Source organism: Culex pipiens, chromosome 3 (assembly GCF_016801865.2).
Source record: "Culex pipiens pallens isolate TS chromosome 3, TS_CPP_V2, whole genome shotgun sequence".
In the NCBI taxonomy this organism is placed as follows: domain Eukaryota; kingdom Metazoa; phylum Arthropoda; class Insecta; order Diptera; family Culicidae; genus Culex; species Culex pipiens.
Genome location: NC_068939.1, coordinates 163797173 through 164040965, shown reverse-complemented (window position 1 = coordinate 164040965; position 243793 = coordinate 163797173). Strand labels below are relative to the sequence as shown.

At 37.1% G+C, this 243793-nt stretch overlaps 16 protein-coding genes and 1 pseudogene across 22 annotated transcripts in view; 8 read left to right on the top strand and 9 right to left on the bottom strand.

Annotated features, from left to right (window-relative positions):
• Window positions 1–4389: 4389 nt before the first annotated feature.
• LOC120420461 (mitochondrial nicotinamide adenine dinucleotide transporter SLC25A51) lies at window positions 4390–31282 on the bottom strand. The gene is made up of 3 exons (XM_039583484.2): window positions 30059–31282; window positions 5238–5367; window positions 4390–5181 (listed from the first exon to the last, which is right to left on the bottom strand). The coding sequence occupies exons 1-3, from the start codon at window positions 30523–30525 to the stop codon at window positions 4897–4899; spliced, it is 882 nt and encodes a 293-aa protein (XP_039439418.1). The 5' UTR covers window positions 30526–31282; the 3' UTR covers window positions 4390–4896.
• Window positions 31283–33653: 2371 nt separating this feature from the next.
• Window positions 33654–34873, top strand: LOC120420458 (cyclin-dependent kinase 7). Its single transcript, XM_039583476.2, has 2 exons — window positions 33654–33793; window positions 33851–34873. The coding sequence occupies exons 1-2, from the start codon at window positions 33740–33742 to the stop codon at window positions 34835–34837; spliced, it is 1041 nt and encodes a 346-aa protein (XP_039439410.1). The 5' UTR covers window positions 33654–33739; the 3' UTR covers window positions 34838–34873.
• Window positions 34874–41759: 6886 nt separating this feature from the next.
• On the bottom strand, window positions 41760–118567 carry LOC120420471 (uncharacterized). 6 transcript variants are annotated; one of them, XM_039583500.2, is made up of 10 exons: window positions 118414–118567; window positions 117302–117570; window positions 50760–51309; window positions 50277–50697; window positions 45104–46970; window positions 44373–44807; window positions 44108–44314; window positions 43568–44046; window positions 43322–43505; window positions 41760–43259 (listed from the first exon to the last, which is right to left on the bottom strand). In XM_039583500.2, exons 3-10 carry the CDS (start codon window positions 51067–51069, stop codon window positions 43209–43211), a joined length of 3954 nt encoding a protein of 1317 aa, XP_039439434.1. In that variant the 5' UTR covers window positions 51070–51309; window positions 117302–117570; window positions 118414–118567; the 3' UTR covers window positions 41760–43208. The 6 variants fall into 6 exon arrangements, with proteins under 6 accessions (XP_039439434.1, XP_039439438.1, XP_039439433.1 ...); XM_039583504.2 differs by having other exon boundaries at window positions 118435–118567; XM_039583499.2 differs by having other exon boundaries at window positions 118292–118555.
• Window positions 61861–64098, top strand: LOC120420463 (uncharacterized). The gene has a single exon (XM_039583486.1). The coding sequence runs from the start codon at window positions 61861–61863 to the stop codon at window positions 64096–64098; it is 2238 nt and encodes a 745-aa protein (XP_039439420.1).
• Window positions 89609–91281, bottom strand: LOC120420473 (uncharacterized). Its single transcript, XM_039583511.2, has 7 exons — window positions 91140–91281; window positions 90990–91067; window positions 90858–90919; window positions 90549–90800; window positions 90175–90486; window positions 89912–90113; window positions 89609–89856 (listed from the first exon to the last, which is right to left on the bottom strand). The coding sequence occupies exons 1-7, from the start codon at window positions 91156–91158 to the stop codon at window positions 89690–89692; spliced, it is 1092 nt and encodes a 363-aa protein (XP_039439445.1). The 5' UTR covers window positions 91159–91281; the 3' UTR covers window positions 89609–89689.
• LOC120420472 (uncharacterized) lies at window positions 92419–95635 on the top strand. Of its 2 annotated transcripts, none has more exons than XM_039583507.2 (8): window positions 92419–92612; window positions 92671–92787; window positions 92832–92912; window positions 92971–93036; window positions 93093–93161; window positions 93218–93271; window positions 93330–93452; window positions 93509–95635. In XM_039583507.2, the coding sequence occupies exons 1-8, from the start codon at window positions 92541–92543 to the stop codon at window positions 95591–95593; spliced, it is 2667 nt and encodes an 888-aa protein (XP_039439441.1). In that variant the 5' UTR covers window positions 92419–92540; the 3' UTR covers window positions 95594–95635. The 2 variants fall into 2 exon arrangements, with proteins under 2 accessions (XP_039439441.1, XP_039439443.1); XM_039583509.2 differs by having other exon boundaries at window positions 92420–92612; window positions 92844–92912.
• Window positions 112050–112985, top strand: LOC120420474 (putative serine protease 47). Its single transcript, XM_039583512.2, has one exon. It carries the CDS (start codon window positions 112069–112071, stop codon window positions 112948–112950), a length of 882 nt encoding a protein of 293 aa, XP_039439446.1. The 5' UTR covers window positions 112050–112068; the 3' UTR covers window positions 112951–112985.
• Window positions 118568–136560: 17993 nt separating the features above from the next.
• Window positions 136561–137944, bottom strand: LOC120420452 (antigen 5 like allergen Cul n 1-like). Its single transcript, XM_039583471.2, has 5 exons — window positions 137772–137944; window positions 137544–137714; window positions 137382–137463; window positions 137159–137318; window positions 136561–137099 (listed from the first exon to the last, which is right to left on the bottom strand). The coding sequence occupies exons 1-5, from the start codon at window positions 137904–137906 to the stop codon at window positions 136880–136882; spliced, it is 768 nt and encodes a 255-aa protein (XP_039439405.1). The 5' UTR covers window positions 137907–137944; the 3' UTR covers window positions 136561–136879.
• Window positions 137945–194287: 56343 nt separating this feature from the next.
• LOC120420460 (elongator complex protein 1) lies at window positions 194288–206543 on the bottom strand. The gene is made up of 4 exons (XM_039583482.2): window positions 206066–206543; window positions 203028–206000; window positions 194496–194866; window positions 194288–194429 (listed from the first exon to the last, which is right to left on the bottom strand). The coding sequence occupies exons 1-4, from the start codon at window positions 206455–206457 to the stop codon at window positions 194365–194367; spliced, it is 3801 nt and encodes a 1266-aa protein (XP_039439416.1). The 5' UTR covers window positions 206458–206543; the 3' UTR covers window positions 194288–194364.
• Window positions 206544–208204: 1661 nt separating this feature from the next.
• LOC120420456 (nuclear pore complex protein Nup50-like) lies at window positions 208205–212606 on the bottom strand (annotated as a pseudogene).
• Window positions 212607–213431: 825 nt separating this feature from the next.
• On the top strand, window positions 213432–215112 carry LOC120420468 (polyadenylate-binding protein-like). The gene is made up of 2 exons (XM_039583497.2): window positions 213432–213701; window positions 213837–215112. The coding sequence occupies exons 1-2, from the start codon at window positions 213500–213502 to the stop codon at window positions 215033–215035; spliced, it is 1401 nt and encodes a 466-aa protein (XP_039439431.1). The 5' UTR covers window positions 213432–213499; the 3' UTR covers window positions 215036–215112.
• Window positions 215085–216856, bottom strand: LOC120420467 (polyadenylate-binding protein-like). Its single transcript, XM_039583496.2, has 2 exons — window positions 216581–216856; window positions 215085–216444 (listed from the first exon to the last, which is right to left on the bottom strand). The coding sequence occupies exons 1-2, from the start codon at window positions 216780–216782 to the stop codon at window positions 215219–215221; spliced, it is 1428 nt and encodes a 475-aa protein (XP_039439430.1). The 5' UTR covers window positions 216783–216856; the 3' UTR covers window positions 215085–215218.
• A 119-nt stretch (window positions 216857–216975) lies between these two features.
• LOC120420469 (speckle-type POZ protein-like A) lies at window positions 216976–218292 on the top strand. Its single transcript, XM_039583498.2, has 2 exons — window positions 216976–217121; window positions 217182–218292. Exon 2 carries the CDS (start codon window positions 217192–217194, stop codon window positions 218212–218214), a length of 1023 nt encoding a protein of 340 aa, XP_039439432.1. The 5' UTR covers window positions 216976–217121; window positions 217182–217191; the 3' UTR covers window positions 218215–218292.
• A 7412-nt stretch (window positions 218293–225704) lies between these two features.
• Window positions 225705–227485, top strand: LOC120420477 (polyadenylate-binding protein-like). Its single transcript, XM_039583517.2, has 2 exons — window positions 225705–226060; window positions 226167–227485. Exons 1-2 carry the CDS (start codon window positions 225856–225858, stop codon window positions 227381–227383), a joined length of 1422 nt encoding a protein of 473 aa, XP_039439451.1. The 5' UTR covers window positions 225705–225855; the 3' UTR covers window positions 227384–227485.
• A 173-nt stretch (window positions 227486–227658) lies between these two features.
• Window positions 227659–229417, bottom strand: LOC120420454 (speckle-type POZ protein-like B). Its single transcript, XM_039583473.2, has 2 exons — window positions 229184–229417; window positions 227659–229119 (listed from the first exon to the last, which is right to left on the bottom strand). Exons 1-2 carry the CDS (start codon window positions 229309–229311, stop codon window positions 228087–228089), a joined length of 1161 nt encoding a protein of 386 aa, XP_039439407.1. The 5' UTR covers window positions 229312–229417; the 3' UTR covers window positions 227659–228086.
• A 53-nt stretch (window positions 229418–229470) lies between these two features.
• On the top strand, window positions 229471–236121 carry LOC120420455 (polyadenylate-binding protein-like). Its single transcript, XM_039583474.2, has 3 exons — window positions 229471–229756; window positions 230031–230888; window positions 235685–236121. Exons 1-3 carry the CDS (start codon window positions 229543–229545, stop codon window positions 236005–236007), a joined length of 1395 nt encoding a protein of 464 aa, XP_039439408.1. The 5' UTR covers window positions 229471–229542; the 3' UTR covers window positions 236008–236121.
• LOC120420453 (nuclear pore complex protein DDB_G0274915) overlaps window positions 236053–243793 on the bottom strand; it is a 14878-nt gene continuing 7137 nt past the window's right edge. Inside the window, exon 3 of the mRNA XM_039583472.2 lies at window positions 236053–237113. Within this exon, the coding sequence (XP_039439406.1) occupies window positions 236303–237113 (811 nt within the window). The 3' untranslated portion in view covers window positions 236053–236302. The remainder of the gene's footprint in view (window positions 237114–243793) is intronic.

Genomic DNA, 243793 nt, shown 5'->3' with positions numbered 1-243793 from the left:
TAGTTTTGATGATCGTGATGTTTTATCTTTTCAGCGCATTCATGCATGCTGTTGATAAGGGAAACATCATTTGATCGTTGAAGCGCGTGACCGGTTGTGCTGATGGGATATTATGGTCCTGTTCAGCAACGGAGAAGGACAACCATGGGTGGTCTCTCATGCTCATACTCATGCTCAAAACCCATTTAAACCTGTTCCTGTAACCGGCATTCCAGTTTTCAACCAAATGGGCTGAAACTTTGGATGGAAGTCCAACTTTTAGTATTCTTTCGTGAAATTTCATATACTTTTTGATCTGAGCAACTTTTTTTTATTTTTGACCCGGGTTAATTTTTTAACCGTCATCAGGGGTGACATTGGGTCTGGGGAGATTGGTTCAAACAAATTTTAGCATTTTTGTATGACCCAATGAGACCCCTGATGACGGAAATAGGAAGATTTTCACAAGATACCATGTTCTTTGAAAGTACTCAAATTTTCATAATATTCAAAATTCTCATATTTTCAATATTTGCTATATGGATATCAAACGAAGCGAAATTTTAATTGCTTTTTCACTTTATTGGAGTTTTTTTTTAACATTTTCATAAAATACCGTATTTTTTAAAAATACTCAATTTTTTTAAATTGTGATATGGGTATCAAACGACGCAAAACTTTTTAATGAACGTATGTATGAAGCATGCAAAATTTCGCTTCGTTTGATACCGATATTGCATATTTTGAAAATTTTAGTACATATCCAGAGTTTATTTTTATAAGGTCCTATAAACATATAAAAGACAATAGCTTATAGGTCCTCGTCAAAAAACCCTCTAGATATTTAAAAAAAAAATACGATAACTTGATTTTTTACATGCAGTCAAGCTGTTAATTGATCTTCACACTTATTTAAACCATTAATGTTGATGTCCTATACAATTTTGTTGCATAATATTATTTAAAACCAAGATCATAACAATTAACAATAAATTTAAAATTTCCCGGGAAATTGGCTGATAATTTCCCGTTTCCCGGGAAATTTGTAACCCCGGGACATTGGACGCTCTAGTACCGAGCTTCAGGGTGCTCCAAATTTCAATGTTATATATTGTTACCAAAAGATGCGCAAGGATCTGGCCTACACGCAAACGTTGTTGAAAATAAACGCTTCAGTGGCCAAAATGTCTCAAAAAGTGACATTTTTGAAAAAAAAACTATTTTTACGGGTTAAATCCCATTTAAAATTGAAGGGCGGAGCGCCAGCTCATGTTACGTCCAATCAAGCTTATATTTTGGATTTGGGCTTCGTATGCCCACCGGAACAAACCCTTGAATGCCCGCCAAAAAGTCATTTTTGTTACATCCTAATAAACATATAAAAGACAGTTTATAGGTCCTCGTCAAAAAAACTCTAGATATTTTTTTTTAAATACGATAACTTGTGAAAGTTTTAGAATCCCAAAAAAACTCTAATAATTTGAAAAAGCATACGAAATTTCTATTCGTTTGATACCCATATGGTAAAATTTGAAAATTGGAGTATTTTCGGAAAAATACGGCATTTTTAGAAAATTTTGGAATTTTCCAAAAAAAGCAGACCAAATTTCGCTTCTAGAAAATTTGAGTATTTTCAAAAAAATACGGTAATTTGGGAAAATTTGAGTATTTTCCAAACAAAAAACTCTAATATATTGAAAATGCATACAATTTCAACTCATTTGATACCCATATTGCAAATTTTGAAAATTTGAGTTGTTTCGAAAAAATACGTTAATTTGTAATTTTTTTAGTATTTTCCAAAACAAAAACTCTAATAAATTGAAAAAGCATACCAAATTTCGCTTCTTTTGATACCCATATTGCAAATTATGAAAAATGTAGTACTTTGAAATTTACTAGATTTTCAAAAAAGTAAACTCTTAGCGAAAGCATTGAAAATTTAACATGATATGGTTGAATTAATCGATTTTAGAAAGATTTTAAAAATGAGTTATCGTCCATTATCGGCGATAAGATTATCGCCGATAGAATTATCGAAATAACGATAACGATACATTATCGTTATTGTCAGACGATAATTTTATCGATTAACAACCTAATGCTAAAAACAATAATTTTGAAAAGCTGGCAAATGTCCTACAATTTTCTTTATGGAAGTTTGAAAATTGGGCAATCAGTTTCTGAGATAAAGCCACACAAAAACTCGAAACGATGAAAATATAATTTTTAAGGGGTATAACCCCATAACATGTCAAAAATTTCAGAATTTCATATTTAAGAAAATGTATTAAATCCACTCCAAACATGATCTCCAGTCACTCCCGAAAGTTGCATGAAGCTTAAAATGTTGCCATGCGCTAAGCGAACTGTCAAACTTTGTGAGCGATTTTCTCAAAACACCGAGTAGATTTACAGGTGTCAAGTTATCTCGAGATTGGATGAACCAAATTGGCTGAAGTTTGCGGTTTCCCGTGTGCAATTTTTAAATTTTGTTTTTTGAAAAAATAACGTTTAAAAAAACATTCAATGAAACAGAACCACAAATTAGACAAAAGTTATGAAAATTATAGGTGGATAGGTTGACTAATGTCTTTGAAGAAAATTGAAAAGAACGGAAAACTATGTCTGCGAAAACGAATTTAAGAATAGTTTAAATGTGTACTCCATACCAACCCATAATATTTTTGCCGATTTACATGTAGGTAACCCCTTAAGTTTCACCTTTTTAGCCTGTAATTTACAACTACAGTCCAATGGTTTGTATGGGACTTCGTATATTCAAATCACGACCAAAAAAATAATGTTTTTTTTCTTTTTCTCGTTTTAAACATCAAATTCGAGTTCTACGAAAGGCCATGCCCCGGGGGGCGTAGTGCCAATAGTTTCATTTTTTTTTCGACCCCATTTTAGTCAAATTTGACTGGTTTGATTGTCTATCAAATAACAAAAAGGCATTTTTTCAATATTTCGTCACCGCCATATTGGCCGCCATCTTGGATTTAAAAATTCTAAATCACTTTAACGTAGTTTCGGGGTCATACTTAAACTCGACAATAAAAAATAAAATAATTAGACAGCAAAAACAATGTTTTTCGTGATTCGATTATCCGAAGATCTGATTGTCCGAAGTGAAATTTTTCCGAGGCCTTCGGATAGTCGAGTCTGGACTGTATCCCGGAAACTATTCCTCCGACTTTGATTTTTTTTTTTTTCAACTGGCTCAAACTTTTTGGGTGCCTTCCCTATGACCAAAAAAGCCATTAATAAATTTCAAAACTAACTGGAATGGCCAATCATCACATATACATGACGAAATCCAGTCTACAACCCGCTAAGATCAACATCTAAAAAAACAGTGTCCATGAGTGTCTATTTATTGAGCAATTCCAGCTCAAATCAGGATTTTTTCTGATACTTTTGTACCCGACCCTCTCCGATTTCAATGAAACTTTTTAGACATGTTATCCCAGGTCTATATAAGCCATTTTTGTGTATATGGAGCCAATAGTACTCGAAAATAACATTTGAGAAGGGCGTAAAGTATTTAAATATTTTTGTATTTTGCAATTTAAAAATTACTGTATCTCGAAAAAGGCAGAACTTATGGGAAATTGGACGAGTTTTCCGGTAAAAATAATAACGAGACTGAAAAACCAAGTCTGTCATATAGAAATTGCCAAAAACCACCAAAAAACCCATTTTTTCATCATTTTTATTTTTAAAACCGCTGTATCTTCCCAAGGATTGGACATAGGACAATGGTCAATATGGAGACTTTTATGTAAAATTGTCTGGGGAATCGATTCCCACTATGGGTTTTTTTTTAAAATTTTGACGTTTAGACCACTTTTCAAAAAAACAGTTTTAGTAAATGATTTTTGTATTTTTTTTAGTAGAGACATACCATCCTGCATTTTTCGTCAGTCTTTTTGTAACATCTTAGGCTATTTCCTCAAAAATTTTGAACGAAAAACAATCGTGACAACACCTTTAATTTTAAGTTTTAGACTAAAAAATCAAAAAATCTCAAAGAAGTGGCGTGTATTTTTGTTTCAGTTTATTTTTTTCAGAAAGCCCGTCCAATTTCCTACAAGTTTGTCTTTGACCACTTTTTGATACGGCGCAATTGCTTCGAGATACAGTAATTTTTAAATTGCAAAATACAAAAATATTTAAATACCTTACGCCCTTCTCAAATGTTATTTTCGAGTACTATTGGCTCCATATACACAAAAATGTCTTATATAGGCCTAGGATAACATGTCTAAAAAGTTTCATTGAAATCGGAGAGGGTCGGGTACAAAAGTACCAGAAAAATTCCTGATTTGAGCTGGAATTGCTTTATTAACATTTTTTTATTCGTAAGGATTTCTTTCAGCTCTATTTGCCAAAGAAAGACATTTGCAACCAGTGTTCACTTTATCAATTTTAAATCTATTATTGTGCTTCAACATTCACAATTCAACAGCCACGCTGCTGCTTTTATTTTCTGCTTTTAGCACCCACTGCTAACTCTATCACTCTTACTCATGTAAAACTCTAAAATAGTAGCACTTTTTGCACATCAGTAATTTGTTACAAACACAAGCAGTTTGGCTGATTTCGGTTTCGTTTGTCTAGATTTGCTTAAAACGCGTCAGAAATGAAGTGGGTATTGTGTGGTACGTGTTTTAAATGCACAGAACGCGGGAGTTGGACTCGTTCAGGGGACTCAGCGTGAACGAGAAACATTGAACTATTTCGCACACACATAACTATACGACAGTTTACAGATTTCAATATATTTACAAGTTTTCGAAACGCATACAAGAAAGCATTCGAAGAATAGAATATTTTGACCTACCTGTACAACGCTTTCAGCATGTTTGTCCTAGACTAGAAAATACTACACAACACACACCCACCATTTGGTCGCTAGTAGAACACCTTCTTGAGCTGTTCGTACGCGCTGTTCATGATGCCCCAGCTGAAGAAGGCCCGCGTGCAGTTCATGCTGACGCCCTTGTACACGTTCCGCAGCTTCCGGTCGCGCTCGTTGTACACCTGCTGCAGCGCCACCCACATGCTCTCGTTCGGGCCGCCCAGCTTGCTCTGCATCGTCACCTTGAGCACGTTGATCGGATAGAACACCGAACTGATGAACGCGCCGATGCAGGCCCCCGCGAAGAACTCCTGCGTCCGCTGGGTTACCGCCGTGGCCTTAAAAGTAACAATGTTTACGTCACATTTCAAAGGAAGAACTAGGAATATCTCACTCTTTTCGGTAACCGCCGGTCCGCCTCCTCGCGCATCACGAAAAACATCGCGTTCGAGGGACCGTTGCGCCACAGGATGGGGACGAGGCCCCGGTACAGCTCCCGGAAGCCGTGCTCGATGTAGATCAGTCTAAAAAGAAGGAAAGACATGTTAGAATGTGAATTAAAATTTATCATTCGATTGATCTTTCATAATCCACAATTTAAATGAACTTGTTTATTTCTAATAGAATCTCATAATGTAAATAGCTTCAGAATAGTAATCAGGGGAAATACACCCATTTTAAGCCCTAATAAGCGGTCGTGTTTGAATGATGCTGGATAATCAAGTGTGTTCCTTAAATTTACTAAATCCAAGTACACCAATGAGTAGAGTAACTTTTCGGGAACATTTCTATTTATTTTCACTATTACTAAAAGTTATTCTATTCCTTTTACAAGCATTTAAAAAACATATTTCCCAAATGTATTCTAATCAGACGAGAATGCATTGGGCCACGCCCATTTTTCTATTTTCGGCTTAGTTCTTTTTTCTTCCAGCGCTCTTTCGTGAGCGAACACTCACGAAAAGTAGCATTTATAGAGAAAGTTTCCTGGCATCACCGGCTCACTCCAACAGGCGCTGCTGGTGGTGTTGGTGGCCACCCTTTGTTCTTTATTTGCCTTCGTTTCTCGCTCAGTTTTCTTCAGCCTTCCATTGAAAGGGGGCGTCAAAAGTCAAACGGACCCAATCCTGCATGAATCTGATTGTAAAAATAGTCAAACTTTGTTGTAAATAACTACGAAGACAGTAATTTAGAGGATGAATAAAAAATTATATCGGTAGTCCCCGTAGTATTGAAGATACTAAAATGTCTGCAACAGAAATCTGGGTGCAAAAGCTGCGTGCTTACTTGAGGCGGTACTGTTGCTGATACGTTTATAGCCTAAATAGTATTTTTGGAGGTTTTAATCGAGCATCAAACTCTCCATATGACGAAGATAGGTGTTTGGTTTGAAAGGTATATTTCCAGAGGCGTCGCGTCCACCTGTTCAACTTGTTCATAGGACAGGTGATCATTTTGATTTCTTTCTGAAGAAAGAATTAAGAATTATGTTCATCAAAATAACTGAATGAACACGCCAACTCTTCTTGGAATCATGAAACAGCCAAGCGCATTCGTAGCCATGAGGCCTCAGTGAAAATCTAACGCGCACTGAAAATTCTCCCAAGCAGCCGCCAACCTGTTCGAATTTCTCCATGCACGAGTTCCCATACAACGCATCCAAAAATACACAGAAAGACCCCCCTATTTGTACACGCGAGCAGAGAGAGAGAGAGCAAAATCTAAAGTTTTCTCTCTCTCTTTGAACTTTGCTCTCTCCCTGCTCGCGTCTCGGCTCGCGCGCTTTTATGTCGACTGTCCAAAAGCTTTCATGCACACCCTGAACTACCACATTCATACCGTCCAGCGTGTACAAATAGGGGGGTCTTTCTGTGTATTTTTGGATGCGTTGTATGGGAACTCGTGCATGGAGAAATACGAACAGGTTGGCGGCTGCTTGGGAGAATTTTCAGTGCGCGTTAGATTTCCATGATTCAAAGACGATTTGGAGTGTTTGCTCAAATATTTTTGTAAAACTTTTTTAATTGTTATAAATAGTAGAATGGCATGTTGCTTCCAAAAAGCGTTTTTAACTGAAAAAGTAATAAATAGCTCAGTTAAAAGTGAGCAAGCAAGTTCATCGACAGGTTCGCAAAATAATTTGGAAGAAAATAGAACAAAATCTTTAATGGGTTACATACATGTATATCCGCAAAAAAAGTCAGAGGATGATGTGAGAACACACTTAGTTTTGTTTAAAATCTGTTTTCAGGGCAATAAAATATACGATTTCATCTATTATCAAAACAATTTTGAAGACGTTTGGTTGTAGCATTCCTGAGATATGGCTATTTGAAGTCAGCAGTTCCAAAACACGGGTGCCACGATATCTTAACACTGTCTTGACCAAATCGGCTCAAAATTTTAGTGAAGACTCGTTAAACCGATTCCGTGTGCATGACGAAGCCCGATTGACAAAAAGTTTATTTTAAAAAAAGATATAAATATTTTTGTGTTTTTCCGTTAGTTAGTTTTTAATTTTTGATTTTTTTTAAAAGCAAATCTTAAAAATTGGGCTTTGTCATGCACACGGGATCTGTCTTGAGAGTCTTCACTTCAAATTTCAGCCAATTTGGTCCATCCCATCTCGAGATATCGTGGCACCCGTAAATCAACTCGGCGTTTAGAGAAAAACGCCAACAAAGTTTGACAGCCCGCCTTGCACATGGCAAAATTTTGAGCTTAAATCGTCTCTTACTCAGTTTAATCATGAAATATCTTCATGAAACTTTCAGGCGTGATTAATAATCATCTTATGAGTAGATTTAACAAATATTCTGTAATATAAAATTTGATGATTTTCTACATGTATGTAACCCCTTAACCTACCAAGCATACAATAATTTCCTTAACATGTTGTTTGTCCAAAAACAAAAATCAAAATAAAGCTTAAATAAGCTGTCGTAAAAATGTCTGCTTGGTTTGAATTCATGAGTTTTGATCGTTTCCATTTTTTGGGAAAATTTCATGAAGTGATGTTTTTTATTTTACTTTTTGTAGATTTATATTGAGATATGAGATACAGTAAAATAACAAACAATCACAGATTTTTTATATTTAACTATGGCAATTATTTATTATTTGTGGCTATCAATTCAAAATTTGTTATATGCTTAAAAAGCCCATTTTGAAAACCAATGCAAAAATAACCGTTAAACGTTCAATAGATTGCACGAGTTTTTGTTAAATGAAAAAAAAAATCATCGATATTAACTTTTTTCCCTCTAGTTTTTAGGGAAACTACTAGAGCACGTGATTTCAGGATTAGAATGGTCAACATCCGGAATGTTTGCTTAGTGAGAATTGAGAATAATGAATATTTTTTGCTCTAATCTAATCCAATGGAAGATAAAAGCAATTCTCTACGAAATCGGTCTTTTTTTGTAGCATTTTAATTTTTGTAATTTTTAATCCGACTGAAACTTTTTTGGTGCCTTCGGTATGCCCAAAGAAGCCATTTTTCATCATTAGTTTGTCCATATAATTTTCCATACAAATTTGGCAGCTGCACGGAGAGACTGTGCCCAGAAATTTTAACAATTAAAATTGTTGATTTTACTTTCGTAAATTTTAACAAAAACGTACTTGTTACTGCCAATATTCCGTTAAAATAACTAAAATTCAGTATTTATTTAATAACCTGTTTGTTGAAAATGCTAGAGGCAAAAAGCTAACAGATTTCCCGAACTCGAATGAACGTGCTCGACTGTTAGCTTTTGTTTTAGGAAAATCAAAAATTTTGTTGGTTGAATATAATTTACATTTGGTTGAATATTTAGAAGATAAACTTGGGTTTGTTTACATCTGTCATTTGAAGTCAGGATTCGAACGAGAGCGGTCGATTTGTTGAGTTTGTGTTGTTAATTGTGAAGTAAGAGGATGTGAAAGGTGAAAATTACATTATTTGGCTAAGTTGAAGTGGCAAATCGAAGTGCACACTGCTGCAACTGTGAAGGTGGAATTGGTGAGTAAGTTTGTTGATGATTTCTTTGCAGGTGATAAACTATGAAGAGCAAAACGAGGACATTCGCAATGGGGACCTCTGATGCGAGGGGACTTTATGATAATGTTTGGAGGAAAGAGAGGGGCAGTGGAAGGAAGAGGCGGGCCAACTCTTGCACGACAATACTTGCACGGGCAAATTTAACAAAATGTTGGTTAATCTAAGTAAGTATGGGTTTAATTTTACACAACAATTTATCTATTGTGTTTTTAATTAGAAAACTGAATCCCCAGGAACCTTCGTGCTTACGATGGATATTTCAGAATCATCAACCATAAAATACATGGAAATGCGTACACATTATATCAAAATAAAAATTCGATGGTGGGAAATGTCTAAAAAAAATAAAATATATAAAAGATATAAAAAAGAAGATATTAATATTTTAAAAATGCTGTTGAAAAAGACTGCTCAATAAACTGGTAAGTAAAACTCAAAATATTGTTTTCAGGAATCGGAGTACGTTAAATAAATTGAATCAAATGCAATGAAAGTATGTTGCCAAAAGTAGTTGTTAAATTAGTGCAAACTGGGTAAGTAGCATTATTGATATTTCTTGTTTATAATTACATTTATTTACGTTCCTTTTATCAGTTTAGAGCCGGAATTAATTTTTTTATTAGATTAATAATAAATTTCATATGTCTATTTGCAGCAAAAGGTTCGCCTTGGTGTAAATTCTGTGTCCAACCTCAAGAAAAATAACTAAACATGAGACCGTTGTAGATGATGACGACTTATCGGATGATTTCTCAGTGATGGTAAGTGAATACAACACTTAATTGTATACAACATAATAAAAATATAAGCTTAAAACTTGGTGAAATTTTTGCTCGGTTTCTACTTTTAAGGAATTTACGATAAATTAAACATATTTTTTGAACATGTTTAACAAAATTTGTAAAATGCTTTTTTTATTATAATTTTTTTTAAACATTAATCAAACATAACATGTTTTATAATAACAATTAAAAAAATACAAATACAGTCGACTCTCTGGCTGTCGATCTTCTCGATATCAATAATTCTCCATCTATCGATGAATTCTTCAGTCCCTTCAATCTGCATACTTCAATTATCTTCATTCCTCGATATTTTCCCTTGCTTGAAGGATCTCTTCCTCGACGGTCCCTTGGATTCTGTTTGCTTTAAAAATCTCTTCCGGTTGTCAATAATTTTACTTTCTCATGGCTTGCATAGACATTTTTCTTGGCGAAACGAAGTTTTGAAGGGTGTTTGACTTTAGTTTGTTTTTGTTTGATGGACGTTGCCATGATTCTCTCCCATACCTGGGTATCAAGAAAAAAAAAATGCAATCGAGTCTTCCTTTTGCATCGTTCTTTAAACTGATGATTCTCTTCCTCGACGGTCCCTTGGATATTGACAACCAGAGAGTCGACTGTAAGTACAAGTACAACAAGTTAATTTGTGAGGCATTATTACAAAATTTACTGCAAATTAAATAAAAATATTGCTAACTACAGCTAATTACTGACTACATGTACGAATATTTTTCTGTATTCAAGTAAGACATTAGTTAAAAATATAGCTAGAAATTCGGCCCAGCCTGTATCGTTAAATAATTAAAGAAAATATATATAGACACTAACATAAATTATGTTTAATTAAGAAATGTTTTGTTATAAACCACTAATAATTTGCTGCATGCAAAAATATTTCAGTTGATACAACGAAAAAAAAAGTTAAAAAATAGTTGAAAAATATTGTCCAGCCTGTTTTTTACAGAATATTTAACAATTATTCAGCTGAAAACAAAAAAAATAGTTAATTTTCTGAAAAAAATATTCTAGCAGTCGACTGCTAGAATTTTTTTTTTGGTCATTTAACCAACAAAAATGGCAATTCTAACTATTTTTTTGTTACTTTTACCTACTGGTGGTCAGCAATTTCGGGTTAACAAAATCAACAATCGATTGTTGAAAAAAAGCTGTGTAAAAAAATAGCCCATACTTTTAGTTAAATTAACCAAGAATTTCTTAGATTTGCCCTGGCCGGTCCGTGTGTCCATACAAAAATGATGTATGAAAATTCAAAAATCTGTATCTTATGAAGGAATTTTTTGATCGATTTGGTGTCTTCGGCAAAGTAGTAGGTATGGATATGGACTACACTGAAAAAAATTATACACTGTAAAAAAAAATTTGTTGATTTTTTATTTAACTTTTTGTCACTAAAACTTGATTTTACAAAAAAAAAACACTATTTTTATTTTATTTTTTGATTTGTTTTAGGGGTTATAAAATGCCAACATTTTAGAAATTTCCAGGTTGTGCAAAAAATCTTTGACCGTGTAATGATTTTTTTAATCAATACTTATTTTTTCAAAAACTCGATATATTGGTCATAAAATTTTCAACTTCTTTTTTCGATGAAAAATCAAATTTGCAATCAAAAAGTACTTTAGTGAAATTTTGATAAAGTGCACCGTTTTCAAGTTAAGGCCATTTTTAGGTAACTTTTTTCAAAATAGTCGCAGTTTTTCATTTTTTTAAATTAGTGCACATGTTTGCTCACTTTTGAAAAAAATATTTTTGAAAGGCTGAGAAAATTCTCTATATTTTGCTTTATTCAGGGTTGTTACGGAAAAGTTGAAAAAAAATCCGCGCCAGATCCGCGCCGAAGCAAAACCCAATCCGCGCGAAATTCGCGCCATATAAAAAAAGAAATTCGCGACAAACATAGAAGAGAGTAAAATAATGACTATTTTTTTAAAACAAAAAAGAATAACTTAGAAAGCATTTGGATCAGTGCCGTTGATCAGTTGTGGATTCAAATCCCACCTGCACCAACCTTTTTCGCCATTTCTGAAAGATTACTAGCAGTTGATGTAACAATTTAAATATCATTGCTTTGAAAACAAATTCAAGAGAAAAGTAAAATTTTAAATTCAAAAACTAAAGACCAATAAAATATAAAAACCGCAAAATTTAAAAATCTAATGATGTTGTACTCGATAATTCTCGCCAAAATTTTACTCCGGAAAATCGAAAAACGAAATTACTATTATTTTCTTTTCTAAAATTTTCTGACTAAAATATGACTCTGAGATGATCCAAACTAAGAAGATGGCAAAAATGGTGGTATTTAATAATTTAATGATTTAATAATTTAATAATTTAATAATTTAATAATTTAATAATTTAATAATTTAATAATTTAATAATTTAATAATTTAATAATTTAATAATTTAATAATTTAATAATTTAATAATTTAATAATTTAATAATTTAATAATTTAATAATTTAATAATTTAATAATTTAATAATTTAATAATTTAATAATTTAATAATTTAATAATTTAATAATTTAATAATTTAATAATTTAATAATTTAATAATTTAATAATTTAATAATTTAATAATTTAATAATTTAATAATTTAATAATTTAATAATTTAATAATTTAATAATTTAATAATTTAATAATTTAATAATTTAATAATTTAATAATTTAATAATTTAATAATTTAATAATTTAATAATTTAATAATTTAATAATTTAATAATTTAATAATTTAATAATTTAATAATTTAATAATTTAATAATTTAATAATTTAATAATTTAATAATTTAATAATTTAATAATTTAATAATTTAATAATTTAATAATTTAATAATTTAATAATTTAATAATTTAATAATTTAATAATTTAATAATTTAATAATTTAATAATTTAATAATTTAATAATTTAATAATTTAATAATTTAATAATTTAATAATTTAATAATTTAATAATTTAATAATTTAATAATGTAATAATTTAATAATTTAATAATTTAATAATTTAATAATTTAATAATTTAATAATTTAATAATTTAATAATTTAATAATTTAATAATATAATAATTTAATAATTTGATAATTTAATAATTTAATAATTTAATAATTTAATAATTTAATAATTTAATAATTTAATAATTTGATAATTTAATAATTTAATAATTTAATAATTTAATAATTTAATAATTTAATAATTTAATAATTTAATAATTTAATAATTTAATAATTTAATAATTTAATAATTTAATAATTTAATGATTTAATAATTTAATAATTTAATAATTTAATAATTTAATAATTTAATAATTTAATGATTTAATAATTTAATAATTTAATAATTTAATAATTTAATAATTTAATAATTTAATAATTTAATAATTTAATAATTTAATAATTTAATAATTCAATAATTTAATAATTTAATAATTTAATAATTTAATAATTTAATAATTTAATAATTTAATAATTTAATAATTTAATAATTTAATAATATAATAATTTAATAATTTAATAATTTGAAAATTTAAAAATTTAATAATTTCATAATTTAATAATTTAATAATTTAATAATTTAAAAATTTAATAATTTAATAATTTAAAAATTTAAAAATTTTAAAATTTAAAAATTTAAAAATTTAAAAATTTAAAAATTTAAAAATTTAAAAATTTAAAAATTTAAAAATTTAAAAATTTAAAAATTTAAAAATTTGAAAATTTAAAAATTTAAAAATTTAAAAATTTAAAAATTTAAAAATTTAAAAATTTAAAAATTTAAAAATTTAAAAATTTAATAATTTAATAATTTAATAATTTAATAATTCAATAATTTAATAATTTAATAATTTAATAATTTAATAATTTAATAATTTAATAATTTAATAATTTAATAATTTAATAATTTAATAATTTAATAATTTAATAATTTAATAATTTAATAATTTAATAATTTAATAATTTAATAATTTAATAATTTAATAATTTAAAAGTTTAATAATTTAATAATTAAATAATTACAGAATTAAGGTACATTCTTAAAAAATTAAGGATTTAAAGAATTAAAAAAATATTGCTTCCAATGTTTTTTTTTTCGTAATTTTTCAATATGCTAATTCGTCTTTCTTTTTGCGTTTTTGAGTCTGTAAGTTTTGGCCATTTCTAATTATGAATTCTATTCTTTGTATATTTGAATATGTAAATTCTGAAATTTTCAAATTGTTGAACTTCAGATTTCTATTTTTTTTAATTTTAAAATTATGTTTCGCTTTTAGACGGAAATATAAATTTTAGATTAAAAAAAAATTAAAAAAAACTAAAAAGTTTCATAGCTTAAAATTTTTCAAATGCTGTAATTTTGGAATTTTGTAATTTTGATTTTAATAAACTGGTTATTTATATGATCTCTCAATATTTATTGTTTGTTATATTTAAAAAAATGCCTTGGAACCTTTGGCAGCCTGTACTGAGCTTAAAAAAAATTCTAAGTGTTAAATCCGATCCGGAACATACCTTAACAATCATTTATGTTCATCCTTACGTTTATATTTTTGGAAAAAGTTTAAAATATGATTATGAAGATAAAAAATTGAATGTATCCTGTGAATAATAATATAAAAATATTTAAACCACGTAAGCAAATGTTTAAAAAATAATGTAAAATTTATATAAGATATTACGATACATTGTTTTAAAAATAAACGCGCCTTGAAGATTATTTCGAAGTTTCGTATTTTGTATTTTTACAATCAATAATTTTCAGAAGAAAATTTACTTCATTACTTCTTAGAAATTGATGTTTTTGCACTCAACGAAAAAGATTCAATTTATTGAATTGGTAATAATATTTTTTATAACTTGAAAGAAATTCTATCGTTCTCAATTATTTTATTTATTAAAATTGCTATCCGCGCGAAATCCGCGCCTGAACAAAATTTGCCAGCAAATTCGCGCCAGATCCGCGCGATACGCGCCATCCGCGCCATCCGCGCGATCCGCGCCGTCCGTAACAACCCTGTTTATTGAACTTTGTTGATACGACCCTTAGTTGCTGAGATATTGCCATGCAAATGTTTAAAAACAGGAAAATTGATGTCTCACCCAAACAACCCACCATTTTCTAATGTCGATATCTCAACAACTAATGGTTCGATTTTCAATGTTAAAATATAAAACATTCGTGAAATTTTCCGATCTTTTCGAAAACAATATTTTCAAAAAAATTAATCAAAACTAACATTTTAAAAGGGCCAAATATTCAATATTACGCCCTTTTGAAATGTTAGTCTTGTGTCACATGAGTTTTGAGGGGTTAGTAAGATGGGTATCACGTCAGGATTCATTATGGTAGGGATTTTGACCATAATGATTTTTTTATCGGTATATGTTTTTTAATCTTAGGCAGGCAAAAACGTATACGACTCAAGATTGTAATCAAACCTTGTGGCTTTAAATGTCAATAAAAAAATAAATTCATATTTGCATTTAAATTTACTATTAAAATCGTATAACAAATGTTAAGTGTTATTTTCTAAAGGAAACATTAAATTTTATTAAAGATCCATAATTGACAGACGATTTAACAAAATTTTAGCGAGAAAAAACTCGAATCGAAAGAACGTCGATTTTTTTTTTAAATTCTAAAGATTTTTAAAATCAACTCAAACATGCTTAAAGCGATTCTGAACGCAGGGAAAGGCATTTTAAATTTATTTCAGCTAATTGTACATACATTTCCATTGAAATTAAGTTTTTTTTTTTTTTTTTTGAAAAATTTGAAGATTTAAACAACATTTGTACCAGCCTTATAAAATGGCAAATTTACTCGAAAGTTATATTGCTGATATTTTTTCCGGAGCAAATGTGGACGCGATTTCGGATTTAAGAGCGAGTTTTTCACCAATGTGTAACAGGTCGTATCGAGGTGCTCCGATTTGGATGAAACTTTCAGCGTTTGTTTGTCTATACATGAGATGAACTCATGCCAAATATGAGCCCTCTACGACAAAGGGAAGTGGGGTAAAATGGGCTTTGAAGTTTGAGGTCCAAAAAACCTAAAAAATCTTAAAATTGCTCTCATTTCCGTAAAACTTCATCAATTCCAACTCTCTTAGATGCATTCGAAAGGTCTTTTGAAGCACTTCAAAATGTACCATAGACATCCAGGATTGGTTCGACTTTTTCTCTTAGCTTTTGCTAATTACTGCAGGGTGGCCACCTCGGGAAAAAACCGGGAAAAACACGGGAATTTATTCCATCGGGAGAAAACCGGGAAAAACTCGGGAATTCGACTGACAAACCGGGAAAATATTTTAAGTTTAGTTAAAATTCGATAAATTCCTCATCAATGAATTCAATGTATACTTTTCTCTATTAGAATATTATTCTAGTCATTCTAAATGAAGAATTTGGGAGAATAATGTTTTAATTTGTGTAATAGACTCAAGCTACTAGGCTTTGGATGTTTTTTTTTCTGTTGAGTATTCCATGATATTTTTCTTTGACGAACTTGCTTTTTTAAATAAAATAAATTGTTCAAGGCCATGCTGTAGACTTGGCGCTATGGCAAGATTTCTACTCAAAACAAGGTGTCTGAATCTCTAAACCTCTTTTTCCATCTAAGTTCCCATCCTCGACGGGATTTGATCAGACAACCTTTGGCAGTGAGTTGGTTTAACCTGAGCCAATACGTATTGAATTTCATAAGCACAATAAACAATCGACTAAATTCATCAGTTTCATTTTATTATGTATTTCAATATCAACTTAAGGGTGCCTAGCAGCCAAGGAAGTTGTTGTATTCTCATTCTAAAATTGTCAAACTTACGTATTTAACCCTTCAACAATATGATTGTAAAAATAGTCAAAATCTGCTTAATTTTAATTTTGTAGACAGTACTTTAGGGGACTAAAGTTTATACCGATAGTTCCCAATTTTGAAGATCCTAAAATTTGCGTACGAAAAATCGTTGTGCAAAAAGCTCTGCTTGATGATATATATAGTCCAGACTCGATAATATTTCGGATAATCAAAACTTCGGATAATCGAGTCTGAACTGTATACAATTTTTACTGTAAAACATTTGGTGGAATTTCAAATATCTGTTTTTAAGTAGTATTTTATAAGATGATGTTTGGCTTTCTCATTCAAACAAATTATTAAGGACATATTGCTATGAAACTTTGTGTTTGTGTTTTTAAATCAGATTTGAGTACTTTTGTATAATTTTAAAATGTCGGAAATTTTTGGTATTTAAGATATTTTTATAAAGTTTTTTGGGATTCTTTTAACAGATAAATGCTTATCAAATTGTGTTCAAATTCAAAGCATTTGAAAAAAGAATTCGCGACGAGGGGTTGAAGTACAAGCCAACTCAGAGTGGGGTTTTTTGGACAGTTAATTTTTTTTCTGGAAATCATCCCATCAATACCTAAAAACTTGCCGAAGATAATAAATCGATCAGCAAAAAATGTTTTAAGGTACCGATTTATTTTAAAAATTGCCACTTTTTCTGCACTGCTGCCAAAGTCTATAAAGATTTGTATGGACTGATGATGCACATTATTTTGGTACTATAATACAAAAAATAAATTCCAGAAATTGCTCATTCTTGGAAGAATCGTTCTTCTTGAACTTACAAAAGCTTTTTCAAAGAAAACTGAAGAGCATTTGCATAAATGCTGTTGTCTTTTGCAAATGTTTTCTACTCATTTGATACATTTTAAATGCTAATAATTTAGGTAATTCTCAAATTTAATACAAAACGATTTATTATTGATTTTAAGTTAAGAAAAATTGTGGAGCATGGAGATGAAAAATCACAAGCATCATGGAAATTAGGGGTTTAAATTTTAACTGATAAAAACGGCTTCGTTTACAACTTACTTACTTTTTGTACTCAAAAACGATTTCAATTCTTGATTGGTGCGCTGGAAGAGAGGACGCGAAGTCGTGATTATACAGGTTAATTTTTTTGTGTGCTTTTTTGTCGCTGTCTGTATGGGGTGAGTGATTGTGGTAATCGAATAATAGCATCATTGGTGCGCTGGAAGTGGGGACGCGAAGTCGTGATTATTCAGGTTAATTTTTTGGTGTGCTTTTGTGTCGCTGTTCGTATCGGATGAGTGATTGTGGTAATCGAATAATAGCATCATTGGTGCGCTGGAAGTGGGGACGCGAAGTCGTGATTATTCAGGTTAATTTTTTGGTGTGCTTTTGTGTCGCTGTTCGTATCGGATGAGTGATTGTGGTAATCGAATAATAGCATCATTGGTGCGCTGGAAGAGAGGACGCGAAGTCGTGATTATACAGGTTAATTTTTTTGTGTGCTTTTTTGTCGCTGTCTGTATGGGGTGAGTGATTGTGGTAATCGAATAATAGCATCATTGGTGCGCTGGAAGTGGGGACGCGAAGTCGTGATTATTCAGGTTAATTTTTTGGTGTGCTTTTGTGTCGCTGTTCGTATCGGATGAGTGATTGTGGTAATCGAATAATAGCATCATTGGTGCGCTGGAAGAGAGGACGCGAAGTCGTGATTATTCAGGTTAATTTTTTGGTGTGCTTTTGTGTCGCTGTTCGTATCGGATGAGTGATTGTGGTAATCGAATAATAGCATCATTGGTGCGCTGGAAGTGGGGACGCGAAGTCGTGATTATTCAGGTTAATTTTTTGGTGTGCTTTTGTGTCGCTGTTCGTATCGGATGAGTGATTGTGGTAATCGAATAATAGCATCATTGGTGCGCTGGAAGAGAGGACGCGAAGTCGTGATTATACAGGTTAATTTTTTTGTGTGCTTTTTTGTCGCTGTCTGTATGGGGTGAGTGATTGTGGTAATCGAATAATAGCATCATTGGTGCGCTGGAAGTGGGGACGCGAAATTGTGATTATGCAGGTTATTTTTTTTTTGTGCTTTTGTTTCGCTGTTCGTTAGGGGTGAGTGATTGTGGTGATCGAATAATAGCATGACTTACTGAATTATTTGTGTCTTGAGCGTAATTTTTGTTGAGTAATTGGTGTTTTTTTGTGATTCTTTTTTTGAGATCTTAATTAATTGTTTTGTGATTTTCAAAGCCCTTCCTATATCATCGTTGATCGGAAGGCACGGCGTCGGGTGGATTGTGTATAATGTTTTGAATAAGGTTTTATTTTTAATGGTGAAAAAGCCATTTCTATATAATTATCGAAAGACGCACTGACATTTTGGATTAATTAATAGTGGAGTGAAATAATTGTGTGTGAGTGACTTTGTGTGTTAACCAAAAAGACCTTCCCATAGCATCGTTGCTCGGAAGGCTCGCCGACGGGTCTGTTATGAAAGTCCTCCCCATAGCATCGTAGCTCGGGAGGCATCGAAAAGCCAATACCTTATCCTACTAACCCAAAAAAATAATAATCACGTGATGCTTGAAGGAGATGCTGTGGATTCAACGGTCTCAAGCGGTATCAACAAGTATATAGCGAAAAACTGTGTGCTTGATGAGTCTGCAACTTCAACTATCGGACTAACATTCCTCCCTTTCGTTGAACTGCAGGCTTCTTGGGAGGGCGCCGGTATTGACTAATAAAGAAGGGATCTTCAGAGGTTAAACAGTGAACGGATGGTTGGCTCCCACTGATCATTTTTGATTCATTGTTTAACTTCAGCTGATCTGTCAATAACGGAGTAGCAGCTCATTGGCAGTCAACCATGCTCATGCTGCTCATGCTCATGCTCAAAAACGATTTCAATTCTTGAGAAATAAAAATATTGAACCAATTGTATACGTTGTGTATGCGTTAGTATCAAAATACCATTTGAACGTAATCTATAAAAACACATTGTAATTCGATTTAAAACTATATGGAAAAATTCCTTGTGGCCTCGGGAGAAAACCGGGAAAAAACCGGGAAATTGAAAACCCAAATCTGGTGGCCACCCTGTAATTACTGTCAAAAATTGATTTTTTTAAAACCTTAATATCTTTTTGCAACAGCTTCCAACACCCATACTCCCATAGGTCAAAAGATAGGTAATTACATGGACTATAAGCCTATGGTATTAACTTTTTGGCCAATCGCAGTTTTTCTCATAGTTTTTCGATTTTTCTAGAACAAACATTTTACAACGTTAGTTTTTGGACGGTAGGCCGCCATAGCGGCACTTTTTAGTCTCAATTTTGTCATATTCGGAATCCTCGGACAATGTCACGTAAGTTAGAAGTTTTGGAGTTGTAAATTTGATTGGAAAAATTGCCATTAAGAATGAATTAAAATATTTTTTAACAATTTGTTTAATTAGGGGTAAAACAGGGTTTCGCCTACTTTATACAGCATTTGACGTATTGATCACAGGGTAAATAAGATCTATTTCTTTTTTCAAAAATGTTTTATTTAATTATATTTTAAATCAAATTTACAACTCCAATACTTCTAACTTACGTGAAATTGACCGAGGATTCCGAATATGACAAAATTGAGACCAAAAAGTGCAGTCTTCTTGGGCTACAGGGCAAAAACTAACGTCGTAAAATGCTTGTTCTAGAAAAATCGTAGAACTATGAGAAAAACTGCGATTGGCCAAAAAGTTATTTCCGTAGGCTTATAGACCATGTAATTACCTATCTTTTGACCTATGGGAGTATGGGTGTTGGAGGCTGTTGGAAAAAGATATTAAGGTTTTAAAAAAATCCATTTTTGACAGTAATTTACAAAAGCTATGAGAAAAAGTCGAACCAATCCTGGATGTCTATGGTACATTTTGAAGTGCTTCAAAAGACCTTTCGAATGCATCTAAGAGAGTTGGAATTGATGAAGTTTTACGGAAATGCGAGCAATTTTAAGATTTTTTAGGTTTTTTGGACCTCAAACTTCAAAGCCCATTTTACCCCACTTCCCTTTGTCGTAGAGGGCTCATATTTGGCATGAGTTCATCTCATGTATAGACAAACAAACGCTGAAAGTTTCATCCAAATCGGAGCACCTCGATACGACCTCTAGAACAAACCGAGCAATATTTACAAATACTGCCTCTTAACGACTTAGATCAATTACAAAACAATGTAATACCTGTTTCAGAACAAGTAATTACGAAACGGCATCACGGCGAACATTTTTACCATCTTCACACAAATCTCCCCAGCAAAAACAACTCCACTCAGCGCCAACCCAACGGCCAGCGCCATCCAGGCGGGTTTCATATCGGCAAAGAGCAGCGTCTCGTCGGCCTCCTCCGCGGCCCGTATCACACGATCGCCGGCCTTCAGCTTGACCATCATTGGCCAGTACACGCTGAGCAGGCCACTCTCGAGCAGTGCCGCGTTCGTGTACACCAGAACCGGCTTGAACGGGTTTCGGAGCGACAGGATGTACAACCTCGGGATGGTTCCGAGGGACTGGTCCAGGATGCTGTACCGGTAGAGCCGTTGGACGGGGTCGTAGTACTTTGGCAGGACTAATTCGGCCACCTCACGTTCCACGATGTGGGCGTGGACTTTGTCCATGTTGAGGATCGTTTCCGTACTGTTGACCATAATGCTACCTAGCAGATGGTTCTCTGTGGCATCCGGATATCCCAGAAAGTTTACCTTGATCTTGATGCCGGACTCCAACAGCTCCTGAAGGGTGTGTAATTCTTGCGTGGCAGGTTTGCTGACCATCATAGCAAGGAGTTTCGTTTCGTAGGCACACGTGGTGAAGAATATAAACTCCATCACCGAGAGGAGAATGATCTTTTCCCAGCGACCTGCTGTGTTCAGGTCGTATCGCTCGAATCCGCAGACGACCAGCAGAATCGGATTGTTTCGAAAATGTGAAGGAAACAGTAGTCTGAGGGTTTCGGCAGCTCCCAGTATCAACGCTACCAGTGCCCAAACCTCCCAATTGAACGGAAAGATAAACAACTGTACGAACGTGAGTTGAGATCTCGGAACCAGGACTACGACGTCGTCGGTCAACCCGGTGAACAGAAACCGGAAGCCTTGCGTTCCAACACTTTTGATATGATACAGTGATAAGTCGATGTCAACCTTGTTCTTTTCGAAATGCTCAATAAAGCAGTAATCCTTCACAATCGTAACCCTAGACATTGTGCAGTTGGGGATAGACCTTTGCAAAGTTGTGTTCATATAAGCAGCAGTTTCCTTCATCCACCTCCACACTGCCCTGGCGGAATCAATCCATTTCTTGCTAACAAACGTGATCGGTCTTCCGTGCATATCACGCATCATGCTACGACTGAACAATCCACTCGGATGCGCCAGATAGTCAAGCTGAACTCTCTTGACCAAATCTACAGCAAACATTCGGCGACGTTTGGCATCCAAATAGACCACGCTGCAAAACGATAGTTGTCTAACCACAAGATTACAAAAATTATAATCTTTCGAAATGCTATCAACAAGCACCAGCAGTTTGGAACGCGGACTAAACGTTTTCAGCACTTGGCGAAACTTTTGATGACCAAGCATCAAATTCTTCGGTTCTATTACCACCAGCAAATGTTCCACGGGTAGCAACTCCAACCCCGCGCTGCCAATTCTGTGTGTGATAACAATCTTGGACACCGATTCGAGTTGAGGCGCTCGAAGCACCTCCTGCAGGACATCATCCGCGGCAATCATTCGATACAGGACGCAGCTGGAAACGCCCGGCACGGTGGCTTCCAAGTGCTTGATCACGGATACCACGTAGCGGACCGTTTCTGAGTTCGATGCAGAGGCGGAACCGACGGCACAGGAAAGCAGCAAGATTGGGAAAATCCATTGTGTGGGATCCATGCTATCAACCCGAATAGTTATTTGCTTTAAACCTATTCCATATTATGTACTAGTTTAAGTAATAACACTTTTGATTTATTGCACTTTGTCAAATAATAATTTTATCTATTTTAAACAAATGAAATCTTATCCACAGATAAAAGTCAGCACAGTTGAGCAATTCTCTGAGATTTCGGTCATTCGATTTAATTTTTTTTTTTTTGTATTTTTTAATCCGACTGAAATTTTTTTGGTGCCTTCGGTATGCCCAAAGAAGCCAAACGGGCCAAACATTCAATATTACGCCCTTTTGAAATGTTAGTCTTGATTTTAAATTTTTGAAAATATTTTTTTCGAAAAGTTCGGAAAATTTCACGAATGTTTCATGTTTTAACATTGTGAATCGTACCATTAGTTGCTGAGATATTGACATTAGAAAATGGTGGGCTGTTTGGGTGAGACTTAGAAAACATCAATTTTCTTGTTTTTAAACCTTTGCATAGCAATACCTCAGCAACTAAGGGTCGTATCAACAAAGTTCAATAAAGCAAAGTATAGATAATTTTCTCAGCTTTTCAAAAATATTTTTTTTTTTCAAAGGTGAGCAAACATGGGCACTAATTTAAAAAAATGAAAAACTGCGACTATTTTCAAAAAAGTCACCTAAAAATGGCTATAACTTGGAAACGGTGCACTTTATCAAAGTTTAACTATAATTCTTTTTGATTGCAAATTTGATTTTACATCGAAAAATAAAGTTGAAAAAATTTTTCGACAGATAATTCGATTTTTTGAAAAAATCTGTATTGATTCAAAAAATCATAACTCGGTTAAAGATTTTTTGCCCATTCTGGAAATTTCTGAAAAGTTGGCATTTAATGTCCTCTAAAACATACAAAAAAAAAGTGTTTTTTTTTGCAAATTAAGTTTTAGTGACAAAAAGTGCAATAAAAAATCACCGAATTTTTTTTACCGTGTATCATTTTTTTAGTGTAGTCCATATCCATACCTATAACCTTGCCGAAGACACCAAATCGATCAAAAAATTCCTTTAAAAAATTCAGATCTTTGAATTTTCACATATCATTTTTGTATGCACATCTGACCAATTTGTATGGAAAATTGTATGAATGAACAAATAATGCAAAATGGCTTCTTTGGGCATACCGAAGGCACCAAAAAAGTTTCAGCCGGATTAAAAAATATAAAAATCAAAATTAATAAAAAAAGACCGATTTCATAGAGAACTGCTCAATGGAGAGTTGTTTGGGTGAGACCTTGGTGCAGAATAGTTGTTCGCAAAGCGTCAAAGCCTCAATTTAGAACTGTCAAAGTGGAACCAATTTACTTTTCGCAAAATGATAACAAGTGGCAAGTATTGTATGTAATCGCTCCTTAATTTATTTTGTCGGTGGCGTCGAGCTTTTGAGGCATTCGAGGTAAAGAAATCTTAAGAAGAGGGTAGAAATCGAGATAGGGTAAATTCGTTGCTATAGCATTTCAATAAGCATAATGTCTGACGCAAAAACTACCAGAGGCGTCGCGTCCACCTGTTCAACCTGTTCATAGGACAGGTGATCATTTTGATTTCTTTCTGAAGAAAGAATTAAAATATGTTCATCAAAATAATTGAACGAACGCGCCAACTCTTCTTGGAATCATGAAACAGCCAAGCGCATTCGTATCATAGAGCGTCAATGAAAATTCTCCCAAGCAGCCGCCAACCTGTTCGGATTTCTCCATGCACGAGTTCCCATACAACGCATCCAAAAATACACAGAAAGACCCCCCTATTTGTACATGCGAGCAGAGAGAGAGCAAAATCTAAAGTTTTCTCTCTCTCTTTGAACTTTGCTCTCTCCCTGCTCGTGTCTCGGCTCGCGCGCTTTTATGTCGACTGTCCAAAAGCTTTCATGCACACCTTGAACTACCACATTCATACCGTCCAGCGTGTACAAATAGGGGGGTCTTTCTGTGTATTTTTGGATGCGTTGTATGGGAACTCGTGCATGGAGAAATCCGAACAGGTTGGCGGTTGCTTGGGAGAATTTTCAGTGCGCGTTAGATTTTCATTGAGCGCTTTATGGTACGAATGCTCTTGGCTGTTTAACGATTCCAAGACGAGCTGGCGTGTCCGCTCAAAGATTTTTGTTTATTTTTTGTAGATTTATATTGAGATGCAGTAAAATAACAAAAAAATCACAGATTTTTTATACCTAACTATGGCAATTGTTTTTTATTTGTGGCTATCAATTATATAATGCTATATGCTTAAAAAGCCCATTTTGAAAATCAATGCAAAAATAAACGTTAAACGATTGCACAAGTTTTTGTTAAATGAAAAAAAAATCATCGATATTATTTTTTTCCCTCAAGTTTTTTAGGGAAATTTTAAAGAGAAACGTAAAGTACAATTTTTATGGCCTAATTGTTTTGATCAGGAAACTAGAGCACGTGATTTCAGGATTAGAATGGCCAACATCCGGAATGCTTAGTGCTTGCTTAGTGAGAATTTAGAGAAATGAATAATTATTGCTCTAATCTAATCCAATGGAACATAAGAGAAGTCATTCTAAAGAAAACTCCAGGGAAAAAACTTGTGGTTGGATTACGCCTCAAGTTTTGATTCAGTTTTTTTTATTAAAAAAAACAAGCTGATTATAGAAAACTACAATGTAAAAAGCATTTCAATTTTACACTTCTTGAAGAATGGTAATTGCTGTAATTTGAAAAATCATGTGATCAATAATTCTTACAACAATATTGTTAACATCATCCATTTTCTCTTTATTATGTATAAAAGATATAGATTACTGAAAAGATTGTTTGAACAGGTAAACATTTTGGCCACCCGTCGCCTCTGAAAACTACGTTTATGACGCGTTTTGAAAAGTGACGAATTATCAATAACTATGAATGGCACATGCCAAACAATATTGAATAATTTTACTCCGACATTATCACTGCGCTTCAAAAATACACATTCTCGGATCTTCGATTCGGTTGTTCTTCTGATTTACAAAATTACAGCCACTTCTGACGCAATATTTCGTCAGGTGGAAAACAAAAAAGCCTCTTTTGGCCGGCCATCAATTAGTCTACGAACAAACAAACCAATAAGCCCTTAATTTTCCAACCAAAATTTAACGTGAAGACTTCCATCATTATCATGATTTTTCCTTCAAATATATAAATTTTGCGTCGCTTTCAATATTTTGACAAAATTCCTTCAACAAGTTGTTTAGAATAGTTCCCTACACATGCTGATTCCTTTTGGTAACGATTATCCCATTCCTTGTAAAGTTATGGAAATCGTCATTAATCAATGATTGCCAACTAGGACGTCAATGACTGTGCCACAAAATTATATAAATTTTGAAGCACAATTGATTTAGATCAAAAATTCCTTCAGTGGCTTCAAGAAGGCAACAACCGGCACATGCTGATTCCTTTTGGTGCTGAAATTCGTTAAATTGAATTTAATTCACAATTTTTAATAGTGATGATTAATTTTCTTAGAAAATGATCGACGGCTTCACCTTAAACAGATTCAAAAAAATTCAAAACAAGTCATTTCAGCAGCAAAAAATATGTCACGCTTGAGCTTGAACATAGAGTTATCTAAGTGCGCATGTATTGCGTATACGTACACGAAAAAGATTGAGGTTAAATTTTGTACCCGCCAGCAAAAACAAATGGTGTGCAAGTGTGCGTGAGATCGGGTTTAGATAACTCTATCGAGAAATTAAAAGTGAGAGTGTGTGCGTGCAACATGGAGTTAAACTTTTCAAAGAGTCATGGTAACCTTCACAACATCTTCATAGAAAGTTTAACTCCATGTTGCACACACTCTCACTTTTAATTTCTCGATAGCCTTCCACTTTGTTGATGTTTACAGCTGTAGTGCAGATGTATTAGTGGGGAGCAGTTGAGAGCAGGCTTGTAAAATGTCGACCAAAAAAACTACCGTCACATGCAAGCAGACCGTCGACGCAACACGGACAAAGAGAATGTCGCGACAACCGTCATGCAACATCTTCGCTTCGCACGTCACCGCTACGGTCTCGACTACATGCTTCGCATGAACGTCGCGCGACGATCACAGCTACCCTCTGTGAAGTTCATAGGAATGACCATCGTGCGCGACCATCATCGAACAGTACGGGTATACAAAATGGTGATTTTTGACCACGGAACATACCCGCATAGCATCAGTAAGTACGGTAGACTACTCAGCTGTTTTGTTAGGATGTTCTGGGTCATTCAAGAACTCCCTGGAGTTAAGATCTGAGGTTATACCGCCGTAACAAGAAAGAGGTCGACAATTCTTGACCACGGATCATACCCGCATAGCATCAGTGAGTATGGTAGACTACTCTGCTGTTATGTTGGGATGTTCGGGGTATTCCAAGGACTCCCTGGAGTTATGATCTGTAGGTCTACTGCCGTAATAAGTAAGAGGTCGGAGATTTTGGACCATGGATCATACCCGCATAGCATCAGTAAGTATGGTAGACTACTTTGCTGTTTTGTTAGGATGTTCTGGGTCATCCAAGAACTCCCTGAAGTTATGATCTGTAGGTCTACCGCCGTAACAAGCAAGAAGTTGGCAATGTTGGACCATGGATCATACCCGCATAGCATCAGTGAGTATGGTAGACTACTCTGCTGTTTTGTTAGGATGTTCTGGGTCATTCAAGAACTCCCTGGAGTTAAGATCTGAGGGTCTACCGCCGTAACAAGGAAGAGGTCGGCAATGCTTGACCACGGATCATACCCGCATAGCATCAGTGAGTATGGTAGACTACTTTGCTGTTATGTTGGGATGTTCTGGGCAATCCAAGGACTCTTTGGAGTTATGATCTGTAGGTCTACTGCCGTAATAACATATCCAAAATAATATCATATCCGCATAGCATTAGTGAGTACGGTAGACAACTCTGCTGTTTTGTTAGGATGTTCTGGGTCATCCAAGAACTCCCTGAAGTTATGATCTGTAGGTCTACCGCCGTAACAAGCAAGAAGTTGGCAATGTTGGACCATGGGTCATACCCGCATAGCATCAGTGAGTATAGTAGACTACTTTGCTGTTATGCTGGGATGTTCTGTCTTCCTAGAAATCCCTGGAGTTATGATCTGTGGGTCTACCGTCGTAACAAGAAGGTGGTCGGTTATTTTTTTACACGGATAATACCGCATTGGTACCACCCATGTGGATGCCGGACCGCGCACTGGACTAAAAATCAAGAGGTCGCCGGTTAAAATCCCGCGGTGGGGTATTCGACGCCTTCGCTCCATGCCATACCTTCGTACACTTAGGAACTCAGGGTGGCGAAGTTCTTGTAGTGGTTGATACTAGCAATAGTGGCCGACAGCTATAAAGTCAACTTCGGGTATGATCCTTGGTCCAAAATCTCCGACCTCTTGCTTGTTACGGTGGTAGACCCACTGATCATAATTCCAGGGAATTTTCGGATGACCCAGAACAACCCAACATAACAGCAGAGCAGTCTACCATACTCACTGATGCTATGCAGGTATGATCCGTGGTCAAACATTGCCGACCTCTTGCTTGTTACGGCGGTGGACTCACTGGTCTTAACTCCAAGAAGTTCTCGGATGACCCAGAACATCTAAGAACACATTGATCTAATGTTCAACACCAAGACCCAGGTTTGTTCTCAGACCACGTGGTCGACGTAACAATAGCAATTTCTTCATTTGCTGTTAATGTTTTTTTTTTTTTGGTAAACTTGGAAAGTTTACGCGATACCAACAACCACCCCCCCTTAAATCCACCCACTTTTCAAAATTATTACTTGGTTTCTCGACAATCCATAAACCACGTAGACACCTACCATGTGGTAGGTGTCCACGTGGTTTATTGGGGGGGGGGGGGGGCGTTTAGCGATTGTCCAAGCTCCATACAAAAAAATATTTGTTTTGTATGGAAATTGTCCACGTGGGGGGAGGGGGGGGGGGTCTGAGATTAAAAAAAAAGTGTCCACGTGGTTTATGGATGGTCCCTTATCTCAGTGCACTCAAACTTTCATTAACTGAAGTTTTTGTCAACAACAACACTCCCGTATAGGAACACAGGAACGACAACATTCGACATGAATATCACCGTTGACCGTCAAAGACTACCGTCGTGCGACGAACGTAGTGTAGCGATGGTAGCGTGACGGTTTTGGCGTGTATTTGCGACGACTTTCGCGCAACGCATCATCGACGGTCTCGTCACAAATGGTTACTGTGACGGTAGGTGCTGCACAGCATGAATGTCACAGAAAAAATGTCACTCGACGGTACATTTCACAGGCCTGGTTGAGAGCATTCGAAAATCACTTTACGCATTCTGTCTTTTCAGCACCCAGGGTGAGACTTATGGTACGTTCGTTTGATGGCTAGTTCCACACTGAGTGCCGCACTCAGAGCTGTCAAAGTGTTTCTTTGAAGAAACTCGCGCTAGTTCCGCACGAGTTTCGCCGCCATCTTGGAACTGAAACTCTAGTGCCGCACTCGATATTTTTTCAGTTTCATGCGAGTTCCAAGCACACTGACAGATGACGTTCGATTGAACCAAAACTGACACCGACGAGTGCGGCACTCAGTGCCGCACTGGCTGTTCAAACGAACGTACCATTAGAAAACTTCAATTTTCGTGTTTCTTTTTCTTAAAGCCGCTCTATCTCAGCAACCAAAGGTCCAATCTTCAATGTATCTTAGACTATTTTATAGCAAATTTTCTGAACTTTTAAAAAAAATAAGAAATGGTAACTCATGGTCACTATTTTTAAAAACCGAAAAACTGCAAATATTTCGCTAAAATCAAACTTTCGGTGGCTTTATCTTGAAAACGGAGCTCTTTATCAAAAAATCTGTAAAGTACTTTCCGGTTGCAAATTCATATTTAAAATTAAAAAAAAACTTAAGTCAAATTTGATTTTGCATGGAATTTCAATTGTTTTCAAAAATTTCAATTTTTCCAAAATATTATAACTCGACGTCAGATTTTTTCTTACCATACTTCTCCATTATTCAAAAGTTGCGGGATTTCGTTCCCTAAAACATATCAAAAAATTGTGGATTTGTAAAAAAAGTTAATTAAAAACTCAGTTTTTTTTCGTGTACCTATTTTTTTCTCAATAGTCTTTAACAATGCCTACAACTTTGCCAAAGACACCAAATTTATCAGAAAATGCACTCAAAAGTTACACCTTCTTAAAAAATCTGTACTATTTTTGTATGGACAGCAGCCAAAATTGTATGGAGACTTGTATGGGTGAACCAATAAGATTTTTAAAATTATACGTTTTTTCATAACACCAAAATAAAACAATAATCTTCTAACCACTTTTGACATTTTGTTCACTTTCGACCTTATGTTTTTCGACCATTATCGCACATCACCAGCCCTTCTCTTCTTTTGTAAATTAATTATTCCTTCAGCAACGTCCGATCTAGATGCAGGTAGATACTGAGCTCAGTTGCTAATCAAAATTTGAGCTTTCGACCAAAAATGCAAACAACACAAAAAAAACGACTTCTGATAGCCACCCAGCAACACTGAATCAAAAGCCATTCGTCAGCAAAAATCAAAAAATATTTGACCATTTCATTAGAGACCCGTCTACTCACCGAAAGGCATGATGCGTGTTCCGATACTTGGCGTGGTACGTCGCGTCCGCCAGCAGCGTCTGGACGCGCTCGAACGGCATCAGCACCGCCTCCACCGTGCCGGCCGTCACGCCCGCAATGCTTTTGGCCACGTACTCGTTCATGCCGCACCACTCGACGAGCGGCCGCCTCGTCCCGTCGTACACGCCGAACATCACCGAGAGGGAGATTGTTTTCTGCGCCAACGGGGGAAAGATCCCCCGGTAGAGGAACGTGATGCCCTCGCCCCGGATCTGCCCGAAGGCCTGGTGCAGCTGGACGCCGTGCAGCATCTGGCGGAATATCATCTTGTAGATCGGGTACGTGACGGCGATGTTGACGAAGGCCGCCCCCCAACCGCACGCAAACTCCTTCCAGCAAAAGAGCGGGACTCGCGCGCCCGGTAGCGCCGCGGGTCTCGCATCCATTTCCGGCCGCACCACGGCCATCGCCTGGGCCGTCGTTTCGTTTGACGCAGGAATTTTGACGAATCTCGTTTCGAGAATGCTCGGTTTGATCTTATTGTTGCTCGTTCTTCTTTTAGATAATTAATTTACAAACGCTGCCAACTATCGACACGGTTCGCCGGCGTTGTCCTACTTTCCCTTACAGCAGTGGGACCGTTTCACGACGCAGGTCCCGTTCCGAAACACTCTGTTCTCATCGCGAACGCTTCCTCTGCGGTGAACAAAGTCATAGCAAATTACACCCACCAAAAAAGACACAAAACAAACTCGGTGCGCGCAACAGATTGGCCCGTCGATTCCCGCGATCCCGTTCCCAACCCGCGGCGCGGCTTCTGTTATGTAACCCCCCGATGTGGTAATTGTGTGTCCAAAAGCGTGATTCTTCACAACACAATTACTCACTGAAACTAGAGCGCTAGCACACGCGCGCGGTCAACTCAGCATTGTCGTCACACACCTGCGTTTGGAGAGACCCGTTCCGCCGGACCGCACCGTTCCCTGCTTCCAGGCACCTGCCTGCTCCAAAGTTGTTCTACGTGTTTTTGTTCCGAACCGATCGAGCGCGACCACGGTGAGCACCTATCGTGTGGGTGGGAGATTCTCACCGAGAAGTAGTTATATCACCGAACAGACGAAAAACGTAGATAATGTTGTTGACACAAGAATTTATCAAAAAAAAAATAAACGCGAGATTTTTTACTTTTAAAATTTTGCGAGCTGATTTCGAGGGATTTTTGGGCGATTTTCTGTGTAATCGTTCGTTGAGCTGTCAAAAACAGCTGCAGCGGTGACGTTTCGCAAAAACAGGGGGTGATTCAACGAAAGAAATTTTTAAAGGATATAGAGCTGGAGAGTATTCGAGAGGCTGATTCGAGCAGTTTAATAGAGTTATCTACGTGCGCATGTATTGCGTGTACGTACACGAAAAAGATTGAGGTTAAATTTTGTACCAGCCAGCAAAACAAATGGCGTGCTAGTGTGTGTGAGAGCGGGCTTAGATAACTCTATTAAGTGCAGAAAATATAATATATATGATAAAATGGAAGTGAACGTGAACGTCGAGCCGGTAAAATCTGTGTCATTCTCGGAAGGAAAACGTGGTGCTTGAAATCGAATCCCGTTTTAAGGGCCTAATCGACACCAAAGTTCGGATGCGCTTCTAGGATCGGGAATACTCCGTTCAGGCACTTCACCTCCCAGCCTGCAAACATCGACCACCCTTCCGGAAACAACAGCAAACGGCTTTGAACTCATCCAAGCTTGTCCTGATGATTGCCGGTAACTAGGCCACTGCTGCGCAACGGAACGTCCGTCCGGAACCGGCTCAGCCTAGGGTCTACGGATGTCACCGGTGACAGATGTCTAGCGGACTTTAAGGATCGGTACAGCGTGGACAAGGAATTTTTCCAACCTAAAGTAGAAGCGTTAAATCTAGAAAGTAACTTACTTTTGAATTAAAAAGTGGTTAAAATTCGCTGCATTAAAAGTTTTTTTCTTTTTTTGGGCCGGTATGCTCTTAAGGCTAGTCTGCAGATCGGAAGGAAAGGGGTCAAGAAACAGCTCTACGAACAGCAGAACAAAGGAGAGGGAGCGATTTCTTGGGGCTTTTCTTCACCCTCTCTGACTTGCTTGCGCTGCCGCTGCTTCCCATTTGAAATTTTTCTAGACCGGTTTCTTCCGAAGTGCATACCTTACATTAAAAAGAAAGGGGGTCAAGAAACAGCTTTACGAACGGGGCTTTTCTTCATCCTCTCTGGCTTGCTTTCGCTACCACTGCAGTGGGTCCTAAGATGGAGTACCCGCAGTCGAGCAGTTTTTGACAGTTCGCTCCATAAGAAATACATTGTAGAAAAAAGTAAAAACTGCTCGAATGGAAATGCTTCATTAAGCCTAAATTTGTGAAGTTATCGTTCACAATGATTAAGCTTATTTTTCTGAGTACAACGATACTTTGTACGACCGCAATGGATTTAAAATTGATTTTTTCATTTTCATTTCATTTCATTTATTGGATTGTTTTGGCAAAAACATCAGTGCAGTAATTCTCCTAAGCTGAGATATGGGGTTCCTTTCAACAGCTGACTAATTCAAACGGTGTTAGAGTTTACTGGTACACGAGAGAAAAATTGAGCAGGGGAAGGAAAAAAGTTACAAAATAACCTTCGAAATTGCTAATAGATAGGGGATAGTTAGAGGAAAGGAGGTATTTCTTATTCTAATATCACATCAAGGGGACATCCGCTGCAGCAGAGGGTTAGCTGAGGTTGCACACCCCATCCAAAACTTTGGAAGCACTCGTAGAAGCCAATCGTCAATCAGCTCCATCTTCGCCATCCTATGGACGTCGTCAGTCGGGAAAAAAATTGATTTTTAAATAAATTTCAAAAAATTAACTTCACGGTCCTTCTTGACAGAAAAGTAGGACAGCTCGCTCCAAGGGGGCCAATGTTGATCCATCGAAAAAAATTTGTCTTGTTATTGCATTGAAATAAAAAAAAGTGATCAAAAATGGTTCTTAATCGAGTTTTTTTTTAAGTTGTACCTATAAATTAGCTTTAGGACCCAATTTCCGGAACATGACCCGTGTGTGCCCTGAGCGAGCTGAAGAAGTCCCCTTCCTCTCAATACAGTTAATGGAGCACCCGCAGTCGAGCAGTTTTTGACAGTTCGCTCCATAAGAAATACATTGTAGAAAAAAGCAAAAACTGCTCGAATGGAAATGCTCCATTAGTATTTGAAGGGCTCGATTCGGAACAAGTGGCCAATTTTGTATTGTCTAGATTTGGTTATAACGAAAAGGGCTGCAAAGACGAGTGACCATCATTTATCACATAAATCATAGAAATATATTATTTGTCGATTTTTAGCCAGTTGGGACCACTCGAGACATTTTTTTATATCGTCGGAATAAAAATTCCGGTGAATATCTGACCATGTCTCGGCCACTAAATTCCTCTGTGGGTGGTTTCGTTTCTAACGCAGTTTTCTGTAACTGCTCGAATGTGTATTTTCTTTCACAGAGTGCCAACCAAACATCCGTCTCTCCCCTATAATACCGCCCAACTCTACCTACCAACAAAACAAAACTGTCAGTCGTGATGCACATTTTTGTTTACATCCCTGCCGCAGTGTTCGAAACAACGTTTTTCGCATCCGTTGAGATTTTGGTGCGCACAAGAATCTGTCCCCGTCCACGATGGAACAACGGCTGAACCGGTACGAGAAGCTCGACTTCCTCGGCGAGGGTCAGGTGAGTGGTTTGGTTACACTAATTTTTTGTTGGAATCTGTAAAGGTTTCTGTTTTAGTTCGCCACGGTCTACAAGGCGCGGGACGTGGAAACGAACGAGATTGTGGCGGTCAAGAAGATCAAGGTTGGAAACCGGGAGGAGGCCGCGGACGGGATCAACCGGACGGCGTTGAGGGAGATTAAGCTGCTGCACGAGTTGCACCATGAGAATATTATTGGGCTGCTGGACGTGTTTGGCCACAAGAGCAACGTTTCGCTGGTGTTTGACTTTATGGACACGGACATGGAGATAATCATTAAGGATTCGAAGATTGTGCTGACGCCGGCCAACGTGAAGAGTTACATGATCCAGACGTTGAAGGGGTTGGAGTATTTGCACATGCACTGGATTTTGCACCGCGATTTGAAGCCGAACAATTTGCTGCTGAGCGGGAGTGGGATTTTGAAGATTGGAGATTTCGGTTTGGCAAAGTTTTTTGGATCGCCGAACCGGATTAACACGAATCAGGTGGTGACCCGGTGGTATCGGTCCCCGGAGTTGCTATTTGGTGCCCGGCAGTACGGTGTTGGCGTGGACATTTGGGCCGTCGGATGTATTTTGGCGGAGTTGCTGCTTCGGGTGCCGTTTCTGCCGGGGGAAAGTGATCTGGACCAGCTGACGCGCATCTTCCAGGTGATGGGCACTCCAAATGAAGAAAACTGGCCCGATGTCAAGTCTCTGCCGGACTACGTTCAGTACAAGCAGTTTCCGCCGATTCCGCTGCGGGACATTTTCACCGCGGCCGGTGACGACCTGCTGGACCTCATCTACAAGCTGCTGGCGTTGTACCCGTTGAATCGGTGTTCCTGTACGGAGGCGCTCAAGATGCCGTACTTTTCCAACAAGCCGGCACCAACCGTCGGCGATAAGCTGCCGATGCCGGCCAGCTACCACGCCGGAGTCAACAGGGACGCCGCCAGCAAGGAGGACAAAGGGCCGACGCTGAAGCGCAAGCTGCCGGACAGCGTGGACGGCGGGACGCTGCCGAAGCGGTTGCAGTTTTGAGTTGGCTTTTTTTTCGTTCAATTTTGTTCAATAAATTATGGTTACAAACGTGAACACACATTTTTTTGATTTGTTGAAATCAAGTTGAGAAACAATTCGCTTATAACAAACTTCACCGACAAATTTGCGAATCCGACGCCTAGTGCAATCCAAGCCGGTGTCAAGTCCTTGAAGAGTAACCAATCGCTTGGTTACTCCATGAAACGACGAACAATGTCAAAGCAAGAAAAATACAAAAATTTAAATCACAAGCCAAAATCTCAACATTTGAATGAAAAAGGGTTTTAAAATGCATTTTGCACTAGTTTAGTTGTTTTCTAATCATTAGTTTTCAAAAAATTTAAGATTTGACGAAAAGAATAATCTTAGAGAAAAAAAAAACTTATTGCGATACTGTACATCGAAAATTTTCAAAAATTGTAAAGATTTTGGTAATAAACCCAAACATGCTAAAATTGATCCTAAATGCAGGGAAAGGCATTTTAAATTGATTTCAACTGATTGCAATTAAATTTTTCTTGAAATTTTTAAGATCTTTGAAAAAATATTTTTTGCCCCCTGATTTTTCCAGGAAGAGGCTGTGTCCTATCCCTCTCCTAGACCAGATCAAAATCCATGATAAAGCTGTCAGACCAAATCTGTCAGACCAAGACTGTCAGACCAAAGAGCAAAAAGTAAACAATCTTGGTCTTCGACGTAGGTGCACACAAATCAAGAAAAAAAATTGAAAAAGAATTTTAATTTTCCAATTCAATTACTGGTTTTGGGCTGCAAAATTTGTTGTACGCCAGAAAATGTTAAAACAGTACGGCGTCCTGTACATCGACAATCGAGCACTTCCATTCGAGCAGTTTTTGCTTTTTTCTACAATGTATTTCTTATGGAGCGAACTGTCAAAAACTGCTCGACTGCGGGTGCTCCATTAAATAAGCAGTTAGACCGACGACACGACAAGACACTCGGTGCAAAAATCTGCGTAAAATCTGGTTCCACCGTGAATCCCGTGAAATCACCGTGATTGACAAAAGTCACGGTAAATTGAAAGACCCCTCGGATTTCGCTTAAATTAAAGTTATCTCGCAACACTGTGTGAATGTAAATATTTACATTGATCAAAATCTGTCAAAATCATTTTATTTCGAAACTTCAAAGGATCAGATTTCTTTCTGGCCATACTGGCAGAACCCACTTCAACATTGCCGGAAGCCACGCACTCCACGGCTCCAACTTCCTTTTTCGGCCGAAACCCGGTTCCGGAATGTGCCAACGAACCTCTCCCTGGCACCGCAGGATTCGGCAGCGTGCCACGGGCCTCGTCGCTCCGGCCCGGACGGGTTGGACCACCTCCTCTTCTCAGGCCTGTCCTTCGTTGGGTGGTTGGAGTTATGATGAGGGAATCGCTGATTCCAACGATTTGTGTGGAGTATCCGGCGAAGGGACATCGGAAGTGAAACATTGCAGGATCGAGCCCACTCACGCGTGGGAGCTGGGGTTGGGGAGCAGCGGAGGATGCGCCTGTTCAAGTTGGGACGAGGTCCGGTCATTTTGGCCATACTGGCGGAACCCTTGTCGCGATGATATCACGGAAGACGGAGTTGATTATCATTGAGAGATGTATTTCGATTTACGACGTCAACAAGCTGATCGTAGAATCGGGTGAGTTCCAGCAGCGAAATTCCATGGTTGGTTTTGCCGAGGAAATCGCACTGGATCACCGGTCTGAGCCGTTTCGGATTGCCGACCAAAACGATGCTGATCTTTTTTACATTCCCGGCACCAAAACTCTCGAGGGGAAACAGGTATGCAACTCCCAATAAACGCCTTTTAGATGTTCGTACTCGATCTGGTTCAGCAGCCGCACCCGGTCCCGCCAGGCTCAACCGAACAGATCCGCTGTTGTTTAGTTCTAGTTCCGGCAGCAGGGCGTCCACTTCCTAGTTCCACCATCCTAGCGACAATAACTGTTAGCGCTTCGGACCGGTTCCAGAACTTCGTACGGCCTGAGCTGCCCCCAGCATTTTGGCACCTTGGCATCCGGCTCGTGGCGCGGTGGTTAGCGGCTTCGGCTGCCGATCCCTAAGCGGCAATCGAAATACATTTTCCCACTAATAATCCACTCCGGTGATGTCATCGCAACAAGGATTCCGCCAGTATGGTCAAAATGACCGGACCCCGTCCCAGCTTGAACACGCGCATCGACCGCTGCTTCCTAATCCCAGATCCCACGCGTGAATGGGCTCGATCCTCCAGTGCTCCACATCCGACGTCCTTTCGCCGGAAACTCCACACAAACCGTTGGAAAGCCTAATTTCCATAAAGCTTGTGATTTTGATTTTTTCAAACTCGATTCCAATAAAACTTCGTTTGGTTTTAAAGAATTATGTTAATTATTACGTGGCTATCAAGAAAGTTCGAAAATCATTTTCAAAATTAAACCATTTAGCTTTAAAATTTAAAATTTAGTTTAAGAACAATATTCTTTTTATTCCTAATGAATGTTTCTGGAAATCTATGCAAACATTTAACATTTTTTAGGTAACAGATTAAAGAAGCATGGCTTTGAATTTGTTTTTTTTTCAGTTAAGTATCCTATAAAAATTAATGTTAATAATATGCGTCGGTTAGACGCTTTATTCTTTCACTTTAATTTTTGATCGCGTTTTCGGTTTACACCTGAACAATCTTGAAATTATTTATGCGGATTTGTGATTCCGCTCGTTCAATCATTCCCTTGGATTTTTCGGGCCTGACAAAATTCTGACAGCAAATTCTCCAGCGAACACCAACACCATCTACCTTCAGGTTCGCTGAACTCATTCTTTCTCCCACACGTGTTTTCGATATTGCGGCTATACTTCAATTTGTTATCTGCGTCGCTTCAAAAAAGTTGCGAACGATTTTGGAGCGCGCTGTTCGTTTCGACGAAAGCGTGTGTCAGTTTATGCTGACTTCAACAATACATTGCATGTAAACCATGTAAACATTGGACGAAGCGAGAGAAGGAAGCTAGTGAAGGAGAGGGAAGAGAGAAAAATCGGCTGACAGATTGTTCGCTAGAAGCAAAAACGCCAAACAAGAAGAAGGCAACTGCGGTTGAAAGTGGTTTGCTCGCGTCACGTCAGTTCGTCACTGATATAATTGCATACCTTAATCTGGGGCGAATCGGGACTACAGTCTTAATAGGGACAGCAGTGTTTAGAGCACTTAAAGCTTTTAAATTTGAAAATGGATGTACACATTTTGTTGGTCTGAGTCTGTTCTAACCGAAACCAACCAGAAAAATCAAAATATTGTGCTCCAACATGGTTAAAACTGCTGTCCCAATTCGCCCCATGTGTCCCGATTGACCTTAGTTTACGGTATTTTGAAAAATTGAGTATTTTTGAAAAAATACGGTAATTTGTGAAAATTTTGTATTTAAAAATAAACTCTAAAAAAGCATCTGAAATTTGAATCCGTTAGATATCTATTTTACAAATCATGAAAATTTTAGTATTTTCGACCACATACGGTAATTTGTGAAATATTTAGTATTAAAAAAAACAAATCTGGAGTTTTTTTTTGAAAAGGTCCAATAAACCAAATTTCCAGTTTTTGCATTTTGGGAGTTTTTGAAACCGCCTTGAGTCAGGGGTATTAAAAAACACCCAAAAAGCAAAAAATGAAAATTTGGTTTATTGGACCTTTTCAAAAAAAAGTCCAGAAATAAATTGAAAAAACATACAAAATTTCAATGGAGCACCCGCAGTCGAGCAGTTTTTGACAGTTCGCTCCATAAGAAATACATTGTAGAAAAAAGCAAAAACTGCTCGAATGGAAGTGCTCCATTCGTTTGATACCCTTATTGAAAATTATGAAATTTGAGTATTTTCGAAATAATACGGTATTATGTATTTTTTTTTTTACAAGAACATACAGAATTTCGCTTCATTTGAAACCCACATTGCAAATTATAATAATGGAGCACTTCCATTCGAGCAGTTTTTGCTTTTTACTACAATTTATTTCTGATGGAGCGAGCTGTCAAAAACTGCTCGACTGCGGGTGCTCCATTTGAATACTATCGAAAAATACGGTATTTTGTGAGAAATTTTGAGTACATATTTACACTTTGAAACTTACTAGATGTTCAGAAAAATATAATCTCAGTGAAAACATTGAACATTTACCATGATATGGTTGAATTAATCGATTTTAAAATGATTTTAAAAATGAGTTATCGTCCATTGTCGCCAATAAGATTATCGCCGATAGAATGGAGCATTTCCATTCGAGCAGTTTTTGCTTTTTTCTACAATGTATTTCTTATGGAGCGAACTGTCAAAAACTGCTCGACTGCGGGTGCTCCATTATCGAAATAACGATAACCATCGTTATCGTCAGACGATAATTTTATCGATTAACAACCTTGAACGCAACGCAGTTGGAGAGGAGGGAGGTGGTAGCCAAAGACACCAAATTTACGTACCATTTTTCTATGGACAGCTCCATTTCCGGTTTTGCTAGAGAATTCGGTCCTAAAATTAAGCTTAGATTGCTGATATTATTGTTTACAGCGATAATGATTATTTTTCTGAGTACAATGACCCTTTTGTACGACCACAACGAGTTTAAAATAGATTTTTAAATCAATTTGGAAAAATCAACCTCGCGGTCCTTCTTGACAGAAAAGTTCCTACTTGATAGCTCGTTTCAAAGGGTTGTTTTGCAATTATTTTTTGCGTTAAAATGAAAAAAGTGATCAGAAATCGTTTTTAAACGTGTTTTTTACCGTTGTACATAAAAATTGACATAGGGCTTTAGTACCCAATTGCTCCAATTAAAAAAAATGCAAGGAAAAGACGGAGAGAACTAAGTACTAATATGCAAGGTCCAACAAAATCTAGAGTAACACGAGAAAAGGGCGGATAGGATTTTGACAGCTTGAACTGTTTTGCTAATTCTCAAGCTTCTGGATTTTTTTTTTCACGAAACTCGAGCTGTAAAACATAAGCTGGCCTCCCCAGCTACCTCCCAACACTTCGGGTTTTGTTAAATAGTTTCCAGTTGTCTCGGAATGGAGCACTTCCATTCGAGCAGTTTTTGCTTTTTTCTACAATGTGTTTCTGATGGAGCGAACTGTCAAAAACTGCTCGACTGCGGGTGCTCCATTTACTAAACAGTGCCAGCTGTCAAAATGCTTAGACTGTCTGCAGCGCGAAGTTTTATAATTGTTTCAAATTGCGAGCAGTTTTAAATTTTTAGAACTGGCAAAAATGAAACTAGAACACGGTGCTCGCAACGCGCTGATCTAAATGTTGTTTCAAAAAATTGCTTTTAATTGTGTGCGTATGATTATCAACACAGCATCATAGTGTGTGTGTAAGAATACGTGGATATCTCTATATATCTGATTTTGTTTGAAACTGAGTTCTATTCCAGTTCCAAATCGTCTCACGTTTGAAACAAACTAGTCAAGCAGTTTTATTCCGGTTTCAAAATACTGCTCGAAAAATAAAACTGCAACTCCGCGTTGCGGGTGGTCTGTTTCAGTTCTATTTGAAAAATGAAACAGCTAGAACAAAGTAGAACTGCGTTGCAACCAGTCTTATGCGCCCTTTTTTTAATGTTGCTCCAGAAATATAGAAGGTATTGTTCGGATTCACTCACGTTAAACTGACGATTGAAGATGCAGGATTATGAAACCTATAACAAAACACTCGTAGCAATTTGAAAGTTTAACCTGCTATTAAAAGACTGCTTGGTCAAGTGATGTTTTTTTTTATTTATGAATAAACCATTTTTTAGAATTTTTGATGGATGACGTATTTTTTCAGAAACTATACCCTCTATCAAGATATGAACCGGCAACGTGGAGTTGAACTTGTTGTTCAGCTTTTGTGAAGTTTACCACGTCAGCTGCGAAAATTAAACTCTATGTTGCCAGCTCACATCTCGCTTTTTAATTTCACAATCGAGAAATTAAAAAGAGAGATGTGAGCAGGTAATGTGGAGTAAAACTTTCGCAGCTGTCATGGTAAACGTCACAGTAACTTGACATATTTTTGTTGGCAGGGAAAATTTCGGACCAAATAATGCTTTTTAGATAAACTCATGATTTTCAACAAATATATTTAATGCTTTCCATGTGCTCGTCTCCGCTATTGATGCAAAAAAACGAACAAAAAAAAGTTTTGCTTTAATGAAATATTGCTTGATTCTTTTTCCATCTCTCGATGAAGGATCCCACTCTCGATTTATCTACCGGGGGCCCTGCGCAGAGATTCGAGCCGATATGCTGCTTTTGTTCATAACAAATAGTTCAATACCGTTTTGTGTGTGTGTATGTGTGTGTGATTTTTTCCCTCTCAATATAAATAGCATTCGCACAGTCAATCATCGCCTAACTTTCACGCAGATCACACAATCGTTTCACGCACATCATGGCAACTTTTAAAGTTGCGAAATCTTGCTTCTATTTTTTTAACAAACATGAAAAATGGTGATTTTTTTTGTGAATATAGGATTGATTTATACGGTCTGACCTTACCCTAGATAACACTTTACAAGATTGAGTTTTATTCCTTTACTCTTTTTGCTGAGCAAATTTTAGATTATGCCACTTGAAAAGGCAGTTTTCAGTAGTGTTGGTTATTGCTTGTTCGGGAAATCTTCTTTTGGTTCAACTCAACCAACTTAAATTCGCTAATCGATAGATTCTCAGTCCTCAGTGATCGATCTTAAACTATCATTGTTCAAGCTGTCTTTTTTTTGCTTCTTTCAGATAAATACTTTTTTATCTTTGTGCGTGACAATTTTGTCTAGAAAAGGCTAATATTTTTAACCGCGGGCAATATCCACTTGGTAGGAAATCTCTAAACATTAATTATCACAATTTTCTATACAAGTGAAACAAATATTAATTCTTTTCTTTCTCCCTTTCTCTCTTTCTCGTAATAGTAAGTTGCATTTTATACCTTGTTTCTCCTCTCTCTAATTCAAACTAACTAGCACCACGTAAGAAACCAGATATGACACGTCCTTCCCTTCATATAAATTTTAACGATTTCCTTGCGGTCCAGATTAGAACTATTTACGCATTTTAGTGTTTATGTGCGTTTTGTAACGAAACTTTACGAAACTATATTGCAACAATTGGTGTGTCTGTAGAGTCCTAACTAATACTAACTTCAACCTTAATCAAGAAAACAATAGGAATGTTGAAGGAAAAAAAGGAGAGGGGAGTAAACAACAAAAAATCATAATTTATCAAATAATAGCTTCTATACGTTGGCTGGTGCAGCACGGGGAAAAAAAGATGAGTTGGTGTCGAGTGCAAAAGTACGTATTTATAATTGTAGGATAATTCTATTAGAGAAATAGCAGGAATGTTTTTGTGTATTGCTTTTTACAAAAGGACTCTCGCGTCGTGAGTTTGTGTGTGTATTTCCTTGCGTTTGCCTGTTTCGATTCGTTTTTACTTCTTTTTTTCTTTGTTACAATTTTTAGTCTCTATCCCACTAGAGATTAAAATCAAGTATTATGAGTTGGTTGGGCTGGCACGGCTTGACGCGCGCTGCCTTTGGCTGCTTCACCCAGTGGAAAAGAGCTGTCAACGAAACGGCTTCGTTGCCACCTCCTTCCCCCCGCGGAGAAGGCCAAAGAGACACGATCAAGAAGGCCTCCGCCCGGCATTCGACTTCTTTTTTCAATCTGTGCTGCAGTTTTCGGTGGATTTAGATTTGGGTTGGTTTGCCGGTTGAAGTGTTGTTCCTGACGATGACGACTCAAACTGTTTGCAAAGTTTGCTAGAACGCATTTACAGTGTAAACGCACTCTTTGATTGAAGATGTCAGCCGACATTTTTCGCGCAGCTGTCAAACGTAAAATTTTCTTTCGATTTGTTTCAAAACAAACGTGGTAAGTGTCGAAATCGTTCTAAATCGATCTAGTTTTGAAGAAAATTGCGTTTAAACAGTTCAAGTCGCCGCTCGCCGGTTCCGACTTCGTCGGCAAACCTTCGCTGAAGGTGCATTTCGTGCACACAGGGTGAAAAGCCTGGAAGAAATGTTTGAAATTTGCCGTCGAAAGGGTGTGGTTGTTGTTGTACGGAAAATCGGGGTGGTTCCAATGTCGAAGAAGCTTCATTATTTGATCTATTCTTTTGCACGCGGCTGCCGCCCGTCTTCCGGACGTCACTTTTTCTCGCTTGTTTGTCATTTTATGCTTATGCTCTTGTTTTTTTTGGTATTATTGCTGCTTGATTCTATTATGATTGCACTTGAGCCCCCCGCCGGAATCCGCGCGGATTCCGGGAAGGGCACCACCGCTGGGTGGATTTGCTGTTCGTGTTCGAATGTACTCACAATACTTGATTTTAAATGAGTCGCTCTCAGGTTTCTATCGTCGGCCCCGTCAGCTTGGTGGCGTACACGTTGGCAACCTGAAAGTTGGTCAAATTGTTAAAATCTGGCTTAAGATCTGAAATTTCTTCCGGAAGCTTACCCGGTAGATCAGCTCGTACTGCTCGCGCGTCCGAACGGCGCTAGCCCGTCCTCGCCGCACGTAGTACACAATGTGGGGAACGTCCACGTTCCGCGGCGGGATCTCAACGGCCCGCAGGGCCACATCGCACGCGATGATGGTTCCGGTGCGGCCGGTTCCCGGCGAACAGTGCATCGTGATTGGTCTTGAAAAGCAAAAGTTTGTCAGTTTTTCAAGCGAATCTCCCCAAGTGATCCACAAACTTACCCCTGAGTTCGCTGCAGCGACTTGTGCTTGTCCATCGTGTTGGTCCCGTTGGTCATGATGCTGCTCGGTGGTTCCGACGCCGTCTTGCCGCCCACGACGTTGTTGTTCGAACTATCTACATTAAGGCTACTTACTAAACTAGAGTCCAGCTGGGAGGTCGAGTCCTCCTCGGCGATGCTGGTGATGCCGTTCATGCCCATGGCCATGCCCATGCCGAGGGTGTCCCGACCTCCGTTGCTAGTTGTGTTCGTGGTCGCCGCGGGCGTTGTCGTTTCGGCCATCTCGGCCGGTGCCAGCCGCGAGTAGCTGCGCGCCTCCAGCAGCATCGCGATGATCGAGGACTCGTCGATCGGGACGCCGGTGTCCGGCCACTGGTACCAGAAGTGCATGATCTCGCGCCACGTGTTGGTCTGGGTGTTGCGCAGGTGCACCGTCGAGATGGTGTACTTTTCCTTGTTTTCGCGGTTCTTCAGCGTGAGCTGCGGGGTGGAATGGAAGTGTTTGTACGGGGAGTGAATCTTGGGATCATCGAGATCTTACCTGGAAGTCACCGAAGGTTCGGTTGTTGTCCAGAACCACCGATGGTGGCAGGTATTCGGCGCACTTTTCCACGCCGTTTTCGCTCAAGTCGGTCGCCATGATGATGACCTTGGAGTTCTGCTCCCAGATCATGCGCCAGAAGTCGTTGATCGTGTTCTCCATGGGTGCCTGGCAGGCGATGTAGTAGTTGCTTGAGTCCTTGGGACCCTGTTGAAAAAATCAAGACGTCTTCAACCCGCTCAAAAGATCCCGCCAACCAACCTACCTTAACAAAGTTAGCGTTGATGTACTCAGTTTTCTCGTCGTCGTTGATACGTTTCAGATGGACGCGCGTTTCCGGCAGTGGAACAACGTTCGCGTACCGGTTCTTGTCCTCGCACCCCTCAGGCACCTCATCCGCTCGCGCCGTCACGTTCGGAATCTCCTTGAACTCGTCGTAGATCGCCGTCTTGTTCTGGATGATGTTCGCCAGCTCGGCCACCGTCAGCGGGTTCGTCTTCAGCCCGGGATCCTCGAAGGCCGAGTTACCGTACGATCGCTTCGACATCCGCATCGTGTTGCCCTTGCCGCGCCGTACGCTGTTGTACACGGACACGTTGTCCAGACTGTACGCGTCGAGGCCAACCGGCCGACAGCGCTGCCCGTACGAGACCTGCGCCTGGCGCTTGCGGAATATCAACTGTAACGGCGGATAGTACAACTACATCAACGAAAGATTGCTCTGCTGTGTTCCACGTGGCGATCGGGGCCAAACCGGCTATTTACACTATGTGCACGCGATCATTCGTCTCGAAAGGTCAAAAGATATAGGTCAAAACAGGGTTCTAAAGGTCACGTTAGTACTACTGAGGTCGGTTAGGGGTTTCAAACAGGTTACAAAACAGCCAATCACCGGAAAGTTAGTCGAAAGTCTCGTTCATACGTTCGCTTATCCTAAGGTATTAAAACCCCCCAAAATACCCAAACAACGCTCAAACCCCCTCGCCTAATACTCACATACGCCGCGATCAACAGCAGCACCACGATCACCACGACCAAACTGGTCACGACCGCAACCACAACTCCGCTGCCTTCCTCCTCTTCCTGCTCTGCTGTGGTCTCCGTCGCGTTCTGATCCAGCGGCGACTTGGACGAGTTGGCGTTCGCGACGGTGGACGCGTTCAGCTCGACGTAGTCTTCCTCCGTGACGGACTCCTCCTCGGACAGCACCTCGGTGGTCATCTGGCGCTCGATCGAGCGACGCGTGGTGACGGTGGGTTCCGACGCCGTTGGTTCCGGTTCTGGGGCGGCGGAAGGTTCCGGTTCGGGGACGGGACTTAGGGTGGTTTCCGAAACGGTGTCGTAGACGCTCTTGTCGTCGACCTGGACGGGTTGGTTCGGGACGGTGGGTTGTTCTTCGGATTGTTCGGTGGGACTGCTGGTGTCGGTGGTTTCTTGGGAGGGGCGGAACTCGACGACCGTCGGGAGGACGGTCGATTGCTGCGGGATGATCGAGTCGGTGGCCTCGGTGGTGGTCGTGGTGATCATTACGATTTCGTTGTTGGTTTGATTCACAGAGTTGACATCGATTTCTGATGAACCGTTGTCCTGGTCGTTGACGACAGGCTCGTTAGCTTCGGTGGTCGTTGTTGGCGCCACCGTTGTCGTAGTGGTGGTGATCATCGTGGTCATCAACAGGGTTGTTTCTTCAGCTGATCGTGGTTCTTGAGTTGTGGTCACCGCAGGTCTACGGGTGATCACGGCTCTCATCGACTCAAAGGTGGTCGGAATCAACGACTCAGTCGTTGCATCCGTTCGCTTTGCGACCGGCGAAGCCGGCGAGTAGGTCGTCACCGGGATATCCTCAAACGTGGTACTGATCTCAGATCTTCCCGTAGTGGTAGTCCTGCCGGGCAGGGCAAACTTTTCCGTCTCATCAACGTTCTCACTGACCTCGTAATTCCGCGTAGGTCTCATCGTAGTCATAGCTTCTTCCGTACGGACATTAAACACCGTAGTCGTCTCCTGAATAAAGTTAGTCAACTCGGGTCGCTTGGTCGTCATCACCTTGCTACGATCTTCAAATTTGAAATCTTCAAGATCATCCTCCCCAGCAGCTTCCGTAGTCGAACTCACCTCAACCTTAGGTGCCACCACCGTCGTCACCTCAACAGAAGCTTCCGGGACCACCTCCGTCACAACCGAAGTAATCCGGTTCTCCTCGCTCGCAGCATCCAACTCCCCGGGAGTCCTATTACCATACTTCCTCCGATCCTTCAGCTCGCTCTTCAAATCAACCACCTCCCCACTAGTCGGCCGCACGAACGAAGTATTCGCAAAATCAGCCGCCTGCATGATCGCCGCCCAGTCCATCAGCTGTTTCAGCGTATTATTGGCCACCACATTCTCGTTCTCATCCCGAACCACCTCAACGCTTCCCTCCGTCGCTTCTCCAACCTTACTCGAAGCTCGATCGACCATCCTCATCCCAGCCAACGCCCAAACCGCCCCGTTGATATCGTTGTCCTCGGTCGCCCCAAACTGGTCCAAGAACTTGCCCTTCTTGCCACCCTTCACCAGCGTCTGATTCCGTACCTCGTTCGACACCACCTCATAGTCGGTACTCTCAACCTCCCGCTGCTCCACCCGAACCGTCGAGTTCCGCTCAATGGTGTGATTGGTACCCTCGGGAACCAGAACCTCGTTGTGTTCGGTGAACACCAGCTGGGTTACGCTGTCGGATGGTTCGAGCGATTCGGCGGTTGTTGTGGCTTCCGGGAGGAGGGATGACGGCTCCGCCGTCGTAGCGAAGAATTGGTCCCGCTCGGCGCGGGTCTCCTCCAGCGAGATGCCGCCCTGGGAGAAGTTGGACGCGGAAGTGTACCTGGCAGGGAGGGCGAAAACATTTCTTTATTTTTGTTTGAGAGAAATTCTCTAAAATTTCGCAAATTTTTTCGAGATTTTTAATTTTGTTTTTTTTATATATATTTTGATTCGAATGAAACTTTGTCATTGCATTCATAGTGATTTCCCATTGTCAAAAGAAACTATTTGACATCATTAATTTGTCCATACAACACTCCACACAATTTGGGAATGGGTGCGTACTGATTTAGTCAAAATCTTTTCTGTTTGTTGGTTCAGCTTTGCTAGAATGGAGCACCCGCAGTCGAGCAGTTTTTGACAGTTCGCTTCATAAGAAATACATTGTAGAAAAAAGCAAAAACTGCTCGAATGGAAGTGCTCCATTAGCGATGATTTTTCGCTGGCCCAGGAAGCGCTACATGATTCCAAAATAAGCCAAGGTATTTATCTTTGACATCGCAGAATGACACTCTCGTCGTAGTTCTTCGTCATCCGTAAAAAAGAAAAACATCACACAATTTTCCAGCAAAATAATGTAGAAAACTAAACAAAATAAAACGCATACCACTAATTATAAAACAGCTCATCTACCAGTAAGAAAAAAGTCATGCTTGTGCTTGAACAGCCTCCTAGTTTGTAGATGTAAACAAAGTGGGATCATTCGAAAATCACGTTACGCATTCTCTCTATTTATCACCCAGTTCATAATTATAAAAAAAATGACGAACTCGCCTTCAATGTTCTTAAGATTACTTGACTTCAAAAGCCAAATGAAATCATTCTTGCTAAAAAAAAAAACAAAAAATGATCGATAACAATACTCTCCACTTTTGGCGAACATTAAATTGGTTCCACTTTGACAGTTCAAAATTGAGGCCACCCAGGTAGGTACTAAACGAATTGAAGTAATTTCTTCATGCAGAAACCTATTTGAAATTTAAAAAGTATCATTTAGTCAATTTTCATCTCATTTGATCATGTGACGTAAAAAATCTCAATTTGGTTTAAAGTTTATTTTCACTAAGCTAGATCTATTTCCCGTGTGGATTAATCGGACCGCGCACTGGACTCACAATCCAAAAGTTGCTGGTTCGAATCCCACGGCGGGCGCTCTAAAAATTCTAGGTGTAAATATGGGTATCCGACGCGGTCGCTCCATGCCGTACTCAAACACTTGGGAGTCCAGGGTGGCGAAGTCCTTGTAGTTAAAAAAGGGAAGACAAGGAAGTGGTTGGTACTAGAAATAGTGGCCGACAGCTATACAGTCAACTTCGTTTTTAGATCCATTGCCAGATGCTTCTAAAATTCATGTTTAATTAAATAAGTTTTAATTTAAAATTTCTTACCATTTGATCAATTCTTTTTTATAAGAAATGAACAATAAATGGAATTAAACAAAATTTTGTTGAGATTCTTCATTTATATTTTTTTTTCAAAGCAATGTCACAAAATAGGTTCATAAAAGTTGAGAATATGTATACTTCCACTTGAATTTCTGGAATTCCCGGGAAATTTCCAAATTTCCTTGATATGAAATTTTGGGATGAACTGATAATTTCAGTAAATTGAGTAAGATAAAATAAAGATTTTTTCATAATTATTTTTTGTAAATTAAAAAAAGTACAAAGAAGTTTGGAAAATGTATACTTTCGCTTGAATTTCGGGAATTTCCAAATTTCCCAGGAAACAGGAAATATTTTTTTCCGGGAAATCCCGGGAATTCTCGGAATTTTCATTGACCCCTCGGTTATTTTGATTTGTTTTTGTGTTTTGACCTGGGGGGATACATCTATATCTCAGTACAAGCAGCTCAACCGCAGCCAACACAAGCTGTCAATTACGGCACCAAAACAAAGCCAGAACGAAAGTGAGCTGTCACTTACGGAACCAAAACAAAGCAACTGCGCACCTGTTCAGCCCTGATAAACTTTCCGAAGACATTTTCTCTCTAGAAAAAACGAGAAATCGGGAATTTGAAAGAGGAAACCTGGTGAAATGTAAAACATTTTGAAGAAAAGTTAAAGATTATTAGAATCTCATAAAATAAAATGAAACAACGGCAAACAATGTTTGTTTCCTATTTATTTTTATATTTTTCTAATATTACAAATTGAATCTAAAATTTAATTATTTTAAATTATATGAGCGGATTTAAAACAGACTCGATCCATGTACCATTTCAAACATTTATGCAGCACGTGCTTCGATGCATATTTTCTTAATTTGGCGATAAATTCCACCGGCTTTTCTTCAACTTTCACTGAACGTTCAAATTAACGTATCAAACAGCAAAGAAAAGGGAAAACTCCCCCTTTAACCGGCAAGGTCATCGCGTCCGCCCAAGCCAAACAGGAAATTTCCCCTTAAACCGAGCGCCAAAAACACACGAAAATTTCTCTAATTGTTTTTCCTCCAAACGGCTTTCAATTCACGAAATCAAACTCATCAACGTTTCGCTTCTTCGCCCAAAAATTGAGAAATTTTGTGTGTGTGTGTGTGCGTATTTAATTTTCTAATCGCGCAACAACCGGCGTAATTTGGGATAAGTTTTTTTTGCTTGCTCTCACGTTGATTGGATATCATATCTCCGGTATGTTACCGCCTGGATCATTTGAATATGTTGGAGAAATTGGCCTACAATCGCGGTCATCGCCGCGCCGAGATGAGACGAGAAGTGTACGTACGTTTACGGTAGTTTGTACTAATTTCTTCGCTATCTCCCGCGTGTCGATTTCCAATTTTTACTTTTCGGTTTGGGTTTCATACGCAAGTAAGCTTTGCGCGTGGAGATAACGCGTACGTTTCGAGCAATTTGGCGGGTTAAAAAAATACAATAATTAATAAAATTTTCTTGGTGAAATTTTCGGAACGCGCCGGAATTTATTTACGAGACGGTTGGAGATCAATGAAATTAAAGTCATCTAGACAATTTATTTCCCTAAAATTCGGTTCACTCAAAATCAGAAGTACCCCTCAAAAAGGGTTCGATCTACCCTTTATCTGTCAACGAAAGGTAAACAAACCCTTTTTGAGTGTTACTTCCACCCTTTTTTTTCAAGTTTACTCGTCGTTACCCTTTTGCAAAGGTAAACTTGAAAAAAGGGTAGAAGTAACCCTTAAAAAGGGTTTGTTTACCATGTGTTGACAGATAAAGGGTAGATCGAACCCTTTTTGAGGGGTACTTCTGATTTTGAGTGTTCTATTTACGAAAACTAATATCTAAATAAGATTATCCCAAGCCACAATTTTTCAAAGTTTTGATTGTCGATTGTTATGTTTTAAGTAAATTTAATAGATATCTAAAACTAAATTCCCAAAAACTCACCGTTCCAACTCGAACCGCGGCAGGCTGGCCTCCTCCACCGACTTAAACTGCTCGACATCGATCACCGCGTGTCGCCCCTCGGTCTGAAACTCAACCACGCCGGATCCCACATCCGATTGCGCCTCAACAACCTCTTCACCACTCGCAGCGGGAACCACCGTCGTGGGCACATCATCCGTGGTGGCCACGGTCGTGGTCGCCTCCAGCTCGGCACTGATGTCGTTGGCCTTGCTGCGAGCGGTCACCGAGTTGTCCACCAACTTGACGATGGGCTCTTCCCGGGAGGAGTTGACTTCCGCGGAAGCGATTACTGGCGGGACTGTGGTGGCGACCTCTTCCTCCTCTTCGGTTGGGACTTCTGTGGTGACCGCCGTAGGATCAACCCTGGTCAGTTCCGCCACCGACGCCTGCTCGCCGGATGCTGGAATTAAAATTAAATAAGTTTTCTGGGAACACTGGTTCCCAGGGGGTAGCCACACAAACCTTCCCGATTTTCACTGTCATAACCGAACTCGATCTCCTTGGTCAGTGCCTCGACATCGCGCTCGAACGAGATCGTCCTCGTAGTAGGCGCTGCCTCCGTCGACGTTTCTTCCCGCTCCTCAATCGTAGCAACCGTCGTAGCTGGCGGCGCCACCGTCGTCAGCTCCTCCTCCGCACTCAAGGCTTGCCTTTTCACGATGATCCCACCCTGCACTGCGTGCTGGCAGAGCAGTGCTGCCAGCGTGACCGCCACCAGGGCCGTCACGGCAATCGTCGGCGCCATCTTCGATTTCGCATTTCGCCAGTGCATCGCGGACACGAATTCCGCGATCGCGCTCCCTCAATAGATTCGATACCCTAGAGTTGTAAGGCAGTTTTCGACTTGACAGAACTTTTTTTTGACAATTTTCGGTCGGAAAGGAAAGAGAAGAGGTCACACTAGTGTCGATTTTCGGTGCTCTCTTCGGCCATTTTTCCTTTGTGGTGGCGACGACGGCGTCGATTCCTCACCGGTCAATCGGTGCACTGTTGGCAGTCATTACTTTTGAATCTGCGTGAAAGAGAAGAGAGAAATTGTAGGTTAGGTTCAGCATTGAACGGTTGTGTACATGCCCAAAACCAAACGAATTATGACCATTACACGTTCGGAGTAATTGACATTGGGCAGGAGGTCGGTCGGTCGGTCAGTCTGTTAGTCAGCTGCAGCTGCTTGGAAGAGGTTTGAGTTGTGTGTTTGAGTGATGAATGTGGTTCAATATTGGACCGTCGTCGTCCGTAAGTGGGTTAACCCCACTGGTGGTCAATTACTTTTGACGCCTTTGTGGAAGGCCAGCTGAGGCTAAGTGCAATGGAGGGCATGAATGGGATGTAGGTAACTGTTTTGAGATATTTGTTGGTAAGGCTTGGGAAAAAAAGTGTGTGTGAACTTATCAAACCCTTTTATTTTTTATCATGCAATCTCAGTCTAACAGGACTAACCTTCCCATAAGAAAATCTTTTGAGCAGAACTAACCGTTAATTTACTTTTTGCAATTCCGTCGTGAAACTACTTACTTTTCCTGTCATTCTTGAACGACGAAATAGCCTACTTTTCTGTACCAAAAATAACAGAATCGAATAGAACACTTTTCAAAATAAATGCTGAAAAGTTCTACTTTTACATGCATTTCCTTTGTCCCCTGGCTCGATTCTTTTGATAAAAATAAGTAACTGGTCCAATTTTGAGCCAAATCCATTAAGGTAATGATCGGTTGAAGCTTGTACGGGAAAAAATCTGAAAAATGTATGGGGAAAAGCAAAAATTTCAAAATTCCACCAGAAGGTTGCGTGAAATATCATTGTCAAGTGTGAGATAACTTTGTAACATTTTGTGATTTTAACTTTGTCGAAGACCGCGAAACGATCCGAGTTAATCTTGACGAGTTATTAGCGATTTATGGAAAAGTTTTAGCATGAAAAGATTTTTTTTTCAACCGCTATTTTTACCTAAAGAATCTAGCCAGGGGGAATCCCTGATGACGATTTTTTTTATTGTCACCCTAGTGACCATACACACGAGCAATTGTATCTCTGTTGTTTCGTGTTGCCCCACTTTCTCCTATGTGAATGTATTAAATGTATCTTGAGAAGGTTTTTTTTTCTAATCGATTTGCTGTCTTCGGCAAAGTAGTAGGATATGATTAAGAAATTTCAAGAACTTTTTGAAAAATAATACGAACAGAGAAAAAAAACCCCAAAAATACGTATTTCTTTATTTTATTTTTTTTATTTGTTTTAGTGTAATAAAAAAGACATCTTTTGAGCCATAGTGCATTACGCATAGGAGGAAATATTATTTTTTGGAAAATAAAGAAAATCTGGACAAAAAAGATCTAAAACTCATGTTTGAAAGCAAAATTTAATGTGCAATCGAAAAGTACCTACTTATAAGTTTTTTTTATGATAAAATGTACCGTTTTCAAGTTACAGCTTCTCTTAGGCATACATATTCTATTTATTTTAAGGTTTTTCGAGTTCACAAAATAGTTTATTGAAGGAAAAATATGTTTGAAAATCTGAGAAAATTTCCTATAATTTTCTTTCTGAAGCTTTTGAAATCGGGCAACTAGTTTCAGGGATACAGCTCTACAAATAATTTGATTCGATGAAACTGAATTTCTCTAAGTGAGCAATTCTCCGAGATTTCGGTCATTCGATTTTTTTTCTGTATTTTTTAGTCCGACTGAAACTTTTTTGGTGCCTTTGGTATGCCCAAAGAAGCCATTTTGCATCATTAGTTTGTCCATATAATTTTGTCCTTAAATTTGGCAGCTGTCCATACAATATTGATGTATGAAAATTCAAAAATCTGTATTTTTTGAAGGAATTTGTTGATCGATTTGGTGTCTTCGGCAAAGTTGTAGGCATGGATATGGACTACACTGGAAAAAAATGATACACGGTAAAAAAAATTTTGGTGATTTTTTATTTAACTTTTTATCACCAAAATTTGATTTGCAAAAAAACACTATTTTCAATTTTTTTAATTTTTTGATATGTTTAAGAGGACATTAAATTCCAACTTTTCAGAAATTTCCAGGTTGTGCAAAAAATCATTGACCGAGTTATGAATTTTTTAATCAATACTGATTTTTTAAAAAAATCGAAATATTGGTCGCAAATTTTTTTCAACTTCATTTTTCGATGTAAAATCAAATTTGCAATCAAAAAGTACTGTAGTAAAATTTAGATAAAGTGCACCGTTTTCAAGTTAAATCCATATTTAGGTGACTTTTTTGAAAATAGTCGCAGTTTTTCATTTTTTTAAAATTAGTGCACATGTTTGCACACTTTAGGAAAAAATATTTTTGAAAAGCTGAGAAAATTTTCTATATTTTGCTTATTCGGACTTTGTTGATACGACCCTTAGTTGTTGAGATATTGCCATGCAAAGGGTTAAAAACAAGAAAATTGATGTTTTTTTTTTCTGAATCTCACCCAAACAACCCTCCATTTTCTAATGTTGATATCTCAGCAACTAATGGTCCGATTTACAATGTTAAAATATGAAACATTCGCGAAATTTTCCGATCTTTTCGAAAAAAATATTTTCAATATTTTACACACCTTGATAGTTTATTATGTGTTTTATTACTAAATTAATAATTTGATAAGCAGATTATAATTTTTTTAGAAATGCAATGGATTTACAAAACCAAATACTAAATGTTGAGTCAGAAATGAAGCAAAAAAAAAGAATGATAAAAATGAGGACACTTGGTAAAATAAAAAAAAATGTAAATTTCAATTTGAGATACAACACTATTATTTTCAACTTGTTACATATTAATTATACACAGAAAAAAATTATGGTAATATTCATCAGGAAATTGTGACACATTTTGTGACAAAAAAAATGTCTAATAAATATTACATCAGGAATTGTTGAAAAAAAAATGTAATACACAGCAAAAATAAAGTTGAATTTTGGAATGTTGAAAATTTGGTAGGTTGAAACCAAATTTCCACCATTTCAAAATTTAACTTTTTTTCTATGCAGCTAAATTAAAGCTTCTTTAATATTTAGGCATTATGTAGTGTTTGTAGTTAGATGAAAATTAAAAAAATCCATAGGTAAAAAAACATTTTATTTTCTTAAAAAATTCAAAGACATTTTGAATTTAACAATAATGTTAGATTTTAAAACATGCATCGGCAAGACATATCTTAAGCTGACTAAAAGTTTACGAAAATAAACCGTTTTGCGGTTATATGGTAACTGAGTAAATAAGAATGTTATTATTTTTAATATGTTTATATATTGACATGAACTGGATAAAACGTTTTTACTCGATATTAAATTTTTCAAAAGGTCATATTTTACACAAGAAATAAAATACTTATGAAAAGCCAAGAAAATTATTTTTCTTTCTGGAATTTTGAAAACATTGAAACATATAATTAAAAGATAATCATTGGGGATTAAAAATAAGCAAATTACAGCACATCGGACGATTTCCACCCGTTACCAACTCCAGATTCCATCACAATCTTTTCCGCATTTTCCGCACCAACCTTGTCCTTCCGGTGAAAGTTGCTAATGTTTGTCAACCCGGTGGTGTGACGGTGATGGGCATCATAAACTAGTTCCTCCTTAATGTGCACAAATGTACTGTGCACACTGCATTAAAAGCTCGTCGCGTTGCCAATCGATTGCACAACCAGTTGCCAGCGATGATCTCTTTTCCGTCCCCATAATGGGGGATGTTGTTTTTGAGTGTACTTGTCCTATGTCATGCCTCTTTCTATTTTTTTTTTTTTTGCATAATCAGCACCATCTAGGGTTGATGGTCACTTTGTTGAACTTGTTTTGTGACAGAAAAGGGTAGAGCGACATTTGACGAGCAACCTTAAAGACCTTTTTTCCCGCTCGTTACATTGACCATGGAGGGCAATTTAGTGCGCGTGCGAAAAAACTTTTCATCACGTCACAAGTCTGACTCTCTTTAGTCTAGTCGGTGTTCCGTAATCGGCTGCGACGTTCGACCGTCCTTCCGTCAAAACACATAACCTCTACTCTGGCGGATCAAATGCATTTCGCAGGCCACCTTGTCAGTACCAGCAGCATCCTCGTGTTCATGAATAACTGGGACACAGATTAACAGACGTGATATTTTCAATTTACTTGGTTGAAAAATAACAATCAGTTCTAATCATGATTTTGACAAGTTGTAGTTCACAAAAAATCCGCTGCAACAACAGTGGCGCCACCACGATTTGATGACAGTGATTGTCTGTGGCACGGAGTTCATTGATTTTTCTTTGACACAACCGGAACGACCACACGAGAGGTTCATTGACGCTCTCCGGTAATCTCCGTTGCGACCATCATCCCAATTCGGATGAGATTCACCGGTTGATTGGCCATCGGCTGCCGCAATGGCGGCAGTGACGTGACGAACCGGCTACCGGGTACAACCGAAGTCTAACGGGAACGTGGAGATTGTGACACAATGTCAGAAAAAAGGTTTTACTTAAAAGCGAACTAGATTCGAACTCAAGTCCTTCCGATAACTAACCTATGACTTGACCATGCGAGCAGTGTTCTTAAGCAGTTCCAATCTCCCCTATCCGATGCGCTCTTCAATCCACCAATCATCGTCCAATCGATCTATAATGGAGCGGTGAAAGTCTCCAATATCGGAGATATTACATGAAGTGCCGCGTCCATGAGCATCATCTATTCACCTCTCGACTCAAAGACCGTGATGTTCGTCATGCGATGCTCAATTTAATTAAGTTCGATGTACTTTTTGGTGGCGGAACGGCAGTCAGCACTTTCGGGCCAAATTATAGTGTGTTGGACGTTTTGATGGAAGAGTGCTCATTCCCTTGTGGATCCCCAAACAGTGAGGTACTCCTCGATATTAGCTCCTGAAAAGTGCTAAAAAGTGCAAAAATGCCTCACGGCAAGAAAAAGAGGCGGTCCTCACCAGCAGGATCGGCAGATTTGAAGAAGCTAAAGAATGCCGAAGCGCTACCTGCAAAGCCAGGCAGTTTGAGCAAGGACGCTCAAAATTCGTCTGGAAACCAGTTCGCTACCCTTCCTGTGGACGTGAGCGAGAAGGAAGAATTTGAACGACGGGAAAAGTTGCCACCCATTTTTGTGAAAACATCATCATCGGATTCGGTGCGAAAGTGGCTGACCGGGTTTATCAAATCTGGTGCTTTACGAGCTTCCATTCGCTTGTGTGCTGATGGACTCAAAATTCTGCTACCTACCAGAAAGGATTACAACTACGTTCGGGATTTCCTGAACAACACCAAGATTGAATACTACAGCCATGACGATCCAGGTAAACGCCCCATGAAACAGGTCCTCCGAGGCCTGTACGACATGGATGTGAGTGTGCTGAAAGAAGAGCTCAAAACTCTTAAGTTGAACGTGATCGAAGTCTTCAAGATGACGAGACACAACAAGGACATCAAGTATCGTGATCAACTGTACCTGGTTCATCTCGAGAAAGGATCGACAACGCCGTCTGAGCTGAAAGCAGTTCGGGCAATTTTCAACATCATCGTGACTTGGGAACGTTATCGTCCAGTGCACCGTGACGTGACACAGTGTTCGAACTGCTTGCAGTTTGGACATGGTGGAAGGAACTGTTTCATCAAGAGTCGTTGTGCAACCTGCGGAGGTGAGCACAAAACTCAAGCTTGCAACACAATCAACGAGAACATCGAAGCGAAATGCTTCAATTGCGGCGGCGACCATTCTACCAAGAATCGAAGCTGCCCAAAACGAGCTGAGTTTGTAAAAATTCGGCAGCAAGCGACGACGAGGCACCAACCAAATCGTCGCAAAACACCACCAACTTTCACGGACGTGGATTTTCCTGCTTTGGCGTCACCAGGAGCAGGATCTGTTCGAGTGGTTCCAAATCTGCAGCCATTGCCGTTGAATCAGCGGCAAAGAGTTGCAGAGCATACAACACCTCCAGGCTTCAGTCAGCAACCGAGGGAAAACCAACCAACATCAACGGGTGAAGGCAGTAGTGATCTGTTTTCACCACAAGAACTTCTGAACATTTTCATCGAGATGACAACAACACTGCGTGGTTGCAAAACTCGCCAGGAACAAGTAAGAACTCTTGGAGCATTCATCTTAAAATACAGTTCGTAGTTTACTCGTTCTAATGATTTTGAATATTTCAATGAATTTACTTTTTTAGTTTTAAGTTAGGATTAGTTGTTAAAGTGATTTTTTTTTCTTTTTTACCCAAATGTATTCGATTCAATGCAAAAATGTAAAACAATTTGAAGCAAATAAATGAATGTGATCAGTTAATAATAAAACGAAAAATATAACAAAGATGAAGAGCATTAGGCCATACCACTTAGCATGTAAAAGAAATGTAATTATTATAAGAATGTTCAATAAAGACGTATTTAATTTAAAAAAAAAAAAAAAATTTAATGGAAGAGTGCGAAAAAAAATTAAAATTGTCAGATTTCGTCAAACCATACCGTTGGCTAAATGTTATGCAAGACCCGCCAGGGTGGAGGAACGCGATGACTATTGCTTTTGCGGCGCATGGTCGTTGGATCCAACAATTTAATGGGGATTGAATTCAAACATGTATGCATTGATGGCAGTAACAATTATGGCTTGGTCGCGGTCCGCAATGCTTGCGGTGTGATGGGATTAGGTTCGACCCACACGTGTGTACCTTCGAGATATAAATCTTGCAATTGAGCGCGACTGACTAGAGGTTCACCAAGGTTCGAGAAAATCTGCGCGGGGAGCTTGTTATGAGTGATTATTGCAAATGCGCTGTACCAATGTTTAACTTGTGGAGAAACATACCTTGTAATACAGTCTTAACGGTTACATTGTTTATATTTTTTTGCAAACTGTTAAAAAAATTAAACAAATTTGAAGAAAAATATTGAGCAAAAATGGATAAAAGCTGAATAACTCAAAAATATGTTTTCCAGAATTTCTTAAAAATTTATTTTATTTGTATTTTTGGATTTGACTCAAACATTGTGAGGGCCTTTCCTATGACCAAAGAAACCATTTTTTGTAATTGGTTCACCCATAAAAGTATTCATACAATTTTCGCTGCTGTCCATACAAAAATGGTAGACAGAAAAAAAAATAATTCTGAATGTTATATCACTAACGATGTAACACTTTCGCACATTCTTAATCATTTAAATTTAAATGCAATTTGAAGTAAATTTACAACATATCATACGTAAAATATGAATTTACGTGTAATGCAGGCGATTACTTCGAATCTTAATATTACTTCAACTGAGTTTACGTAAATATTCGAAAATCTGTAACTTTTGAAGGAATTTTCTGATCAATTTGGGGTCTTCGTTGTAGGTATTGATGAGGACTATTCGGAAAAAATAGATACACGGTATAAACAAATCTGTCGATGTAATAATTCACTTTCTTTGTCACAAAAACTCAATTTCCCGGAAATTTTTTTTTTTTTGAAATTTTTTGATATGTTTTAGGGTATTAAAACCCGCAACTTTCGTGCGATATAGAAATACCGTCAAATATTTGCCGGCAAGGTATGATTTTTTGAAAAAATTGTGATTTTTGAAAAAAAACGAAATTTCAAAAAAAAAATTTTGCTTGGTCTCATTTTTTCTTATAAATTTGAATTTGCAATCGAAAAGTACCTTACAGATTTTTTGATAAAGCGCCTCGTTTTCAAAATATAGCCAGGTTTGATTTCAGCGAAATACTTGCAACTATCGATTTTTAAAAATAGTGACCATAGGTGACCATCTCTGAAAAAAAATAAGTTCAGAAAATTTGCTATAAAATTGTCTAGGAGACATTTACGATTGGACCTCTGGTTGCTGAGATACAGCGGTTTAAAGAAAAAGAAACGAGAAAATTTTAAATTTCACCCGAAAAACCCTCCAACTAATGGTCTGATTTTCAATGTTAAAAACACATTCGTGAAATTTTCCGATCTTTTCGAAACATTTTTTTTTTTAACTTTGAAGCTAGACTAACATTTCGAAAGAGCCAAACATTCAATATTACGCGCTAAAAATTAAAATTACAGGCCACGGAATCAACTTTTGAGCATGAGCATGAGCATGAGCATGAGAGATACAGGCCACGGAATCAACTTTTGAATGAAAAAAGTGTTTTCAAATGCATCATACACTTGTCCATGTCCAGTAGTTTTGCAATCATTGATTTCCAAAATTTCTAAATACTGACGAAATTTTATTTTTGCGATGATGTGCATTGTAACTTCATAAAAGTTCAAAACATTTTTAAACGAGTCCAAACATGTTAAATATGATTATCCATGCAGAAAAAGGCATTTTAGATCGTACCGTATTTTTTAAATTCTTAAATTTCTATAATTTTTATGCGGATGTCAAACTGTGCACAAATTTATATGCATGATCAATTTATAAGATTTGTTTTTTGTAAAATTTTCAATTTTCTACAAAAAACGTTTGTCATAAAAATACTAAAATTTACATAAATTTCATGTGGGAATTGAAGAGGAAATTTTGTGTTGTGTGAAAATTTGAATATTTTATTCCCGAAACACTAAAACAGCAATAGTGCGTACATCGTTTTATATCCATACTGAAAATTATTAAAATTTGAGTATTTTCATGAAATACGGTTTTTTGTGAAAATTTTAATAATTTATTCAAAACACAATAGAACAGTAAAAATGCAAACCATGAAATTTGTTATAAAATTATGAAAAAAAAAATATTTTCATGAAAAACGGAATTAATAAAAAACAATACTTTATTCCACAAACTCTGAAAAGGGTAAATACATCTTGAAATACACATACACAATTTCGCATCGTTTTATATCAAACTGATAATCAGGAAAATTAGAGTATTTTCGTTAAATACTGTATTTTGTAAAAAAAATGAAGTATAGATTTCAAAAATCTTTAAAAAGCGAAAACACAAACACAAATTCGTATCGTTTTAGGGTGAATTATGTAAATTTTAGTACAGTCCAGATTCGATTATCCAAAGGCCTTGGAAAAATTTCACTTTGGATAATCGAAACACAAATTAGTTTTTTTTTTCGATGTCTTATTTTTGAATGTCGAGCTTAAGTATGACCCCTTAACTACTCTAAAGTGGAATCTATGACATTTCCCCGAAACCCACATTCGCCAAGAGACATTTCCCCGAATTCCACATCTCCGAAAAGACACTTTCCCGAAATATCATTTACCCGAAAATCATTTCCCCGAACAATCCATTTCCCCGAACGGCCACATCCCCGAATGGCGACTTCCCCTAAAAACCATTTTCCCGAATGGCCACTTCCCCTAATTTTCCACATCCCTGAAAATCATTTTCCCGAATGACCATATCCCCGAACGGCCATTTGCCCGAACGCCACTTCCCCGAACCCGGTCAGGCGGGTATTGCCGTTGCCCAGAACCGCGCGCGCGGTCCTGGACAATGGCCATACCCGCCTGACCGGGTTCGGGGAAGTAGCGATCAATAAAGTATCCATGTCCACAATTGAACGTTCAAAAAATTCCGAGCTTCACTTGAATTTTGAATATTTAAATTGATGTAAGTGCGATAACTGGCCAGAGGGATTTCAGGTCAGAACGTGTTTGACAAACGTTCAGGCCCGACTACCGCAAACATTTGTAGTTGTTACTCGGGACCTTGGCAACCAAAATCAACCAAATTTCGGGACAATGCACAGAATGGTCAACCAAACAAAACGTGTTTGGCTCTTTTTTTCATTTATTCAAGGCCAATCATTAAAAGCGACAAACGACAAGATAACACAACAACGTCGATTTGATACATTGGTCATTTCGCAAAAAATGCATTTAGTTGAAAATCAAAATACAGTTCAGCCTCGATTATCCGAAGGCTTTGTCAAAAGTTCACTTCGGATAATCGAATAATAAAAAAAATTTAGTCGTCTTTTTTTTGGCTGTCGAGTCCCTAAACTACTTTAGTAATTTTGGCAGTGATGAAATATTTAGTAAAATGGCAGTGATGAAATATTCAAAAAATGCATTTTGTAATTCAATAATCAACTTTTTAGATTTGATTGAAAGGGTTGGGCGCAAAACTCGAATTGGACGTAAAAAAATTTAAAAAAAATGTTCATAGCCTTCATCCAGCTAAAATTGATAAAGACAAATCAGTTCAGTTAAACAACATCTAGAACAAACTGAATCCTGCGCATCGAGTCCTCGCATAAAGCTATCGTTGCTGTTCAATCCTTACCACGTAGATACCGTTTTGGAAAATTGTCCTTTGCTGAAAATCGCCGCTACAAAAGAAAAATCTTTTTTTTTATGGAACGTGGATGATCTCAATATTCCGCACTCTTGAAGCGTCCGCCTGGTTTATGGATGGCCTTCTACGGTTTCAAACTTTAAAAACACATAGAAGAATTTAATATTAACGTCATACTTTTATAAAAAAAAATCCCAAAATAAAAATTCTGTTTATATCAAGGTTATCATTCGGGAAAATTGATTTTTCGGTGAAGTAACCATTCGGGTGCGAATCGTGCACTCAAATCGATCACGTTTTGGTGGATGGTCGACACTTCTCGGACGTGATGGACGTCCGATCGTACAGAGGACCGAACATCGACTCTGATCACTTCCTGGTAGCGTGCAAGATCCGAGCTAGGCTGTCGAACGTGTTGACCCCGCGGACTGCGAGGATAGCGCGGTTGAACGTCCAGCGCCTCGCGAGCAGCGACGTTGCTGCAGAGTACAGTCGGAAGCTCGACGAGCGGATCAACGAGGACGCGCCTACAGGTAACCTGGATGAGCAATGGGGAGCCCTCCAGAGCATCGTCAACACAACGGCTACCGAAGTGATCGGCACGACCAGAGGACGCAAACCCAAAGGGTGGTTCGATGCGGAGTGCCAGCGAGTGACGGACGAGAAGAACGAGGCCAGAAAGCGTATGCTGGTGAAGGGTACGCGCCGAAACTGTGAGCGATACAGTGAGCTGCGAAGAGCTGAGAAACGAACCCACCGCCGAAAAGAACGGGAGTACGACGAGAGAGTACTTGCCGAAGCTCAAGCACAGTACAACGCGAATGATAAGCGGAGGTTTTATGCAACTGTCAACGGTGTAAGAAAGAAAGCGACGCCTTCCCCTGTTATGTGCAACGACAGGGAAGGTAACCTGTTGACAGATAAGACAGCGGTAGCGGCCAGGTGGAAGGAGCACTTCCAACAGCTGTTGAACGGTGAGACGCGAGAGGGAATCGTCGAGGACAGGATGAACGTTGAGGATGATGGAATAGCTGTGGACCCGCCTACGTTGGAGGACGTGGAAAAAGCCGTAAAGGAGCTCAAGAACGCGAAATCCGCGGGAAAGGACGGACTTCCGGCCGAACTTTTCAAGCACGGGAGCGCGCGGATGATCGAGATTCTGCACCAAATCGTCCAGCGAATTTGGTGCGAAGAACAGCTTCCGACCGACTGGTTAGACGGGCTCATCACCCCAATCTACAAGAAAGGGCAAAGACTCGATTGTGCCAACTATCGAGGCATCACAATCCTCAACTCAGCGTACAAAGTACTATCCCGAATCCTGTGGAGCAAGCTGAGACCCTTGACCGAGACCTTTGTCGGCGAATACCAGTGCGGTTTTCGAGCGGGTCGGTCAACGACGGATCAGATGTTCACTCTGCGACAAATCCTCGACAAGTTCCGGGAGTACAACCTGCAAACACACCATTTGTTCATCGACTTCAAGGCGGCGTACGATTCAGTCAAAAGAAACGAACTTTGGAAAATTATGCTAGAACACGGCTTTCCGGCGAAGCTAATTAGACTGATTCGTGCAACGCTCGACGGAGCAAAATCAAGCGTGCGAATAGCCAACGAGACATCTGAAGCTTTCGTTACGTTGGATGGATTGAAGCAGGGCGATGCTCTCTCGAACTTACTGTTCATCATAGCGTTGGAGGGTGCTGCTCGAAGGGCAGGCGTGCAAAGAAACGGAACACTCATCACTAAATCGCACATGCTGCTTGGATACGCTGACGACATCGACATCATTGGTATCGACCGTCGGTCAGTGGAGGAGGCGTTCGTCCCTTTCAAGCGGGAAGCTGCGAAGATCGGACTGACCATCAACACTGCCAAGACCAAGTATCTGGTTGCTGGCAGAGCGCGTGGCAGTGCAGGTGATGGTGTTTCGGAGGTGGAAATAGATGGAGAAAGATATGAGGTGGTGGATGAATTTGTATATCTTGGTACACTTGTGACGTGCGACAACGATGTGAGCTGCGAAGTGAAACGGCGGATTAGTGCTGCAAACAGGGCCTTCTACGGTCTTCGTAGCCAGCTAAGGTCCCGCAGCCTAAGGACGCCTACGAAAATCACGCTGTACAGGACCTTGATACTCCCTGTAGCTCTTTACGGTCACGAGTCGTGGACGCTAAAGGAGGCTGACCAGAGAGCACTTGGGGTCTTCGAGCGGAGAATCCTGCGTACTATCTTCGGCGGCAAGCAAGTAGGAGACCGGTGGCGCAGGCGCATGAACTTCGAGCTGTACCAAGACTACAAACATGCTGATATCGTAAAAGTCATCAAGCACGACAGGCTGAAGTGGGCTGGACATGTAGCCAGAATGTCGGACGAGCGGGCGGCTAAAACGATATTCAGCAGCGAACCCGGACGGGGTCGTCGGCTTCGTGGAAGGCCTCGTACGCGTTGGCTGTGTGCAGTCGACGAAGATGCAAGAGCGGCCAACATTGTGGGCGACTGGAGACGAGCGGCCCAAGATCGAGCATCCTGGAAATCTTCGATTAGTTCAGCGTTGGGTCGATAGACCTGTTGCTGATAAAGTAAAGTAAGTAACCATTCGGGTATATGAAATTCGGGAAAACGACAGTTCGGTAAAATGGCCATTCAGGTAAATGACTTTCGGGGATATGGAATTTTCGGGAAAATGATTTTCGGGGATGTGGAATTTTCGGGGGCACTTTCGGGGACGTGGAATTTTCGGGGAAATGATTTTCGGGGATATGGGATTCGGGATAGTGGGATTCGGGGATAAGGGATAAAACCGTTCGGCCATACTCATACTATGAAACCTACCGCATCATTAAAAAAAATCATCTTTAAAAATTTAACAGGAATTGGATCCAATAAATTAATAAACAAAGATATTTTTAATGAGTTATCGTCGATAAGGTTATCACCGAAAGTATAATAGTATCTCGATAACGATAACGAGTAATTATCGTTATTGTTATCGAACGTCGAAAATTTTATCGATCACAATCTTAGTACAAAACCAGAACTAAAAAGTATATTTTTCAGCGAAATACTTTAGAAACAAAAATTCACATCAAAAGCAGGAACAAAACAAACAATTTGAAATCTCTCATTTGTTATCAGCATAAGATAAAGCAAGTTAATAAACTAAACTTGACAATTACCATGTTTACCAACTTCCCATTTTCATGAAGCAAGCTTCAAAAGAGACATCGCCGAGGATGGAACGAAAAGGGCGGAAAACCCATTGTCTTTTTGGAGCGGCACAAAGATGATCAACTAAACAAAACGAGTTCAAGGGAAGCCAATAATGGAGATAGTCTGTACAAGCGGGCGTACAAAACTGTTGACAGAAGTGAGGGCGAACTGCGCACAATGATGACGAAAATTGAAACCTAAGCCGTCACTTATCTGAGGGTTTGAAGCGATTTTTTGCGTTAAAAAGAGGCGGAAAAATGAGGGTATTAATTGCATGGGTGGATTGGCATTATTATGAACAGTAAAGCACTGATAGTTTGACAAAAACAATAATAGTTATGAAATGTAAATCAATTTTCAGGAATAACTGCTTGCAGAAAATTGCAGCATTTCGTCTGATAAGTCTGTGAATATTAAATTACCAATTAAAAGGGTCACGTGCCCTTTCCTCGACCGAGGTCCAGACATGCGACTTTTGTCGACGTCAACAAACCACGTTGAGCAGACGTGACAATTTGTCAGACAAACAATGTGATTGAAACAGTAACAGCTAGATTGTTTGACAGTTCGATCGATAGAAACTTTAAAAACAAAAAATAAAACTACGAACAGCTGTCAGTTTAATGACATTGACATTGAACCCAAGAAAAAACATAAACAGAATTTAAAAACGAACGCGGAAGACAACAAGAACAAACGAAAACAACAACAAAGTCGGCCGCCGCGATATCGTTCGTATACTTTTCTTTCCTTTTTTTATCCATGGGGCGCGTTCATGAAATTATAATGACATTCGGGTCAAAACAAAAACATTATTATGGGGCGCCTTCTCTCGCGGGTGCCATTTTCGGAGGCTCTAAACAGTTCGCCGCGGGAGTCCGTATTGTTTGTATTGCAGGTAAATAAATATGACCATCGTGCCACCTGACAAAATTCCATCAAGTCACTCAGACACCACGACGCCGTTTGTTTGTGTGTATGTGCATAGTTTTTGTTTACAACTGGTCGTCGGCAGCTTGATGCATCATAGATGGCGATGAAAGCGCATTCTTTGAAATGGATTTGGAATGGAATTCGAGTACCGCTGAACCCCGTTGGATTGATCGATGACAGTTTGATGTTGATGTCAAATTTTAACTTCCAAGCACGTGGTTTCGGGCCTGAGACAGCTGTCAGTTTATTATTCAATTAGCAAATCCATTATGTTGTTTAGTATTGTAAAATGTCAAGCTATTTAGTGTTTACTGTTACATTTATGAACGTTATCGATTATTTAGTGATGACAGATTGCAGTGGGCGGTTAGCAGATCGATAAGACGATAAGTTATTCATACAGCTGGAACATCTGTACAATTTTCAAGGTCGCAATCAACTGTACTGAACAGCTGAGCATTTCCCAAAATTGAGTCACTTCCATTACTCATGGCGTACTTTGTAGCTAGTAGTTTTCGCACATGACAAATATTTCTCCAGCCGTCTGTTGCGCTTCCAGCGAGTCTGGTCCGAGTTTGATCGATATGGGGGTTGTGTGTCGACCAACAACAAAACACCCGTTCATTCTGGAATTATTTTGCTGCTTTGTTGTGGCCCCCCTGCAAGGTTAGCGGGCAAGGTTGCCACCCATTTGGATGACCTTCACCTCGCGGTATCCTCGTCACTCTCTGCTTTTAACGTCCCGCGATAACCAAATTAGGTTAGTTCCAACGTTTACGGAGCGCTCGGATCTAGTTAGCTTTGACTGTCACCTTGGTGATGCCTATTTTGAGATTCTTTCAACCTTTGGAGCAGGAAATGAGTTCTTGCGAAAGATTGAAGATCTTCGTGATTCTCAATTTCGTTCCAATTACCCGAAAATCAACTCTACAATCATAAACCACGTGCCCAATCAGCTGATCGCAGCTTGCCATGTCTTCTTGACGCAGCGGAGGTGTCTCGAAACAACACGCACAGCCTTCTACGGTAAAAACGACGCTGCCTGGCAATGTAAACAAATGCGATGCGGCGTGCCAACGCTCCATCATCGTAGCGTACGCAGTGGACGACCTTCAGAGCTTGTGAGCTTGATGCTAAGAGGCAAAGGGAAAGGGTTCAGCCATAAACAATAGCTTGTAAACGGGCTTGTTACTGCACGTCCTGCGCGTTTGCGTAACAAGATGCAGATTTTTTTCGCATTTGTACGGTGTTTATGGACGGTGCACGTAGGTTGCAGGCGGTATAGCTTTTAGGGGTTTTCACACGCTGTTCACGCACGCGGTAATGTTCTTTATGTGCGAACCTCAGACGGGTGTTCCCGCGTACAATCTAGCTATCAGTGTAGCTTCAGGGTGAGTCATGAAACGAATCGTGAAGTCTTGCTCTGCGTATGACAGATCAAACATCTTACCTACACGGTTGTTTACATTGCGCGCTAAACACAACCAAGCTCAAACATGATAGAGGTGAGCGTCTGTCAAAGTAATCACTTGCACACGCCTACTGCGCGCCATCCACGTGCAAATCGATAAAAACAATAAAAAACGTAAGCTCTATCGATTACGACGATACCGGGCAAACCGGTACAAATTTGCATAATTGCCCCGTCAACCAAGTGTGCAGCTGACAGAAGTGCATCCGTTTGGTAGGTTCGATTATCGTTGAACGTTGATTAATCGATCAAAAGCGATCGATCAATTATGACACGCGAACATTGCTCCACGACGATTTCCAATTTCCAATTAGACCAACCTCCGCCAAGGCACTCGACGCGAAAGGAAGTAAATTGTTTTTGAAACGACTTTGTTTTCAACGGGGATCATGCTACACTAGACGTCAAGATTTTTGACGTGTTTGCTTCCGTTTCATAGAATTACGAGAAAAACGATAAAAATTATTGTTTTTCTTCTCTGGGAGAAGTATTGCATAAACCAGTGTTATAATCAATTCTATTTTGGAAAACTGAACAGATATCACGATCGAGGATTTCAAGGTCAAATTATCGCGGGAAAATCCTGCTCATCGTCACCGGTTGAATCGCTCACAATGTTATTGCGCCTCGATTGCAACCTGTTTTGCATTCCACTTGGCGGTGCATATTGAATCGTGCACGAGTCGTTTCTAGCTTTCAAACTGACGTCCAGCGAGAAAAAAAAAATTAAGTAAATATTTATTTTCCAATCGCGAACAGACAGGTTGGCTGGAAGTTGGAACGAAAACCAATAAAGTAGGCTAAGATTTTCCCAAGAGTTTGCAGTGTTTGCCTAATGAACCTAACCTACAAATCGGAAACGTCAAAACATAACGGCCCCGAAAACCCCGTTGAATCATCAGTCAGATCGTCGTGATGAGTGGACGGCGTCCATGTACGTGGACAGTACGGAATTGTAATTAAGTTGCGTGCCACTGCTCATCATCGCACCACTTTTTGCAAGAGCGCACACACACAAACACATTTGTCTCCATAACTGTGCCGCATATGTCACTGTTATGATGTGTGAGACGCAGTAGTCGCTGATTTGCGGCGAACGTCATCGATTGACGTGCGCGTTTTGGACTGTCAACGGTACACGGTAAATTTGAGACATTCGTCCCAAACAAAAGCTGCGTTATTTTGACAACTTGACATCTGTCATTTTTGTTAGAATGTTGTCGTTTTTTTGGCAATTTGACATCTGTCAGTTTGACAGGATTTCGGTGTTAATTTAACTAAAATATTAAAAAAAAACTAATTTATTCACATTAAGCGTGTATCAATCGAACATTCCTTCACGAAACAACAACACACGTGTACCATCTCCATGGCCAAACAATCGGATCGATTCACATAAAACCGGTCAGCGTTTGCCATTCGCGAGGGAGGGCGGACAACAATTTGATCGATATGCAATCGCAGCTTGAATGTCAAAGGCACGTGCGCGGACAAGTGTCACATTTATCAAAATCGTCAATATTGAAAAGTGGTCACAATTTGTATCATTCGTGACTTAAAGTAGACTTTTTAGGTGATTTATTTAACAATGATGAATGAATCTGACTTGGCAAGCAGTTTTCGTGATAAATTGTTAATTTGCTCGAGCTAACTTCTAGTAAAGCTCCGGAAAGTACACTTAAAATGCACCTCATTAGCCTTAATGCAACAAAATTATAAATTAATATTTAGTTCCTCACTAACCACTAACTTAAGACTCACTCACACTTTTTTTTCGCGAGATAGAGAAATGTATGCAAATGGTCGTAATTATACTAAATTTGGACGGTCTTACTATTTATGTGGCGAGAAGGAGGTTTGGGTTACGATTTTTCGGCGTGCCCACCGAGGTCGACGCGTCACTTTTAATCATACCTTGGATAGTATGAATCAGGAGAAGAATATTTACCTGAAATGAGAAGAAAAAGATAAAAATGAGTGATTTTGGTTTATTTGTAATTTCTGGATTTTTTTTAATGAATTAATAACAAATATTTTGTTAAAGTCGATTTCTGGAGTTTTTTTTGGAAAGGTCCAATAAACCAAATTTCCAGTTTTTGCGTTTTGGGTGTTTTTGAAACCGCCTTGAGTCAGGGGTATTGAAAAACACCCAAAAAGCAAAAACTGGAAATTTGGTTTATTGGACCTTTTTAAGAAAAACTCCAGATTTAAAGATATATCCGGGGCGAAATAAAGTTTAAACTAGTTTTTTTTTATGTTAAACAAAACAAAATTATCACTAAAATTCTCGATTAAATTTTCAAAAGGTCCTATCTGCATTGGAAACCCATGATTCATGTTTTGAAAATTTACTCTAGAATTGAGGATCAAATTAATAAGTAAATATTTTTCATCAATATTTGTATAAAAACCTGAGCTTTTTACATTTTTTTTTAAATAGTACGGTTTGTCATTTTAAGGTTATTTTTTTGAATAAAAAAATCTTTTCAATTCTTTTTTGTAACTTATCAGAATTATTTTAAGAGTATAGTTTAACGTGAAGACTTCCATCATTGTCATGATTTTTCCTTCAAAGATATAAATTTTGCGTCACTTTCAATATTTTGACAAAATTCCTTCAACAAGTTGTTTAGAATAGTGCCCTCACATGCTGATTCCTTTTGAAAACGATTATTCCATTCCTTGCTAAGTTATGGAAATTGTCATTAATCAATGATTGCCAACTAAGACATTGACGTCTGTGCCACAAAATTATATAAATTTTGAAGAACAATTGATTTAGATCAAAAAATCTTTCAGGGGCTTCAAGAAGTCAACATCCGGCACATGCTGATTCCTTTTGGTGCTGAAATTCGTTAAATTGAATTCAATACACATTTTTTTATAGTGATGATTAATTTTCTTCGAAAATGATCAACGGCTTCACCTTAATTTGTAACTGTTCCTCAAGCGAGTTGGAAAAATAATTCTCGAAAAGTCCAGCATTATTCAAAATATTCATTTCAAAATTTTTGTAGCGTTGCAGAATTAATTGAAAAATGCAATATCAATATAGTTCCAATCATTAAAAAATAGTTCAGTAAATTTAACCCTAAGTTGACCTTGGTTGGTTCCTCCAGAAGGTATATTTTAATGGAGCACCCGCAGTCGAGCAGTTTTTGATAGTTCGCTCCATAAGAAATACATTGTAGAAAAAAAGTAAAAACTGCTCGAATGGAAGTGCTCCATTGAAAAAACTGCTTGAATAGAAACTATTTGTAACTATTTTCGAGCAGTTTTCAAAATGGGTACTAAAGCCCTATGTAAATTTTTATGTACAACGGTAAAAATCACGATTAAAAACCATTTCTGATCATTTTTTTTCATTTTAATGCAAATTTTTCTTTTGACAAGACAACATTTTTTTCGGTGGATCAACTATGGTCCCCTTGGAACGAGCTGTCAAGTAGGAGCTTTTCTGTCAAGAAGGACCGCGAGGTTAATTTTTCAAAATTGATTTAAAAATTCATTTTAAACTCTTTGTGGTCATACAAAGGATCATTGTACTCAGAAAAAAAAAGCTTTATCGCTGTAAACAATATTATCAGCAATCTAAGCTTCATTTTAGGGACCCAATTGTTTGAATGTTCCTCAGCGAATTTCAAATAAAATTTAAAAAAACACGTTTTCAAGTCTGATTTACAAAATTTGTAAGCAACAAGTATCACAAAAAGCTTTATACATTATTACAGTACACAGTAAAAAAAAATTATGGTAATATTACATCTCGGTGGGGTACATCTTTTATATCGGAAATTTTGCCTCTAAAAATTGTAATTTTACCACTTTTCTGGTGTAATGTCACTTTTTCAGTCTAAATTGAGGTAAAATTAGATCATTAAAGAGGTAATATTCAACCTTCCAAAATAAAACCTTCCAAATTTACATGATTTTTTGCTGTGTAATGCGCCTGTCAAAAATTTTCAAAACATCAATAAATTTATGGAAATAATTTTCTTCCTAAAGTGATACGTTTTTTCCAATCTATGGAACCAAAATTAAAAATTTGTGAGTAGATCAAATTTGATTACTATTAAACTTAACAAGTTTTCGAAATGAAAATTCAAATTGTTGACAATCATTATTTCGTTTGCACTCTGATTTTTCAAAAAAAATTTGAAAGAAGGGGACCAAAAACTTGAAAAAATTGCATTGGCCATTTTGATTGCTGCTACTAAAAAGAGACAAAAAAAAACAAATATATTTTGCCAAAGCCAATCTATTTTAGAATTTGGAAAAGTCAAAAGTTATAAGAAATTTAATCAATAGAATAAAAATAGTTCAAATCAACCAGAACTTTCGAAAGTGTTGAACATAAAAACGATTTTTTTAATTTTAAAAAATAATAAAGATATTTTGATAGTACATGATTATTGGTCATAATAACAATTATTCATTAAAATCTAACTTTTCAGAAATATTTTTGGGAACTTTTTCGTCTTCTAAAAAGTTCAGAGACTTGCAGACATGGCTTAAAGACAACAACTTATATGTATTTCGCAACCTACGAGAAAATTTAGAAAAAGCTTCTGTGCAAACTTCAAAAATGAGTTGTTGGTAGCAATTCAAGGATAACTTTTATAGAAAACTAATGTTCGAGGCACTTTTACACAGTAAAAAAATGTGTAAATTTGGAAGGTGTAATTTTGGAATGTTCAATAATACCTATGTAATATTACGTCAATTAAGACTGAAAAAGTGACATAACAACAGAACAACAACACATTTTCAGAAGTAATACTACACATTTTTTCTGACATAAAACATGTACCCCTTTCCAGATGAAATATCACCATGTTTTTTTTACTGTGTAGAACTCTAAAAAACAAAAAAACTTTTTGACAAGTCAATTTGGACTTAAGGGAAAACAGTTGTAGCCATTTTAAGGAAAAAAGATCGCAACTTAAATAACTCAAAAAAGCGCAGGGCATGTTTTAAGAACCACCCTGACGTTTTAACAAAAAAAAGGTTTCCATCTAACTTTGCCCGCTAGATTTGAATTTGCTGCCAGAATTGAGCCAATGTGTCAAAATATCGATTTTTAGTCATATTTTGGGCTTGTATGTAAAATTATCAGGCATCTGATCTCACAACTACAACGTTGCCAAAGACTTAAAATCGATTAAAAACTCAAACTATCAACATTTTATTTTGTTACGTAAAATATGTTAAGAAATTTAAATACAAAAATTATTATTAATTTTAATGAGCCTCATTGTTTATTGATAGCGAGTTGTGGCGCTATAACCACGGCAAATAGTGTCCAGGGCATTTGTGGAAATACAGTGTCCCATCCCTAGAGGGTCCCGGAGCACCAAAACTTCTTAGCATGGTGGCTCCCAACGATTAATTGCCTAAACAAACAGGAACGTGAGCGGGGGATCCCCACGTTTCTTCCACCCCTGTAGATTCAGAAATGTATTGCTGCACTCGTGCTCATACTCAATCCATTTCAACGAATCATCTTTGCGGTTAACTTTACGCAGTTGGCCTGGCCGCTTTAACGTTTGTGATGTTTCAAAGCAATTTATTGCATTGGGGCACTGCGAATGTTAATAATGACAAGAGGATGCTAGGCGTTAATCAACCTAAGGCATTTTCCAGGATGCCCTCGAAAGACTGGCTGCGCTAGGGTTAGATTAGATTAGATTAGATTAGATGAGCCTCATTGTTTATTGATAGCCTATTGATTTTGAGCATCATTTGCTGCAATCTAGAAGAAAATAAATTCAAATTGATCCATGCAAACTGCTCACTGTCGATGCACCCTACTGAAATGTTCGCAAAGACAACTCTTCTTTATTAGCTTTAATTACCTGGAAAATAGGTCATGTTATGCTACAATAAACTTCAGCAAAAGTCAATATTGACCATAAATGCTAGCTTCCCACCGAACCAGGCTAGCCCAATAGGAAATGTTTAGCAGCCATCATCATTCCACACACTTCAAGGTACACACATTCCAAAAGAGCCCAACAATTATCCACACACATATTCCACGCTACCAACCGACAGGGTAGACAAAGTCCAATAGACATACCGACCCTCGCCAGTACAAAACACGCTAATTACAGCCCTCCATGGCCCTGCCTCAGCTACTTCTTACATCAGACTCGACCCAACCAAGACCCACGATTCGATTAGACCCTTTGGAGTTTTGACCGGGTCTGGATTGTGTGATTTGTCTGCGCAGCAAACACTTTTGGGCCGAGAAAAAAAAAATGCATTATGCAAATCAAACCAACCAAGCCCGAGCGATCACGGTGAGAACTTTCTGCTCATGAGATTTTTTCTGCTTCTTCAAATTGATGATGGTCAGTGGTGTGAAGAAGATCATCACTTAAGAGTTATTGTCGAGGAGTTCTACAGTTCGACCAGGCCGGCGCCGTTGGTTGTCAAAGCCTACTAATTACTGCATATTTCAACCATCGTTGAGCTTTTCACAGCTCTGCCAAGCCCGCCTAATGGCCTATCTACAATCACTTAACTTAGAAAATTTCACTTAGCTTAGGAGTTTGAATCAATGGAAATGAATCTGATCTTCTACAATGAAAAGGAATAAAATTAGAAACTTGACGTATGGTTTGGAAAATTTCAAAATCTACGGTAAGTTGACGTTTCCATATCAAAGGTAAACAAACAACTGCATAGCAACGTATATCAGCCCAGCAAATTTTCTAAGTTGATTGTGGATGACGGCCGTAAGTTGTGTACATTTTCTAAGTTTTACTTTACTTAACTATTCTAAGCTAAGTGATTGTAGATAGGCCATAAGAGTCAGTCTTTCACGCGAACAATAGGTCGTAAAAATCTCAACCTAAAGTGTATGGCAAACAGCAAAGGTGCAACCGATTCTTTCCTTCCCCGTTTACCCTTCTTGAGTAAAGTGATTTAAATTTTTAATTGATGTTGGTACCTCTTTATCCATCCTGCTGGAGCAAGACCAAATGACACGGTGCTTAATGTCACACCAACACTAAACCAGCTGTCGAGTGGTGACCCTTGGCGAAGATCTGCACGAGATGATTAGGGCTGAGCTTACCGTGGTAATGCTGGCGGCTTAACTATAGTGTCTGTTCCAGAAGAGGTGCGAGGAAAAAAATGAAAACAAACGGGTAATTTTCCCAGGAATTACAACGGTTGAAGTTGTTGTTTTTTTTGTGTGACCATTCTTTCTTCGCAGATATGATTAAGATTTAATCACGGTGGAGCTATCGTTCTGAAGATCTCATGTTTTGATCTGTTCGTACCTAGAGGTTACTTTGATCAAATACAATTAAATTTAAAAAAAAAATCTTGAGTAATCATGACATTGATGAAAATAATTCCTTGGTCACATGTTTCTTAACTAATTTTTGCATTTTTATCTAGCAATGTTCTTTGACAAATTGGTCATGTCTGTAACATAACACCCTACATTTTTTTGTACTGAAAATATGTTCTGCGAAATTTCTTAAAAGATAAAATTTAAGTCAATAAATATATTTATTTATCAAATATTTATCATTTCAAAAATGACTCAAAAAATCGATTCAGCATAAAAAGGTGGGTGATTATGTTATAGACATGACCAATTTGACAAATAACATTGTTAGATAAAAATACCAAAGTTGGTAAAGAAATTATATAAATTAGACAGTAGAGTTGTTGCCTGCCTTAAATTTTTTTATTTTAGATTTTAAGGTTACTTACTTACTTAACATACATTACAGTTTCCATCCCTTATCTTCTGTGCCTACTACGGTAATCTAAGCAAAGATAACGCTCGAACGAGCTGGAACATGATCGTATTAACTAATTAAGCTAAGAAAGGCGCTCTCTGCGAACCTCTACAAGAACGGATTTGTATAACAGAGTGCAATTTGCTCCGAGTGAGGGGCCGCGGCAAAGGGAAAAATTATGTAAATCTGATTTCAGCCGGTCAAGATAGATAACAACAAAAGGGGGAGGTTGCTTTCTTTCACACGAAATGCAGCAGTGAATAATTAGAATTGGTTTAACCAAGTTTTGATTGGGTTTGGAAAATGGAACACATTTTGTAATTAAAGAAACAGAGTGAATACCGTGACATTGGTTTTGTTCCATTTTCCACGCAATTTTTCATTTTCCACGCAATTTTAAGCAAATATTCCACACTTGTTCGCCCAAATAATTATCTACACTTGTTCGAAGGAGGTTATCGGAAGATTGAAAAATTGGTCCATCTCCAAATATCCAGAGAGATCATGCCGAACAACCGTTTGAAAAGCACTCTTCGTACCAACACAAAATTAACCCAGGTGAGATATTAATCGATTTTTCTGCTGCTGCTGCTGCTTCAGCTACTACTTTTCACCCGGGCTTTCTTCGTGGACCGACATAACCTAGAAAGCATACGGAGCACACTCTGTCGCTCAGCGGAGGACTGTGTTTATACGACTGGCGGCACATGGCGGCCACGGCGACGGAGAGGTGGATGGCACCAAAACGTCACCAACAAACCACCACAGCTGATGGTGATGATGATGATGATCGTTATCGTGGCCAACGAACCGCGGCCAGATTTGCAGAATGCCGGAATACTAATGTCTAAACAGAAAAAAAATCAATGGTAAAATCGCATGCAAAAGCATGCACATTACTTTTCTTAGAAAAAACTTTTGAAATTACACGCCGAAAGTACCGTTATTCTCCGAACAAAAAAGAACAATTCTTCGGGATTCGAACCCAGAACACGTCAGTATGAGCTAGATATCTCGGTTAAGTAAGTAAAAAAATGTTTCTTTTTTTGCTGTGCATTGAAACGATTCAAGAAGCAATTTTTCTTCAAATGTAAAAAGATACAACAGCCACCCTTGAAAAATTAATAAATCCCTCTGAATGGTCGATTACTTATGACAGGGTTGCCAAATAATTGGGAATAATTAATCAAAATACTTGTTCCAAGATACAGCTAAAAAAGTAGTAACCCAGCTGCGTGTAAAAGTGCTGGGTGTAAAATGAATATTGCATTATTTTATGCAATTTTATGTAATTTTACGCCCTGAAATATGTAGCCCATCAGAATGGGTAACCTACTTGACCGGAATGTCATGCTGATATATGCGTTTATCCATGCAGCTTTACATCGGTCTGATGGCCGAGTGGGCTAAGGCGCCAGTCCTTATTTGTTGGTGCTGGGTTTGAATCCCGTCGGTTGCAACTTTGTATTGTGTTTGCAAAAATTGAACATGATGTGTGTAATATTAAGTGTTTATTTTGACGAAGGTGATGTGCATGCTTTTGCATGCGATTTTACCATCGGATTTTTGGCTGTGTAATAAAACATTTTTAAAAGTAAAAAAAATATCAAAATCAAACCATCCACATTAACGACCCCCGGGTCTTTTGTGGTCTCTATTGCAAGTTTCTGCTCGAACCTAGGAGTCCGAAGGCTTGAATGGGGAGAGCACCCAAACCTCTTTCTACTCCAAGGAACCTTCCACCCGAGTGTTTGAACTGACGACCTTTGGATTGCGAGTCCAACCGCCGCCAGCGATTCCACCGGAGTAGGCTTGGTTTGGTGTTTTGTTTGTACTTATGGCATGGAGAGGACTCCTACACCTGGAATGTCTTAACGGCCTAACAACCAAGACCGGGACCGACATTTTACTTCCTCATCCGATGGGAGGTTGCAGCAGGTGGGAAAGTCATTATTTTCAAAATTGCAGTCATCCTACTTTGATTTATTTTTGTATAATTCACATAAGTACTCATAGCAGAACACAGTGTTGGCAGATCCTCCAAATCATTATTGAAATTATCCTTTAATTTAATTTTTATTGGCAAAAAGGCAGTTCACAATATTTTTAAATTATATTTTATATTAAATAGTTTTTCCGATTTCGGGTCATTTTGCCTCAACTGTACACAAAAAAGTAGAAATTCGAAATCGACTTTTTCTGATCTGGTAGTGCTATCAAAGGCAAACTTATGGGAAACTGGACGAGCTTTCCGGTAAAAATATTTACGAGACTGAAAAATCAAGTCTGTCATATAGAAATTGCCAAAAACCACTTAAAAACCTATTTTTTCAAAAATTATGTTTTTAAAACCGCTGCGCTGTAACAATTATTGGAGATAGGACAATGGTCAATATGGAGACTTTTATGTAAAATTGTCTGGGGAATCGATTCCCACTATTGGTTTTTGAAAATTTTGACGTTTAGACCACTTTTCAAAAAAATAGTTTTAGTAAATGATTTTTCTATATTTTTAGGAGAGACATACCATCCTGCATGTTTCGTGAGTCTTTTCGTCACATTTTAGGCTATTTCTACGAAAATTTTGAACGAAAAGAAATCGTGACATCACCTTAAAATTTAACTATTAAACTTAAAATTTGAAAAATCTCATAGAATTGGCGTGCATTTTTCATTCAGTGTATTTTTTTTTTCAAAAAGCTCGTCTAATTTCCTACAAGTTTTTCTTTGACCACTTTTTGATACGATGCAACGGCTTCGAGATACAGTAATTTTTAAATTACAAAATACAAAAATATTGAAAACCCTTACGCCCTTCTCAAATGTCATTATCGAGTGCAACTGGCTCCATAAACACAAAAATGGCTTTTATAGGCCAAGGATAAAATGTCTAAAAAGTTTCATTGAAATCGGAGAGGGTCGGGAACAAAAGTACCAGAAAAATTCCTGATTTTAGCTGGAATTGCTCATAAATAAACAATATATTTTAACAAATCAATTGATAGTTTGAAAAATATTTATAGTAGCATTACTGCTGTAAAAAATAAATTTTGTGATAAAAAATTATTTAAAAAAAAAATAAACTTGACTTGAACATTTGAAATTTTGTTATTTTCGCCTCATCTCCTTCGACCTGAACCAGAGTCGAGTGACAAGAACTTTAAATTAAATTTATACAGGACTTATTTGGAAAATGGGTGTGAAGTTAAGCCAATTTTGACATGGATTAAAATTTATAAAAATTGTTGTATAAAATACACAAATTAAAAAATGCCGTTTTAAAGTACAGTTTTAAGCAAAGACTCGATTATCCGAAGTTTCGATTAACCGACTTCGGATAATAGAATAATGAGAATTTTTTTGAGTATTTTTTTTATTTTTTTACTTTAAATATCACATTTAAATTCTGAGACCCCATTTTAGTCAAATTTAAATAATTAATTGCCTTAAAAATTACTAAATGTATTTTTTTCAATATTTCATCACCGCCATTTGATTTAATAATTCTAAATCACTTTAGCGTAGTTTGAGAGTCATATTTAAGCTAAATAATAAAAAATAAGACGACCAAAAAGTTTTTTTTCGTGATTCGATTATCTAGAGTGAAATTTTTTCGAGGCCTTTTAGTCAAATTTGATTAATTGATTGCTTTCAAAAATAACCAATGTAATTTTCCAAAAAAAATTCCCCGCGACTTTGGCCGCCATCTTAGAATTAAAAATTCGAAATCACTAAAGGGTAGTTTAGGGGTCATACTTATGCTTGGCAATCACTGTACTGTACTGGACTGTATTAGAATTTTTGGTATAGAAAGTTAAATTTTCCCACTTTTGTGTGTTTCTCTAAAACATTTGAATAGAAAGAAATGCACTAAGGTAAAAATTTGCAAGAATTAAAAACTTGAAACTAATTTTTTTTACAAAATTGCAAATATTTTTCAAAGTTTATGTCGCCCCCTTCAAAATCGGTTCGAAAAATCAGGGAGCAAAACAAATATTTTTTCAAAAAACTTCAAAATTTTAAAGGAAGCAGAAGTCTAACCAACTGAAAACAATTAGAAATGCATTTTCCTGCATTTGAAATCATATTTAGCATGTCTGGAATCGTTACAAAATATTTTCAATTTTTGTAAAATTCAAATATACGGCGCCACAACAAAATTAAAAATTGAAATATCATTTGTATTTCCATTATTCGAATCATTTTAATTTTATTTTTGCAATTCAGAAAAGTGTATAAACAAAATTAGGAACCACTGTTAATGGAATTCCACCGAAAAATAGACCACCAATGCAATCAAGTTCCTCGAATCAGCTGTTGAGCAGCCAAGTAGCAGTTACAGTATGCTCGAAACTTGCTGAAAGGTAAACATCATCTCTCTTTCACCAGACAAAGAAAGCACCCTCTCGAGCCGCGATATTCGTGTCAGACGCTAACAGAGAACGCGAAGCTAGTTTGAAATGGATGCACCACTTGAAGCAAAAAAAAAACACACGTAGATTGCATTTTCGCAAGCTTCTTCACCCGGAGCGGATCGGGAGAAAACGGGACGGCTCTTCCTGAACTTTCTTCCAGATCGCGGGGTTGTCCAAGTTGTCTCCACGATTTGGCGAGATAAGTATCTCGACCAAGTAGGCCTCTCTCTTGCGTGGAGTTGTCACGTTCAGTTTGGCACGCGCAAAATGCGCTCTTTTCCTCAGCGCTCAACGAACCGTTTTGCTCTATTTTGATCGTTGTCTACAAGTGAAACAAGGTTTGCTGCATGTTTTCGGCAGGGGAAAAATGGCGATTTGTTGCGCTAAACTGCGGAAATAGATTAGGATCTTGCGAGAAGAAAGTCGCTCGTTTGTCGCTGAGTTTCGACAAGATTTATCGCACAATAGTCGTGAATAGGACAGATTTGTAGATATGTTTGAATTGAGGTACAGACTTTCTAAATGATTTCCGGTAGGCGATTTTGAAAAAAACGTTCTTGTTAAATCGCCGCAAAAATCAAAAAAAAGAGGCTTTAAACAAAACTTTCTGGTTAAGAGTAAATTAAATCCCTGATTCAACCTTCAAAAGACGTACCTCCAAATTAAAATATCCATTGAGCAACGCCTATCAACAATCAAACCCATGATTACAGTTTCTCTTTGAGCGCGTGCGCATAAATCTCTCCAAAAACCTTCCGAACCTAAAACCGTGTAATTAATCATCAACAAACGGTTTAATCATTGACTTTTCACGAAAAAAAATCACTTTCACTAGCCAAACGCCGAGATCTGGTAGCTCGTTCGCGCGATATCGCACACAAGAGATCTCAATTATAGAGTAGTGTTCCCGTGAATGCCCAAAAAAGAAGCACAACCTCCAAACAATTTAGAAATTAAACAAAAGAAAATGAAAAAAAGTTTTCGCCGGAAAAGGGAAGAAAATCTGACCATATCGTAGCTCGGCAGATCGAAAGTTTCAACCCAGCGTTACGTTTATGGTAATTGCAACAAAAAAAACCTTCGATTTCACTTGAGCATTTTTCGTATGCTCATTGTGCGCAAATTCCCCTCTCTCAAGTTCAGAAAATCGGAAAAGTTTGCAAAAGCTTACCGACCCGCAGCCGGTTGCGAACAGTTGCTCATTAGGGAGAACCTTGCAATTTCTCGTTAAGTAGAAGCACATAATGCCGCCAGACGGTAGTTCAGGTGTTTTGATAAATCGTTTCTTGAATTTAGGTTGACACGGAAAAAATGTTGACTATAAAAAAACTAAATTGTAACAAGTAGCGTGACGAAAATAACTTTTTTTAAATGCATCAATCAACAATTAAACGGTCAATTTGAATGATCCCAAACTAACCATTGGTTCAGTAGTGATTTACGTCTATTTGTCTGTGCTAGCACCCAGCGAAGCTGGGTTCAAATCTGGATTACATTACATTTTGACTGGCTCCTAGTAGTGCTTGGTAGCCTTGCTGTAGCATTTATAGTCGCCCTCGCTGGCACGTTACGCTATTCTGGGTTTCCAGTCTCTCTTTCCCTTTCAATTTCAATCAAGTCGTGGGGGTGGGGTTAGTATTTGTTTGGGTGAGCTCCACCTTTTTTTTTCTTATTACCAGCTGGTGCAGTGCAAAAAAAACGTGCTCGGTAATGGCGCCAAATTCCGCCCATTGCTGAGTTTATGTGCAACATTCACGACAAAGATCTAGTCAGGTTTTTTAGCAAGCGCAGTTCGTTTTTGTAGTGTTTGTTTGGAAAGATAAATTATTTCAAGCGATAAACTTGCAACAAACGGAAATTTGCATGAAAGTTGGAAATTTTTTGGCATAAAAAAAGTTGATATGGATTGAGAAAAATACTGTCATTCAAAATTAAGATTAAAATTGTACAAATAAATTATAATTACACAAAAACAATCCATTTTCAAACCATGATGATCTCACAGCTAAAAAAGTAGTAATCCAGCTGTGTGTAAAAGGCCTGGGTGTAAAATAAATATTGCATTATTTTATGCAATTTTATGTAATTTTACACCCTGAAATATGTAGCCCATCAGTATGGGAAACCTACTTGACCGAAATGTCAAGCCTATATATGTGTTTATCCTTTCAGATTTTCATCGTTCTGATGGCCGAGTGGGCTAAGGCGCCAGTCCATACTGATGGTTTGCAAAAAATTTACATGTCTATGTGTCTAATTTAACGAAGGTGATGTGCATGCTTTTGCATGCGATTTTACCATCGGATTTTTGCTGTGCTGGCTAAACTAAAAAAAACATATTTTAGTTTCTTCTAGGAATTCGCCATTTCTTCGATTTTTGAGTTTCAACTTGCTGGAATTTTGTGAATAAATTCTCTTTGTTAACAAAAATAACCCATTGTTATCTTTTCGGTCATAAAATATAAGTACAATTTCGGCAGCTGTCCATACCAATTTTTTTATTTTAAATATAAATAAATCGGAATCTTGAAAACGATTTTTTTCTGTTCGATATTGTATCTTCGGCAATTTTTTAGGCATACAATCCAGGCTCGAATATCCGAAGTCCTTGGAAAATTTCACTTCGGATAATCGAATCGATCACATTTTTTTTTGTTGTCTTATTTATGAATGTCGAGCTTTACCCTCTACTGCCCAATTTTTTTTCGGATTTTTTTATTTTTCCCGTGTTCAGGAGGTCATTTTGAGCAACTTTTGTTCTACGAAAAACTTTACTTCTCTTGTTTTAGATTTTTCTTGTTTCATTTTTAGTATTTTAATTTGCATTTATCTTGTTTAGTTTAAATAAATGCGTAGAGGCACTGAACTAGACTAGACTAGAAAGTTTTGAAAATGTTGGTCGTCGTTGATCATGGCCGTTTATCGTCACCCGCGACAGACACGGACGACGAAACAAAGAGAAACGCAAAAAGTAACTTTTTCAAAACTTTTTTTCGTAAAATCGCGATAACTCGTATTGATTATAAGCAAACCTCTTATGTCTATATATAAGAATTTTGGAATTGTTTGCTCTACAACTTTGTAGAACATTGTTACACTCTGAAAAATAACCCTGCAAAGTCAGAAAAAACACGAAATTTTAAAATGAAAAATTTTGTTCTAAATAAAAAAATGACCTTTCTGGGTCAATGTAGATTCGAAAAGTACATTAAATTTCCCATAAAATGACATGTTCCAAAAAATTTTAAATCGAGTAACGGAAAATGGGTGAATTTTTAAAACTTTCTTAGTGTTTTTTTTCGATGAAAAATACGTTTTTTTTTGGAATTCGGAGTACGCCATCAAATTGGGCGTCTAATTTTACATTAAAGTCCCTTTGACACCAAATTTCTATCTCATCACCGTTTCAGGCTGCAAATTATTGAAAAACACCTCTTTTTTCGCATGTTCAAAAATGGAAGGGGTCGTACCGCCCCTCCGTCACGAGATATCAAAAAACGGACCTCGGATTCGTGATCAGGGACAAAAGTTACCCCTTAGGACAAAGTTTCACGCAAATCGAAGAGGGGTCGGGGCAACTTTTCCCGATTTCGTGTGAGTTGGTAGAGAATTACCCACATAAAACAAGTAAAACTTCCAACCCTAAAATTTTCTAAAATTTTAAGTGTTCTTCTTTCCAATGCTTTTTAAAGATCAAAAATTGGTTGAAAATTTGATTTTTGGCGATTTTTTAAATCGAAGCCCGTCTATAGGCGGGGTTGGGTTGTAGAGAGTTAAGTATGATACCTAAACCACGCTAAAGTGATTTAGAATTTTTAAATACATGAAGCGACCAAAATGGCGATGATGAAATATTGAAAAAGGCATTTTTTATCCGAAGTCTCATTATCGAGTAGATAGGAAGAATCGTAGAAAAAATAAAGTTAAAATAATAAACTGTTTTTCAATTTGTACATGAAACGAATTGCGCAAAAAATCATTTTTTTTTTTGTTATTGAAAATGCCATTTTTGGAGCATTTTTTTTAAATATTTTATTTTCGGAAATGTTTAAAATTAAATCGAACCATTTTTCAACATAAATTTCAGATAAAAACCAAGTTGTTTTCATGGGTGATTACCTGAAAGTGACTGTTTGTAAAAAAAGTTATTTTATCACCAAGCCTACGAAAAATTAAAAAAAATAAACTTGAAAGAAAAGAAAACGTTCGAAATAGTTATCTTTCCAAATATTTCTGAAATAAAAAAAAAACAAATCTAATTATTTGTGTTATGATTTTTTTCTTAATGATTTACCAATAATCAAAATTTATTAATAAAATACATTTAAAAAAATTAAAATACATTTTAAAAAAGCCCAAGCCAATTTGCTTGACTTTTTTACGCATTTTCAAACATAGATTTCTCAAAATATTTATTTAGAATAATTAGAATAAAAAAAATATCGAAAAAAAAGCATATTGCATTCGTTTAAGTAAAGGTTTTCTCGTTTTTTTTGCCGAGGCGCAATAACAGATAATTTTGATATAAATGAAACCCAAAGACTGAAAGAAATTCACGGAAAACATGGAATTTTCGAGTGAAGCCAAAAAAGTGGGGATAACACAAATAACTCCACCAAGTTTAATCTCGATCAGAAAAAAGTTGATTTTCATTTTTTTATTTTTACATCAATAGTACGCGCAATGTTGATGTTGGAATTATATATGCATAGCATTTGGAATTGTTAACTCTCAATTATACAAGTTTATTCAATGAAAATAATTTTGAAATACTGTTTTTCTTACCCCCTGATTTTTCAGAAAATTTTGCAACTTAAAATAAAATTTGAATTGACCTTATTATAATTACATCAAATAATATACTAACAGCTAGGAAAATTCTGTTCACTGCAGATGTTTGCTAAAGTTTCAAGAGTAAAATAAAATGCAAAAGTTTCAAAAGTAAAATAATATAAATAAAATATATTTTTCCTTATTGTTTGAGACTTCACTATTTTGGGACCAAAGATCGTAATAAAGCCATTAAATTTAAAGGACAAAATATATTCATGAATTCCTAGACATTTCTTATATTTATGTCAGAAGCATGAGAGTAATTATGCATAAATTATTTGATGATACAATTTGCCTTTGAAAAAAAAAATGGTATTAGTTTGCAAAACACGGGTTTCGGATTAGTCCGGAAAATTTTTAAATAAAAAGACATCGGTTACGTTTTCTAGTTCAATTTTGATTTCTAATCTTTAAATGGCAAAATTATCAATTAAAACCAATCTTACAATTAGAAATCACTCAATTATTTTAAAGCAGGTGAAAACGTTTCACCTGAGTAACCCCCATTGAAACAAAACGAACCGCAAAAAACTGACGGCATCCAAACATGTTGTTAAAAATGTTAAAACAACATCAAATTACCTCTGCCCACCTCTCCCCACCTCCCTGATATGCCCAAAGGTGTGCGCGCATGGCACGTGCCCGAATCATAATCATTTTCTAATTCCTCACACTCCAAAAGAAGAAAAAACACCAACTTCTCAAGTGATGATGAGTTTGAAAGAGAAAACTAATCACCATCATCGGGCAGAGAAAAAAAGGGAACACCGACCCGAACCTGCCACGGGGTCACGGATTTGTTGTTTTTTTTTCGGAGAAATTTTCCCGAATTACGAAAAAAAAATTAAAGCTGAACCAACGAGGCGCGCGCCCGGCACCACTTTGGGTGGGAAGGAAATTACACCAGAGTCCAAATTTGACGAGAGTCGGCCAGCAAGACAGGTGTTTTCTCCGGGTGGCGCGAGGTAGCATAAATATGTAGAAGCTACTCTAGGGAAAAAAAATGTAAGCGCCATATGGTTTTCTGTGTTACTTTTGGAGCAAAAAAAAAAAAGTTGAGAAGAGAGCAACAAAAAAACAAGCTAACTGCAAGTGAAAGAAAGGAAAGAAGAAAAGAAAAGTAAAATTGCTCCGGCAGGAATAATAAAAAAAGAAAGAAGCAAAAAATTAGGAAGATAATTGCGATTATAACTGAACCGTGTGCGCATAGCATTGCTCAAACAAACACTCACCACTGACCCATATATTGAGGGGTGAGGGGGGATGCTGAGATGATGGAAAGCTTGGCGGTGCAGTGGGATTTTTAAATGCTTAAACCGACAGGTAGCAGCACCCGAGTTGTTAGAAGACTGTGGAAGGTCATCACAAAAATCTGGCTGCCGAATAGTAATTTAACAATTAAATTCAAATAACTTTTTGATATATTGTAACTCTACCAAGAAAATAGCCACAAAGAAGAAAAAATCAAGCATTCACACAGGTTTATATTTTGTAATCAGCGAATCTATAATAGGCCAAATGTTTACCCTCAACAACCAATGCCAAACTCTCAGAGGCCTCAAATTTCAATAAAAAAAATGTCAAAAAACCAATTTTTATCCAATTTTCAATCTTTTAAACTCATTGAAATTTTTTATCAATTTTTATTTATTTTAAATGTCTTATTTAACGCAATTTGTAAAATCCCGAAAACTAATTTTTTGCAATTCCGTCTTGAAACTTCCTACTTTTCCTGTCATTCTCGCGTGACGAAACAGCCTACTGTTATCTACTTAAAATAACATAATCGAATAGAAACACATTTCAAAACAAATGCTGAAAAGTTCTACTTTTCAGCACTGAAATGGATGCTGAAAAGTTGAACTTTTCAGCACTAGTTTTGAAAAGTAATACTTTTCAAAAAAAATTGATTTAAACGATTTATTGACAAAATACATTAACATTCGACTTATAATTTCACTCAATGGGTGTTTTTCAGAAATGCACAAAAATGTTGTATGTAACTCGTTGCAAACCTTGATTTTTTCAGCACTTGTCGTATTTATCCAACTCGGTGAACCTCGTTGGATAAATTTACGACACGTGCTGAAAAAATCTTCTTTTTGCAAGAAATATAAACAACTTAAATTGCATGTCCTGTTAATTTTTTTTCAATTAAATTATGCTCTCACTATTTTTATTTACAGCAAGAAAAAAACTGTTTTTTTAACTAAGCTGTTTTCCAACTGTAACTAAGTCTCTAAATTTGTTTTTTTTTTCGATTAAACAAATTTTCCAGTTAACAAAAATCAGTTTCTTTATATTGATTGGATAATATTGATTGGTAAGCAAGTGTGAATTTTATTTCAAGTCCTCCCTCTTTCATTACTTTCCCCCAGAAATCAGGGAGCAAAAAATACTGATAATATTAATTTTCCAGGGAAAAACTCGTATAAAATACTTGATTAGTACAAAATCAATTCATAACTTCGTTTTTTTAAGATATCAGAGTTTTGACATTCCTTTCAACTGTGATTTGTACTATATTTCATTTTGATGTAATTGGATATTCTAACAATAGATTTGCTTCGAAATTTTCTGAGAAAAAATAGTAAAATCACAGTTTGTTTTGTCTTTTGACGTCCTGTAAAAACAATTTAACATTATAAACCATTTTGTTTAACTTTTTGTGTAAACATTTTAAAAAAATACGTTGAATTTTGACATTTTTGTATGTGTTATTTGTCTTAAACTTAATAATCAATTAATTTAAAATTTTGCGAAAAAACTTTTTGATATGACGCAAATGAGCAATTCTCTACGAAATCGGTTTTTATTAAAGAATTTTAATTTTTGGATTTATTAATCCGACTGAAACTTTTTTGGTACCTTCGGTATGCCCAAAGAAGCCATTTTGCATCATTAGTTTGTCCATATAATTATCCATATAAATTTGGCAGCTGTCCATACAAAAATGATATATAAATATTCAAATATCTGTATCTTTTGAAGGAATTTTTTGATCGATTTGGTGTTTTGGTCAAATGAAAAAAATGATACACGGTAAAAAAAATTTGGTGATTTTTTATTAAACTTTTTGTCACTAAAACATGATTTGCAAAAAAACACTATTTTTATTTTTTTTCATTTTTGATATGTATTAGAGGACATTAAATGCCAACTTTTCAGAAATTTCCAGGTTCTGCAAAAAATCTTTTACCGAGTTATGAATTTTTGAATCAATATTGATTTTTTCAAAACATCGAAATATTGGTCGCAAAAAATTTTTATCTTCATTTTTCGATGTAAAATCAAATTTGCAATCAAAAAGTACACTAGTGATGTTTTGATAAAGTGCACTGTTTTCAAGTTAAGGCCATTTTTAGGTAACTGTTTTGAAAATAGCCGAAGATTTTTTTTTTAATTAGTGCACATGTTTGCCCACTATTTTTGAAAAGCTGAGAAAATACTCTATATTTTGCTTTTTTGAACTTTGTTGATACGATCCTTGGTTGCTGAATATTGCCATGCAAAGGTTTTAAATCATGGAAATATCACAAAATTTCACGAATGTTTCATATTATAACATTGTAAATCGGACCATTCGTTGCTTCGGACACCTAGTTTCGAGTAGTAATCTCGCAATCGAGAACGCCAAGGCAATGCTGTAGAGCGAACAATTTGATTTTTTTTAGTTACTGAGATATCGACATTAGAAAACGGTGGGTTGTTTGGTGGGACTTGGAAAACATCAATTTTCATGTTTTAAAACCTTTGCATGGCAATATCTCAACAACTGAGTGTCGTACCAACAAAGTTCAAAAAGCATTATTTAGAGAATTTTCTCAGCTTTTCAAAAATATTTTTTTCAAAAGTGGGCAAAAAAGAAAAACTGCAACTTTTTTCAAAAAAAGTTACCTAAAAATGGCTTTAACTTGAAAACGGTCCACTTTATCAAAATTGCACTAAGGCCGTTGCAAATATTTTTTGAAGTTTATGTCCCTCGACTCTGGTCGGGGTCGAGGGGGGGAGCAAAAAAAATAAAAATATATAAAATCCAAATAGCAGCTATGGTCTCAACATTTGAATGAAAAAAGTGATTTAAAATGCACTTTCCACCTTCCCGGTTGTTTTGCAATCATTAGTTTTCAAAATATCCAAGTATTGAAGAGATTTTTTTTCGTCAAAAAAAAACTTTTTGCGGTGCTGTACATTGGAATTTCAAAAAAATTAAAAATATTTTTGATCGATCACAGACAAGCTAAATATGGTTTAAAACGCAGGAAAATGCATTTCTAATGGTTTTCACTTGGCTAGACTTCTATTTCCTTTAAAATTTTGAAGTTTTTGAAAAAATATTTTTTTTGCCCCCTGATTTTTCGGACCGATTTCGAGGGGGGGGGTCTCTGTTGCAAGTTATTGCTCATTTCTAGGCGTCCAAAGGTTATGTGTGGATTTTTTTTACGCAAAATGGACCGACGTTTCACTTACCCATCCGATAGACGGCCAGGAGGATAAGGCGGGAATTCCTTATATTTTCGGGCGGGATTCCTTATATTTTCGAAAATGTTATGAACTTTACTAAGCCCCAAAGTTATGATCAGTATAAATCTTTTGTTAATTTTTTTTCAAATTACACAAAGTCGTAATTGTGAAAAAAAAACAAAAACCAAGCAAACGCTAATCATTTGATTAAATAATTGTAGTTCATTATATTTTCTAATGATCTCCAACAGTCTGGCCGTTATCAAAAATCGAAAACATATTGAAAAATGGCAAACATATTCATTAAATAAAATTGAAAATGTATTTCCTAAAAATTTAATTTTTGAAGGCATCTTTGCTCAAATTTTCAAAAATGTAACCTTGAGTAATCAGCCATAGATATTGAAGTATTTTAAGTGTTGATGTTGACAATAAATTCACAACGAAAATTATACAAAAATGTTGATTTAAAAATAAAAATAAATAAATTTTCAACACCAATCTGAACGTTGATGAATTGTTTCTGTTTAGATAGTCATTAGGCTATTTCTTTTTTATTCATTTTTTTTCCTCCACAAAACAACAAACCAAAACACACGGAAAACTTTCAACGATAGTTCGACATGCCTCCCCGGACAAAAGCTGACAGTGGATTTACAATGTTTTTCATTGTTACAAAACAATAGTTTTTGCTGTTAAACCAACAACGGTTTTACAGTGAAGTTTGTTGTTCAACAACGTTTTTCACTGTCAAAAGGGGGGTGGTTAAGCGTATTCACAACGAACTTTTTTTGTATGGGAAACAGTGGATTTTATTGTTATTTTGATGTAATTTCTGAACGTTCTTAGAGCTGTATTTTACAACCATTTACAGCATTTTTACAGTAAAAAGCATGGTTTTAAGATAACAGTGCCGTACAGCATTTCTACAATAAAAAACGTTGTTTTTTTCAAAATTCGTTTCTTCATACCAAAAAAAAAAACAAGTTCTAGAGTTTACATTATTTATTTAATACGATTGATCGGTAAGTGTAGGCACAAATGGTGCTCGTCAGTTATGATCAGGAATCAGTTGAAGACATTGTTTCCATGGGCTTCCTTCAGAACCTGAGCCTTGCGCAAATTCTGAATTTTTTCTGCCAATGCCTTGTTGAGTGTGGCCGCGTTGGCCTCGATTGATATCTTCTCATAGGCGTCCAGCCCCGCAACCTTGGCAACATGTTGCCTTGCCTTATCTGAAATTTGAAAGATGTTCTAAAAATGTGTATAACATGAAATAATGAAACTTACTATGGATAAACTTGAGTTTTTTGGGTGAAATAGGCTTCATCGCTTGGCCACCCTTAGTTGTCACCTTCATCGTGCGAAGGCCTTCCGTCCCATAAAAAAATACAGCCAGGCGCTGCGCGAAGTCGGCAGCATGTTTCGACTGGGAGCTGATGTCTTCCATTTCGGAAACGGTAATATCCACTCCAGCTTCAGTGGTAAACACCTGAGGGAATAAAAAACAACTATCAGTCAGACTAAAATATAGAATCATTCAAAATATTTACGCTTGTTTCCTTTCCGAGGCGCAATTCCCGGATCATCGCCATCTGCGTGACAACCAGCTGGTTCAGCCTGGATGATTTCGCTTTTTCTTTGAGCAGACTGTTAGAAAGCTCCTTGGTCTGCTCAAGCTGATGAAGGAACTTGTTCTTCCACATGTTAACGTAGGTCAGCGCGTCGTTCTCCGGTTGTGGTGTAGCTCGAGGTGGGGTTTTCTCAGCTTTGATGGGCATCGGGAACGGATCTTCTTCCATGGCCGCAGATTGTTTGGCGACTTCGGTGTGAACGTGTAACTTCGAGAACTTATCCAAGGTCTCCTGGAAAAAGATCAACGTTTATTATAAAAGTGTCAAACTTTAATGGAAGCGGCTGAAAATACCTCTTCTGATGTCGATCCGTCATCGTAATCGCCGTCCCCCTCCTGACTGTCGTCTTCTTCGTCACTGGTCATTAGAGACAAGCTACCGTTCTTGGTGGCAGCTTCCGGCACGGCCGTCACACTCAAATTCAGAGGGTCCTTGGAGGTCGACGGTCCCGGGCAGTTTTCGATAAACGCGCCACTTGGTATGGACACCATTTCCAAACCATTCTGGCTCAGGCTTATTCCGGATTTCTGAAGCTTTTCGTCCAGCTGAAAAAAAAAACATAAATTAAATTTATTTTAATTTTCAATTCATCTCTCTCTAACCTTCAGTTTAAGCGCAGAATCGTTCACCGTTTTGGCCGCACTTTGCTGTTTTTTCTGACGTTCTGTTAAAATAAAAAAAGAACATCAGTCTGAGGAACACTTTTAGGTTAGGTTTGGTTTCAAAATTTTCACCTTGGGGCTCCGCCCCCGCCTTCCGGGAACGCTTTTGTTGAGCACTTTTGGCCGTAGTCTTCACTTTTTTGGGGTTTTCTGGAAAGATAAATAATAAATATTGTTTATTAGATGTGTAACATTGAATCTAAAACTAATTTGCTAAGTTACCTTTCTTCGTTCGGCCCATTTTAACGACGAAAAAAAATTCTGCAGCAAATGGCGACCGACCACGATGATGGAGACTGACGGTTTGATTTTTGTTGGTTGCACTCTACACACACACACCTCTTTTTTCATGGGTACACTCTAAATTTTGTCAAGCACGAAAAAACATAAACTGTCAACTTTAATCATGTGATTTTGAAACTTTTTGTTTAAAATAATGACACGCATGTATTTTTTTAAATAAGAGCATAATTTCTTGAAGCTGTATATTAGAGTTTGATAAACAATGATTGTTTTTTTTATGATAAAGAGAAAATTGCTAAAATTCTAAAAGGAGCAATTCAGAATATGCGTGTTGCGGATGTTAACAAGTGCACGCAAAATCCACATAACACAGATCTGTGTAAAATTTGACACAGATTGCCCAAAACCTGGAATACACAGAATCTGTGTAGAAGCCTTGTACACAGATCTGTGTACAGCCGCTGTCTGTCAAATCTGTGTAATTTTTATTAAACAAACTGTGTAAAATTTTACACAGATCTGTGTAGGATTTTACACAGATCTGGGTAAAATTTTACACAGAATCTGGGTAGAATATAAAATATGGTTTTGATTCTGAAGATGATTTTGAACATATATTTTAAAAATAAAGCACATTTTATTAGTTTAAGTCTGAGATTTTAAACATAATAAACATTTGATTTTTTGAAACATTTGAAGGAGCCGCAGTATCCGTTTGCTTGTGTTGTCTTCGGAACTCCTCCTCTGGAATAGCTGGTGTGGATAGTTTCGCAGCGGGCAAGCCTGGCACTTCTGCCGCACACGAAGTAGGACATCCAAGAGAAAAGCTACCGATCTGGAATAAAAATCGTGAGAGGTTAGAATAAAGGTTAGCTATTTTTCATGAGATGCATTACCTGAAAAGTTGAAAATCCAATTTAGGACTGATTCTTATTGGAACCGATGGCCGAAATGATAAAAAATCTAATAGAGAAAGACAATTTAACAATAATTCATGGAAAAAATCACGAGAAATAACTTACCAAGTTTCTCGGAGCTGCATGAAAGTCGCCATCTTAAGTTTTTTGGTTTTTACCCAGATTTGAAACGAAAGCTGATCGAAAATCTGTGTAATTTTTTACACAGATCTGTGTTATAAAACTACACAGTTTTGACAGCTAGAACATGTTCTACAATCTGTGTAATTTTTTTACACAGATCTGTGTTATGTGGATTTTGCGTGTGCAATATTCCGTAAGGTCCGACTTCATCTTGACATTTTCGTTTTTACACAGTCCGACCTTTTGTAAAAGACGTTGATAATAAACTGTCAAACAGCTGTTAATTTTTTTTCTTTAAGCTTTGTAAGAAATCAAATAATAAGTCAAAAATCAAATTAAAATGCGTAACTCGAGAAATTATTCGCTTTATCACAAAGTTCGGGGTGTTCCGTACTCAAGAAATCCAAAACCGGTAAAAAAAACATTATAATTAAGTCAAAATATAGGAAATTTCAAATAATTCTTCGTAGATCTCACGAAGTGCAGGATCTTCGCCAAGTACCACGGAAAGGGTGACAGTTTCCGGCGTAGGACTTCGGGCGGGCGTTTCCGGGGAGGGCAACGGAAGTTCCTCTTCAAATGACGAGGTTTTATTTTTATAATATTCATGTTTTGTTTACAACCTAAATAGCTTTTGTTCCAGATCGCAGGACCATCTCGGGCGGACGTATTCGGGAAGGACAACGGAAGTTCCTCTGTCCCAAATCAGGAGGTCTTTATTTTTTGTAATATTCATGTGTTGTTTACAGATTAATTAGCTTTTGTTCCAGATCGCAGGACAACCTCGGACGGGCGTTTCCGGGGAGGACAACGAAAGTTCCTCTTCAAATGACGAGGTTTTATTTTTATAATATTCATGTTTTGTTTACAAACTAAATATCTTTTGTTCCAGATCGCAGGACCATCTCGGGCGGGCGTTTCCGGGGAGGACAACGGAAGTTCTTCTTTCCCAAATCACGAGGTTTATTTTTTTTAATATTCATATTTTGTTTACAAACTAAATAGTTTCTGTTTCAGACCGCGGGGCCATCTTGGGCGGGCGTATTTGGCAGTATGAGTCCGGGAAATGAGGTGATTGGATTCTGTATGTTGTACATAATTTGTGCTAATTTTTTTTCTCTTTTTGCAGTTCCTAGACACTGGCGATGATTTCAACGATCAGGGTAACGCAACAGATTATGACCATGAAGGCGATGAAACGGATTCGAACGCAGAATTTGGTCCAGATGATTTTTTTGAGCACTCCGAAGAGGTATTATTTTGTATCAGCAAGTTTTAAAGTTTTTATTTTTTTTTTACTTTTTTCAGGACTCAATGTTTGAAGAGGGTGAAAAACTGAATCCCAACTTAAACATAACTAAAAATGAAGTTATCCTTATGTTGATGAACATATTCATGCGTCATAATCTCACAAATCGCGCCATGGAGGATCTTTTGCGCATGTTAAACATAATCTTCGGCAGAAAATCGCTACCTGAATCTTTTAGCTCATTTCTCGCGTTATGCTCGTCACAAGATTATCATCGACATTATGTTGGTGATAATTGCAAACTCTACCAAGGAGAGAATGTTGCTGAGAGCTGCTCAAACTGTTGCAATACCAAGAAGTCATTTTTTATATCTTTCGACTGGGAATCAAACTTAAAGCGCATTCTCGCGAAGCACTGGGAGCTGATCGTAAATCACAGGCAATCAAGTAATGAGGAAAATGATATAAAAGATATCGTTGATGGGAAAATCATAAAGAACGTGACACAGCAGACAAGATCAAACGCCACAGACATAAGCTTGAGTTTCAACACTGACGGTGTAGCAGTTTTCAATTCTAACACCCGGAAATCCTTGTGGCCCATTATTGTGACTATCAACGAACTTCCGCCTGATTTGAGATTCTCACGCCGGAACACAATCGTCGCTGGATTATGGCTTTCACGTGAGGAACCAGATTTGAACGTTTTCTTAACGCCGTTTCTAGCCCAAATACAAAAATTGTCGGAAAATGGTGTGCAGCTAAACGAACATACCAAGTGTTCTGTTTCGACGGTTTGTTGCTGCGTTGATAGTGTGGCTAGATGTAAAATTCAGCAGCTGAAACAATATAACGGTTATGAAGCTTGCAGCTTTTGTACTCATCCAGGTTCTCTTGTAGAAACAAAGCAAGTGCGATACAAATATTTAGAGAACGTTAGGCCGCGAACCAACATAGATGTACTGAAAGCCATGGCATTGTCCAACCAGCGAGGTGAACCTGTAAACGGATTTAAAGGGATATCACCACTTGTTTCGATACAAGATTTTGATATTGTTGAAGGCTGTCCGGTTGATTATCTTCATTGTGTGCTCCTTGGAGTATGCAAATTAATGGCCAAGTTGTGGGTGGATGGAGTGGGCAGCGATTATTACATCAGAGCGCACGTGGCACAGATTGATAATGTTCTAGATTCAACGTATTCATTTCATGAATCATCAAGAAATGCCCGTAAATTCTCCGATCGAAACTCATGGAAAGGCAATGAGTGGCAAGCTTGGCTACTTTTATACGGTCCAATTTGCTTGTTGAACGTTTTACCGCAAAAATTTTACGACCATTTTTGTACTCTTTCAACTACAATCAAAACTATGTTGTGTGGGCCATTAAATTCACAAGTAATTGGAGAATGTGAAGCACAACTAAGCCAATTTGTTAAACAATTTGAAATGTTTTATGGAGAACAACACATGAACTACAATGTCCATCTCCTGCTGCATTTATCTAACTGTGTACGTAATTTTGGTCCCCTTTGGGCATTCTCTTTGTTTAACTTCGAGGATTTAAATGGAGTGCTCAAAAAATTTGTTAAAGGTCCTAACAGCCCAATTTTGCAGGTCACAATGCGATGTAATTTATATCACGAACGTTTTTATTCACCAATGTTTGAACTAGTACAACAAAAAGTAGTAAGTTTTTGTAAATCATTAGATAGTAAGCCTCAAATTAGCACCATTGTTGGAAAATGTCCCATTGAACTTTTGGAGACTATTGAACATGATTATGCAGACAATTTATTTTTCATTCAGAACAATTTTATTACCGGTAAATATCTCTTCAAGCCAGATCGGAAATGGCCAAATGAATCTGAACGGTTTAGATGTGATTCTACTTTCTCAATAGTGGATGATGGGCATACCATTTTCGGTATTATCAGACAAATTCTCACTAAAAACACGAACGTATTTTTCGTTTACATACCAATAGCAATTAATCACATCAATGATTGTTTTGCTAGTGGAACTGTTGCATCTCGTAGATTAAAGATGGTCAAGATTAATAGTAGCTTAAAAAAATGTGTAAGAATTAAAAGAGACGATACGTTGTATGTCTGCAAGGTAGATTTTGTGCCATATAAGGATTAATATAACGTAAAATTAATGTATTAAAAAATAAAATTGTTCAATTGCTTTCGTCTGAACCAGTTTTTTTTGTTCAATTTGCAGCTTTCTCTTGTGCCAAGTGTCCCATACTGTATCAGATTAAATAACCCTTCATGACATCGTTTTTACATAGCAATATGTTGTTACAATAAAATCTACTGTTAAACCATCAGTTTTGATTGTTACATTATCCCAGGGTGTTACAATGATTTAACAGTAAATAATATATTAACAACAAAAAACATTGTAAATTCATTGTTTCTACAATCAATTCCACTGTACCGTTTTGTCCGGGTCCCTGGAGCGCAAAATAAACACAACCAAAACAACCAGAGAGAGTGAGTACTTCCACCGAGTGGTGCAAAAGAGATAACACATATCGAGAGCAACACACTTTTTTAACTACTCAATTTTGCACTATCGGTACAAATTGCTGAAAACCTCCAATGTTTTCGCCAACTATCCCGCAGAGATGCCATATTTCCACGTCAAACCTCTCTAAGCCAGATGGCGGTGGTGGCGTGCACATTGGCAATAAATCGTTTTGCACACGTCGATCTGGATTTTGTACCCAGTAGTGCAAGGTACAGTTAGACTAGTTTTACTCTAGCTTCGTGTGCTTCCCTGTGGAGTTGCTCACGGGAGGACCAGTTTTGTCCGCGGCACGGAATGTCTGGACGTTTTAAGAAGGCAGTGACCGTTAAAAAGTGTTGCCAAATTTGACAACTTCCTTTTTTATGATTGATTTGAGTAATTTTCACGGCGGAAGTAACCTCAAAAATAAGTCAAAAATTGGACCGTCTACCCTAGAAGCGGGAGCTTTCATCCCGTTTTGGCCTGCAGTCGTTCCACGGTATGCTCCATGGCGCAAAGTAGGTCGTTTTCAGTTTCATTTCCCGGCAGACAGCGTGTTTTTGCTAACAATTGGCAGCACTGCAGGAGAATGCAAAAAAAAAACTAGGTTATGTAAAAGTTTGAATGATACGAAGTTAATTCGTTAGGAATGTTGCGGTAGAATTTCGTCAATTCTAGTTTTTTTTTGTCAGATTAGGAAGTTAATACTAAAAACTATACTTTCAAGCTAAATTTATGTACCAAAAAACGTAATACAAAGGTTCAGACCATTCTCCTGAAAAGTGTTTCAAACCCGCTAAAAACAAACCTGCGTGACCACGAGGCAAACGTATTGCTCAATTACACCCCGCTAAAGCCATCACCACCACCACCAGGAAGGCAAAAGAGCACGTGCTTGAAAATGCAACGCTAAAAAAAAGCACGTCGCGTTGCCCGTCACTGGTGGTGAAACTGAAAGTGTCAGAAATACGCTGCTACTAACCAACTATGAGGAAAACCGCCACCCCAAAGTGTGAGCAAATGTCACACCAAGGCTTGGGTGGTTTTGTGCAGAGACGTTTGGAAAAATGGCACGATGATTGAATTGTGATTTTTGAGGAAATGCATAAAAAAGAAACTATAGATTTTCAATTTTGAAGACAATAACTTAAGATAACCAATACAAATTGAGCAATTCTCTACACGCAGAAAAATAAGGCATGTTTGAATCAACAAAACTTTTTGTTGATTTGAAAATCAAGATTTTTGTTGAATCAACGCTAAACGTCAAAGCAGCTTTTTCAAAACAACAAAAGACTTTTGTGGAATTGAGAAAATAAATGTTTGTTTCAACGCAATTTTTTGTTGACTATATTCCACAAAAAATTTGTTGATTCAAACCTCGTACAGGCTGATTCTACAAAACATTTTCTGCGTGTAGTTTTTTACCTATTTTGGTTCTAGTACCTATTTCCGACCCACACGGTAGAATTAACTTAAACACAGATACAAATTTGCTTATTTTCTAAATAATTTTTTGTCGTTATAGATTGATTTCCTAAAGAAAACCATATTTCTAGAGTATTTTTTTTAAATATCCTAGAAGCTATTGTGTTTCATATGAGCAGTTCTCTACGAAATCGGTCTTTTATCTTCAATTTTAATTTTTGTATTTTTTAATCCGACTGAAACTTTTTTGGTGCCTTCGGTATGCCCAAAGAAGCCATTTTGCATCATTAGTTTGTCCATTTAATTTTCCATACAAATTTGGCAGCTGTCCATACAGAAATGATGTATGAAAATTCAAAAATCTGTATCTTTTGAAGGATTTTTTTTATCGATTTGGTGTCTTCGGCAAAGTTGTAGGTATGGATACGGACTACACTGGAAAAAAATGATACACGGTAAAAAAAATTTGATGATTTTTTTATTTAACTTTTTATCACTAAAATTTGATTTGCAAAAAAACACTATTTTTATTTTTTTTTATTTTTTGATATGTTTTAGAGGACATAAAATGCCAACTTTTCAGAAATTTCCAGGTTGTGCAAAAAATCTTTGACCGAGTTATGAATTTTTTAATCAATACTGATTTTTAAAAAAAATCGAAATATTGGTCGCAAAATTTTTTCAACTTCATTTTTCGATGTAAAATCAAATTTGCAGTCAAAAAGTACTTTAGTAAAATTTTGATAAAGTGCATCGTTTTCAAGTTAAATCCATATTTAGGTGACTTTTTTGAAAATAGTCGCAGTTTTTCATTTTTTTTTAATTAGTGCACATGTTTGCACACTTTAGGAAAAAATATTTTTGAAAAGCTGAGAAAATTCTCTATATTTTGCTTCTTCGGACTTAGTTGATACGACCTTTAGTTGCTGAGATATTGCAATGCAAAGGTTTAAAAACAGGAAAATTGATGTTTTTTAAGTCTCACCCAACCAGCCCACCATTTTTTAATGTCGATATCTCAGCAACTAATGGTCCGATATTCAATGTTAATATATGAAACATTTGTGAAATTTTCCGATCTTTTTGAAAACATTATTTTCAAAATTTCAAAATCAAGACTAACATTTTAAAAGGGCGTAATATTGAATTTTTGGCCCTTTTGAAATGTTAGTCTTGATTTGAAAATTTTGAAAATAATGTTTTCGAAAAGATCGGAAAATTTCACAAATGTTTCATAGTTTAACATTGAAAATCGGACCATCAGTTGCTGAGATATCGACATTAAAAAATGGTGAGCTGTTTGGGTGAGACTTAGAAAACATCAATTTTCCTGTTTTTAAACCTTTGCATTGCAATATCTCAGCAACTAAAGGTCGTATCAACAAAGTCCAAAGAAGCAAAATATAGAGAATTTTCTCAGCTTTTCAAAATATTTTTTTCAAAAGTGTGCAAACATGTGCACTAATTTAAAAAAATGAAAAACTGCGACTATTTTCAAAAAAGTTACTTAAAAATGGCTATAACTTGGAAAGGGTGCACTTTATCAAAATTTTACTAAAGTATTTCTTGATTGCGAATTTGATTTTACATCGAAAAATGAAGTTGAAAAAATTTTGCGACCAATATTTCCATTTTTTGAAAAAATAAGTATTGATTAAAAAATTCATAACTCGGTCAATGATTTTTTGCACAACCTGGAAATTTCTAAAAAGTTGGTCCTCTAAAACATATCAAAAAATAAAAAAAATTAAAAATAGTGTTTTTTTCAAATCAAGTTTTAGTGATAAAAAGTTAAATAAAAAAAATCACCAAATTTTTTTTACCGTGTATCATTTTTTTCCAGTGTAGTCCGTATCCATACCTACAACTTTGCCGAAGACACCAAATCGATTAAAAAATTCCTTCAAAAGATACAGATTTTTGAATTTTCATACATCATTTTTGTATGGACAGCTGCGAAATTTGTATGGAAAATTATATGGACAAACTAGTGATGCAAAATGGCTTCTTTGGGCATACCGAAGGCACCAAAAAAGTTTCAGTCGGATTAAAAAATACAAAAAAATCGAATGACCGAAATCCTAGAGAACTGCTCATATGTAAATAAAACCAATTAAAAAAAAGCAATTTTTCAGAAAAATCCAAAACAGGCAAAAAAATTAAACAAAATATTTTTTCAAACATTGATTTAAAAAAACTGGCAATAGATCAAATAAAACTTTTCCTTACTTTTTATTTAATTGAAACAATTTTGCAATCAAAACGAAAGTTCCATTATTTGCCCATTAAAAAAAAAATCAGAATGCTGAACCTCAACCTAAAAAAAAATATTCCAATACAAATTATGTTTTTAATTCATTTTAGGCTTGTAATTTCAATTTTTATATTTTTTATTTTGTTGCCCCCCTCCGCTTTGGTCAGAGCCATAAACTTCAAAAAATATTTGCAACGGCCTCAATGATAAAAAATAGTCACATTTGTTGACTTACTAACTATAACTAATAAAAAAACAGTTTACGTACAAAATAATGGACAAATTCACCAAAATATTACATGATTGGAGAAATTACAAAAATAGTTTATAGAAAGAACACAAGATTCTATAAATATTTTCGAATTCTTATATTTTATAATTTTATGAATGTAATACATACAATTGTAAACCAAAATAGCTGTATAGTAATTTTATAATTTAAAAAAAATCTGTCAGACAAACCTAATAATGAAAAACAAAAAAAACTAAAATTTAAAGTAATGGCCTATCTACAATCACTTAGCTTAAAATAGTTAAGTAAAGTAAAACTTAGAAAATGTACACAACTTACGGCCGTCATCCACAATCAACTTAGAAAATTTGCTGGGCTGATATACGTTGCTATGCAGTTGTTTGTTTACCTTTGATATGGAAACGTCAACTTACCGTAGATTTTGAAATTTTCCAAACCATACGTCAAGTTTCTAATTTTATTCCTTTTCATTGTAGAAGATCAGATTCATTTCCATTGATTCAAACTCCTAAGCTAAGTGAAATTTTCTAAGTTAAGTTATTGTAGATAGGCCATAAGAGAATAGGTGTTTTAAGCAGATAGTTTTTTTTTTCAGCTGATTTGAGTGTGTTGGTGGATTACCGTTAATAATCACCAATGAAAATAATCGTGGATTGGCATTTAACAATGACAATATTTGCGTGGTGTTTGTTTATCGATGATAATGATATTTTTCAATTTAGTTGAGCTATTGTTTTATTTTTTCTGTGTAATTCAAAATTAAATAATTACAAATATTCAACCGTATACAGAAATTATTGCTCTGTAGGGCCAAAATAAAGACATCTACCAAGCAATCAAGCTATCTTCATAGTCTTCTCTCTTTGTGCAATCGAATGCGTAAACACAGATGACTAAACCCTCCACGCAAAGTTCCATATGGTGTGGCTCACCCAACCAGCTCATTGATCCTCTCCACTGCTAATGATTTGCTTTGTTGTGAGCGCACTCCACACTTTTACCACCTTCTAATCAAGAGCCGATATCGACGCGATAAAAGACAAAAGATGGCAACAAAAAACCCGCGCCGTTATGACGACCCTGCAATAGAGTCATTCACACGATAACAACAGCAACAGCAGAGATGGCGACGACGACATGTGCGCAAATAAAGGGGGTTTATCTTGGAGATTATTTGAGTTTTGTTACATAAAGCTTTACATTTCTACTCGATTGTCGCCAAGGAATCTTATTTGTCGAAGATTTGGATGATGGTTTTGACCTTTTGCATCGTATTTGGCCTTAAACGTCAGGAAAATCATAATAAATTTGTCAATAAAAACAATCACAAACGTTTGAATGTGTGCGTTTTAAAAGGAATTAATCAAAAGTTTGTTATTCAAATCTCTTAAATTTCGCCTGTTTAAGTGGGAATCCACCGGAACTCTTATCATCATCGAGTTTGTAGACTTGCGGGTGTCCCTTATCAGTTCGTTGACGGTCCGAGCTCGGTGAAACTGTTCATTACGAAATTGACCGTGGCTGATGATAACTTCAGTGGCCACCGAAACGAACTTTCCATTTCTAGCACTTTGATGAGTGAACTTGAAAAATGTCACGAATTGCTGCAGTTGTAGTTTGATAATGAAAAGAACAAAGCAGAAAATACACAGTGATAAGATAAGTTTGGTGACATTGATATTGACCATGTGACCATCGATTCGAGTTTTGGAGGTTGGAATTCACTTGAAGAGCTTCGCATTAACTTCGCCTACTGTGACCCTCTTTGGTCAACCATGAACCGGCGAAGCCGCCGCCGTCTGTCACGGTTCCGAATCAAAACAAAGCCTACTTGTTGTTTTTTTTTCTTCGCTTCTCGTCACCGATCTGCAAAAGTTACTCAACACCGCGTGAGAACTGTGTCTGGGTCTGGGAATCTGTGTGCAGTTTCTGACGCGTTTTGCCGCCGGCAAAGTGCGTGGGCGTTGAAAGGCTGACAACGAGTCGGAATGTTAATTAAATTACCAAGCCCGGCGTGATTAAATCGTCGCGGTCTAGGTCCGCGACTTGACTGTTTCAGTTAAAGTGGCGTTTAATGAGTTGTCCCCCGAAGTCGTGAGGGTGTGATTTTGAGAGCCAAACTATTCAGGTCAGATTTGATCATGACCTTGGATTGGGTTGAGAGAGTGGAATGACGTTTTAAATTGGAAAAAAAGAATTTCAGTTACGACTGAATGTTTGAAGTATTTTTATATATAACAACAATATGACAAAAGTACCTTACTTATCTTCAATAAGTATTGATTTAAATTGAGTCCTTACCTGAAAAGAGAAATTAAAATAATTAAAAAAATGCAACAAAAAATCAAATAGAAAAATTTGAAAAAGTTATTTTCAAGATATATTTTTTTTTAGCTGTGCTATAGTATAAATATATGGGTCATTCCACCTGAAGCGGAACACCATTTGAAAATTATCATCTCCGATTCTGCTCAAATTTGGCAGAGCTGTTGAGACTATCAAAACATGCAAAAATTCCGAATTCATCAAAATTGGACCACCCCCTCCATTTTTGTACCCTCCCAAAAAATCGACTTTTTGGCGATTTTTGAGCGAAACCCCTATCTTCAAACGACGATAACTCAGGAACCACAAATCTTAGAGGGTCGGTCTTAGACTCAATTTTGAAGGAAATTGGACGTAGAATCCATTTCCGTGATCAAAATTTAGATTAAAATATGTTTTCTACCCGTATTGCGCAATTGAAAACTTTGAATGGCCGTATCTCAAAACAGCCCTATTTATTTTTTAAATTTGACCTCACCATCGTATTCCCCGTCCGATTTTACATAAGAATCATTTATCGACAGAAAGGAATATTTTTCGTTCCAGAGATATCGAATTTTCAAGTTTTAAGTATTTGAAATTACCTATAATTATAATATCTACACTCGCCGCATCTGCTAGAAGCACTCAGTCGTGCTGATCAATAATAACTACCTGGTGTTCTGTAAGATGAATTATTTTTTCAATTTTATACGATTTTGAGATAATCAATACCTTGAACAATCTATTTTTTGTTTAAGGAATATTTATTGGGTAATTTTTAATGCACTATTTTTCCTGATCTCAGTGTCATTGAACCATATTAAGTAAAATTTGAACTTTTAATATTTATTTGCAAATGCTACAGAGTTTTTACAATACAATTTTCGAAAATTTATCATTATTCTATTATTTTCATATTTTTTCTAATTCCTCATTTCTTCCCACTTTCTCAAATTATTTCTTTTATTTCTTCTTTTATTTGAAACGAGAACAAATGTAGAGCTGGCTGTAGTAGATGAAATAATTCTCATGGGTTCTAGAGCTTTTGCCATGTGCGGTAGCGAAATAGTGCCATTCAGCAAAAACCCCAATATCTGCCTGAAAGATTGATCAAACCGATTTTTTATATTGTGAGCCAGTTTCATCTGAATAATTGATGATTTTTTTCAATTCTGGTACATTTGATTTCAAAAACAAAACCATATACTTCTGATACATGTGGACAGCAGCTGTATCGTCTTCCAAGATTTCGAAATGATTGGCAAACAAAAAAAAGATTATTGTTCGGACGGTGTCAAAATGAACACAACTGAATAATAACACAACTAGATAATAAATCAGATTAATCGTTGTGATTTTCTTACCTTTTTCCAGAAATCCTCCTTCTTAATCATGCTTCACGAGAGTTTTGTTCATATTAATTCATAATTTTTAACACGATAATGTATCGTACACTTTTTCTTAAGTTACAAGATCAATTACAATTTCCTGCTAGCTCTGCGGGAATTCCATTCTGCCCTGTATTGCGTGTCGTTCTTGCTTTGTACTGTGGGCTAGCACACAAATTCACCGTATACAGCAGTTTCTTACAGTGGTGTACATTACATTTTTGCCTTATTTGCTAATGATTATTTGGGATGAAATCTTAATTTAATAAATAACCAGGTAGCAGTTATTGAACAGCGCTTCTGAGTGCTTCTAGCATATGTGGCGAATTAAACTAATGTACCGTAAAACGGGGTGACTTTGATAGCCGGGGTGACTTTGATAGGTTTGAGATTTTTCCGCAAAATGAAGAGTACAATTAAAATACGTACGAAATGGCATAGAATCATACTGACCGTGGTACAGAAGTGTTCAAAGTACCTCAAGGAGAACTTTTCATAACATTTTGAAAAGTTTAAAAAGTTAGTTAACTATAGTTAAGAAAATGTTGGTGAAACTCATTATTTTGAACTTCTCAAAGTGTCATGTTTTTCTCAATGAACATGATTTTTAATCTGAAAACGGAATGCATTTTCGGATTCTTTGGACAATTTTCCACTAGGAGAAGGTTGAATAAGTTTGTAAATAATAAATAATATGTGATTTTGAAACACAATTTTAAAAAATCTCGAAATTTATATGCAATTTCAGTTGAACAAATTTCATGTAAAATGTGAAAACTTGTGATTCGTGCTTCGAATTCAGTATAAAATGCAATATAAATCGATAATTTTACAAACAAAACTAGTTTTAACAAATTTCAGGCAAAATTCTGACTTTTCAACAATTTTACCTAAAATTTATATGTATTTTGTTAAAAAGCTTATAAACTTAGTTGACTAAATATAAACTTTGTTTTTTTTCTTAAAAACTATATCAGCTACTTTAGTGATGCTACATTTAACGTACAAATAAAGTTTGAACATCTTAAATATGATTTTAACAAGAAAAACTATGACTATCAAAGTCACCCCGGAATTTGAACTAGGAATTTTTAACGTAACAATTTTTCTAAACACTATTGAAAAAACTTTTTTTCCAAAATAGTGCATGGACTTTGTGTGGCCTACCCCAGTACATGTTTTAAAAATAATAATCTTGAGAAAAAGCTTACCTGTTGGAAAATATTCCAAAAACTAATTGAAATCCTATCAAAGTCACCCCAGTTTACGGTAGGTAATCTCAAAAACTAAAAACTTTAAAATTCGATATCTCTGGAACGAAACATATTCCTTTCTGTCGATAAATGATTCTTATGTAAAATCGGACGGGGAATACGATGGTGAGGTCAAATTCAAAAAATAAATAGGGCTGTTTTGAGATACGGCCATTTAAAGTTTTCAATTGCGCAATACAGGTAGAAAACATATTTTAATCTAAATTTTGATCACGGAAATGGATTCTACGTCCAATTTCCTTCAAAATTGAGTCTAAGACCGACCCTCTAAGATTTGTGGTTCCTGAGTTATCGTCGTTTGAAGATAGGGGTTTCGCTCAAAAATCGCCAAAAAGTCGATTTTTTGGGAGGGTACAAAAATGGAGGGGGTGGTCCGATTTTGATGAAATTCGGAATTTTTGCATGTTTTGATAGTCTCAACAGCTCTGCCAAATTTGAGCAGAATCGGAGATGGTAATTTTCAAATTTGCATTTTTTGGAATGACCCATATATGAAAAAATCTATATCTTGAGAAGACATTTTCTAATCGGTTCGGTATCGTGGGCAAAGTATGGTTATGTTTTATGTTCATAACAAGAAAAAAACTGAATTTCTCAATTTTTGCCACAACTTAGCATTGACAACTTTTATTCCCTTCAATTGTTTTAATTCAATTTTATATTTTAATAAACAAGTTTCAAAGTATAGAATTTTTCAAAAATATGGCCCTAATGCATTTTTTCCAAAGTTTTCATCGAAAATTAGTGAGGTTCACTTTTTGTACATATTGCAAACAATTTTTGGGTATGCAAGAGTGACGAATCACCTTAATTCTCTCTTAATTAGGAGAAAACCATTCGACCCAGTCTTAATATTTAAAAAAAAATCAAGGTGCACTAGTTTCTGCAGACTCAAAACTTCTTGCTTTCCATTGATTTGAGCATGCACAGGCATTTTTATCGAATTATGTAGGTCATCGTTGAATTTGGTCGAGGCACATTTTTTGAAAAAAAAAAAAAAATTTGGAATGTTTTTACAATACATTTTTTGAAATGTTAGTCGTGATTTATATTTAAAATTATATTCAAGTATCACTTTTTACACTACATTTCTCAGATTAGTTTTCTAGATATCATCGTTAGAATTAATAGGGTAGCACTTTAAAAATATGTTTTGTGATTTTTCATTCTTTGAATTCTTTGGTACACTGAAACATAAAATCGTAGGGTTAAAAGCTTGACAAAGCAGAGTTCTCATTGTACATCAAAAATCAAATCGTAAAGCCTCTACAAAAAATAAAATTCAAAAATGTTTCAATTTTAGCATCCCTAAAATACAGAGATACGGTCTCTCAAATAAATTAACTGAGAAAAAAAAAGTTTCTAACTGACAGTATTTCAAAAACTGTTAGTTTGATTCTCAATTTTCAAAAAAAAAAATTGCCACGAGCTTCGAAATTTCTACACATCAGAAGATGGGTCGAAAATCCGTACATTGAAGGTCGGATCCTAGGAGAAATAGACCCAAATTAGGGGCATTTTTTTTTGTTTTTCGCTCTGCTTGGTATGCCCAAAATAGAAAAGAAGAATTTTTTTAATATTATTTTTTTCAATAAAACTATATTTTTTCAAAACGTTAGGTCAAGCCAAGCCAAAACGTTTTTACGTTCTTAGTTCCTAGCAGACGTTTATTACACTTCCAATAAAACTTGCTTGCCCTTCGACACTTTGCGCATACCAAGTTCATACTAGCAACACCAGTTCAGCAGCTCAAATGGTGCCAGATTTTCGCTTCAGTATTCAAAGCGACACGATCCATAACTTTGAACGATGATGATGATATTTTGCTGCAGCTCCGGGTTTATGATGTGGTTCACGGTTCGTTTCGCAAGCCGGCAAGGCACTTCCTCGAACCTCTCAAAATAGGCTCCATTCAACTATTAGGGATGATCATATTTGTTTTGAACCAGCAGGATTTCCTTAAAATTCAAATTTGAAGCAAACAAATTGGCTAACCCGTTCCAAATCGCTGCATTTTGATGCAAAATAATTAAAACACCTTAATTAGTCCCCCTCTCCAGCAGGTGCTTTACCTGGGCCAACTTTGAATGCAGTGCAGAGTGAAAACGTTTTGAGGAAGCGATTCATCGCCGTCGTCGTCTTTTTCTGCTGACGATGAGTCACTTTCTGGGGGAAGAGCGCTAAACCACGTGGAACCACGTACGTGTGCTGAACAGTAAAAAAGTATTGGAAGCTATAGTTTGGAAAGGTTGATACCTCTTTCATGACGTAATTTTACCATTACACAAGCAAAGCGGTAAAATTACACATTTTTCGAGGTAAAATTATACATTCTTTCTGACTTTAAAGATGTACCTCTCCCAGATGTAATATTACCATGATTTTTTTACTGTGTGGTGAGTGGTGCAACATGAATGGCATCAATCTCCCACCAATCTCAATCACGCCGCGTGGGGTTAATTCAATCAAACCAATTTCCGAGCTTAAAAGGTCTTTTTCCCCAAATTGAATCTCCACCCCTGCGATTGAAAAGTGACTTTAATTAACATTGAAAGACGACGACGAAACAAAAGCGAGCAAATTTGCTTTACTAGTGTCAATCGTACAAAAGCAAATCAAATCGAAAAGTGCCGGAAGAGACGTTGTGTCTGTGATGGCATTTAGGTCTCTCTTCAGGGGGGAGGTGAAAATAAAATTCGATGGCAGTGAAAAGGGAAAAGAAAAATGGCGAGCAAAAAAACTGCTGGCGGATGCTGGTCCCCTATCTTGAGATGGAATTGAATTTTGCGCAGACGCAATCGCGATGCGGGCTGGGATTTCAATGAGTGGAAATTTTATACTTTTATTATTTAAAAGTTTCAGTTTGATCATCAACACAAAAAAACGACTAAAATTCGAACAAAACTTTTTTATACTAAATGATAAGCTGTAGCAAAACACTTAGTTTTTACTACCTACCACTTACCTATCCAAATCTATGTTTTCTCAAAGTCTAGATTTTTTAAACTTTCTACATTTTGGTTCTTTTTATTTTTTTTTTTGCCAAAATGGGATCCAAAAAGATTGAAATATGATTAAGAAAAGCTTTCGCTTGGCCATTATTTTCTTATTTTTGCTTCCTTTAATCCGAAAACATATGTTTCTTTTGAAATGTTATGCTCGATTTTGGAAATTTGTCATTTTTATATTAAAATTTTTAGTGTTGATTAGAAACCAGATTTATATTTTCAAATTCCTAGTTTGCTATCGAGATCAAAAGAATCTTTCATTAACGAAAAATTTAAAATTAAAATGCAATGTATAATATTGAAAACATTTTAAAAAGATCACCAGTACTAGTTGTAAGCGAAGATGTTTTGAACGTGTTTTTCTCTGAAACTCTAGTATCTACCAAGATTGAAATTTTTATTTCCATGCCCTTAATTTTTTCCAAACTTAAAATCAATAAAATTTAGATTTTTTAATGAATTATTTAAGGGTGCACAGCAACCATGGAAGTTGTTGTCTTCTTTTTCCAACACTGTCAAACTTTCGAACCCAATCCTGCAACATTCTGATTGTGAAAATAGTCAAACTTTTTCATAAATTATCTTGTAGACAATACTTTAGGGGATGAATGAAACATTATATCGATGGTTTCCGTAATTTTAAAGGTACCAAAATATGTGCAACAAAAATCTTGGTGCAAAAGTTCTGATTGATGTGCACCGTTAATTCATTGTTTGAAGGCAGAAAATGAAAATCATTTGCATTTTAAATTACTTTTACAGAAATTAATGTGATTGTTTCTGTAAAAAGTTACTTTTTATGCCAGTTCCAGTCATGATAATGCTTAACCAATTTGATTTTTTAGGGGGTTACATACATTTACAAAAACTCAATATTTGAAATTTCCGAATATCTATTAAATCCTTTAAAAAGATGATTTTCAAAAACTCCGTAAAGATTCATGAAGATTTTCCATGATTAAACTGAATAAAAGACGATTTAAAATAATGGTTTGCCATGCGCAAAGCGGACTGTCAAACTTTGTGAGTGTTTTTCTCGGAACACCGAGTTGATTTACGGGTGCCACGATATCTCAAGATTGGATGGACCAAATTGGCTGAAATTTGGGGTGAAGACTCTCAAGATATATCCCGTGTGCATGACGAAGCCCGATTTTGAAATTTTGCTTTAAAAATGCAAAAACTGACGATTTTTTATCTGAAAAACATAAAAATATTTTTTTGCAATTCCGTCGCGAAACTACTTACTTTTCCTGTCATTCTTGAACGACGAAATAGCCTACTTTTCTGTACCAAAAATGACAGAATCGAATAGCAACACTTTTCAAAATAAATGCTGAAAAGTTGAACTTTTCAGCACTTGTTTCGAATAGTAACACTTTTCAGCATTTTTTTGATTTAAACGATTTATTGACAAAATACATGAAAATTTGACATAAAATTTCACTCAGTGTGTGTTTTTTGGAATTGCAAAAAATGTTGTATGGAACTCGTTGCAAAACTTGATTTTTTCAGCACTCTTCGTATTTATCCAACTCGGTGAACCTCGTTGGATAAATGTACGACTCGTGCTGAAAAAATCATCTTTTTGCAACTTGTTGCATAAACTACTATTATCTTTTTTTTAATAAACTTTTTTTGAATCGGCCTTCGTCATGCACACGGGACCGGTTTAACGAGTCTTCACCAAAATTTTGAGCCGATTTGGTCGAAGCAGTGTTGAGATATCGTGGCACCCATTTTTTGAAACTGCTTACTTCAAATAGCTTTATCTCGGCAATGATGCAACCAAATGTCTTGAAATTTATATTGACAATAGTTAAAAATGTTTATGTTTATGTCCTGAAAACAAATTTAAGCATAAGCATAAGCATAGGTGCCCACCCGCAGTTGCTACTCCGTTATTGACCAGGACCTTCAGAAGTTACATCCACGAGCCGTGGAAGATGAGTGGGTGCTATCTTTCCTCGCTTCGCAACTTCTCAAAGGCCCCTATCATGCTGATCAATACCGGCGCCGGCCACGACCAGTGGTAGGGTCACGGGGAAGTGGATGGGAATGTTAGTCCGATACTTGAGTGATAGAGACCGCCCAATCGACTGCATCTCCTACAAAGTATCACATGAGTTTTGAGGGGGTTAGTAGATGGGTATGAGGTCAGGATTCACGAATGGCAGTGATGTGACCATGAGCATTTTGTTTATCGATTGATTTTTTTAAATCTTAGGCAGCCGGCTGCGGAAAGGTAAATTAGTGAAGATTTAGAAAGTTTTTTTAATCGAACGCGTGCCAACCGAGCATAAGTGCTATGGGCTGGACTTATCAGTATATTTTTACTGTTTGTAAAATTTAGATAACGCGAGCAAATTTCAAATCTCCTCGCAGCACACAATACACGACAAAAATGCGAAACAAAAGGCACACACAAAAAAAATCACTTTTCACTCCGAATATTTTTACGACCACGCGCTCCCTTTGTCAATTATGCACTCTATGTTTATGTCCTGAAAACAAATTTAAAAAAAAAGTTTGAGTGTATGCCAATACCCACCCTTGACATTTTTGTCGATTTACATGTATGTAACCACTTAAATAGTATAACATTTCCTTCAAAATTGAAATTAAAATTTAGAAAATTTTGTAAACCCGAAAAATAACAAAATTTTACTATTGATCAATTTTTCTGCATCGAAATCAAAATGAATAACACGTTTTCATAAGTATTTCGTATTTTATTGTGAATGTTTTCTTGATAACTATTTCAATTTTTTAAATATTAGATATTTCAGACATTTTACCTGCTAAAAAAGATACTCAAATACGACCAATGAAAAAAGTCTTTTTTTTCGCAAGGTAAATAAACAAATTTTGAACGCTGTTTGACCACAACAAATTGAAAAAAAAATATGATCGAAAAAAGGTTTCTTTTAAATTACACCAAATGCATTATGATTAAATCAATATTGAAATACATTTCATTAACTAAAAAAGACTTCAGAGTAGTTTTGTAGGGTAAATTTAGGAAGTTTCAATAGAAAAATTAGACAGCCAAGTAGCTTGAGTCTATTGAACAATGTTTTAAACAATTATCCCGGCCTTGCAGGCCATTGCAAATTTTGTTTCAAGTTAATTTTTATTTCCTACAATTGATTCATGTACTTAGCCATATTTTCAGCTGCCTAAAAAAATTTCATAAATCATTTTAGTTTAACTTGTAGCATTTTCTCTGTAGGCCACCGAACCCAGTAGCACTTTATGGCTTTGCTTCCGTTTGCTAAACCCAAAGAAATAAAAAAAATTCCCATTTCAACCTTTTCCATCAACATTCTTTTCCCATCCCAGCAAAATAAAAACCATCAGAAGAGATTCTTCACCGACTTCTTGAACAAACACACCTTAATCACACCTCGCAAAGAAACGCTTACTCACGTCAGTTCGCTTGGTACGGCAGTTATTGTTATTATTTCTTGAGTATTTATGATTTATAATTTTCCCTTCTCTTTGTTAGCGAAAAAAGAAACAAGACTTGGATTGGTCCGTTGTGGTTTTAAACTCCAGTGAACCCAACCACCAACCAACCGACCAACAAAACAAAAAGTAGATGGTTTCGAAACTCACCTCCTAACGAGTTAGAAGCTATGACTAACCGAATCAAACCAGCACCACCACCAACCTGAACATTGGATGAATGAATGAACCAAGGCTGCTCTTGGGGGTTTGTTGTGGTACAGCAAGTGACTGTTGATGGTGGAATTCCAAGAAGGTGCTCACCTTTTAAATTCAGAGTAACGGTTATTGGGTGAAGATTCCTACCGGAAGTACATCCTTCAACGATACTTCTGTTTATCATTCATCAAGCTGTCCCATCACCAGCAGATTGCACCAAATCAGTGCTAAACTGCGAAATTGCGCGCTCGGTGCAGAACCTTGAAGTCGTACTGTGCTAAGATATCCTCAATTGAGAGTCCCCACTCGTATTTTTAGATTCTAAATCTCCAGCGGAGGTACGTTACTTCAAATTGAGTCCAATTGGTCTAAATCACGCTCGTAACCAACGCTCGTCGCGGCGAGATCGCCAAGATGACACTCTTAATTCAGGGTGTTCAGGGTGATACCAAGTCTATATCAGACACACCCTGTATAAAAGCTGCTCGGCTTTGGCGACAATCGGTTATAGCAGTCTTATCCAGCATGGCAAAGAGAATAGTCGATCCGAGCTGGGTCGTGTCCGTCGTAGTCATCGGTCTAGTGGTCCCGGCCGTGGCGGGACAGTGCGCGTGTGGCATTCGGCAGTCCAAAAATGACACCGTCGTCCCGGGCGAGCAGATCGAACCCGGCGAGTGGCCCTGGCAATCGGCCATCTACTGGTGGGGCGGATCCAAGCTGAACCCGCCGCAGCGGATCTGCGAGGGTGCCCTGGTGGACTCCGACGGGTGGGTCCTGACCGCGGCCAGCTGTCTGCAGAACGAAGCCGGTGACCTGCTCAACCTGACCGGCATGGTCGGCCACGTGGGACTCGTAGCTCTGCAGCAGAAGACCGAAGGATCCAGCCGGTTCCCGGTCGAAGGAGTGCTCATGAACGACGACCTGGATCTGGCCCTGGTACGACTCAAAGTCCCCGACGAAGACTGGGGCGGAATGCCCGTCTGCCTGACCGACGGCGAAGAAGACTGGGACAAGCTGTTCGGCCGAGCCGTCTACGTCCTCCAGCAAAGCCACCGCCACCGTCTCGGCGGCTTCGAGATCGTCAAACTGCCCCTCGAGAAGAACGTCATCTGCTACGGGTCGGCCCTCGCCGTCAAAGCCAAAGCCATCTCCCACAGCAACATCAAGCTCAAATCCCGAGGCACGCACTACCACCGTAACGCCCAGGGAACCCCACTCTACATCCACAAACCCGAGGGCTGGACGCTGCTCGGCATCTCCAACAAGATCCAAGCGGACGTCCCCGGCTCGCTGTGCCACCCCGGCGACTACGAGTCCTTCCTGAACGTCAACATGGACGAGGTGCACCAGTGGACCTTCAGCAAGCTCGACGACTTTGGGGCCGACCCGGAAACGTCCACCGAGTGATTAAGTTAGCACCAAATAAACCTAGACAATCGAAATCGGTGTTGGTACTCTCTTTCAAAGAACGATCCCAACCGGAAGCTCCCCCTCTATTGTTATGTCGCGCCATTTGGGCGTGTAATTGACTTCGTGCAGCTGATGGGTGTGAATCATTGCAAAACACAGAGTAAGCGAAAAGCAAAAAAAAATGCGTCTGCACTTCCTGGCTGGTTGCACTTTACAGACGACAAGGGTCATCGTTTGATATACCTGTTTCGCAGCAGCACAGGTTGGGTTGCGCAGGCTAAGTGGATAAGGGGAGGAATGTCTGTTACGAAGACTTCCTGTCCGGTCTGCGATGCGTTCAACCTTTAGGTGGCGACGGGTGAGGAATGTGGTTTTGGAATTTGTTTGTGGATCAACGGGATTGGTGATGACACATTTCCGTACTATTTAGTAGGGAATTCTTCTATGATAAGGTTTTTTTTTTCATTGAATTATTGTTATTATTGGGATCAGGTTAGGACCAAGTCGGCTTCTTATGATAAGGTATGAATCAGATATTTTTGTGGTGTGTTTGTTAGACTGGACTAAAAATTTTAAAAAAATCATATAATTGAAAACATAAACTCATTAGTTATGGATATCGTGTCATTAAATTTCATAAGAGATCAGATGAAGTAATTTAGCCAAAATTTAGCAAAATTAAAATTCAATTAGGCTGGTCTAAATAATTTGGTACAATTTTTGAAAACTAATGATTTCAAAACAGCTGAACTAGTGTAAAACGCAGTTTAAAACACTTTTTTCAGTGAATTGTTAAAATATGGCTTATTATTCCAATTTATATTTATTTTTGATTTTGAATTAATAATTTATTTCTAGTAGCCAACGCGCAAATGTTGTTTCGATTTCGATGTTTCTTGAGGTAAATTTGCATTTTTGGATTTTGTAATCCAAAACCTTAATATTTGGGAAGAAAACCAAATAACTTCTCCGTGAATAAAAATAATCAATTTAATTTCTATTCATAGTATTTAATTTTATCGCTTAAAATATTTTTAAAATAATCACGCTTTTTATTTTGTAGCGGAGTTTTTTACAATAAACATTTATATGTTTAAGCAACGATTGAAATAAAAAAAAACCAAACTATTTTTAAACCTGTAATAGTAGTTAATGCAACAAGTTGCAAAAAGAGGATTTTTTCAGCACGAGTCGTACATTTATCCAACGAGGTTCACCGAGTTAGATAAATACGAAGAGTGCTGAAAAAATCAAGTTTTACAACGAGTTCCATACAACATTTTTTGCAATTCCAAAAAACACACACTGAGTGAAATTGTAAGTCAAATTTTCATGTATTTTGTCAATAAATCGTTTAAATCAAAAAAATGTTGAAAAGTGTTACTTTTCGAAACAAGTGCTGAAAAGTGTTGCTATTCGATTCTGTTATTTTTGGTACAGAAAAGTAGGCTATTTCATCGTTCAAGAATGACAGGAAAAGTCAGTAGTTTCACGACGGAATTGCAAAAATTTTAATCTGTTTTAGGGCCGATATTATTATTATTATTTTAAACCCTCTACAGCCCAACCCCGCCTTTAGAAATCCATTTTTCAACCAATTTTTGTTCTTTAAAAAGCATTGGAAGGAAGAACTCTAACTTTAGAAAATTTATGGGTTGCATGTTTTAACTTGTTTTATGTGACTTTGCCAATGTTTTTAAAAAAAGTCATGTTTTTAGGTGTCAACTCTGGCTGTAATTTTTATTAACATTTCATATATTTCAAGTAAAAAGAAGTATGCAGTAATTTTTCTAGTGTCCCAGACTATGCCTCTACGCATTTATTTAAAATTTAAATCATAATGGTGCCATTTTATAGCAAAAACGAAACTATTGGCACTACGCCCCCCGGGGCATGGCCTTCCTCTAACGTGGGATTTCTGCTCCAGCGCCTCTGACGAGACAGGAGAAACCGGGACCGACGTTTTACTTCACCATCCGGTAGAAGCTCAGTGGGTAAGGCGGGAATCGAACCCGCGTCTCATAGCATCATCGGGATCGGCAGCCGAAGCCGCTACCCCTGCGCCACGAGCCATTTTATAGCAGATAATGTGAAAAAAACAAGCAAAAAAATGAAAAAGTGGCTATAAAAACATGAAAAAAAAGATAGGCAAAATGTAAAGAGGTGGTAGAATAGGCCAAATACTACCAAAAACAAACATAAACTAACAAGGGCAAATAAAAAATTTCGAAAAAAAAAATTTGGGCAGTAGAGGGTTAATTATGTCCCTTGTCTCAGGCTAAAGTCGAGTTTAAATATTTCATGAAAATGTTTTATAAAAATCAATACTTTAAAAAAAAAAACCTTTTGCTATGAAAACTTGTTGCGGTACAGTGCATCGGAATCTAACAAAATTTCAAAATGATTTTAACTAGTCTAAACATGCTGCAAATGATCATTAACGCAGGAAAATGCAGCTACTATGATTAAAATTATGAAATATTTTAGTTTTTAATGTATTATTAGCTCCCTGATTTTTCAAGCCAAATTAAAAAAAATGCAAATATGAACTTCAAAAAAAAATTTTTTTTGCGTCCGACGGGATTCAAACTTAGCACCAACTGTAAGTACTGGCGCCTTATCCCGCTCGGCCATCAGACGAATGAAGAATGGAAAGGAAAAACGAATATAAATCTGGAGTTTTTTTTTTTTTTTTTGAAAAAAAGGTTTAATTTACCAAATTAACAGTTTTTGCTTTTTGGGTGTTTTTGAAACCACCTTGAGTCAGGGGCATTTAAAAACACCCAAAAAGCAAAAACTGAAAATTTTGGTTTATTGGACCTTTTAAAAAAAATTACACCAGCAAGTGTAGTAGAAAAATCGATGCTCCGCCGAATAATCTCAGTGATGATTTTTTCAGTTTCCAGATTATTCGTACGCGAGATAGGAAGGCTTTGGATGAACGTCAATTTTTTTTCTTTTAATGAATATTCTTCCATTGCTGCTTGTACAAGTTTTCTATTCAAATGGTAAATTTTGATATTTTTCCGATATTTTTTTATCCTGATAACATCTTAAGTAAGATCCATGTAAATTCTTCCAGAAAAAAATAGTACAGTTCAAATTTTTTTTTGGAAAAACAATAGAAGAAACACAGAAAACCAGAAAAAACAAACTCATTTTTGTTTTTTCGAATAGGTATGAAAATATTAATGTTATTTTACAATTCCTGAAACAATTAATGAATTTTCAAATTTTATGAAAAAAACGAGCTATCACATTTTTTTTTTATTGAAACTTGATTGTGTTCATTTTTAACCTGATTTTACACTGATTGTTCTATTGTTCTTTTTGAATAAAATAAAATAAAAATTAATCTTTGGAACTTTGGATAATCGAATCACGAACAAAAAAAAAGTTTTCGTAATTTTTTTTTACTTCCTTACTTCAAAACATCAAATTCGGTTTCTGCAACTCCGTTTTTGTTAAATTTGACAGGTTGCTTGCCTGTAAAATAAAAAAAATGCATTTTTGCAACATTTCATCATCGCCATTTTGGCCGCCATCTTGGATTTAAAAATTCTAAATCCCTTTAGAATAGACAGTAAAAAAATATTTTTTTCGTGATTCGATTATCCGAAGTGAAATTTTGACAAGGCCTTCGGATATTCGAGTCTGGCCTGTATAAGAAGTTTTGAGCGACTCTTGTTTGAAGCATTTGAGATGAATGCTTTGAATTTAAAATTTACTTCGATGTTTTTAAGTAATAATTGTAATGGCTTTCAAAAATACTTTAAATGTCGCTAATGGAGATAAAAACAATATATTTAAGAGAAATCTGTCAACTGAAACACAATTTCAGGATCATATTGGCTCCAAAATGAAATCCAGCAATCTTTCAATTTTCGATGTTCTTTATGAACCAAAATTAAAAAAAAATAGCATCTTTGCAGAATTTAAAATGACACATCCTTGTTGAAATTTCAAGGTTAAAAATAACACTCTCAGAATGGACGGCTATAACGTCGATTAAAATGTTGTATGCGGCAAATATATTTGTGTATCAAAATCTTAGTTTATTTTAAAGGAAATTTTGTTTTGTTTTTGCAAAGAAATATCTTGCAAGGTTTGTTCAGAACATATGCAACCACAACCGATTTCCAAACACGTCGTAACTAGACTTCGTTACCGTTCATGGCACTCTAATGAACATCGTAAACCTTTACGATTTCAGCAAACAGCCACAAACCACGACCGAAACGTCAATAGAGTAGCCAACAAACTTTTGTTCTACACCCTGAAATCTGCGCTACCAACACACAACTTAGATACGTCAGAAAAAAATAAACAGACTTCCGCCTTGACTCACCTCTCAAAACAGCATAAAGTTCAGGCACCACGTTCGAATAAAACGAAACCCGCAAAATTCCGCAACGCAAAACTCGAGAAAACACCAACAACAACAAAGTCTAGCAGGCACTGACAAACACTGTTTCTGTTGAAGAAGGAGTTGGGTTTGTTGTTCTCACACACCACTAACCCAAACTTGCGTAGGGTTTTTTCACTGTTTTCTGTTTGTATTGGGCGAACCTTCACTTTTTTGGGCACCTCACTTTTTTTTGTTAAGCTGTCAATACGCTGAAAATAAAGCTTTAAAAATGAACACACTGTTTCCAATTTGGCCGCTCAACAACTACTAAACAATCATGAATGAAAACGACAATAGCGCCGTTTTGGGCCGTGCAAATATTATTATTTTTCGTTTATTTTTCTTCGCACTGTCATTTATGTAAGTTTGACACATCCGCTTTCGAAAACATTCCACACTCGCAGACACAGAACAGACATGGACTCGTACTTGGAGTCAACTCGCAGCTGACCAGACGAACGCGAGTTCGTCGTTCGACCAGCGGAATTAATCCAAGTCCCGTACGTTCAGGGTGATCGTTCGATCGCACCAAGCTAGGTCACCGAGTTTCGAGTCCAGCGATCGCCACTTCCTGTCCCCTGTTGTGCGGTGGAGATATCCTAGTAGAGTCCTTGAGTGTCTCGTACTGTGTGTACAAATTTAGGACCGGAGTTGGCGTTGACTCATCCAGCGTTTTCTGGGAATCTCCGAGGGTGTTCCTCGGATGCTTGGATTTCTGTGTCAAGTTGCACAATCCCGTACGACCCCCTTCGCAGAAGGAAGGCTCTTGTTTAGTCGCCTACTGCGTCCAACACGCACACCAACCAAAGGTAGACTTGGATCACGCAAACATACAGGTCGCGCGCGCGAGATACCTGCCAGCCCCGTACTAAATCTGTTTGTTATTCTTCACCGCGCGTACACACAGAACGAGTCAACAAGTCCACTCACACCACCACCACGACTCCGGAGGTTCCAATCCAGTTGGAGACACTTGCGTTTAGGCGCACAACGGACACTTGGTATGAGTTTTAAGCGAGATGTGCAATACACCCTCACACGCACACACACACCTACTGCGATCGGCTAGTCACCACGGGCAACGGAACTTCGCGGCCACAGCACAACAAACAAACAAAAACGGGGAAACGCGGGACGGTGTCTCGAAAAACACGACCGTTCGCGGCGATAGTTGCAGCGGGTTTGCCGTTTGCGGGATCTTGGTAGCGTTTAGAGCGCGCGGTCAGGCAGGTCCCTTGAGCCAAAGAGTGAATGAATTTGGGTGAGAGTGAATGAACACGCGAGAGAGGATAAATGGAGAGCGAGCGAAATTTGCGGTGAGAATGGCAATACGGAATGAAGATCGCGCAAGCAAACAAGAAAGAGAGTTGGAAAAGAGTAGGAGATAAGAGAGTGAAGTTCATTCCAGATGGCTCTCGCGTGAAAAGCTCAAAGATGAATGAATTGTGAAAAAATCAACAAAGAGAGAGAGCGCAAAAGAGGGAGGAAAAGAAAAGCGCACCGAGGAAAAGTAGTTCATTTAAATAAACAATACTTCCGAAAAATGATAATTACAAGGTGGGTTTTAATCAGTATCATTTTGCACACTTTTTTGTCCAGCGTTCGTTGCGCAAATCTCAAAGATGAGATTGTCGGTTTAGAAAATGAGTTCACCGGCGGTAATTGGGCGTCTGACGCCGCCGGCGGAAAGGTCAAGCCTGATGAGTTGGTGAAAAATGAGTGATTTGGGAGGAAAAACGTGTGATAAGAGCGAGAGATTTCACAAGAACAGAAGAGAACAGAAGTAAACATTGATCAAGTTCAGTCAAAAGAAGCAACCGTGTGGCTCCATCAAATTAAATTTAACCTTAGGTTAAAAAAACTAAATTAAATTTTGATGTGGAAAAAAGGCGTCACGTTTTTTGTCATAAAAAAGAATTCATTTACTGTAATGAGTTTTATTGCTATTTTTACCAAGGGGCCATTAACATACCACTGCACAGTGAAATAAAATGTGGAAAAGGCGATTACCAGAGTGGCCACCAGGATTCGATTTTCAATTTCCCGGTTTTTTCCCGGTTTTCTCCCGAGACCAGAAGGAATTTTTCGGAATGTTTTTAAATCCAATTACAACGTTTTTTAGGCTAACGTTAGTATCAACTTACTTTTTTAACGCATACAATTGGTTCAAAGTTTTAATTCCTCAAGAAAGCTTTCAAATATCTTGAGTACAAAGTAAGTAAGTTGTAAACGAAGCCGTTTTTATCTGTTTCCACAATCCAAACCTCTAATTTCCCTAATGATTGAGATTTTTCATCATCATGCTCTACAGATTTTCCAAGTTTAAAATAAAAAAATAAATCGTTTTTATTTTTTAAAATAACATAAATTACTACTAGAAAGCATGAAATGGCATTTACATTTTTTTAATTTTGTACATTGTTATCTGGGTGATGAATAGAGAGAATGCGTAACGTGGTTTTCGAATGATCCCACTTTGTTTACATCTATTAAGTAGCAGGCTGTACAAGCACAAGCATGACTTTTTTTATTGGTAAATGAGTTGTTTTATAATCAGTAGTACGTGTCTTATTTTGTCTTGTTTTCGACCATTTTTGGTGGAAAATTGTGTATGTTTTCAAGTTTCGATCGGTTAGAAGAGGTTTTTGACGAAGAACTGCGGCGAGAGTGTCATTTTGCGATGTCGCAGATATATTCCCTGGCTGATTCTGGAATCCTGCAGCTCTTCCTGATCCAGCAAAAAACATTGCTAATTCTAGCGAAGCTGATCCTACAAGCAGAGAAGATTTTCACTGAATCCCAGCAGGTTTTCAAACGGAATCAAACAATAAAGACAGCTTCTGGATGGACACAAACAACTTCCATTCATAATTATCAAAAATCTCCAACTTTCTTAATTTTTCTTGACCACAACTCCAGGTCCTCAAAAGCCAAACATTTTTCATTCTAGCAAAAAAATAAATAAACAATTTTTAATGATCGATAACAATACTCTCTCCTTTTGGCAAACAGTAAATTGGTTCCACTTTGACAGTTCAAAATTGAGGCCGAATCAATATTCAGCACCCAGATTGTTATCAACATTTATGTACATGCTCGTAAAATTTCTTTGTAAAAAGGTTTGGTGAGTTAAAAACATGATTCTTCCATGAATTATCAATTTCTGTTGAATAATTTTTTTTTTTTTTTTGGCTAAAATTATGTGACTACTTTCTTTTTAAGGGACCATCCATAAACCACGTGGACACTTTAGGGGAGTGGGGGTATGGCGATTGTCCACGCTCCATGCAAAAAAGGTTTTTTTTGTATGGACAATTGTCCACAAGGAAGTCCACGTGATTTGTGGATGGTCCCTAGCTAAAAAATATTTTTTGCATTATTAGTCCAAACAAAAAATTATACAATTTGGAAGGAAAAGTGCCATACAAATGTAAAAAATCGGTACCTCGAATCGTTTTTTTTATCGATTTAGTATCTCCGGTAAGTTTGTATGTATTGATGGGATAAATTTTCGAAAATAATGTTAATTAAAAAAAAACTTTCTACAAAAAAAAACCAAAACAAAAAATGGTAAAAATCGTAAAAAATACCGAGCTGCGATTTTGTCAACATGAACTAAATTTTTGTGTTGATGTCGTAAACACCTAAAAGTGATTGCCTGTATTAAAAGTGACTTTTTGTAATAGAATTATAAAAATATTGTATTTTTAAAATATCTGAAAATTTTACATAAATTTCAAACGACATTAAAAAAATGAAAAAAACATTTTTTCCCAATTTTTTGTTAAAGTACATACTAAATACTTCAGACATTTAAAATCATACATAAGGCCATTGCAAATATTTCTTTATTTTAAAGTTAAGGCTTGTATCTAGAATTGTTTGAAAACAAGTACTGGGTAGGCCACACAATGCCCATGTACTTTTCCTGGATTCATTTTTTTTCCTGCTGAAATATATTTAAAATATTGTAAATTTAGCTGAAAAACTTTTTGAAAAGTGAAGTTTTCGAGTTTTCTTTTTTTTTTTTTTTTTTTTTCTGGGAGGGTGATCCAGCCGCACATCGTTGATGTCGAAACCTCTAAACTGGGCCCTCGTCCTGTCACGTCCGTCAGTAGTCTTGTCGTACATTACAACTAGAACCAGATCTGCCAATGAATTAGTACACTTCGACCAAATAAACACTGACGCTGTATGGATCTGACTCTAGAATAAATGCACAGTTGTGTGTTATTCATAAGTCCAAAATGTTCAATTATTCATATAAGTCCAAATATTCATTTGCGGATAACTACCTAACTTGAATTGAATACAAGATTTAAAGCAACCTATCCGAAAGCTTCTCTTATCTCAAATCCCCGACATTTTAATTATTAACCAAAAAAAACGTTTCTTTTAAAACCTGTCTGGCTTCTTAAAAAAAAATAGATTAGCATTTCAAGTCGTGAATTGAAAAAGAGACGACCATTTGATCGTCAGAATTCCAGTAGATCCTCGATTCGCAACAATGGTCGATACAATCATAATCCGACAGTCGTTAGTTCAACAGATCAACGAATTTAGTCCGATTTCATTTCACTATTGATTGATCGAGACTCTATGGAAATTTTGACAAATCAGAATGGTTTTTATGCAACTTGAATGAAAATCACCGATTCTGATAGAATTACTAAATTCACTATTACTAATTTTGTCCCTAAATAACTAAATGCAAAGTATAAACAGTTGATATTTATAGTTAAAATCCTAAATTCTACAAAAACTAATTTTTAAAAACCTGTATCCTAACCTGACACCCACATTAAGATAGGGAAAAATCACATATGTAGCGGTTCATTGTACAAATGTGATACTTCCACTATCAGAGAACCTCCTTGTCTCGATGACAGCTTACCGGCCATCGATTAAGCCCTGAGACTACGCCAAAGTGGGTTCTCGCAGCATGAAGTGGTGTCCATGTGTAAAAATGGAAGCTTCAGCAATATACTGAACACTTCGATTTTATTTCCACATCGAATCAAATCATACTCTTTGCCAAACAAGCATCAAACCTATGACACTCATTATGACAAAGCCCAGGGAAAAGTGAAGTTTTCGAGTTGTAACTATTTTCAATCAACAAAAAAATCAAATATTTTTCATCTCTAAAAAAATCTTTACTGCTTTTTTGAACATTGAACATTTTAAACAACACCACGATAATATTTCGATAAAGTGTTTTGTTTGATAATTTTGAAGAAAAGTGTTGATCTTGAAATTGAAATAGAAAAATTTAGAGAAAAAAAATCACTTAATTTATTTTGTAACATTGAAAATCCATATGTTCCAAGATAACATCAATAAAAAAAATTAGGTACCTTATTGGGTAACATTTATGATAAAAAACATTTTTTCTTTAGTTAAATTTTTGGCAAAATAATAATGAAACTTTAGAATCTTTTACCAACCTTTTGAATTGTTTGAAGAGATGGTACTTTCTTTATTTCTTTTCCAGATTTGAGACAAAAATTTTAAGAAAAAAATGAACAAAAAACTAAATAAACGGTACACTTTATTTTTTTTTTCAATTTGTAATTTGTGCGTTTATTTATAACGATAACCTGTTAGTTTACAACTTTTTATCAGGTCAAAGAAGTATAATTAAATTTATTATCGAATGTAAGCAATTTTTCTCATCTGAATATTTTTTTCTGAATATTTTCTGAGTGTTTTGTCGTGTTTTTAGAATCATATAACTTAGCCAACAATTCGAAAAAAATGTTTCTTAGGAAAATCTCATTATAAACTTTGCCAAAGATTTGTGATCAGAACATGCCATCTTAATGTACAGATTTTCGAAAATATTCATAGCACTTGTGTATTGACAGCCCCCATTACCCTACACCCAAAACTGGCAGCGCTAGTCCGAGAGAATGATGGTCTCGAGTCGAGAGAATAGTGGTACCATTCACGGACGCAGAGAACACAGCTCGAGATGGGCGATAGAACTATTCTCTCGAGGTTCATTTGCAAAAAAAGTTCATCCGTCAAACAAAAAACCAAAAGTGTCGACAACGGGAATCGAACCAGAGACCTTTGACAAACCAATCCAATGACTTAGCTGCCTCGGCCACCACAGCTTGGTGACCAAGGAGAAGTCAGAAGTCGATGTATGACACTTGTTGGAGATTTATTGATTCAACTAACGAATGAACTCATTTGTTATGATGGTGTGAGTTGGTACCATTATTCTATTGATTTTGGCATTGAGCCCTCAATAAATTTTGAGAGAACGATTATCTCGACTCTGAATTTTGGGTGTAGTAACATTTTTAAACTTACAGGTTTTATCATGGTTCTGAAAACCCTGAAACGGCATAAATAGGCTTTTATGGCCTACTTAAAACCTAAAATGTTGCTTGGGTATGTATGCATCAATCAATCATGCAAAATAGCTGTTTTTCAAAATTAATGATTAGCAAAACCGAATTGAATTAAAAATGGCCTTCCTCTAACGTGGGATTTCTGCTCCAGCGCCTCTGACGAGACAGGAGAAACCGGGACCGACGTTTTACTTCACCATCCGATAGAAGCTCAGTGGATAAGGCGGGAATCGAACCCGCGTCTCATAGCATCATCGGGATCGGCAGCCGAAGCCGCTACCCCTGCGCCACGAGACCCACCGGAATTGAATTAAATAATCTGCAAAAAAAATTGCGTTATTTTTTTGTTTCCAATCTGTATGTTTTTTCTTCTCTCAAACATTTTGTCTGGGATATTATTCAAATGTCCGCCATTACGAGGTTTGTCTTCCGATATCCCCCGAGACCGCTCGTGGTACCCCAAGTGGTACATGTGCCCCAGGTTGAGAACCACTGATTTAGAATAACAGGAATAATATTCTAATTGAGAAAACAACATATTCAATACATTTAGGAGGCTTTTGTAAAACTTTAACTGAACTTAAAATATTTTCCCGGTTTGTCAGTCGAATTCCCGGTTTTCTCCCGGTGAATAAAAATCCCGGGTTTTTTCCGGGTTTCCCGGTTTTTTTCCCCGAGGTGGCCACCCTGGATTACGTCCACAAATCGGAACGCAGTTGTTTTCGACATTATTTTTCAATGTTTTTGTTGTAAAAATTCTGCAAAAAATGCTACGTCGTTTGCGGATTGCACCTTATTTTTTAGGGGAAATTTTGAAGAATGGGGAGGGGAGAGAAAAAACTTGAATTATTATTTGGGTAATTCTCTACCAACTCACACGAAATCGGGAAAAGTTGCCCCGACCCCTCTTCGATTTGCGTGAAACTTTGTGCTAAGGGGTAACTTTTGTCCCTGATCACGAATCCGAGGTCCGTTTTTTGATATCTCGTGACGGAGGGGCGGTACGACCCCTTCCATTTTTGAACATGCGAAAAAAGAGGTGTTTTTCAATAATTTGCAGTCTGAAACGGTGATGAGATAGAAATTTTGTGTCAAAGGGACTTTTATGTAAAATTAGACGCCCGATTTGATGGCGTACTCAGAATTCCGAAAAAAACGTATTTTTCATTGAAAAAAACACTAAAAAAGTTTTAAAAATTCTCCCATTTTTCGTTACTCGACTGTAAAAATTTTTGGAACATGTCATTTTATGGTAAATTTAATGTACTTTTCGAACCTACATTGACCAAGAAGGGTCATTTTTTCATTTAGAACAAAATTTTTCATTTTAAAATTTCGTGTTTTTTCTAACTTTGCAGGGTTATTTTCTAGAGTGTAACAATGTTCTACAAAGTTGTAGAGCAGACAATTACAAAAATTATATATAGATATATAGACATAAGGGGTTTGCTTGTAAACATCACGAGTTATCGCGATTTTACGAAAAAAAAGTTTTGAAGAAGTTACTTTTTGCGTTTCTCTTTGTTTCGTCGTCCGTGTCTGTCGCGGGTGACCATGAACGGCCATGATCGATGACGACCAACTTTTTCAAAACTTTTTTTCGTAAAATCGCGATAACTCGTGATGTTTACAAGCAAACCCCTTATGTTTATATATCAAAATTTTTGTAATTGTCTGCTCTACAAATTTGTAGATCATTGTTACACTCTAAAAAATAACCCTGCAAAGTTAGAAAAAACACGAAATTTTAAAATGAAAAATTTTGTTCTAAATGAAAAAATGACCCTTCTGGGTCAATGTAGATTCGAAAAGTACATTAAATTTCCCATAAAATGACATGTTCTAAATTTTTTTACAGTCGAGTAACGGAAAATGGGAGAATTTTTAAAACTTTTTTAGTATTTTTTTTTCGATGAAAAATACGTTTTTTCGGAATTTTGAGTACACCATCAAATCGGGCGTCTAATTTTTCATAAAAGTCCCTTTGACACCAAATTTCTATATCATCACCGTTTCAGGCTGCAAATGATTGAAAAACACCTCTTTTTTCGCATGTTCAAAAATGGAAGGGGTCGTACCGCCCCTCCGTCACGAGATATCAAAAAACGCACCTCGGATTCGTGATCAGGGACAAAAGTTACCCCTTAGGACAAAGTTTCACGCAAATCGAAGAGGGGTCGGGGCAACTGCTGTGTGAGTTGGCGGAGAATTACCCATTTAATAAAGTTTGCATGGACCTAAGGGTAAGTTTTTTTTGTTTTTAAATATTGTAGCAGAACAATAGTTCCAAGTATCCTCCCTCCCCTGTAGATTCTGTGAAATGTGATCCGTTCATAGAATCCTCTCTGCGGTAAACACAAAGCAGTAGGGCTGGCCGCTTTAATTTTGTATTACATTTTCGGGTGTTTTTTGATATTGACAAGAAAAGTGCTTGACTTGACTTTCCAGCATGCTTTCATCGGACTGGCTGCGTTTGTGTTAGATTAGATAAGATTAGTATTTTTTGAAAGTATTTAAAAAATAACATTGAAAACTAAATTCAGGTGGTTCCCTTTTCAAAAAAGTAGTATTGTACTGTCTTGTACAATTCGAATCGTCCAACATTTGCTGCAGCAATCAAACCTTATTGGAAAGCGAGTTTTTCGTAAAAACAGAATTCTCTCCACAGTTATGCACATCTCAGTGAAATCTCGTGCCGGGGGTAAACATCAAACGAAAAAGAAAGTTCCCAGTCCAAAAACATCTATCTATCGACAGCAGCTTCCACCTGGCTACGCGAGCATAATTCATCACAGATCATACCGGCACACACACACACACCTCAAAAAAGGGACAATGCTCAACCAAGGAAATCGGCCACAACTGCGAGAGCGTTTCGTTATTTGGAAAACGATTAATAAATTTTCGAGTGAAACTTTTATTGCCACACACACACACCTTCCTCCTCCTCTCCGCGGTATCGCGGTTGAACACACTGAAAATATGATGCCCACTAATTAATGGATGTCTAATTGTCGGCACCTCGTCGCACCGCACCCCTTACCCAATTTAGGGGAGGAGGAGGAGGTTCAGGAAAAAAGTGCATTCACTCATGATGCCAGTGCACAACAGTAGGCTTCCTTTTTTCGGCTGTTTTCTTCTTTATCGTCGTCTGTATTGTATTTTTATTGCAAGATTTCACTTTATACGTACAAAAAAAAGTCAGTTTTTCCTTTGGCGCAAATAAAAGTGTTCACGGTTGGGGCGGTTGGGAAGAGGAACGAAAAAGAAGAATTTGCATTTAATTGGATGTGATTGTGTCCAGCGCAGCGTGTATGACGGTGGCGTTGGCCATTAGGAGATGTTAGGTAACGCCCAGATTGGTTGGGTGTCCATTAGCCTGTCCCATTTTGAGGTCATGTCGAGGAATTTCAGGTGCTCACTTCTTAAATGATAGATTATGATGTTAGGAACAATGTTTTCTTAGACAAGAAAAAATAATAAAATACTTTTTCGCACCCCCTAGTCGATTTACTGAAAAAAATCACTTTTTTGAACAAATTTTCTAAAATCGCTTGGAATCAATACAAAAACTGTTTCGATCAGGTGTGTATTATCTTCAAACGATAGGTTTTTGTCCATAGATTAAGATGCACTATCAATATTGGACCAAAATTTAAGTTTTTGGACTCTCCCAGGCGGATTTGTGTCGAAAAAATCGCATTTTTTCGAAACTTTTTTCAGAAATGTTCATTTAATTTAGGGTAGCCTATTTTTCCCAGTGAAACCAATACATGCAGCTTGTAGGAAATTTCATGGCGAACATTTTTCCCTCTGAGAAAATGCAATTTCGACACTCCAGAGCCGAGATATTTGAGTTTTAGTGAGGAAAAAAGTGCCAATTTTCAAAATTTCTCAGAATTCAGAAGCAAGGCCTACTAATTACACGATGTAGCAAGCATATGTCTCAAAGGTCAGGGTATGCTTTTTTATAGTAATTTTGGCCGCTGAATCCGAATCTGAAATCAAATTTTGTGTAAACAGTGATGTTTTGGAGCTACACCTTTTTGGAATGTTATTTGCGTGTTTAAGAGGCAGTTTTTGTAAATATTGCTCGGTTTGTTCTAGAGGTCGTATCGAGGTGCTCCGATTTGGATGAAACTTTCAGCGTTTGTTTGTCTATACATGAGATGAACTCATGCCAAATATGAACCCTTTACGACAAAGGGAAGTGGGGTAAAACGGGCATTGAAGTTTGAATTTTCCGAATATTACAAAAGTGAGACTAAAACGTGCCGCTATGGATGCCTACAGGACAATAACTAATGTTGTTAAATGTTTATTATAGAAAAATCGAAAAACTATGAGAAAAACTGCGATTGGCCAAAAAGTTATTACCGTAGGCTTATAGTCCATGAAATTCCCTAACTTTTGAACTAAAAGAGTATGGGTATTGGAGGCTGTTGCAAAAAAATATTGAGGTTTAAAAAAAAACATTTTTAACAGTAATTTGCAAAAGCTATGAGGAAAAGTTAAACCAATCCTGGATGACTATGGTTCATTTTAAAGTGCTTCAAAAGACCTTTCGAATGCATCTAAGAGAGTTGGAATTGATTAAGTTTTACTAAAATGCGAGCAATTTTAATTTTTTTTATATTTTTTTGACCTCAAACTCCAATGCCCGTTTTACCCCACTTCCCTTTGTCGTAAAGGGTTCATATTTGGCATGAGTTCATCTCATGTATAGACAAACAAACGCTGAAAGTTTCATCCAAATCGGAGCACCTCGATACGACCTCTAGAACAAACCGAGCAATATTTACAAAAACTGCCTCTTAAACACGCAAATAACATTCCAAAAGGGTGTAGCTCCAAAACATCACTGTTTACACAAAATTTGATTTCAGATTCGGATTCAGCGGCCAAAATTACTATAAAAAAGCATACCCTGACCTTTGAGACATATGCTTGCTACATCGTGTAATTAGTAGGCCTTGCTTCTGAATTCTGAGAAATTTTGAAAATTGGCACTTTTTTCCTCACTAAAACTCAAATATCTCGGCTCTGGAGTGTCGAAATTGCATTTTCTCAGAGGGAAAAATGTTCGCCATGAAATTTCCTACACGCTGCATGTATTGGTTTTACTGGGAAAAATAGGCTACCCTAAATTAAATGAACATTTCTGAAAAAAGTTTCGAAAAAATGCGATTTTTTCGACACAAATCCGCCTGGGAGAGTCCAAAAACTTAAATTTTGGTCCAATATTGATAGTGCATCTTAATCTATGGACAAAAACCTATCGTTTGAAGATAATACACACCTGATCGAAACAGTTTTTGTATTGATTCCAAGCGATTTTAGAAAATTTGTTCAAAATAGTGACTTTTTTCAGTAAATCGACTAGGGGGTGCGAGAAAGTATTTTATTATTTTTTCATGTCTAAGAAAACATTGTTCCTAACATCATAATCTATCATTTAAGAAGTGAGCACCTGAAATTCCTCGACATGACCTCAAAATGGGACAGGCTAGTGTCCATCCGTTGGGGGGGGGGGGGGTTTCCTTCACAATTTTCACCTTGCAGACACTAAATGCATTTCCAATATCATTGAACTTCAGAAAATTGCGTGTTTCTGTATTTTTCTTAGATAAAAAGAGAAACTTTTGCGGAATTTTCTGATTCTGATTGACATTTAGTAAGACAGTTCAATAAAAAAAATCTGATTTTTTTACTTGCATCTATTTTTTCCGAAAAGTCCATATCAAAATCTACAACTACAGTCCAAACTCGATTATCCGAAGCCTCGATTATCCGAAGTTCCGATTATCCGAAGTTCGATTATTTGAAGATTTGTATGGGACTTCGGATAATCGAATTACGAACAAAAAACAAAATTTTCCTATTTTTTCATTTTCTTGTTTTTAACATATAATTTGAGTTCTACGACCCCGTTTTAGTCAATTTTGAGTTGTTGATTTCCCTTTAAAAAATAAAATGCCATTTTTCAATATTGCATCACCGCCATTTTGGCCGCCACCTTGGATTTAAAAATTCCTTAGTAACTGTTCAATTCTTCATGTAAACTAATGTCAAAACATAAACAATGACTTTTAAACCCCGCCGTTTAACATGGAGGCTTTTTAGAACCCGCCAAACAAATCGCAGCAAACTGGTGGTTACTGGGGAAAATTCAGAAACGTCCTTGTCATAATTTCATTTGTTTTCATCTGAAAAGGAAGTGATTTTTTTTAGAATTTTTCAGAGTTCAGATTTTTTTAACCCGGAACCAAGCAGTGGTGTTCCAGAGTTTTAAATACCGTAAATTTCATCGGTGTGACGATCTGACCCGATAAAACACGCAGTTTGTGGTTCCAAATGTTGCGTGACCTCAAAAAAAGCCATTGATCGCTTCCGATGGACCACAGGGTGAAAACGAAAGAAAACTGAAGAATTCCAAGAAAATCAAACATGTTTTAAATTTGTTTTTAACTGGTTTTGAAGTGAAACAAACATGTTTTAAAGGGGGAAGGTCTTAAAGAATATGGTTTTATTTGAAATTCTTTTGATTTGATACCGTCAATGTGCCTGGGAAGTAAGATGTCAAAGAATTTTGAAATTTCCCAGGTTCTTCTTAACAACTAAACTCCCAAGCTCGAGAAAAAGGGGGAGTTTCCTTATAAATTCCCCCTTTTTCTCGAGTTTGGGAGTTAAGGTGTTGATGAAACTTAATTCTGCTTAAAGGGTTTTGCAGTGGACATCCCAGAGAAACTTAGCTGAAAAAATTACGTTCTTAGTTTGCAACATCAACATGTTTCCGGCGTACTTTTTTATTTACTCAGATATTTATCAGCTAATTAAGAACCCATGCCCCACATGAAACTAGATTTAAATTATTTGGAGACAATCACAATCCAATCCATGGGTTGAAGGCTCTCAACATCCAGCATTACAACAAGCTTTTTTTAAACGACGGACGGGTCACCGGATTGAATAAAATTCAATAAATATGACCACTTGTTTCTCGTTCAATCAAGTCTGATTAAAATCAGATTTCCGGAAATCACTTCCTTATCAATTGAAAACAGAAAATTTATGACAAGGACTTTTCCGATTTCCCCCCAGCTACCCTCAGTGTGCTGCGATTTGTTTGGCGGGTTTTAAAAATCCTCCATGTCAAACGGCGGGGTTTAAAAGTCATTGTTTATGTTTTTGACATAAGTTTACATTTCAATAGGGTGAATCTGCATTTGTAAACAAGCAGTTTTTCCCCTCTTACTTGACGTGAACTGTCACTTGAGCGAAAGAGATAGACTGCTAGTTTACAAATGCATATTCGCCCTATTGAAATGTTCCTACGGAATTCTAAATAATTTTAGCGTAGTTTAGGGGTCATAGCTATGCTTAAGGCTACCAACTGTACGGATTTTTTCCTTACCATACGGATTTTCGACCCCCTTCGCGGATTTTTAACAGGCCGAAATTTTTGTAGGGAATTTCACGCATAATAATATGGAATTTTAACAATTTTTGAACATTGAATTGCTTTTTTGATTTGGTCAAAGCATTTGTAAATTAGACATTTTAATTTAACTGTGAGTTTGATTTAAAAAGGGAGAGTTTTCCGGGTTTCAATTTTAATTCGGTTTTTTTGGTGAATAATCAAGATACAACCAGTTCTTTTGCAATACATAACAGAGTTTTGGAGTTCCTTTCAGCTGTGTGTTGCATCATAATCCATTTTGGAACAATTATTTCTATAACTAAAACACTAACAAGAGCAAGAAAAATTAAAAAAAAAACTTGCTAAAATTGCAAAGAGTTTTCCTGGGTTTTCTCAATTCAAACTTGATTATTAATTTTATTTTTTTTTTCTTTCATATATTAATAGGATCTTTAAAAAAACTCTAGACTCTATTAGACATTCCTTACCAAATAAATTTTTAAAAAATCCAAAGGCTTTCCAAAACTTGTGAAAACCTTAGAACATTTGAATTATAAAATCTATAGTTTTTTTAAAGGTCCTATAAATTGTTGTCTTTCACATGTTATAGGACCTTTCCAATAAAAAAATTCTGGAAAAGTGTTCGTAAAATTTTAAACGTTTTACAAAAAAAAAATGTTGAAGACTAAATAATTCCTTGACAGTTTTTGATATACAGTAGTTGTTCGCAAACTGGGCTTTGTTTAACTGAGCTGTTTTTAACTGGGCGCTCGATAACTGGGTCGTAGCTCAGTTAAAAAGCAGACAAACGTCAAAATACCAAAATGACCGAGGGGTTAATGGATGTAAAAATCATATTCAATAAATAAAAAAACTTTTTTCAAACTTTTGTTTAATTTCAAGTTACAATTAGCATAGCATAGCATTGGTGTCTACCCGTAGCTGCTACTTCGTTATTGACCAGGACCCCCAAACATTGCTCCGTGGACCACAGATGAAAAGTAGGAACCAATCATCACCCCTTCGCAATTTTCAAAGGTCCCTATCGTGCTGATCAATACCGACGCCGGCCACGACCAGTGGTAAGACACGGGGAAGTGGATGGGAATGTTAGTCCGATACTTGAGTGATGGGACCGCCAAATCGACTGCGTCTCCGACAAAGTATCACATGAGTTTTGAGGGGTTAGTAAGATGGGTATGAGGTCAGGATTCACTGTGGTAGGTGATGCGACCATGAGCAATTTGTTTATGGGTTGAAATTTTAAAAATCTTAGGCAGCCGGCTGCGGAAAGATACCTATCTAGGGATTTAAATATAGTATTAATTCGACCGCGATTCTCCCGAAAAACTCCGTCGGCGTGCCTTCCGATCAACGGTGATGTAGGAAGGGCTTCATTCATTAAAATTATTTTATATCATAAGCCTTAAAACATATCCGTCGACGTGCCTTCCGATCCTCGATGATATGGAAAGGACTTAATCCAGCAATACGACTTGCTTGTCTCAAAAACAAAAATCGGATCGTTTCTATCGAAAACTATATAAAGAGGACAAAAATAAAATTCATCGGCCAACGAACGCGCGAACAAAAAATAAATGAAAAAAGAAGAAGAAGAAATCCAATCACCCCATGTACACAAATAGCGACACAAAAAAGACGGAAAATAACACGAAAAAACAGGACTGCGCGTCCACACAGGCACCGCACTACTGATGCCATTATTTAATTATAATGACCAATCACCCCATGCACTCGAACAGCGACATAAAAGAGACGGAAAATAACACGAAAAAACAGGACTGCGCGTCCACACAGGCACCGCACTACTCTTTGTTTAATTTCAAGTTACAATTAAAGAAAAAATAAAAATTAAGCATTGTAAATAAATTTGAGGAACTTTTATTTTTATATTTCATCTGGAAAATATTATGCATCGGAGGTCACCTTGTTATTTTTTGTTCAGCTCAGTTAACGAGCAACATTCGGTGACTGGACTAGGGGAAATTCTCGTATGTTTGGCAGGTTAAGCACTCGCTCCTAACTCCATCCAATTTGCTGTTTTTCACTATTTAAACAACTAATTTTGCGCAACTTTTGATAGAAACTTGCTTGCTCTCTTCTTATTGAGCTATTTATCACTCGATTTCAGATGAAAACGCTTTTAATTAGCTTTAATAGAATGTCAAAGTTCTGACCTGTCAACATTAGAGGCACGCTGGAATTAGATGCTGTTCCCCTACGTTCTCAGCCCAGTTACAGATAAACCTCTTTTTACGTGGTGGCGTTTTTTTTTTTTTTTTGAAATTAAATATGTCTTTATTGAATAATCTTATAATAATTACATTTCTTTTACATGCTAAGTGGTATGGCCTAATGCTCGTCATCTTTGTTGTATTTTTCGTTTTATTATTAACTGGTCACATTTATTTTATTTACTTCAAATAGTTTTACATTATTGCATTTAATCGAATACATTTGGGTAAAAAAGAAAAAAAATCACTTTTACGTGGTGGCGTTACGCTTTTTGTTTCGTAGATTTCTCTAAAACCATACAATATTTTTGCAAGCTTCAAAAAGCGTTTTGTAGATCTGAACAAAACCAAAAAAAAATGCTTTTTTTCATAAAATTATTTTTATTAGGTCCTTTTCGGTACTGGGACCTGGTTAGGACCGAGTCGGCTTTTGTAATTACATTTGACTTAATAATTACAGAGGATCTTGTGTGTAAATGTTAGTGGGAGGGGAACCGACATAAAAAATGCTTTTAAAACATTGCAAAAATGTTGCGTCGTTCCAGAGAAATCGACAAATTATAAAAACGTTACGCACCGCGTAAAAAGAGGTTTCACTGTACCGAACAACTACTGTACCATGGTGTCTTATCGGCAAAGTGTACGGATTTTTGCTCAGCAAGAGTTGGTAGCCTTAGCTATGCTCAACAATCAAAAATTAGACAACGAAAAAAAATTTTGTTTTTTGTGATTCGATTATCCGAAGTGAAATTTTTCTGAGACCTTCGGATAATCGAATCTTGACTGTATCAGAAAATCCCTTCTCAAGGTACAGAGTATTTTTCTGAAATACACGTAACAAACATATTAAAGTCACTCAAATTTGTTCGCCTTGGGCTTCAAGTTATAATAAAATGTCCCCTGAACTAATTCCTGTATAGACATTGTCCAAAAAAGCTTGTTATTGGGCATTGAAGGGCGGAGAACAAAAGGATATTTTAGTGACAAAAACGAGCCAAAAAAATGAAAATATCACGGAGAACATTTTGCTTTTTTAACATCCTATTTATGTCCAGGCAAAGCCAAGATATTTGCAAGTTATTGAACAAAAAGTGACGAATTTTCAAAATACTTAGTGTATTAGCGTTTTTAGCATAAAACATTGGCTACTTTTTTTACAAACGGAAAGGCATATATTTTGGATATACTTTAAATTTGATATTTGATATATTTGAGCAGTTCTCTACGGAATCGATATTTTTTTTTAATTTTAATTTTTGTATTTTTTAATTCAGCTGAAACTTTAATTATGCTTTCGGTATCCCAAAAGAAGCCATTTTGCATTATTAGTTTGTCCATATAATTTTCCATACAAATTTGGTCCATACAAAAATGATGCATGAATATTCAAAAATCCGTATCTTTTGAAGGCATTTTTGATCGATTTGGTGTCTTCGGCAAAGTTGTAAGTATGGATAAGGACTACACTGAAAAAAGTGATACACGGTAAAAAAAATTTTTGGTGATTATTAATTTCACTTTTTGTCACTAAAACTTGATTTGCAAAAAAAACATTTTTTATATTTTTTAAATTTTAGTATGTTTTAGGGGACATCAAATGTCAACTTTTCAAAAATTTCCAGGTTGTGCAAAAAAACTTTGAACGAGTTATAAGGTTTTGAATCAATACTGATTTTTTAAAAAAAATCGAAATATTTTAACTTCATTTTTCAATGTAAAACAAACTAAAACAAACATTCAATATTACGTCCTTTTGAAATGTTAATTTTGATTCATCAAATATTTTAATATTTTTTCGAAGAAATCAAAAAATTTCACGAATGTCTCATATTTTAACTTTGAAAATCGGACCATTAGTTGCTGAGATATCGACATTAGAAAATGGTGGGTTTTTTTGGGGTGAGACTTAGAAAACGTCAATTTTCCTGTTTTTGAATCTTTGCATGGCAATATCTCAGCAACTAAGAGTCGTACCAACAAAGTTCAAAAAAGCAAAATATAGAGAATTTCTTCTCAGCTCTTCAAAAATATATTTTTCAAAAGTTGGCAAACACGGGCGCTAATTGAAAAAAATAAATAACTACGACTATTTTCAATAAAGTTACCAAAAATTGCTATAACTTGAAAACGGTGCACTTTATCAAAATTTCACTGAAGTACTGAAGTAGATTGCAATCTCAATTTAACATCCAAAAATAAAGTTGAAAATTTTTTGCGACCAGTATTTCGATTTAAAAAAAAATCGGTATTGATTCAATAATTTATAACTCGGTCAAAGATTTTTTGCCCATTCAGGAAATTTCTGAAAAGTTGGCATATCAAAAAATAAAAAAATTGTGTTTTTTTGTAAATCAAGTTTTAGTGACAAAAAGGGAAATTAAAAATCACCAAAAAAATTTACCGTGTATAATTTTTTTTCAGTGTAGTCCTTATCCATACCTACAACTTTGCCGAAGACACCAAATCGATCAAAAAATACCTTCAAAAGATACAGATTTTTGAATTTTCATACATCATTTTTGTATGGACAGCTGCCAAATTTGTATGGAAAATTATATGGACAAACTAATGATGCGAAATGGCTTCTTTGGGCATACCGAAGGCACCAAAAAAGTTTCAGTCGGATTAAAAAATACAGAAAAAAATCGAATGACCGAAATCTCAGAAAATTGCTCACTTTTAAGGAGAAACCAACAATGCAAAATGACTTATTTGGTCTTAAGGAATCGATCGACAATTTTTTTTTTTTTTCAAAGCAGTAAATATAAAACTAAAAACATAAAAATAACAAAGCCCTAGAAATTATTGAACTAAATTGTGTAAATGTTCCTTGATTTAGCACGATCGAGATTTGGAATGATAGTGAACCATCACTGTGTCCTCCAAATTTTGCCAATCAATATGTGCATAAATTTTCGACGAACAAAAATCGAAAAACTTTTACCCGCGGCATGGATGCATAATTGAAACCGCGCCAATCACCGCGCAACTTTTCCCTCCCCACGTGATAAGTGAGTGGATGTCCAGCAGCACCAGCAGAGATTTAAAGCTTATCCATCACACAGGTCTATCAATCTGTCTCGGCTGGAATTGGATCGTGCAGGCCCAGGGGGCATTCTTCCGAAACGTCATGTTTCTTTTACCACCCCAAAATTAATTCAATTTGTTAATATTTATAGCTCAATTAACTCTTTTTGTGAAAACACTTCACACAAGTCACTTTCCTCCGAGAGGGTACTTTCCTGCAGGTCTGGTCCACACTTGGGACGTTGGGAAGGTGATGATGATGATGATGGTGATTGGATAGTTGGCAGCTGCTGCTTTTGGGGTGAGCTTTCGTTTGGTTATGATTTACTGTGATTAACCCGCGTGTGTACTTGCTCAGGTCATCGTAAATCATTAGATGGAGAAATTCTGTGTAACTCGGGTAAGAGGTCAAGGGGCTTTTATTTTTAAAGCTTTTAGGAAAGCTATAGAGACTCTATCTTTTTGCAGGACAAAGATGCTTGTACTTGGCATCGCACTGTCCACCACAATCGGCACAGGGCGATCCCTTCTTGTAGATTGGTTGCTCCATCCAGGTCCAGGACGAATAGTTACAGGTGATCAGCAGGGTGTCCCCGCCGCTGTAATCGTACTCGGAAATGGCACAGCCCACGTGCGTCTGATAGTCCAACGCCATGGCGGTAAAATGTAGTACACTTTTAATAAATTTAGAGTTATACATTTTGAAAAAAAATGTGAAAAAAAACTTCTTTACCCCGAGCTCGATCCTACATATTTGTCCACCTCGTGGTGCTGAAAATCCTGATGTTCGTTCCACCACGCAAAAACGGCTTCCCGGATAATCTTCTTCTTATCCGGACGCTTCTCACTCCACGAATCGTACGCAATATTTTGACCGGCCGCTTTAAACTTGACTGCAACGATAGAATTCATCTAAATAACCCAAAATTCCGTTTCCAAATTACCCCACCGCTCACCTGTCCTCCGGCATTGGTCATGCTCCATTTCGCATTGTTTTACGTTATGCTCGGCCAAGGCAGCCAACTCATCGTCCCATTGCTGCTCGAAGAGCCCACGTGGAGTTACGTAAATTTAGTGAAACCTTCTAAATTTAAAATTTGAGCGACGATCAAACCTACCAAAACCGACATATTCTGGGCACTTGGAAAAACGCCATTCCTCGATTGCATGGTTCCTCCCGCCAGCAGATCCCGGTACATGTTGTGCTTGCAGAGCAGGTACTTCTTCAAACCGGGTGTGATGCGCATCAGCTTGGGGTCCTTGTTGTGACAGTTGGGATATTGGGAGAACTGAGAAAAGATTGACGTCTTGTAACGCGAAATTCAGACAGAAAAGTCACAACTCACACTCTTCGGATTGCATCCAATGTGTTCCTTGTTTTCACAGATCTTCTGGAACTCATCAGAACAGTAATCCGCTCCATGAGCGATGGAGCAGAAAACTACCAGCACTAGAGTTGCAAACAAATGGCTGATTTCCATATTGATCAATGCTGACTCTTAAACTAACCAAGAAGGGGTAGCTGCCAGAGGTTTTATATTCAGATACTTCATATTTCATGTTTGACAATGTTTGAAAAATCTGTGCAAACTTGCACTTATCACGTATGATGCAGAAACATGTCACATCAGCTGGTTCCTGTGGCAGTGATTAAATATGAACAGTCACACATTGTCATGTGTCTTGACAGTTTCTTAAACAGCAATTCTCCACGAAAACAGCATGAAAAAAACAAAAGCAACAACCAAACATTTGAAAAAGTCGTAATAAAACTTTAAGAGTAGTTCTCTCAGATTTCGGTAATTCGATTTTTTTTTTTTTTGTATTTTTTAATCCGACTGAAACTTTTTTGGTGCCTTCAGTATGCCCAAAGAAACCATTTTGCATCATTAGTTTGTCCATATAATTTTCCATACAAATTTGGCAAAAATTCCATACAAAAATTATATGTGAAAATTCAAAAATCTGTATCTTGTGAAGGAATTTTTTGATCGATTTGGTGTCTTCGGCAAAGTTGTAGGTATGGATACGGACTACACTAAAAAAAATGATACACGGTAAAACAAATTTTTGGTGATTTTTTATTTAACTTTTTAACACTAAAACTTGATTTGCTAAAAAATGCTATTTTTATTTTTTTTTTCATTTTTTGATATAATTTAAAGGATATCAAATGCCAACTTTTCAGAAATTTCCAGAATGGGCAAAAAATCTTTGACCGAGTTATGATTTTTTGAATAAATACATTTTTTTTTATAAAAATCGAAATACTGGTCGCAAAAAATTTTCAATTTCATTTTTCGATGTAAAATCAAATTTGCAATCAAAAAGTACTTTAGTGTAATTTTGATAAAGTGCACCGTTTTCAAGTTAAGGCCATTTTAAGGTAACTTTTTTGAAAATATTCGCAGTTTTTCATTTTTATTAAATTAGTGCACATGTTAGCCCACTATTGAAAAATATTTTTGAAGAGTTGAGATAATTCTGCTAACATTTTAAAAGGGCGTAATATTGAATATTTGGCCCTTTTGAAATGTTAGTCTTGATTTTAAAATTTTGAAAACATTGTTTTCGAAAAGATCGGGAAATTTCACGAATGTTTCATATTTTAACATTGTAAATCGGACCATTAGTTGCCGAGATATCAACGTTAGAAAATTGTGGGTTGTTTGGGTGAGACTTGGAGACATCTCAGCAATTAAGGGTCGTATCAGCAAAGTTCAAAAAAGCATAGAGAATTTTCTCAGCTTTTCAAAAATATTTTTTTCAAAAGTGGGCAAACATGTGCACTAATTAAAAAAATGAAAAACTGCGACTATTTTCAAAAAAAGTTACCTAAAAGTTTCCTTCACTTGAAAACGGTGTACTTTATCAAAATTTCACTAAAGTACTTTTTGATTGAAAATTTGATTTTACATCGAAAAATGAAGTTGAAAAATTGTTGCGACCAATATTTCGATTTTTTGAAAAATCAATATTGATTCAAAAATTTTTAACTCGGTCAAAGATTTTTTTGCACAACCTGGAAATTTCTGAAAAGTTTGAATTGGATGTCCTCTAAAACATATCAAAAAATGAAAAAAAATCAAAATAGTGTTTTTTGCAAATCAAGTTTTAGTGACAAAAAGTTAAATAAAAAATCACCAAATTTTGTTTACCGTGTATCATTTTTTTCAGTGTAGTCCGTATCCATACCTACAACTTTGCCGAAGACACCAAATCGATCAAAAAATTCCTTCAAAAGATACAGAGTTTTGAATTTTCACATATCATTTTTGTATGGACAGCTGCCGAATTTGTATGTAAAATTATATGGACAAACTAATGATGCAAAATGGCTTCTTTGGGCATACCGAAGACACCAAAAAAGTTTCAGTCGGATTAAAAAATACAAAAAAAATCTAATGACCGAAATCCTAGAGAACTGCTCTATAGTTGCTATTCTAAACAATTTTGTTGCAAAATATTAATCAAAACCAGGATCAGAACAATTTTTGATAAATTTCAATTTTCCCGGGAATTCACGGGATTTCCCGGGAAATTTGTTGAAAATTTTCCGTTTTCCGGGAATTTTGTAACCCCGGGAAATTGGACGCTCTAGTGAAATGAGATTCGTTCTCAGAATCCTCTCTGCGGTAAACACAACTCAGTAGGGCTGGCCGCTTTAATATTTGTAATACATTTTCGGGTGTTCTCTGATTTACTGCAATTATTAATAATGTCAAGAAACGTGCTTGGGGCGTAATCTAACCACAAGACTGACCACCATGCTTTCATCGGACTGGCTGCGTTTGTGTTTGATTAGATTAGATTAGATTAGATTAGATTAGATTAGATTAGATTAGATTAGATTAGATTAGATTATGTTAGATTAGATTAGATTAGATTAGATTAGATTAGATTAGATTAGATTAGATTAGATTAGATTAGATTAGATTAGATTAGATTAGATTAGATCAGATTAGATTAGATTAGATTAGATTAGATTAGATTAGATTAGATTAGATTAGATTAGATTAGATTAGATTAGATTAGATTAGATTAGATTAGATTAGATTAGATTAGATTAGATTAGATTAGATTAGATTAGATTAGATTAGATTAGATTAGATTAGATTAGATTAGATTAGATTATGAATGCCCATGTCTAAATTATTTTTCGAAATTATCAGGAAATTTGCTATGAATTTGTCTAAAATTTTGCATACCTCAAATTCAGAGGGTAAAACTTAAAATACATTTCCTTGCATTGCTCTTGATTTCTGTATACATGTTTGGGCTATTTTTTACATGTTAAAAGCATGACTAAATTACTTATTAATATTTCTAGAAATGTAATTCTTGTGCTGTTATTGAGTACGCAGCATAAAAATGGTATTTTTGCATCTGGGAATGGTGACTGTTTTTTTTTTTCTAAACAATCATTGTTTTTGTGGGCTCCAAATTTGTCTCGTATTGAAATATTTCGAATCTTTTTATTTTTTTGTTTGTTTTTTTAAGCCCCTTACTTAAACCGAAGGCGAGGAGAGCCGAAGAGGTTTCTTTCTGAAGAAATGTACACAAGGGTAGTTCAAGTACAATCTTGTTATGCTCATGAAATTTTTTCTGATATTTTTCTCTATTATTTAACCCTATACAACAAAATCCCGCCTCTAGACGGGCTTCAATCTAAAAATTCGCCAAAAAATCCATGTTCAACCAAGTTTTGATCTTCAAAAAGCATTGGAAAGAAGAACTCTTAGAATTTTAGAAAATTTTAGGGTTGGAAGTTTGATTTGCGACTTTGCCAATGTTTTCAAAATGTGATTTTTTAAAGATGTCAACTTTGGCTGTGTTTTTTATTAACATTTTTTCCTTTATTTTAAATCAGCGATTCTCAACCTTCTTCTAGGCTGGTACCCCATGCCATGTAAATCAAGTAGGCCCGGTACCCCCGTTGAGAATCGCTGTTTTAAATGAAAGGAAGTATGCAGTAATTTTTTTAGTGTCCCAGACTATGCCTCTAAGCAAATACTGAAAATAAAATAAGAAAAACATAAAACAAGAGAAGTAAAGTTTTTCGTAGAACAAAAGTTGTTCAAAATGACCTCCTAAACACGGGAAAAATTGTCGATAAAAACATTTGGGCAGTAGAGGGTTAAACAACAAAAAATGAACATCTCAATAATAAAAATCATAAATTTTGTTATTGATTTGTTATTTTCCGGTTCGGTTAGGCTAAATACACACTTTCGACTTGATCTGAACACTTGTTTATGGTTGTAATGGAAAAAAATGTCAGAATGTATGGAAAAAGCAACTATTCTAGTTATGGCCTCTGATATCAATTGATTCTACTTCAATCCCATTGCACAGTGGTCCGAAACCGAAATCTAGCGTGACAAAATTGATAGCGGCCACACGTTAAGATTTAGAGCTTTGGTGTTTTCGGGAAAAATGATCAGGGTCAATTCGGGCATCTTTTTGTATGGTGGACATTAGGGTGGTCTAAATTTTAGGGTGGTTCAGAATTTTTATTTTGGCGGGATGACGAGATAGCGCTTTGGTGTCTTGAGAAAAGTTGTAGGGAACACTATTTTGAGCAACTTTGCTGAAGAGCGCAAAGCTTTATCTTCAAACGGGAAGTTTCTAAAGCCATTTTTGTAATTTAGGTTGAAGTGTTTATGAAAAAATGAGTTTTTTGAATTTATCAACTTGTATCGTAGCGAGTTGGTATCTTCTAGATATTTGGCAAAAAACGATTTAAAAATGCTCATTTTCAAATTGAGATTGAATAAGTTAAACAAATGTATTCTAGAATGTGTACTTTCAGATGCTTCTAAGAGCGAGGTCAAACTCCACCACCTTTTCGAGTAATTCACATTTCAAAATGGCGTCTTTTTCGTCGTATTTTGGCTATAACTTTCGTTTAAAAGGTCCGATTTTTGCTCTCTTGGAAGATAAATGTGTGTTTTGATAAGCTCTACAAATGTCTAGAAGACACCAGCTCGATACGACACAAGCCTGAGTTGATAAATTCAAAAAACCTATTTTTTTATAAACACTTCAACCTAAATTACAAAAATGGCTCTAGAAACTTCCCGTTTGAAGATAGAGCTTTGTGCTCTTCAGCAAAGTTGCTCAGAATGGTGTTCCCTACAACTTTTCTGAACCCGTCAAAATAAAAATTCTGAACCACCCTAAAATTTGGAACACCCTAATTTTCACCATACCAAAAGATGCCTCAATTGACCCTGCTCATTTGTCCCGAAAACACCAAAGCTCTAAATCTTAATATGTGGCCGCTATCAATTTTGTCACGCTAGATTTCGGTTTCGGACCACTGTGCATTGGATTTGAAATATTTTTAGAAAAAGGTTATTTCTTCCCCAACCCTATTTTTTGTGGCGTTTTTTGTCTTAATAAAATTGAAAAAATATTAAAATTGTATTAAAAGTTCTCATGGATAAAAATGCATTGAATAAATTTCCGTCATTTTAACTATCGATTTGAGAAGATTTGAACAAACGTTAACTAAACTTTCCATGATATCTTTATTTCCAAAGCAAACAATAACATACATGTTTCGTTTCGACAAGTAAAATCTCGCACTGAAAGCACATTTCGATTCCAACACAGTTTCAAACAGTCGCCGCAAGCAAACATCCTGTTTGCTGCCAAATTGAAGAAGCTGCCGTTCGCGAAACCACGTTTTCGCAGCCTCCAATTGCACGCACGAAAATGATGGCTTTGCCTAGCCACCACCATCTTCACGCTCTACTTCCGTCTTTATCTTTCTCTCTCGCGATCCATACTTTGGCTCTGTCCGTTCAGTTTGATAAGAAACTGGCGAATTTCTTCCAACCAATCATTGTACCCATTAGCCGCGGTCGTACAACATTTCTCTCACCTGCACAAAACCGTTGATTGGAGTGGTTTTGGTAAAAAAAAAATTTTTGATTTAAAATAGATTCATTTTTTTAGGACTGATTTGAAACAAAACAGAAAATTTGTTCTAACTCACACAATTTCACGGTACAAACTGGTGGTCATATTTTATCTGCATAAAACACCCCGCCCCACGCCGGTGGTAAAATTCGAACCCATTGCACCGTAACGTACACACACACATTCAACTGGTCAGGTGAAAATTGTGAAAACTTTAGACGCGTTGGCGGCGTCGGTGGCGGAAAAAGTGAATTTCGAAATCGAAATCGAAATCGACTTTTCATCGTTAATCCAACATGACGACGACAGCGCGCGATCGTTGCTGGTTGGATGAGCGTTAGAAGAAGATGAAGAAGCTCAAGAAGAAGAAGAAGGAATGTGATGCGTGATCAAATTCACGTTTTGCTGGGTAGACGAATAAATTTTCGAAATTTCTCTAGTGATTTATTTGCTGCAAATAAAACCACCAGAGTTGATATGTGATTGCTTAAACTAAGTATAAGAATATCTAATTACAGGGTTGCCAGATTACCAAATTTCAATATTTTTGTATGTTCCTTCAAAATACTTATCAACTTTATTCAGAAAACGGATTTTTTCTTAAAAGTGCCGATCAGCTTTCCTTGAATAGTTCTATAATTTTTACCTAAGATCCTGTATATTGTGACAGTGTTGCCAGATAACAAAACTGTATTTATTCAGCAACATCTCTCGTTCACGTGTAAAACGATATAAAGAAAAATTGTCCTGGAAACAGTTTCATTGAAATTCACAAAATCGTTAAACATCATGGCAGTGTTGCCAGATCATCAATATCAGTAAAGTTGTTTACTTAACGAGGTACAGAAAGGTAAAGCTGGTCATCAGCTTTCACGAAGACTTGACATATTTATCCAAATTTGTAAGGTTCTTCCTGGACAAGTTGTTCAAAGTTAAGTTGAGTGCACATAATATTAGTCAGTGTTGCCAGATCTTCAAATTTTTTGACTTAATATTTTTTATTAACTTACATAAAATGCATAACATGATACGTTATTTTCAGTAACAAAGATTTTCGTAACTTATTCAAAATCGTATTTAAACCAACCAATTTCCAGTAATAACAAACTTGAAAAAATTATTCCTAAGACCAATTGCAATCTCAACTAAAAGACTGACATAACTGCAATAAACCCCCAAATTCAAAAAAAAAATCAAGCCTGTCATTACCGCCAAGCCGCTCCTGAACCACTTATCAGCAGTTATCGACCACTCTGCGAGACAGTAGGTCTATTCCCGTACTGCAGAATTCTGCAATTCTGCACAAAAACGGCAGCAGAGCGTTCCCGTACTTTTCTGCAACAAAAGTAACTTTTCTCTCAGGTAGAACTTCTGCAGTGAGAGAGGTAGAAGTTGCAGCGAAACCGTTCCCGTACTTTTCTGCAAGCTCTCTTTTCTCTTTCTTGTTGAAAAGTTACTGCAATTTGGTGTGATGGATGTTGAGTACACGCTTAAATAAAATTTGCAAGTTGGGTGAAATCAAGCATTTTATTATTAGTTGTAATAATAAATGATTTTGGGGTAGTTTTTTTATGTCTGGTTTTATTGAAAACGATTTTTTTATGTTTACGATTTCAGGCTTAGTTCATTCAACGGCTAGTACTTCAACAAAACAAAATACACTATAAAAAACAAATTGTTTTAAAATCTTTTATAATACACATTTCTTTTGAGTATAATAATTTCAAATAAATATTTGTTCAGGAATAACTTTTGATCTTAAATTGATTTTGAATTTAGTATATATTTAGTAGTGTTAAAATAATAGGTAAATTTAATTGGCAAATAATAAATTGTACCTTTAACGGTGCTACCAATTTGTATTCTTATATGAACAAAAAAAAAAAGATGTAATTTTGTCAAAACTAAAATTCTGAAACTCTGAAATTCTTGAATTCCTATTCCTATTGAATTCCTGAGTTTCTCAAATTCTTCGCAATCTTGAATCATAAAAAACACACATTTTTTGGAGTCATATTTTAGGTTAGAAACTTAAATTTAGAGGATCTAGGGATTGGAAATTTGGACTGTATCTATTTTATTTATGTTTGAGTTTTAAAATTTTTGGTTAACAGAATTTTTTAGTTTTACTTATTTTTGAAATTATAATTTCTTTAATTTTCAGTCTTATTATTTTTAACTGTTGCTTTTGAATTTTTGGTGTTCTGAACTCATAAATATTCAAACTTTTGTTTTTTTTTATTTAAATTTTTTTTTCAACCTTTATTTTTTAATTTTCAAAATTAAGATTCTTTTGAAATTTTAAACATTTTAAAATATTTAGTTACAATTATTTAAATTTTTAAGCTTTGAATTTGTGATTTATTACTCTTTTTATATTTTTCTGATATAATTATTTGCATTTTTAATTTTCTCAAATATCTGATTAATGTTTTTTGAAAGTTTCTCAATTTGAAAATATTAGTCTTTTTTATATTTTTAATTATGGATTTCTTAATTTAAGTTTTTAATTTTTTTAAGTTTTTGATTCATTTTTCAAATTTGTAAATTTTGCTGCGTCACCGTTGTTCTTTCATGTGACATCTAGTCATAATTTATTTATGTTATTATGAATAATCTTTCAAACATTCTGCAATTAAAACATGTGTTTTTGGTCCCTTCTATATAAAACCTATGTTTGTCTTTTTTAATCATATTTATTAAACGTACCTGCCACTCTAATTTGTAAAATTGTTTACCTAATGTACAAAATTTGAGTTGTTTCTAATATTAATTTCTACCTAAGCATAATTAATTTCTAGTTACTTAATAAATAATACATCCTTGATTTTTCAAATAAAACGTTACTTTTTTTGTGAACCATTTTTTTTAATATGTTGAAATAATTAAAAAAAACTTTAATACCCAATTTGAGTAAATCCACTCAACTGTGTACAATATTGCAGAAAAAGTACTGGAACGCGCTACCCAGGCAAAAGTTTTGCAGTTTCTCTCCTTGCAGAACTTCTGCAAAAGAGAGAGATGAAGAGAGCGAACTGAAACGTACGGGAACGTGCTGCAAAAAAGTGACTTATGCTGGCTGCAGAATTCTGCAGAAGCTGCAGAAATTTTGCAATTCTGCAAGTACGGGAATAGACCTAGTGATCAAACGTCTTAATGGCCCGCCGGCCTTAAGACCCCATAAGACAAAAAAAAATTACACTCAAAGAGAAAGATATAACCATTTCTCAAAAGGTGTTAATTGCTATTTTCCTATAGCAAGCCACGCCGGATCACGTGGATGCTGCGGCGGCTGGTGCTGACGTACACGAATTTTGCGTCCCCCACCTTTCTTCCGTTTTCCGGATTAAGGTGAACGCAGGTGGCGGAGAAAATTTCCCGAAAATTGTGATGTTAAACCTGTTAGAGGCCTCGATACAAGTGTTTCTCTGGGTGATGCATCATAACGGGTAGCCATTTTGAAGAGGGGTGAGGGGGGTGGGGATGGTCAAATTATCCTCTGCCCAAATTGGCGGGCGTTATGCGAAATAAGTAGGTGGGCGAACCGTGCCGTACGCGAACGCTTTAATTTTCCAACGCGCTGTAGACTCTTTTTTTTTTTTGTTTGGTTGGAGTTGCACCTTACTCTTCAAAGACGATGGATGGTGAAGTTAGGGATGTTCAGATCGAAGTAAATGTTATTAAAATCAAGCTATTTGTTGCTCTGATTCCGATTCTGGGTCTAGCGCTAACTCTGACACTCACTACTGCCTACTGACTACTGCCTACTGCCTACTGCCTACTGACCACTGACTACTGCCTACTGCCTACTGCCTTCTCTGCCCCTGATCGCATAAATTTCTCATACGTATTTTCATCGTTTTTGAGTTATTGATGCAGTTTGGTTCAAAATCGTGAGCTCTTTCAAAAGAGCCTACAACCAGTACTTTGTTTAAGAAATCTGAAGGAAATCTATTTTTTCGCGAAAACTTAACACGTAGCCTTATGTGTGGGATAAACTTCAAATGCGCTTTTCCCAGCTTGCTGTTTTTTATATGGGACATTTATGCGAACATGGGCAGTACTGTCTACTGCCTACTGTCTACTGCCTACTGCCTACTGACTACCGACTACCGACTACTGCCTACTGACTACCGACTACCGACTACCGACTACCGACTACCGACTACTGACACACACTGAATCTGACGCTCTGACGCTCTGACTCTCTGACGCTCTGACGCTCTGACGCTCTGACGCTCTGACGCTCTGACGCTCTGACGCTCTGACGCTCTGACGCTCTGACGCTCTGACGCTCTGACGCTCTGACGCTCTGACGCTCTGACGCTCTGACGCTCTGACGCTCTGACGCTCTGACGCTCTGACGCTCTGACGCTCTGACGCTCTGACGCTCTGACGCTCTGACGCTCTGACGCTCTGACGCTCTGACGCTCTGACGCTCTGACGCTCTGACGCTCTGACGCTCTGACGCTCTGACGCTCTGACGCTCTGACGCTCTGACGCTCTGACGCTCTGACGCTCTGACGCTCTGACGCTCTGACGCTCTGATTTTGATTTTGATTTTGATTTTGATTTTGATTTTGATTTTGATTTTGATTTTGATTTTGATTTTGATTTTGATTTTGATTTTGATTTTGATTTTGATTTTGATTTTGATTTTGATTTTGATTTTGATTTTGATTTTGATTTTGATTTTGATTTTGATTTTGATTTTGATTTTGATTTTGATTTTGATTTTGATTTTGATTTTGATTTTGATTTTGATTTTGATTTTGATTTTGATTTTGATTTTGATTTTGATTTTGATTTTGATTTTGATTTTGATTTTGATTTTGATTTTGATTTTGATTTTGATTTTGATTTTGATTTTGATTTTGATTTTGATTTTGATTTTGATTTTGATTTTGATTTTGATTTTGATTTTGATTTTGATTTTGATTTTGATTTTGATTTTGATTTTGATTTTGATTTTGATTTTGATTTTGATTTTGATTTTGATTTTGATTTTGATTATGATTTTGATTTTGATTTTGATTTTGATTATGATTTTGATTTTGATTTTGATTTTGATTTTGATTTTGATTTTGATTTTGATTTTGATTTTGATTTTGATTTTGATTTTGATTTTGATTTTGATTTTGATTTTGATTTTGATTTTGATTTTGATTTTGATTTTGATTTTGATTTTGATTTTGATTTTGATTTTGATTTTGATTTTGATTTTGATTTTGATTTTGATTTTGATTTTGATTTTGATTTTGATTTTGATTTTGATTTTGATTTTGATTTTGATTTTGATTTTGATTTTGATTTTGAGAAATTTCTTCGCAATAAATAAATTTCAATACCTCTCGAACATCCCTAAATTTCTTCGCAATTTCCTCCCCTTCATATACTCTTTTAACTCAATAAAAGCGATGAATCCGCGCAGTTCCTCTGCGGAAGCAAGGCCGAGATTTTTCTCCGAAGATCTTTTTTTTCGCCTGGTGGGGGTGGAACCTGTTCGCTTCCCAAATCTGGGAAAGCAGCAGAGTGGATTAAAGTGAGCCCCCTTCTTTCTCTCGCGCGATACGATTGATTATCGAATTTGGAGGTTTTGTTTTCTGGATCAGAACTCTTCGCCCGCGGCACGAATCCGGGGGCCAATTACGTACTTTTCTTTGGGAATGCTCTGATAATGGCGATGATCTCGTCTAAACTGGGTCAACTGAAAAATTCAGGTGTTTAATGAGGGTTGCGGCGGTGCGATACGAGATGATTGCGGCAATGTGCTCCTTTATTTTTTGCACCTGCCCAAAAGAGTGCTCCTCCCCAGGGGGGAAGCGCACCTAATGGCATGATGGATCGACAAGGGGGTCATTCGGGACGCGTGTATCGGAAAATAATGGGAGATAATCATTTTTTTGGGTGATGGTATTTAGAAGCGTTTTTTTTTTCTTATCCGAAGATAACACGCGCTTTTCAGGGGGTTAAGAAAGTAGGACGAATTTATTGTTCTTCTTTTATCTGGCGTTTGTCTACATTTTGGACGATTACTTGCTTTTAGATGAACTGATCTAATTATTTGGCGAAATTGAAGATGATTTCAAATCGAACATTATTATTTTTTAATTAGAGTTAGTTTTAGCGTTAGCAGCATTAGATTGGTTATATAATGTCAAACTCAACTTTAAATCATCCAAAGAGCACACATTAAAAAAACAAATCTCCACACAAAATTGTAACTCATCATTTTTCAAATAAAATTGCGATCGTGCGACGATTATGCATCAAACGAGAGCTGGCGATGATGATTGTGACGCGATCGGTTGCGTTTTTTTCGATTTTCGTCTCGTCTCACAGACTTTAAATCGAAAGGATAATTTGCTTTGCGCGATCAATCATCTGTCATTTCGGTTGCTGTTTGGGTAGTTTGTTTGATCGATTATTATTGTTTAAACAACATCCGAAATCACGCGCGTGTGAATGTCTGTGAATCGGATGGGAAATTCGACAGCTCGACTGATTATGATGATGATTCGCGATCGATCTCTAAATTATCGGGTACGGTGGCTGAAGAAAAACTATCCATTCGAAACCAACTGTTGAATCCAAAAAACATTCAAGTTTTCAGAGACGCGTTTGAGCTTAAATAAACACACGTGGTAGGAATGTATGTGAATGTATTTCAAGAAAGTCATGCTCTACCCATTTTTTCGCTTCAAAAATTAGGCCGTTGCAAATATTTTTCAAAGTTTACTTTGATACAAACCAAGGAAAATTGTTGAATCTGAGCCTAATTTTTTTAGAATTGAATGTTTTTATAAGGAGCAAATTACTCTACTGAAAACTTACCTTGATTTATTTTAAAACTCTGCTCTGGTTTACAATTTGTTTCTGTGTGTTTTTTCAGACAACTTGAGTGAATTAAAAACTATTCTCCTTATGCATATTGTAGGATTGATTAAACTCTAAATATTTCAGCTTATTTCAGAATTTAAAATTATGAGGGTGAATGACAACAGTACAAACAGTTAGTATTTTTCCCGAATTCCGAGGTATTCACAATCAGTACACCTTTTTCCTTTGAATGACAAAATGTGTACGGTCCTACAGTACGGTGGCCACTTTAATCCGATTTTCGAATTCCCTATTTTTATTTTAACCTAAAATAATTGGCACCGTAAAAGATATTGCAAATCGAAAACTGTCAATAAAAAAGTCAAAATGTCGAAAAATTACAAAAAAAAAAAATCAACATACAGCAAAACTAGAAACTTAACAACAATTTAAAAAAATATGAAAAATGCATAATTTAATTTAATGACGAAAATTAAAGCAATCTGTATATATTTTTTAAGCATTAAAAGCTTTACAATACATCAAAATTCAAATTTATTTTTAAACATTGCCAAAATTCATTCGACATCATTTTTAAATCAAATATTTTTTTCTAATTAACAAGCATCACAGAAACAGCTTTTATTCTTTCAAAAACATGCTGGAATATATAAGCATTCGTGAAAAATATTTTTTTTCAATATTGTAAGTTTTGAATATTAAATTTATTAATCAATGTCGATTTATTTATTTTTTCAATATTTTTTAAGTGCAACATCCCATTTAATAAGAATTCATAATTTTTCTTATGCAATGCGAAAATTAAAAAAAAAATGGATATTATTGTTCTGTATTTTGTAAATTTCGCAATTTTATGTATTTTTTTCATAAAGTTAAAACAGTTTTATTCCATTTAGTGTTTTTGATAAATTAAATTCAAGCTTCAATCATTTTCCGTACATGCTCATGGAAGAAAAATACGGGAATAAAAAATAAGAACAATATTTGCAATGGCTTGTTACAGAACAAATTTTAGAGTCGTAGATGGAGTCATCCACTATTGGGGCAATGATTGTCAATGATGTCCAGAAATAGTAAATTGAAATGAAAAATGTATCACTATATACATGAGCAATTCTCTAAGAAATCGGTATTTTTTCTTCAATTTTATTATTTGTTTTTTTTATCCGACTGAAACTTTTTTGGTGCCTTCGGTATGCCCAAAGAAGCCATTTTGCATCATTAGTTTGTCCATATAATTTTCCATACAAATTTGGCAGCTGTCCATGCAAAAATGATGTATGAAAATTCAAAAATCTGTATCTTTTGAAGGAATTTTTGATCAATTTGGTGTCTTCGGCAAAGTTGTAGGTATGGATACGGACTACACTGGAAAAAAAATGATACAGGGTAAAAAAAATTTGGTGATTTTTTTATTTAACTTTTTATCACTAAAATTTGATTTGCAAAAAAACACTGTTTTTTAAAATATGTTTTAAAGGAAATAAAATGCCAACTTTTCAGAAATTTCCCGGTTGTTATGAATTTTTTAATCAATACTGTTTTTTTCAAAAAATCGAAATTTTGGTCGCAAAAATGTTTTAATTTCATTTTTCAATTTAAAATTGAATTTGCAATCAAAAAGTACTTAAGTGAAATTTTTATAAAGTGCACCGTTTTCAAGTTAAAGCCATTTTTATGTATTATTTTTTTTTCAAAATAGTCGCAGTTTTTCATTTTTTAAAATTAGTGCACATGTTTCCCACCTTTGAAAAAAATATTTTTGAAAAGCTGAGAAAGTTCTCTACATTTTGCTTCTTCGGACTTTGTTGATACGACCTTAAGTTGCTGAGATATTGCAATGCAAAGGTTTAATAACAGAAAAATTGATGTTTTCTGAGTCTCACCCAAACAGCCCACCATTTTTCAATGTCGATATCTCAGCAACTAATGGTCCGATTTTCAATGTTAAAATATGAAACATTTGTGAAATTTTCCGATATCTTCGAAATCAATAATTTCAAAATTTTCAAATCAAGACTAACATTTCAAAAAGGCCAAACATTCAATATTACGCTCTTTTAAAATGTTAGTCTTGATTTGAAAATTTTGAAAATATTTTTTTCGAAAAGATCAGAAAATTTCACAACTGTTTTATATTTTAACATTGAAAATCGGACCATTAGTTGCTGAGATATCGACATTGAAAAATGGTGAAGAAGAAGAAGAAAAAAAGAGAGAAAACTCTCAGTTTTTCAAAAATATTTTTTTCAAGAGTGGGCAAACATGTGCGCAAATTTAAAAAAATTAAAAACTGCGACTATTTTGAAAAAAGTTACATAAAAATGGCTATAACTTGAAAACGGTGCACTTTATCAAATTTCACTAAAGTACTTTTTGATTGCAAATTCAATTTTAAATTGAAAAATGAAGTTGAAACATTTTTGCGACCAAAATTTAGATTTTTTGAAAAAACAGTATTGATTAAAAAATTCATAACTCGGTCAATGATTTTTTGCACAACCTGGAAATTTCTGAAAAGTTGGCATTTATTTCCTCTAACACATATCAAAAAATAAAAAAAAATTAAAAATAGTGTTTTTTGCAAATCAAATTTTAGTGATAAAAAGTTAAATAAAAAATTCACCAAATTTTTTTTACCGTGTATTATTTTTTTCCAGTGTAGTCCGTATCCATACCTACAACTTTGCCGAAGACACCAAATCGATCAAAAAATTTCTTCAAAAGATACAGATTTTTGAATTTTCATACATCATTTTTGTATGGCCAGCTGCCAAATTTGTATGGAAAATTATATGGACAAACTAATGATGTAAAATGGCTTCTTTGGGCATACCGAAGGCACCAAAAAAGTTTCAGCCGGATTAAAAAATACAAAAAAAATCGAATGACCGAAATCCTAGAGAACTGCTCATATGTAAAATGCTTCTACTGAATCAAGATTTCAATGTTTTTCCAAACAAAGATGGCCGATCTGGGAATGATGCCTTTCAGAGCCTTAAATATAACCTATTTTGCGGCCGAACTCCAGTTGGAATCGTTTTTCAAACTTCAGACTGATAATAATCGTTGAATTTAGGCTTTAATTTGCAATAGCTTGGTTGTTATTCATAGTTTACTGTTACCATTTTATTTTATAAAGCTTAGTCAAACATAAATAAAAAAAATGTTTCATGAAAACGTAATTAAATTACTCAGCTAGCATTTTCATTCTAAAGAAAAAACTGGAATTTTCATAACATGTTAATTGCAATTTATATATTCATAAAACGTTTAGAAAAAAAAACACACACACACAAATTCCCGACTTTTCCGATTTTTTGCGGATTTTGGCGAAACATTGTGATTCATTGGGAAGATTTTTGAGTTAACTATAAAAAAACCACGATGACTCCCTTCCCTCGTGAACAACTGTCCATATAAAAAAATCTTTGTTTTGTATAGAGCGTGGACAATCGCAATCTATTTTTTTTTTAGAATGTTGAAGTTAGGGGGAGAAGACAAGTTTTTCAATTTCTTATTTAAATCCTACACCAAAAAAATTTATCATTAAAAGCAAAAGTGTTCAGCTGAGCGAACAAACAAACCCGTGATTTCAGTTTTGCCCTCCAAGCAGGTTAATCACACACCTTGACGACACTTGATGATCCTCATTTTCGCACGCAAACATCTCATTATTCATCTTGAAAATTGTTTGTTTGTTCGGTGGCACAAAACAATGCAACGAATGTGTCACCAACACGACGGCGCCATTAAGTGGTTCCATCCAGATGGTCCCGTTCCGTCCGGATGGCACCAAAAACTTCGCAGGAAAAAACGCCCCTTTCTGGTACGCTAACGGGCTGGAATTCCAAACACAACACCGCACCAAATGTGGCCATGTGGCTCATTAAAGGCGCCCATTGTTTTCCCACACCAAACCAACTTTAATAACCCTCGAGGGGGTCCTTCATGGAGATTGATTTCATTGGCTCCTAATCCGGGGTTCGATTCCGATCGAGATTCCCTTTTGGTCCCCCCCGAGAGGAACCTGTGGTGGCCTCTTTCAATTCTGAAGGCCCCTCTCTCTCAACAGATAACACCCGAGAGCAAACAAGTACCGCAAGAATCAAAATGATTACGCCAGTGGCCTCCATCGGATTGGGTCGGACCACCGCGCCGGACGGATCAATTGGCCACAGAAGCCCCAGAAAGCTCGAGTTGATCCAGAGAGAGAGACAGGAGGTGGTGATGAAGTATCACAAACAATGCAATGAAAGACCTGTTGCTCTGTGTGCGAGAAAAAGAAACGTTTGATAATAATAACAGTATTCAACCAGCAGCAGCAGCAATGGCTTCTGATAGTGGCGAGCAGCAATCTAGGCGTCATGTGAAGAACTGACGAGCATAGAAAGTTCCAAAACAGATATTAATGGCAAATCAATCAATCAGCTTGAGGATCTGTGTTGAGAATCAATATATTCAACGAATATATTTAACTACACCAGCGATTCTCAACCTTCTTCTAGGCCGGTACCCCCTGCCATGTAAATCAAGTAGGCCCGGTACCCCCGTTGAGAATCGCTGAACTACACGAAAAAAAACGATGATAAAATCCTATTGTCACCTTTGTAGCTGAATTTAGAGTTTCCATCTTAAAGAAAAACTAGTCTTATCGCGATTAGTGCGCTGACCACGGAGACGCGCCGGCTTGTTTTTGCATGCTCATTTTCATTTCTTTTGTGTCGCTGTTTGTGTGATTGGGTGCGTGGTTATTATATATAGGTGAAGGGATTTTATTAAATGATCATTATATTGCATTATTATATTTAATTGATTATATAACCACACTATATTTTACACTTAACACATTATACAAAACACATATGAAACTGTAAACAGGAGCGTTTGGTACGGTATGTCCACGCATCCTTCCTTCCCTGTAGATTCTGTGAAATGTGCTCCGTTCACAGAATCTGTCTCTGCGGTTAATGCAACGCAGTAGGCCTGGCCGCTTTAATTTATGCAATACATCTTCGGGATTACTCAAGTGTACTACAATAATTAATATTGACAAGAAAGAACTTGGGGCGTAATCTAACCCCAAGTTCTTCCAGGATGCTTTCTTCGGACTGGCTGCGCTTGTGTTCGATTAGATTGGATTAGATAAAGAAAAACTAGTCTTATCGCAACAAGAAAATGTGTCAATAGGGTCTTAATCTGCCCCAGTTCGCATAAACGTCCCATATGCATTTTCATAACTTATAAGTTAGTGATCAGTCTAGTTCTAAAGCATGTAAATCGACTCGTTAAATCAGGGTGGCCACCTCGTGAAAATGATTCCACCGGGAGGTACCCGGGGAAACTCGGGAAAATTCAACTGACGAACCGGGAAAATCTTAATTCATCAAACTTATTTTTGAATTAATTCGACGTGTTTTTTCTTCACAAGAATACTATACTAATAATTTTAAATAAATAATTCTGGAAAACTATGTTTGATATTGTTCATTTTTCATCATAAGTTTTTCCATAAAAGTCTCCATACAATTTTGGGTCATACAAAATGGGTATGTAAACGAAATTCTGTATCTTGAGAAGGGATTTTGTGATTGTTTTGGTGTCTTCGGCAAATTTGTAGGTTAGGATTAAGACTTTTCGGAAAAAGGTATACGGAAAAAATCGAAGACATATTTTGACATATCCCGGGCAGACGATAATAACAAAATTAATGCCACTTCAATAACAAATACTGTTAAAATAACAGAAAGTGTTATGGAATCTTCTTGAAAAATCCATTCTTGCATAAGAGTTTAATAACAGTTTATGTTGTCATAACAAAATTTGTTATTGGTCTGATATTGGTTGAAAGCCAAAACAACTTGGGAATAACATTTTTTGTTATTGAAGAATACCTCGAATTGTTATTGGGATGATCGGATTAGTTGTTAAAATGACAAAAAATAATAACAAAGATTTGTTCGAAGAATAACTATAAACGTTGTGGCGGAGACGATCGTCATCGTAAACCCTGCTGGCCCAGTCAACGATGATCGACCCGTTTGCCGCGATCAACAAAAGATCGGCACTACAATTGTTTCGATTTACGCACATCTCGTATTCACATACGAACGATTTCTTTTGGATTTGTGCTTTGCACCCTTTGTAATTAGAATTAGTTTTTAATACATTTTTGGACTACTATCAGATCACACGTCTTTTTGTTCTGCGGATGGCCAACTCGCCATATTGGTGACCCCGACGTGATCTAGTTCAAAGTTTCCTTCACGTATTTCGCGTAATTCGAACGTTTCGCGAGATGTCGGACGACGAAAAAAAGAAAACCTCGGCCGTCACGGACGCCGCGCAGGTGGAAACGGTATCCGCGCCGCGACTCAATCCGCCGAGTATGACCGATTCGAACATCGAGTCATATTTTATGTCGCTCGAGTTCTGGTTTGCGGCTTCTGGGATAGCCACCCAACACGACGGCCGTCGTTATAACATCGTGATGGCGCAGGTTCCCGTGAGCAAACTAACGGAATTGAAGGCCATCATCGACGCGGTTCCAGAAGTCGGGAAGTACACGTACATAAAAAAGGCGCTGATTGATTACTTTGCTGACAGCCAGCAGCGGCGTCTGCAACGTGTCCTTTCCGACATGCCGTTGGGGGACATGAAACCGAGCCGGCTGTTCAACGAGATGAAAAGGGTGGCCGGAACATCTTTGGGCGATGGTGTGCTGCTCGATCTGTGGTCGACAAGGCTTCCTCCACACGCACAGGCCGCAGTGATCGCTTCGAAAGGAGACGCGGCAGACAAGACTGCGATCGCGGACGCCATTGTTGATTCGATGGCTTTGCGGAACTTAAACGCCATCGCGTTCGAAGCACCACGTGTTCCCTCGGATACAACAACCACTCTCCCGTCGAGCGTCGACAGCATGGCCGCCATGCAACGCGAGATAGCGGAGCTTTCTCGAAAACTTGACCAGGTTTGGAACTTCCGCGACTCTCGGAGTGGTTCTCGTGCCCGCAGTCGCACCCGGCAGACCTACCGTAGTCGTGATCGGGAGCCGTCGAACGGACCATGCTGGTATCACCGCGTTTACGGCAACGACGCCCGTAGGTGCCGACAACCATGCAATTTCGACCGCCCGTCGACAACAAGCCGCCCATGACTAGACCTCGTTGAACCTGTGGCAGAGATCGGCGAACTCTCTGACACAGCAACCATCTTTCGCCTCAAGATCTCGGACACGTCAACAAACATGCAATTTTTAATCGATACGGGGGCCGACGTGTCCGTAATACCAAGAGGTGTTCGTTCAGCCGAGGTCAAACCATCGTCCATGCAACTGTTCGCCGCCAACGGAACGCCGATCAAGGTATACGGCGAGGTGCTGCTAAAAGTCAATCTCGGCCTTCGTCGTGAATTCTCGTGGACCTTCCTTATCGCCGAGGTGACGTCAGGAATCATCGGAGCTGATTTTATCTGCCATCACGACCTCCTGATTGACCTGAAACGGAAGCGGCTTATCGACAACACCACGCGGCTGGAGGCAGCTGGGATCTTGGCACGATCAAGTGAGTACTCAATCAAAACGTTTAGTACCGACTCACCGTACGCTGAACTGCTCGCCAAATTCCCATTGATAACCCGCTTGGCACCTCCTGGTACAGTTACCCAGTCTACGGTGTACCACCGCATCGAAACGACGGGTCAGCCAACGTTTGCCCGTCCAAGACGTCTACCCCCAGACAAGCTGCAAGCTGCCCGAGCTGAATTCGAGCACCTGATGCAGCTAGGAATCTGTCGCCCTTCCAGCAGCAACTGGGCGAGTCCTCTGCACATGGTGAAGAAGGCTGATGGAACCTGGCGACCTTGTGGGGATTACCGAGCATTGAATGCTATCACGGTGCCGGACCGGTACCCGTTGCCGTATCTGCAAGATTTCACCTGCAACCTCCACGGAAAAACGATCTTCTCGAAGGTCGATTTGCAGAAAGCCTTTCATCAGGTCCCAATTCATCCTGAAGACATCCCTAAGACGGCCATCACGACGCCGTTTGGTCTGTTCGAATTCGCCTTCATGACGTTCGGGCTGCGGAACGCAGCACAGACCTTCCAACGAATCATTCACCAAGTCGTCCGCGGACTAGATTTCGTGTTCCCTTACATTGACGACATTTTCATCGCGTCGACGTCGCCTGAGGAACATCTCGACCACCTTCGTACACTTTTCGAGAGGCTGCAGCAGCATCACCTGGCGGTCAATGCAGCAAAGTGCGAGTTTGGTCGTTCGCAGATTACGTTTCTTGGTCATCTGGTCACAGCGCAGGGGATAAGTCCATTACCGGAGCGAGTCGAAGCAATCAGCAGCTTTCCTAAACCGACGTCGGTGAAGGACCTCAAAAGTTTCTCGCAATGATCAATTTCTACCGGCGATTTATACCGAACGCTATCGTGGACCAGGTGCCGCTGCTGACCTTAACACCGGGGAACAAGCGGAACGATCGTACGGTGCTGGTGTGGACGGATGAAACAACAGCTGCGTTCGAACGGTGTAAGCAACAACTCGCGCAGGCCGCACTACTCGCCCATCCGGCCAAAAGTGCGGAACTGTCACTCTGGGTAGACGCGTCTAATATCGCCGCAGGAGCTGTTCTCCACCAACTCGTCGCAGGGAAAGCACAGCCTTTGGGGTTTTTCTCCAAAAAGTTCGACAAGGCTCAGCTGCGGTACAGTACCTACGACAGGGAACTGACAGCAATCTTTTTGGCAGTCCGCCATTTCAAGTACATGCTGCAAGGTCGGAAATTCCACATCTACACTGACCACAAGCCGATTAGGTTTGCCTTTCGTCAAAATCTTGACAAAGACAGTGATCGTCAAGCCCGTCAACTAGACTACATCGGGCAAATGACGACCGACATCCGGCACGTGGTGGGCCAGGAGAACGTGACAGCTGACCTGCTTTCGCGCATTGAGGCAGTACAAGCTGGGCAACCGATCGACTTCGCAGCGCTTGCCGATGCTCAAAAAACCGACAGCGAAATCCTGGACATTTTGCGAGGTAATTCGAGTTCAAGTTTGCAGCTTAAACCATTTACGATTCCAGGCAGCTCGAAACAACTTTACTGTGACTGCTCGCAAAGCCAACTGCGGCCATTTGTCACACGTGGATTCCGGGACCAAATCTTGGCCGCAACTCACAATCTTGCACATCCTGGGACTCGGGCGACGGCGAGGCTGATGGCGGAGCGGTTTGTGTGGCCGAACATTCGAAAGGACAGCATCGCCTACGCGAAGAGCTGTTTGCAGTGCCAGCGATCGAAGGTGACTCGGCACACGCAATCGCCAACGGTCCGATTTGCACCTCCCGACAGTCGGTTTGCGCACATCAACATTGACATTGTGGGCCCCTTTCCGCCAAGCAACGGGCAGCGATATTGCCTCACCATTATCGATCGTTTCTCTCGATGGCCTGAAGCGATCCCGATCCCCGATATGACGGCAACTACAATCGCTCAAGCACTTGTCGATGGTTGGATCGCATCGTTTGGCGTGCCAGCGATTATCACCACCGACCAAGGACGGCAGTTTGAGTCAACGCTATTTGCCGAGCTTGTTCGCATCCTTGGGATCACACACCTGCGAACAACACCGTACCACCCACAATCCAACGGGATGATCGAGCGGTGGCACAGGACACTGAAAGCGGCAATCCTCTGCCACAACACTGAACGCTGGACTGAACATCTGCCGCTGATCCTGCTTGGCCTACGCACAACCTACAAGGAGGACATCAGGGCTTCCCCGGCAGAAATGGTGTTTGGCACGACGCTGAAAATCCCGTCCGAGTTTTTTGCTGCAAATGACAACATACACACTGACTCGGAATTCGCCACCAACCTGCGAGAGGCAATGCGATGTCTCCGTCCAACAGAAACTGCGTGGCATGGACAACGTGGTGTATTCGTCCATCCGGACCTCAGAAGCTGCCAGCAGGTGTTCGTCCGCAACGACTCTATTCGACCATCCCTTTCGGCGCCTTATGCTGGTCCGTACGAAGTTGTCAGCAGGAACGATAAGCACTTCAAAGTGTCGGTAAACGGGAGAATGGTCAACATTTCAATTGACCGACTGAAACCTGCCTACACTGCCGAGGATCAGCAACAGCAGAACCAACCAGAGCTCGGCGCCGGCCCGGCCTCGACGGAGTCTTCGCCGTTATCGACTAGGACGACGCGTTCTGGACGGCGAGTGACAATCCCTCTTCGTTATCGATGAGATCGTCGCCTAGTCTGCGGGGGAGTACTGTGACGGAGACGATCGTCATCGTAAACCCTGCTGGCCCAGTCAACGATGATCGACCCGTTTGCCGCGATCAACAAAAGATCGGCACAACAATTGTTTCGATTTACGCACATCTCGTATTCACACATACGAACGATTTCTTTTGGATTTGTGCTTTGCACCCTTTGTAATTAGAATTAGTTTTTAATACATTTTTGGACTACTATCAGATCACACGTCTTTTTGTTCTGCGGATGGCCAACTCGCCATAACGTTATTAGTCTATTATTACAATGACAATCCCGGCCGGGATCCAAAAACAAAAAAATCATAACGACGAATAACAAATCTTGTTATAAATAACATAAAATGTTATTGGCCTAGTATTTTCAAATATCAAGAAATGTTATTCCCAAGTTATTTCCGTCTGCTCGGAATGCGTGATGATGCAAAATCTGGGTAAGGGGATATAATTTTTTGAAAATGTTTTTTTTTCTTTTGAAACACCAAATATGTGGAAAAAATATTTAAAAAATACATTTTTTTAAACCAAAATCGAATGTGCAATCGTAAGTTTGTTTACCATTTTTTAATAAAATGTAACGTTTTAAAGTAATAGCTACCTAAAGGTATACATTTTCGTTTTTTCTTGGTTTTTTGAGATTCAAAAATAGTTCTTGAAAAAAAAGCACCTATGAACAAAATTTTCTCTCTGAAATTTTAAAAATCGGACAATTGGTTTCAAAGAATTTGAATCGATGAAAATGAATTTCTCGAAGTGTCACTTAATAAGCCTGTAATTTGCAACTGCCGATATCTCGGACTTTAGGTCTAAAAAAAAGATAATTTTCCTAATTCCATATTTAAATATTGTTTCCAAAAATATAAAGCTTTCAATGGAAATAGAAGTCTAATTAACTGAGAACAATCTAAAATGCCTTTTTCTGCATTGATAATCTTATTTAGCATTTATGAGCTCGTTTATAACTATTTAGAACTTTTATGAAATTACAATGTACTTAGAAATTTTGGAAATTAACGATTGCAAAACAACTGGAAAGGTGTATAATGCATTTTAAAACACTTTTTTCATTGAGATGTTGACACCGTGACCTGTAATTTAAGTTTTTAACTTTTTTTCTTCGGTTATTTTCCTACTGTAACTTTTTACTTGAATATTTTACAACAATTCCTAGGGGAAATTTACCCTTTCTAATCCAACGCCTATCTTCGTCATATGGAAAGTTTGATGCTCGATTAAAGCTCCAAAAATACTATTAAGGCAATAAACTTACCAGCAACAGCACCGCCTCAAGTAAGCACGCAAATTTATGCCATCTACTGGCCAAAAAGATCAAATTTCATGCACTTTTAATAATAATTTCTATTTTGCGAGACCATTGCCCATCATTTTGGTGGCACACACAACCACACGCAAGATGAGAGCTTAACTGCTTAACGAAGTCGCCATAAATATCGTTTCCCTTGCACTAACGTTTACAAAGCGCTTAAGATATGAAATTGCTTCTAACTACCGGCAACATGTTCTTTTGCACATTAGTTAGTTACTCACTTGAAAAATAATCCCGAAACATGTAAATAATAAGCAAGCGCCATCAAAAAAATAAACGCGCCAAGCCTTTTGACGTTTTGATTTTGACGACCCATTCCAATCGAAGGCTGGGGAAAACCGAGCGAGAAGCGAAGGCAAATAAAGAAAAAAAGGGTGGCCACCAACACCACCAACATGCTGGTGCAGCGCCTGTTGCAGCGAGCAAGTGCTGCCAAGAAACATGATACTTTTCGTGAGTGTGTTCATCAATTTTGGTAGCACTAAGCAGACCCAAATGAGCGCTGGAAGAAAAAAAAAACCAAGCTGAAAATAGAAAAATGGGCGTAGCCCAATGCACTCGACTGATTAGAATGCATTTTTTAAATACTTTTTTTAAATGCTTGTTAAAGGCATAGAATAACTTTTACTAAAAGTGAAAATAAGCAGAAATGTTCACAAAAAGTTGCTCTACTCGTTGGTGTGCTTGGTTTTAGTAAATTTCAAGGAACACTCTAGATTATCTAGCATCATTCAAACACGACCGCTTATTAGGCTTAAAATGGGTATATTTCCCCTACAATTTTGCCGGAGATACGATCAAAATAACATGGTTTTTGGATGTTGTGCTTTATTGCCTTTTCATCAAAGAGGAAATACTAACAAAATCTCAGGCAATTAAAGAAATCAAAGAAATTGTTTATTCATACCAGAATTATTCTCTTTCAAGCTTTTTTTTCATGAAAGAGGCACGCAAATCGAAAAGTATTTGCATAAATGTTGTAAACTATGTATTTATTTGCTCAATACCCAAGATTGAATGTTGAGTTTATTTAATTAAAATGAAAATATTTTTCATTGATTTAGATGATTCTCTTCAACGAAACCAAGTTTTATGGACGTTGGGGTTTCAGATTGAAACCGATCTGAATATGTATGCTGTAGAGGAATAATTTGATTTTTTTTATTAATAATCTGATTTCAAGTAGTTCAAAATGTAATCAAGTTTCAATCCATCATAAGATGTAAAACCAGCACGGCATTTAAATTTCTTTCTCACGCAAATGATAACCATTGATGCCAAAATCAAACCCCACAAGAAATGAAAGCACGATAAAACAATTACTCCTTTTTCAGCGCAACCATCGAGACGCGCTTTCCCATAGAGTTAAATTACCAGAATTTGGAGGCCCCGCAAATCTAGCCCACTTCCATTATCGCGAAAGTGGGAAAGAAATCAGATCACTACACTTTTGGGACTGACTGGCTGACTGAGACTCCTTGTGGCGGCTGTATCTATGGCTTACCCCTTCCCCAAAAAAAGCGATGCCCAAATTAATTGCCCCCTCGCGCAGATTCAACCTGTTGCGCGCGAAGAAGCTCTTACTGTGCCGCGAGCTTATCGGTGGGTGCACTCTTTCCATTGCTGAAAAAGGGGATGTCTGCAAATGACGTGTTTTAATTAATGAGCAATTCCAGCTCAAATCAGGAATTTTTCTGGTACTTTTGTACCCGACCCTCTCCGATTTCAATGAAACTTTGTAGACATGTTATCCTAGTCCTATATGAGCCATTTTAGTGTATATGGAGCCAATAGTACTCGAAAATAACATTTGAGAAGGGCGTAAGGTATTTATATATGTTTGTTTTTTTGTAATTTAAAAATTACTGTATCTCGAAGCCGTTGCGTCGTATCAAAAAGTGGTCAAAGACAAACTTGTAGGAAATTGGACGGGCTTTCTAAAAAAAATACACTGAAATAAAAATACACGCCACATCTATGAGATTTTTTGATTTTTAAGTCTAAAACTTAAATTTAAAGGTGATGTCACGATTTTTTTTCGTTCAAAATTTTTGAGGAAATAGACTAAAATGTTACCAAAAGACTGACGAAAAATACAGGATGGTATGTCTCTCCTAAAAAAATACAAAAATCATTTACTAAAACTGTTTTTTTAAAAAGTGGTCTAAACTTCATTTTTTTTTTAAACCGGTAGTGGGGATCGATTTTCCAGACAATTTTACATAAAAGTCTCGATATTGACCATTGTCCTATGTCCAATCCTTGGGAAGATACAGCGGTTTTAAAAATAAAAATGTTGAAAAATAGTTTTTTTTTTGTGGTTTTTGGCAATTTCTATAAGACAGACTTGGTTATTCAGTCTCTTAAATATTTTTACCGGAAAGCTCGTCCAATTTCCCATAAGTTTGCCTTTGACAGCTTTTTGATTTATATCGTTTTTATATTTACGTAAGCAAATTTACTGTCCTGGTTTCTACCACACTGAAAAAAAATCTATTTTCAGTTATTAGCAATGCAATTAAGCTTATATCTGTAAGCCCTTACATCCAATTGAAATGTTGTCAAAGGCAAACTTATGGGAAATTGGACGAGCTTTCCGGTAAAAATATTTACGAGACTGAAAAACCAAGTCTGTCATATAGAAATTTCCAAAAACCACAAAAAAAAACGTTTTTTCAACATTTTTATTTTTAAAACCTCTGTATTTTCCCAAGGATCGGACATAGGACAATGGTCAATATGGAGACTTTTATATAAAATTGTCTGGAAAATCGATCCCCACTACTCAGAGGCGACTCGTGCCCGAATGAAGTACCTGTTCAATGTCAAAACATTTTTTACAAGCTTTTTTTCTTTCCAATGGCTTTTATTTTTACGTTTTATTATTTTTATACTATTATAATTTTCTGTTTATGCAAAAAAATAATAAAAATTATGATTAAGACTTTTTTATCTCGTTAAAATGTATTTTTAAGACTTAATCATTAGCGTGGGGAATGAGGAAAAATAGAGCAATCGCTCTGCCATCCTTATCGAAATTCAAGGGAAGTTATTGAATATTATACTGAATTTTAAAAGTATTCATCAGGATGTTCAGAAAAAAAACATATCCTTAACAAAAGAAAACTGTTTGTTGGGCTTTTTTAAGCTAACTTGGTTACTATTTAAAAATTAAATTGACATTTTACTTTATACTTTTTAGAACCAGGTCGTATCGCTTTTGATCCTTTGTCAAATTTTTAGAGAATCGAATTTACTCACATTTATGTCCTCATGGTTTTGGAATTCAATTTCCGAATAAAAAGAAGGGCTTTTGATGTTAAAAACAAAACTATATTGACATGAATCCGAGATAATTAAAATATTTGTTTTTAGCATCAGTGAAAAAATGTTTTCAGAACAAATTCATGCTACAATATATGATAATAATATATACAACTAGAGTGAACCGGGACTACAGTCTCAATAAACACAGTCGTGTTTGGAGCATTTAATGGCATCAAATCTTAAACTTTTTAGGACTGCATCCGCTTTAAATAGAACCATCCGAAAAATAAAATAACGATCATGGTTGAATCTACTCAGTAGCACAGCACCTTTGATATTATGCAAAACAAGGTGCTTAAATCCCTTCCCTGATCTACTGTCATAATTCTTCTAATGTGTCCCGATTCTGGAAAAAGCACAGTACTTTTTTCTTTCAATTGTTTCAATTCAATTTATCAATCACACGATCTTAACTTAACATTACATCACTTTCCAGTAGAGCAAGAATCCACTTGTAACCAAGAAGATCGAAGAGGTTCAACGCGCGCAGTTGAACATTCCAGTTCTAAAACAAGCCATCACCAGTCTGCGCAAAACAGCCTGATGCCTAAAAGTGCGCCAAATATAGAGCAATATCTGTCGTGCTCTCGCGCTCTCTCATTTATTCATGCTCTCAACGTGCTGTCAACGCGCTGGCTTGTTTACCTTTTGCATGCAGCTCCCTGGAGAGCTGAGCGAGCTAAGTCGGCTGGGGGCTGGGGGTGGCATTTCGCTCTCTCCCAAAAATGCTGTCAGTTCACGCTCTCAGATTGAACCTGATTTACCAACACATCGATACTGCCGCTGCGTATGAATAGGAAGCTCTTTACATGTGTTGATTTTTTTCTGTATGGAGTTTTTTTCCCCGACGTTCAAAGGGTCGGTGTTGAACGCGACGAGCATTTGCGCGTGGCCCGCTAGGCTGGCTCGCTTTGGTATTGGTGGGTTGTAAAGAGAGGTAACGAGTAAAGGGTGGCGGGCCAAAGCTTTTTCGGTGCATGCAGCGCTGCTGAACATAGGGCGTTGATTTTATTAACGTATATTCAAACAAAAATTGTAATTGTATGTTGCTGGTTTAAAAAGCACCACGGCACATAAATAAAAAAAATATCCACTTGAAATTGGCTACCTGTTCAATGAACAGGTTGAACAGGTGGACGAGTCGCCTCTGATCTACTGGTTTTTTTTAAATTTTGACGTTTAGACCACTTTTCAAAAAAACAGTTTTAGTAAATGATTTTTGTATTTTTTTAGGAGAGACATACCATCCTGCATTTTTCGTCAGTCTTTTGGTAACATTTTAGGCTATTTCCTCAAAAATTTTGAACGAAAAAAATCGTGACATCACCTTTAAATTTAAGTTTTAGACTTACAAATCAAAAAATCTCATAGATGTGGCGTGTATTTTTATTTCAGTGTATTTTTTCAGAAATCCCGTCCAATTTCCTACAAGTTTGTCTTTGACCACTTTTTAATACGACGCAACGGCTTCGAGATACAGTAATTTTTAAATAACAAAATACAAAAATATGTAAATACCTTACGCCCTCCTCAAATGTTATTTTCGAGTACTATTGGCTCCATATACACAAAAATGGCTTATATAAACCTAGGATAACATGTCTACAAAGTTTCATTGAAATCGGAGAGGGTCGGGTACAAAAGTACCAGAAAAATTCCTGATTAGAGCTGGAATTGCTCTAATGATTTTTTTTGTTCAAGGAATTTCCGTCGAAAAATTAAATTCTAGAGTGTAAGTGTGAGTGTGAGTGTTTATCTGTGTAAAACTTGGCAAACTCAAACCAAAATATTTTTGTATACGTTATTGAAGACCACCCCACTCAAACTCTTCGGACTTCCTCGTCAAAAAGTAGCAAAAAAAACATGTATCGACGAATGCGTCCGCAATTTCACCTATCTGCCTATCGACGCGGTCGGCGTTTATGCGACTGATGTGGTGGTGATGGACCCCTGGGCTTCGTGACTTGAAGTCGAAGAATCATTTGAGAAAATTGAACCCTGCTGCTGGGCGCCTTTTATTACAGATAAACAAATTTCGCTCGAATCAAATTCGGAGAAACTTTGCAATTGGTTTTTTTTTTTTTCGAGGGGCGCGATATCTCAATTGAGTTGAGGGCAACAACAAAAAATTGCTTATTTTGAATAACGACCACGTGGGGTGTGGTGCTCCTCGATTGTTTGCGGACGATGCCCTTGCGGAAAGTTTGATGAACAACGTTTAAATCACAGAAAAAAAGCGGGCGTAAAAGCTAGAAATTCCCACTTGACCAAGTCGGTTGGCGCCGCCACCACAAAACAGTTCAAACAGAGATAACAAATTATGTTAAACACCCTCTCCTGTGGCTTGAATCATCCGATCGTTGATCTAAATCGCTCGATTAGTTCGACTTTTGCTGCTTCCACCAAAAAACGCACTTGTTTCTTCGGATCGCTAACGGGTCTCGAGAGGTGAGCAAATGATTCGAACCGTTGAACGTTTGTATTTTCGGACCGACTTTAATGACTTAACATCTTAGTAGACGCGTGCTGTTCTTTCCGTTCTAATGACGAGGTGAAAACAGCAGTGATAACGCGTTGGTTCACAGACAAATAGAGCAGCGAAGAACAGGAGCGGTTCGTACGGTATGTCCACGCATCCTACCTTCCCTGTAGATTTTGGGAAACGTTCACAGAATTCTCTCTGCGGCAAACACAGCGCAGTAGGGCTGGCCGTTTGAATTTTGCACCACATTTTGGGTGTTCTCGGATGTACTACCAATATTAATATTGACAAGAAAAATGTTTTGGCCGTTTAAACCTTTTCAATCTGATTTCACATCTACTTGTCTGTACTATATTGGGATGGACGGGGCGGTTTCCGAACCAATTCTTGATGTGGGGGTGGATCGAAGTGTTAATCACTTCCTTCTCGGGAAAAGTGCGTTCCGCAATCGCAGTCTAGCCAAATTGGTTACACTTGCTGGTGGAAAACATTTATCTGTTACAGAAGATCCATCGGGTTTCGGTTTCGGTAGTTAAGAGAACCAAAAACAAGATGCAATTAGTTTAAAACCCCCGAGAAGAATGAGGTGTTAATACGGTCCATCATTAGACAAGGAAATGATTGGTGGCGATTATGATGTTTGATTTTTTTTTCTGCGTGTTGACTGACATGGATTTAGTTTTGGATAATTCAAACAGTTGCTTTTTTTCGTAGAGTTTACAAAATCCAATTTAAATTATGATCGTGCTGAAATACATTTTAAATGAAAGCTTTTTCAAAATTATTGCATGAGCATGAGCATGAGCATGGTTGACTGCCAATGAGCTGCTACTCCGTTATTGACAGATCAGCTGAAGTTAAACAATGAATCAAAAATGATCAGTGGGAGCCAACCATCCGTTCACTGTTTAACCCCTGAAGACCCCGACTTTATTAGTCAATACCGGCGCCCTCCCAAGAAGCCTGCAGTTCAACGAAAGGGAGGAATGTTAGTCCGATAGTTGAAGTTGCAGACTCATCAAGCACATAGTTTTTCGCTATATACTTGTTGATACCGCTTGAGACCGTTGAATCCACAGCATCTCCTTCAAGCATCACGTGATTATTTTTTTTTTGGGTTAGTGGGATAAGGTATTGGCTTTTCGATGCCTCCCGAGCTACGACGCTATGGGGAGGACTTTCATAACAGACCCGTCGGCGAGCCTTCCGAGCAACGATGCTATGGGAAGGTCTTTTTGGTTAACACACAAAGTCACTCACACACAATTATTTCACTCCACTATTAATTAATCCAAAATGTCAGTGCGTCTTTCGATCATTATATAGAAATGGCTTTTTCACCATTAAAAATAAAACCTTATTCGAAAAATTTAAACACAATCCACCCGACGCCGTGCCTTCCGATCAACGATGATATAGGAAGGGCTTTGAAAATTACAAAAGAAATCACTTTTCACTCCGCATATTTTTTACGACCACGCGCTCCCTTTGCCAATTATGCACTCTCACTAAACGCTTTTTCAAAATTATTGAATATAAATTCATGGCGTCTATTAAAGCTCAACTTAACAAATCCCTGATTTTTCTAAAATCAGGGATTTGTTAAGTTGAAATTTCTCTTCACTCGTAACAATTTACACATACTTGCAACAGTTTTAAAACGAATTTTCATTGTCTGTTTATATTTAATGGAATGCAAAAGCTCACGAAAAATCTTTTTTAATAATCTTTTAACAATTGTTCCTGTATGTTGGTATATTGTAAACACTAACAGTTTTAGTTTTTATCAATCATAGACAGATATCATGACTAATATTTTATTTAAGGAAAAAGACATAAAAGACGTCAAATAACTTTAAAAAAAACTAATATTTGATGCTCGATTATTTTTCAAGCAATCGAATTTTGCCCAAACTCCCAGGAATTAATTTAAATAACGTTCGAAAAAAAACGAATCGTCGCAAGACTTCACAAATATATTTTATCAAAAGCTTCTAAATTAAAAAAAAACCTAAACTTCACAAAACCAAAGCAAAATTGACATAAAATTCAAATATTTTCATTCTCGTGTTGAAAGGAAATGAAAATTAGCTTGAATTTATTTAAAAAAATAAAAGTTAACCCTCTACAACCTAACCCCGCCTCTAGACGGGCTTCAATCTAAAAAATCGCCAAAAATCCATTTTCCAACCGATTTTTGATCTTTAAAAAGCATTGGAAAGAAGAACTCTTAAAATTTTAGAAAATTTCAGGGTTGGGAGTTTAACTTGTTTTATGTGACTTAGCCAGTGTTTTTAAAAATGTCATTTTTTTAGGGGTCAACTTTGGCTGTGTTTTTTACTAACATTTCCTATACTTTCAGTAAAAAGAAGTATGCAGTAATTTTTATAGTGTCCCAGACTATGCCTCTACGCATTTTTTCGCAATTTAAATGATGATGGTGCCATTCTATAGCAGAAAATGTGAAAAACATGCAAAAATTGAAAAAAATGACTGTAAAAACGTGAAAAAATTAGATAGGCAAAATGTAATTATATTAGATGGTAGAATAGGCCAAATACTACCAAAAACAAACATAAACTAAACAAGATAAATGCAAATTAAAATACTAAAAATAAAACAAGAAAAACATAAAACAAGAGAAGTAAAGTTTTTCGTAGAACAAAAGTTGCTCAAAATGATCTCCTGAACACGGGAAAAATAAATATTTTCGAAAAAAAATTTGGGCAGTAGAGGGTTAAGTTAATTTTTGAAATGTATTACAAAATATGCTCATGTTTAAAATAATGTGAAAATTCACAACAAATTATTTATGAAATTCCATGCTTCAAAACTATTTTTGAATTTTAGTATTTGTAAGCTATATTTTTGAAACACCTGCAAAGATGAAATATAAAGAAATAAAAATTGCTGTTCTATCTTATCCCAGAAATTCCCATATGTTTCAAATATATTGTAAACTTAAAATATTATAAAAATACAAAAAAATGATTAATATTTTAACAAAAACGAAATGGATTTCTATTACATCGTCATTCCCCGGCCAAATTCCCCCCCCCCCCCCCACGGGGGAATTCCTCACCGGTTGAGAAACACTTTCTTACTTGTAACCGTTGTTAATTTTTTTTTCGAATGCTAGAATGATATATATGTTTAAAATTCCTAAGAAGATAATATAGAATACATAAAAAATGTTGGTGTATTTTTTTTTCCAATGCAAAATCAAGTCAACAATTAATATTACTTTTAATTATTTGTTTATTTAAAAATTGAAAAGTTCAGAAAATTTCACGTATATTTCATTTTGAAATTGTTTGGTCTTATTTAATAATGCAATCAAATTTGCAATCAAAAAGAACTTAAATGAAATTTATAAAATGCACCGTTATCAAATTATAGCCATTTGAAGATAATTGTTCTGAAAATAGTTCCCTTTTTTCATAAAAAAAATAGTGCTCGTGATTAGGGACCATCCCCAAACCACGCGGACACTTTTAAAATTAAAAATATTTCGAAATTTTAAATGTTATCAAGAATAACTTTCTAAAAGGGTTACAATACTAAGTTCAAAATTTTCAAATGCTGGGCTTGTTTTTAAAAATTTCGGAATATTGTTTTTCGAAATAATACTCAAGATATCGGTGTCAAAAAACGAGGGCTTATTGAGCAACATTGAGAAAAATCCACATTTCCTGTTTTTTTTATCTTTGCATGGACATATCTCGGCAACCAAAAGCCGTTTAAACATAGTTTTAAAAAAAGAAAATGGAGGTATTTTTTTGCTTTTCGAATAATTTTTTTGGGTATACTATTTTCAAAAATTGGAAAACTGCGAATTTTTCAAAACAGCTGCTTAAAAATGGCTGTAACTTGAAAACGGTGCACTTTACCAAAATTTCACTGCACTACTGTTTAATTGCAATGTTGATCTAAAATTTTAAAAAATAAAGCATAGCAAATATTTCACCAGGTTTTTTTTACAAATTACCGTAAACCGGGGTGACATTGATAGAATTACGATTTATTTTTTGGAATATTTTCCAACTGGTAAAGTTTGTCTTAAGATTAATATTTTTAAAACATGTACTGGGGTAGGGCATATAAGGTGTACTATTTTTTTTTTATTTACAAACTTATTTTACCTTCTCCTAGTGACATTTTTTTTCCAAAGAATCCGAAAATGCATTGCATTTTTTTATTCAAAATCAGGTTCATTGAGAAAAACATGACAATTTGACAATATTAAAATAATGCTATGGATCAACATTTTCTTAATTATAGTTAACTCAATTTTTAAACCTTTCAAAATTTTATGAAACCTTCTTCTAGAAGTACTTTGAACACTTCTCTACCATGGTCAGTATGATTCCAAAGAATTTCGTACGTATTCAATTTGTACTCTTCATTTTGTGAAAAAAACACAAACCAATCAAAGTCACCCGGTTATCAAAGTCACCTCGTTTTACGGTACTTTTTTTAAACATTTGTAAAGATCTCGTCGTATGTTCCCTAAAACATATAAAAAATAGATATTTTTGTAATCAAAAGTGGGTATTTTATTTATGAGTATGTTTATCCCTACTCACAATCCAATGTCAGTTCGGGGTGGATGGAAGCTTAGGTTTAAATAGAGGTTTGCAACTGCCTCAACAACACAGCAAAAAATCCGATGGTAAAATCGCATGCAAAAGCATGCACATCACCTTCGTCAAAATAAACACTTAATATTACACACTGCATGTACAATTTTTGCAAATACAAAAAAAAAGTTGCAACCGACGGGATTCAAACCATGACATTTCGGTCAAGTAGGATGATGGGCTACATATTTCAGGGTGTAAAATCACATAAAATTTCATACAATAATGCAATATTTATTTTACACCCAGGCCTTTTACACGCAGCTGGATTACTACTTTTTTAGCTGTGAATCAAGGCTCCGGAGTAGGAATCGAGTAGGAATCTCGCAATCAAAAACGCCAAAGCAATGCTGTAGAGCAAACAATTTGATATTGTGTTGTATTGTATTCCAACTTGTTCTTACCTATTCCAATAACTTTGTATAAGACACCAAATCGATCAGAAAAACCGTTCTCAAGATTCAGTCTAGAAATTTCATAATAGAACCACGAAAAAAAATGTCGATGTCTAACTACTCTAAAGAGATTTTGAATTTTTAAATCGAAGATGGCGGCCAAAATGGCGGTGATGAAATATGAAATGGGGTCGCAGAATCAGAATTTGATGTGAGAAAATAATAAAAAAAGATGTTTTCAGAAAGGGTAAATGAAATTAACGTTTTTAAACCTTCATTATGTGTTATTGAAACATGATTCAAAAATATCTTTAAATTTCATTGCCTTTTCAGCAAAATAGTTTTAAGTTCAAGTAGGAAAGTTGAGTTATTTTAAAACATTATTGTGAGGCTGTATGGCCTGATCCAAATATTCATTAAAAGTAAATCTTGATACAAAAATTGAAATCCCATCAATGTCATCCCAAATTACGATACCATATGAAACAAGTGAGTAAAACTTCATTCGAAAAAAAAATGACATAGAGCACTTAACAAGCATTTCACCTTCAAACTACAAAACTGTTGATCGAATTAGCTCTCTCCTCACAAATCACAACTGCTGTAATTGTCAGAGGAGGGGGCTCAAAACCAAGTGGCAACAGCTCCCAATTGGGAGACCCCTCGACAGCCTTGGTCCGTGGGTTATCTCGGCCACTGCACTGTTGAAAATGTAGTTAACGTAATTAGCATTAAGGTTGAAAGGCATCAGTTAAAGATAAGGGGCAGAGGGGGTGAAAAAAACGTGCTAGTTGTTGGAACATTATTGAGTTTTGCACCCCGTCAGTCAAAGGCGTTTAAGTGCCTCGTACAACCAAACAAGCAACACGCACTTTATCTGAGATTTCGGTGTTCACTTTTCAAAGGGGATGATTTTGTGAAAATCTGGAAAAAGCAATCTCATTTTTTTTTATGTTCCCTTTCGTAATGTTACTCCCGATTTTTTCACGAACGGAATGTACTTGAAGAAGGCACTCGTTGCTTAACAATTTGGCGGATTCCCATGTTCTTAAAGTTGGCAGCTTTGCTGTAGAGATTCCAATAGCAATGCGCCAATTGGCCGTCGTCGATTAAACTAACGGAGCTGCGGACGCGCGAAAGTTCCGTGGCTAATGGTTTGACCGGAAGCCCCGTGGTGCAATAGTTCACTGGGTTAAATTGAGAGCTTATCTTTTAGATGTGGGCTACCTTTTCTTTTTATTTTTTTGCGAAGAAATTGTGCCATTGGGACCATCAACAATGGCGTCTCATCAGGGTGGAATATGATGGATTCGGTCAAATACTTTTTATCTTTAATCGGAGGAAGGCATTTTTTTGCTGAAATAAAAAATTTAAACTTGTAGTTCATGCTTATTGCAAAAAGAAGACATTTTCAGCACGTGTCGTACATTTATCCAACAAAGTTTACCGAGATAGAAAACCTTAAAAGTATTTCTATAAAAATTCAAAATACAAAAATACAAAAATACAAAAACACAAAAATACAAAAATACAAAAATACAAAAATATAAAAATGCAAAAAAAATACAAAAATACAAAAATACAAAAATACAAAAATACAAAAATACAAAAATACAAAAATACAAAAATACAAAAATACAAAAATACAAAAATACAAAAATACAAAAATACAAAAATACAAAAATACAAAAATACAAAAATACAAAAATACAAAAATACAAAAATACAAAAATACAAAAATACAAAAATACAAAAATACAAAAATACAAAAATACAAAAATACAAAAATACAAAAATACAAAAATACAAAAATACAAAAATACAAAAATACAAAAATACAAAAATACAAAAATACAAAAATACAAAAATACAAAAATACAAAAATACAAAAATACAAAAATACAAAAATACAAAAATACAAAAATACAAAAATACAAAAATACAAAAATACAAAAATACAAAAATACAAAAATACAAAAATACAAAAATACAAAAATACAAAAATACAAAAATACAAAAATACAAAAATACAAAAATACAAAAATACAAAAATACAAAAATACAAAAATACAAAAATACAAAAATACAAAAATACAAAAATACAAAAATACAAAAATACAAAAATACAAAAATACAAAAATACAAAAATACAAAAATACAAAAATACAAAAATACAAAAATACAAAAATACAAAAATACAAAAATACAAAAATACAAAAATACAAAAATACAAAAATACAAAAATACAAAAATACAAAAATACAAAATACAAAAATACAAAAATACAAAAATACAAAAATACAAAAATACAAAAATACAAAAATACAAAAATACAAAAATACAAAAATACAAAAATACAAAAATACAAAAATACAAAAATACAAAAACAAAATACAAAAATACAAAAATACAAAAATACAAAAATACAAAAATACAAAAATACAAAAATACAAAAATACAAAAATACAAAAATACAAAAATACAAAAAATACAAAAATACAAAAATACAAAAATACAAAAATACAAAAATACAAAAATACAAAAATACAAAAATACAAAAATACAAAAATACAAAAATACAAAAATACAAAAATACAAAAATACAAAATACAAAAATACAAAAATACAAAAATACAAAAATACAAAAATACAAAAATACAAAAATACAAAAATACAAAAATACAAAAATACAAAAATACAAAAATACAAAAATACAAAAATACAAAAATACAAAAATACAGAAATACAAAAATACAAAAATACAAAAATACAAAAATACAAAAATACAAAAATACAAAAATACAAAAATACAAAAATACCAAAATACAAAAATACAAAAATACAAAAATACAAAAATACAAAAATACCAAAATACAAAAATACAAAAATACAAAAATACAAAAATACAAAAATACAAAAATACAAAAATACAAAAATACAAAAATACAAAAATACAAAAATACAAAAATACAAAAATACAAAAATACAAAAATACAAAAATACAAAAACAAAATACAAAAATACAAAAATACAAAAATACAAAAATACAAAAATACAAAAATACAAAAATACAAAATACAAAAATACAAAAATACAAAAATACAAAAATACAAAAATACAAAAATACAAAAATACAAAAATACAAAAATACAAAAATACAAAAATACAAAAATACAAAAATACAAAAATACAAAAATACAAAAATACAAAAATACAAAAATACAAAAATACAAAAATACAAAAATACAAAAATACAAAAATACAAAAATACAAAAATACAAAAATACAAAAATACAAAAATACAAAAATACAAAAATACAAAAATACAAAAATACAAAAATACAAAAATACAAAAATACAAAAATACAAAAATACAAAAATACAAAAATACAAAAATACAAAAATACAAAAATACAAAAATACAAAAATACAAAAATACAAAAATACAAAAATACAAAAATACAAAAATACAAAAATACAAAAATACAAAAATACAAAAATACAAAAATACAAAAATACAAAAATACAAAAATACAAAAATACAAAAATACAAAAATACAAAAAATACAAAAATACAAAAATACAAAAATACAAAAATACAAAAATACAAAAATACAAAAATACAAAAATACAAAAATACAAAAATACAAAAATACAAAAATACAAAAATACAAAAATACAAAAATACAAAAATACAAAAATACAAAAATACAAAAATACAAAAATACAAAAATACAAAAATACAAAAATACAAAAATACAAAAATACAAAAATACAAAAATACAAAAATACAAAAATACAAAAATACAAAAATACAAAAATACAAAAATACAAAAATACAAAAATACAAAAATACAAAAATACAAAAATACAAAAATACAAAAATACAAAAATACAAAAATACAAAAATACAAAAATACAAAAATACAAAAATACAAAAATACAAAAATACAAAAATACAAAAATACAAAAATACAAAAATACAAACATACAAAAATTCAAAAATACAAAAATACAAAACAAAATTGATTTCCAAATCAAGTCAATATCCAAAAATCGCACATCAAACGATCGTTTCCACCTGCCACAATCGAAAATCGCAACTGCTCAAGCACGGTACTGACAACGGCAGCCAGCAGTCACTTAGCAGCGTTCATCGAGATCTCGCTGATGTTTCAAATGCGCAGGAAAAAAAAATGGAACAATCGCTGGCAAGAAAAACAAACACCGAAACGCAAATAAAGAAAATAAAACGGCAGCGGCTCGGCATCGATTTGTGCCGTATCGCGAAAATTTTCACTCTGCAGGCATGATTCGTAAAGTATGTTTGTTCGCGATGAAAACTTTCGCGAAATTACCGGTAAAAACAAAAACACCGCCACCGCCAGCTGCTGGAGACCGTTGTGGAAAGATGTGAAGCACTGTGAAAAAAAATAAATTCTAAGGTTGGATGTAGGCCAGTTGGTAAGGTCGCACTTGCCAATAGAAGGAGTTTAGGTTAGAATCCCATTCTCAGCATGCTGTTTTTTTCAGCGGTGATTTCTAATTTCTCAAGCAGAATGTATCGTTCGAGAATTTAATTGATTCATATGTTGATTAGGCTGGTACAAATATTTTTAAAAGTTTTTGTCACCCCCCCCCCCCCCCCCCCCTTCAAAATTGGCCCGAAAAATCAGGGGGCAAAAAAAATATTTTTATAATAAACTTCAAAATTTCAATGAAAATTTAAGTGCAACCAACTGAAATCAAATTAAAATTCTTTCTCCTGCGTTTAAAATCATTTATAGCATGTTTGGGTTTATCAAAAAATCTTAAGATTTTTTTTCAATTTGCGACGCAAAATCTTTTTTTTTGATACAATTTTTGTTTTTGTCAGATCTTAGATTTTTCGAAAACTAATGATTGCAAAACAACTGAACTAGTGTAAAATGCATTTAAAACACTTTTTTCATTTAAATGTGAAGACTATGGCTTGTTTTTTAACTTTTTATATTTTTTGATTTTTTTGCCCCCCCCTTGACCTCGGCCAGGGCCGAGGGACAAAAACTTTTTTAAATATTTGCATCGGCCTTAAAAAGAAAGCCGAAAAGAAGTATCAAATTCTTTACACGAATCTAAAGCCACCTGCAACACGCTTTAAAAGTGAGGCAAAACCCTCAAAGCTATGATTGTACTTGATGGGTTTAAAGGTTTCCCGCGATAATAGCACGGTTGCTTTCCAGCTCCGATTTAAAGTGATGATCTTCGACCGGATCCGCCAAACGTGAGCGAGGTTTAGATGAAAGGGCTCGATGCTGGGTTCGTTAAAACAACAGCGCGTTGAGTTTCGGGATTATCTTTACGGCCTTTAGGGAAGTTCTACTTGCAGGTTTTATGTTTAACTTAAAGGAATTCAGGTCATCCTAACGGGCAGTGTAACTGTTGGGAAAGGATGAGGAGAACTGTTGTGCGGCCCTTTTGAAGAACCTGTATATATCAATTTCTGCGAGATTCCTACACAGCTAAAAAAGTTGTAATCCAGCTGCGTGTAAAAGTGCTGGGTGTAAAATGAATATTGCATTATTTTATGCAATTTTATGTAACGTTACGCCCTGAAATATGTAGCCCATCAGTATGGGAAACCTACTTGACCGAAATGTCAAGCTCATATATGCGTTTATTCTTAAAGCTTTTCATCGGTCTGATGGCCGAGTGGGCTAAGGCACCAGTCCTTACTGTTGGTGCTGGGTTTGAGTCCCGTCGGTTGCAACTTTTTTTTTTTGAGCTTGCAAAAATTTTACATGCAGTGTGTATTGCGCATTTTGCACTTTACTAGAGTCTTGCGCAATTATTTTCATCACAGTATTTTTTCATCACAGTGATTTTTCTTCACAGTGATGACGAAGATATCCGTTGCTATGGCAGGCTGTTTATTTATTTATTTTTGGAAGTTCAGAAAGCTCGTCCAGCCCAGAGAAAGTGTTTCGGACCGTCTAAGTAATTAAAGGGTCAACGAATTGTTCCGACTGTGGAATCGTGGTCTTCGGTGCCGGGATGCAGCGGTGTTGCGCCGGCATCTTGGCTTACGGTGGATCTTTGCAGTCAAAAAACGGCTGATGGCAGTTGTTGCTGCTTCGGGCAGGATTCCGCTGCCGGATGTCGAGCGGGCGTAGCTGGACTTCCGCGCGGCTAGGCGTCTTCCCTCAGTGACGGTATCGGCCAACCCAGCACCTGGCTGATCCGGTTGAACCGAGAGGGGAACTTCCTTAACGATGATGGCGCGTTCCGCGCCAGAGTTGAAGATGGTCCTTGACGTTCGATGCAGGCAATGACCACTGCGCACTCACAGGCCTGGACCGACCAAAAACCGTGGGTTGCGGAGGTCCTGCGGATTATTTACTTCCGCCGGGACACTTTCTCTTCCGGAATGCAGAGCGTGACCAGTACGAAAACGGGATTGACACTGGGACTCTTGACTAACCACACGGACGCCTGAATGGCAAAAGACTCCGATCTTTGGAATCGGTGATAAAATTCCACATCTCTCTCCTAATCTTTTCCAGAGGGAAACTCCACCATTTTCCAATCCCACCCATTTTTGATGCAGTCTCGACGCAGCGCTGTCGAGCCTGTCTTAATTGCAGCGGTACGCAAATCCCTTCGCTGCTAGTGTAGGGTGTAATGTTGTATGATGAGGAATTAAGTTAAAAAGTAAAGGTTCGTTCAAGAACTGTGACCAACGGTTACAAGATGGCCGATATAATTATGCCCTCGAGCTCATTAGAAAAAATAACCCGTAAAAAACCCAAAAGTGTCAACTACAAGAATTGATCCAAGAACCTTTAACAGACCATCTCAATGACTTAACTGCCTCGGCCACCACAGTTTGATGACTAGATTGTGGTCAGAAGTCGATGTATTGCACTTGTTTTGTTTTGATGGTGTGATGAAAATTCGGTTTGCCAACTGTGATGAAAATTATCCCGCAGCACTCTAGCGCGGTGCAAAGTGCGCAAAGTTGACAGTTCTCAGTCATGCAAAGCAGTGTGATGAAAAAATCTAGGCCTAGCACGATTGACACAAAACTCTAGAAATTGCTGCAAGGCGCAATAATATTAAGTGTTTATTTTGACGAAGGTGATGTGCTCTTTTGCATTTTCTATGTAAAAAGAAAGTCATGTAGTTAGTTTTTCCATACAAGTCTCTATACAATTTTGCAGGCTAATCATTCAAAATGGCTATGGTAATATTTTAAAAATATTCGTCCACAATATGGTTGGAAAAAAGAGCCTGCGGTTTCGCTTCCATTTTTTAAGTAATTCAAGCATCAACATTTCCCGTGCTCATCACGAGATTCAGTCTGCAACCCGCTAAGATCTCCATCTCCGAATGCGAATGCGCAAAAGAAATTATTAAAAAATATTGTGTTTTCAACAAAGTTGTATTTTAGTGATTAGGACTTTTCATTAAAAAAAATGTTACACGCCAAAAAAAACCTTTTTTTATTTCACTTTTTATTATTAAAAATTCAATCTTGCTTCTTACCTCTTACCAAATTTTTGAATAAAAAAAATGCAAAATATCAAACAAAATATTTTTTTTATTAATTTTATATGAATATAAATCCAATTGCAAGTTCCTTTTCAAATTTTCCGATAAGGTGTGTCGTTTTCTAGTTATAGTCAGCCCAGGTTAAAATGTTCGAAAAAGGTTCAGTTATTTGCAATTCAAGAATCATTTATGAAGGAAAAGCACCCGTGCAAAAAAAAATAATTGAACAAAAATATGAAAAAAATCGTTTTTGAGAGGCACTTAATTCCTTTTTATTCTCCCGTATTGGAATGAAACTTTGTCAAAATAGCCAATTTGCATCATTATTTTTTCCATACAATGCTCCATACAAAATGGGCATGGGAATTTTAGAAAATCTGTTTCTTTAGAAGGGTTTTTTTGTGATCAACAAAGTTGTAGCTTGAAAAAAGCGTAAAATAACTTTTGATTGCTAGAAGTTGAATTCCTCAAATTCATTTAGGGGATTTAAAAAGGCATCTTTTTTGCTAGAGTTCAGGATGGTGCAAATTCTTCTACCGTAGATAGGACCAAAAAAATGTTTATCTACCATCTATATTCTGTTTATTTTGTTTCACCGATTCTCTAACACGCCTTTTGTTTATTTTCGTCCATTTGTTTTCGATTTTACTTTCATTGATTCCCTTATTTCTCAACGCTTTTCCACTCTATTTACTAATTGATGCTACTGTTACAAACTGTCTTTTTTCCCTTAATTTTCCAGCGATGCCAATTTTGTTTATCTTTATTTATCTATTTGAATAATTTTTCATCTGCCCTATAAATTGCACTTAATACAATCTAAGCTTGTTTGTTACCTATATTTATTAACTATTGTTAATTTCTTGACCGGGACCGTGGTGTAGGGATAAGCGTGATTGCCTCTCACCCAGTCGGCCTGGGTTCAATCCCAGAAGGTCCCGGTGGCAAATTTTGAGACGAGATTTGTCTGATCACGCCTTCCGTCGGACGGGAAGTAAATGTTGGCCCTGGTCTAACCTAAAAAGGTTAGGTCGTTAGCTCAGTCCAGGTGTAGGAGTCGTCTCCCTGGGCCCTGTCCTGGTGAAGTCGCTGGTAGGCAGTTGGACTCACAATCCAAAGGTCGTCAGTTCGAATCCCGGGGTGGATGGAAACTAAAGTGTAAAAAGAGGTTTGCAATTGCCTCAACAATCAAGCCTTCGGATACTTAATTTCGAGTAGGAATCTCGCAATCGAGAACGCCAAGGCAATGCTGTAGAGCGAATAATTTGATTTAGATTTTAGATTTTTGATTTTTTGTTAATTTCTTAATCTACTTCATAAATTACTATCTTTCTTTTACTATTGATTCTTCAAATAGTATATTTCTTTCACTGTCCATTGTTTTGAATCTTCACCCTTTTCTTCAAACATATGAGGTTCGAGCCCTAACACAATTTATGGAATGATTAAAGGATTTACACAAATATTAATATTGTACTTTTGAAAAACTTTTATAAAATGCTTAGGACCAAAAATTGTAACAAACCACCGCGACAAAAGAAATAGCTTAATATAAACACGACTCAACACTAGGAAAGATTTCATAAGAAAACAAAACACAGTAAACAACAATTAGTTTTTGAATTCAAACTAAAAATATAACAGTTTTTGCTTTAATGAATGTTGATAGGCACACTTTAAACGGTTAGGCTCTTATACTTACATCAAACCCTACGTAATGTACGCCCCCGGCCGAGTTAAAATGCGTAACCGGAAAAGAAGATGTGCTTGCCTGGCACGAACACTCAAAGCGTGTTCCAGCGTGCTGCTCGTACTGACTCAGAGCAAGGGTGAGATGTAGGTGTAAGGGCAGTGCGTGTTCGTCGGGAACCTGGTGCATAAGATCGGTCAAGGCCCGTTCTTACACTGAAAATTGCGAATTGCGAATGTTTTTCTTTGTCTTCTAAACACATAAAAAAAATCGAAAATTAAAACATACATGTTTCGGAAATTCAGAATGAAATAAAAAATGAGAAAAAAAATCCGCGATCTTTTTTTTTTTTGGTAAAAGTGCTAATCATACACCTACAATTTTGCCGAAGACACCAAATCGATCAAGAAAAACTAATTATGCAAGATGACTTCTTTTGACACATGGACAAAGTTTCATTCAAATAAAATAATTCAAAAATAAAAATCATAAAAAATATTGCAGTACAGAATAACTTATTTTTTTTAAATTTGAACTTAAATGAAATTTTCTCTCCTATATATGTATAACTAATCGAGATTAGCTGAAATTTGATTTCAAAAAGTTCAACATGCAATAAAAATCTAATAACTGTTATAATTGATACCCATCCTTAAAAGTCTAATTCTCCATTATCAACCAAACATTTAGGGAAAAAAAATAATGCAATGCACGTGTTTGGCCATTATACCTTCGATTGCTTAAAAATCGGGATATCCGGCCCTTTTTTAAGGGGTAACATACATGTAAAAAAAATACAAAATTTCATATTACCGAAAATTTATTGAATCCACTAAAAAGATGAGTTTCAATCACTCCTGAAAGTTTCATGAAGATATTACATTATAAAACTGAGTAAGAGACGATTTCAAGCTTAACATTGTGCCATGTGCAAAGCGGACTGTCAAACTTTCTGAACGTTTTTCTCGAAACACCGAGTAGATTTACGCGTGCCACGATATCTCGAAATGGGATGAACCAAATTGGCTGAAATTCAGGGTGAAGACTTTCAAGACATATCCCGTGTGCATGACAAATTTTGCTTTTCAAAAAAAATCAAAAATCAAAAACTGACCTTTTTTATACGAAAAAACTAACTTAATCCACCTATGTGGTTGATGCCTTCCTCACCTTTTACCAACAATGGGTAATATTAGTGGTTTGGACACATATTTCAGCTATTTTTTTTAAGGTCCAGAAAAATAAGTACACAGATATAACTTAAGTTGTCATAACTCGAGACAGGGTTGCCAGATTTTCAATTATGTGGACTCGTTGGAAAGGTCTCTCGATTACCTAACCAACGATGGGTCGGAGTATGGATCCGGACATCGTTTACATGCATTTAAGTGAGATCCGGCTTCAAAAAAGTACATAAATATCACTTAAGCGGTCATAACTCGAGGCAGGGTTGCCAGATCTTCAATGTTGTGGACTCGTTGGAAAGGTTTCTCGATTACCTAACCAATGATGGGTCGGATGATGGATCCGGACATCGTTTACATACATTTAAGTGAGATCCGGCTTCAAAAAAGTACATAAATATCACTTAAGTGGTCATAACTCGAGGCAGGGTTGCCAGATCTTCAATGTTGTGGACTCGTTGGAAAGGTCTCTTGATTACCTAACCAACGATGGGTCGGATGATGGTTCCGGACATCGTTTACATGCATATAATTGAGATCCGGATATATGTGAAAACACATTTTTATACATAACTTTTGAACTACTTATCGAAACTTCAAACAATTCAATAGCGATGTATGGGACCTTAAACCAAGTCGAATGCAACTGGTTCGATCAGAATCGGTTCAGCCAGTGCTGAGAAAACTTGGCAAGATTTTTGAACACATACATACATACACACACACACACATACACACACACCCACATACACACACACACAGACATTTGTTCAGTTTTCGATTCTGAGTCGATATGTATATATGAAGGTGGGTCTTCGAGCTTTTAATACAAAGTTCATTTTTAGAGCAGGATTATAGCCTTACCTCAGTGAGGAAGGCAAAAACGAAAATATTTTTATCTTTTTTTACGTTTTTTGAAAATCGAGCTTCGTCAAGCACACAGGACCGTTTTAACGAGTCTTCACCAAAATTTTTAGACGATTTGGTCAAGGCAGTGTTGAGATATCGTGGCACCCGTTTTTTGATACTGCTATCTTCAAATAGCTATATCTCGGAAATGATACAACCAAATGTCTTCAATTTTTTTTTGATAATAAATGAAAATGTATATTTTAATGCCATGAAAACAGATATTAAATAAAATTAATTGTGTGCTGATACCAACCTCTGACATTTTTGTCAATTTACAAGTATGTAACCCCTTAAGTGAACAACCAAAATTACAAAATTACACACCTTCCCTAACCGATGCTTCCTCCTCTCATTCGGTAAAGTGCTTTTAACTCCCAATTCTGGCGCCACCACCAAACACCACGTGGGCGGATAACGTGCCTCCACCACCCGCCCCCACGGGAAATGCAACTGACCACAGGCTAAAGATAGATCTAAAAGCGTTATCGCAGAACAAAAAAAAACCTCCCCACAGACAAAACGGTTCAATCATAAGTGCCAAAAGCGGACGCCGGGATCGGCTCTAATGGCTTAATTTGACCGCGCACCACCGTTTGCTGCTTTAGCCGAGCTCGCAATTGCGCGTTTTAAGAGGGTTAAGTAAAAAGTAAATGAACAGAGAGAGAGAGAGAGAAAAAAAGGTCTTGTTCAATTTCCAATGCGGTCCCCGTTTTGCCCGTGATCGGGAAAAGCCTGGGAAAAGATCGCACCTACAATATAATTAGTGCTCTTTTCAACACTTTTGGAAATCGATAAAGCAAAAAATTACAACTGCATCTCTCAGCATCATGTTTTAATTGGTTCTGTTTGTGCTGTTGCGCTCCTTAAGAGCCGGTGGCGCACAAGTGTCTACCTTGATGTGTGCGGAGTTGGCAGGTAAAGTGTATGTTGTTATTGTTTTGCTTTGCGCAAACAGCGAGTAAATTGGAAAACAGCGCGATCGAGCGAAGACAAACAGCAAGCCATCTTCCCGTATCGGTTCGGTGTGGAATGTGACTGAAAAGTTTGGAGAACGTTTAACTTGATAAATATATAATTTTATCACTATTTGGTTTCCGGGCAACCAGGTCCAATCCTCATTGTTTCTTTAACGAAATTTTGGGACATTTTCTGAACCTTTCAAATTTTCGAAATAGTCGCTTTATCAAAATTTCTGATTCAACGTTTTGATAGCAGATTCAATTTTACATTAAAAGCTGTAGTCAAAAAACTTTTTTTTAAAGAATTCTCTTGCGTTTTATTTTCCTCTAAAACATATCAAAATAATAAATCAAGGATTTTGCAAATTTTTGATTTTGTTACATATGTTTTTGTAATAATATCCGTGTATCTATTTTTTATGAATAGTTCTCATCAATACCTATGACCAAGGGATATCAGTTAAAAGATCTAAAATCACTACCTCATCGCCGAACGAATATTTGCCGATTGCAGCGCGCCACCATTCGCGAGTGATCACAACTCACTAGCAGCCGGTGCCTTGGGCAATCGCTTCACTTAGCGATACAAATACTTTGCGATTTTCTTTGCCCACTCCGTCTGTCGACTACGGACACTAACGAATGTGTTCAGAGAAGAGAGAATCCAAGACAATACCAGCGTTACGCTCTTTTGGCCTGCACTACCACAGTTTGCCGACAATTTGAATTTGACATTTTGGAAATAACTGTCAAATGTGTCTTTGGCGTTGACTTATCAATAAAATTGCAATATGAGCAACTCTCTACGAAATCGGCCGATTTCGACCATTTTTATTTTTTGTATTTTTTTATTTGACTCAAACTTTGTGGGGGCCTTCCCTATGACCAAATAAGCTATTTTGCGTCATTGGTTCACCCATACAATTCTCCATACAATTTTGACAGCTGTCCATACAAAAATGGTATGTAAATATTCAAACAGTTGTAACTTTTGAGTGAATTTTCTGATCAATTTGGTGTCTTCGGCAAAGTTGTAGGTACACCCAAAGGAAAAATATATCTCAAAATCTGCCACAGTGGATTTGCTGCAGAAAATGTCACATTTTATAACATTTTTTGCAGCAAGCCCGTAAATCATTTTTGCCCGCGTGTAAACATTTCAGCGATCTGCAGTTCTCACCAACACATATAATGCTGGCCCGTTCCCGAGCAACACTCCAAAGAGAAGAATATGTTGGTGCTCTTTCACTCACTTTTCATCATGCGTCCATGGCGTGGTGGTAGCGTGTCGGATCAATAACCAAGAAGTTGGTGGTTCAATCCTCGTTCTGTAAAGGGTTTTTTTTTGTGAAATACAACCAAAAAGCCGTCGGTAATGACGATAATTGTTGGTAACGGGCAAAAATGTCATACCCCTATATCGCAAAAAATGCATGAGGACAGTTTTCATGCAGATTCTGATATACTTTCATGCCGCCATGCATCACAATCATGCGACCGCCGTTTGGGTGTATTGTTGAGGACTTTTGAGAAAAAAATAGGTACACGGAAAAAAATTTGCAGATTTTTTGTCAACTTTTTTTTCACCAAAACTCAATTTCCCAAAATAGGGGAACTATACCCTTTCTCAGCCTATTTCTATTATCGGCCTATCAGCACTTTGATCATGAATTACAGCTTATATAAAGTGTTTTTGACTGTTCCAAAGTAATAAATAGCTCAAATAAAAGTGAGCAAACAACTCTCCATTGTTGAAACATCTGAAAATGTTGATTTAATAGCAGAAACGGCAAAAGTGTGATTAAAATGGGTATATTTCCCCTACGTATTTTTTTATTTCCGAGATTTTTTGATATGTTTTAGGGGACAAAAATCCGCAACTTTTGAGCCATAGAGAAACATGGTCAAAAAATCTGCCGCCAAGTTATGATTTTTTGAAAAAATAGTAATTTTTGGAAAAAGTCGAAGTTTCGTGCAAAAACAAATATGACATCATTTTTTAATGCAAAATTGAATTTGCAATCGAAAAGTACTTTACAGATTTTTTGATAAAAAGCTCCGTTTTCAAGATATAGCCACCGAAAGTTTGATTTTAGCGAAATATTTGCAGTTTTTCGATTTTTAAAAATAGTGCAAATTTGTTTTCTCAAAAGTCCTCAACAATACCTACAACTTTGCCGAAGACACCAAATTGATCAGAAAATTCACTCAAAATTTACAGCTTTTTAGTATTTACATACCATTTTTGTATGGACAGCTGCAAAAATTGTATGGAGACTTGTATGGGTGAACCAATGACGAAAAATAGCTTATTTGGTCATAGGGAAGGCCCCCACAAAGTTTGAGACAAATAAAAAAATATAAATAAAATCCATTTCCGGTTTTGGTAGAGAATTGCTCTTAATTTCTGATAACATTGATTTTAAGCAGTTTCAAAAATGATCTAAACTAAGGCTACCAACTCTTGCTGAGCAAAAATCCGTACATTTTGCCGATATGACACCATGATATAAGACAAACTGTCAAGGAGTTATTTAGATAAATTTAAATTTTTGGGAATTAAAAATATAAAACTGTATCGTTTTTACAGCTTACAAATTCCACTTTGCTATCAATGTGCTAATGACATTCTCGTTCAAACATATTCACAAAATAAACCGTGATTTGTTGAATCAAATCTTCATTTTTTGAAATTTTTTGAAATTAAATATGTCTTTATTGAACATTCTTATAATAATTACATTTCTTTTACATGCTAAGTGGTATGGCCTAATGCTCTTCATCTTTGTTGTATTTTTCGTTTTATTATCAAATCTTCATTTTTTTGCTAAACCCTTAAAAGTTCACGGAATGTCAAGTTGCTTTTTACGAATAATATCAGTCTCAATGTTTTCGCGAAAACATTTCTAGATTTTTTTTTATTGAAAAGGTCCAATAAACATGTGCAACACAATATCTTAAAAAACTTTACATTTGCTAATTTGCTTTATAAAGCCTTTGGATCTTTTATAGAATAAGCACGTTTTGTAAAGAATTTGGAAAGAACAATTATTGATAATCTACTCTGAAATAAGGAATTTCTGGAAAACTATCCAAGTTATCTCTTTAATGTCGATCTGACAGTGAAATAACAATGCAAAAGCTTTGGCCAAATAAAAAAAAATACAATTTATTTTTTTACAGCTATTAAAATTCCGTACAAACCGTTTTTTGCGAAAAATTCCGTACAAAAATTCCGGCCTGTTAAAAATCCGCGAAAAGGGTTGAAAATCCGTACGGTAAGGAAAAAATCCGTACAGTTGGTAGCCTTAATCTAAACAAAGCCGATCGCCGACTATTCTGAGTCAGCTTTGAGCGATGGAGCGCAATCAACCTCTCTGGGCCACTCGCTGTACTAGCCGATTCGAGTGTGAGGGAGAGCAAAAGAGAGAGTATTCAGTAGCGGTTGGTGTGGAAGTGACAAACGGTAGGAATACATCAGAGCAGTTCCGCGTCGCGTTCGATTTCTGCTCGCGAGTGAATAAGTCTTTTTGGAGCAATCAGGACACTTGCCTACAACCTTGCCGAAGATACCAAATCGATCGATGTTGTTTGGACTGCTGCCAAAATTGTTTGGAGACTTGTATGGGTGAACCAATGACACAACATGGCTACAAAAAAATAAAAACTCACAAAATCGGTCGATTTTGGTAGAGCAATTGCTCAGAAGGATTTTAAAGTTGTGGAATCATATTTGCAATCTAAAAGTATACTTAACAACTTAAAGTTTTTGTCTTTAAAATCATTTTTTTACCTGTAGAAGTCATGACCAAGCTTAACCATCTCTAAAAATGATTTAATTTAAACCTCTCCTTGTTATAATATAAGAATTAATATTATTTTGCTATGAAAGCAAAGCGACAAATTGATTGAAGTTTTGAGCGTTTTTTTTTTTTTTTTTTTTTGAAAATAGAATCCTTTTTGCAACTCCATTACACAGAAAAAAATGATGGTAATATTTATCAGGAAATTGTGACAGATTTTGTGGCAAAAAACGATTAATTTTACCCCAGAAAATGACGAATTTTTATCAGTTTTTGATGAATATTCATCAGGTTCACATTTTTATGTACACAGCAAAAAAAAAGGTTGAATTTTGGAATGTTGAAAATTTGGTTGGTTGAATATTACTCATTTTTTGAGTGATATTAATCAAAAATTGTGTAAAAATGTGAACCTGATGAATATTCATCAGAAACTGATGAAAATTCACCAATTCCTGATGTAATATTACACATTTTTTACGCCACAAAATCTGTCACCATTTCCTGATGAATGTTACCATAATTTTTTTTCTGTGTAATATTACTCAAAAAAGAGGTAATATTCAACCTACCAAATTTTAAACATTCCAAAATTCAACTTTTTTTTTCTGTGTACAGAGCAAAAAAAAAGTTGAATTTTGGAATGTTGACAATTTAGTTGGTTGAATATTACTCATTTTTTGAGTAATGTTACTCAAAGATGTGTAAAAATGTGAAACTGATGAATATTCATCAGAAACTGATGAAAATTCACCAATTCCTGATGTAATATTACACAATTTTTTCGCCACAAAATCTGTCACCATTTCCTGATGAATATTACCATAATTTACTTTCCGGTCATTGTAGAATGTCGAAATCTGGAGCAACTTTTGAAAAGGGCACATAAGCATTTTGACAGCTGCAACCATTTTGCAATTTCCCTGGCAATATGCAACTATTTTACAAAACCCGTTGTGTTAAATGGTAGCTGGGAAGAATTGCTATTCACAGAAAAAAAAAGTTGAATTTTGAAATGTTCAGGGTTGTTACGGGAAAGTCGAAAAAAAAATCCGCGCCAAATCCGCGCCGACCGAAACCTTAATCCACGCGAAATCCGCGCCATATAAAAAAAAATTGCGACCAACAATCAAGAAATGTTATTTCCAAAGAAAAAAACTAAAACAGAAAATATTTGATAGAAAAATTAAACTCGTTTTATGTTTGAAGGAATGAAATCAAAAAATCCTTTTAAAAAATACCTCAAGAAACGTCAAGAAAAGTGTCACAAAAAAAAGTTTTTTTGCAAATCAATAACTTTGACCAATATAAACAAAATAGAAAATTATAAACCAATATAAAACAAAATTAAAAAATCTAATAAATGAAATTTTACTTCAAAAATATAAGCCCAAATTCTAAAATTTCATATAATTAAATTTAAGATTTAAGAATTCTAAAAATTCAAAATCTATGAATTTTAATACAAATTGTATTTCAAATTCCTCACTGAAATTTCATTCCGAAACAAATTGCATTTAAAATATTAGAAATGTTTTCTTCTTAAAAATTAAGAATTTAAGAATTTAAGAATTTAAGAATTTAGGAATTTAAAAATTTAAGAATTTAAGAATTTAAGAATTTAAGAATTTAGGAATTTAAAAATTTAAGAATTTAAGAATTTAAGAATTTAAGAATTTAAGAATTTAAGAATTTAAGAATTTAAGAATTTAAGAATTTAAGAATTTAAGAATTTAAGAATTTAAGAATTTAAGAATTTTAGAATTTAAGAATTTAAGAATTTAAGAATTTAAGAATTTAAGAATTTAAGAATTTAAGAATTTAAGAATTTAAGAATTTAAGAATTTAAGAATTTAAGAATTTAAGAATTTAAGAATTTAAGAATTTAAGAATTTAAGAATTTAAGAATTTAAGAATTTAAGAATTTAAGAATTTAAGAATTTAAGAATTTAAGAATTTAAGAATTTAAGAATTTAAGAATTTAAGAATTTAAGAATTTAAGAATTTAAGAATTTAAGAATTTAAGAATTTAAGAATTTAAGAATTTAAGAATTTAAGAATTTAAGAATTTAAGAATTTAAGAATTTAAGAATTTAAGAATTTAAGAATTTAAGAATTTAAGAATTTAAGAATTTAAGAATTTAAGAATTTAAGAATTTAAGAATTTAAGAATTTAAGAATTTAAGAATTTAAGAATTTAAGAATTTAAGAATTTAAGAATTTAAGAATTTAAGAATTTAAGAATTTAAGAATTTAAGAATTTAAGAATTTAAGAATTTAAGAATTTAAGAATTTAAGAATTTAAGAATTTAAGAATTTAAGAATTTAAGAATTTAAGAATTTAAGAATTTAAGAATTTAAGAATTTAAGAATTTAAGAATTTAAGAATTTAAGAATTTAAGAATTTAAGAATTTAAGAATTTAAGAATTTAAGAATTTAAGAATTTAAGAAAATTTTATTTGAGATTTTTGAGATTTCCGTTTTTTTGTTTGCAAAATTGTTTTAAATTTAATATTTTTTAGTTTTCAAATTTTATTTTTATTTATTTTTATTTTGAATTTTTCATTGAATTTTGAATTTTCGATTTTTTAGTTTTTTGGAGTTTTGAATTTCAGATTTTTAAAATTCTGAATTTAGAAATTTAGGATTTTTTAAATTACGATTTTAGGAATCCGAAATTTTTTTAAGCTGAATTTTAAAAATTTTGATAAAAAAAACTATTAAAATATAAAAAAAGTTTCGAATTTTTGAAATTTTAATTTTGAATGATGGAGCATTAATTTTTGAATGTTCTGATCTTTTTTTTCACCAAGAATGTTTAAATTTAGAAAAAATATTTCTATTTTTTTCCATCTAAAATTCAAAGGCAAATTGAATATATCCACTATAAAATTAAAAATAAATAAGGTTAAAAAACCATTACTCAAAACTCAAAAGAAAATACATATTCAGAGCCGGATATATTAAGAAATGAGTTAAGTGTAGTAATAAATTTATTTAAGAAATTCTCAACCATACATAGAGTAATCTCTACATATACTTCATCTTAATTTTTCGACGGTTCGTATTAAGAAAATACAAACAAAAATTTTCAGAAAAAAATCTATTAATAAGAAATTGAAATTGCACTCAATGGAAAAAAAACACATTCTCGTAATTCTTGATAATATTTTTCTTATTAACTTGAAAGTAATTCTATCTATTTATCTATTTATTTATCAAAATTGCCATCCGCGTGAAATCCGCGCCTGAACAAAATTAGTAAGCAAATCCGCGCCAAATCCGCGCTATCCGCGCGAAACGCGCCATCCGCGCGATCCGCGCCGTCCGTAACAACCCTGAATGTTGAAAATTTGGTAGGTTGAATACTGGTTGCTGAAAAGTGGTTCGCAAAACGGCCTCAATTTTGAACTGTCAAAGTGGAACCAATTTACTGTTCGCTAGAAGTAGAGAGTATTGTTATCGATAATTTAAAAAAAAAAGTTTTCTGTTCAGAATGTTTTTTTTGGCTTTTGTGGACCTGACGATAATGTTAAGAAATCTTTACAAAGTTGAAGGCGAGATCGTAATTTTTAAAAATTATGAATTGAAATTGTTTATGGAGTCGATGCGGTTATATCCATCCAGAAGCTATCTTAATCTTAATTTGATTCACACACACACAATTATCCAGCAAAAAATATGAAAAACTAGCCAAAACGAAACACAAACAACTAAACATAAACAGCTCATTTATCAGTAAGGAAAAGTCATGCTTGTGCTTGAACAGCTTCCTAATTTGTAGATGTAAACAAAGTGGGATCATTCGGAAATCACGTTACGCATTCGCTCTATTCATCACCCAGGTTGAATATTATCTCTTTTTTGAGTAATATTACATAAAAAATGTGTAAAAATGTGAACCTGATGAATATTCATCAAAAACTGATAAAAATTCAGCATTTTCTGAGGTAAAACTAATCATTTTTTTTTGCCACAAAATCTGTCACCATTTCCTGATGAATTTTACCATCATTTTTTTTCTGTGTTGTTTCTCATTTAGAATTTGGAGAAAAAGTTACCTAAAACTTGAAAAATAGCTAAATAGTTCAAACTGTCAAAATGCTTATCCGCCCTTTTCTCGTGTTGATCCAGAAATGGCATACTTTTCTTCACCAAAAATAACAGAATCAAAAATTATATTTTTTTGCGATCCCGTCGTGAAACTACTTACTTTTCCTGTCATTCTTGAACGACGAAATAGCCTACTTTTCTGTACCAAAAATAACAGAATCGAATAGCAACACTTTTCAAAATAAATGCTGAAAAGTTCTACTTTTCAGCACTCAAATGGGTGCTGACAAGTTGAACTTTTCTTTTCAGCACTTGTTTCGAAAAGTAACACTTTTCAACATTTTTTGATTTAAACGATTTATTGACAAAATCCATGAAAATTTTACATAAAATACCACTCAGTGTGTGTTTTTTGGAATTGCAAAAATTTTTGTATGGAACTCGTTGCAAAACATGATTTTTTCAGCACTCTTCGTATTTATCCAACTCGGTGAACCTCGTTGGATAAATGTACGACTCGTACTGAAAAAATCCTCTTTTTGCAACTTGTTGCATAAACTACTATTTTTGCAATACCGCTGTGAAACAGTCAACGTTTCCTATCCTTCTAGAGAAACAAAACGGCCTACTTTTCCCTTATTTTTTTTTGTTTTGAACGATGAATTTACATTAAAGTTTGATGTTATTTTGATTTGATCGAATAAATTAATCAAACAAATGTTAAAAATGTGTGATTCATGTGATAATCATTTCCTTTATAATTTTATTTTTTTAATTCTATTTATATGCATTTCATAACATCCAACAGTTTGTGTTTCGGGAGTGATTAAAAAAAATATACGCATCATGCATACTGTGTTCACAACATCAATGTGTAAGTTGCAAACATAATTTATAATTTATGACTTTATTCGACCATCCACCCGGTCGCCCCAAACAGGTGTTTTAATGTTTCGCCGTAAGAATGCAGCGCCACCGCGGGTGCGCCCATTTCGCCATCGCCTTCTCCGTCTATTCTACCTAATTTGCACTATTTTAAATTTGGCCAAGCTGGTAATGGGCAATCCGTACCTCAGCCTAACCCACTCGAGTGTGGAAAATTATTAGCTTTATTGGTTCGGTGAGTTGTGTGGAGTAAAAATCTAATTTTGCAAGCAAGTTGGGCAACGGACCGGCCGTCGCGTTGACTGTTTGTGGTGAGCGCTTCCTGACTAACTTTCGCTTGAACCAAGAAAACACAAGCCGTAATAGAGGCGATGCTGACAAAACTGTGCAACGTTTTGTGTAACGCGTCGTGTGTGGCTTTTCGAGCAAGCTGGAAGATGATGCAAGTTATAATTATTTGGTTTGGTTGATTGGGGAAGGTTATTGGATGTTGTGTTGATTTTTAATTTCATTAAAGTCTTAATTATTGCACTTACCTTGATCCAAACCGAAGGACAATTCAATCAGTTAAGAAAGGGACGTTCTTTCAGGAATTCAAACTGCATTTTGTACACTTCACTTTAAACTTATTCGTAACTTTTGTAATTATTTCCAATAAGCAACAACTTCAAGGATTTCGTCTTACTTCAGCACTTCAAACTGCCACGATATGCTCTGAATATCTGGCTTGTACCGTTGATGAGGTTCTGCAAAAATAAAGAATACCAAATGAGTTCCCAAACTCCAACACCCCCTCAACTCGCATCTCTTACTTATCATCGCGTAGTGCTGCACGTTCTGCACCTGCGTCAAATCCCCCGTCAGCTGTGCCGTCGCTTCCACATCCTGACCACTGCCTGGAACGACCATCTCGGGGATCCAGATCGCGTCCAGCGAGTACCGCACCAGTCCAAACAGCGCCCCATAGTCCCGCTGAACCGTCTTGGCTTCCCCCAGTCTGTCCAGCTCGATGGCCACCTTGCACACGGACCGAATGTGGTGCTGCCGGTCGGGGCCGCAGATTCGAAGGACGAGCGCGTGAAGCGCGTCCACCAGGGCAATGTCCTCGAACGGGTTGCCCTGCTTCAGGCTGAGCAGCTTGCGCTCGTGCTTGCGGCGGTTCTTGCTCGAGCGGTGGGATTTGCTGGGGGAAAGAGGCGAGAAAGGGAGATTATAGATTTCAGTTTTCAGGGTGACCACTTAGATTTTTAACAAGATTTTAAACGGATTCTAACTAACTAAGAGTAAGAGATAAAACCTTCTTCGCTTCTGTCTCTTTTAAAAAATCATTAAAATAAAATTGAAAAAAAAACATCCAATAAAAAAATTTCAACATTGAAAAAAAAACAAAAAAAAATAACAAAAAAACCAAAATGACTAAAATAATCAATATGAAAAAAAAATTATCAAAATTATCAAAATTATCAAAATTATCAAAATTATCAAAATTCTCAAAATTATCAAAATTACGAAATGACCATTAGACCAAAACGATCAAAATGTTCAAAATTATCAAAAATGACCAAAATTACGAAATTATCAAATTGAAAATAATGATCAAAATGACCAAGATGACAAATTACCAAAATGACCAAAATTACGAATTGAATCAAAATTATCAAAAAAACAAAACTGACCAAAATGTCAAAAAATTATCAAAATGACCAACATGATTAAAATGATCAAAATGACCAAAATGAACAACATGATCAAAATGACCAAAATGATCAAAATGACCAAAATGATCAAAATAACCAAAATGACCCAAATGACCAAAGTGACCAAAATGACCAAAATGACCAAACCGAACTAAATTATCAAAATGACCAAAATGACTAAAATGATCAAAATAACCAAAATGAACAAAATGACCAAAACGATCAAAATGATCAAAATTTTCAAAATGACTAAAATGACCAAAATGACCAAACCGAACTAAATTAACAAAATGACCAAAATGACTAAAATGATCAAAATGACTAAAATGATCAAAATGACCAAAATGACCAAAATTACCAAAATTACCAAAATTACCAAAATTACCAAAATGACCAAAATGACCAAAATGTCTAAAATGATCAAAATGACCAAAATGATCAAAATGACCAAACCGAACGAAATTATCAAAATGACCAAAATGACCCAAATGACCCAAATGACCAAAATGACCAACATGACCAAAATGATCAAAATGATTAATATGATCAAAATGACCAAAATGACCGAAATGACCAAAATGACCAAATGACCAAAATGACTAAAATGATCAAAATGACCAAAATGAGCAAAATGGTCAAAATGACCAAAATGACTAAAATGATCAAAATGACCAAAATGAACAAAATGACTAAAATGTTCAAAATGACCAAAATGAACAAAATGATCAAAATTTTCAAAATGACCAAAACGATCAAAATGACCAAAATAACCAAAATTACCAAAATGACCAAAATGACTAAAATGATCAAAATGAACAACATGACCAAAATGACCAAAATGACCAAAATGACCAAACCGAACTAAATTATCAAAATGACCAAAATGACTAAAATGATCAAAATAACCAAAATGAACAAAATGACCAAAACGATCAAAATGATCAAAATTTTCAAAATGACTAAAATGACCAAAATGACCAAACCGAACTAAATTAACAAAATGACCAAAATGACCAAAATGACTAAAATGATCAAAATGACTAAAATGATCAAAATGACCAAAATTACCAAAATTACCAAAATGACCAAAATTACCAAAATTACCAAAATTACCAAAATTACCAAAATTACCAAAATGACCAAAATGACCGAAAACGAAACTATTGGCACTACGCCCCCCGGGGCATGGCCTTCCTCTAACGTGGGATTTCTGCTCCAGCGCCTCTGACGAGACAGGAGAAACCGGGACCGACGTTTTACTTCACCATCCGATAGAAGCTCAGTGGATAAGGCGGGAATCGAACCCGCGTCTCATAGCATCATCGGGATCGGCAGCCGAAGCCGCTACCCCTGCGCCACGAGACCAAAATGACCAAAATGTCTAAAATGATCAAAATGACCAAAATGACCAAAATGAACAAAATGACCAAAATGACCAAACCGAACGAAATTATCAAAATGACCATAATGACCCAAATGACCCAAATGACCAAAATGACCAACATGACCAAAATGATCAAAATGATTAATATGATCAAAATGACCAAAATGACCGAAATGACCAAAATGACCAAATGATCAAAATGACTAAAATGATCAAAATGATCAAAATAATCAAAATGACTAAAATGATCAAAATGACTAAAATGTTCAAAATGACCAAAATGAACAAAATGGTCAAAATGACCAAAATGATCAAAATTTTCAAAATGACCAAAATGACCAAAGTGATCAAAATGATCAAAATGATCAAAATGATCAAAATGATCAAAATGATCAAAATGACCAAAATGAACAAAATGACTAAAATGTTCAAAATGACCAAAATGAACAAAATGGTCAAAATGACCAAAATGATCAAAATTTTCAAAATGACCAAAATGATCAAAATAATCAAAATGACTAAAATGATCAAAATGACTAAAATGTTCAAAATGACCAAAATGAACAAAATGGTCAAAATGACCAAAATGATCAAAATTTTCAAAATGACCAAAATGACCAAAGTGATCAAAATGATCAAAATGATCAAAATGACCAAAATGATCAAAATGACCAAAATGACCAAAATGACGAAAATGACCAAAATTACCAAAATGACTAAAATGATCAAAATGACCAAAATAAACAAAATGACTAAAATGATCAAAATGACCAAAACGATCAAAATGACCAAAACGATCAAAATGACCAAAATAACCAAAATTACCAAAATGACCAAAATGACCAAAATGACTAAAATGATCAAAATGAACAACATGACCAAAATGACCAAAATGACCAAAATGAATAAAATGATCAAAATAACCGAAATGAACAAAATGATCAAAATGATCAAAATGACCAAACCGAACCAAATTATCAAAATGACCAAAATGACCAAAATTACCAAAATGATCAAAATGACTAAAATGATCAAAATGACCAAACCGAACGAAATTATCAAAATGACCAAAATGACAAAAATAACCAAAATTACCAAAATGACCAAAATGACTAAAATGATCAAAATGAACAACATGACCAAAATGATCAAAATGACCAAAATGACCAAAATAACCAAAATGACCAAAATGACCAAAATGACCAAAATGACCAACATGACCAAAATGACCAAAATGATTAAAATGATCAAAATGACCAAAATGACCGAAATTATCAAAATGACCAAAATGACCAAAATGACCAAAATGACAAAAAATACCAAAATGATCAAAATGACCAAAATGACTAAAATGATCAAAATGAACAACATAACCAAAATGATCAAAATTACCAAAATGGTCAAAATGATCAAAATTTTCAAAATGACCAAAATGACCAAAATGACTAAAATGATCAAAATGACCAAAATGAACAAAATGGTCAAAATGATCAAAATTTTCAAAATGACCAAAATGACCTAAATGACTAAAATGATCAAAATGACCAAAATAAACAAAATGACTAAAATGATCAAAATGAACAACATGACCAAAATGATCAAAATGACCAAAATGACCAAAATTACCAAAATTACCAAAATGACCAAATGACCAAAATGTCTAAAATGATCAAAATGACCAAAATGATTAATATGATCAAAATGACCAAAATGACCGAAATGACCAAAATGACCAAAATGACCAAATGACCAAAATGACCAAAATGACTAAAATGATCAAAATGATCAAAATGATCAAAATGATCAAAATGATCAAAATGATCAAAATGATCAAAATGACCAAAATGAACAAAATGGTCAAAATGACTAAAATGATCAAAATGACCAAACTGAACAAAATGACTAAAATGTTCAAAATGACCAAAATGAACAAAATGGTCAAAATGACCAAAATGATCAAAATTTTCAAAATAACCAAATGACCAAAATGACTTAAATGATCAAAATGAACAAAATGATTAAAATTGCAAATTGATCAAAATGACAAGATTGACCAGAATGATCAAAACTATCAAAATGATCAAAATGACCAAAATGAACAAAATGATCAAAATGACCAAACCGAACGAAATTATCAAAATGACCAAAATGACCAAAATTACCAAAATTACCAAAATGACCAAAATGACTAAAATGATCAAAATGACCAAAATGAACAAAATGACCAAAATGACCAAACCGAACGAAATTATCAAAATGACCAAAATGTTTAAAATGATCAAAATGACCAAAATGATCAAAATGACCAAACCGAACGAAATTATCAAAATGACCAAAATGTCTAAAATGATCAAAATGACCAAAATGACCAAAATAACCAAAATGATCAAAATTACCAAAATGAACAAAATGGTCAAAATGATCAAAATTTTCAAAATGACCAAAATGACCAAAATGACTAAAATGATCAAAATAACCAAAATGAACAAAATGACCAAAACGATCAAAATGATCAAAATTTTCAAAATGACTAAAATGACCAAAATGACCAAACCGAACTAAATTAACAAAATGACCAAAATGACCAAAATGACTAAAATGATCAAAATGACTAAAATGATCAAAATGACCAAAATTACCAAAATTACCAAAATGACCAAAATGACCAAAATTACCAAAATTACCAAAATTACCAAAATTACCAAAATTACCAAAATTACCAAAATGACCAAAATGACCGAAAACGAAACTATTGGCACTACGCCCCCCGGGGCATGGCCTTCCTCTAACGTGGGATTTCTGCTCCAGCGCCTCTGACGAGACAGGAGAAACCGGGACCGACGTTTTACTTCACCATCCGATAGAAGCTCAGTGGATAAGGCGGGAATCGAACCCGCGTCTCATAGCATCATCGGGATCGGCAGCCGAAGCCGCTACCCCTGCGCCACGAGACCAAAATGACCAAAATGTCTAAAATGATCAAAATGACCAAAATGACCAAAATGAACAAAATGACCAAAATGACCAAACCGAACGAAATTATCAAAATGACCAAAATGACCCAAATGACCCAAATGACCAAAATGACCAACATGACCAAAATGATCAAAATGATTAATATGATCAAAATGACCAAAATGACCGAAATGACCAAAATGACCAAATGATCAAAATGACTAAAATGATCAAAATGATCAAAATAATCAAAATGACTAAAATGATCAAAATGACTAAAATGTTCAAAATGACCAAAATGAACAAAATGGTCAAAATGACCAAAATGATCAAAATTTTCAAAATGACCAAAATGACCAAAGTGATCAAAATGATCAAAATGATCAAAATGATCAAAATGATCAAAATGATCAAAATGACCAAAATGAACAAAATGACTAAAATGTTCAAAATGACCAAAATGAACAAAATGGTCAAAATGACCAAAATGATCAAAATTTTCAAAATGACCAAAATGATCAAAATAATCAAAATGACTAAAATGATCAAAATGACTAAAATGTTCAAAATGACCAAAATGAACAAAATGGTCAAAATGACCAAAATGATCAAAATTTTCAAAATGACCAAAATGACCAAAGTGATCAAAATGATCAAAATGATCAAAATGACCAAAATGATCAAAATGACCAAAATGACCAAAATGACGAAAATGACCAAAATTACCAAAATGACTAAAATGATCAAAATGACCAAAATAAACAAAATGACTAAAATGATCAAAATGACCAAAACGATCAAAATGACCAAAACGATCAAAATGACCAAAATAACCAAAATTACCAAAATGACCAAAATGACCAAAATGACTAAAATGATCAAAATGAACAACATGACCAAAATGACCAAAATGACCAAAATGAATAAAATGATCAAAATAACCGAAATGAACAAAATGATCAAAATGACCAAACCGAACCAAATTATCAAAATGACCAAAATGACCAAAATTACCAAAATGATCAAAATGACTAAAATGATCAAAATGACCAAACCGAACGAAATTATCAAAATGACCAAAATGACAAAAATAACCAAAATTACCAAAATGACCAAAATGACTAAAATGATCAAAATGAACAACATGACCAAAATGATCAAAATGACCAAAATGACCAAAATAACCAAAATGACCAAAATGACCAAAATGACCAAAATGACCAAAATGACCAACATGACCAAAATGACCAAAATGATTAAAATGATCAAAATGACCAAAATGACCGAAATTATCAAAATGACCAAAATGACCAAAATGACCAAAATGACAAAAATTACCAAAATGATCAAAATGACCAAAATGACTAAAATGATCAAAATGAACAACATAACCAAAATGATCAAAATTACCAAAATGAACAAAATGGTCAAAATGATCAAAATTTTCAAAATGACCAAAATGACCAAAATGACTAAAATGATCAAAATGACCAAAATGAACAAAATGGTCAAAATGATCAAAATTTTCAAAATGACCAAAATGACCTAAATGACTAAAATGATCAAAATGAACAACATGACCAAAATGATCAAAATGACCAAAATGACCAAAATTACCAAAATTACCAAAATGACCAAATGACCAAAATGTCTAAAATGATCAAAATGACCAAAATGATTAATATGATCAAAATGACCAAAATGACCGAAATGACCAAAATGACCAAAATGACCAAATGACCAAAATGACCAAAATGACTAAAATGATCAAAATGATCAAAATGATCAAAATGATCAAAATGATCAAAATGATCAAAATGATCAAAATGACCAAAATGAACAAAATGGTCAAAATGACTAAAATGATCAAAATGACCAAACTGAACAAAATGACTAAAATGTTCAAAATGACCAAAATGAACAAAATGGTCAAAATGACCAAAATGATCAAAATTTTCAAAATAACCAAATGACCAAAATGACTTAAATGATCAAAATGAACTAAATGATTAAAATTGCAAATTGATCAAAATGACAAGATTGACCAGAATGATCAAAACTATCAAAGTGATCAAAATGACCAAAATGATCAAAATGATCAAAATGACCAAACCGAACGAAATTATCAAAATGACCAAAATGACCAAAATTACCAAAATGACCAAAATGACTAAAATGACCAAAATGAACAACATGACCAAAATGATCAAAATGACCAAAATGACCAAAATTACCAAAATTACCAAAATGACCAAATGACCAAAATGTCTAAAATGATCAAAATGACCAAAATGAACAAAATGACCAAAATGACCAAACCGAACGAAATTATCAAAATGACCAAAATGTCTAAAATGATCAAAATGACCAAAATGATCAAAATGACCAAACCGAACGAAATTATCAAAATGACCAAAATGTCTAAAATGATCAAAATGACCAAAATGAACAAAATGACCAAAATGATCAAAATGACCAAACCGAACGAAATTATCAAAATGACCAAAATGACCCAAATGACCCAAATGACCAAAATGACCAAAATGACCAAATGACCAAAATGACCAAAATGACTAAAATGATCAAAATGATCAAAATGATCAAAATGACCAAAATGACTAAAATGATCAAAATGACTAAAATGTTCAAAATGACCAAAATGAACAAAATGGTCAAAATGACCAAAATGACTAAAATGATCAAAATGATCAAAATGAACAAAATGAACAAAATGATCAAAATGACTAAAATGAACAAATTGACCAAAGTGATCAAAATTTTCAAAATGATCAAAATGACAAAAATGATCAAAAATGATCAAAATGATCAAAATTATCAAAATGACCAAAATGACCAAAATTACAAAATTGATGAAAGAGGCAGAACCAAGGCAGACCAAGATTACCAAAAAAGCCAAAATTTTTAATTATTTTGTTTTTCATTTATTGGATTTTTTTAATTGTTTGATGTTTTTGATTTTTTTTCCGTTGTCTTATTTTTGAATGTCGAGCTTGTATGACCCCTTAACTACTGTAAAGTGATTTATAACGTTTGAATCAAAGATGGTGGCCAAAATGGTAGTGATGAAATAATGGGATTGCCTCAAAAGGCCGAAACTCAAAAGGCAGAATCTCGGAAGGCCGAATTTTGTCTTTTGCTCAGACGGCAAAACGCCTCGAAAGGCCGAATATCTCGAAAGGGAGAATGATTATGGAATTCCGAATTTTGTTCATATTTTCACGATTTTCATTGATTATGATGTTTAAAGATACAGTTAACTAACAAACTAGAAACCAAAAATCACTTACCCCGACCGTCCCGAGCTGCTCGTATGCCTTGACGAGGCCACCGTCGACACGTCCGAGTACAGATCACAGTCCTCCACGTCCCGACCGTCCTCCTCGTCGTGGTGCGGTTCCGCCTTCCTCCTTTCCTTTTCCACCCTCACCGCCAGCAGGCGATCCTTGTGCTTCAAGAACTCTTCCTTTTCCGATTGAAGCTTCTGGATGAGCGTTTGCAGGTATTCGTCAAGATTTGGAAGAATAACTTTGTCAACAAGGTCTCCGTCGGCTTCGAGAAGCGCCTCTTCAAACAGGTGATCCTTCAGCAAGATTTCGACCGCTTGCCGATCGTTCTTCAAGTACTCTTTAGCTAATCGCGCAGCCGCGCGATACTCGCCCGCTTCCTGCACGGCCGGAAGCAACGCTTGCACAAGTCGTCGCAGCTCGTCGTCGGCGTAGCCGGCTAGCCGGGCCAGTCGCAGACAGCGGCCCCAATCGACGGCGTTCCGGGCGGATGCGATCGCTTGCGCGTAATCTCCGGCCTTTTCGTACATCAAGCTGGCGTCCGTCTGCTTGGCGTTCTGACGGAGGTGGTCGCCGTAGCTGGCGCAGATTCGTTGGTAGTAGGTTTCGTGCCTGCGGTAGGCGACGATCGCTTTCGGGTAGAGTCCGTGTTTGATGGTAAGTTGGAGCGCTTCCTGGAACTTGGGCTCGTCGTCCGCGTAGCGGGAGATGTTTTCGATGGCTTTCTCGAACCGTTTAAGGTGGCAATCGATGCGGAACTTGCGGTAGTCTTCGTCGAAGCGTTTGAGCTCGTTCAGGAAGGGGAGATATTCTTTGGGGTCTTTTTGGGACTTGGTTGCGACGAAGAGGACGAGACCAAAGTCGTACATTCCGAGGGCTACGTTGTACAGGTCGTTGACTTCCACGAGGTAGAGCAGATATTTGAGGGCTTCTTCGGCGGCTCCTTCTTGGCATTGGGCTTTTTTGAGGTCCCAGATGACCTGCAGGGCTTGCTCGAGCAGCCCCTTCTTGACGTAGCAGGTGATCTTGGGCAGGATGTAAGCTTCGTTGGACTCTGCTTTGTTCATTGCTACTAGGAAGCGATCGCAGAGTTGCTCGATCTTGGTTTCAACCGAGTACCCGTCGATCACGGGAACCTCCCGGCCCGCGTAATTACTGCCGTACATCTCCCGACACACGTCCTGATTCTGAAGATCGCTTATGAACAGATTCAACCAGTTGACGTTGGTGATCTCCTCCAGGAAGCGATCAAGATTCTCCAAGAACAACCCCGGGTTGTGATCAACCATCAAGTTCAAGTTGATCCGCTCCTTCCTCAGGATATCAAACGCCTTGTGGTACTCCAACCCGTCCAGATGTTCCGCCACCAGGCACAGCGTCAACACGCGTGGCGTGATCGCTTCCAAGTTCCCGCGCGGAAGCTGAAACACGGTGCGGGCCGCCTTCGGCACGACCACCACCAGCTTGGAGCCGCGCTCGACGCGACGATCACCCACGATCGCGTCACCGTTCGCCACGTCCACAAACTTCAACTCGGCGATCGTGGTAAACAGCAGGTAGCGCTCCGTCAGGAAGATCGAGGTTACGTCCGACGCGATCTTCACCCCGTTGGCGTACAAATTTTGCCGGTTTCGGAGCGAGTAGACCTTGCCGGTGGGATGAACTCGCAGCTGCTCGCAGAACTCGGGCAGTTTGGTGGACTCCTCAAGTCCGATGCCGCGTTCCAAGGTGAGCTTGAACGTCTGACCGGTCAGGAGTTCGATCAGTGCGGCGTTGCCGCTGACCGACTCGATGCAGCCGATGCGATCGCCTGGCGATCCGATCTCCAGCGAGAGTTGCGGCTCGAGCTTGGTTTCGACGATCTTGAAGATCTTGACAAAGTTGGAGCCATCGGCGACGATCAACAGATCGTTTCGGAGCCACAACCAGTGCGAGAAGGTTCCGGGACCGAGTTCGAGGTCTTTTGGAAGAGTTTTTACACCAGCAAGTCGACGAACAGTCCCCTCCGTGAACTCCGGTTGGTAGAAGGTGATCTTGTTGGTAGAATCAACCACGAAAAAGCAATTGGAATCCCATGGACCTTCTGGATTTCGCAGAAATCCAACACCGTTAATTTGACGATCGCTTTTCAGCGTGAAGCCGCACATTGGCGGAGGGACAACGACCCCTCGGAAGTTGGTCAGTAGGACCTGTGGTCCATCGATCACGGCGACCAGCGATTCGTCACTTCTCGCTTGACCTGTAGAGTGATCGACGGCAAAGTCCCAACGGGAAACCTCGTACTGACCGTTCTCCAGCAGGACGTGCAGCGTCCGACCTTCCGAGTACTTTGCATCCCACTGAACTCCGAGGATGCGCTTGTCAAACTCCAGGTACTGCTTAACGTACCAGTGGTAGTTGCCGATCGTGTAGAAATACAGGCAACTTTTAGCCGTAGATGTCTTGAAGGTTCGAACGATCAGCACTTCCGAGTCGTTGCTCCAGTGAAGACCTTCAACAGCTTCTTCAGCGCGATTGAACGGGAGTTCTATCTCCCGATGCTTCAACCCATTCTTCTCGAACAGCGCCACCACGTACTTGTCCTGCAAGACCTGCGGAGTCGCGATCCACATCCCGGAAGGTCTCCACCCGAGCGCAACCTCCAATCCGCAGCACTTCTCCGAGGTAAACTGCAGCGCACCCTCCTTGCTAAACACCTTGAACGCCCTCCCGTATGGACCCAAAAACCCGACCACAAACAACTCTCCGTCCTCGCGCCAGCTGATCTTCACCCGACGATCAAGCGATCCCAAATCCACCTCCACCGGTTCTTCCTTCTTCTTCGTACGCGCTCCCTTTCCCTCCGACCCGTGAAACTGGGTCTCCTTCTTGCCCCAACCCACGCTCATAAACTCCCGATCCCCGAAAGTGTCCTCCTGCAGCGATACCTCGTTGATCGGATCGTACGCGCTGTTCATTGTGACCACGTTCAAAGTGCTGAAAAACGAAAGATCTTCAGTTATTCCTAAAAAAAAACCCAAAATAACAATTAAGATTCTCACCAATCGACAAAAACCACCACCTCCTGCTCCGGACTCCACCCCATGGCCTCCAACCCCCCACCGCAAAAGGTGACCTCTTCCGGTTCCCTCCCCCCGTCCTCCCCCACCAAGTTCACCACCATAACTTCCCCCGCGGCCGTCGCCAAGCACAGCTCATCGCTCAACGCCAAATGCTCCAGCCCGACAATCTCCCCGGGAACCGACACCAACCGAGCCGCTACCGACGAACCGGACCGATCAACCCGGAACACACCGTAATCCGACGAATCCGCGGATGCCACGTAAAGTACGGCACTGTTGTTGGAATCGACCACGAAAAGCGAGGACGCGGTCAGTGGTAGGTCCGACCCGAGGGTGACGCTCTGGGTGGCGAGCCGGTACAGGTTCTTCATTGTGACGACCGGGGATTGCACTTGTTTTTTGAGGAACGGAAATTTGCGAAACGAACCGCGAACGAGCGCACGTTGTTTTGGTTTTTGTTGTGAAATGAGATGGTGAGAAACGTCAAAAACGGTGTGAGAGTGTGTTGGTGCAGCAGTGCTGCGGGTTTTAAAAGTTTGAAGTGAATTTGAAAGGGGGCGACCGAAAAGTACGCCCCGAGGGGCAGGACACAGTTAATCAATCATGTTTACACTAATTAATTAGAGCTGATTTTCGTCAACTAGCTAATTGATTAGCGCTGATTTGACATTCCATTCCCATCTCATATTCTTTATGTAAACTAATGTCAAAAACATAAACAATGACTTTTAAACCCCGCCGTTTGACATGGATGATTTTTAAAACCCGCCAAACAAATCCTAGTAAACCGGGGTTGCGATGGTAAAAAAATACTTGTCACAAATTTTCTGTTGTTGTTCCACATCAACACGGTTCTCACCGACGAACAAAATACGGATTATTCCTGTTTTCCATCGTCAAGGTTGCTGTTCGTGACGTCCGGCTCATTCTCCCAGAGCTCTCACTATCCGGAACATGATAGATTTGTGCAGGATAACAAACCTGGTCGATCGGAACGAGCGCACTTTTCGTTGAGCAACGGTCCTCGAAGCAGGATATGGCCTTCGTTGGACAAGGCTAGCAGAGCAACCATCCACAGTCAGACCCGAGGTCAGACCAGTTAATCTGAAATATTGGCCTTACCAGATTCATGAACAAAACGTGGCCGATGTGGGTTATTGTCGATTTCTGCTGATTTTTTAAATATTCCAATAAAATCATAAAAGAAAAATTACGTCCGGAAAAATGGAAAAAAATATATTTTTACTGTAAAATTTGTGACTGAAGGTCAACAGGAAGAGCGACCAGAACGGACTGAATGAGAACAGCCAGTTGGAGGAAATAAGAGCACAGACATTGTGATAAGAGTTGGACATTTTAGACATTTATATGTATTTCCTCAAATATTTGAAAAACAAAGAAATTCTGTTTTTGTACCTATTAAGCCTTATTTTTATTTTTGTGATTTCTTTGCGTCTTGTAAATGGCACGGGTTTTTTTTCTGGTTCGTTCTTTATTTGGCACAATGTCCTACAATGCCATGTCATAATTGTGAAAAACACCGTGATCTTATAAAATATCTCTACCACGATTCACAGAAGGACAAAGAAGATTTAAAAATTCTAAGGAACGGTTTCATGATCTCCACGGCCAAACTCGCCACAATCGGCTACCTCCACCGCCTTGAACGTGCGGCATCCGTAGCTATCACCTTTTCGATCGTTCCGAATACTGGGCGATCTATCCTCGTGTATCGTGGCACTGCCACAAGCTGGGATGAGCCGGGCATCACGAACAGTGGTCCTGCTAATGGGAAAATGCTGTAATAATCCGAACTCTTTTCGTCGGGGATCAAACCACAAAAAAACACCACCGTTTCAAAAGAAAACAGATTTTTTTTTTGACAAGGACTTTTTGATTTTCCCCCAGCAACCCTCCAGTGTGCTGCGATTTGTTTGGCGGGTTTTAAAAATCATCCATGTCAAACGGCGGGGTATAAAAGTCATTGTTTATGTTTTTGACATTAGTTTACATAAAGAATTGAGTTATCTTGACGTTGAGAAAAGTCATTTTGACAGCTTGAAAATGTCTCTATCTTTGATTTGAACCGCAGGAAAACACTAAACTTTCGATTTCGGCGTGGTTGAGAGCAGCAAACTCTCGTTGGAGGCCTGCTAAATCCGGCCAACTTGGTGCTGCACAAGAAGGAGACCAAGGGCAAGCAGCTGTCAGCGAAAGGTCGGAAGATTTTGGCCAAACGAGAGCAGGAGGAGCGCGGAAAGATGCAGCAGGCCTGCCAGATGCGGCAGCTAGACGATGCGATCGATAGGCAGGACACGGATGTTTTAGGGACCAAAAATGCTGACCTAGGACAAACAGATCAAGTGTGCAACATCTACTACCGCGGCCAAACTCCCGCCTGTCTCTCTTTCTCAAGCGCTGCCTTGTCCAAGAAGGTCTTAATTGACGGAGCATTGAGGACTCCGGCTCCGAAATAGACGCCTTTTTCGACGTCGGGAGACCTGTTTGGCATTCTCCAAGCCACCGATGTCGGTTTGTCTTCAGCGTCTCATCGTCCTCATCATCCCGAATGGCGGGTTTCAAGTTCTACTGCTGCGATTCTGTTCCGGTGACAACCGACTTTTTGCCCTCGCCCTTTATCAAAAGGCCGGTGGATGTACCGCAGCGTGGTGCTGGTGTGGTGGAGGTGACATCGTCTGAAAGGTCATTGTTTGCGTTTTGATGAATTTCTCCTAGAAATCGTCCAGGCGTTGACGCGCCGGATGAAAGCGGATCTGCACGTAGATCGGTTTTCTGTGAAGGTTTGGTGGAGAAGGTTCTGCGGTTGTGATGGCCGTCGTAGAAGTAAATGTGGGATCACATGACACAGTAGCATGACCGCGGGCTCCACGTCCGAATAATGCTTTTTGCATGGGAACATTTTTCTATTTATTTATTTTTTTCAAATTAATATTAATTCCTATTTAGTGAAACATTAAACAATTTTCCAACCCTTAGTTGTTTTGCTTGATCAGCGTTTCATACAGCTCGTCGGCCTCCTCGCCGGTCTTGACCCGCAGCAGCACCGACGTCGGCGGTGGTTTCATCTCTGGAATGCACACCATCATGACGTTGTTCTTGCCCATCCCCGGCACCGGCACCGCCTGTTTAAGAATGATGTTAAGCAAAATCTGGCCGATGCTGGTGTCAGCCCGCACCAGGGCCCACCTTTTGGATGTGCAGCGTTCCGATGCCACGGTCCGGCTTTGACGAACAGTTTGCACCGCTTAGGGAAGATGCTGTCCTTTTCCTTGACCGGCGTGAACTCCACCTTGGACAGTTCGTCCACGTCGTTATTGGCGGTGGCCTTTTCGTCCGGCTTATTGTCTGCGGTGGGTTTGGCCACGTTGGGGAAGCTGAGGATGGTTCCGGTCGTGGAACTTGTCGAGCCAAACCCAAAGCTGAATGGTTTGGCTGCCGCTGGAGTCGGTTCCGCGGCCGTGTTTGTCGTCGTCACTGGTGCGTCGCTTCCAAACGTGAATCTGCTAGTGGCCGGCTTTGCGGCCGTTGACTCCTTTGTGTCCACCTTGCTGTTACTCTTCTTGGCCTTGATCTCATCCAGATACTTTTCGTGATTTTGAAGATCGGCGTCAGCTTGCACACCGGATTCTCCTTGACCATCTCCGAAATCCAAGTGGCCACGGCCAGGTTGAGCGCCTTCACATTGGCAGCATACTCCTCATCCCGGTTGCCCTTGCCGGCGGAGCCTGTGTGTCCTCCTTCGGCGGGCTTCCGAAAAAGACTTGCTTGGTCGGGTTGGTCGTGGCAAAGATGCTGGCTCCCAGCGCGGACGTCGTGGCCACCGCGAAAGCGAAAATGGACTGGCTCCTCCCTCGGCCGGTTAAAACGCCGGTGTCTACGTCACCCCGGCGAATCCCTTGAACGCACCAAACACCGACGACGATACACTGCTGCCTGCGGAATCTATGCCGGCGACTCCGTTTTTATGACGCGTTTTTTCAGCTCGTCCTCGGGCCCGCCTCCTCCTCCTCGTTCCAGTTCCTGACGGGGCAAGTATCCTCTGAGTTCTCGAAGCCGTGACTGCGGTCGGCCGGAAGAAGACCACACGTAGACTTCGTTCCGAACCAGGTTAGCCACTAGAGTTATTTACGTGCGCTTGTATTGCGTGTACGTACACAATGGATTTCTAGGTTAAAATTTGTACCCGCCAGCAAAAACAAATGGTAAGCTGGTGTGCGTGAGATCGGGTTTAGATAGCTCTCTTCAATTTCCAAACGTTTGCTTTACGTTTTTTTTTGTTTTGATGCTTTGACGTTTGTCCGTCAGCCCAAGAAAAAAATTGAAGGGTAGGAATACGCTAATTGATTAGCGATAATCCTAATCAACTAATTGAAAATTTCTAATCAACTAAACGATTATTTTTAATCAATTAGGGCTTGTGTCTCGCCCCTCGGTACGCCCAGCAAGAAAAGCATGGATTTTAAGCTTTTAGGGTGAATTTTTGATAGGCACAATATTTTTTTAACAGTAACAGAATTTAAAAAAAGTGTAATTCCTCAAATTCTAAAATTCTTTAATTCTTAAATTCTTAAATTCTTAAATTCTTAAATTCTTAAATTCTCAAATTCTTAAATTCTTAAATTCTTAAATTCTTAAATTCTTAAATTCCTCAATTCTTAAATTCTTAAATTCTTAAATTCTTAAATTCTTAAATTCTTTAATTCTTAAATTCTTAAATTCTTAAATTCTTAAATTCTTAAATTCTTAAATTCTTAAATTCTTAAATTCTTAAATTCTTAAATTCTTAAATTATTAAATTCTTAAATTCTTAAATTCTTAAATTCTTAAATTCTTAAATTCTTAAATTCTTAAATTCTTAAATTCTTAAATTCTTAAATTCTTAAATTCTTTAATTCTTTAATTCTTTAATTCTTTAATTCTTTAATTCTTTAATTCTTTAATTCTTTAATTCTTTAATTCTTTAATTCTTTAATTCTTTAATTCTTTAATTCTTTAATTCTTTAATTCTTTAATTATTTAATTCTTTAATTCTTTAATTCTTTAATTCTTTAATTCTTTAATTCTTTATGTTGGAGTAGCAACCGTAGAATTGTAATTAGCTGTAGGAGGCTACGACTTGGGAGCCACAAATAAATTAGTTCATTCGTTGTCTATCACTCGAACCTACAAGACCTACTGCCTTTACTTTAATTCTTTAATTCTTTAATTCTTTAATTCTTTAATTCTTTAATTCTTTAATTCTTTAATTCTTTAATTCTTTAATTCTTTAATTCTTTAATTCTTTAATTCTTCAATTCTTTAATTCTTTAATTCTTTAATTCTTTAATTCTTTAATTCTTTAATTCTTTAATTCTTTAATTCTTTAATTCTTTAATTCTTTAATTCTTTAATTCTTTAATTCTTTAATTCTTTAATTCTTTAATTCTTTAATTCTTTAATTCTTTAATTCTTTAATTCTTTAATTCTTTAATTCTTTAATTCTTTAATTCTTTAATTCTTTAATTCTTTAATTCTTTAATTCTTTAATTCTTTAATTCTTTAATTCTTTAATTCTTTAATTCTTTAATTCTTTAATTCTTTAATTCTTTAATTCTTTAATTCTTTAATTCTTTAATTCTTAAATTCTCAAATTCTTAAATTCTAAATATTCTTAGATTCTAAAATTGGGTACTAAACTGCCGTTTTACGGCGATATGATGTATACGCCACTGCGGTGATTTTGCTGTAGACACGATTTTCTGTTTTTGTTCATTTTTTCAATTTAAAATGACTAATTTAAGGTCTGCTCTGTAGAAACTGTTAAAAAGTACAATAAAAATGTGGCCCCTACAAAATTTCTTGTTTTTTCCTATTCTCTACGATTTTAAACCACAAACAAAAAATCACTACTTTTACTGCCCAATGATGTATGTATACATTTCTCGATCAAAGCTGGCTTTATTTTTTGTGCCAGCTATTTTGATAGCTGAGCGGATCCCGTAATGCATTGTCCACGTGGATACTTGAAGGGGGGGGGGGGTGGTATTAGGGAGCGTTCTTTTATTACGTAACGCAGTTGGGGGGAGGGGGTGATCGGAGGCCGTGTTACGCTCCATACATTTTTTTTAAAATTTGTATGGAAATTTTGTTACGAGGGCGGGGGGTCTAAAAATCCGATTTTTTGCGTTACGTAATAAAATAATGCTCCCTTAGCGATTGTCTACGCTCTATAAACACATTTTTTGCATGAACAATTGTCCGCAAGGGAGGTGGGTGGGTCTAGAATTTTCAAAAAAGTGTCTACGTGGACGTGGATAATTTTTCAAAATTGATTTAAAAATCCATTTTAAACTCTTTGTGGTCGTACAAAGGGTCATTGTACTCAGAAAAATAAGCTTTATCGCTGTAAACAATAATATCAGCAAGCTTCATTTTAGGACCCAATTCAAAAATCCTGAAATTTACCGATTCTGCAGCGAAAGCAAGCCAGAGAGTGTAGAGAATGTTCCAACTTAGTCATGACGGATTCTAGCAAAGTTCTTGTACAGAGCTGGTTATTCTTACAACATTGTAGCAGAAATGTACCACCGTTCTAGCAGGATTCTGACAGAAACAGCTCCTAATATTTCGCGACTGGGAAGAACCCAGTCAACTCGAACCATAAAAAAATGGCTGCCGGATCTTTCGGAATAGATCCGGAAAAAGATCCGGCAGAATTTTGGACTAATTTGACGTTTGCTGAGGGTGCGGAAAAGTGCCTACAAAATGCTGTTAGAATAGACGAATCCAGTTTGAAATGGCCGCTAGGTGACCAATGGTGTTAGAAATGACAGCTTCCATGTATTTGAATATGGGAGCTCAGAAAAACTCAATTTTTAAGCACTTAAATAATTATTTATGATACAAGTATTGATTGATTAGGTGCACAAAATGTGTCTAGAATATTATTAAAATAAAAACTGATCGAAAAATTTGCAATCGAGATAAGCACACCATTCGATTCAGCTGGAATTTTGGGCACCAAAAATATATAGTTTTCATAAGTTAAATATTTTATTTTAAAAGAAAATTAACAAAAAGTATGAAAATCGAGACATTTAGTATGGGAGCTGTCCAAGGAGCTGTCAAATCTCTCACCATCAAAAAGCAGCGTTGAGCTTTCGCTGGATTTGTCTATATTTTTATGTTTCCGTTCTGTCAGAACTCTGCTAGAACGCCGTGACTGGGCTCCCAAAACTCTTTTTTGCGTTCTTCCGCTTTTCCGTGTAATGTTTAGATTTGTTTCATTTTCAAGTGTTCCGCTGCAAATTTGCGTCATTTTTTAAACTTTTCCGCACATTTCTGTCCAACTGCGCGAACAGCGCAGAAGATTTAAAACTTAGCAAAAGAACCCCGGATCCGACCAGCAGCAGCATGAGTTCGTCGACCGGAAGTGGCCACCGCCCGAAGGAAGCGTCCCTGTACGTGGGAAACCTGCCACCGAACGTCACCGAGGCGAAGCTGCTGGAAAAGTTCTCCAAGGTCGGTTCGGTCTGCTCGATCCGGATCTGCCGGGACAAGGCCACCCGGCGGTTCCTCGGGTACGCGTACGTCAACTTCCGCCGGAAGGAGGATGGTAAGCTGTGTGAAGTTTTTGTTATTTGATTTGATGGAATTCCCAGTACGAAAAATGTCGGCAGGGGAACTCAAATCAGCTTCGATTTCAGTTGAACCGGTTCGGGCGAATTTTAAATTTTCTGTTACTTTTCAGCTACGCGAGCCCTTGAAACCATGAACACCCAGCTGATCGGTGGTCGTCCGATGCGAGTTATGTGGCCCGAGCGAGTGGAGGCGCAGCCCACACCAAAGCCAAAGCAGGATAAGAAGAATTCGGCACCGGCTGATGGCTCGCAGGACAATCCCGTCGGGATTTTCCTGTCCGGACTCAATCCGGAAATTCGCGACATGGATCTTCAAAGGATTTTTGCCTCATCGGGAGCCATCGTCGAGTGTGGTGTCGGTCTGGATGATTTGGGAAACTCCAAGGGCTTTGGCTATGTGCAGTTCGAGACCGAGGAAGCGGTTGAGAAGTGCTTGGAAAGGGTCAAGAGTTGGCTGGGTTCGACGCTGACCGTGACCAAGCTGTACGCTAACGTCCACGTGTTCAACTTTGGCTACCGACTGAACTTTGGCAGCATGCGCGAAATGTTTGGGCAGTACGGAGCGATCAGCGTGTATCGAGTGGTTAAAAAGATCGGCAAATGCAATGGCTTTGGGTATGTTACATTTAAGAAGTTGAAATCAGCTGCCTACGCAGTTGCTGAACTGAACGGAAAGGACCTCGGGGAGGGTCTGAAACTGAAGGTCGAGTCTGCTCCCTGTCCGCCATCGGAACGCTTGCAGTCATTGAAGAAGGACGAAGGAGTCAATCTGTACGTCAAGATCATGGAAGCTGCTGTCACCGATGAACGATTGCAGGAACTTTTCTCTCCCTTTGGACCGATCATCTCCGTGAAGCTGTTGAAGGGACAATCTGCCGACGGGCAACGAGCAGGGTTCGTTCTTTTTGCTTCAAGCGAGGACGCAACCAGGGCCATCGAGGAGATGCACGGTAAAGTCGTCGGAACCGGACTTCTCGAGGTAAAGCCGGCTATCGTGAGGAAGTTAAAGTCAACTCCGGCGCCGAAAAGCCCCCAGAAGACTGTTGAATCTACTGGCGATCCGAAGCAGTCTGAAGAGAAGAAGCGCGCCCTCTCCGACCGGCTGTACCTGGTGGTTCGGCAGCTTAACGCGTCGATGGCCGGTTCGATTACGGCCAAACTGCTGGAGCTGGACAGCTTGCCCCAGCTGATGACACAACCCGTCGCGCTGAAGGCCAAGGTGGACGAAACCGTTGTGGCGCTGCTGCTGAACCGCGAGCAGCACCTGGAGCAGATTGAAAGCGCGCAGGCAGGATCAGCCGCTGCCTAGCTATCTTGAAGACTTGATTGTTACTTGCGATTTGAATAATAAATGTTGTTGAATTAGTTTTTCTTTCGTTGCGGTCAATAAAGATATATTAAAAAATTTTAAATCCTTTTTTCCATTTATCAATTCACTTCAGTTTTAACATTTATTATGCGAAGCTCTCCAAAACCGCGCCCTCCAAAGCCGCTAGGCAGCGGCCGATCCTGCCGGCGTGCTCTCGATCTGCTGCAAGTGCTGCTCGCGGTTCAGCAGCAACGCCACAACGGTTTCGTCCAACTTGGCCTTGAGCGCGACGGGTTGTGTCATCAGCTGGGGCAAGCTGTCCAGCTCCAGCAGTTTGGCCGTAATCGAACCGGCCATCGACGCGTTAAGCTGCCGAACCACCAGGTACAGCCGGTCGGTCAATGCGCGCCTCTCCTCTATTGACTGGGTTTGCGCTGGAACTTTGTCGGGAGTTGGCCTCTCCTTCTTCGAGCTACCTTTCGGCTTGGAAGGTTGAACGGCAGGCGGCTTTGCGTCCTTGACGAGAGCAAACGTAACCGAAAGTGGTCCATTGCCAACGACTTTGCCGTCCATCTCAGCGATGGCACGAGTTGCGTCTTCCTTCGAGACAAACCGGACGAAACCGGCTCGTTGACCTAGTCCGTTCACTCCCGCAAACACTTTCACTGAGATAAGAGGTCCAAACGGAGAGAAAAGATCTTGCAGGCGTTCACTGCTGACCGATGCTTCCATAATCTTGATGTACAGACAGACGCCTTGGTCGTGCTTTGGTGGGCCTTCACCGTCCGAAGAAGGACGCGGCACCGACTCCAACTTGAGCTTCAAGCCTTCACCGAGGTCCTTTCCGTTTAATTCACCAATCGCAAGCGCTGCTGACTTCAGTTTCTCAAACGTCACGTATCCAAATCCGCGGGGCTTCCCGTTATGTTTGACCACGCGGTAATCGATCATGGTTCCGTACGGTTCGAAAAGTGCGCGAAAGCCCTCAAAATACAGCCGATATCCAAAATTGTACACATGAATGTTTGTGTACAGCTTGGTCACGGCCAGGGTTGAGCCCACAAGCATCCAGCCCTTGACCTTTTCCAGACAGTTCTCAACCGCTTCCTCGGTCTCGAACTGCACAAAGCCGAATCCCTTGGAGTTTCCCGAATCATCCAGACCAACGCCACACTCGACAATGTTCCCCGACGGGGAAAAAATCCTTTCAAGTTCCTTTTCGCGAATGGCTGCGTTGAGACCGGTTATGAAGATTCCAACCGGATTATCCACCGGTTTGTTCACATCTCTCTTATCCTTCCTTGGCTCCGCCGGCATTCCCGGTTGCGTTGCAGTGCGCTCGGCCCACGTCACACGCATTGGTCGTCCAAAAAACAAGCGATCTTTCATGGTTTCGAGGGCACGCGCAGCTGAAAAGATGGATTTTTAAAACTTTGACATAATTTCGCCCGAACCGGTTCAACCAGATTCGAAACAGAGTTGTGCCCGCTCCCAACGATTTCCCATGCTGGGGCAGTAAACATTTTTTTTTTTTTTTAATCGTACCATCCTCCGCTCGCCGGAAGCTGACGTACGCGTACCCGAGGAACCGCCGGGTGACCCTGTCCCGGCAGATCCGAACCGAGCAGACGGCACCGACCGCGGAGAACTTTTCCAGCAGCTTCGCCTCGGTGACGTTCGGCGACAGGTTGCCCACATGCAGCGACGTTTGGTTCGAGCGGTGGCCACTTCCGGCCGGCGAAATCATCCTGGAGCTGGAATTTCGGTTCCGGTTATTTTGCTAGTGAAAGTTTGGGCGCCAAAAGTGTTTTGTTGATCTTTTAGTGCTACACTCTAAAATGGAATGAACAGAAATAGGGAAAAGAAACTACTTTAACACACTCTCGTTGAAATCGACCCAATTTTAGGTCGATATTTAAAACTTTGTTGTGTTTTTGGTTGACGTGTTAAAGTTTTGGCGCGCATTCTCAGCTGATGTGACAAACAAAACAAACTGATCATCGTTAGAGGTTGGAGGCTCGAACCCGGAACGGTATTTCACGGTATTTTTGACCATTCGAATCGCACAGAAAGTGCTTCAGCTGCTGTAAGTATCTACTGTTTGCTGTGAAGAAGTTTGTTTACATTTTTTCGGACATATTTTCAGATCTCACGCCATGTCCGGCAAGGTCCACACGGAAAAGATGGTCACTTCCGTCAGGTCAAATCGGTACGAGTTCACGTGGGTCCTGAATGATTTCAACGCCTGGTGGGCAAAAGCCTCAGGAGAAAAAATGTCATCGTACAAATTTCCATCCAACGTGGACAAAAAAGTAGTGCAATGGTGCATATTATTTTATCCTAAGCAAAGTGAAACCCACTCCGGGTTGTACCTTCAAGCGGCGAATGAAACAGGCAATCTCGAGGTCGAATTCGAGCTTGCGATGGAGGACTCCAAAAGAAATACGATCCATAAATTAGTGGCGAAGGTACAAAAATGGAAAACTGGATGGGGTTGGGATGAATTCATTAGCAACGTTAAATTACTGGAAGCCATACACCAAGATGATCAACTTTATATAGTGTGTAAAATGACCACGTACGAAGGAATCATTAACGAATCGCTTCGTGAGAACCTACCAGAACCCATGCCGGGCAGCCTGTCCAAAGATATGGACACTCTTGTTGAAGGCCCAAAGTTCGGCGATGTGACGATTCTGATCGACGGACAGCGTTTCTTGGCGTACAAAGGAATCCTCTCAGCCAGGAGTGCCGTATTTGCGGCCATGTTCGAGCACCCGATGCAGGAAAGTACGGAGAACTGCATCGCCATCAGCGACGTCGAACCGGAAGTCTTCAAGGAACTGCTGCGGTACATCTACACGGACCAGTTGACCTGCTTGGAAACGATGGCGCAAAAGCTGTACCAAGTGGCCGACAAGTACGACATCCAGACGTTGAAGAGCCTTTGCCGGTGCCACATCGTCAAGAAGATGAGCTCGGAAACGGCCGCGGACACTTTGGTTCTTGCGGACATGCACGGTGACCACGAGATGAAAAGTCACGCGCTGCGGTTCCTTGGTGGAAGCGAGGCGGGCAGGGTAACTAAATCCGCCGGCTGGAAGAGAATGGTCCGGACTCATCCGGATCTCGTTGATGAGGCGTTCGATGCACTGACGGCCCGGAAGACCGTTGGCTAAAAGCAGCTGTTACGATATTATTTTTCTGAGATATGTCCAAAACCCGTTTAAAGTGAAATACATTGTTTGATTCAACCACGTTCCATATTCATTTTGAACCCTGGGCGTATAAGACTTTAAGTTCAACGCGAGGTCCCAAAATTTGATGATTTAATGATTTGCCGTTAAAGAGGTCGTCCGTAAAACCGACCGCCCGTGTGTGCGTGCAACATGGAGTTAAACTTTTCAAAGAGCCATGGTCGGCCATGGTAATCTTCACAGCAACTTCACAGAAAGTTTAACTCCATGTTGCACACACTCTCACTTTTAATTTCTCGATAGAGCTTTATGACGTTTTGCGTACACACACTAGCGCACCATTTGATTTTGCTGGCCGGGCAAAATTTAACCTCAATCTTTTTCGTGTACGTACACGCAATACATGCGCACGTAGATACCTCTATTACCCAGTCAACTCAATCGGAATTCTGAAGCGGAATTCAATTCGAATCGTTTACGTATTCCGTTTCAAACGCAACAACCGATACGTACACGGAATCGGTTGTTGCGTTTGAAACGGAATACGTAAACGATTCGAATTGAATTTAGGGAGCCTTCTTTTATTACGTAACGCAGTTGGGGGGGAGGGGGGGTCGACGGCCGTGTTACGCTCCATACAAAATTTTTAAAATTTGTATGGAAATTTTGTTACGAGGGGGGGGGAGGTGGTTCGAAAATCTAAATTTTTGCGTTACGTAATAAAAGAACGCTCCCTTAGTTTCAGAATTCCGATTGAGTTGACTGGGTAGGTTTTACGCCGACTCGATTTTAGGTTAGAAATTTGACAGATTGGCTGCACTGTTTTTTTGCACGTGTGTCCACTCAAAAAAACATTCACGTTGATGTTACGTGAAAAGCTATGTGGTATTTTTCCACTAAAGTTTTCACGTAACTTCTACAAGATGACTCTAGTAGAAACGGAATTGACTTGGCCAGATCATTTCACATCGATTCTACGTGTTTCACACGTAAAAGCTAAATGAATCAATTGATGATTTCTACGTGTTTGTTTTAGCAAACGTTATATGATTTTTGTAGTAGTAGATTTCGGTTTTGCCTCACTTTATTTTTTTTTTTCGAATAGAAATAAAAATGATGTTAGTTCAATTTGCACAAACTTGGTTTATTTTTCAATAAATGACAAACATTGTAAAGATCAGACTGTTAGAATATTCCGGAAACACCGTTTGCCACTCGCAGAATCGTCACCGATGGCCAGTGCCTCGTTCTTTACCTCCTACTAGGTTGTGTCGAAATTGGCCTTCACTCTTGTACTTGAGCACTAGGACGTTTGGGTTTAGTTAGCCGATTCTGCTTGCCTGGATGCACACGGGAACCCGTTTCAAGGCCAGGACGACGTTCGCAACGCATCCGGCCTAGACTATCTGACCCTCGATCTGACCACCAGCGGGATGCCCAAGAACGAGTTGTGCAATCTAGACTCGAAATCCTCCGGAGAACACTCAGCTAAACCCGTTGGCCTTGTCCGTGCAATTTTCGGTGGCGTTGAGCACCACGGTAACACCGGCCGCTAAGGTTGAAACGGGCCAGAATTCCAGTGGCCGCTGGGAATAAGATGATTACTTCCAGAGGTCAGATTCTGCAAAAAAGAAAAAAAATAGCTGTAATTAAAATTAATCAAACTTAACTTAACTTACCATCTGTTCCATTTTAAAATAAATTTGGCGAGAACAACTCCAGTTGCAGGCCTTTGCCGTTCGCTATCAATTTTCATACTAAAATAATCACGTAGAAATTTGACAGAATGGCGCACTCCGAGTCTGGTTGATGTTACATTTCAAAACACATAAAAGCTACATGAATAAACCTAGTGGAAAAATACTATAAGGATTTCCACGTAACTTCAACGTGAACACATTTTTTTGCCAGAACACTTTCACATTATTTTTACGTGTGTCACGTAAAACGGGCACTTGGAGGGGAAATTCGGGGTTACGTGATTTTTCACGTAGCATCTACGTGTGGATTTTTTTGAGTGTCGGTAAAAATGTGTGTGCGTGTGCGCTCGTGCACCCGGTCACGGAAATTTCTAGCAGATTTGGTTCTGCTAGAATCCTGCTAGAATCATTCTAACAGGCCTGCTAGATTTCTGTAAGAATTTTGTGAGAACATTCTGACAGAAGCAAATCTGTCGAAAATTATGTCATTTCGTCAAACCACGTTGGGGCGAATGTGGTTACCGCCATTACCATTTTGTAATTGAACTTGTTCAATCAAGTTTACTTTTTTCGGGAGTTTCCACGGAAGAAGCCTAATTTTGTAAGTAAATTAACTAGAGTATGCACTAGAGTGTAACAAAAATGACTTTTTGGCGGGCATTCAGGGGTTTGTTCCGGTGGGCATACTGAGCCCAAATCCCAAATATGAGCTCGATTGGACGTAACAGAAGCTGGCGCTCCGCCCTTCAATTTCAAATGGGATTTAACCCGTAAAAAAAGATTTTTTCAAAAATGTCAATTTTTGAGGCATTTTGGCCACTGAAGCGTTTACTAAAAACATCACTGGCGTGTAGGCCAGATCCTTGCGCATCTTTTGGTATATATAGGGGCAGGGGGGGCAGAATGGACCATGGGGGCAGAACGGGCCACCCTTGGTTTTGGGCTTTAGAATGGATTTAGACCAACTGTAAGGCAAGGGTCTTATAAAGGACGTCAAATAACATCACCATACCGAAAACGACGTTTGAATTCATTGTATTTTTCGAATTATGAGCAAAAATGTAAATTTATTGACAAAACCACGCAAATGTTGTTTATTTCGAGTTTCTTAAATAAGCTTTCTGAAAAGTTGGATTGTTTGAAAAAGTTTGCTCAATGCTTTTAACGTTACTAGATGCTACTACCAAGGTATACAAACAACAACGGAACCTTAAAATCATTTAGAGGCTTTGTGGTGGATGTGTTAAATTAAAATCCACTTGGGGGCAGAATGGACCACCCTATTCCTGCCTTATAAAAACAATCAAAAGTAAAAAAAAAAAGAGCTAAATGGATTATTTCACTCCTGGTAGCTTCACAAATCACGTTTAATGCAACAAAAGTTGATTTTTTAGTTGTTTCGACGCTTCGTTGTAAAAATAGTGTCATTTTTCGACATATTTACACTATTTTCAAAAATCTTTGTTTTTTAAGTTACTATTTTTATAAAAGTGATCAAATTTCATGGAAACTATAATGGAAAGGTCCATCAAGTAATTTCTTATCACCCTTCAACGTTGTATTAGAAGAAATGGCTTGTTTTCTAAGGTGGCCCATTCTGCCCCGCAGGGTGGTCCATTCTGCCCCGCACCCTGGAAAGTTAGTCGAAAAAACTTTTTTTTTAAAGTGGCTCAAAAATAGTTATAAGTAAAAAAATTTCATCAACCAAGTATACAACATTGTAGGGAACATTCCAAAGCATAAGCCTACTACACTGGATTCATAAATTGTTATGTTTTTCTATGGTTTTTGATGCATTTCCCTTAGGCGGTCCATTCTGCCCCCCCTGCCCCTAACATTGAAGTTTGGAGCACCCTGGAGCTCGGTACAGACCTTCAAAGTTTGGCATTTTTTCGAAAAACCGGTCCCGGCAAAAAAGATATGCGTCGCGTCTCGCGACGCCCGAGACGCCATTTGATTTTGCTGGGACCGATTTTTCGAAAAAATGCCAAACTTTCAAGGTCTGTACCGAGCTCTAGGGTGCTCCAAACTTCAATGTTATATATACCAAAAGATGCGCAAGGATCTGGCCTACACGCCAGTGATGTTTTTAGTAAACGCTTCAGTGGCCAAAATGCCTCAAAAATTGATATTTTTGAAAAAATCTTTTTTTACGGGTTAAATCCCATTTAAAATTGAAGGGCGGAGCGCCAGCTCCTGTTATGTCCAATCGAGCTCATATTTGGGATTTGGGCTCAGTATGCCCACCGGAACAAACCCCTGAATGCCCGCCAAAAAGTCATTTTTGTTACATCCTAGTATGCACATTAAAAAACTAGAGAACCCTAAATTAACAAAATTCCGATTATTATTTATATCAACAGGAATTGAATCGAGACATTAATAAAAGCTCGAAATGTCCCCAAAACGCGGAATCCAGATCGCTGTTCACGGTGGCCGGGGAGCACAGCTCCCCATCGACGACGACACGTGGAGCATCCCAGGAAACAACAAAATTTTAAATGTTCCACCACACACAAAAAAATATTACCGTAATGACAAAAGTAACTTATTTTTGATTTAAAAAGTTACTAAAATTAGCTTGAGGGAAAGTTTTTTTCTTGTTTAAAATATGAAAACTTTTACTGGTAAAGTTTTTGAAAATCTCCTTACTAACTGATTTAAAAGTCTTAACTTTTAATACGACTGTAGAATTTCTTTCATTTTGACGTTCTCGTGTAACCGTGTACGACTAAGTTCCAAATGTAAACAAACACTTTGGTGGATCCGGTGGTGCTGGTGATTCTAGGACGCAAAGCAAACCGACGGTGGCAGCAGCCAGGAATCGGACGCGGAAACCTTCGTGAGCCAAACAGCAGCAGCGGAACCACAGCGGAACGCATTCGAAGGAGGGTGGTGCGGGTGCGGGACCAGGTGAAGTGCTCAAAAAGGACAAGGCGAGCTTCCTGCAGGAACTGCAGCTTTTCCACGACCGGAATGGATAAGAAGAAAGCTTGGGTGTTTTGTGGGGCTTGTGATTGATTTTTTTTGTTTTTTTAGGATGGGAGGTAGGAATGTGGATTCGCACCAGTTGTATTCGGTGTTGGTGGCCCGGGATTGGTGATTGAAGGTCAATTCCCGCGAGGACTGTAACGAGATCATCGAGGAGATGGCGCTGCCGAAGAGTTGCGTGAACAACGAGATTGCGTTGAGGAAGATAAACATCCGGTTTTTGGACAAGTACGAGACAGGTGATTTTCACGGTGAGAAGAAGGAGCCGACGAAGAGGAGGACGACTAGAAGCGGGATAATCGGAGGTAGCCAGAGCGGATGTTGCACTCGGTGCCGGCGGTTTACAACACCTGTGAGTAATGAGAATGTATACAGTGGCTTACCAACTTCACTTACTTCCATCTCTTTTAGCAAATAACCGCCCACAAATGCTCATCTCGCGACGGCGCAGCTCTAGCCGAATGAATCCTGGACAGCGTGCCGAAAAAATCTGTGTCATTCTCGAAGGAGGATGAAGTGCTCAAAATCGAATTCCGTTCCGAGGGCCTCATCAATTCAATCTTCCGGATGCGCTTCCAGAATCGGGAACTCCCCGTTCAGGCACTTCACTTTCCAGCCAGGAAACGTCGATCACCCTTGCCGAATCTACAGCCAACTTCTCCAAACCTGTCCTGATGAAGGCCGGCAACGTGACCATCCTGTTCTCCACTTTGCAGCCGCGCGTCGTAACGTCCGTCTGGAACCGTCCAGCTTGGGGTCTTCGGAAGTGACCGGTGGCGTACCCTAAGAATCGGTACAGCTTGGACTCGGATTTTGGCCAGAAGCGTTAAATACAATAACAAAATGTCTTATTTAACATGCTGTTTAAAACTTTTAAAAATAAATATATAAAATCAAGCCTAGAATCAAGCACATTTTTCTGAAATTAACACTGTAGTATTAAATGTTGTTTATTCTTGCTATAAAAGGTTTCTTTTCTAATTAAAAGTAAAACACTTTTACCGATACAACGATTTTGTTCCATAAATGCATGGTAGTATCAAAAACTTTCCAACTTTTAAATTGAAAAGTTTGAACTTTCTACGAATATTCACCAACGCGAACTTTTAATCCAACGAACGATCTTTTTAAATTCAGAGTATTTTTTCTTTGTGTGCACGGAATTTTCATGTGGAGACAACACCGACAAGAAGATTGAATAAAAGCGTCCTTTTCAACTCCACCAGAATACGAGCAACGAAGACTAAAAGTGCCCGAGTGAACAGTAAAAAGTGTGTGCATGTTGTAAGAGGTGATTTGATTGAATAAAAAAAATATTAAATTGGTTTAATTCGCTAGATAAAAATCTAGCAAAAATCCAAAACAAATCTTTTTACCCCAAAAAAATCCAACCGTTTTATTCTAACAAAATTCTAGCAGGATTCTAGCAGAAAATTCATACCAGCTCATTCTAGCAGGATTCTAACAGAATTCTAGCAGGATGGCTTGTCAGAATAGTTCTAGCAGCATTCTAGCAGGATTCTAACATAACCGATTGATTTCGCCGGCTCCTGCTAGAACCGGTTATTGCATTTGAGCTAGAATTCTTTAAGAATTCTTGCAAAGATCTAGCAGGATGATGGCAGCGTTCTAGTAAGAATATTTTCGCTCTGTTAGAAACCTCTAAGAATTCTGTGAGAACGCCATGACTGGGATGACGTCACGCTGTAAAACCTAATTGCACCACAGTCTGATGTACACGCTAACGACAAACCACTACATTTTTGTTCGGCGCAACAGATTTTTTCGCGCAACAGAAGTGATGCGCACTTCCCCAGTCAAATCAATCCGAATTCTGAAACGGAATCTAATTAGAATCGCATACAAATTCCGTTTCAAACGCAACAACCGGTTCCGTATTCGAACCGGTTGTTGCGTTTGAAACGGAATTTGTATACGATTCTAATTAGATTCCGTTTCAGAATTGGGTCCTAAAATGAAGCTTAGATTGCAAATATTATTGTTTACAGCGATAAAGCTTATTTTTCTGAGTACAATGACCCTTTGTACAACCACAAAGAGTTTAAAATGGATTTTTAAATCAATTTTGAAAAATTAACTTCGCGGTCCTTCTTGACAGAAAAGCTCCTACTTGACAGCTCGTTCCAAGGGGACCATAGTTGATCCATCGAAAAAATGTTGTCTTGTCAAAAAAAAAAATTGCATTAAAATGAAAAAAAGTGATCAGAAATGGTTTTGAATCGTGTTTTTTAACGTTGTACATAAAAATTTACATAGGGCTTTAGTACCCAATTCGGATTGATTTGACTGGGTCGGTTTGGTGCTGCGTGGATAATATTTAAAGGCGTTTGTTGACCGCTTCTGACAGAATCTGAGATCAGCCATTCCAGATATACAGATAAATCTGTATTATACAGATTTTTAGATCCCAAAAATCCCAAAAATCTGTATATACAGATTTTTTAAAAATGATTTAATTTGAAAATTTCAATAATTTAGAAATTGAATTATGCTTTAATATGATTAAAAAGCTTAAATTTGTTGAAAAAAGTCTAAAAAAATCTTCTATGGCTTTGAATTTGACATGATACAGATAAAATACAGATTTATTTTTAAGAAAATACAGATTTCCCATAAAATAATCTGGCAACGTTGTCTGAGATATGGCACAATCTGCACTGTAAATCGAAGTCATTAACAATTCACAAAATAAATACCCATAGTGTGATAATTATAACCTATTATCAACCTTTTTTAATGCGTAGTTTTGCCTTTCCGTGTAATGTTGATAAAAAATGTTTCATTTCAATGTGTTCCCTTGAACTTGCCCAACAGATATTTTTGAAAAACTACACTAATTTTTTTTTTTTTTGCGATTTCCGAAAAGGATTTAAAAACTACCAAAAGAACTCCAGAACCGACCAGCTGCAGAATGAGTTCGCCGGCCGCCGGACGTGGCCACCGCCCGAAGGAAACATCGCTGTTTGTGGGAAACCTTCCGCCGAACGTCACCGAGGCGAAGCTGCTGGAAAAGTTCTCCGAGGTCGGTGCCGTCTGCTCGGTCTTGATCTGCCGCGACAAGGCCACCCGGCGGTTCCTCGGGTACGCGTACGTCAGCTTCCGGCAAGCGGAGGATGGTACGTTGGCCCAGCCTAGGAAATATTGGGCGATTTACACATTCCTGATTCCAAATCGGGTTGAACCGGTTCGGGCAAAATTAAGCAAGTAAATCTGTCTTTTTAGCTACGCGAGCCCTCGAAACCATGAACGGACGCGTGATGTGCGGACGTTCGATTAGTGTTGCGTGGGCACGGAGAAATACAACACAACCGGGAATGCCGGCGGAGCCCAAGTCTTCGAAGAACGATTCGCTGGATAATCCGGTGGGAATCTTTATAACCGGCCTCAACGCAGCCATTCGCGAAAAGGATCTTCAAGGGATTTTTTCCTCTTCGGGAGCCATCGTCGAGTGTGGCGTCGGTTTGGATGATTCTGGAAACTCCAAGGGATTCGGCTTTGTGCAGTTCGAGAACGAGGAAGCGGTTGAGAACTGTCTGGACAAGGTCAAGGGCTGGATGCTTGTGGGCTCAACTCTAACCGTGACCAAGCTGTACACAAACATTCATGTGTACAACTTTGGAAACCGACTGAATTTTGGGGGCTTTCGCGCACTGTTTGACCCATACGGAACCATGATCGATTACCGCGTGGTTAAGCATTACGGGAAGTCCCGCGGATTTGGATACGTGACATTTGAGAAGCTAATGTCAGCGGCGCTTGCGATGGGCGAATTGAACGAAAAGGACCTAGGCGAAGGCCTGAAACTAAAGTTGGAATCGGTGCCACGTCCTTCTTCGGACGGCGAAGGCCCACCCAAGCACGACCAAGGAGTCAATCTGTACATCAAGATTATGGAAGCATCGGTTAGCGATGAACGCCTGCAAGAACTGTTCTCTCCGTTTGGACCCATCATCTCCGTGAAGGTACTAACGGGTCAGGCCGACGAAGGCAAGCGTGCCGGGTTCGTATGTTTTGCCTCCAAAGACGATGCAACTCGTGCCATCGCTGAGATGGACGGCAAAGTCGTTGGTAATGGACCACTTTCGGTAACGTTTGCCCTCGTCAAGGACGCAAAGCCGCCTGCGGTTCAACCTTCCAAGCCGAAAGGTAACTCGAAGAAGGAGAAGTCAACTCGCGTCAAAGTTCCAGCGCAAACCCAGCCAGCCGAGGAGAGGCGCGCCCTGACCGACCGACTGTTCCTGGTGGTTCGGCAGCTGAACGCGTCGATGGCCGGCTCGATTACGGCTAAACTGCTGGAGCTGGACAACTTGCCCCAGCTGATGACACAACCCGTCGCGCTGAAGGCCAAGGTGGACGAAACGGTTGTGGCCTTGCTGCTGAACCGTGAGCAGCACTTGGAGCGAATCGAGAGCGCACCAGCAGGATCGGCCGCCGCTTAACGGTTCTGAACACTATCTTAAAGACTTGATTGTTACTTGCGATTTGAACTACAAATGTTGTTAAATTAGTTTTTCTTTCGTTGCGGTTAATAAAAATATGTTCATAATTTTTATACATTTTTTTTCTATTTTGCCTTCCTCACTGAGGAAAGCTATACAATCACTAAGAAACTGAACTTTTTCGAGGGACATTTTCATAATTTCGCCCGAACCGGTTCATCCAAATTCGAAACAGAGTTGTGCCCGCTCCCAACCATTTTCCATGCTGGGGCAGTAAAGTAAACAAATCGTACCATCCTCCGATAAGCCGGAAGCTGACGTACGCGTACCCGAGGAACCGCCAGGTGACTCTGTCCCGGCCGATCCGAACCGAGCAGACGGCACCGACCGCGGAGAACTTTTCCAGCAGCTTTGCCTCGGTGACGTCCGAAGGCAAGCAAACTCATCCTGTAGCTGGTCGGTTCCGGAGTTGTTTTGGTAGTTTTACATCTTTTCGGAAATGGCAAAAATGAATGCAAATTTGGAAAATGGTTTTGGGCAAGTTTTCAAGGGAACACAAGGAAATGAAACAAGTTTTATCAACATTGCACGGAAAAAACTACGTATTTAAAAAGGTAGTCTGAAAATATTGGTTAAATAAAACGATGTATTTTACTATGTTTTTGGATATATATCAGAAAAATAACATTGAACGCAGCGGCTTCTAGCTAACGTTCTTCCGAGCCGTCAGTGCTCCAATTGTCTCATCCACGAGGTAGGGATGAGTCCGGAACATTTTCTTCCAGCCGGCAGATTTAGTCGACTTACCCGCCTCGCTTCCGCTGAGGAACCGCAGTGCGTGGCTCTTCATCTCTTTGTCACCGTGCATGTCGGCTAGCACCAAAGTGTCCGCGGCCGTTTCCGAGTTCATCTTCTTGACGATATGGCACCGGCAAAGGCTCTTCAACGTCTGGATGTCGTACTTGTCGGCCACTTGGTACAGCTTCTGCGCCATCGTTTCCAAGCAGGTCAACTGGTCCGTGTAGATGTACCGCAGCAGTTCCTTGAAGACTCCCGGTTCGACGTCGCTGATGGCGATGCAGTTCTCCGTACTTTCCTGCATCGGGTGCTCGAACATGGCCGCAAATACGGCACTCCTGGCTGAGAGGATTCCTTTGTACGCCAAGAAACGCTGTCCGTCGATCAGAATCGTCACATCGCCGAACTTTGGGCCTTCAACAAGAGTGTCCATATCTTTGGACAGGCTGCCCGGCATAGGTTCTGGAAGGTTCTCACGAAGCGATTCGTTAATGATTCCTTCATACGTGGTCATTTTACATACTATGTAAAGTTGATCTTCCGGTTTTACAGCTTCAAGTAATTCTCCGTTTCCAATAAATTTATCCCAACCCCATCCCGTACTCCAATCATCTGTCGTCAAGTCTGATTTCTTCACGATAGTATTTCTTTTGGAGTCTTCCATCGCAAGCTCATAATATACCTCGAGATTGCCTGTTTGATTCGCCGCCTGAAGGTACAATCCTGAGTGGGTTTCAGATTTCTTAGGATGAAATATTATAAACCATTTAACCACATGATCATCCACGCCAGATGGAAATCTTAACGATTCTTGACCGCCTTTTACTTTGTCCCACCAGGCGCTGAAATCATTCAGGACCCACGTGATCTCGTACTTGTTTGATTTAACTGAAGTGACAAATTTTTCCTTGTGAACCTCGACGGACATGGTGAGTGGTCTGAAATTGATTGAATATTAATTAACTAAGGTTTAAATAACCACAACAATTATTTTCCACTTACAAAACCTTGACTTTTCTGCTCAAAAAAGAAACGTCGAAATAATCCGCACCGGATTCCGGCAGGCAGCTAAAAAAACACGAGGAATCTGACAAAAACAACGCACCAAACTTCGCGCCAAAAATTTGCATCGCAGAAGAAACAAAAAACGCGGCGAAAGAGCTGTCAGTTGGCGTCTCCCCAAAATTGGGTACAAAATATCATCAGAAATCTAAGTAGTTATCCAAAACGTGTACCCCTTCAAAAAGTGCGCCGTGTTCAGCTTTATCAGACCTTATCAGTTTGTTATCGAACCTTTTTTGTTGTAAAGTAAAAGCAGTATTTTCGTTTCAACAGTATTTCGTACGAAAGTGACCGCAAAAATGGACCACCCCGGGACATCCGGCAGCCTGCAGGTCGAAAACGCCCACCGATCCTCCCTGTACGTCACCGGCCTCCGGTCGGAAACGGACGAGATGGAACTGTTCGAAAAGTTCACCACCGTCGGCCCGGTCGACTCGATCCGGATGGTCCGCGAGATGATCACGTTCCGGCCGCTCGGTTCCGCTTACGTTAACTTCCAGCGCGCGCAGGACGGTGGGTTGAATTTTCCCAGTCAAATCAATCCGAATTCTGAAACGGAATCTAATTAGAATCGTACACAAATTCCGTTTCAAACGCAACAACCGGTTCGAACACGGAACCGGTTGTTGCGTTTGAAACGGAATTTGTATACGATTCTAATAAGATTCCGTTTCAGAATTCGGATTGAGTTAACTGGGTTGTTTTCGTTTTTCCCAGTCGAGAAGTGAAGTGAATTTCGAGCTAAAATCCGATTGAACCGATTGAACCGTTTCGATTTTATTTGCAGCGGCACGCGCCTTTCAAACCCTAAACGGCGATCTGATCCAGCACCACCCAATTCAAATAACGTGGCCCGAAGTGGACACCGTCACCCCACACGTGCCCGCCGGCATCCTGGTGAAGAACCTGGACGAAACCATGGACAACCAGGCCGTTTGCGACATGTTCTCGTCGGTGGGCAACGTGCTCAGCTGCAAGGTCGCCCTCGACATGCAGGGCTGCTCCAAAGGGTACGCGTTTGTGTACTTTTACGCCACCAGTTCCGCCCACAGCGCGATTGACCGCGTCAACGGGTTGGCCGTGAACGGTTCCAGCCTCGCCGTCAGCCCCCTGTTCACGAAGCTTCACGTGCGGAACTTTGGCGATCGGCTGACGCAAGCGACTCTGCAGGAGCTGTTCGCTCCGTACGGCAGCATCAAGGCGCACGGCGTCAAAAGTCGCGGCTGCGGCTTCGTCATCTACGACAGCCCGGAAGCGGCTGGCCACGCGATGGAAGCGCTCAACGGGAAGGCGCTCAGCGATGGCAAGGCGTTGCGCGTGGTTCCGGTGGTACAGCGAGACCTCCAACCCGCGCCACGACTCGCCGAAGGCGAAGCTGTTCAAGTGTTTGTCAGAAATCTGGACGCGTCGATCGATAACCGCCACCTGGGGGAGCTGTTCGCTCCGTACGGTGACATTCAGCGAGGGTTCATTGTCAAGGAGCAGGGCAAATCGAAGGGGTTCGGATTTGTTACGTACGCGTCCGGTGAGCAGGCTGCGCGAGCCATCGTCGCGATGAACGATCGAGAAGTGGCTGGCAGGCGGATTTATGTGGTGCTGGCTCGTGGCAAGGAGAAGCCGAAGCCGGTATCTTTGAAGAATGCAGGTAAATCAAGAGCCGTTTTGTTGAATTGATTTTGGTAGATCCGGGGTACATTTGCTTGAATAATTCGTTAGCATCGAATTGGCAGAAATCTACCAAATCACCACCCACATTGAACACAAAACAATGTGGTACAAAAGTAATTACCAACTGTATATTATTAACTGTGGCCAACCCAAATTTATAAATCTTTTTAATTTTGTCATATAACATATTGCTAAGATATTTGAAATTATTGGAATCACCCAACTAGAGTTTCTTGAGTATAAATCTGGGGCAACATTTGAAAAGGGAGTAAAAGCATTTTGACAGCTTGAACTTTTTTTGCCTTTCTTACAAAAGAAAGGTTTAAGGTTTGCTTTTGGAAAAACGCTTTTCTCAGAAATCTTCAAAAATTCGTGCGCGGCGAGGATTCGTCCCAGGAAAAAATCCTATTACTAAATTGAAGGTTTAAATGCGCTCTTTCGATTGAATTTTGGCCCGAAACCCGGAACTAAAAGTCTGATTTTTGAGAGCTCTTTTTCTGAAATACTTGAGCGATGTCTGTATCCGCTCTTAAAAATTTGTGTCTTCCATCATTGGAAAACCGCTCGTTAAACCCACAATTTTTATATTTCAAATTTGTAGCCGTGGGGTCGGAGACGATTCTCAATTTTCGACCAATAAATGTGGCCAAAGCCATTTTTAAAGGTATTTTTTGGAAAAATTTTCAGATAACACTGAACATCAAATTCAAAGTCCCGACTCGTTCTCGCTCGAAAGATCGACAAGTCGTCAAGTCGAAGCATAAACGCCAGCACATTTACGCTTGCGCGTTTTACGCTGCACGTGAAAGTGTTCTTTCTGACTTCTCATAATAGATCGACAAAGTGCAATAGCGATACATATTTTTTAAGTTAATCATAGACTAAAATTAAAGACTGAGTACCCTTTATTTTTTCTAATGATGTCAATCCAATATGTTTTTCTTAATTAAATTTAAATATCTTGCGACCCATAACAAAAATGGCATACTAAACCTCAAGCCTAAAAATATTTGAAGCTTTAGGTCAAATTCTTACTGGGTGGTATCATTTTGTTTCTGAAAAATTAATTGCACCAATATATTTGTCGGAGTTTCGTCGTTTTGTAAGAAAGGCTCTATTTCACCTCTGGTGATATTAAATCGAGTTTTTTAAACTATTCTTTTAAATCTTTTCAAATTTTAAAAACCTTGGAATCTTTAAAATTACTGACACTTTTAAAACCTTTTAAAGTTTTTGAAATTTTGAATTTCTGTAAAAATTTTGATAAAAAAATTAAATTTTTGCAGTTTGATTTTTCTTATATTTTGAATATGTATTTTGAAATTTTGTATTTTTTTGAAGATTTTTTAATTTGAAATCAAGTTTTGAATTATCGAGAATTGGATGATCTCAACCAACTATCGACAAATTACGATCGTCATATTTCGATCGAGAAATCTTGATCGTGGGTCGACAAATTACGATCGAGATCTTACGATCGAGTGCAATAATCACCACGTTAGATTCTTGGGGATGAAGGTTAAAAATTAAAATATTTAAAAAATCAAAATGCCTAAAATAAAAACTAATTAAAATCCATAATCCACAAATTTAAAATACACAAAAAAAGAAAAACATAAAAAAAAAACATTAAAATTGATTAATTCTGGAACTCAAATTTCTGAATTCAAAAACCCTTAAACTCTTTCCTGAATTCTTCAATTTATAAATTCCTAAGTTTTTGGATTAATAAATATTTCAACTTTTATTTTTAATTATGCAATTTTTTTAGACATTTATAATCTTAGAATTTCCGATTTTTGTAGTACACGAATATATTTATTTTTTGCCTTCCTCACTTTACTGAGGAAAGGCTATAAAATCACTCGAAAAACGAAATTCTTAATTTGACCTCCTAGACCCACCTTCATGTACACTTATCGACTCAGAATCACATTCTGAGCAAATGTCTGTGTGTGTGGTGGGATGTTGATCAAAAAAAATTGCACTGAGTTATCTCGGCACTGGCTGAACCAATTTGGACCGTATTGGTCTCATTCGATCCGTCTTGGGGTCCTATAAGTCGCTATTGAAAAATAAAAAGTTTAGTAAAGTACTTCAAAAGTTATGCTAAAAAACGATACTTAATCCACCTTTAGGTGGTTGGTGCCTTCCTCACACTCATAAAGTCAATACATTCAGTAAAAATAGCAACATTCCCCCTTAACATGTTTAACAAATCAATTTTATTACTGATTTCTTTTGACAGGGTTCGCATACCTTCAATTTTCTGGCTCATCGGCAAGGTCTGATAAAAAAAACCTATCCAACGAAAGTTCACATGGAAGATTCAGACAATATTTTTATCACAATATCTCAGATCCGGACTCCAGAAAGTATATAAATAACACTTAAGTGCTAATAACTTTTGATAGGGTTGTCAGATCCTTGATGTTTTAGGCTTATTTGAAAGGTCTTTCAATTATCTAACTAACGATGAATCGCATGATGAACCCGGACATAATTTTTACTGAAATGTCTGAGATCCGGCCTCCAAAAAGTGTATAAATAACAATTAAGTGCTAATAACTTTTGATAGGGTTGTCTGATCTTCAATGTTTTGGGCTCATTGTAAAGGTCTTTTTAATACCTTTCTGAAAATGAATAACATGATAGGGTTTCTTGAAAAAACCACCCTTTTTACAATCTTCCGGACATACGCCAAAATCGTTTTTTTTAGCATAACTTTTGAAGTAATTAACTAAACTTGCTGATTTTAAATAGAGACCTATGGGACCCCAAGACGGATCGAATGAGACCATTACGGTCAAAATACGTTCATCCAGTCCGGAGATAATCGAGTGACATTTTTTTTGTCCACCCACCTACACACATCCACACAGACATTTGCTCAGAACATGATTCTGAGTCGATAGGTATACGTGAAGGTGGGTCCAGGAGGTCTAATTGAGAAGTTCATTTTTCGAGTGATTTTATAGCCTTTCCTCAGTAAAGCGGTATACGCACTTCGGAAGGAACCGGTCAAGAAAAAAATCAAATGGGCAGCAGCGGCAGCGCAAGCAAGTCAGAGAGGGTGAAGAAAAGCCCCAAGAAATCGCTCCCTCTCCTTTGTTCTGCTGTTCGTAAAGCTGTTTCTTGACCCCTTTCCTTCCGATCTGCATACTAGCCTTAAGGTGAGGAAGGCAAAAATGATTCTAACAAAAGTCCGGAAGATTGTAAAAAGGGTGGTTTTTGCAAGAAAACCTATCATGTTATGCATTTTCAGAAAGGTATTAAAAAGACCTTTCCAATGAGCCCAAAACATCGAGGATCTGACAACCCTATCAAAAGTTATTAGCACTTAAGTGTTATTTATACACTTTTGGAGGCCGGATCTCAGATATTTCAATGAAAATGATGTCCGGGTCCATCATACGACCTGTTGTTAGTTAGATAATCAAAAGACCTTTCAAATGAGCCTAAAACATCGAGGATCTGACAACCCTATCAAAAGTTATTAGCACTTAAGTGTTATTTATACACTTTTTGGAGGCCGGATCTCAGATATTTCAATGAAAATGATGTCCGGGTCCATCATGCAACCTGTTGTTAGTTAGATAATCAAAAGACCTTTCAAATGAGCCTAAAACATCGAGGATCTGACAACCCTATCAAAAGTTATTAGCACTTAAGTGTTATTTATACACTTTTGGAGGCTGGATCTCAGATATTTCAATGAAAATGATGTCCGGTCCATCATGCGACCTGTTGTTAGTTAGATAATCAAAAGACCTTTCAAATGAGCCTAAAACATCGAGGATCTGACAACCCTATCAGAAGTTATTAGCACTTAAGTGTTATTTATACACTTTTTGGAGGCCGGATCTCGGATGATTCTATGAAAATGATTTCCGGGTTTATCATGCGACCTATCGTTAGTTAGATAATCGAAAGACCTTTCAAATGAGTCTAAAAAATCGAGAATCTGACAACCCTATCAAAAGTTATCAGCACTTAAGTGTTATTTATACAATTTTTGGAGGCCGGATTTCAGATATTGTGATAGAAATATTGTCTGAATCTTCCATGTGAACTATCGTTCGAAAGGTTTTTTATCAGACCTTGTTGATGAGCCAGAAATATTGAAGGTCTGCGAACCCTATCAAAAGAAATGAGTGATAAAGTTGATTTGTTAGACATGTTAAGAGGGAATGATTCTATTTTTACTGAATGTATTGACTTTATGGATATGAGGAAGGCAACAACCACCTAAAGGTGGATTAAGTAACGTTTTATATATATTTTTGCCTTGCTAAATTTCTTTATATGTATCAGGTTGTATCAGGAGTCGAGACGGCTAGAAGAGAGGGGCGCGACAATGTGGGAAAGGGAAGTAATTTGAGATTGTAGACGGTATTGTTTTGATTCGCAGCATGTTGAACGAACTGTTGTGGATGTACCTGAAACATCTCAGAACGGGGTTTCTCTTAATTTCATTTTCAGCTACCATCTATAAAGTTATAAGAAATACGAAATTGTGAATTGATTATATACTAGAAAAATAAATGAAATTTAATTGTAATTAGTGTACAAAAATGCCGATTTTGAACTGAAAAGTATTACTGATTCTTTCCTACAATTTTGCAATTTTGTCAATCAAAAAATCTTTTCTCGAGGTTTAAATTTCTCAATGCACTTTTGTACGGACAACCCACAACTTTTTCAAATACTGAGAAAAACATCAAACAAACATTAAATGACTCAAAAGACTCAAACGCACTCAATCCTTTCCAGGCCACGAACCCACCAACACCACCACCACGGACGACACCTCTCTTCTCCTGAAAACCATCACCGATCCGGACGAGCTCAAGTCGTTGCTAGCCCACCAACTTTACCCGCTGGTCAAGGCGTGCGTGAACGCGCAAACCGCCGGCCGCATCACCTTCCAGATGGTGCGCCAGCACAGCGCCTCCGATCTGGTGGCTTTACTGAAGGACCCCAAACGACTGCAGACCGTTGCCAAATCCGTTGCCATCGAGGGCTTCGAATCGATGAGCGGCCTTCGGCTGCAGCTGCTGTTGCTGTCCAACCCGGCCAACTCGGCCGCAGCTTGAGAGGGCAGTTCGAAGCGTTTTGGACGAGGAAAAACAGTCGGGGAGGTCGCTTAAATAATGTTACTTGTTGTTTTTATTTATTGATGATTACACCTGACGAAAATTTGCGGCCAATTGGTCTTCTCTCAAGTCACAGAAAAGAATGAAAATCTCGCCGAATGTCTCTCGAAATCACGATGCGCCCACTCTCTCCCCCCTGAAACTAACATTTCCCAAACATATCTATACACGGATACAGGATAAGCCGAAAAGCAAAAATAGAAACGAACATTTTTGTTACAACATTTAACCCCATCTACTTTAGTCGTCGCGTTGCGGTCCGGATCGGTCTCCGGCCGGGCTGCTGGTTCCCACCGCCGGTTCCAATGCTAAACATGGGGCCGCCCGCGCCCGGCGCCCCACCGCCGTTGGCCATCGCAAACGGTCCTCCCGGAGTGGCGGCGACCGGACTGTTGAAGGCAAACGGCCCCGCAGGGGCCACCCCCGGCTGCTGCTGCTGGTTGAAGTTGAACGCCGGCGGGGGTGAGGTCGCTGCCGCGGCTGCGCCGCCAAAAATTCCACCGGACGCCGCGGGCTGCGTCGCCGGGGCACTTCCACCGAACGAAAACGGCTTCACCGTCGCCAGGTTCGGATTGCTGTTGTTGGTGGCCGCGCTGCTGCTGCCGGAGTTGAACGAGAATGCACTGTTGGTACTGCCGAACGCTGGCGGTGGCGGCCCGTTATTCTGCTGCTGCTGACTTGCCCCAAAGCTGAACGCCGAGTTGGATTGAGCTACCGGTGCCACCGGGTTCGTCGTCCCAGCGGCCGAAAACGAAAAACTGTTCGCCTTCACGGGTTGAGCTGCGGGAGCGACCGCGTTCGGGGGTCCTCCCCCGAAGGCGAATGGCTTGTTGGTGGGGGCCGCGGCGGCAGGTTGTGCGGTGGCTCCGCCACCAAAGGCAAACGGCGTTGGAGCGGCGGATTGTTGGGACTGGTTGTTGTTGTTGTTGATGGATGCTGCGGCTGCGCCGAACATCCCGCCGGAAGATGGGTTGGAGGAAGGTGCTGCAGCGCCGCCAAAGGGTGACGGAGCGGGCGTGGTTGAGGATTGGACGCCGAAGACGGAGCTGAAAAAGAGGAATAAAAGTTCAGTTAGAATGCTTTTGGGATGAGGATGGAACAACACGACTGGGACATAACCCTCTAATGGCCGATATTTTTTAGATATATTTGTTTTTTATCTCATGTTCTAGTTCTACGAAAACGTCACTGTTCTTGATTTTTATTTTGCATTTACATTTCTGGAGTTTTTTTTTGAAAAGGTTCAATAAACCAAATTTCCAGTTTTTGGTTTTTGGGTGTTTTTAAAACCGCCTTGAGTCAGGGGTATTGAAAAACACCCAAAAAGCAAAAACTGATAATTTGGTTTATTGGACCTTTTCAAAAAAAAAAAAAAAAACTCCACAATTGGGTACTAAAGCCCTATGTCAATTTATATGTACAACGTTAAAAAACACGATTAAAAACCATTTCTGATCACTTTTTTTCATTTTAATGCAAAATATTTTTTTGACAAGACAACATTTTTTCGATGGATTAACTATGGTTCCCTTGGAACGAGCTGTCAAGTAGGAGCTTTTCTGTCAAGAAGGACCGCGAGATTAATTTTTCAAAATTGATTTAAAAATCCATTTTAAACTCTTTGTGGTCGTACAAAGGGTCATTGTACTCAGAAAAATAAGTTTTATCGCTGTAAACAATAATATCAACAATCTAAGCTTCATTTTAGGACCCAATTTGTTGTTTAGTTTGTTTTGGTTTCTGATTTGGCTTATTCTATTCTACCACCTCCTATATTTTCTTTTTGCTTTCCTAGTTTTTCCTGTTTTATTCAATTTTTTGTTTGTTTTCACATTTTCTGCTATTGAGCAATTGGGTCCTAAAATGAAGCTTAGATTGCTGATATTATTGTTTACAGCGATAAAGCTTATTTTTCTGAGTACAATGACCCTTTGTACGACCACAAAGAGTTTAAAATGGATTATTAAATCAATTTTGAAAAATTATCCTCGCGGTCCTTCTTGACAGAAAAGCTCCTACTTGACAGCACGTTCCAAGGGGACCATAATTGATCCATCGAAAAAATGTTGTCTTGTCAATATTTTTTTTGCATTAAATTGAAAAAAAGTGATCAGAAATGGTTTTTAATCGTGTTTTTTTTACCGTTGTACATAAAAATTGACATAGGGCTTTAGTACCCAATTCCAGCTCAAATCAGGAATTTTTCTGATACTTATGTACCCGACCCTCTCCGATTTCAATGAAACTTTGTAGACATGTTATCCTAGGCCTATATAAGCCATTTTTATGTATATGGAGCCAATACTACTCGAAATTAACATTTGAGAAGGGCATAAGGTATTTACATATTTTTGTATTTTGTAATTTAAAAATAACTGTATCTCGAAGCCGTTGCGTCTATTAAAAAGTGGCCAAAGACAAACTTGTAGGAAATTGGACGGACTTTTTGAAAAAAATACACTGAAACAAAAATACACGCCACATCTATGAGATTTTTTGATTTTTATGTCTAAAACTTAAATTTAAAGGTGATGTCACGATTTTTTTTCGTTCAATTTTTTTGAGAAAATAGCCTAAAATATAACCAAAAGACTGACGAAAAATGCAGGATGGTATGTCTCTCCTAAAAAAATACAAAAATCACTTACTTAAAATGTTTTTTTTTTTTTTAAAGTGGTGTAAACGTAAAAATTTTTGAAAACCGGTAGTGGGAATCGATTCTACAGACAATTTTACATAAAAATCTCCGTATTGACCATTGTCCTATGTCCAATCCAAGTCTCGTAAATATTTTTACCGGAAAGCTCGTCCAATTTCCCATAAGTTTGCCATTAACAGCATTTTAATTGGATGTATGGGCTAACAGATATAAGCTTAATTACTCAGAGGCGACTCGTCCACCTGTTCAACCTGTTCATTGAACAGGTAGCAGATTTCAAGCGGATATATTTTTTTTTATTTAAGTACCAAGGTGCTTTTAAAACCAGCAACATACAATAATTGTTCATTACAATTTTTGTTTGAATATACTGCCGTTCTACGCATAATTCACATGTTCAAAAAAGTGCAACTGAGAAAAACGCGATTGAAATTTTTCGACCGATTTCTGTGTTTCTACGCATAATTGTCCCATGGGTTCCTATTCGCCCTATGTGTCCCTAATCACCCCAGTTAGCATTTTATCACCCTTATTTGTGATCCTCTTGCTATACAACAGGTAAACAAGGCATAATGCTTAGTGAAACTAGTGATTCCGTGTAAGAAAATACTTAGTGGGACAATTATGCGTAGAAGTTCAACGATGGGACAAACAGACTTGGTGTTGTTTTTGATGAGTTTCCGAACAACGTATCAGATTTTATGTGTTTTTCTTAAAGTACACATTAGACTAAACTTAAAAATGGCATAAAGTCAAAATTGTCAAAAACTGACATGGGACAATTATGCGTAGAACGGCAGTATACGTTAACAAAATCAACGCCCTATGTTCAGCAGCGCTGCATGCACCGAAAAAGCTTTGGCCCGCCACCCTTTACTCTTAACCTCTCTTAACCTCTCTTTACAACCCACCAATACTAAAGCGAGCCAGCCTAGCGGGCCACGCGCAAATGCTCATCGCGTTCAACACCGACCCTTTGAACGTCGGGGAAAAAATCTCAATACAGAAAAAAATCAACACATGTAAAGAGCTTCCTATTCATACGCAGCGGCAGTATCGATGTGTTGGTAAATCTGGTTCAATCTGAGAGCGTGAACTGACAGCATTTTTGGGAGAGAGCGAAATGCCACCCCCAGGCCCCAGCCGACTTAGCTCGCTCAGCTCTCCAGGGAGCTGCATGCAAAAGGTAAACAAGCCAGCGGTTGACAGCACGTTGAGAGCATGAATAAATGAGAGAGCGCGAGAGCACCACAGATATTGCTCTATATTTGGCGCACTTTTAGGCATCAGGCTGTTTTGCGCAGACTGGTGATGGCTTGTTTTAAAACTGGAATGTTCAACTGCGCGCGTTGAACCTCTTCGATCTTCTTGGTTACTAGTGGATTCTTGCTCTACTGGAAAGTGATGTAATGTTAAGTTAAGATAGTGTGATTGATAGATTGAATTAAACAAAAAAGTACTGTGCTTTTTCCAGAATCGGGACACATGAGAAGAATTATGACAGTAGATTCAACCATGATCGTTATTTTATTTTTCGGTTTGATGCCATTAAATGCTCCAAAAACGACTGTGTTCAGATTGTAGTCCCGGTTCACTCTAGTTGAATATATTATTATCATATATTGTAGCATGAATTTGTTCTGAAAACTTTTATTCACTGATGCTAAAAACAAATATCGGATTCATGTCAATATAGTTTTGTTTTTAACATCAAAAGCCCTTCAATTCAATTCTCTAAAAATTAGACAAAGGTTTAAAAGCGATACGACCTGGTTCTAAAAAGTATAGAGCAAAATGTCAATTTAATTTTTAAACCGAGTTAGCTCAATATTAGTTGAGCTTAAAAAAGCCCAACAAACAGTTTTCTTTTGTTAAGGATGTGGTATTTTTTCTAACATCCTGATAAATAGTTTTAAAATTCAGTATAATATTAAATAACTTCCCTTGAGTTTCGATAAGGATGGCAGAGCGATTGCTCTATTTTTCCACATTCCCACGCTAATGATTAAGTCTTAAAAATACATTTTAACGAGATAAAAAAGTCTTAATCATAATTTTAATTAATTATTTGCATAAACAGAAAATTATAATAGTATAAAAATAATAAAACGTAAAAATAAAAGCAATTGGAAAGAAAAAAGCTTTAACAATATTTTTATCATTGAACAGGTACTTCATTCAGGCACGAGTCGCCTCTGTAATTACATTGCTTATAACTGAAAATAGAATATTTTTTCAGTGTGGTAGAAACCAGGATAGTAAATTTGATTACGTAAATATAAAAACGATATAAATCAAAAAGCTGTCAAAGGCAAACTTATGGGAAACTGGACGAGCTTTCCGGTAAAAATATTTACGAGACTGAAAAACCAAGTCTGTCATATAGAAATTGCCAAAAACCAAAAAAAAAAACGTTTTTTCAACATTTTCATTTTTAAAACCGCTGTATCTTCCCAAGGATTCGACATAGGACAATGGTCAATATGGAGACTTTTATGTAAAATTGTCTGGTAAATCGATTCCCACTACCGGTTTTCAAATTTTTTTACGTTTACACCACTTTTCAAAAAAAAAACGTTTTTAGAGCAGTTCTCTAGGATTTCGGTCATTCGATTTTTTTGTATTATTTAATCCGACTGAAACTTTTTTGGTGCCTTCGGTATGCCCAAAGAAGCCATTTTGCATCATTAGTTTGTCCATATAATTTTCCATACAAATTTCGCAGCTGTCCATATAAAAATGATGTACGAAAATTCAAAAATCTGTATCTTTTGAAGGAAGTTTTTGTTCGATTTGGTGTCTTCGGCAAAGTTGTAGGTATGGATATGGACTACACTGGGAAAAAATTGGTGATTTTTTTATTTAACTTTTTATCACTAAAACCATAGAATAGAGAAAGATAGAATTGCCACTCATTTACCGACCGGGGGACAAAACTGTGCTGCCTAACTGATGCCAGCGGCGAAACGGGGAACTACAACACCCTGCGCATAATATTGTCAAGAATGTGGAGAACTGGTTGGCACATATATATTATTCATTAAAAATGTAAAATGATTTAAAAAAAACATGGAAAACAAATCAAAACAATTATGAAAATTCAAGATAAGTGCATCCCTTAACTAGGATGTTTTGTTTTAAATAAGATTAAATGATTTTCATCTCGCATCAGCATCTTTTTTTTTCTAAATTTCAAGATAATGCCAAATAAGTTGACACCCGTTTTCACTTCTCCAAGACATCTGTTTTGTCATGTTGACATTTCGCTGTCGCTGTCAAACCAAGCGAAGAATCGGAAGAGGAAATGACTATTTTGCCGTTCGGAGTGAAGAAAAGTGGTCGTGGTGTTCCAGCAAAGACTCCGCACTCCAACTTAAACCGCAATTTGCGCCTAATCCTAACGTTCTACCGCCTTCACTAGTCTCGTCTTTTCATCCGGCTTCCAAGCACCATTTCACATTTTTGATTGCCAACTGAACGTCAACAAGCCTTTTTCCATCTGTCACTGTCAAACAAAACGCACCCTCCAGAATGCATCAAAGTGCCCAGTGCGCATTTCGACTGAAGTTCCCCGTTTCGAGCAGTGGTGGCGCTGTCGGCAGTGTCGCTTGACGTTTACAAGGGGGAATCGGCAAGTGGCAATTCTACCTATCTCTATTCTATGCTAAAACTTAATTTTCAAAAAAACACTATTTTTATTTTTTTTTATTTTTTGATATGTTTTAGAGGACATAAAATGCCAATTTTTCCGAAATTTCCAGGTGGTTGACCGAGTTATGAATTTTTGAATCAATACTGATTTTTTCAAAAAATTGAAAAATTGGTCGCAAAAATTTTTCAACTTCATTTTTCGATGTAAAATCAAATTTGCAATCAAAAAGTACTTGAGTGAAATTTTGATAAAGTGCACCGTTTTCAAGTTAAATCCATATTTAGGTGACTTGTTTGAAAATAGTCGCAGTTTTTCATTTTTTTAAATTAGTGCACATGTTTGCCTACTTTTGGAAAAAATATTTTTGAAAAGCTGAGAAAATTCTCTTTATTTTGCTTTATTGAACTTGGTTGATACGACCTTTAGTTGCTGAGATATTGCAATGCAAAGGTTTAAAAACAGGAAAATTGATGTTTTCTAAGTCTCACCCAAACAGCCCACCATTTTTTAATGTCGATATCTCGGCAACTAATGGTCCGATTTTCAATGTTAATATATGAAACATTTGTGAAATTTTCCGATCTTTTCGAAAACATTATTTTCAAAATTTTTAAATCAAGACTAACATTTCAAAAGGGCCAAACATTCAATATGACGCCCTTTTAAAATGTTAGTCTTGATTTGAAAATTTTGAAAATATTTTTTTCGAAAAGATCGGTAAATTTCACGAATGTTTCATGTATTAACATTGAAAATCGAACCATTGGTTGCTGAGATATCGTCATTAGAAAAAGGTGGGTTGTTTTGGTGAGATTTAGAAAACTTCAATTTTCGTGTTTCTTTTTCTTAAAGCGGATCTATCTCAGCAACCCGAGGTCCAATCTTCAATGTCTCTTAGACAATTTTATAGCAAATTTTCTGAACCTTTAAAAAAATATATTTTTAGAAATGGTCACTCATGGTCACTATTTTTTAAAATTGAAAAACTGCAAATATTTCGCTAAAATCAAACTTTCGGTGGCTATATCTTGAAAACGGAGCCCTTTATCAAAAAATCTGTAAAGTACTTTTCGATTGCAAATTCAATTTTGCATAAAAAAATAATGTCAAACTTGTTTTTGCATGAAACTTCGATTTTTTTTCCAAAAATCACTGTTTTTTTTTTTTTCGAAAATTCATAACTCGGCGGCAGATTTTTTGTTCATGTTTCTCTATGGCTCAAAAGTTGCGGATTTTTGTCCCCTAAAACATATAAAAAAATCTCGAAAATCAAAACATACGTATTTTGGGAAATTGAGTTTTAGTAAAAAAAATGTTGATAAAAAATCTGCAATTTTTTTTCCGTGTACCTATTTTTTTCCTCAAAAGTCCTCAACAATACCTACAACTTTGCCGAAGGCACCAAATTGATCAGA

Excerpts from the sequence above, each read along its gene's own strand:
- LOC120420461 (XM_039583484.2), bottom strand. The coding sequence starts at position 30,525 with ATGGCCGTGGTGCGGCCGGAAATGGATGCGAGACCCGCGGCGCTACCG. Across the intron at positions 5,368-30,058 it reads AACACGCATCATGCCTTTCG|ACTGATCTACATCGAGCACG; the intron begins GTGAGTAGACGG and ends CCTTCTTTTTAG. Across the intron at positions 5,182-5,237 it reads ACCGGCGGTTACCGAAAAGA|GCCACGGCGGTAACCCAGCG; the intron begins GTGAGATATTCC and ends GTTACTTTTAAG.
- LOC120420458 (XM_039583476.2), top strand. The coding sequence starts at position 33,740 with ATGGAACAACGGCTGAACCGGTACGAGAAGCTCGACTTCCTCGGCGAG. Across the intron at positions 33,794-33,850 it reads ACTTCCTCGGCGAGGGTCAG|TTCGCCACGGTCTACAAGGC; the intron begins GTGAGTGGTTTG and ends TTTCTGTTTTAG.
- LOC120420471 (XM_039583500.2), bottom strand. The coding sequence starts at position 51,069 with ATGCACTGGCGAAATGCGAAATCGAAGATGGCGCCGACGATTGCCGTG. Across the intron at positions 44,047-44,107 it reads GAACCTTCGGTGACTTCCAG|CTCACGCTGAAGAACCGCGA; the intron begins GTAAGATCTCGA and ends TCCACCCCGCAG. Across the intron at positions 43,506-43,567 it reads TCGCTGCAGCGAACTCAGGG|ACCAATCACGATGCACTGTT; the intron begins GTAAGTTTGTGG and ends TTGCTTTTCAAG.
- LOC120420463 (XM_039583486.1), top strand. The coding sequence starts at position 61,861 with ATGGACGTCCGATCGTACAGAGGACCGAACATCGACTCTGATCACTTC.
- LOC120420473 (XM_039583511.2), bottom strand. Across the intron at positions 90,920-90,989 it reads GGCGGGGGCGGAGCCCCAAG|AACGTCAGAAAAAACAGCAA; the intron begins GTGAAAATTTTG and ends TTATTTTAACAG. Across the intron at positions 90,487-90,548 it reads ACGGATCGACATCAGAAGAG|GAGACCTTGGATAAGTTCTC; the intron begins GTATTTTCAGCC and ends ATCTTTTTCCAG.
- LOC120420472 (XM_039583507.2), top strand. The coding sequence starts at position 92,541 with ATGCGTAACTCGAGAAATTATTCGCTTTATCACAAAGTTCGGGGTGTT. Across the intron at positions 93,162-93,217 it reads CTTCTTTCCCAAATCACGAG|ACCGCGGGGCCATCTTGGGC; the intron begins GTTTATTTTTTT and ends TTTCTGTTTCAG. Across the intron at positions 93,453-93,508 it reads TTTTTGAGCACTCCGAAGAG|GACTCAATGTTTGAAGAGGG; the intron begins GTATTATTTTGT and ends TACTTTTTTCAG.
- LOC120420474 (XM_039583512.2), top strand. The coding sequence starts at position 112,069 with ATGGCAAAGAGAATAGTCGATCCGAGCTGGGTCGTGTCCGTCGTAGTC.
- LOC120420452 (XM_039583471.2), bottom strand. The coding sequence starts at position 137,906 with ATGGAAATCAGCCATTTGTTTGCAACTCTAGTGCTGGTAGTTTTCTGC. Across the intron at positions 137,715-137,771 it reads TTGGATGCAATCCGAAGAGT|TTCTCCCAATATCCCAACTG; the intron begins GTGAGTTGTGAC and ends ATCTTTTCTCAG. Across the intron at positions 137,319-137,381 it reads TGACCAATGCCGGAGGACAG|TCAAGTTTAAAGCGGCCGGT; the intron begins GTGAGCGGTGGG and ends CTATCGTTGCAG.
- LOC120420460 (XM_039583482.2), bottom strand. The coding sequence starts at position 206,457 with ATGAAGAACCTGTACCGGCTCGCCACCCAGAGCGTCACCCTCGGGTCG. Across the intron at positions 194,867-203,027 it reads AGCAGCTCGGGACGGTCGGG|CAAATCCCACCGCTCGAGCA; the intron begins GTAAGTGATTTT and ends TCTTTCCCCCAG. Across the intron at positions 194,430-194,495 it reads GCAGCACTACGCGATGATAA|AACCTCATCAACGGTACAAG; the intron begins GTAAGAGATGCG and ends TTATTTTTGCAG.
- LOC120420468 (XM_039583497.2), top strand. The coding sequence starts at position 213,500 with ATGAGTTCGTCGACCGGAAGTGGCCACCGCCCGAAGGAAGCGTCCCTG. Across the intron at positions 213,702-213,836 it reads CTTCCGCCGGAAGGAGGATG|CTACGCGAGCCCTTGAAACC; the intron begins GTAAGCTGTGTG and ends GTTACTTTTCAG.
- LOC120420467 (XM_039583496.2), bottom strand. The coding sequence starts at position 216,782 with ATGATTTCGCCGGCCGGAAGTGGCCACCGCTCGAACCAAACGTCGCTG. Across the intron at positions 216,445-216,580 it reads CTTCCGGCGAGCGGAGGATG|CTGCGCGTGCCCTCGAAACC; the intron begins GTACGATTAAAA and ends CCATCTTTTCAG.
- LOC120420469 (XM_039583498.2), top strand. The coding sequence starts at position 217,192 with ATGTCCGGCAAGGTCCACACGGAAAAGATGGTCACTTCCGTCAGGTCA.
- LOC120420477 (XM_039583517.2), top strand. The coding sequence starts at position 225,856 with ATGAGTTCGCCGGCCGCCGGACGTGGCCACCGCCCGAAGGAAACATCG. Across the intron at positions 226,061-226,166 it reads CTTCCGGCAAGCGGAGGATG|CTACGCGAGCCCTCGAAACC; the intron begins GTACGTTGGCCC and ends CTGTCTTTTTAG.
- LOC120420454 (XM_039583473.2), bottom strand. The coding sequence starts at position 229,311 with ATGCAAATTTTTGGCGCGAAGTTTGGTGCGTTGTTTTTGTCAGATTCC. Across the intron at positions 229,120-229,183 it reads AGCAGAAAAGTCAAGGTTTT|ACCACTCACCATGTCCGTCG; the intron begins GTAAGTGGAAAA and ends AATCAATTTCAG.
- LOC120420455 (XM_039583474.2), top strand. The coding sequence starts at position 229,543 with ATGGACCACCCCGGGACATCCGGCAGCCTGCAGGTCGAAAACGCCCAC. Across the intron at positions 229,757-230,030 it reads CTTCCAGCGCGCGCAGGACG|CGGCACGCGCCTTTCAAACC; the intron begins GTGGGTTGAATT and ends TTTTATTTGCAG. Across the intron at positions 230,889-235,684 it reads GGTATCTTTGAAGAATGCAG|GCCACGAACCCACCAACACC; the intron begins GTAAATCAAGAG and ends AATCCTTTCCAG.